The sequence below is a fragment of the Erpetoichthys calabaricus genome, chromosome 6, assembly GCF_900747795.2.
Source record: "Erpetoichthys calabaricus chromosome 6, fErpCal1.3, whole genome shotgun sequence".
Taxonomy (NCBI): Eukaryota; Metazoa; Chordata; class Cladistia; order Polypteriformes; family Polypteridae; genus Erpetoichthys; species Erpetoichthys calabaricus.
Window position 1 is genome coordinate 40,055,743 of NC_041399.2, and position 243,793 is coordinate 40,299,535.

At 38.4% G+C, this 243,793-nt stretch overlaps 1 protein-coding gene across 1 annotated transcript; it reads right to left on the reverse strand.

The window, feature by feature from the left end:
• Positions 1-29,433: 29,433 nt before the first annotated feature.
• On the reverse strand, positions 29,434-238,476 carry LOC127528469 (uncharacterized). The gene is made up of 8 exons (XM_051929355.1): positions 237,591-238,476; positions 183,588-183,664; positions 143,613-143,738; positions 122,142-122,370; positions 96,639-96,812; positions 54,427-54,506; positions 34,931-35,086; positions 29,434-30,802 (listed from the first exon to the last, which is right to left on the reverse strand). Exons 1-8 carry the CDS (start codon positions 238,423-238,425, stop codon positions 30,539-30,541), a joined length of 1,941 nt encoding a protein of 646 aa, XP_051785315.1. The 5' UTR covers positions 238,426-238,476; the 3' UTR covers positions 29,434-30,538.
• Positions 238,477-243,793: the final 5,317 nt, after the last annotated feature.

Below are 243,793 nucleotides of genomic sequence, written 5' to 3' on the forward strand. Positions count from 1 at the left end.
GACCTCAGTGCAGCATTTGACACTGTCAGACATGACATTCTATTGTCCAGAATGGAGAACATGCTGGGTATCTCTGGCACTGCCCTCCAGTGGTTCAAGTCCTATCTGACTGATAGGCAAGAGTTTGCTAGTCTTGGCAACAGCAGATCCAGCTCAGCACCAGTCACACAAGGAGTTCCTCAGGGCTCTGTCCTCAGCCCTCTTCTCTTCTGTATTTATATGCTTCCTCTTGGCCATATTATTTGTCGCTTTGGATTGGGTTATGATTTTTATGCACACGATACTCAACTTTTTTTCAATGTTAAAAGTGGAACTTCATCAGAGCTTTCTCAGCTCACAACCTGCCTCAGTGAAATTAATACCTGGATGGAGCAGAACTCTTTAAAATTAAATCGCAACAAAACTGATCTCCTGCAAATTGGGACTAAAGTGCAACTTAATAAAATGAGCTCCTTCCCAGTCCATCTTGGCGGTGATCTCATCAGACCTGCCTCTACTGCAAAGAATCTTGGTGTCATTTTTGATTCCTCCCTTTCTTATTCCGCCCACATAAACCACATTAAGAAACTTTCTTACTTTCACCTCCGTAACATATCCCATGTTTGCTCCTTCCTCTCCGATTATTGTAACTCGCTGCTGGCAGGTGCCCCTTCTAATCTTATATCACAGCTCCAGTTTATTCAAAACTCGGCTGCAAGAGTCCTTACTCGAACCAGCAGCAGCGAGCACATCACACCCATCCTGCTCCGTCTTCACTGGCTCCCTGTGTCTTACAGAATTGAATATAAAATCCTACTAATAACCTACAAAGCCTTAAATGACCTTGCGCCAGACTACATCACTATGTGCCTGTCCACCCACTAAGGTCCTCTGATTCTGGCAATCTTGTGCCCCCCACTAATCTACACTCCATGGGTGACAGGGCCTTCAGCTGTATAGCGCCCAGACTCTGGAATGACCTACCGAAATTAATCAGGTCAGCTGACTCCATGAATTCTTTTAAAAAACAACTCAAAACTCATCTGTTCAGGAAGGCTTTTAGCTCTACTTGACTTTATTACCCTTCTCTCAGTTTACCTTTATGTCAAAATGCTCATGTAACCTGTATGTGTGTGTGCGAGACCATCAATTATGTTGTCTGTTATGCTTTTTTTCTCTGAATTTACTGTCTTAATCTTCTTTATTTATTTATCTGATTTGTACAATGCTATATACTGTATACCCTGCTGTTCTATCTTAATCTCTGTGAAGTGCCTTGAGCATGGGAAAGGCGCTATATAAATAAAATGTATTATTATTTTTCTCCACCAAATAACTCAAATCCAGGTGATGGTTCAGGTTCAACTAAAGTTTTGTGATTTCTTACTTATAGATTAATCAATTTTTGCTGTAGCTCTTTCTATTATTAAGTTTTTACAGGCAACCAAATTAACAGAGAGACAAACTCATGGACAGTGTGAAAACATCAGCAATGTTCTTAAAAGCAACAAAACAATATGGCAATAAATTCATGGTGGTTTGCGTTGCTGCCTCAACACTCCAGAATATGGGATCCTGGCCCAGTGTGCAGTGTGCATGTTCATCTACATTCGATTGAGATTTTATTCCATTTGTCTGTTAAGTTGATTGGCAAATCTAAACTGAACCAGTGTTAGTGAGTGTGCCATGATGGGCTATGCACTCACCTTAAAGTCCCCAAAAGAATGGATGTAGTGGGCCAGAAAACAGAAACATAAGTGAAAACTTGTACTTCTAATTTAATATTAGCAAAGTCAGAAAATAATGATCAAATCAGATCACTGATACTGCAAAAAATGCATATACAAAAAGTAGAAAAACAAAACTAGAAATATTTTGCAACAAAAATGCCAATGGGGTTAACAAAATTGACTTGACAAGATTTCTTAAAATAAGCTAAATAATCTTAAATACAAATTTCTTATCAATAAAGTCAATAAATATTACAATAAAGAAAACTAGATTTTAACAGCATGTCACAAAAAACTTTTCACTTGCTAAGATTTTATTTTTGCAGTGTATTTAGGAAACACTGGGTTGACAAAACTTTACTAAAAACAGAAAACATTACATTTTTAAAATAATCATTTGGTGTTTTAAAAATCAAATGAAGAAGAAACTGAGTCAAACATCCAATTAAATATTTATGGACTGGGACTAAACATTAAAAATTTAAATGTAATTAAATGCTATTTATGCAGCTGCATTATTAAAGTATGTGAACTTAATGAAATCAGTTAAAACAATGTCCCTATGCCCAAAATAATCAGTGCAAGTCACCCTCTTTTTTTAAAGATTTTATATGACCCAAGACCCTTATAGACTTTAATATTATATTTGAATATAACATCATATTGCTGGAATGACTGCTGCAATGTAATTAACCATAAATTTGTAATTATAAGCTGTTTAATTATCTGTTAAATGTTATAATGTTAGCATCTCATTACATTTTAATTTGTTTTTTTCTCTTTTTGTTTGTTAGGGAGAATGCAACTAACCATTTCATTGTATTTTGGAACATATGGCAATAAACTATAATAAACTAAAATGAACATATTCAGTTGATAATACTTTATTATATTAATTTGGCTATTTAATTGTTTATTTTCCTATTTTTCTAATTCACATCATGTTTAGTGAGCATGGCGATACATTGCCTGGGGCTGCCACCTTACTGCTCCAGCCTCATCATGGCTTGGCACAGTTTCTGTGGTGTTTGTACGTATCTCAGTCTACCAGGATAGCACCTGTTAGTTTAAATGGGGAGGCTAAATTGGCCCGCTATGCATTTTAAATATATTAAAAAAGTAAGTTTAGAGTGGGGTTTTATAGTCATTGAGGAATACAATAACCCAAATATTAACTGCACTAGCCTTATAAATGGCAAAGCACAAGAACAGGAGTTCTTACATGAAATCAATGGCTGTTTTTTTAACAGGATATAATTCAGGTTGATGTGATTCAAGAATTAGGATCTAATAACCATAATATAATACTGTACATTTTACAGTGTTTTGAAAGAAAGCATGTTCAAAAATAAAGACTATTAAGTCAAATTTAAATCAGATGGGACAATGTCTTGCATCCTGCAGGTGGCGCTAGCTCCCTGGTTGGAATAAGTTCTTTTGTAATTGTGGCATGTTACATAACCCGACACTATATAGATATAAAAAGGCGATACTCCTCCCTTAGTGATACCACTTAGGTAAATCATGCCATTCCAAATAAGGAAAAGAAGATCCAATGTCATGCTGACTCTGACACACAGAAATAGTACAATGCCCATTTCGCAGTTGTCCTTAACTTGTCTTAAAAAGCTTACCTAGCAGTTCTTATATGGTGAACTCCTTTGTGCTAAATCTGGCCCTGTGTTAGCTGTACATGTGAGTGGATTTAAAATATTTTTTGTACAGAGCACAGTGACATATTACGCTTGTATACTTATTACATGTCTAAAATAAAGACCACCTGGGATTTATTTGGCTTGTAGATGTGGGGTTAGTTGAGGAACTGTGGAGCAACTTTAAAAACATTTCACACACAGTAAGGGTCAAGTTTATCCAAAAAAAAACAAATAATAAGAAATGAAAGTGAAATCCATGGTGAATGAAAAAAGAATTGAAAAGAATGATACAAAGGAAAAAAACAAAACAGTTTTAAGGCAAATGATTCCATTGCTAACTATAGATCTTATGCATGAGAGCACTGATTAAAAAGGATATTAGGAAAGCAAAACAGTAGTTAGAAATTACATCTGGTGAAGGCTAAAGATAACCAACAAAGACTCTTTCTGTATTTTGGTAGTAAAAGAACACTCAATGAGGAGGTGAGGTACACTGAGGGTGAACTAATATACACAAAAAGTGAAATGGTGAATGCTTTGAATGTCCAGTTTCCCAAAGTTTATGCAGTCAGTGAAGAAGTCAGTAACTTCCCATCAGTAACAGGGATAATTAAGGAGGTGCTTAGAGATTTGGAATTTGGAGAGAGAAATATCATGTAAGTGAAATAGACATAAATCAAACAAATTGCTGGGACTAGTTAACATTTATTAATGTTTAATAATAACATAATTATAATATTATATTTATATATTATATTATATATATAATAATAATAACAATATTATTTAATTTAAAGACTAGCGAGGCCTCATCTGCAATACTGTGTGCAGTTTTAGCCTCTGTATTACAAAAATGATGTAGCAGCACTGGAAAAAGTCCAGTGAAGAGCATTTAGTCTGACCCCAGGACTACAAGGTTCGAGGTATTAAGAAAGACGGATTGAACCTTTCCAGTATAAGCAATCAGAGATTGCTTATACATGATTGACTTTTTTTAGCTATGAAAGAAGTTAGCATGGTAGATTCCAGTTATTACTTTAAATAACAGTAAGTAATTCAAGAAGAACAAGGGGATGAATGTGAAAACTGTTAAGGGTAGGTTTCACACTAATGTTAGAAAATCTTTCTTTATGTAGACACATAAAGTGAATAATGAAGTGACATTGTAGAGAGTGGTATACTAGGGATTTTCAAAACACTACTCATTGTTTAGAAAAAATTGAGAGTGTAAGGTTAATGAGCTTTGCTGGACTGAATGGTCTGCACTGGTCAAAATTGTTCTTTTGTTGTAATGTGAGATAATAATACATTTTATTTTATACAAGGCGCCTTTCAGAGAACTCAAGGACACCGAACAAACAATAAAGATTGCTCAAGAATGTGCCCAAGAAGGTGGCTGCCAGGGGGCACATGGAAAACGGCTGAGCCCTTCTCTGCAGGGCTGTTGCCACACCCAGAAGTGTGGCCGGAAGGAGATTGTGCAACACCTGGAGCACTTGCAAGCTGCTTTATAAAAGGGGCTGCCTCACCCCATTCAGGGAGCCTGAGTAGGAAGGTGGAGGACAAAGCTTACAGGAGGAGGAGTGGAAGCAGACAAGAGACAGAAGAGAAAGAGAGGAAGAGAGTGCTTGTGCTTGTTATACTGGGCTGTATTGGTGGGAGACAAGACAAAAACGTTCCACAGCTGAATAAACATGTGTGGTGCTGAACTTGTCTCCTGGTGTCTGGTGCGGAGAATGTTTGGGGAGCTGCGTATATGTACAGTTAGGTCCGTACTACGAGTATTTGGGCATTGATACAATTTTCATAATTTTGGCTCTATGCACAACCATAATGTATTTGAAATGAAACAATCAAGATGTGATTGACGTACAGACTTGAAGTTTTAATTTAAGGTGCTTAAAAAACATTGTATGAGCATTTCACAAAAGACAACCATTTTTATACATGTTCCCCCATTTTCAGGGGCTTAAAAGCATTTGGACAAACTAACATAATGATCATTTTCAATGCTTGGTTGAAAATCCTTTGCAGTTAATGACTGCCTGAAGTCTGAAATATATGCCCATCTCCAAGTGTTGGGTTTTCACCCTAGTGATGCTTTGCCAGGCCTTTACTGCTGCTTGTCTTTAGGTTCTGCTTTTTCGTAAGACTTTCTGGCTTCCTGTTTGTCTTCAGCAAGTGAAATGCATGTCCAGTTGGGTTGAGGTGAGTTGACTTGGCCATTTAAGAATATTCCACTTCATTGCCTTGAAAAGCACTTGGTTTGCTGTCACAATATTTTTGGCTCATTGTCCATTTGCACTGTGCAGCATTGTCCTATCGGTGTTGCAGCATTTGCCTGAATCTGAGCAAACAGTATAGCCCTATAAACTTCTAAAATCATCCTGCAAATTTTGTCATCAGTCATATCAGCAATAAACACCAGTCCCGGCAGTCATGCATGTGCCATAACACCACCTTCACCATGCTTCACAGATGATGTGGCATGCTACAGTTCATGAATTTTTCCTTCTCTTCTCTGTACTCTTCTCTTTCCAGCATTCTGGTATATATTGATCATAATTTCTTTTGTCCAAAGAAAATTGTTCCAAAACTGGACTTCTTTTTAAAAACTATTTTCTGGCAAAGTCTAATCTGTCTTTCCTATGCTTGAGGTTTACCAGTGGTTTACACTTTGTGGTAAGCCCTCTGTATTTACTTTCATGATTTTAGACTTGGCAATGATAGGTCTACCTCCTGGAGAGTTTTCTTGGCTTGGCTAAATGTCATGAATTGGTTTTTCTTCACCAAGGAGAGAATTCTGCAAAAATCCAGCACAATTGTTTTCCATGGTTGTCCAGGCCTTCTAGTGTTGCTGAGCTCACCAGTGCGTTCCTTCACTTTAAGAATGTACCAGATGGTTGAATTGACCACTCCTGGTGTTTCTGCTATCTCTTAGATGAGTTTGCTTTGTTTTCTCAGCCTAATGAAGGACTGTTTTTACTTGCAAGGGCAGCTCTTTGGATTTCATATTGAGACTTAACAGTGACAGCTTCCAAATGTAAATTCCACACTTGGAATCAACTCCAGACCTTCTACCTGCTTAACAGTTAATTAAATAATGAGGGAATTGCTCACACCTGGCTATGGAACAGTTTGTCAGTCACATGTCCAGATACTTTTGAGCCTCTGAAAATGGGGAGACCATGTATAAAAATGGCTGTCATTTTTAAATGGCTCATACAATATTTCTTTTAAACTCTTTGCATTTGAAAGCCTACACTTCAATCATGTAATTATTTCTTCATTTCAAATCCACTATGGTGGCATATAAAACCAAAATTATGAAAATTGTGTCCATGTTCAAATACTTATCAGCCTAACTGTTGTGACCTCCAGAGGCTACACTGCTTTCCAAACACCTGGCACAACAGACACCAGGACACAAGTTCAGCAACATACACATTTTATTATATGTGCAGAAGCTCTTCTCCCTTAGTCCCCAAAAAAGCACAGTACACAGCAAAGTAAACCAATAAAGCACTTTCTTTGCCTTCTCTCTCTGTTTCTTCCTCTCTCTTCCTTACTCCTCCCTCAAGCTTTGTCCTCTTCCACCTGACTCTGGCTCTCTGAATAGAGTGAGATGGCTCCATTTATAGGACACCTGGAAGTGCTTCAGGTGTCCAGTGATCTTCTTCTGGCTGCACTTCCAGGTGTGGTGGCAGTCCTGATAAGGAGGGCTCAGCTGTTCCCCTTGTGCCCCCTGGTGGTGGCCATGGGTCCTGAGAGTGTTGCGGTTCAATGCTCCAACCCTGAGGCAACACAGCAAGCCAGGGGGCAGCCCTCTGTCATCCCGGGGGAGGCAATGTTAGGTGCAAGCTTCTTCTTCCGGTCCGTCTGTTACAAAGGTATTCCGGCCAGGTAAGAGTCCCCGCTGTCCATCACACTGTATATACAGGGTGAGTCAAAATTATGTTAACAGTTGAATGGCGGAAACAGTTTATTCACAAAACATATTTCATATGTGCAAGATGATTTACAGGAATGTCTTGACCTGTTTGCCATCACATGTACCATATGTGGCACATAAATTGAACACAAAAATTGTATATAAGTATAAACATAGCAATACCATTAGTGTTAACATAATTTTGACTCACCCTGTACATATACAGCAGACTGAAGAAGCTTTTTTGCTGTTCAGTTCAGTCCTTGTTCTTCAATAAACTCAGCATCTTTGGAGAAATACGTTTCAAACACTTGTTCGGTGTCTCATCCTCCCTAATTGCATTATATATATATATATATATATATATATATATATGGATGAAATTGTTTACTGTCAAATAATGCAAAGAGTACACGACACGTGTTTCGCCCTAATTCTGGGCTCATCACGCGTACATACTCACTGCACCCCCATCTCGGGAACTGAATCCAGTGAGTGTGTACGCCTGATGAGCCCAGAATTAGGGTGAAACACGTGTCGTGTACTCTTTGCATTATTTGACAGTAAACTATTTCAACCATTCTATGATATCTTCTCGAAACTGAAAGAGGGCACCGTGGTGGATGTTAGCCGACTTGCTGACCAACCACAAGGTAACCACCCATACAATCAGATTGTGATTCAGACTACAAATGCCATGAATATATATATATATTGTGAGGGATGGACGGCCAAATATTCCGGTCCACACCTCCAAGCCGCTAGATGGAGCTCTCCCAACAACATGGAAGTGCCCCAAATTCCAGCAGGGCCATATGGACATTGTAGTTTTTATAAACAGCCTTGCTGGATACCATGGGGACCACTAGGAGCCGCTGGAGGGAGGCTCACAGAGTGCTACGTGCCCTATAACCCGAAAGTGTGTCATGAACACATGACCGGAAGGAACGACGTGCTTCTGGGGTGAAGAAGTGGAGTTTTTATATGACCTGGAAGTGTTCCTAGTCACGTGGACAGAGAGGGCGAAACACTTCCAGGTCAAGGACTATAAAAGGACTAGGGGAAATCCCAGACGTTGAGCTGAGCTGGGTGGAAGGGTGGCAACGCTTCTGGGTGTGAGGAGGATTATTGATTTGTTGATTTATTGTTTATTGTGTTTATTTGAAGATTGTGGAGAAGAGGGTGCTTTGTGCACATTTTGTCCTAATAAATATAATATTTGGACTTTTTATTTGAAGATTGTGGAGAAGAGGGTGCTTTGTGCACATTTTGTCCTAATAAATATAATATTTGGACTTTTACCTGGTGTCTAATGTGTGGTCTGAGGGTTCAAGGGGTCACGGGGACCCTAAATCTGTCACTATATATATATGAGTGCAATTATATTTGCTTTAAAAAAAACATTGCTTAAAAAAGATACTGTTGTGTGTCATTTACCTGGAAAGTGTCATCATACAACCACGTCTTCCTTTTCTTTTTCTGATGAAGTGGCCAATAGTCTAAACACCATCCAACATCTTTGACTGATTCACTGTTTGTTCTGACTTTACAATATTTAGCAGTCATGTTTTGGAAATTTAATGTGGCATCAGGACCATTATCTATCCAGCCCTTTATTGATTATATAGTTGCATTCCAACCTAGTACATTACATTGATTTTTGTTTATTTTGGCTCACTTGTAACATGGCACATTTTCAAAAGCAGACATTTACAAGATAATCTAAGCAGGTTAAAAATAAAGCATTGATGACACATACTGTAGTATTGATTTTGCTTGCTGCAGTGGGTTCATCAATTGTGTCTTTCATTAGAACAAACAGAACAATTAATTCATAGAGACTTTACATCTTATTATTCTAAGCCACTTCCCAACCACCATGTTTAATTGCTATCACAGAAGGCAGAATGTGAGATAAACAACCTGCCTTTTGCTTTGTCGTTTCCTTTTTATGTTACAGTTCAACACTATGACAATGTCTGAATGCAATTGAACAAATATAATAAATCTTAACAAGACACAAGTATGAAATTAATTTTTTTTAGAACAAAAATTAAAAGCAATGCAGTTTTATTAAATGTGTAAAAATGTTTGAAAAATTGACTGACATACTTCTACCAGTTGGAGGAATCTAAAATATACTGCAAGAAGAAAACCAAATTAGGTGCAATATATTATAATTATTTACGTTACTTGAAGGGATATAATCTCTGTCTTTGTAAATGTTCATAGAGCAAATAGACTCAGCACTGTCTTCTCTTTCTTGTGCTCATTGAAAATAAAACATTATTATAGCCATGGTTACCACAGCATGAAAACTTGGAAAGCAGCTTCTCCTAGTTTAAGCACCATGATTGTTCATATGTCTTGCTGTGCCATGGTAAAAATATTTTAAATCTGAAGTAATTACTTAGAACGTGTAAAAGAGAGATAGCATGCTAATATAGTTGAGTCTCACATCTAATCTGTACATGCAAAAGCATCATCTGACAATCCCTGCTATCTGGTAATTCCATGTGGGAATTGCACTGGTTTTGTCCCAGTAGTAATCTGCAAACAGTACAGAGCAGCACCAGCACTAGTAAACACAGTGGCAAATGATTTTTTTCCTTTCAATTATTGGTTCACAATTTTGTTTGGTCCATTAGTCATTTTCTATGAAAATAAAGTGTGCACAACTGAAAAAGAAAGATTGCAATACATAAAGAGCTAATAACAAGACATTAAAAAAAAACTGGGTCTGTCTTTTGTTAGGGGTTTATAAAAGAATCATCCATCATTACCTCATTTTCTCCAGCATAACCTAATTTTTCTAACTCGCATTTTACAACCTTGATGATAATGTACACATAGGCCAATAGACAGAGGGAAATAAAGCACACTGAGTACTCAGGAAATTATGGGGTATAAGAAGGACGCTATATAGCACCCAACCCGACACAGACTGGACACGGGAGGCATGTGTAAAATAAAACAAATATTTATTTTTCTTCATCTGTGAGCTACGCCTTCCTTGTACCCACAGACACAACACAGTCCCAAGCACAGTAACAACACCAAACACTCTTCTTCTTTCTTCCACCACCACTCCTCCACAGCAAGCTTTATCCTCCTTCCACCCGACTCTGGCTGCTGAGAGGTGGTCGCTGGCTCCCTTTTATTGGGTACCCAGAAGTGCTCCAAGTGTTTTTATTGCCGACATCCGGCTGCACTTCCGGATAAGGCGAAACCAGTGCCCAAATGGGGCCAGCAGCTCCTGTTGCAGCACCCCCTGGTGGCGCCTGCGGAACCCCACAGAGTTGCACAGAACTCCAACCCCAATTAAGCCCTGTAAGCATAAATGCCTGTGTGTCCATCCGGTTGCTATGTATCTGTTATTCCAACAGACAGCGCATAAAAATTTGTAGTAATGTATTTTATGACTACAAATGTTTGAGATGCTACCTTCTGTTGGAATGATATTTGCAATGCATTATATAACAGCATGCATTACAAAATACACTCCAACAGAAGGTGCACTGCAAATATTAATGTTGAGGTCTACGTTGATTACTTAGATTTCTTCTTGTCTTAACTAGGTAGCACAGCTAGTATTTTCATAAAAGAAAAAGGAATAGACTATTTCCTTCAAAACAGCTGCCTTTCTGTGTAGCCCCTGCACTGTGTTGTTCGAGATAATCCTTAAATCTTATTGGTTTAAGACAAATGACTTCTGCAGAATGACAACTTTGATGTGGATCCAGCAGTGTTGGTAAAAGCCAACTGGGAGCCCCATGTTAGACCATAACAGGTAGTTGGGGGTCGCCCTCAATGTGTGGGGCATGGGGCTCGTCAGTAGTACATACTGAACCCTTTTGAGTATATGCTGCAGACATTAATGAGCACATGCCCCTTTGTACACGGAGCATGCACACTTTTACTATCATAAGCGGCATCTAACGGATAACAGCGGCCACTCAGTATCATCAGAGTTCAATGACCCTCCGTCTTAGTGTTCAGAGCGCACAACCCTTAACTTTCATAAATAGCGTCGTTCAGTTTTTGGTACCCTGGTGGCTGCCTGTGTCGTTTAATGGATTGATCTGCTCTGGGTTCCAGGCATAATAGAAAGTCCAACAGATTCGCCTCGTAGAAATGCACACTGCTGAAAAGAGAATAAATAAGGTGTTGTGTAAACTGCTTAGGTGGATAGGTGAACCATTAGGTTCGCTTCATAGATAGCATATGAAAAAAGCATGGTTTTCAAAAATCAAAATTACAATAAAAGAATTATATTTATATGGCACTTCTCCTATCTGCTCAAAGCACTTTACGTAGACAGTAGGGAGCCACTTCAACCACCACCAATGTGAGCATCTACCACGATGATGCAATGGCAGAAATTTTTATTCCAGTACGCTCACCATATGTTAGCTATGAGGTGGTGAAGGAGTGAGAGATGGCAAATTAGAGACAGGGGATGATTACGGGGCCAGAATGACCAGGGCGTGGTAGGCAATTTTGCCAAGACATTTGGAAACATTATACTCTTTCACAAAGAGTCAGGACCTCAGTTTTACATCTTATCCGAAGGATGGCATCATTGTTACAGCACCGTGTCCCTGCCACTGCACAAGGAATTGTGAACCGCACACAGACCAGAGGGTAAGCACCTCTTGATGTCCTCTCTAGCATCTCTTCCATCAGCACGTGGTATAGCAGGTCCACAGCTAAGCAGTTGGTCAGTTTTAAATAGGTAAATAATCACATGGCCGGTTTGATCTCTGTGGGTATGCGTGTTCATGCAGCTGTGGGAGGTTGGTGGGGTGATCGAGGCAGAGCACACCTGCATGTGAAGGTGTGGTATGTCTTAATTGCTTCATTGGTTTTCTGCGCTGCACCCACAGACCTGCTGATTCGGTGTCTCTTCCCCTGCTAATATCTGTTGGTATTTTGCACTGTTGATCTGAATTTCCATTTGTTAATTTAGCCACTGTTCTAAACAGTACCCGAGGATTTTTATTATTGTTATCTATTAATGTAGAATAGTATTCTGAGCGAGCTTTAAAGAGGGCTTTTTTATATTTATTAACACTCTCTGTCCATGCAATTTGAAAGACATGTAGCTTTGTTGTTCTCCATCTGCGCTCCAGTTTTCGACACTCTAATTTAAGAGCTTGAGTGTTTTCATTAAACCAGGGAGAGTTTCTATGTGCTTTGATCACTTTTGTTTTAACGGGAGCCACTGTGTCCAGAGCATCTCCCAAGGTCACATTATAATGTGATGTTAACTGATCTAAATTGTTTTCCACAATTACAGTCGACTTACTCAAAGTATCTATAAATTTTGAAGCAGAATTACAATCTAGATGTCGCACTGTCTTTGTTTTAATCTGGGAGTGTGTTGACAAGGGCTTTGTAAGTTATAATTAAATCTAATGTGTGGTTATGATTATGAGTTGGACCTTTGACGATCTGACAAAATCCTACTGAATTTAACAAATAAGTAAAACATTTGCTAAAAGTGTCAGTTTCCACATCAATGTGTACATTAAAATCCCCCATCAGTACTACGTGATCATAATTTATAGCCAAATCAGATAGAAGGTTGCTAAATTCAGTCATGAACAATGAATACGGCCCTGGTGGTCTGTAGACTAGCACTATAATTGTGTTGGAATCTGTTTTAATATTTAAAATGAATGCCTCAAAGGATGTAAAGTTACCTAAATTTTTAGAAGTGATTTGCATTTTGTTACAATGAATTATTCCAAGGGCTCCTCCTCGACCAAAATCTCTAGACTTATGAAGGAACGAGTATCCATCTGGTGACGCCTCAGCTAGGGGGACAGTGTCACATTTACTAAGCCAGGTTTCAGTGAGAAGACACAAATCAGATTTTGTACTTAATATAATATCATTTACCAAAACAGCTTTAGTGCCAAGAGAGCGAATGTTCAATAAGCAGCATTTAAAACTGCATGGTTCTTTCTGAACTGCTGATATATTTTTTGTTTTAATTTGAAGTAAATTTCTATTACAGATGCCCCTGGTGGAGGGTCTGGTTACAGACTGGGACGGGATCAAGAGGCTCCCTAGAGCAACTGGGAGTGATGAGCTGGCCCGCACCATCACACAGCAAATCTAGCCTTTTGTTAGATGGTCTCCCATCCAAGTACTGGTAAGGCCCAAATGTGGTTAGATTCAGGTGGTATGGCTGCCATGTATGGTGGTAAGTTGCAATGTGTGGTCCAGCACAAAAAGTCAGTCTTTCACTAATACTGCTGGGGGGTTTCACAAAGAAATTTACTGACTTTATAAAGAAATGCTGTTTGCAAATGCAAAAGTATAAGAATGGGATTGCAATATCACAGAATTATTGCATTCGTGGCTATTACAGAGCTGTTGAGTAGTCAAGAAAGTTGACATTTTGAATTCTAAATATAAGGTATTTTAGAGCTCAAAAACTATCAAAATGAAAAGGATTACTTAAACTGATGCCTAGAATAGGTGAACAAATGAGAGGAAACAGATATAGGTGTAGGTCACTGCTCATTTAATGGCATGGCTTTGATGTGTGGTCAGAACTCTGCCCATGGCTCCCTTTTCGTTGGTCTAAGCTCCACTTAAATTTAATCTGGCTTGGGCTCTCCCCACTTTATTAATTTGCTTTTCAAATCAATTAGGCTGATCTCTGTTGTCCTGGGTCCTTCCTGGGTGGATGTAATAAAAATTATTCAGTTGCCCAGATTTGGCACCCTGTGACTCTGAACTAGTTTTGAGAATGTTTCATTAGAATGTAACATTATGCAATTTTGCCATTTGTAGAGTTTTCTTAGCAGATTTGTAGGCAGTTTGTTCTGCGGTTAAAATACAATGAGCAGCAAATCTGACAAAATGTCCAGAGTGAATCTCTCCAAAGGGGACAGCAAAGTAGAACGTGCTTCAGTTTTACAGTGTAACGATACATATTAGTCCAAAATTATGTATTAAGTTTGGCCAAATAACATATACTCTCAAAGAGGAACATTGTTCTATCAGAAAAGGCAAAAACACATATTTTCAAACCTTTTGACTACTTAAATAAATTGTCATGTGAAGGTGAATTCTTGTTTTGATAATGCAATAGAATACAAATTATCCGAAGTTCTGCATTATTTGAGACAAACTTGCAATTGTAATGCACTACTTTTCACGTAATTCATAAAAGCTTTGCTGTAAAGACTGTACCGACTACTTAAGTGCTGTATTTTTAACCTCAGCTGTACAGAGCGAATGGTTTGCGGAGCCTGTGACTGTGGGAATAAGGGTGTGACTCATTCACCCCTCCCTCGGCTAGTGTCAGTTTGTCATCAGAACTGACCAAGTACATAAGCTCTACTGTTTTGTTCATTTAGGATTTTTGTGTTTATATATTTCAAAATGCATTGCTGAACTAGTGTGGAATCTGTGAACCTGCATTCTCTGGGTCAGAGGTGATCACATTGTGGTGTGAGTTAAATGGAGAGCTCCATCTGTCAGCTGCATACAGCCTGTCTGTGACTACTGTGGAGCATTCTACTTACTGGTGCCATCAGCTGATTTCTCTCTGCGGGGTGTCGCATATCCACTGCACCCGTCCATATTGCAAATCCCACCCTCATCATCGATTGATCTGCTGTGGACTCACACCACACAGCTTCTCGTTTCAAAGGTTTGAACTATGGTGAGCTGTGAACCAATGGTCTCCAGCTCATAGGCCCGTGATGTCAGTTGATTTCTCTCTATCTCTGCGTCAACCCCCTCTTTCTCTGTGTGGCATTGCTGCTACAGCCATCCATTATATTTGAGTTTTCAGCTATCTAAGAAAGCATTGGTCCACGTTACAGCAGATAATTAGGGTTCTGTTTTGTTTTAAACATGACAGAAGAACAAGAATTAACACACTATTAATACAGAAGTGGTATCATATAATGTGTTCACCTGCCAACTTCTACATTTTTTGTGAAATTTAGAAGAAATTTGAATGTTTCCAAAAGCTATTAAACAAAAAGAGACTCATTTCATTGTCTGAGCAAGCACACCCACTGTCAGTGCTTACTAACAAAATGAAAAGTTCAAATCTAAAAATGTACCTTTACCTTTCAGTTTTTTGCACATTTTGAAGCAGTTCAGATCTCCTTAAAGTTCTTACGTCCTTAATAAATGAAGAAAGACAAGTAATAGCACTGTCATATTTTTTTCTTATTTGCTGTTTCTTTTGTATAGCATGTACATTTCAATGAAAAAATGTAGGCACTCTTGACCAAATTACGTATTTTATTGGCATTTGAAGTTAAAAAATAGTAAATACAACTTCAACAGCAAACAAAGGCACTTTGAAGGAAGTTGTTAATGTACAGTTATGATTTATTTGATGAACTGAAAAAATGTAAAAAAAACACAATGTTTAGGCGCTCTTTCTGTTTTAAGGTCTCGTAACTCATTAGTGTGGTCAGGATTAGCAAGTTAGGTGTTAGTCTGGCCACCAACTATCATTAAGAATTATCAGCTGATGACAATTTGAGAGCCTCATGGACTCTTCATTGTAAAACACTCATCAACCACTGGCTCTTTTAAGCAAGTGACTGAGGATGAGAAAACCGATATAGACAAAGCAAGGGAAGGCAGTTAAAAGATATAAAACTGCTTCCAGCTAGCATTTTCAACTGAAATGTCACTGAGAAATGGCAGTTAATCAGAACTGTGGAGGTCAAGACAAGATCTGGAAGACCATCAGATAGAACAACTTGTATGCTGTACAGAAAGCCAAAGTAAAGTCTCACATGACTGCAAGGACCCTGCAGGCAGATTTAGCTGAGAAAGGAGTTGTGGTGCACATGGACATTGCCTTTACGGAGCCTTCAGAAGGAAACCTTACCTGTGATCTCATTAAAAAAAACAACCTGTGAAGTAAGCAAAGCAGCATTTGCATAAGACGAAGGCATTTTGGAACCAAGTGCTGTGGGCAGAGGAAGTTAAAATGAAATGGCCACAACATTACCTTGGATAACTGGCATTCTTATAAGGTTTCTTTTAAGAAACAAAGCAGCAACATTTGCAAAAAAGAGCACTTTGACAACTGTAACTGTGTTTGTTCAAAATTACCAAAAGCTTGCTTAATAGGACAGTTCAGGCAATAGTATGACACGTTTTCAAATAATTCCACAATCCAAATATATTCTTTTTAAAAGTTTTAGTAAAAATTCAAAGCAAAACAGTTCACAAAAAATAGATAAAAATTGATATTACAAAAAAAAGAAAAATTGTTGTTTAAAGACAGTTCTGTTTAAGGCTTATTTATCTTGTTTCATATTTCTCTAAGTTTGGTCATACTGTCATACTTTCAAATGTTCATATCAAAGCGATGAGGATGGTCAGAAAACTGTATGCCAATGCTCTTTTAATAAACTAATCTAACAGTCCAAGCTTGCAGTGAAACTATTTCATATGTGGCTTAATGAACACTCAGTTTTAAAGATTTAGCTAAGAAAGCTCTACTTTATGTTAACTTAGAGCGGGTAAAAGACTATCCCATAATCTAAGTAACTATGAGAAACTGACATTTTATTGAAATTAAACAGACACTTATGTGAATTTAAAACTAGCATTAACTTTCTAAGATTGGCTCTTACACCATCTGTTAAGTGTGAGGGTGCATCTTTTATGCTTTAGTATTGCGTGGCAGTTAGTGACATAGGAAACATTGTGCAAGTACAGGGCAGAATGGATTCCAGTACAGTAAATCCTTGAGGAGAATATTAGAAAGTCAGTCAAGGAACCAAAATAAGGATGGCTTCTATAACAAGACACAAATCCAAAACACATTTCGAAATCTTCTATGATGTACCTCAAGAAACACAAGGAGAAGGTTTTTTGGAATGGCACTTGCCATCAACACACTTGCTTGTTCTCCCCATGTCTGCATGGATTTCCTCTAAGTGCTCCGGTTTCCTCCCATTATCTGATTACGTTGAGGTTAGGTGAAATGGCGATGCTAAATTGGCCCTAGTGTGAGTTTGGTTTGTGTGTGTGTTTGCTTTGTGGAAGACTGATGCTCTGTCCAGGATTTGTTCCTGCCTTGTGCCATGTGCTAGCTGGGATAGACTTCATTCAGCACACCCTGTGACTCTGGTCTAGATTAGGTGGGTTAGAAAATTACATGACATTTTTTAAGTGAATCAAATAATTTGTAGGATTTTCATAAAAATTGTACTCTTTTAGTCTGTTTACTGTTAAAGTTAATTTTACTTCAAATGGCATGAACATAAGTAATTTGCCCAGAGTTGTCCAAACTTTTGTAGAAATAAGCACCATCACTCCTTAGGTCCACATGAAATACCAACTAGCCTATAAGTACGACAGTAATGAACACTGATAGCATTTATTTCAAAGAGAGATAACCAATCAGATTAAGTGTAGTAAGAGGTGTTTATCACCTGATATCCAAACCTGCTTATTCTAGTCTATTTACATAGGTAGAGTAAATGCCAACTCTGGACAGGTCAGTATTTCATCTGAAGGACCTCAAGCACACTTACACACCTAACATGCTGTCACCCCAACCTGAAAAGCTGTTATTATTTCTAACTATTTCCTCGCTATCTGTCTTTCTTGGTCAACTTTCTTCTTCAGTATCACTTTAAAGATCAAAACAAGAACTTTACTTGCAGCACAGTCATAAAAATCCTTTGTTTGCTCTAGTTTAATTCAGTGAATTAGAAAATGCTTCTGAGACATCATCAAAGAGACGTCTTTAAGGCTGATCTCAAAATCCTTCTTCTTCCATATAAAGCTTTAAATGGCTTGGGCCCTTCTTACTTAACAGATCTCAGTGTATCAATGCATACAGCACATACAGAAGAGTAAAATTTGATCTCAAGGTGCCATTCTTGTAATGGTGCCAAGGATAAGGAAAAGTACTGTGGGAGTACAAGCCTTTAGTTAAAGGCCACAAAGCAGTGTGAAATGATCTGCCTTCTTGTTTAAAAGATGCCTTGATCTAAGTATTTAATTCTAGTCTGAACTCCGTACAAAGCAAAATCTCCAGTAATAAATGAACACCTAAAGTTTTATGTACTGTATAAAAACTCTCTCTCCTTAAAACACTTTTAAAATTTACTTTAACTCTGTTTTGTCATTAATTAGCAAACCTTGATTCAAGTTGCTGATTTTTTGTTCAGTTGTTAGGTAATTGTGGAGATATCTGTTTGTTAGTTATTCATAAAAATCAATATAAATTGATTGATCTTCTTCCTCTTCACCTTTCTCCTCCCCTGTACTTCCATTCCCATCACTCTGTTTCCCTTGTATTCACTGTCTCTTCTCATCACATATCCATACCACTTCAGCCTACTTTCCTGTACTTTCTTAGATCTCTCTCCTACTTTTGTTATACCTCTGATTGTCTCATTTCTTATTCTGTCCTGTTTTGTAACTCCACACATCCACCTCAACAGTCTCATTGCTGTCACATCTAACTTCTTCTGCTGAGCTCCCCTGTACTGCTCATGCCTTAGCTCCATACAGCATTGCTAGTTTTACCACTTTCTTAAAATCCTTACCTTTAACCTTCTCTTTAATTCGTTGCTCACACAATACTCCTTATATCTTTTTCCAATTGTTCCATCCACACTGCACTCTATTGTTATCTCTGCTTCTAGTTTTCCATCTCGGGCTACCACTGATTCTAGATATTTAAATGTATTGATTTTAAATGTATGTTATTACTGTAACAATTAGCAATTTATTAATACTGCTTCATAGCTGTAAATATTTACATGTGCTTGGAGCCTGTTCTCAGTTAAGGGCTTCATAACAAAAAACAAAAAAAACGGAATTTAAAAGCTGTTCATTTGAATAAGTGGATTTTTTAAAATTCCAAATAAATGAGGTTATGATTGAATCTATTTTCTTAAAGAAGATTTATTAATGTATATGGGGAGGTTTTTAAATAAGAATGAAGCTTAGGGAGGATATCCATCTTGACAATGTTAATTCTCCCTGCTAAAGTAAGATGGAGGGTAGACCATCTATGCTTGTCTTGTTTAATTTTGTCCATGCATACAGCAAAATTTTGCTAAAAAACGAGCTTTATATTTACCTGTGATGTTGATCCCTAGGTGTTTAAACTGATCTGCAATGATAAAAGGGAAGGTGTTTAATCTAATGTTGTTTACTAGATAATTCACTGGAAAGAAAACAGTTTTGTTCAAATTAATTTTGAGTCCAGATATCTTTTGAAATTCTGCTAGTGCTGTTAGGGCTTTAGGCACAGAATTTTGTTGGTCTGATATATACAGTACCATATCATGTGCATATAATGATATTTTCTCTGAAAATTCCCTTTATCTCTGATGCATTTTGATAGTAAACAGCCAATGGCTCAATGGCGATTGCAAATGCCAGTGGTGACAGGGGGCATCCTAGTCTAGTACCGCATTCTAGTTTGAAATAGTCTGAGATAATGTTGTTACTACAAAGTGAAGCTTCTGGACTGGTATACAGTTTGGTATACTGGTTCAGGCCAACCCAAATTTATGCAAAGTGGTGAACAGGTAATCCCATTCAACCATACCAAATGCTTTTTTCTGCATCCAAAGATAATATGATCTCTGGAGTGTTAGACTTTATGGGTTAATATATTACATTAAATAGTAATATCGAAGATATTCAAAGATTAAAAAGGCGACCCTACAACAACCTAAATCAGAAGGCGGCATGGCTCTACCTAATTTTCATTGTTATCACTGGGTGGCAAACAGGCAAGCTATAAAACCTGGACATTGACACAAATTGGGGAGCATACACTAGCTTGGTCTTCAATAGAAATGAAATCCTGCAGTATTTCTTTATATTCCTTGCTTTGTACACCAGTAAATACGAATTATCGTCAATATACTAACAACCCAATTGTCCTTCACTCAGAATATGGAACCAATGTAGGAAGCACTTCAAGTTAGAGAATATTTTATCTGTGGCACCTCTGCATGATAACCACCTCTTTCCCCCATCTCGAACTTACACAGTTTTTAACGTTTGGAAAATGTATGGGATTAAATTATTTAGCGATTTTTATATAAATAATGTTGTTGCTTCCTATGAACAATTACACTCCAAATGTACTATCCCATCAACACAATTTTTACACTACCTCCAAATTAGAAACTTTGCTAAATAAAAACTGCCCAGTTTTCCTCACCTCCCACCTATTTCTATTCTAGAAGAGATATTAATTAGTCTTGGGGACTCAACAACAACAACATTTATTTATATAGCACATTTTCATACAAAAAGTAGCTCAAAGTGCTTTACATAATGAAGAGAAGAAAAATAAAAGACAAAATAAGAAATTAAAATAAGACATTAGTTAACATAGAAAAGGAGTAAGGTCCGATGGCCAGGGTGGACAGAAAAAACAAAAAAAAAACTCCAGAAGGCTGGAGAAAAAAATAAAATCTGTAGGGGTTCCAGGCCACGAGACCGCCCAGTCCCCTTTGGGCATTCTACCTAACATAAACGAAATAGTCCTCTTTGTAGACTGCATTTCTATAATACAGGTGCATCTCAACAAATTAGAATATCATTGAAAAGTTAATTTATTTCAGTAATGCAATTCAAAAAGTGAAGCTCATATATTATATAGATTCATTGCTCATAGAGTGATATATTTCAAGCATTTATTTCTTTTCATTTTACTGATTATGGCTTACAGCTAATGAAAACCCAAAATGCAGTATCTCAGAAAATTAGAATACAGTAGTGCTTTGGTTTGCGAGCATAATTCATTCCGGAAATGTGCTTGTAATCCAAAGCACTCGTATATCAAGGCGAATTTCCCCATAAGAAATAATGGATTCATTCTACAACCCAAAAATATTCATATAAAAATGATTAACACTAGAATTACCAGAGCCAACGAAAAAACTCGTAAATATGGCCCACCTTAAATCCCTTCGCACCTCTTCGTCAGCATCTTTTTTCTTCTAAATGTGTTGATAAGCCCAAACAGCAAGCAGCCTGCTATACCATCCACACCATCGCCTCAGAATGGGCAAGAAGTTCTCCCAGTTCCTGCCTTGATTGATTATCTGGGAGCGAGCTACCCAGAATTGTAAGGGGAAATAATTTGATGTGTGTTTTGTGTCTACAACAATCTATGTAAACACATCGTTAAAACAAGAAAGATTTTTCATGTTTTAGTAATAAATGACAAAATGTACACATGAACTGTATAATGTGTGAAGGCTGATGGCCAAATATCAAATAAACACTTTCATAAAAGGTGCAAGTACAATACAACAGCTTCCATGGTGTAGTGGTAAGATCTGCAGACTTATAATTCGGAGGTCATGAGTTTGAAACCGGCTTCCCAGAAAATTTACCGTTTTGAGTAGTGAGCTGATTTTATTGTTAATATTATACCATAAAAACATACATTTGATTTGTGTCTGTAACAGCAAGTGTAAATTTATAGTACTTGCAAAAGTTAGCATTTTTTTTTACTTTTATTCTCTCAGTCATGATCACGATACAACACCCACCCCCCACCCCAGATCTGATGCAGTTACTTTTTATCTGAAACTGGGAATAACTGTAGATGTGAGTGGTGTTTTGAGACAATGGAACTGGAACTTCTCTGATCTGGAGGGATAAAAGCGGACACACAAACACTGGTGAATCTGCCTTCTTCGTATCTCACCGTCACTTGAATTTTTTTTATTCAGTTTTATTGAGTGTTCCTGCTGAGGCTGAATTAGTATGCACCTTATGGTCCATGATATCAAAGCTGCACTGACAAAAAACTGAGACATAGGTATATATGATATTTGGAATAACTCATTTTATGACTGGTATAGTACATTTCGGAAAACATTGTGGCACTGATGCAGCATTATTCATATTATTCATATTGATTCGCACGACTTCTTGCGCTTGTAATCAGAGAGCGCTTTTTTTTTTTCGATCTTGCCAGTGTCCACTTTTGGGTGCACAGTGCTGTTTCTTTTGTACTCCAGGACATGCAGAAGAAAGAATAGTACAGAGATGTCAGTTCCACGCTATATGCAATCATCAGATTCAAATGTTAACAGTTCCCACACACCCAAGGACCATCCTTTCTACATTTACGACATGTGTACCTATGCTGTGGTTACTATTACACTGAAGGGGCTGGGGAAGTGGCGGTCTTGGAACAGAAGCTTGTCAATGTTACATCCTCTTTTGCTTTATCCATCGCCTTTTCTTATAAGAAGTGATGACGAAGCTCCTCTGCAAGGTAAGCCATTAACCCTCAGTGGCCCCTGTGCATGCCTTGTACAGTACATGTGCGTTGATCACTGCCAAATCAAGCGTGTTATAGCACACAGCATCCGGCCTCCTGCATGCTCCTTCTCGCACTGAATAAGCTCTCGCCTTCTGGTGCACGATGCCAGCACTGAAAAAAAAAGAAAGAGACAAATATATGTGACATTTTGAAGAAATCATTTTATAACCTGAATAGTACCATTCAGAAAACATCGTCGCATAATGCAATATTATTTGAAAAAGAACAGCGTGAGATCAGCTGTAAATGTATGGCATTTCTAAAAGTTAGCTGTTTTTCAGTCTTATTCTCTCAGTCAAGTTCACGCTCTCCCTTGCCCCCCCGCTCCCCCACACCCCTTTCTGATCTGACTCTAACTAACAGCACCAGTATATATTCTCACCAGATCTGATGCTGTTCGTTTTCAAATAATATTGCATTAGTGCGTTGATGTTTACTGATTGGTACTATTCAGGTCATAAAATGATTTCTTTAAAATGTCACATATATTGTCTCTTTCTTTCAGATGTGTAATAGAAACCACAGCATAGAGAGAAGTATGTACATTGTAACAGGTACACATACCGTAAATGTAGGAAGGATGGTCCTTGCATTTGTGTGAACTGTTAACATTTGAATTTGATGATTGCATATAGCGCTGAACTGACCTCTCTGTACTATTCTTTCCTCTGCATGTCCTGGAGTACAAAAGAAACAGCAACATACAGCAACATGTGGGGACTGGCAAGATCGGGAAAAAAAAAACACGCGGTCACTGATTACAACCGCAAGATGTTATGCGCATGAATATAAATAATATGAAAAATGTTGCGTCCATGCCACAATGCTTTTTGAAATGTACTATACAGGTCATAAAATGAATATTTCCAAATATCATATATACCTGTGTATTGTGATTGTGACTGAGAGAATAAAAGTGAAAAAAAATATGTTAACTTTTAAAAGTGCTATAAATGTACATCAGCTGTTACAGATGCAAACCAAATGTATGTGTTTATTGTATTATACTAACAATAAGAGCAGCTCACTACTGAAAACGGTAAATATAGGAGGCAGTCAGAATCGAACCAGGGAACTCTTGAGTACAAGTCAGCAAATCTTACCGCTACGCCACGGAAGCTGTTGTATCGTCTTTGAACCTTTTGTGAAAGTATTTATTTGATCTTTGGACTTCAGGCTTCACACATTATATAGTTTATGCCTACATTTTGTCATTTATTACCAAAATAGGAAAAACGTTTCTGATTTAACAATGTGTTTACACAGATTATTGTAGAAACGGAACACACATGAAATGCATGTGTTCCAAATAACGATCTATTATTTCCACTCTAAAACTCCAGCACTTCACTCCCAGATAATCAAGGCATGAGCTGAGAGAACTTTGTGCACGTTCTGTGCCGGTGGGGGGATGGAATAGCAGACTGCTTGCCTTTTTTGGCACATTTATAGGACATAAGATGCTGACGGAGAGGTGCGAAGGGATTTAAGGGAGGCTGGATGTACAGGTTTTTTCGTAGGTTCTGGTAATTCTAGTGTTAATACAAAATATAATGTAAAAATACATAAAAAAATTAACCTGCACTTTACCTTTGAAAAGAATCGTGGCTGGTGTGAGGAAGACGAGAGAGAGGAGAGGAGGAAGGTTATTGTGTAGGACAACTTTCATTATAACTAACGGAATCACTGCTATCTGTTGGCTCACTTTTTCTTTTTTTGCGACTTTAACAAGGAACCTATCCAATGACAGTTGCTTTTGCCTGAAAAGTCACTACACTTGGACACAAAATAACAAAAAATGCTTTACGCATTGTAAGGTGTCAAACTCTTTTGGGATTCCCCCCAACGGGAAGACATATGGAAGAGCGTCCCAAAGCAACCGCATGCTCCCAGCACTGTAGCAGTTCGCCACAAAAGTGAATCCAAAAAGATTGCGGTCATGCTATAAGCGCCTGCCGTCAATAGGTGATGCAAGGAACATTATAAATGCAAATCAGTGACTCACGCGTTACAGCACACGCACATTACAGCACACACACGTTGTCACAATGCTATAGTAAACAGTATACTCTCATACACATGTTGACTATATGAGTGAGGCATGCCAACTGACACCGAGCATGGGAGACAATTACCCACAATACCGCGGAAAGAGAAGAACTTTCGGCACAGTTGTGATCATGTGACGCTTGGCATATATGTACTACTTCCATTGCAAGACCTCGCTTGTTTATCAAGTTAAAATTTATTACAAATTTTAGCTTGTCTTGCAAAACACTCACAGACTAAGTTACTCACAATCCAAGGTTTTACTATATTGTGAAAAAGTTCAACATTGTAGACTCCCGGTGTCCCACTCCACTCAGCTAATTAACCGAAAACACCTGCAAAGGTGTCCTGAGCCTTTAAATGGTTTCTCAGACTGGTTCAGTAGGCCACACAATCATGGGGAAGACTGCTGACTTGACAGTTGTCCAGAAGACAGTCATTGACACCCTCCCTTCACAAGGAGGGGAAGCCACAAAAGGTCATTGCTAAAGAAGCTGGCTGTTCACAGAGTGCTGTATCCAAGCAAATTAATGGAAAGTTGAGTGGAAGGAAAAAAATGTGGCAGAAAAAGGCGCACAAGCAACAGGGATAACCGCAGCCTTGGAGGATTGTGAAGCACAGCCCATTCAAGAATTTGGTGGAGATTCACAAGGAGTGGGCTGGAGTCAGTGCTTCAAGAGCCACCACACACAGACGTATCTGGGAAAGGGGCTACAAATATCACAGCATTCCTTGTGTCAAGCCACTCCTGAACCAGAGACAACATCAGAAGTGACTTACCTGGGCTAAGGAGAAAATGGACTGGATTGTTGCTCAGTTGTCCAAAGTCCTTTTTTCAGATGAAAGACAATTTTGAATTTAATTTGGAAATCAAGGTCCCAGAGTCTGGAGGAAGAGTGGAGAGGCACAGAATCCAAGTTGCTTGAGGTCCAGTGTGAAGTTTCCACAGTCAGTGATGATTTGGAGAGTCATGTCATCTGCTGGTGTTGATTCACTGTGTTTTATCAAGTCCAAAGCCAGTGCAGCCATCTACCAGGAAAGTTTAGAGCACTTCGTGCTTCCCTCTGCTGACAAGCTTTATGGAGATGCTGATTTCATTTACCAGCAGGACTTGGCACGTGTCCACACTGCCAAAAGTACCAATACCTGGTTTAATGACCATGGTATCACTGTGCTTGACTGGCCAATAAACTCACCTGACCTAAACCCCATAGAGAATCTATGGGGTATGGGGTATTGCCAAGAGGAAGGTGAAAGATACCAGACCCAACAATGCAGACGAGCTGAAGGCCGCTATTAAAGCATCCTGGGCTTGCATAACACGTCAGCAGTGCCCCAGGCTGATCGCCTCCATGCCACGGCGCATTGATGCAGTAATTCATGCAAAAGGAGCCCCGACCAAGTATTGAGTGTGCACATGGACATACTTTTCTGTAGGCCAACATTTCTGTATTAAAAATCATTTTTTTATTGGTCTTATGTAATGTTCTAAATTTCTGAGATACTGAATTTAGAGTTTTCATTACTTGTAGGCCATAATCAGCAAAATGAAAGGAAATAAAAACTTGAAATATATTACTCTTTGTGTAATGAATCAATATAATAAATGAATTGCACTTTTTGAATTGAATTACTAAAATAAATTAACTTATTGATGATATTTTAATTTATTGAGATGACACCGGTAAATAAAAACATTCTAAAGTCCCATCTTTTTAAAGATCCCAGAGTACACTGGGAAAAGGATCTCTTACTCAACATTTCGGAAATGGAGTGGAAGGCAGCCATGCACAGAATTCAATGCAAATTGAATGTGCAAAACATTCAATTATTCAACCTAAAATATTTATTGAGCACATTTATCTCATTTAAAATTGTCAGATATGTTTCTAGGGCAAGATCCAACCTGTGATTGTTGCAATCGAGTTCCAGCCTCACTAGGCCACATGTTTTGGGCCTGCAACAAATTAACATAATTCTGGACCAAAATCTTTAAATGGCTTTCAGATGTGTTTGGTGTACCTCCAGATGGGCCTAAAGTGGAGAAGGACAAACAAAATGTAATTGCCTTTACTACACTATTGGCACATAGACTTATCTTGCTCAAGAGGAAGAATCCTAACCCACCTCTTTCAAGACAGTGAGTAACTGATGTTATATACTATTTGAAAATACAAGAAATCAAATTCTCAATTAGAGGATCTGTTAAAAACTTTTTTAAAACCTGGCAGGAACTAATCAATAACATTTTAGAATAAGCATTTATATTGGGGGAAAAGACTCTTTTCTCTCTTTACTACTCTTAACAGCTGAGTATAAAAAAAGCTGTCCATTATATTAAGGTAACTACAAGGTGGAGACTACTGACAGATTTTTACTGCTGCTACTGAATTCCCAAAATCCAATATTGCATAACCCAAAACAGATGAAAAAAGAGTAAATGTTATATAATGCCATACCATTCACAAACCCAAACCAGTATCACTTTTTGCCAGAGTTTATTCTAACAATACCAGGAACAAACCAGAAAACAGCTGAGGGCAGGGTGCAGATCCATTGCAGGGCTAAAGGGAAGCAATGGACACCATAGATATTTCTTAAGGTACAGGATTTATTTACTGGCTTACTTTAACTTAGCTAAAATTCTGAAGGAAAATTCCTACACTTTGTATGCTAACATGTTGTTTTCTTAACCTTCTTACTTATGTGTGGATCTGTGACCAGCAGGGAGAGTTAGCAGGACGGATTGACAAGGTTCACTACAGAGAAACACAGCGTGGAAAAGTCATTACACTTACAGTGCCATCTCAAGGACACAATGGAGACAAAATAATAACAGCAAGCCCAAGAAATATTCTCTCACAGACTGATATAGTGTAGCAATAAAAACAAAAAGCAGAAGTATTTACTTTTTTCTTTTTATTATACAATGTAATATAACAATATCAATAACATAAGAAGAATTATAATATGTATGGTAATAATATTTCATAAACAGATTATATGAGTGCAAAAGTTATGGAATACAAAGAGCACAGTGACACATTTAATACAGAATGAACTTTGTGGTTGCCTACATGATCTTTGAAATAATAATGTTTTGAAAAGATGCCAGAGTAATCTTTACTGAAAAGTGTGATATCTTTCATCCCAAAAGCAAGGATGTGTGTAGTATCTGCTGGAATTAAGACTCACATTCATTAAACTACCTGTTAGTATTGCTCATTATCCATAAAATCTGTGATGCTTTTCATATTTTTAAGGATAGAGTCCACATTCATGTCAAATGTGAACCAAGAAAACAAATCCTCACTTTTAACTGTAAAACATTAATTCCATAATTAGTCCATTCATCTATCCTCCTTTTGATATTCACTTTGTTAAGAATTGTAAAACCCATTTTCGCCTATTACACAACTTATTTCAGTTAATGAACATTTAATATGCTTTAAGATATAAAGTAAAAATAAACAATCCTTCCATCTGTACCTTTTCAAATCCACTGAATTCAATTTTAGAGTAACAGGGAGACATAGCTTATCCTAGTAGACTTGGTTGCAAGGACAGGAACCAAACCTGGACTAAGCAAAAGTTCCCCACAGGGCACATTCAGTCACACTGGCCAGTTTTCGGTCACCAATTAATCTTACCTAGCATGCATTTTCTGTAACCTCCAATTCAGACAATGAACGAGTCAGAATCCAAACCCAGTTTCAGAACATATCTGTAAAACACAAAGGCCTCATGTATAAGCAGTGCGTATGCACAAAAATGTTGTGAATTCCATTTCCACGCTCACATCATGATGTATAACAACTAAACGTGGTGTAAAGTCACGCTCATTCTCATGGCAGCCTCCACCCCTTGTGCATGTACTTTTCTGCTCGGTATACATTTACTATTCTAAAATGTTCACTGAGCCGTAATATCATGAATGTAATGTATTCTGTGTGGCGATCACTGCCTGTGCGCTCCTGTCTACAAAAGAGAGCCTGTTTAAGAAGCACATGGTGATTAATGACTGGGTCGGGGATCACACAGCATATGAAGCATTTCACATACTATTTTAATTACAATAGGATTTCAGTAACCCTAGTAAATTAAACTTCAATTTTAAGATGATGTTTACAACATACTACTTTAATGACAACATAAACTATGAGATTAAAGTGGAAATTTCGAGATTAAAATCTGCATTACAACCTATATTTTCTTCACTGTGTCCCTATTTTTTTTTCTTTTCTTTGTGCCTTAATATGCTTCCGTATGACACTCTGATGGTGGGCTACAACTTATCTTTTCACCCCGACTTTGACATCTGACCACTTCTTTTTTATTTCAGGCACTGTGCAACTTTCTGAACTTGAACTTTTGAGTGCCACTCCATCAATTTCCTTCTGTTTCTCATACCACTGTCTAAGCCACCAAAAATTAAGTTTTTTTTCCTTGTATCCACTTCACTGAGTAGGACATCCACTTTGCAGTCGCTGAAGTTTTTGCCATTGTCTTTTCACAGAACGTTGAATTTCAGGGGCTGTTTATATTCATTTGCATATTCAAAGGGGCATAATTCTGAGAGGAGATGGGGTGGGGCGGGTAGGCGTGTACACATCCATCCATCCATTTTCCAACCCGCTGAATCCAAACACAGAGTCACAGGGGTCTGCTCGAGCCAATCCCAGCCAACACGGGGCACAAGGCAGGAACCAATCCCGGGCAGGGTGCCAACCCACCGCAGGACGCGTGTACACATGTGTTACATTTCATGCTGACTGGGATTTATGGAGCGGAAGTGCGTGGAAGTTGGCTTATGCATGGTTTGTGTATCTGAATTTTTTTGTACGTACACACATTTCCACTTTTGTCTGTATGCCATGTTTTAGTGTGAATTCTACGCACAGCGTTATACATGAAGCCCCAAGTGATAGGTGGTAACAGGTTATATTAAAAGATATCCACACAGCCACTTTATCAAATAGATGAATGCAAACTGCATTTTATTTTGATTAAGTTGTTTTCTGTTTTTATTTATTGAAAAAATTTGAAGAAATTGTTTTAAAAGGGTCTATACTTAATGTGACTTTTTTATGAAACAGTCTGTGATTCTGGGCTTTATTCTGGCAAATTATTTCTAAAATACAGGATATTGGAGTGGTGGTTCTGTGGCTAAGGATCGGCGGTGTCTGGTTGGTTGTCGGTTCAAATCCTGTTACTAGAAGAAGGTATCTTCCTCTGTTGGGCTCTTGAGTAAGCCCCTTTACCTGAATATGGCTCCAAGGGTGCTGTACATCGGCCAACCCCATGCTCTGACCCCAAAGGTCACACAAAATTACAATTTCTCCTCAGGGATTAACAAAGTATATCAAATCAAATTTATCTCAATTTATCTCTTATGTCTGTATGTGAAGGTTAAGCTATGTTACTCAATTCAAATTCAGAAATTCATCAAAAACAAACATAATTTTCTTGTCATGCATAAAATCTGTTTTTGTATTTTTATCTGTTTTACAAGTATAAAAAATCAGATTGCCATACATATTATAGCTGACACTGCATTCCCATATTAAGAAAATGTATATTGTTTTAACTATCAACATAATAAAATGCTGTGGAAAAGCCACTGTTGAGTCACAACTGTCTTATCCCTGAGTAAAAACATTACACGCCACCTCAGCATCACCTCAGGGTGCTGTGTAGATCTGAAATATACATCGAATGTCATGAATGATAGATTGCAGTACAGATCTGCGATATGTCTCTAAATAACATAAATGTCAAAGCACTTAATGCTGTGAGTAATAGCAGCTGTGCGGGTTAATAAGTAAATCTCTTCAGACTAATGCATTGTGAGAATATATTTAGGCTGGGATTATTATAGTTGTAATAATTTTTGAATTCTGCTCAAGAGAATATGCAAGTCTCGGTTAAAAAGTCTGTCATTGCTGAGGTCAGTGGTTGCAAATTGGCAAAGATATCTGCGGATGTTGACGGAAACCCCAGCTGGGGGCCAAGGCAGGTAATGGAGTAGAACTGGAAGCAGAGGTTTTTCTAGGGACATGGCCAGTTGGAGGTCTTTATTGCAGTTGTCAGATTGAATATACTTTGGCGTGAAGCAGCATATAACAACTGCAGCTGCCTGCAAAAAACAAAAAAAACACTTTAGTGTGTCACTTTATGACATGACATTAATGTTATACTTGTTATACTGAAACCAGAACAAATCTAAGATGGCAGCAAGTCTTATGTACTGTGAAATGTTATATTACTACCTTTTGTCAAGATCTCACTCAGTGATAACTTTTTTCTTTTTACTAAAAAGTAAAATATATACTCTCTACCATAATTTAAAAGGAACAACAAAATGAATGACTTTGCTTCAAATATCAAAGAGTCTGTCCATGTGAACTGCTAAATTGCAATCTCTCTCTTTTGTAATTCTCAGTTAATTAAAAAAAAACAGAATAATCGGTTTTCTAAGAAGACCATTTATAGAATTTAATACAGCCTACAATACATTACATTATTTTATGCATTATATACAGTTAGGTCCATAAATATTTGGACAGAGACAACTTTTTTCTAATTTTGGTTCTGTACATTACCACAATGAGTTTTAAATGAAACAACTCAGATGCAGTTGAAGTGCAGACTTTCAGCTTTAATTCAGTGGGGTGAACAAAACGATTGCATAAAAATGTGAGGCAACTAAAGCATTTTTTAACACAATCCCTTCATTTGAAGGGCTCAAAAGTAATTGGACAAATTAAATAACTGGAAATTAAATGTTCATTTCTAATACTTGGTTGAAAACCCTTTGCTGGCAATGACAGCCTGAAGTCTTGAACTCATGGACATCACCAGATGCTGGGTTTCCTCCTTTTTAATGCTCTGCCAGGCCTTTACTGCAGTGGCTTTCAGTTGCTGTTTGTTTGTGGGCCTTTCTGTCTGAAGTTTAGTCTTCAACAAGTGAAATGCATGCTCAATTGGGTTAAGATCAGGTGACTGACTTGGCCATTCAAGAATTTTCCACTTCTTTGCTTTAATAAACTCCTGGGTTGCTTTGGCTGTATGTTTTGGGTCATTGTCCATCTGTATCATGAAACGCCGCCCAATCAATTTGACTGCATTTAGCTGGATTTGAGCAGACAGTATGTCTCTGAACACCTCAGAATTCATTTGGCTGCTTCTGTCCTGTGTCACATCATCAATAAACACTAGTGTCCCAGTGCCACTGGCAGCCATGCACGCCCAAGCCATCACACTGCCTCCACCGTGTTTTACAGATGATGTGGTATGCTTTGGATAATGAGCTGTTCCACACCTTCTGCATACTTTTTTTTTGCCATCATTCTGGTAGAGGTTGATCTTGGTTTCATCTGTCCAAAGAATTTTTTTCCAGAACTGTGCTGGCTTTTTTAGATGTTCTTTAGCAAAGTCCAATCTAGCCTTTCTATTCTTGAGGCTTATGAGTGGCTTGCACCTTGCAGTGCACCCTTTGTATTTACTTTCATGCAGTCTTCTCTTTACGGTAGACTTGGATAGCGATATGCCTACTCCCTGGAGAGTGTTGTTCACTTGGTTGGCTGTTGTGAAGGGGTTTCTCTTCACCATGGAAATGATTCTGCGATCATCCACCACTGTTGTCTTCCGTGGACATCCAGGTCTTTTTGCATTGCTGAGTTCACCAGTGCTTACTTTCTTTCTCAGGATGTACCAAACTGTAGATTTTGCCACTCATAATATTGTAGCAATTTCTCAGATGGGTTTTATCTGTTTTCGCAGCTTAAGGACGGCTTCTTTTGATCTGCATGGAGAGCTCCTTTGACCGCATGTTGTCTGTTCACAGCAAAATCTTCCACATGCAAGCACCACACCTCAAATCAACTCCAGGCCTTTTATCTGCTTAATTGATAATGACATAACCGACGGACTTGCCCACACCTGCCCATGAAATAGGCTTTGAGTCACTTGTCCAATTACTTTTGAGCCCCTGATATGAAGGGATTGTGTTAAAAAAATGCTTTAGTTGCCTCACATTTTTATGCAATCGTTTTGTTCACCGAACTGAATTAAAGCTGAAAGTCTGCACTTCAACTGCATCTGAGTTGTTTCATTTAAAATTCATTGTGGTAATGTACAGAACCAAAATCAGAAAAAAGTTGTCTCTGTCCAAATATTTATGGACCTAACTGTATTTACTGAGTTTTGTTTTTTATTAATTATACATTTTAGTGATCTATGATGTTAAAGCCATAGTTTTGTTCTTTACTTTTTTATAGAGCAACTCAGTAGTATGATTGGTCAATGCATTCTTTAACAGCAAAAGTCTACATAAAGTCTTCTTCTTCTTCTTCTTTCGGCTGCTCCTGTTAGGGGTTGCCACAACAGATCATCTTCTTCCATATCTTTCTGTCCTCTGCATCTTGTTCTGTTACACCCATCACCTGCATGTCCTCTCTCACCACATCCATAAACCTTCTCATAGGCCTTCCTCTTTTCCTCTTCTCTGGCAACTCTGTCCTTAGCATCCTTCTCCCAATATACTCAGCATCTCTCCTCTTCACATGTCCAAACCAACGCAAATCTCGCCTCTCTGACTTTGTCTCCCAACTGTCCAACTTGAGCTGACCCTCTAATGTCCTAATTTCTAATTCTATCCATCCTCGTCACACCCAGTGCAAATCTTAGCATCTTTAACTCTGCTACCTCCAGCTCTGTCTCCTGCTTTCTGGTCAGTGCCACCGTCTCCAACCCATAAAGCAAAGCTGGTCTCACTGTCGTCCTGTAGACCTTCACTTTCTCTCTTGCTGATACCCGTCTGTCACAGATTACTCCTGACACTCTTCTCCACCCATTCCACCCTGCCTGCACTCTCTTTTTCACCTCTCTTCCACAATCCCCATTACTCTGTACTGTTGATCCCAAGTATTTAAACTCATCCACCTTCGCCAACTCTACTCCCTCCATCCTCACCATTCCACTGACCTCCCTCTTATTTACACACATGTATTCTGTCTTGTTCCTACTGACCTTCATTCCTCTCCACTCTAGAGCATATCTCCACCTCTCCAGGGTCTCCTCAACCTGCTCCCTACTATCGCTACAGATCACAATGTCATCAGCAAACATCATAGTCTATGGGGACTCCTGTCTAATCTCGTCTGTCAACCTGTCCATCACCATTGCAAATAAGAAAGGGCACAGAGCCGATCCCTGATGTAATCCCACCTCCAACTTGAATGCATCCGTCACTCCTACCGCGGACCTCACCATTGTCACACTTCTCTCGTACATATCCTGTACAACTTTTAAGTACTTCTCTGTCACTCCCGACTTCTTCATACAATACCACAGCTCCTCTCAAGACACCCTGTCATATGCTTTCTCCAGGTCCACAAAAACGCAAGGCAACTCCTTCTGGCCTTCCCTAAACTTCTCCATCAACATCCTCAGAGCAAACATTGCATCTGTGATGCTCTTTCTTAGCATGAAACCTTACTGCTGCTCACTAATCTTCACCTCACTTCTTAACCTAGCTTCCACTACTCTTTCCCATAACTTCATGCTGTGGCTCATCAATTTTATTCCCCTGTAGTTACTTCAGTCCTGCACATCCCCCTTATTCTTAAATATCGACACCAGTACACTTCTCCACTCCTCAGGCATCCTCTCACTTTCCAAGATTCCATTAAACAATCTGGTTAAAAACTCCACTGCCATCACTCCTAAACACCTCCATGCTTCCATAGGTATGTCATCTGGACCAACGGCCTTTCCATTTTTCATCCTCTTCATCGCTGTCCTTACTTGCTAATCCATTGCACTTCCTGATTCACTATCTACACATCATCCAACCTCTTCTCTCTCTCATTCTCTTCATTCATCAGCCTCTCAAAGTATTCTTTCCATCTGCTCAACACACTCTCCTCGCTTGTGAGTACGTTTCCATCTTTATCCTTTATCACCTTAACCTGCTGTACATCTTTCCCAGCGTGGTCCCTCTGTCTAACCAATCGGTATGGGTCCTTTTCTCTGTCCTTAGTGTCCAACCTCTCATACAACTCATCATACGCCTTTTTTTTACAAGTCTACATAAAGTAAAATTCATAAAATGATGAAGAAAATATAAGGATTACATTATGGATCAATAGATTTAAACAAATTTTCTAGATTACCTTCAGACTATTGCTTTTAACTTTGAAAGAACACTAATTTGTCAAAATGTAAAGAAAGAATCAGTTGAAATACCCAGTTTATTTTTTACCTTCATATTTCTGATGATTTTACTTTGTAGAGTCTCAGTGCTTACATCAGGAAGCACAGATGTACTGCGACAGCTCATACTAGAGTGACCTCTAACACACAAGTCGACCCAACAAGAAAGTCCATGAGCCTCTAAGAAACTTTTTATTTGTTGGATCTGTAAAAATACAAACAAACAAAAGAACACATCTTTATAATTCTCTCTCAACCTTAACTCATCACTGACTCACAAGACTTCACTTGTCTCTGTTCAAACAGTATAAAAATGAATTAATGGGTTAAAGTTGAGAGAGGAAATGCAATATTTTTAAAAATTGTTCTCTCGAGATAATGAAACAATTTTCTCTAGGAAGTGCACTATCATTAGATTTTTATAAATGTTTTCTCAAGGTAATGGAAACATTTTCTCAAAATTTCAAGAAAACTAAACTTTATTTTCTCAAGATCTAGAGAAAATGAAATATTTCCCAAAACATATAGCTAAATGTTTAGCTTATTGGATACTGTATGATGACTGGATTGTGTGTCACTAAAGATCTTGTGCATGATGTACAATCATGTTTGGACCAAGAGGGTATTCTGTTTTACAATTAAGACTTATGATGTGTATATATCCTGAAATCGTATTGACTGAAGATGTGCAAAATTCCAAAAGTGTGAGAAATTTTATTTTTTTGTATCTTAATATTTATTTAAACGCCTGAAAGAAATCATTATAGTTCCCTTTCTCCAAAACATTGATACAAAATGCTTCATGAAAACAATTTATAGAAAGCTTTTAGGAAAAGGTATCTGCTAAATACATGATAACAATAATGATCTATAGACCCATTTCCTTTTTTAATAATGATACCAAGATTCTGGCCAAACTGCTTGCAAAAACAATAAGAAATGGTCTTGACTGTGTTGACCTCTGTTTTTCACATATCTAGGAAAGGTGAATATTGTAATACTGTTTTTTAGTAGTTATCACTAATATAAACTTTGCCAGAGAGTTCTTAAGTCATAAAATGCAGAAAGGACATTAGAAACAGTTGAGTGGGATTATTTATTATTCAGTGATATTGGCCTTAGCCCTAAGATCATTGATTGCAATATACCACTGCATAACAGTACTGAAGTATTAGTTTTGAGAAATAACGTTAACTCAGACAGATTTGTTCAGGCCCAACTGTATTATACAAGGCTGCCACCTCTCACCTTTCCACTTCTCAGTTGTCATTGAGCCACTCTCAAGTCATTTGCACAATGGATAGTAGTTCATGAAAATAAAAAACAATATTCTGATTACATTTTACTGTATGTTTGGAACTTAGAATGCTTATTACATCATATGCTGCAAATAATATATGATTATTATAAGATTTCTACATTTAAAAGTGAATGAAGATGTTATTTTAATGAATACTTGTGCTTTATAGTTTATCTTATGTCTTGTGTGTGTGTTGAGCAATGGGTCATGTAGTGGACTGGCACCCTGTCTAAGCTTGGCTCCTGTCTTGTACCCTATGGTATTGGAATAAGCTCCAGCCCTAAGACTTTAATTTAGATTGAGAATGTTAAGTTATGCTTATTAACAGTGATTTATGCTTCATTGGAATCCAAGGCATATACACTCACTGGTCACTTTATTAGGTACACCTGTTCAACTGCTTGTTAATATAAATATCTAATCAGCTAATCACATAGCAGCAACTCAATGCATTTAGGCATGTAGACATTGTCAAGATGATCTGCTGAAGTTCAAACCGAGCATCAGAATAGGGAAGAAAGGTGATTTATATGACTTTGAACATGGCATGGTTGTTGGTGCCAAACGGATTGGTCTGAATATTTCTGATCTACTGGGATTTTCACATACAACCAACTCTATGGTTTACAAAGAATGGCCAAAAAGAGTGAAAATATCCAGTGAGCAGCAGTTCTCTGGGTGAAAATGCCTTGTTGATGTCAGAGGTCAGAGGAGAATGGCCAGACTGGTTCGAACTGATAGAAAGGCAACAGTAACTCGAATAACCACTTGTTACAATGGAGGTACGCAGAAGAGCATCTGTGAATGCACAACACGTCAAACCTTGAAACAGATGGACAACAGCAGCAGGTGACCACACCAGGTGCCACTTCTGCCAGTAAAGAACAGGCAACTGAGGCTATAATTCACACAGGCTCACCAAAATTGGATAACCGAAGATTGGAAAAACATTGCCTGATCTGATAAGTCTCAATTTCTGCTGCAACATTTGGATGGTAGGGTCAGAATTTGGCATCAACACTATGAAAGCATGAATCCACCTTGTATCAGTGGTCCAGGTTGGTGGTTTTGGTGGTGGTGTAATAGTGTGGGGAATGTTTTCTTGGCACACTTTGGGCCCCTTAGTACCAATTGAACATTGTTTAAATTCCACAGCCTACCTGAGTATTGTTGCTAACCATGTGCATTTTCCCTTCTGATGGCTACTTCTAGCAAGATAACGTGCAATGTCACAAACTTCAGAAAATCTCAAACTGGTTTCTTGAATATGACAATGACTTCATTGTACTGAATTGGCCTCCACAGTCACTAGATCTCAATCCAATAGAGAACCTTTGGGATGTGGTGGAATGGGAGATTCATATCATGGATGTGCAGCCAACATACCTGAAGTAACTGCATGATGCTATCATGTCAACATGGACCAAAATTCCTGAGGAATGGAAACACTTTTCTGAATCTATGCCACCAAGAATTACAACAATTCTGAAAACAAAAGGGAGTCCAAACCACTACTACCAAGGTTTACCTAATAAAATGGCAAGTGAGTTTATTTAATTTATTTATTACATGTATAAAAATGTATTTGTAGTGTTTTACAAAGGAAACATGTTAACTGAAAACTTCATACTACTTGTATTAAGGCATGTAAATAGCATTTATTTAGAAAAGGGGTATGTTGGATATTTTTAGATTAGTACAAAAATGAAATGGGATGCTCTTAAGAATGAGTTTTAATCTGACTGGTTGATTCTGGGATAAAGAAATATGATAAAAGGATAAAAATGCCTATTTCACATTTGAAAGTATGTCCTATAGTAAAAAGTGCAACGAAGTTGAACCATAGGGTATGGGAGTTAGGCAGCACATCTGAGATAAATGACTGCATGGTGATAAAGTCTACCAGCACGCAAAGAGTAGTGATTTACAAACAGCCGCAGTGCTGTGACTGTGGAAGGTGCACGTTTCCTTGAAAATAAAGATTAAAAAGATTTAGATGGTCAAAGCTGTATCATACTTGTAAAAGATTACATGTAACCTCAATTAATAAAAAAATGACTAAGAAATACAGGCAGAGGCCAGGAGAAGGAATAACCATTTGGATTTTACAAATTTGGGATGAAAGGGATGTTAGTGTGAGAAACACGGTTTCTTTTGCAATGCATATAAAGTCAAGAAACACTTTATACGGTATAACAGGAGAAGAACTGTTGTCCATAGTTGGGTGGGTAAATAAATACTGTAAATTTTGCTGGTCAGATGCATATGATACGGAGGTCAGATGCAATACAACTGAAGGAATACATAAGCACAAAATTAGGGGAAACCAGCCATGGGCAGAGTTGTGTGGATGCACGTGGTAGAAGCTGATGATAGTGGAGCTACCTGGGAATGTTTTAATAACTGAAAGAATGAATAGACCTTTAAAAGATTCAAATCTTTCTTTCATTGTCTTTTTGCTTGTTCTGAAATAATTTTGTGGATATCTACTTCAAAAAGTTGTTCTTTGTTTTATTTTAATTGTACTTAAAACGAGAATGGGTGGGCAATTTTGTAAAAAGCTATCTATTTATAGATAATGAAAAAAGTTTGAGCTGTGATGAAAAAGAGTGAAAGACAGACACATTTTTAATAATGTAAGCCCATGGAAGATTGTCATGGTATTTATTTGTTTTTGTTTGTTTTGTTTTGTTCATCTGGGGCTTGTGCACTTTTTAATGAAATTTTCTAAAAGTAGGTTAACTTTGGCTGCCACTCATCAATTTTTCCTCATAATTGGAGCATGCTCACATTACAGAAAAATCGATATAAAAATAATTTAGAAATATCTCATATGATTCCAAAAATAGGATGCTATATCACCTAATCTTAGTATGAAATTGGCTTGAATTAGCATAATCAAACATATTATCTTGATAAAACAGAGACACTGCAGTCAGTAAGCATTAAAACTCACCTTGCCCATAAAGTAAGGCTTAGTCTTTTGACTCACTCACTAAATTTGTAAATCTTAGCAAATACATTTCAGCAAGAAATAAAATTAAAAAATGATTAACCTCTTTATTGTCAATGCTTGTTTTTCTCACCATATTTTCTTAAAGGTACTGCAATTCTGTGTGACAGGCTGAGAAGCTGAGTCACTCTATTTGATTCAGGATCATTTTTGTCTTTAAAGCTGTGTGAATTAAGGGAACTTTAAATTAATCAACAAACCCTTACAAAGGTGAGACTACCTACTATACAAATGTATTTTCTGCAGTTTTTCAAAGGCTCAATGTTCATTTTTGACATGTAATACCATCTTAAAAAGTACTAATTCATGTTGATTTTTACAAATATTTCCATTAAATCTGGGTGTTTTCTGTCTAATTATATAATATACTAGTAGTCTGTCAGTGGAGTCCAACAATATATCAAACAATGCATTAAATTAGTAGTTCTTATTTGGAGTAAACATAGTGTGGGATGGGTGACATAACATTATAAAAAATGCTCTCTAGGTTTATATGGTCATTACTTTCATGTGTACAGAGTACAGTGAAATTCTTACAGTACTTACATATGCTAATCAACATGTCCCCACTCTCTGTCACAATGATTAGTGTGTATAAATACCTCAGATAGATAGATAGATAATTATGGAAAACATTACTGTAAATAAATGACAAATAGATATGAAAGATACTAAATAAAAGATAAATAGACATGAAAGGATATAAAAATAAAAGACATATAATCACTAGATAGACAGACTGATAGACATGAATGGCACCTTTGGTAGACGACCAGGAAGGAGGAACCGGGAGAGCGGTACTTCTTTTCCCTGGGTACCCGGACGGTCCTTTATCCCTGGGGTACAGCGCTTCCGGGACATCAGGAAGTGCTGATGGACCAGGGATGGTTTATGCCCGGAATGCTTCCGGGTGCAAGGGCAGCACTTCTGCCACACTGGGGAGTGCTGCTGGAAGTCCATCATCAGGTACCTGGAGCACATCTGGGGCTAAATAAAAGGGGCTACCTCACTCCATTTGGGGAGCCAGAGTCGGGTGGAAGAGGACGGAGCTTGCGAGGCAGGAGTGGAGGCGGCCCGAGAAACCAAAGACTGAGTAACGACTGTAAATAGTTGTATATAGTATAAATAAACGTGTGTGTGTTTGGACATTGTGGTGTCGTATCTGTCTGTGGCTAGATATTACACACCATAAGAATGAGAGCGATATGAAGTATGCTGTCACACGTGTGTCAAAGGGTCACCTTCAGGGCTCATCTGTGGTGGGTACTACCCCTTAGCGGGTGTTGCTGCTAATTGTATCCCCTCCATTTCCCTCCACAGTGCTGAGTAGAAACCTAATGAGAGCAACTGACCAGGCTCCTGCATCTAAATTATGAGCTAGCCAGAAGGAGGCATCATTTATTTGACTGAGCAACCCGCAAAATGGATCTCTCTAGCTGGACTAGGAAAGAGAGAGAGAAACCTTAGTATTGCTATTTTCCTAGATTTATGTCTGTTACTTGCAACACCAAGCAGCCTTTTTGTTTTATCTTACAAGACTTTGAGGTTGACTGGGTTGGCGCCCCAAATATTTATTCTGTGGAACCGTCATTCCTTCCATGACCACAATGCAGTTAGCATTATGCGTTGCCAGGGAAAAGATCATTTGTCCACAATGAAGTGAATAATGATAAGGGGTCACCTTCACACTTACTGGGATTTTGCAGTCACTACACATGCCATAATATTGCTTAACTGAAGTAAAATGTTGAAATACATTAGTTTTTAAAATCCTACATGTCACACTGTATGTAAATGAAGTTAATAATCTATATATGCAATTTTCTTTATTTGTTACTGTTATTTTTCCATTCTTCTTAGGCATTGTCCAAAAAATGTAGGACAATGATCTACAATCCCTAAGCTAAATACAATACAATTAAACTGAATTTGATCATTTGGTTTATTTAAGAATTTTGGCTCATATGAAGTAGGGTATTTTTAGCTTAGTGCACTGCATATTCTTCAAGTGACGTTGCATAACATCATATTGCAGATTCAGGAGTATATAAAAATAGCTGCAAACAGGAATAGACTACATGCAAAATCATCAGGTCAGAATTTTCCACAATGAAGCTCATACATTTACGTTACTCACAGAAGTAGGTAAATACACTTGAGATCTAATTTATGCTTCTCAAAGGAGCAACACTGCTGTAACCTTTTGTGACAGCCAATAATTTACAAAGAGAAGCTGCTATAGAAACTTCTTAGAGAATGAACAATAAATCACAACAGACCTATTTCCCAAGACTAGTTTAAAGGATTTCTTAAAAATTATGTGTCAGAAAAACTGCTACACCTACCTTGGGCTTTAACATTCTGAATTTCCATTTATGAAATAAAATACATTGTCAAGTGGATTTATTGCTTGCAAGGCATCACCTTAATTGAAGCTGCAGTAAATTTGATTGCCATTATATACTAGGCGAATAAAGCTGCTTTTATTATAATGTATGTTGTTCAATATATACTTTGTCTGTGTTATTTATATACATATAAGTGTTCTGTCTCCCTTATTTTTGCTTAAATGTCTTGAGTGCAGTATTCTTTCTACTAGATGCTACCCAGTTGTAAATATTAAATCAGTAACAGAAATTTCTTGCCTTAGTGGTTCTGCTATATGTCACTATACCAATGCTATGCTTCCTCTATGAATGGAAGTAACTTCCAGGCACACATCCTTTAAGACCATTAACTTTCAGAGGACAGAGCTGACTATATTTCCTTAGAAGAATGGCGTCTTTCAACATCTACAATAAGATGCTGCAGATGTTTTATCAGACGGTTGTGGCGAGCGCCCTCTTCTATGCGGTTGTGTGCTGGGGAGGCAGCATAAAGAGGGACGCCTCACGCCTGGGCAAACTGGTGAGGAAGACAGGCTGTATTGTAGGCACAGAGCTGGACAGTTTGACATCTGTGGCGGAGCGATAGGCACTGAGCAGGCTCCTATCAATCATGGAGAATCCACTGCATCCACTGAACAGTATCATCTCCAGACAGAGGAGCAGCTTCAGCGACAGACTGCTGTCACTGTCCTGCTTTTCTGACAGACTGAGGAGATCGTTCCTCCCCCACACTGTGCGACTCTTCAATTCCAACCAGGGGGTAAACGTTAACATTATGCAAAGTTACTGTCTGTTATACCTGCATTTTTATCTCTGTTTAATTTAATATTGTTTTTTATCAGTATGCTGCTGCTGGAGTGTGTGAATTTCCGCTTGGGATTAATAAAGTATCTATCTATCTATCTGTAGTGTTTTGTAGCCTAAAACAGGTACTGCTACGATCTTCTGAATGTAACCTGCTTGTTATGTTCATCACTGTTTGTGTCTTTGGACTTATGCTCTTCAGCATTGTGTAAATTATGATGGTTGCTGTTTCAAAGTTTGTTGATCAAATCATACTTCTTATCAGCCATGGAATGAATGTTATCGTTTCTTTAGGTGCAAGTGTAGAAAGTTTTTTAATTACAGATAATAAAACGCATGGCCATTAAGACCTAACATGCATTTATGGAGGTACAGTGTAAAGAGCCACGCTATTATAATTTTGATCACAGTGGTCTTAGAATGTGATACAGTAGTTAATGAAACTAATCAAAAAGTATAAAAATGTATGTGCAGTATCACCCACATTATGAATCAATTTACGGTACTCAATTAATTTTATTAACTGTAGGTAGCTCAGTCACTTATATGCTTGTTTTACTTTTTAATTGTATTTTTATCTTTATATTTTATTATGAATTTTATTTTATATCTGCCACATCATTGAGCCAAGTACTGTATTGTTGCTGGATATTTCTGCCTAAGAGGGGTGAGCAACAAATAATTTTCATTACAGTATCAGGTAAAATGGAGTTAAATTGAAGTTGATGATTTTCCTAGATTTTTATAAACTATTTCCAAGAATGATATTTATTTAAACTTAACCCAGTACGTGTAAATTACAGCAAAGAAAGCTCTTGATGTTAATTCAAATAAATATTGCTTTAATTCATTACACACTGCAACTAATAATAAATGTCTAAATTGTCTAGTAAGCTAATCGTCTACTAGCAACCAACTGATGAACAAATCTGTTTCAAGGAGTCATAATTAACTGATCAATTCACATTGAGATTATCATATCAGGGCCCATATTTATCAAGCATCTCAGAATTACTCCTCAGAATTGCAGTAACAGTCTGACTAAGATAAGAATTTGTCCTAAATCAGAATAGGACTTGACAAGTATTTATAAAAGTGTCCTTCTCTTAATCACACATAGGAGTAAAAGTATGTATTTAAGAATGAATGATGTCACAACTTTATGGCAGCCCCAGCCGTAAAGTGGTACTCATGATGGCACTTTGTAGTTTTCTAATACTGACGCTATCACTTCAGCACAAAGGTAATAATCATTAAAAGAAGGAGGAAAACAAAATAAGTTAGGAAAACATAATAAGGTATTATGTTGCACATAATTATTGCCACTTCACAAAAACATGATAAATAATATTGTTGCAAGTAATGGAAACAAAATGGAAACACTGAGACGCACACATCAAATGAGAGTCAAGCCTGATTGTTGAGAAAAATGTTAGCCACTTTGCTAGTGGACAGTAAGCCAGGTTTGTTTGGGGAATAGTGGGGAGACAGAGTGGCTGTCTTTTATTAGGGGTCCCAGTCTAGCTTTCAGTTTAGTTGTTTAGTTTAGTTGCATAGTTGCTGCTTTGTTGCCTTTCTCACATTTTGAGAGAAGCCATGGACATTTAGATGGTGCTTGCTATCTGCTTAGCTGCTGGATACTTTCCAAGGAGCTCTGTCTGCGGCAAGAAATCTTTCTTTGCACTTTTCATTTATTGGCTATTATGAAAATAAATGCAATTTTTAAGAGAAAATTTAAACTAGATAGATAGATAGATAGATAGATAGATAGATAGATAGATAGATAGATAGATAGATAGATAGATAGATAGATAGATACTTTATTAATCCCAGGGGGAAATTTACATACTCCAGCAGCAAAAAATATTAAATTAAAGAGTAATAAAAAAATGCAGGTAAAAAAAAAAAAACAGACAATAACTTGAATAATGTTCAACGTTTACCCCCTCTGGTAGAATTGAAGAGTCGCATAGTTTGGGGGAGGAATGATCTTCTCAGTCTGTCAGTGGAGCAGGACAGTGACAGCAGTCTGTCGCTGAAACTGCTCCTCTGTCTGGAGATGACACTGTTTAATGGATGTAGTGGATTCTCCATAATTGATAGGAGCCTGCTGAGTGCCCGTTGCTCTGCTACGGATGTCAAACCGTCCAGCTCCATGCCAACAATAGAGCCTGCCTTCCTCACCAGTTTGTCCAGGCGTGAGGCATCCTTCTTCTTAATGCTGCCTCCCCAGCACACCACCGCGTAGAAGAGGGCACTCGCCACAACCATCTGATAGAACATCTGCAGCATCTTACTGCAGATGTTGAAGGATGCCAGTCTTCTAAGGAAGTACAGGCGGCTCTGTCCTTTCTTGCACAGAGAATCAGTATTGGCAGTCCAGTCCAATTTATCGTCCAGCTGCACTCCCAGGTATTTATAGGTCTGCACCCTCTGCACACAGTCACCTCTGATGATCACGGGGTCCATGAGGGGCCTGGGTCTCCTAAAATCCACCACCAGTTCCTTGGTTTTGCTGGTGTTCAGTTGTAGGTGGTTTAAGTCGCACCATTTAACAAAGTCCTTGATGAGGTTTCAATGTCTCTGTCAGATTATTGATTAATGGCATAATTGAGAAGATAAGATTGATCATTCCCTGTCTAGCTACAGTCCCTTAAGGGCACAAAGAACACTTTGTGAACTCCTCTATTCATTTTAAATTGGGATGAAGTAAAAAAGATAAAATTAAAGACAGTCCCAGTCAGCGACCACCCAACTCTTAGAGGACACTAGGGTTGAATATGTGATTCAAAAAGGACAATGAGACAGTTAAGATGTCATAGTTAACAGCTACAAAACTGGTTTTAACATTTCGTCACATCCCCAATTAAGAAATGAACCTAAGAGGTTAGTTGGTGCATTTCGTGTTAGGTGCACGTCACAGGTGATCTGATAACACAATAATATGTTGCCAAAGTTATACACCAATTGTTCTGCCCAGGGGCGAGAATGGCAGAAAGAATTTGTAGGACTAGGTGATGGAGTCGGAGATTGTAACTTGGAAACAGCATGTGAGATGTCAAATCCAAAAAGTCTAAAACTAAGCATCAAATTTGAATCGCTGAACAATTTTATTGTAGGTTGTTTGCTTTCGTTAAAAAGGAGATTGAACTTAAAATAAAGCAAGCGCATGTTAAAGCGTCTCTAGAATTGTTGCAATTAGAGAAGAGAGCAGCAGCTGCAGCGGCAAAAGCTGATGCTTTAGAAACTGTTATGGAGCAAGTAGATCGAAGCAGTTATAAAAAAAAATAGAGTTGCCAACAGAAGATCCAGTGCGGCGCACAAATGAATACATAGAAGAGCATGCCGTCTTTACAGATGCCCTTCCTATGCCTGTGCTTAGTGGTCCGTACTTTGATGATCCTTACAACAGCCATTCAGCACCTCAACATGAATCTACTGTTGACTTTATACATCAGAATAATAAAGAGGAGCATGAATTCACAGAGATAGATCCTGTTTTACAAGGTGCCAGCCTTTCTGAGGAATATTTTCTTCCTATGGAGAGTACAGCATGTTCTACTGGGGTCCCAGTCGCAAATGAAGACTTCGCACAACAAACCAGTATCAGTAATTTCTATGTGCCCAAGGTGCTGCAAAAGCCACATTTTACAGATCAAGCTCCTTTGAATGGTTACGACAACAGTGCGACACATGGGCTAGCAAATAAGAACAACACTCAACCCCAGGCTACTGCTCACAGCTACACAAGACCACATCAGGCGCATCCAGATGAGAATACAAATATGTCGGACTTTGTCAGGTTTCTTGCCCGACGCGAACTTATATCTACTGGCCTTATTCAGTTTAATGATCAACCTGAGAATTATAGAGCTTGGAGGGCATCCTTCCTGAATGCCATCAGATGCCTTTACCTTTCAGGTAGTGAGGAAATGGATTTGTTGGTGAAGTGGCTAGGCAGTGAGTTGGCAGTACTTGTCAAGCGGATAAGAGCTGTTTATATAAATCATCCACAACAAGGGCTCAGAATCGTATGGGACAGACTGCGTGAATGCTATGGTTCTCCAGAAGTTATTGAGAGTTCCTTATTCAATTTCGAATAAAGATAATCTCAGACTGAGAGAATTCAGAGACTTGCTCATGGAACTTCATGCTGCCAAAACTGATGGTGATCTGTCGGGTCTTTCTTATCTTGACACACCTCATGGAATCAACCCACTAGTACAGAAGTTACCATTCTATCTGCAAGAGAAGTGGCTCACCACTGGCTCTAGATATAAAGAAGATCATGGAGTGTCTTACCCACCATTCAGTTTTTTTGTGAATTTGTAAGTCAACAAGCGAGGATGCGGAATGATCCAAGCTTCATTGTTTCAGCAACTCATGAAGAGCTGTGGGGACAGATTAGACAGACACAAAAGCACAATTCTCAGAAAGTTGTTGCTGTTCATAAAACAGAGGTCTCTTCTCAAAGCACACCTGCTGAACTTTCAACAAAGACTAAAGCAGATCCAACAAAACAGTGCCCACTCCATAACAAACCTCACCCCCTTCCTAAGTGCCATGGATTTAGGGAGAAGCCCCTTGAAGAAAGGAAGGCTTTCTTAAAGCAACATGGGATTTGTTACAAATGCTGCAAGTCTGCAGTTCATGTGGCTAAGAACTATAATGATGCCACCAAGTGCACAGAGTGTGAAAGTGAGCGTCATATCTCAGCACTGCATCCAGGACCAGCTCCATAGTTGTCCATGTCACAAACTCCCACACCACAGTATGGCGTGGAGATAAATGATAGTCCTAGTGAAGCCTACATTACTTCTGCTTGTACTAGGGTCTGTAGAGAGAATCAACCAAGACGCTCATGTTCCAAGATCTGCCTTGTGAAAGTGAGTCCGGAGGGTCGCTCACAGGAAGCTGTTTTCCTCTATGCAGTATTGGATGATCAGAGCAACAGGTCCCTTGTAAGGTCAGAGTTCTTTGATCTCTTCGGCATATCGGGATCCATTTCTTCATACACCTTGAAGACATGCACTGGAACTGTTGAATCACAAGGTAGGCAGGCACACGGCTTCCAAATTGAGTCAATTGATGTAAGTATTACTCTTTCGCTACCAACAATGATCGACTGCAATGACATTCCAAATAATCGATCTGAAATTCCAACCCCAGAAGTAGCGCTAAACCACCCACACTTGAGACACCTGGAGAAGTGGATACCAGAGCTCCACCTACAAGCCCCTATTATGCTTCTATTAGGTAGAGATGTCATCAGGCTCCATAAAGTACGTAAGCAAATAAATAGACCACATAACGCTCCATATGCACAGAAGTTGGATCATGGTTGATGTCTGTATTGGAGATGTTCACAAACTGGACACAGTAAGGGCCTACTGCACTGACATCTTAGAGAATGGCCGACCTTCATTCTTAAGGCCCTGCCCCAACCACTGCATTATTAAAGAGAGATACTGTGACTGTAAGCTTCCACTGCACATCCTCCATCGTAAGGTCTGCTCTGCTGAAGAAGTACAGATGATTTTAGATCAAGTCTTATTCCAAAGAACAAGGGACGATGACAAGGTGGCTTATTCTATTGAAGATACACAGTTTTTAAAGATTATGAATCAGAGTGTCTTTTAGAATGAAGAAAATAGCTGGGTAGCTCCATTGCCATTCAAGGTTCCACGGCCACGTCTTCCTGATAACAGGTCTATGGCAGTACAGCGTTTAAAGTCACTATAACGCTCCTTTAGAAAGAGTCCTGAAATGAAAACTCATTTTGTTGCCTTCATGGAGAAGATGTTTCAAAATGATCACGTAGAGGTGGCCCCTCAGATAAAACCTGGAGAGCAATGCTGGTACCTACCTTGTTTCGGTGTTTACCATCCCAAGAAGCCTTCTCAGCTCTGAGTAGTTTTTGACTCAAGTGCCCAATTCAAAGGTCTATCATTAAACCAGGTCATTCTAACTGGTCCAGATCTCAACAACAATCTCATTGGAGTTCTCCTTCGTTTCGAAGGGATCTCATTGCCTTTACTGTGCACATACAGCAAATGTTCCATTGCTTTATGGTTCACCCAGAGCATCGCAACTTTTTGAGATTCCTTTGGTTCAGAGATAATGATCCTGAGAATGATGTACTTGATTTTCGCATGAAAGTGCATGTATTTGGAAATAGCCCATCCCCAGCTGTCGCTATTTACTGCCTCAGACGAGCAGCACAGAAAGGTCAACTTGAGTTTGGTGAAGATGCCAGAAAGTTTGTAGAGCAAGATTTCTATATGGATGATGGACTGAAGTCCTTGCCTACTGCAGCAGCAGCAATTGACCTGCTCAAATGAACTCAGGAAATGTTAGCTTGCTCTAATCTCAGGCTTCACAAGTTGTTGTCCAACAGTAGAGAAGTTATGAAAGCTTTTCCACCTGAGGACCATGCCAGCACCCTAAAGGACCTAGATTTGTCAATAGGAACCATACCTATACAACATAGCCTTGGACTACTTTGGAACTTGAATTCAGATTGCTTCATCTTTCAAGTTCATAAAGAAAGAAAACCGTTCACACGATGAGGAAATCCGGGGAATATGGACAGTTTGTGAGGTAGGCGCAAGAGAGAGAGAATCCCTGGCCCCATCAGATTCAAATTTGCCTTTTACGTTTACACGCAGACAATTTCCTGTTATTAATTGTCATTGCAAAGGCCAATCTAAGGCACAGGGACACACTTTCAAAATGATATGCCTGTATATGCCAAACCCAGTTTTCAGTCACGGACAATTGTATGTTGCTCTCTCCAGAGTTCCATCTTTTCATTCAATTACAGTCGTATCCTCAAACCCACCCCATTTGGACAACTGTGTCTTTCAGGAAGTGTTCACCCATCAATACATAATTATGCGGCGTATGCTACGCCGCGGGTTGGCTAGTTATTATTATTATACATTTTTACTGGCTTTATGTGCTAACCAGCATGCAATAAGTCACCACACTCCAGTGCCATGACCTGTGAGTATAACATCCTCCCCTCAAGACATCTGTTGTCCTTATGAAAGATGGCTGGAAACACTTGCATAAATGGCATTCAGGGACATGTATGAACAGTACACGAGGAATACATACTCATGAGCCATATTGGCAATGAAACTGCAACTACTGTGATGATGTCACCGCAACCTAACAACTTAAACAAGATAACAGAGAGCTAGCTGCAAGAAAGCATCATCTAGAAAGAAAAGCAGACATTACCTCGCCATTGAGTCAACACAGAGCTCCATCACTACACTACAAGTTATTTAGCATGCATGCATGTGTTAGGCCACAGACCTAAAGGGCTTGGTGGAACATTCTGAGTAGTTTTTCAGTAGCTAGAACTTGAACAAACATAAATGGGTTCATAAGGAGAAATCAAAATTAAATCCACCAATTGTCCATGCATGTTATAAACCTGCTGTCTCTGTGACTGGGTGACATGGAGCTGCAGCCCTCCCTATGAGTCGGCATCATTCGCAAAAGATAAACCAACCTTGAAAGGGGTGACAATTTATTCACAAAACAAAGAAACACTGTCACACCTGACATATTCAGAGTCACCTGTCCATTAAACACATTTTTCTTTTGACTGTGGGAAGAATTCAGTGTAACTGGAGGTGACACATTCAGATGTGGCAAGGACATGCACATTCCACACAAACAGTGACATATCTGGGAATGGATTCCTGGTTCTCGGGATGTGTAATCACTCCTAACTACTGTTCCAGCTATCAATAAGTCAAATTGTGCTTATTTTAAATGACACATTTCCTGATTGTCTTCATTATTTGTATTAGCACCAGAGGCAGTGTTGGTTTCTGGCTTAGGAAATAATGGACATACGATGTGGATATGCGACACCACCGAACCCCCAATCCCCTATTCAGCAGGGTGCTCGTCCAGTGTACAGTAATAAAAGATTACAATACAATGTGCATATTTCCTTGCTGGTGTGCCCTTGGGCAAAAACTGCAAAACACAGATACGTTTTCATTTTATGGCTGTGATGATAAAATGAGAAAGAATCAGTTGTTATGCTCTTTCTGTTCTTTCTACACTGCACTCATCAGGGCCAGAGGATTGTCTCAAATTATGAAACACTAAATCAAATTGCTGTGCCGTGGAAGCAAAAAACTTTTCATCATGAAAAGGACAAAGCCTCCAGGTGCACAGTTTGTAAAGAAAAAAAACGAAGTGTGCTAAAAATAAAAGTATTCTGTTGTGTTGTCTATCATGAACATTTACTGTTATGTTTTTAGAATAGTACCTCGCCATTGAGTCAACACAGAGCTCCATCGCTACACTACAGGTTAGTTAGCATGCATGCATGTGTTAGGCCCACAATAAATTTATATGTTCAGTTGAACTTTCTCTTAGTCCTCAGGACAACATAGACTATCAAATGTTTTTGTCTGTTTTTATTTCACCTTGATTGTGAAAGCATACAGCACTTCTGAATTTTAACCTGCCTGTTGCTGATTTTCTGTGCCACTATGTCAAATCTGGATATTTGTAATATTACATGGAACCCCTCTGTTTTCAGCCTGATAGCCTCCTTTACCACTGATGCCTACCAAACTATCCTAGTATTGCCACCATGACCCTCAATTTGTTGTTCAAATCTGCTTGCAGTTGATTCCACTGCTGAGGTCTGAAACAATGTCCATTCAGCCAGAGCTGAAAAAACAATTGAAAGGCCTTAGCAGCACATTAAGCCAAGGAGGACGTTTTGACTTAAATGAAAGACACCTTGCACAGGAGTTGAAGAAATTGCCTAATTTGCCATCAAAGCACATGACTGTGTTTTGCGACACCCCATGTAGTGGGAATTAGGAACACCAGCCTACACTCTAGGTGTCTAGTATGTGGGACCGAGCGTGACCAGGATGATAGTGTAAGACAGGGAGACACGGACACAAAAAGGGTTGGGTTTTTGAAAAATAAAGTGAGGTTTTATTTACAGGTGCACTTAACAAAAATAATGTCCTGCGGAATTTATATATTAATACACAGTCCAATACCGCAAAAGACACACAAAAACAGTAAGTACATGAAGCTCAAAAATAATGACTATAAACAAAAAAAACAGTGCACCAATAACCATAACCCAAATAAATACCTCCACCAAAATTACTCCAGAGATACTTATAAAAGAACAAATATTTACAAAAAAAAAAAGGCACAAGCCGTAATGCTTGGTAAATTCAAAAACTATTCTACTGAGTACCTTTCTCAAAGAAGATCTAGTCAGAAAGGAACCAACCTCTAGGCCAGGGGTGGGCAAATTCATTCCTGGAGGGCCGCAGTGGCTGCAGGTTTTTGTTCCAACCCAATTGCTTAATAAGAAGCACTTATTGCTCTAGAAACACTTCTGCCTCATTTTAGTTATCTCCCTCGTTAAGATTATGAACCCTTATTGCTTATTTAAGTCTTAAACAGCTGTGTTCTTAGTTTTTAATTGCTCCTTATTAGCAATAAGATGCAAATGACAAAGGAAACCAGCAGTTATCCATTTTGCTTGTTACCCTTTACACCTGTGTGTATTTATCGTGCACTATTTGGTTTAATTAAATACTTGGAAGGAAAGAGAAGAGAAAAAAGTGAAGGACTGAGAATTACCCATCCATTTTACACTTCAAAGTATTTGGATGATATCCTTGGACTGGAAAAAAAAAATCTAGAATATGAGAATGACTTGACATAGCAGAGTTAAAGCACTAACAAGCCATGAAATGTAATAATTGGCAAGGAATGTTTTCTAATTAAGCAACTGGGTTGAAACAAAAACCCGCAGCCACTGCGGCCCTCCAGGAATGAATTTGCCCACCCCTGCTCTAGGGGCCATGAGTCCCTTTTATATTCGGCGCCCTTGTGCCGACCAATTAAGCTGTCCTACGTCATCTCTCTACAACCACACGATGATGAGAACGCGTCTACGAGAAGTGGCGTCTCCTGCCCTGCAAAAATACTATAATAGTTCAAGCAGCTGGCATGCGCGCGCATAGCTGTGCCAGCTTTTGAGACGCAAACTGCTCTTCTGCCTTAAGTTAACGAAAGCATTTAAATTTTCACGTCCTTCCCCTGAGCTACTGCCCAGACAACTACAGACATGGGATCCCTTTTTTAAACCGCAGTAAACTAATGTTACGACGCTTCACACCTTTTTTACTCCTTTAGTGTTATGGGTTCGCGGGAGGCACACGCAGGACTGGAGGACTGACAATGCCATCCCAGCCGGTTAATGGCAAGGCTGTCTCTCCATTCTACACGAGACCTACCGCGACACTCTCCAAAAGGTGCTAATAAGGTCAGTGAAGATGTCTATCTGCATTCTATAAAAAAGGAAAAAGGCAAGCTTCCTTTCTTTATACTTTAACTTTTTATTACAAACAAATGCCTCTCAACACTGCAGCGGACACTTGACAAATTTTATTTAATTACAGTTAATGCCAGTAAGGCACATTACCACATGCTTGAGCTGCTCACATTCGTTCATTAAAAGCTGCTCACAGAGTTCTACCCAAATCTTTGGATTGCCCTCAGGATTTCTGCCACTCTTCCAGCTGAAAGCAGAGAGAAGCTTTTCTAAACCTAAGCTCAATAGGATGTACTAGAGGTCCACTATGACACAGGATCACCTCAGTGGTCTTCTCATCATTAGCATCAACTATGAGGTTGCTGAGCAGATCTCCAGTAGTGATGTTATTGATGACTTTGGAGCAAGGTAATCTAGGAGGGTCTTGTTTTAGACTTGGACGTGCAATAGAGTTCTGATGTGCAATGACAGGTTTCATTCTTGATTTAAACAGTGAAAGTCCAGTGTGCGTAATATAAGCTTTAATTTACATCTGTAAATAGTTATATACAATGTAAAAGTAGTAGAATCATTCTTGTTTAGCATCACTTTCTATCATTTATTGCAATTATTTAATTGTAGAACCATTTATTATTATTGCGGTGGGTTGGCACCCTGCCCGGGATTGGTTCCTGCCTTGTGCCCTGTGTTGGCTGGGATTGGCTCCAGCAGACCCCCGTGACCCTGTGTTCGTATTCAGCGGGTTGGAAAATGGATGGATGGATGGATTTATTATTATAATTGTTAGACATACTTTTTGTGTTTCAAGTTTTGTATTTGTGTTTTGTCATTTTTTAAGTATTTCAATAAATGTGGTGCATACTGTACCACATTCAAGTTTAAAGCATGTTGTGGCAGAATGTCTCCTAGGTCACCAAATGTGCCAAGGACTACCACTGACTTGAACAACACGGAGAGGTAAAGCGAATCCCTCGGTCACAAAGGATTTTAACCAGCCACCTGCTTATTACCAAAAGTATCAATTAACTGAACAAACATAACTGAAAAAAATGCTAGAGTAAATTAACACTCATAGTAAAGCTATTCATGTAGACAAACTGGACTGGAATGACACTATGCGAACCTTTGACAGAGAATCCCACTCTAAAATCTGCAGTGTGCAGCAAACGCACGGTTCACATTCTGTTTACATCTGAAGGCCTCTACAGCATGCATGTATTTGCTTTGCCATTTCTTTTCCCTGTGCATTTGAAACTGACAGCTGTGTGGCTAAGCCTTTCCCAGCACAGCTGCTGCTAGTTCACAGATCCAAGTTTGACTCCGTTGCCAAATGTATCATTCTTGTTTCTTATGTCGTTAAAATCCCAATAATCCCACTTTAACTGTGCTAAATAAAACCAGATACTAAAGTGTAAGCCTGTTACTATTATAAGCCAAGAAACATAACTTTCCAATGAATTAGATTTTTCTGAGCAACGATAATTCTCTGTAGGCACTTGCATAAATAATTAGCAGAGTATTACTTTTATCATTCCATGATTAGCTAATTGCTGAGTCCGATAAAAAAATAAATATTCATATTTAAACCCCAACTGTATGTAAATAAACATGTTAATTAAATTGCAGACTTGCCATATCCAAAATACACCAAAAGAGCATAGACTTTCAAAAAAAGAAACAATTACCAAATCCTTACCTTCGTTTGAGCATCCCATTGATAACTGATGAATACCTTGGGTACAGTTTCTTCATTTTCTGTGGACCACTGAGTGCAATCTGTCGGTAAAAAATTTAGCCATTATTCAGTAGTTGATTTTTTTTTATGGACAAAAACATTATATAAAGAATTTCAGGGAAAAATCACAGTCACCATTACAAAAGACATTTACACTTAAAGCTTAATGTTTAAGTTGAGAGTACATCCTAGACTGTTAGTAGAAAGCTAAAAACCTAAAACACCCAATGCTAAATAACAATGTACCAACATGTGTTCTGTGTGTACCAAGGATTGGCATTCATATGATGGACCCAGAACTGGCAGACAGGGGTGGAGGTTTACTTTCTTTAAAAAGGGTGAAAACAATTAAAACAGATATGTTTCTATTACCAAGACGTCACACTCATCATGTTCCCTGGAAAATTATATGCAGGGGTACTGGATTGGAGATCCTGTTCAATTGTTGAACCTCACATCCAGGAGTTGTAATGTGGGTTACATCTTAGAAGAATTCTTTTGGGCACATACACGAGAGATCTTGAGAGTTTGAGAATTCTGTTTACATGTGTTTTGTAGGGATGGAAAAAGATTATGACCATGTACTCTATGATATCCCCTGGTAGGAACTTCAAGAGTATGGGTTTCATTGCTGCTGCTGTGTGTCATTTGTTCCTTGTCTTTCAAAAACAAGAACAATGTTCTCTAAGTCTGTCCAATGTAGTGTTGGTGTTAGACTACTTTCCTTTTAAGGGTTTTCATAGTGGTTTCGGGCATCCAATTTGGAAATCTAAGGTGAAATTGCAGGTGAAAAAGTTTGGCTTCTTGGACTTCTCAGATCTTGATGTGTAGTGCACACCTATGGAAAGACTACTGGTTCTCTGGATCGTGATGATCTAGTTATGTCGTAGATAGAGTGCACACAGATGACTGCCATGGGGATCCCAAGTATGTCCCACTGGACAAATATGGAAATGCAGGACATCCTGGAGGGATTATACAGTATCTCTCGATTGGTCTGGAAGTATCCAAGTATTCCCTAGGATGAGTTGGAGGAAGCTGCTAGAGAAAGGAAGATTTAGTCAGGCCAGTTTAGCATCGTGCTACCATAATGACACTCATCAAGAAAATCTGAATGAAACTGATAATAATGATGACAAATTATACAACAAAACTGATTTCTTTTTAAAATCCCATATCATAATTACAGTAAATAAATAAACAATATAGAAATGTAAAATATTCTACTTTCATAATTTGCTTCTGTATCATGTACACCTAATATAGCTAAAGAGAAAAATCAAATAAAAAATTGAGGTTTCATGCACTTCTATTCAAGGAAAAAAAAATCCACTGGGCTGATAAAGTAAGGATTAGTAGAATGTATGGAGCAAAGTCTAACTCCAAGGGTAACCTCTCCACATCCAACTAGGATAATCATAAATATTATGTCGGAAGTAGTACTAATTCATATGCTTTTTTAAAGAATAACACAAGAAAAAAGGAAACAATTGAGTTACAACAAAGTATTAATCATGTAGAATGCAAGCAGTAAATTAAAAAGTACAATTCTATTATTCAAAGGTTATGTGCTCTCTATGCAAGATATTCAAAAATAATTAGAAATAGAGAAGAATTCCTTTTGCATAAATCCAGTCGGAATTATGATCAACTGATCTGGCCTTATCTCAAAAGCAATCTGAATAGCTAGCATCAATTAATGTGTTTTAAGAACCAAGGGTACAATAAAGACACAACCTCAGGAAATTAATATTTTTTTATTAACAGATTCAATGACACATACATCAGTTTTAACTTATTTAGAATAACTGCAACTGCCTTCTAATAAAGATCTTCTTTTTTTGTACACTCATGCTGTGCTGCAATGTAATGCTTGATTCCATGAAAGAGGGATGTTCAGGAGCAGATCAAGGATAATAAAATGGATTAAGGCAAAGCTAAATATGCCTAAGGAAATGGAGCCCCTGTTACCTTTTGTTTTTAAATAAAAACATTATTAGATTTGATGGCATTTATAATTATGAAATATTTATTTTAAGCAGTGTTATATACAGTACTAGCCAAAGTATCCATCATTGCTGGAATAAATAATTGTGGAAAAGCTTTTTGCATTCTTCTGCCACACCATTTTGTTCTTTCTAAGGGCATCGATATTTTGGAACTTTAGTTTTGGCAGTTGGTTTGTGTCTGTTAGGGATAACATCATAGATGGCATAACATGACAGGTCAAAGGTCATAAATACCAGCCCCATGGACTTCCTGGTTTGTCCAAGTCCATGGATATTTAAAAAAAAATCTTAGTGTTAGTTAGCTTCAAGTTCAAGTAGACGTTAGCATTAGGTTCCTTTGGCTTTGGTCTCAGCTATATGTCTTGGTTTTCATATTAGGCTGCCTACTCAATACTACATTTTGATTGAAAAATGGCATTTTTAAATGACAATGATCCACATCCTCACTAGAATTTTCACATCATTTACAAAAACATCTCAGTCTCTACTAAAATGACCAAAAAATGCATATGACATACTGTAGATGTAGATGCACTGCAGATGTTTGGCTACACTGGGCATACACACATTGGCGGAAAAATCCTTGAAGGGACGGTAAAGCTGCTGGCCAAGGGATTTAGTGATTGGTAAATTATCTGGATTTTGCGCATTAATGCAGCATTCAAACTGTACACTTAGATGCATACAGGCAAGCAATATAACGAGAACTATGCCAGGGAAAGCACCTCATCTGTGTCTGCTATGTTGGAATATGCTTTTCTTCCATGAAGGGTAACTAATCAGAGAATGATAAATTGTAATGAGCAGAATCCGGAATCCAATCTGGGAAGGGCCTTTGTAACAAACATAAATAAATCAGAGTATGATTGGAGTCTGGCGGTCAATTTTTACCCATGCCTCAAAAATGAATATAACATGTTTTTTGATGACTCTAGGTTGCTGATTGTAGATGCTGTGGTACCTGGATGGGGGTGGTACCCAGCCGAGACGCCCGAGAAGACCGGAGGAGGGCTTGTGCCTCCTCCAGACCTCGAGGGGGCGACCGCCCTGGGGACCACGGGTACAGAGCTGGGAAGCTCGACCCTGTAGGGGCCCATGGTCACTGCCAGGGGGCACCCCAATACCACAGTAGGACCCTGGACCTCAGCACTTCCGCCACACCCGGAAGTGCTGGGGGGAAGATAGCAGGGACACCCAGAGTGCTTCCGGGGATACAGCCGGCACTTCTGCCACACTGCGGCGTGTCGGTGGGAGATTGCCGGGGACACCTGGAGCACATCCGGGTGCTTATTTAAAGGGGCCGCCTCCCTTCAGAAGATGACTGGAGTCGGGGGAGAAGCAGGACAAGGTCTTTGGAGGAGACAAGGAGGTGGTCTGAAGAGTAAGAAAAGCCATTGTGAGTTGGCCAAGGACTTTGGGGTATTGGGGGCTTGTGAGCTGAATTGTAAATATGGAGAACCTGAATAAACGTGTGTGGGGTGATTACAACGTGTCTGCCTGTCTGTGTCCGGGTCATATTCCACAATGGGTGAATGTGAGCTGTGACATTATGATATCACATTCAAAGATCAATGGACAATGGAAGTTAAAAAAGCATTTGCATTTCACAAATGGAAGCAGCAGTATTGCATGGCGCTTTGAGTTTGTCTCCTGTTGCTGGTGTGTTGTTTGTATGTTATCCTCATGTTCACATGTACTGTAAACTCTCCCGATGCTTTAGTTTGATCCCACATCTCAAATGCGTACAGTAAATCAACTGAATTTGTTTTAATTGTTTTCTTAGCATGAGTCAGCATCCCAAACTCATTTTAACCATTTCTATCATAGCAAAGGTGGCATCTATTTTACAAAAGTATCAAAAAGTATCTTTTTTAATATATTAGGTTGGTGAGAAATTTCAATACACTATTGATAAATAATAATTGGTGGTAGAGATACAGTACATTAAATGAAAAGGTAAGCAAATCCTATGACAGAAATGTGTTTCCATAAAAAATTACAGTGATGGAATATGCCAATATCATTAAAGACAGGGACAGGTTTACCAGTCTGTTCCACTATTAGTATTACAGGGCATTTTCATCCTTCCTAGAAAGTAATAAAAATTCTCAGTTCTTGTTCAATCAGTTTTAGCTGTGCAGGCACTTTGATTAATTGTTCATTCAGTAACTACAAAGGCGCATGCATAGATCTGAATGTTCATTTGGAAGACTAGATGCTCATTTTTAAACTATCGCACTGGCATAACAGGGCAATTCTTTCAGTACCACTGTTTTTAGAGTAATATAATTTAAAATTATTTTTTCAAATGGCTGTTATCTTTCCAAAACAATATGTTCACAATATGAATTGAAAGTTAATTATATTATTGTCCGTTTTGCTTTCGCTAAATAAATGCACAAGCCAAGTTGTCTGGGTTATTGAATCAGCTTTATTTTTCTTAGTCATGAAGAATAATACTGCTAGTTGAATTTGCTAAATTATAGGGAGATGCTGTAAGTCAAAAATGAATGTATAAAAAAAAAGAAAGAGGTAAAATTGAAGCGTACATAATAAGCAAGTTATATGAGAATCTTAAATGGGCTAACTACATAAATATATTGCAAAATGAAATAACAAAAGGCGTATCAATTATTAACTAAACTATATGGCATACCATTTACCTAATGAAATAATAATTGTAGAGGAAAGACTGTTAGCATAAGATATTAAAATATGACACCTAAACAAAATGAACTGTAATTGCAGTCTTTATATGCAGCAAAGACATAAAAATGCATAACAGGCAATGAATATCAAGGTTATATTTCTCCATAAGGGAATTTGAACTTTTTATTTAAGGCTTATACAGTTCTTAAAGATAAAAATTAAAAGGTTTAACTTTTTATTTTTATCTTAAAATTGCTTTTTGTTTCCTAAAGTATAAGTTTGGTATTTACTTTAAGTTATTTCTTCACAATTAAGTGTAGGAGGAGAATTGCTATTGAAAGTGGATGTATTTGGTGAGTTTTAGGGCTTTTTCTTCACAATGAGAGACCCAGGTAAACATAAGCTGTATTATTGGGCTAGTTATTTTTGAAAATTTATAAAATATGCTTCCTTTATAATGTAATTTCATGTGGAAAATCAGTTATCTCCAATGACTGTGAAGAAATAAATTCAATTTGAGAAAATACCAAACTTATCCCTAAAAGCTTGGTAACAGGACAACTGTCTTTGCTTTTTATTATTGAGTTTAGCATAGTGTATTTTTAAATTTAAAAATATGTTTAATTTAATAACAGAGAAAAATTTGCAAAGTTCACAAGGTAGAGAATCAAACAGGGATCCTGGAGCTGTAAGGAAGCAGTTTTAATGAATGCATTCATCAACAGAATGGGAAAACTAAATAAATAAACATGAGCAATGCTTAATAAAGCAAATCAGCAAAATGGTTTTAAAATTCCAGTTGAGGAAGCTAAAAATGTAGGTGGACCTGCAGTTGATCCTTGTATGTGAAGGTGATTGTATATAAATGACTTATTGCTCCATAAATGTATTAAAATATGTTAATGGAGCAAAGAGAGATCCCATCTCTGACACTGTCATATCTACTGTTACCCATAATGCGATGTTTAGTTGTACAACTTTTATGTTACAAGGTCATAAGGATGACTCTAACAGGAATCTAAGAAGGTCTCACCCATTTAATGGTTTATGTGATTGGAGTGTTTAATGTGCACCAGTTAGAGTAGTTTACGTAAGTTCTAGTGTGCCAGAAGGCTTTTTATACAGAGATGATTGAGGATAGAATTGATGAAATCTGAAATGTCAAGATAAGGAAAGACTTTTTAGATCTTAAAATCTCATTTAAGAAACAACACCTAATATGATTAGTTCAGTCAGGTGTGCATTTATACAAATTCAGTTTATTCCATCTCAGTTTTTTTATAGAGCACAGCCATTCAGAAGGCCAATATGCTGAACATGTTTATAATCATAGCTTATTTGAAATCAAAACACATACATGATAAATTGATAGAAAACAAAGTGCCAAAAGCACAGTTCTGAATGCATAAAGCAAATACTGATGACTTTTATTATGGACATATGTGCATTTTATTGCAACCTAAAACAATGTGTTTATGTATTAGCATTACCTTTAAAATGTGCACTGTGATGTTCTAAATGGTAATTAAACACTTTAGGTCAGTGGCTGCATAATTAGACAGCAATTCTCTAATATGGATTTATGTGGGCATTACTGCTGCCAAAAAGGTGTATAAAGTATGTGGAGCAATAGTTGCCTTATTATGTCTTAAGTTGTAATTAGCCAGGAGTGTTAACAAATTAAAGTGATTAATTTAAAGCATGATGAAAAACACCTTGTTATATGAAGACCAGAATCTAAAAATACATTTTAAAAAAAGTTTGAATATACTGAAATAACCTAAAGTCTTAAAAATGTCAGTCCATCCACCTTTTGTGTGTGGAATATTTGTAATAATCTGCTGAAACAACCATATAAAGAACCTGTCCTGGTTGGCATCGTAAAAAGCAGAGTGATTAGCCACCTAGGAAAGATGGAATCTTGTTGGCGACCAAGAAAGGCACTGGATGATTATTCAAGAAAACAAAGAAGAAAAGGGAGAGTCAAAACAAAATGGCTAGATGATGTGACCAATGATCTCCAGAAGATTGTGTATGGAATTGGAGAAGAAATTAAACCAAACATGAAGTAAGATGTTTGAGGAGGCTAAGGGTTCTGATGGCCCATAAACTCAGAGAAGAATAGCATGATGTTTAAAACCAAGTTGTTATATCATCATAACTAAGGTTGTGGATTCAAATCCCATTACTGACACCGTGTGATCATGAGCAAGTCACTGGATCTGACTGTGCTCCAGTTGGAAATCCAAAAGAAGTGTAACCAATTGTATCATAAAAATGTAGTAAGTCGCCTTAGATAAAGGTATCAGCCAAATAAGTAAATGTAATGATATATAAAATTATTGTTCCTACCATATCAGGAAGTATATCAGTTTTCTCCTACACCCTTGAGGTGTGCATGTTAGGTTAATTGCAATTATAAATATGCACTTAATGAGTGCCTGGGTGCCCTGTACTGTATTTGCGTCTGTGATGTTTTGGCCAGGGTCCCTATCATTTAGTTGATATCTTTAACACTACAATTACCAGAGCCTACGAAAAAAATCATAGATCCGGCCCACCTTAAATCCGTTCGCACCTCTCCCTCAGCTTCTTTTGTCCTGTAAATGTGCCAATTAAGACAAGCAGCAAGCAGCCTGCTATTCCATCCCCCACCGCCGCAGAACGTGCACAAAGTTCTTCCAGCTCATGCCTTGATTGATTAAGTGGAAGTGAAGTGCTGGAGTTTTAGAGTGGACACAATAGACTGTTATTTGTAACACATGCATTTCATATGTTTTTCATATTTTAGTAGTAAATGACAAAATGTTGGCATAAACTGTATAATGTGTGAAGCCTGAAGTCTACTACTAAAATATGAAAAACGGTTCTGTTTAAACGATGTGTTCACACAGGTTATTGTAGACACGGAACACACATGAAATGCATGTGTTCCAAATAACGGTCTATTATTTCCACTCTAAAACTCCAGCACTTCACTCTAAGATAATCAATCAAGGCATGAGCTTGGAGAACTTTGTGCACGTTCTGCAGCGGTGGGGGATGGAATAGCAGGCTGCTTGCTGCTTGTCTTAATCGGCACATTTACAGGAAAAAAGATGCTGAGGGAGGGGTGCAAACGGATTTAAGTTGGGCCGGATCTACGTGTTTTTGCTTCCTCTCCAGGATAGAGTTCACACCTTTTACTACTTGGATAGGTTGTGGTAACAATGGTATTGCAATGGAGTAAGTTGATATGATACATTTGGACGAATGGAACAAATAAGTAAAACAAATAAATAGAAATACTATAATAAATAAATACAGTAATCCCTCCTCCATCGCGGGGGTTGCGTTCCAGAGCCACCCGCGAAATAAGAAAATCCGCGAAGTAGATACCATATGTTTATATGGTTATTTTTATATTGTCATGCTTGGGTCACAGATTTGCGCAGAAACACAGGAGGTTGTAGAGAGACAGGAACGTTATTCAAACACTGCAAACAAACATTTGTCTCTTTTTCAAAAGTTTAAACTGTGCTCCATGACAAGACAGAGATGACAGTTCCGTCTCACAATTAAAAGAATGCAAACATATCTTCCTTTTCAAAGGAGTGCGTGTCAGGATCACAGAATGTCACATAGATAGAGAAAACAATCTCTGGCAAACAAATCAATAGGGCTGTTTGGCTTAAGTATGCGAAGCACCGCGGCACAAAGCTGTTGAAGGCGGCAGCTCACACCCCCTCCGTCAGGAGCAGACAAAGAGAGAGAGAGAGAGATAGAGAGAGACAGAGTTTGTTTTTCAAGCAAAAATCAATACGTGCCCTTAGAGCTTTTAAGTATGCGAAGCACCGTGCAGCTGCACAAAAGATAGCAACGTGAAGATAATCTTTCAGCATTTTTAGACGAGCGTCCGTATAGTCTAGGTGTGCGAACAGACCCCCTGCTCAATCCCCCTACGTCAGGATCACAGAAAGTCTGCGCAAGAGAAAGAGAAAAGTAAGCTGGGTAGCTTCTCAGCCATCTGCCAATAGCGTCCCTTGTATGAAATCAACTGGGCAAACCAACTGAGGAAGCATGTACCAGAAATTAAAAGACCCATTGTCCGCAGAAACCCGTCCGCAGAAAGCCGCGAAGCAGCGAAAAATCCGCAATATATATTTAAATATGCTTACATATAAAATCCGCGATGGAGTGAAGCCGCGAAAGGCGAAGTGCGATATAGCGATGGATTACTGTACTATATATTTAAAACATATTATAGGAAAATTGCTAGCTAGGAACACAGTGAAAAAGCAAGGCTTTTTTAAAAACAGGTCTCTAATAGTTAAAAATTTAATCAAAGCACAAAATGGCATATCCTAATACAACTTAACATTTTCTGCCTATAAAAGCAATGGGATTTTTTTTTATCTAAATATGGTGTTAACATAACAACAGTTAAATACAGTACTATAGACAACTATGAATTTAATCAATCACATTGTGCCCTGGCAAGGCAAAGAAGATTTTACCTTCAATTTGATCCATTCTCAATGAGACTTTTGTCATAGTTATACATTCTATCTCCTTCTCGGCTATTTTTACATTTTAATTTCATTTATATGGAATGTTAAAGGTCTCAATCATGAATTAAAGAGAAAGAATGCATTCTCTCTCCTTACATGTCTAAATGCCAAGATAGCATTTTTACAGGAGACCCACTTATTAAGCAAAGCAATTAGACTGGCCAAATATTCCACTCCAGCAATACAAAGAAAACTAGAGGTGTGGGAATTTTAATACATAGAAAAATTTCATTTGTAGTATTAGATATCGTATCTGATACTGAAGAAAGATATGTGATCATTATGGGTAATTTATTTGCTTGTAAAGTGATTTTGATAAATATCTACCCAATGTGGATAACAGAGCTCAACCTCTTGACAACAAAAAAAACAGAACAACTCATTTTTAAATTGCGACTTCATTACTATGAATATGGAGAGAAAAGCTAAAAAGATCTTAGCCCAACAAATCTACAAGCAGAAAGTTTGCAATGCAATACCAGTAATTACCAACACAGACAAAGACAAAATCAGTGACCATAAAAATATAATGCACACTTTACTGTAAATCCTCATATTCTACTCAGTTTAAAGAACACATGACATAATCTATTGTGTTTTTTGATGCATTACAAATACCACAGCTACTGTAGATACTCTCAGTGCAGAGGAATTGGATAAACCTCTGACAATCTCAGAATTGCTAGACTTTATGAACTCACTTCACAATGAAGTTAGCTCCCTTTGTATTAGTAACATTTATGGAAGTCAAAGACAATTAAATTCTACCTCAAATGATTACCGTCTTTTCTAAGAAAAATAAGGACTTTTTATAATCATACAGACCAATCTGAATAATGATGTTAAGATACTCTAAAGTTCTAGATAGTCATAACTGGATTTATTACAGGCAGACACTTAGCTTCCAATCTTCAACACCTGTTTAATGTAATTTATTCACCCACAAAGTCTAATACCCTGAAGATCTTATTTGAATGGGACTACCTATTCACTAAATTTGGGTTTGGCCCAAATATATGTGCATGGATCAAACTGCTGTATACTAGTCAAGAAGCTTTAGTTTATATTAATAAAATTATTTCAGACTACTATTAATAAAATTATTATTATTAATAAAATTATTAATAAAATTATTTCAGACTACTTCAAACTAGAACATGGTCACCACTGCTCTTTGCAATTGCCATTGAGCCATTTGCAGTCCGCTTTCAAAATGCTTCTGAGATAAAAGGGATTATTAGAGAAGGGACTTGAACAGAAAATATCACCATATACAGATGATATGGGTCTATATATATGAAAGCCACAAAATATTGTGCCTGCAGTCCTACCAGCACTAACAGAATTTCAAAAGATACCTGGACACAGAATTAATTTTAATAAAAGTGTGCTTTTTCCAGTGAACTCTCTAGCACACAACATTAGATTGAACACCTTCTCTTTTATCATTGCAAATCAGTTTAAATACCTAGGGGTAAAAATCACAAGTAAACATAAAGCTCTTTTTCAACAAAGTTTTGCTGTCTGCATGGAAAAACCTCGACAAAATGTGCATAGGTGGTCTACCCTCCATCTCACTTAGCAGGCAGAATTAACAATGTTGAGATGAATATCCTTCCTAAGCTTTTCTGTTTCAAAACATCTCCATCTACATTAACATTTTGTATATTTCTTTTAAGAAATTAGATTAAAAGATCTGTGGTGGGCTGGTGCCCTGGTTTGTTTCCTGCCTTGCACCCTGTGTTGGCTGGGATTGGCTCCAGCAGACCCCCGTGACCCTGTAGTTAGGATATAGCGGGCTGGATAATGGATGGATGGATAGATTAAAAAATAACCAAATTTATTAGGAATTTAAAACATTCACACATCCAAAGGGCGACCCTACAAAGACCTAAAGCAGAAGGTGGCATGGCTCTACCTAATTTTAAGTTTTATTACTGGGCAGCAAATATACAAGCTACAAAAAAACTATATATTGACACAAACAATTGAACACACATAGGCTTGGTCCATAATGGGAATAAAATCCTGCTTTGTGCCCCAGTAAATACAAGTTATCGTCAATATATTAACAACCCAATTGTCCTTCATTCACTCAGAATATGGAACCGATGTAGGAAGTACTTCAAGACAGAGACACTTTTATCTGTGATACCTTTACATAATAACCACCTTTTTCCACCCTCTCAAACTTACACAGTTTTTAATGTTCGGAAAACTAACAGGATTAAATCACTTAGAGATTTGTGCGTAGATAATGTCTTTGCATCCTACTAACAATTACACCCCAAATTTAGCTTCCCATCAACACAATTTTTCCACTATTTCCAAAACTATTTCTTGTAACTCATGACCTCAAGTCAAGTCAAGTTGGGGAGCATGCACCGGTATAGTGCATTGCCGCACCCACTACACAGCGAAACAACTCGGGATCCCAGTTTGCAACCCCCCAGGCAGACACGCGGTCCAGTCCCGCCCTCTGGAAATGACCCTCTAACTGCCGCAGCCAGGTGTTATGTGGCCTTGGTCCCCTTGGCCTGGTCCAGCCATTCAGGTCCCCAACAATGAGGACCGGGCCGGATCACCCTTGGGGAAACGCGTCAAATTGCCGTAGTGCTGTAACTGACGGTCCCTCACAATGCAGGTAATGTGCCTCATTCGGGACTCCATGAGCAACTGCTCATTCGACACAAAGTCAAACCAATGGTACCCAAGGATTTTCCGGAGAGACACAGTACCAAAGAAGTCCAGTCTTCATCTCAGGTCACTGGATAGCGTCCATGTCTCGCAACCATATAGCAAGACAGGAAGCACCAGGACTCTAAAGACTTGGACCTACATCCTTTTGCACAGATATCGGGAGCGACCTCATGAACCCCCGTGCTCTCCCAATCCGTCTACTGACTTCACAGGAAGAGTCACCAGAGACATGAATGTTACTGCCAAGGTAAGTAAACCTCTCAACAAGGTCAACACTCTCTCCGCAAACAGACACACTGCTGATGGCTGTGAATAAGAGGTCATTAAAGGCCTTGATCTTGGTTTTTATCCAGGACACTCACAAGCCCAGACACTCAGGCTCCTCACTTAGTCTCTCGACCACCCCGATCAGAGCCTCCAATGACTCCGCGAAGATCACAGCATTGTCAGCAAAGTCAAGATCTGTGAATCTTTCTTCACCAACAGATGCCCCACAGCCGCTGGACCCCACAACCTTGGCCAACACCCAGTCCATACAAGCATTGAACAGAGTAGGAGTAAGAACACAACCCTGATGAACCCCAGAATCAACTGGGAAAAACGCAGAGGTCCTGCCTCCACTCTGCACAGCACTCAGAGTACCAGTGTACAGGCCAGCCATGATATCCAGCAACCTCAAGGGGATCCCGTGAACCCTCAGAATGTTCCTCAGGGCAGCTCGATCAACTGAGTTGAACGCTTTGCGAAAATCGACAAAGGCTGCAAAGAAACTCTGCCGATATTTGCGTTTGTGCTCCATGAGAACCCTCAGTACCAGGATGCGGTCAATGGTAGACTTCTTAGGCGTAAAACCAGACTGTTCCTGTCGCTGGTAGGTGAGCAAGTGATCACGGATCCTGTTGAGGACGACCCTAGCAAGGACCTTACATGGCACCTAGAGCAGTGTTATTCCCCCTGTAGTTGCTGAAATCCAGGCAATCACCCTTCCCTTTCCAGATAGGGATGACAAGTCCCGTTTTCCAGTCAGTTGGGATGATGCCAGTCTCCCAAATGGAAGCAAAGATTGCTTGCAATGCCAAGAGGACAGCCTTACCACCAGCCTGGAGAATTTCACCCCGGATACCACAGATCCCTGCAGCCTCCTCCCCCCACCCCTAGCTGGTTGACCACCTGTGCAATCTCAGTGTGATTGGGTGGTTCACAGCTAATTGGAGGATCAGCCTCAAGAACCGTGGACCCTTGAGATATCCAACATCCTAGCTGGAGGATCAGCTTTGAACAACTGCTCAAAGTAGCCAGTCCAGCGGGTCACAACTGCAGTGTCATCCGTAAAGACCGTTCCGTCAGCTGCCCTGACTGCGACTCTCCAAGGAACAGATTCAGATGACCTCCCATCTTGAATTTTCTGCATATCTTGTAACCTTGTGATTTTTAAAGTGTTGCATTTTTGCACTTTGTGCTGGTCTGTTCCAAGAGTTTCTCTGCTGCTGTAGATCACTGAACTTTCCTTAACCTGGGAAAGCTGGCTATACAACCATTTGTAATCTCCACCCTAATCTTGGCTGTGGGTAATACATCACACTGACATAACACACTTATTAACTAGTGCAATCATAATGATTTTTGTGTGAAACATTTTAGAGACAAACCTTTCATTGACAAATCTGCAAATTACATTCATAAAGAGTTCAAGAATTAACTGAAATTCTGGTCATTTCTTTGTAATCTCCAGAGTCATTTTCTGCTTAGAAGTTAGGCTACAATATTATAATATAAAATAATACAAAAGCCCACTTCTTTCTTTAAGCTTCCTATCTTTTTAATTCTTAAAACCCTGTGCGCTGTTTGAAAGTGTATTTTTGTTCTATACACAAGAGTCTGATTGCCTGCTGAGAAACAGTTCTTTATTAGTCTATATAACCTTGAAACTCTTCTCTGACTTTTGTATTGTCACACTAGAGAAAATTTGATTCTATGAAATTGATTTTTCGGGCTATCAAAAAGGAAAAATTCAGGAGGTGATAGGTCTGGTGAATGAGAGGAACAAGCACGCATGTTGAACCTCATCTTCATTGTCAATGCTATATAAATCTAAAAATACAATTCTGTATTAGGTCTGACAAAAAATGAAATGTGGAGCTGGTATGATCTGAATCATAACTTGGACCACAATATTGACAAAATGTGCAATAAATTTAATTTATTGGAAATGTGTGCAATATTTTATTGTATATTATATACTCATATATATGGGAACCTTCTGAAATGATTATTTCAGTGTTTCCTATTATTTGAGATGTAAAGGATAAATTCCTTATACTGACAAACTATCAAGTAGAGTACATTTTTTTTCCAAAAGAAAAAAGTTAAGATTTCTTTTATATTGAGCAACTTCATGAAATGCTTAGACAGCATGGCATGTGGGAAAGGCAGTAATTGTTACTCTCGGGTTCCAATTTACAATTGTCAAAAGTAACTTTTGCTTAAGGGTGGCACAGTGGTTAATGCTGTTGACACACACATCCAGCATCTGAATTCCAGAACAGATCATTGTATGTTTGAAGTTTTCCTCCTTTATTCTAAAGATATGCATTTTAGGTTGGTTTGCAGCTCCAAACTGCCCAGTGTGCTTTAGCACAAGGGTTGGCAACCCTTTTAGATATTAAGCATCAATTTGCAAGCATTAGGCAACCAGCATGCCAGTGGACAACAGCATATGTGCTTGTAATTTATATTTTGTTTTCAATTTTTGTACTCATAGTTGTACTGTTACTGGTAAGTTACACATGTCTTAATTATTATTATATTAACTTCTTCTTCCTTTCCTTGTCTTCCACGACATGATGTATGATGTTTATTTCAGCTGCACACAAGCTTCTGAGTGATCTCTTGGTAGCTGGCTGCAAGATGGACTTAACACTAGAATCCCTGAAGCCTACGAAAAAAGTTGTAATCCCTGCCCACCTTAAATTCCTTCACACATCTGCATAAGCTTCTTTTGTTTTGTAAATGTGTCGATCGGCACAAGCAGCAAGCAGCCTGCTATCCTATCCCCCACCAACGCAGCAGAAGTTTTCCCAGCTCAAGTCTCTTTATCTGGGTGTGAGGTGCCTGGAGCTGTACTGGGTAAATAATATATTGTTTGGAATACACACATTTCATCTGTGTTCTGTGCCTACAATGATCTGGGTAAATGTAGGATGGCAGGAAATGCGAGGTAAGAAATGCTGAACACAAAACTAAAACAAACTTTTTTCCATGTTATGCTAATAATGACGTGAAGTGTATAATATGTGAAGACTTTATTCCAAATATCAAATAAACACATGCACTTTTATTCAAGAATATGCTGCCTTATAACCAAAACGTTGCAGATTCGAGTCTGCATGCTCTTCATTTTGAGTAGTGAGCTGATATTATTATTACTATAATATAATTAAAAGATGCATTTGATTTGAGTCTTTTCTTTTCTTCATGTCTCTTCTTTCAAAATGGTTGGTAAAGCTCTTGCCACATCTTCTCCTGCAGTAGTGCCATACATTGGCCTAAGGATGCAAAGTTCTTCTGAAGTATCTTGTAATGACATCTGAACATGAGATGTCACTGATATCAACACTAGACACTAGTGGCATCTGGTTTTCCATATTTGGCAATACATTCTTAGAGTTTATAGTTGCCTTTTGTAGCCTGAGTTTTAGCGTTGCACAGAACACACTGCTTTGCTTCTCATATTTCACTATTGCTCTCCTGATAAATTCTGCTCTGTCTGCCTCACCCTTGAATTTATTTTCTCATGCTTGTTTCAAAGTGACACTTGTTGTTCAGGACGCAACATTTTCATAACACAGAATACATATGGCTAATTCCCTTCTTGCAATAAAACGATTAACTCCTTCATCCACCCAGGTTGAAAAGAATGACTTGCGACACTTGCCTGCCATTTTGTACCATATTAACACAACAACACATCAATTAGATGGTTTAGGCAATGGTTACTGCTGCTGTTGTGTGTGTGACTGCTCAGTGGAATATTGATCTTAAACGTTATTTTTTATTACTGACTTAATCTGTTTAAAATTTTGGTATTAAAAAACTTAGAGAACTGTAAATAACAATGTCTTTACATATTATGAACAATTACACTTCAAATTTAACTTCTGACCATCACAATTTTTTCACTATTTTCAATCAGAAATTTTGCTAGAAAGAAACCAACCGAATTTTCCACACCTCCCACCCATTTATAATCCAGAAGAAATACTGATTAGTCTTAAAGACTCCGACAGAATCTCAACAATATATAAAAACATCTTAATGTCTCTACCTTTTAAAGATCCCAGAGTATGGTGGGGAGAGGTTCTTTCGCTTAATATCTCAGAGAAGGAGTGGAAGGCAGCCATCCATAGATAGCTCAATGTGCAAAGCATTCAATCATTCAACTTAAAGTCTATCATCAATCACAAGTATCTAGTTTAAAATTGTCCAAAATGTTTCCAGGGCAAGATTCAACCTGTGTAAGTTGCAATCAAGCTTCATCCTCACTGGGTCACATGTTTTGGGTGTGCACCAATTAACAACATTTTGGACAAAAATCTTTGATTGTCTATCAGACACCCTCAATGTCACAATAACTTCTAACTCATTAACAGCTGTCTTTGGTGGACTCCCAGATGGTCTTAAAGTGAAGAAGGAGAAACAGATTGCAATTGCTTACACCACTCTACTAGCACGTAGACTTATCCTGTTCAACTGGAAGAATCCCAGCCCACCTGTTATAAGTCGGTGTGTAACTGTTGTTCTATACTATTTGAAATTGGAAAAAATTAAATTCTTGCTTAGAGGATCTGTTCAAACCTTTTTAAAATATAGAAAGATCTAATAAATAAAATCTGTTGGCTGTCCTCTCTTTCTGTTGGGTGGGGCTTGAATTCTGTTTTGTTAAGTTCGACTTGACTGTATGGAATTTTTTTTTCTTTGTTGTAAAGTTTGACTTGATTGCATGGAATGCTATTTTCCTCCATAAAATTTTAAAAAATAATCTGCTTAATTTTTTATAATAATTATAATAAAGTTTGATGATACAACAAACTAGATCAGTGCTTCTGAACATTTCTGGTGTTGCAAACCACCAAAGGAGGAAAGTCTTCCTTGGTGAATCGAGCATGATCGCAAGAGCAGGAGGGACCGAGTGCAATTGTCGGAGTCATGATTTGCAGAAGCCCACTTTGTGATCCACTGTGATCCACTACCATTATAAACACTAGCAACGAGTAGTTTGGAAACACTAGACTAGATAACACAGTTATGTTTTAATGAGAAATATCAAATAATGTAGTAGACATGTGACTTGTGCCTAATGCTTCTAGGACAGACTTTTACCCACTGGGAACCTGGATTGGATTTAGCAGGTTTAAGAATGTTATATTATTTCTGCTTAAGCAAAAATTCATTATCAGCTTTTGTGTTTTCGTTTTTCCTCTGAAATGTTGCAAGTGTTTATAATTTGTAAATGTTAATATGTTTGCATAATCTCTTTATGCTATTAAAAAGACTTGGGCTCTCGGTTTGTAACATATCTTATGAAATCATTTAGTTTTCTCTAGTGCTTTAAAGAGAAACAAAACCCCTGTTGAAATACTTAAATGTAATGTTAAAAATACACTGTAGGCCGTCTTTACAAAGCAATTATACACCTTGGATGTAATTTCTACCTTTTGACATTTATCATATCAAACATATTAAAATAGCATGATCAAATGCCCTATCGGGGTCTGAACTGAAGTACATAAGCTTTCTAGGTCTGGGAAAGAAACAACACATCTTCATTCCAGTTAATTTATACTGCAGAGGTTTGATTCATCCATGCTGGTATTGGCGGCAAATCATACTAAACCAGAATCTTTCCCAAAATTGGAATGAGTTTTCCCTTCAGCAAAACAAATCTATGCACATCATAATAGGCACTCTCTATTCAGCCCCTCTCAAGTGCCTACTGGTGCTAGCTGGCATAGCACCCCCTCACATTCTTTGTGATGCTGCTTTCAGAAGCAAGACTGTTTACCGATATATGGCGACATTGTTTACCATCCGAGACTTGGCACCCATTTTGATGGTCTTCTAGGTTATTGTCTGTCTGTATACCTGCATTGTTATCATTCTTTAATTTAATATTTTCTTTATCAGTATGCTGTTGCTGGAGTATGTGAATTTCCCCTTGGGATTAATAAAGTATCTATCTATCTATCTATTTATCAATCAATCAATCAATCATAGCGTTCACAATGTCTAGCCTGGGAATTGTGCCTTGTCTGGTGAAAGGATAGATTCTATCATGGATGAGATATGCAGAAGAACCAGCCGTTCCAATGCCTTGAAGCAGACAAAAAGTAAAGATACTGGGCAATAACTGGGTCCTTTCCTGGTTAGGGCAGTGCTATAATTTTGGGCAGTTGTGAGAGGACAATCCTGCCAGCTATCTTTTTACATTTGGACCCAGATGCTTAAGAAACTCTAGGTATATGTTATCGTACCTTGCTGTGTTGCCGCCTTCATTATATCCAGGACTATTCGCAGTTCATGTGCTGTGAACAGCTCAGGCATTCTGTGCTCTTAAGGAACTGCCACCACTCATCATGGTCACTCTTTTGACAGACTTATCAAATGGGGCTCTTGCAACCTTCAGCAGGTGTCCAGTCATTTGGTTTGGGGCAACAGTGGAATTATGTGTGACTGGAGGTCTCTGAGTGGTATCAAGTCACCAAATAATTGACCATGCCCTTCTGCTGGAAGCTCTTAAGTTCAACTACTGGGTTGTCTCCTTCCATCTGACCTGCCGTGCTGCATCCAGTGACTTGAAGACTTGTTCTTTGATATTGGGATCTCCAGTTTCCTCATACTGTTTTAGTAGTTCATCTGACTCCTCTGTTAGGCATGGCATGTACACATGGCAATATCCACATGGGACTGGTACAACCGCTTCCCTGAATACTGCCCTACAGAGAGCATGACATGAACACTGATCCATTGCTACCCAATTTAACGATGACATGATAGTTTACAAACAAAATGCATCAGAATATAACATTAAATAATATTTTGAAGTCTACTTAATGCAATTTAGGGTCACTGGTGACAAGAACCAACTCCAGTGGCATTGGGTGCAAGGCAGGAGCCAGCCCTGAACAGGATGCCCATCCACTGCAATGCCCACTTACACACGCATACACACTTACAAACAGGGCCCAATTAGAATCACTAGGCTACATGTCTTTGAATATTTGGTAGAAAGCTCAAGTACCTGGAAGAAAACCAACATAAGCAGGGGGTGAACATGCAAATTTTGTCTGAGTAATGACCTGGCACAGGTTTCAAACCCAGGTTACTGCAGGACATTATGCTATCATGCTGCTCATAATCAGACATGGACAGCTGTAATTCCACAAATAAAGTAATCATCTGCCTGCTTGTCTCAAATGCTGAACTACACTGTAAGGCTTTGGTAGCCAAGATAAAATTTTATTGCTACTGGCAAAGTGTTAACTTGTGAATTTACTACATCAAATAATCTGTGAGACATCCAAAATGTCCCCATCTTTCAGTAATAATTCACCTTGATTACAACAGATATAGTGTGACTTTTCCCACCATCATTATGATTGGCAGAACTCATCTTGGTTATTGTCAGGTTCACATCACAGAATCATGTAACACCAAAAATAGCACAATCATGAGAGAATACATTGCTTTTTGCTTTGCCTCATATTTGTAAATTAATTTCCCTTATTACAATAACCACAACTAGACTGCACATTTAATTGCTCACAATATTTTAATAAAGCACAGAAAAAGCTAGAGTTGATTAATTTCTTAATATCACATTCCATATGACATAGAATTATTGAATAATTCCCCTAAATTAAGACAAACATTTCCTTTTTGTTAACTAGATTGAATGCTGTTTGCTTATATTTTCAGTTGATTAAAGTGTTTTGTCAGAATTTTAATTTTTTCATATTGTTTAAGAATCATTTTTTAATGTTGATCTCATGGGACTCAACAGCTTAGTCTAAGATGTATTTTTAGTATTTGCATTATTTCTATCCCATGTTTTATTTTTCCAGATATGTTATTTGTTGACTCTAAACTTGCCCAGTATGATTGCGCCATAGGCAGTGCAGTCACTTCTGTCCTCTCTTGACTAGGGAGGAAGGTGTGTTGGGTTCAGGAGAGATTATTTGTCGTCTCCACTCCCAAGACCTTTGTGCTCCTGACTGACTCAACATTGGAGCCATTAATAGATAGCGAAAGGTGGGTGGCATAATTCTTCCTGAAGTCAACAATGATACCCTTTGTTTTATTGTCATTAAGGGTCAGGTAATTGTTCCTACACCAGTCCACAAGGTCTTTGACCTCCTCTCTGTAAGATATCTCGTCATCATCACTGATGAGCATATGATTGTATTGTGGTCCGCAAACTTCATGATGTGGTTTGCTCTGTATCTGGCACTACAGTCATGGGTCATTAGTGGGAAGAGTAGAGGACTCAAGATGTAGCCTTGGGTGAGAGCAATGGATGGTATTTACTATATTGTTTCCAACTTGAACTGACTGGGAGATCTAATTTCCAAGTATAAGAATAGCATCTGCATGTACATGTCTCAATCCTCCAGGTGTGCCAGGCTCAGAAGAAGTACAACAACTATGGCATCATCGATAGAACGATTAGAAAGGTGAACAAATCCAATATATTTTGTGGGACGTAATCACTTTCTCATTAGATGGCAGTGAGTGCTATGGAGCAGTAGTCATTGAGTACAACCCACAACAGACTGTTTCCTCCATCCAACTTTGAATTCTATCTGGGTGTGCATGTATCTTTTTCCTCCAGGATAGGCTCATGTCCCCATAACCCTTAAATAGAGGAGTGGGCTTGATAATGGGAGGATGAATGAGTAGTTTTCTGTTTCTTCTAATCTTCTTTCCAAGTATGTTCAAATATTATTTCTCTTTTTTGAATAATTTTGCCTGACTTTTGAGCTCTTCAACTGATCAACATACTGGCAACACCTTTGGGCTGCAGCTCTTGTTTTAATACTCACTTAAAGGTGTGAATAGTATGCGCTGGTGCTGGTAGTACTTTAGCTGTAGGTTGTATTTCCCCCAATAGGAACTACACAATTTTCATGATTTACTACAGTTATCCCTTTAATCCTTTCTATATTATAAATTATTCGGTGCATCCCTGCAGGCTTCCTATTTGAAAAACTTGGTAACTGAATTACATACATTTGAAAAATCCCTCTTTATGTATCAAAAACAAATTAAAAATTTGCCAACAGCAAAACTCTCAGAAATTCATTGTTTCCATAAATGAAAATTGTTTTGTTTGCTTTAGGCAAACAGTTTTATCTTTTGTCCTTCAACATATTTGCTTCTGATAAACAAAATAAAATGTAAATGATAGCCATACAGTGTTTACCCTTGTAACTTGTTGTGCATTAATGTTTCTGCTGATTTATGGCATTACTTTTCTTTGGTTTTCATTTCAACCTTTCACTGTGGTGCAAGAACAAGTTATATATATATATATATATATATATATATATATATATATATATATATATATATATATATATATATAATAATATAATAAACTTTTATTTTATATAAATATTTGGGTGTAAACCAACGAACCAACCGGAGTAAAATGTATGCACTGATTGACACTGTATGTAAATTCAACAATTTATAAAATTAACCTCTATTCTTCATTTCTCAGACCATTCTGACCATGCTGTAATAGACACTTTTTAAGAATGCTCCCTCCAAGGCATTTTGCTGAGGAGTATTTAAAATATACAATGAACAGCTTTTCTCCTGCATGATTACTGAATTGTCCTATTAGACGATGTTTCTTTCTTTAAAAAGATGTTAAATTTCGACCACACCACACAGTAGCTATTCAGTGGTGAAGTGGTGAGAGAGATTGCCAATTAGAGACAGGAGATGATTAGGGGGTCAGAATAGATGGGCCCGTGATGGGCAATTTAGCCAGGGCATTGGGATAAACTTTACTCTTTTTGAAAAATGTCCAGGGATCTTTAATGACCACAGAGAGTCAAGACCTCAATTTTACATCTCATCTGAAGAATGGTGCCAGTTTTACAGCCCAGTGTCCCCGTCTCTGCTTTGGGATCCACATATGATAAAAAGTAATGTATTACGTTTCCTGATAACAAGTTAGTGTAATGCATAACAGTTTACTTTGTTGTAATTGTGCTACAAATACTCAATTTTGTTACTTGCATTACACATTTGTTTCTAAGTAAATAATAATTATAAGTGGGTAGGGCCTGGTAAGCTAAAGTGGCAGTGCTACATCACGGCATACATTTTAATTTTTTTCCACTACATCTCTTTAATGTGGAGAAGTCTTAATTGTTAGTGAATGTTAAATGTAATGTATATTTTCATAATGTTACCACTGTTGAAGGCCATTAACTGTTACTGTTATTTTATTTAACTATTTTTTGTGCCATGTATATGTGAGGTACTGTGCAAGTATTCATCTCTTTGTAGTGTTGACGATAAACAAAGAAAGTGTGAAGCCAGTGGCAGAGTGAGATTTTCTCCCTCACAGTAATTTTTTGGCTAATCTTGAAAAAGAGAAATGTTCCTTAGTTCAGCTGGAGGAGTATTTTTAATATGTAAAGAGTATATTTAAACCCTGAAAATAGAGAGAGTTCACAAGCAAGCGCTAACACAGCATTTTAACATTCTTCGGAACACAACAGATACAAGGTGAACACAGCAAAAAGAAATGTACCTTTACAGAAATCTGGTACCTGTCACACGATGAGATTTAAGAATTGAATAGATATCTGAGACTGGGATTAAAATTGGATTATACAGGTTTGAAAAATGTTATGTTGTGTTACAAATATATAATAGTATAGTATTATTATAATGCTTTGTGAAACATTGTTTAGTAAATTCAATAATAACTGAGTTTGATAAAAGTAATGGTGGTGGGTTGACAGTGGGATCAACAAAGCTAAAAGCAAAAAGAAAGTGGACTCCTATCCCCACTGTTCTGCAATTCTGGATCCATTACAAAAATATTGAAAGAAATAAAGCATGATCATTTCACCATTATTTGATGCAGTCTATTCACTATTCACGCCCACCTTTCTCTCTCTTTCTTTCTGAAAAAATGGCTTCTATTTGCTCTGCTTACCAACTACATCCTTTCCTCTTCCATTAATGCAGACACTACCCAGCTAAAATTACCTGTTGCTATCTCAAAGTACAAGCAGTCCAACAAGACAGTTGAATCAATATTTAAAACTAAATGTGAAGGCTGGTTCTAGAGAGTGCCTGAGCTGCTGCAATCTTTTAAGATGGTTGTTTGAGTGCTCACAATGGCATTATAATGGTCCTGTATTAAAAAGAAATAAAAGTATATCCTTATTGCTTGCCTGCTGAAAATGGTAGGCTTAAAAACTATACATGTACAAAAAGGAAACAATATTCTGCTTTAAAACCCTTAGCTGATATATAAAAAAAATTAAATGTCACAAAATCCATACCACCAAAAAAGTAAATGCTTCTGTATGGATTTGTGTGCATTACAGTATATTTATGCTTTATTTTTTAAGTCTCAATAAATGTAGACTCATGTTACTGTATATTGTAAAGAATAATATTAGTTTATCCATAAATATCTAAAAATGCCCTACTTAAAAATATTTCAAGGGTCTATCATGTTTTCTAATCAACATTACTTTCATAAGCTGGAAAAAGTAATGTTGATTATCCACTCTGTGGGCTTGCTGATCTGCTAACTCCCTGTAAACCGTAAAACCTTACTCAACTTCCAACATCAGTCACTTTTTGTTTATTACTCTCGTATTGCTTAATTCCTCCTGAGCCCAGGTCATCTACTTCCACCCAACTCCAAGCTAAACGTAAGATTGACTGAGTTTTATATCCTGGGGCCAAGCCTACTTCAGGACAATCCGTTAAGCCTCCATCAAGAGGCACCAAGTCTTCTTACATGTTACCTTTACTGAATTGCACTGAGGATTAAGGCCAGGAATATACTTAACGGTATGAGATTGGTGTGCTTGAGGACGCCATTGCTATGAAAGCAGTGTACTGACTATACTTGCGCACGTACTTTAAGTAAATCTGGAGGATTCCACCAGGTGGCAGTGAAAGGAATCATCATGGTGAGAAAACAATGTCCAGTTTCGCTGTGTTGTAAGTTGAGGGAAGAAAGACGTAAAAAATAAAAATTCTTTGTATTCTGATTCAAAAAAAAAAAAGATGGCAACAGCGACACAGAAGATGTTATATGAGACCTTAATGTATCGCATTATTACGATGGTGAATGTGCAACGCTTGTATTGCCTATGCGAGAAATGGAAGAATAAAAGCACCATAAAGACATTTACATGTCAGCATTTGATTTGATTTATCGTATCGAACCATCCATCAAATATGAAAGCATGCACATTGATCTTGTAGGAGCTACAAGCCTGACATCACATGTTGATAGTAAGGAATGATGCTGATGTCACATACCACCCATATTTTTGCTGGTACTGCAATTCGCACATGCGTTGCGTTAATTTCTGATGACTTGCTCAGAGAACGCATCAAAGGAATGTTGAGAGAGTGTGGCAGCCATTATGCGTAAGTGTACGCATTCTGACCATGAAGTATAAACCAGCCCTAACAGACTAGTTGTCTGTTCGCAGTAGCCATATGGATTTTTCTCATATTTTAATCTAATGGCAGAGGGAAAATTACCTAATTTAGTTGTATTGACTCAACTGTTATGGTAGTACCATTTACTGGTTAAATTGAGGTTTTAAACTGACAAATTTCCCACATGGAATTTGGTTTCATTATTGACCTTGTGTGTTGTTCCATTGGGCGTGTGTTGTCTTCAGTTACATAGTATGTACTGTATAATATACTGTCACATATGAGAGGATATTGCTGGCCAAAAGAAAACAAATTTGAAGGTAACACTGAAGAAGGATTTGTGGATTTTGCAACAACTTACTGGTTAGTCACAAGGATGGCGTTCCACACAATCCCTTTAGAATCATCTCTGAGACTCTGCCAGATCCTGGCATTCTGCTCTCCAAGCTTCAAAGACACAAAGATGTCTCAACAATGGGTTAAAATGAACCAGTGACTTGAATCAGTACACCAGTGTGACTGCACAGATGCTTTCACGTAAAGTTACACCAGACATCACATTCATTTTCCTCCTTTCATTTGCCACAAGGCAGATTAAGCGGGGAACTTCCACCTGAATCCCCAACCCTTTCCACCTTGTCTGTCTCTGATCTGTCCATAGTATGTGGTACTCAAATTTTTTTTTTAATAAATACGATTCAGTACATACAGTATATGGTGGGTTCAGGAAGTATTCAGACCCTTTCACTTTTTTCACATTTTACTATGTTGCAGCCTTCTAAAAATATTTAAATTCATGTTTTTCCCAACATCAAGTAATATTCAACATCCCAGAATGACAAAGCAAAAAGGAGATTTTAGAAATGTAGTAATGTATTAAAAATCTTATATATAAATGTCTATGCGTGGAAGTGTGTCTGTCTGTCTGTCCATCCCTGAAGTGAGAGGTGGAGTCGGGGTAAGGGCTCAACCTCGGAGGAAGCGAGGCGAGTACATCAGCAAAACAAAATCATCTACTCTTATTCTATGTTAATTAGTGTTGTCTTACTTTAATTCTTACTTTGTCTTTTATTTTTCTTTTCTTCATCATGTAAAGCACTTTGAGCTACATTATTTGTATGAAAATGTGCTATATAAATAAATGTTGTTGTTGTAGGAGAGATGCCCAGAGTAGTTCCTTTCAATTACCTGACTTCTCTACATTTCAGTTTTTTTTCTGACAATTTCAATAGTTTCTAGGACCCCATGCATGGGCATACAAAGCTAATTATTAAATAATTGATTAAGTACTATTAAAAATAAAAATAAAACATAGCATTGACACAACAATTTAAAATCTTTGCTAAGAGACTTGAAATATGGGTCAGGTGCACCCTGTTCTCTTCATCATATTTAGGAAAGGCGCACCCTTCAATAGAAGGTCCCATGGATGTGTATCAATATGAAAACCAAGCCTTGAGACCGATGGGATTGCCTGTAGAGTTTAGAGAGAGGATATTTTGAGGAACAGATCTAATGCAATACCATACCAGTGGTGAAACCTGGTGGTGACATCACTGTGAGGTTGTTTTTCAGAGGCAGGGACTGGGATACTAGTCAAGGTTGAAGGACTGAACAAAGCAAAGTACAGAGATATTCTTAATGAAAACCTGCTATCGAGAGTTCTGGACAAAGACTGGGCCAAAGGTTCAGCTTTCAACAGGACAATGACCCTAAGCACAAAGCAACAACAACACACAACTGACTTAGTTACATCTCTGCAAGTGTCCTTGAGTTGTCAAGCCACAGCTCAGACCTGAACTCAATTGAACATCCCTGGAGAGACTTGTAAATATCTGTTTACTGACAGTCTCCATCCAGCATGGCAGAGCTTGAGCGGATCTGCAGAGAACAATGACAGAAACTCCCCAAATCCAGGTGTGCAAAGCTTGTCATGTCAAACAAAAGATGACTACAGTCCATAAAATCTCTGACAAAGCTGCTTCAACTAAGTAATGAGTAAACTTTCTGAAAACTTGCTTTGACTGTGATAGTTCAGCTTTTTTTAATAAATGACCAAAAGTTTCTAAAGTCCCGTTTCATATTTGTCATTCTGGGGTACTGAGGGTTGCTTGATGAGGGGAAAAATGAATTTAAATGATTTGAGACAAGGCTGCATCATAGCCAAATGTTAAAAAAGTGAAGGAGTCTGAATACTTTCTGTATGAATAATTAAAATTGTTTGATAGTGTGGGAGATAAGAAACTTTTTTTGTGGGGGTGTCTCCAATGAAGGCTATGAGCAATCCAGCTGTTACCCATCTGGCAGAACAGGTGTACCATGGCAGTTTAGGCCAAGGTTTTATAGATTGGAGGCTATCCCAGCATGCTTGTCAGCCATCTGGAGCCATAGGGTTGTCACACGGACAAATGGGACATAAGCATGTACAGCAGCCACTATGAACTCCGAATCTCTCCATGGGTTTCTCTTTATTCCAAACAAATATGGCTGGAGATTATGGTCCACAGTAGGTTTGGTGAGCAGTCATGATGAGCCAAAAGAAATGTAGGTAAAGCGACTTCTGCTAGGACCCTGCCCCCAGCTACAGCCTCACTATGGACAACAACTGCCACCCCATTATCTTTTCAGAAATAAATGTAGACTTACTCTTTAGCGTAGCTGCCACCACATCTAGAGCTCTCTTCTTGCACAATTTCACCACCCGACGCACAGCAGAATCAGTCTCCACTTACAACTAAGAAAATACTTACCAGGGGAGGTGAGGTTTAATGCTTGAAACTCTTGTTTAGAAGGCAACAGAAAGTTTGCAAAGTTTACATTGCCTGTGGTTGGTTAAAAGAGAAGCACTTCTACAACCCCCACACCCCTTCACAGATTCTGAAATGAGGATACCTGTGTTGACTTTATATGTAAAAGTATAGGCTTTTTTTGATAACAGAGATCTTTAAAACATAACAAGTTTCTTCTTTTTTCAGCATTTGCCAGGCTATTTTAAATTAAATATACTGTATTTTGCCTACTTGTTTGAATACATTTTCTTCACTGACAAAAAACAATTATTAGGCATTTCAAAAAAGACTTGATGCCTCTAAAGTGAAGGGAGATTTTGTAGTCAGTGGACAATTTGGTTATATTCTGCTCCCTTTATCGGTAATTTGCAAACATTTTCATTTGTGATGGCAAAGCAGGAGGTCCATGTTTAGGCACCTTGCACTCTTGTTCACATGCTGTGCATTTTTGGTGTTTTCTTCATGTCCACCTGGCCACCTATTATTAAATGTCTAGGCTTTGTTTATATGGGTGCAGCAGTTTCTAAGCTGCTTTCTCCTATTTCATTCAGCCTAACAAAATGTCTGCTCTCTCTGTGCTTACTGAGTCATAGGAATCTGTTGTTTGGTTTTAAAGATCCTGTTATTGCTGTACATGAGAGCTTGAGTGTCTTCTTCTGAAGATATAATAATGGAAAATGCTTTTAAGATGACATCCTCCTACAACTGGTGTTCCATTGTTAAAGGCAAACAGTTTGTTTAATTGGAAAATGAATTCAGAAATGCTAATTAAGTCATCCATAAACATACACTTCCTGCACAGGCTCTTCAACTAATTGTTGAGAAAGTGTTTGAATGTAATTGGCAGATTTGCATTGAGGTCAAGTTTCCTTGGTTATTTTTTTGTCCTTCATTTTATGACAGCACGCTTGGCTCTCACTATGGAACTGCACTTTATCCAAACTTTCCTAAAACTTATTTTTCTTTTATATAAAGTAATTTACTTTTATTATACCTTAACTTTTTAAAATATAAATAAGATACAGAACAGTTTTCAATAGACATTTAACTCATTTTTCCAAAAACCTTTTTTTTTGTTCTGAGAAATTATTTTTAATAGTAACTTTGATTTTATAGGATACTAGCTACACTTACCCATCAAAAACAGGGATTACAATTAATTTTAAAATAGCACTCCTCCTGCACCTCTCCAGAGTATCTTCACATGCTTCATACTCTCTTGTCCTACATGTACCTGCAGTGGTCCTCCTACGCCTTTGCTCAGTCCCCTTGTATGTCTCAATGTCTCTTACCCTGTGTTTGTCCTCAGTGGTCCTCCTTTGCCTTTTCTTGGCACTCCCTCAGTACAGTGAGCTATATTTTATTTATTGTTTTCTAGTTTTTGGCCATTTGTTGCATTTTATGGTATTCATTCTGTCTGTGTCTTTTGTTGTTTGTGACATGGTGGTGCAATGGTTAGCATATTTGGCTACAATGATCAGTCCAGAATTGTTAGCAGACGTTTCCCTAGCCCTTGGTGACACTTAAAACACAATGGCACCATTATAAGCCACTTAAATCAAATTCAGTTCCTCCTTCCCTATTGACTCAATGCATTTTGCAGAGTCCTGGGAAGTTCCTGAACATTTGTATGATTTTACCAAACTTGAGGAGTTTGTTCATCAGTATAGACAATTTGTGATGTTATTTTTACTGTATGTTTAAACTGTAAGTTCTTTTGTTGCCCTTGAACAATTGATCTCAGTAAAGCAGCTTGTCTAACCGCAGAAAGAGGAAGTGTTAGTAGAGACAGCAGAAGGCTAAAGCAGAAAAGATAAAATTCACCACAGTGAGTCTAGCAAGATGAAAAGGTCAGAACTTTAATGGTAAAATAGTAATTTTCTGGTATTTTCACAGGCATAAAAGTGAATCTGTCAATCCGTTGCTTATCTTCGTGCATGCACAACTTATGAACATGTACTGATATGGTCTTTCAAAATGACATTGGACAGAGAGGGGTTAGGGGTTTTCACGTTGGCCCTGACAAGCTTTACAAAGTCATCAGCTTAAAGGGAATGTATTGAACTAGAAAGACATAGAAGGACCAAGAAGGAGGAGAAGCAAGGAGAACCACGAAGATGTAGCCATGTAACCTTAAAAGACAGAATGGCGCACAGATGGAGTGTGTTAGCCAACATCATTTACATTCACATTTACAACATTTAGCAGACGCTCTTATCCAGAGCGACTTACAACAGTGCTTAGTAGTCATCTGTAACAGCTCCTAAATAGTCGGGTTGTATGGTGATTTCCACATCCTTTTACTTTTTTTTTTGCTCAAGCTTTTTGGCACATGTTAAAGATTATATTGCTTAAATAAAAATTGCCTGTTAACTTGCTTGCAATCAATATTTGCTCTATGCCGATTCCTAAAGTATAAATGAATAAAGAGAAGGTGTCCTCTAATAGGGAAAGTGAAGCACATTAGCAGTAAGTCCTACATGCAATACGGATCCATTTAGTCTCAGATGCAAGTGTATTGTGGCTGTGGGCTTCTTCTGTTTTCAAGCCAAGTCAGTGCAAGAATAAGTGAGCAGGAGTTGGGGTGGTGGATGTATCTATGGGTGTACATAACAAAGTTAGAATAGGGTCACTCCAAAACACTTCTGTGATAAAACAGTATTAATATGAAGTTGTATTCTATGCATTTTTGTTTTTCTGCAAAGCTGCAGGAAGCTGAATTTCCATGACACATGTGCAAAGCGCCACAGTTATGGATAGTAAACTGCAACTGTGAAAGAGGCATATGGTTGCGTCTGGTGCTAAGTGGGCTTAATTTCAAAAAAGGACTTAAATAAACAAATGATATTGCAAGACTTTCACTTGTCATTGCATTTGTGACCTTCCCAGATCTACCTGCATAGCAAGATATAGACAGGCAGGTAGGAATATAATACCACAGTATTGGCACAAGGACACATCAGTTCATTTAGGCCATTTTAAACATTTTTAGACACAAAACAGGGTCTCCTGCATGTACATGTGGTAGATGCAGTATGACATTACTGCCTTTGCAACGTTTGTTAACACCAGTACATTTTGCACGTTATCGGGTATCATTTTGCACGGCAGAGCTGAATTTTCTCTTTGTTACAATGACTACAGACAATAATAAGAATTTCAATGTACTGGATGTATGGAATATAGTATAGAAACATGATAACTCAAAGTAACGATGGCACCAGCCTTTCTTAATTTTCTCCTAATTTTAAGCTTTTCTTTTATATTTTCACTTGTTTATTTCTATTGTTTTAAACTATTTTATGTTCACCTTACGTGGATAGGGGTAAAGTATGAATAGAGTTCTCATTTCTTTGCACCAACGACATCTTCATTTGCACAATGGCAACCATTCTCCATCCACAGCTCCTTTTCTGATGCACTACAGTGCTGGCCTCCAGAAGCTACCTTCAAATTGCAATTTTACAGGTATAGGATTTGTTTGGTCAACAAACTATTGTGAAATAATAAAATGTTGAGTAATTATAGAGCAAAAAACAGCGATAGGTATAAAAGTATAATAAAGTAGAGGTTTGGCAGTTCTTCTGGAAATACAAAGCAATTTGAAATTGATGTGTTGGGCTCTAGTGAGCAAATAAAAATAAGAAATTCTTTTCAGTTGCCAGAAAGTGGGATTTTATTTATTTACACTTTCAGAATCAAGAAGGTTCTTATGGTTCTCTCGTTTAAAATAGTGTAAATGTGGGCAGGAACTTCTTTCATAGATGAAAAGCAATAAGACTGATGAAAACATGCTGAGTGCTTTCCACTTACTGATCAATAACCATCTACTATTTGAAGCATCAAGCTAGCTGTATGAACTGTGATTAATGTCAGACCAAAGAAGATATATTTGAGGTATTTCTCTGTTAAAAAGACAGAAAAAATATATATCTGTGAAGAGAATCCTGGGCTATAAAATTAGCAAATAATAAAACTTTTTCAGATATGGTTACATCATTAATAGAATTTACATATGATAAGCATTATTCATATCTGTTTTATAATTTATTATATATTATTTCACAAAACGGCTTTTTGAGGTTTACTTCTGTAAACAAGCACTCAGAATAAGGAGCTACTTCATTGACAGAGGATACCATATTGTGGACAGAGCCCTCAATCAGGCCTGGAGCAGACTTTGTGACATCCACCCCAATAATGAAACTCATATTCCGCTGGTGCTGCCATTCCACTCTAAAACTTTTTATCTCCCAAAAGGCAAAAAACATAATTTCCCATTTTTGCAGACTGGTCCTTCCACAGGATTTTTTTTTTGTAACCCTCCCTTGATCTCCTTCTTTCAACCACCTAACCTTCTCATCTGTAGCTCACTTCACAGAGGAGTGACACATTTCCCCACCAGGCGCTTTTAGCTATAACAGGAGCTGCTGTGTCTCTTGCAAATATGTCACCAACTATAGCCTTGGATCTGGTCTAACTGGTAAACTGAATATTAAACAGTGTGCATCTTCCCCGCCTTGAAACCATATTTACTTCATTTCTTGAACGAAGCGTCCAGCCATCTACATAGGTGAAACAGGGAGATGGCTAGCAGACTGTTTCAAGGAGCACATTTTAGCTGTTAAAATCCAAGACCCTACAAAGACTATTGTAGGTTGCATTTCTTGATTATATAGCCACAAAGAGTTCTCTGTTTGTGTTCGGTCACAGGGCTACAAAGACACTTTTCAGACAGAAGAGGCTAAGCTCATTCTCATCTTTGGATCACAAATTTCTCCAAATATAATAATTTTTTAATCTCTTCCTTCATCTTCTCTAATGGAAGCTTTTCTCAATAACACTCACCTTTTCTCCTTTCAACTGCCCTGGCTTTCATTCCCTTCTATACATGTTACCTGCTTTTTCCTTTTCAGTGCACACCTTATGAAGGCTATACAGTTAAAAAGTTATATCTTTTTCTTTCTTTCCTTTTCAGCATGGCAAAAACCTTAGCCATACACTAGCTCCATATATATATCCTGGGCTATAAAATAAGCCAAACTTGAACTCATTCAGATATCATTACACAGTATTATTAATATTTTATGAACTCACATACGATAAGCATTACACATATCTATTTTAATTGTTATTTCTACTAGAACCTGTCATAAACTCACATTTGGCTTGTTTATTTTATGTATCATTTACTGAATAAAAGTTAGGATCAATGTATGTCATGTTTTCACTTTCTGCAACATTGAATTGGATTAAGAAAGTCTGAGGACTTTAAGTTATTCTTCAGTCATATTCCTAACCCTCCTATTCAATTATAATGGGTGTTACACGGGAACCAACGCGGGACAAGATGTCAGTTCATCACAGGGTGAACGCAGGCATACATGCACAATTACTCACACACTGGTCAAACATAGAGTAGCCAAACCACTTATACAAAAAATGTTTAAGAAGTGGCAAAGAAACACAATTCATGTGTACATGAGGAAAATATGCAGGCTCAACACACAAATCAAGTTTAGTTAAAGTTGAAGTCTACTGAGAGGTATCAGCAGGTTCCTGATTGCTAACTGATGTGAAAGAAAACCAAAAAGCATAGTGGATAAACAACGAGCAAGCTTGAGGAACACTGGTATAAGTCATAGTTAAAATGGGTGCATTTTATATTTCCTTTTAACTATATATTTCTGACATCGGTTATTGTAAAAACTACTGGGGTTCGTCATGTTTGAAATTGTAAGTTTTAGATGATAGGACAATCTTACCGAGGCTTTATTATTAAATGTATAGTACCCATCTATTAATATCATTGTGTATCTTCAAACAAAAATGCTCAGAAATATTCGCACAACTTTTAGACTTGCCTGACTAAAGCAGATGAGCTCATAAAGCCAGGAGTACGCTACTGATACTAGACCCGCTTTGGACTAATTAGCTGGGGAGAACCACATTAAACCAAAAGTAATTAACATAAAAATGATTTCCTAAGAACTGTGCCAATGCATGAGATCTGCAGCCAGTATTGAAGCTGACCTGAATTATATTTTGCTAAGTTTACTTTAAAATAAAATACTCAGAAATAAAAGTCTTCAACATTCTCAATACAACTTTTTACTGAATTAAGCCAAATACATAAATTAAGATTTAAAACTTATGTAACAAAACTACTGAAATCAAAGGTTCTGAAGAGCTAATGATGAGCAGAGCTGACCTCTAGCTAAACACTAAATATATAAAAGCCAAGTGGCTAAGAAAATGGACAAGAAATTGCATGGCTGCAGGTTCAGATTTCATCAGTGACTGGCATTGAAATGCTGGGTAAGGTGCCTAACCTGCCACTGTGCCAAATGTATGAATATGTAAAAATGCACTCAATGTAAATCACTTTTTGACTGTAAACAATATTCAAGAGTTATAGACAGGGTTTTTAAAGGCAACAATTATGGATAATTGCAGCCAGTTTGATTTAGAAGTAAGATTACGAGAATGCCATATTTCTAAACACATTACTGACAAAAAGGTCTGAACGCTCTCTTATGCATAATTTACTGACAAGATGATAAATTATTAGTGATAACAGTTCATATACTTATTTAGAAATGTGCTGTCTTACAGTTTGTAATTTATTGTTCTTTGTGAATTTCCTGATCAACAGTTCCAGTGTATATGTTGCAGATGTTTAATAAAGTCCAATGTAATAATTCCTTCTTTACACTGCATACAAAAAAGATTAAGGTAATGCATTTATATAAAATAGAGAATGTCACTCAGATTATTCATAGTGTGTTTTACTCACACAAATAATGAAAGCATCAACAAACATCATAAAGTTTACATTTTTTTATAGGTGTCGTTTTGATCTCAAGATAAAAGTGTAATAGACTGAAGAACTTACCATGAGGTAATTCATAAACAATAATTTGATGAATGATGTTGTCATATTTAAAGAATAATTTATGAGAAGTAAAATAATTATTTATAAAATTGTCATTAATTTATATGAGTTTTTTACTTTTATGTAGTGAGGTTTGTTATTTAGATATTCAATTAACTCACTGAATACTCCACCCAAAAATAATATTTTTATATATTATTTATACCATCTAGTTTGTAGTAATGGCTGAGAAACAATTTTAATCTCATGTTTTCATTCAGGACAGAGACAAAAAAAAAGTTTATGCTATAATAGAAGCCAGTGGTGACCAATGATGTACAACAGCAAATGATGCAAAAAACATCCATGGAAAAAGAAAGAAAAAATCTCACATTTCTCGTGTTGCATAATCCACACGTCAGTTATCCAGTCGTACGCTCACTATGTGCAAAACACACATTTGTTGATGAAATATTGTTAAACACAAAGGATTGTCTTTCTGAATTAGAGGTTCACCTCTCCGCCTCATTTCTTGTATCGGTTAAGAGTCTTATCATCGTATTTTTGTTGTTTTTTCAGCATATGACTGGATAAGTGCTATGTGGAGTATGAAACACAAGTAACGTGATATCTTGATGGAATATTCCTTTTTTTATTCATTCATTTTTCAGATGCTGCTCCAGTTAAAGGATATAAGAGTATAACAATATAACTCAATTGAAGAATTGTGAAAGAAAGTAAATGTCATTGCAAAGAAATATTCTTTTACAATCAATGTGTTTACCATATCTCATCTTGCTTCTATCGTTATACAGTTTTCCAAGAATTCACATTTTCAATTCAAATTACTTTCTGAAAATTCACATAAGCTCCCAGGACAGTGGAGAGATATACTGCTAATCTATTCCATCATCCTGATGTGTTTTTCTCAGTTTATAACTCATTTGACTACTATGAGGTATCCTTACTAGATGTCCAATCCACCTTCATTGGTTCCTCTCTGTGTGGAACAACCTTCGTCCCCCTCGAATTTTCACAAATACAGTGAAACTGTTCACAATGACTACTCATGTCAGCATCTTGTCAATCTTTAAGTCAAACCCCAAAATTCATAACCACAGCTGAGAATTAGTATGTTCACTGAGAGTCCACCCTACAGATCACATCATTCAAAGTGCTTTCTCTCTCTTGTAAAAAATATTTTTAGGTAATACAGTAATCCCTCCTCCATCGCAGGGGTTGCGTTCCAGAGCCACCCGCGAAATAAGAAAATCCGCGAAGTAAAAACCATATGTTTATATGGTTATTTTTATATTGTCATGCTTGGGTCACAGATTTGCGCAGAAACACAGGAGGTTGTAGAGAGACAGGAACGTTATTCAAACACTGCAAACAAACATTTGTCTCTTTTTCAAAAGTTTAAACTGTGCTCCATGACAAGACAGAGATGACAGTTCTGTCTCACAATTAAAAGAATGCAAACATATCTTCCTCTTCAAAGGAGTGCGCGTCAGGAGCACAGACTGTCAGAAACAGAGAGTAGAGAAAAGCCAAGCAAAATAACACCTTTTATTGGCTAACTAAAAAGATTACAATATGCAGGCTTTCGAGGCAACTCAGGCCCCTTCTTCAGGCAAGAGAGGAAAGCAAACAAATCAATAGGGCTGTTTGCTTTTAAGTATGCGAAGCACCGCCGGTACAAAGCTGTTGAAGGTGGCAGCTCACACCCCCTCCGTCAGGAGCAGGGAGAGAGAGAGAGAGAGAGCCAGAGAAAAACAAACGGTCAAAAATCAATACGTGCCCTTTGAGTTTTTAAGTATGCGAAGCACCGTGCAGCATGTCGCTTCACGAAGCAGCTGCACACAGAAGGTAGCAACGTAAAGATAATCTTTCAGCATTTTTAGACGAGCGTCCGTATCGTCTAGGTGTGCGAACAGCCCCCCTGCTCACACCCCCTACGTCAGGATCAGAGAAAGTCAGCGCAAGAGAGAGAGAGAGAAATGTAAGTTGGGTAGCTTCTCAGCCATCCACCAATAGCGTCCCTTGTATTAAATCAACTGGGCAAACCAACTGAGGAAGCATGTACCAGAAATTAAAAGACCGATTGTCCTCAGAAATCCGCGAACCAGCAAAAAATCCGCGATATATATTTAAATATGCTTACATATAAAATCCGCGATAGAGTGAAGCCGCGAAAGGCGAAGCGCGATATAGCGAGGGATCACTGTAAATTAAATATACATATAAATAAATATACAAATCTCTAGAGCATCATTTCCCAACCTTTGTGGTCTCACGACCCAGTATTTCACATGCCAGTGTGTTTGCAACAAACTGGTTGGTGAATTTAGCATGATTGTCTCAGAAGGGGAGTGTGGTGGTCCCCCTCAGGAAATCAAGCACAGTCATCAAAGTTGGGTCCCATACAATCACCCCAGAGGCAGAGTGTTAGATGAATCAACTGCCATCATCAATGCTTTTCATCCTTGGTGAATTAAGAAGGGGGTTGGGGAGGTTGTTCATGATTGGCCGCAATCCACCTACAATGCTGATGATGTGAATTGAGGGCAATCAACAGATTGGTCGATGGGGTTTTATCGAGAGTCGGCCACTGCCCACCTGCCATGCTACCGCAGCCCACAGGCTGGGAAACACTGTTTTATTTAATGCAAGTGGCAGTCATCTGTGCATAACATAACTGATTCTCTTCTCAGCTAAAAATAGTTGTTTTTTTTTGTTTGAGGATTTATGTTTACGGTGGCGCAGTGGGCAGCGCTGCTGCCTCGCAGTTGGGAGAGCTGGGGACCTGGGTTCGCTTCCTGGGTCCTCCCTGTGTGGAGTTTGCATGTTCTCCCCGTGTCTGCGTGGGTTTCCTCTGTGCGCTCTGGTTTCCTCCCACAGTCCAAAGACCTGCAGGTTAGGTGGATTGGTGATTCTAAATTGGCCTTAGTGTGTGCTTGGTGTGTGGGTGTGTTTGTGTGTGTCCTGCGGTGGGTTGGCACCCTGCCCGGGATTGGTTCCTGCCTTGTGCCCTATGTTGGCTGGGATTGGCTCCAGCAGATCCCCGTGACCCTGTGTTCGGATTCAGTGGGTTGGACAATGGATGGATGGATGGATAACCATGACATGGACAAGTAAGTTAGGATCATAAATGGAAATATAGATTCCTTATTTACTGAATGTGCAAGTCAATTATTAAATTACCAGCTGAAGATTTTTTAAGCCCTCCCCACTTTGACTATCACACTTGATTCACCGAGGGGGACACCCCATCACCCCTGCTCAGATGATCACTGGCATGTGAAACACTGGGTTGTGACACCACAAAGGTCGGGGAACACTGCAATAAAATATTTAATGAAAGGCAATACCCACAGGTACTATAGAATATATCTGTGCAGTATATAAATCAAAAAGTATCACCTGAATTATTTTACAGTATGCATTGCTTGTGATGTGCTTCTTCTGCCTTAACATACAAGGAGAAAAATTGTAATTAATTTTATCCTAAGAAGGTCCCAGTGGAATAACTGAAATATACTTTTACTTTGATCATCAAATCTACTTAATTTCATTAGAGAGAATGGTGGATAGTAATTGGTACAAATGTACAATATAACAAATATTAATCAATTATCTACAGACATCAGTATTTCATGTACCACTTTGTAGGAATTCCTCTTTGGCAACAAAGAAAACCATTCACATCAGAAACTGGGCTTATTGTCTATTAATCCTACTGCAAGATTAGAAATGGCAACAGAAATATTTTTCCTTCTGTTAAGGCAACACAGTTGAATAAATTATTAGTGACAGATCTCTGCTACCCTATAATAATTACACTTGAGTTATTTAGGTCTTTCTAATTTAAGGAAAATTGATTGTATTGCTAAATTAACAGATAATGTGAAATAAGCCAGTGGCAGGATTGAAACATAGTAAAGCACAACGTACTGCATGAATAATATTCGTTGTCAATTTCTTTTACCCACAACCAATTATTTTTCACAAGAAAAAGAATGTTACTTTTACTTTAAATCATATAAAAAACTACAAAATAACATCTCTAAGGTACATTACTGCATATGAAGTACTTCATCCATGAATTAACTTCCTAAAGCCTTTGTTTTATTTATTGGGCTGTGGGGGGCCTTCACCTTTCCCAATGGCACAGAATCCAAAGTAGAAGCAAAACCTAGACAGGGCTTTTAAATTATATAGCATTTCTATGGTTAACAATAGTAATTCACATTTTATAGACTGTAATTTATGAAAAAGTTTAAGGTGTGTTCTTCCCTTTTTTACAGCTATATGTGGGTATGTAAAAACCTTTAGTAAAATCTGAATATTATAAAAAATCTAATTTGAATGGGGTCAAGTGAAGTGTCTTACTTATTTCTGAAAAAAGTCATTCCTATATTTTCAGTCTGACTCACAGTAACACCGTATTTCCACTGCCGAGTGTGAGGTGCAGGACTGCTCAGATCAATCCATGGAGGGCTGTAGTAGATCCAGAATTTCATTGTAAAGCAGTCTCATAATTAGGGCAGTAATGGCTGTAACAGGATTCACTGTTAATCTGTCTCCTTGTTATTCTGTTTTTGCACTCTATGAATTTAGAATTCTGCAGTCTATGAATTTGTAATTTGTAAGAGGTATGAAGCTTGACAAAACTGTGTATTAACATAGAGAATGGATGGTCTGTGGTTGCATTTACCCTACTGGATTCATTAATATTTTGCCATTTTCATTTTTCTCGAATGCTTGAATAATTTACTTGTAAGTAACAATATATATGTGATTCATTATATCTTGCCATATGGGTTAAGCTGATGTTACAGTACCTCTTCCATTTTCTTTTTCCACAACAGACACAACTTAATAAATAAAATACAAAATGTCAAAAAAACAAAGCAGAAAGTGTAAGGTCATCCACAGTCATCCTTGTGAATTCACGTCTAATTAAACACAACATACAAATGAAAACCTGGGCCCATTGTGGATAGAGACGAGTAGCTGTGGTTAGAGATTTAGGCTGTGTCTTCACTGCCACTACTCCCACTGACTAAACTGGCTTGTTCTTCTGATGGTGTCTGACGTGAGATGGTTTTAAGATGTTTGGGATGTTGTACAGTGGGTTTTTCTATAATAATGGATTAAACTATGTACTTTTCTACAGATGAAATGGTGTTGTATTAATTAATACTGGCCATCGTGGCAGGCTTCATGTTATTATCTTTTTTTTTTTTAATTTTGAGTTTTAATGATTATATAATGTTTTGAATACCTCAAATTATAACAATCAAATTACAATCTGTGTTTAATTTCTACATGTTTCTTGTATTAAGAAGGTATTGTTTAAAAAAAACAAAAAACAACAATCAGCCTCCATTTTAAACAGAAAATCATGTTTTGATATTTCCAGGTCATATTTTTGGAAAGATGTATGTCCTTCTGTTTATGTGTCTATGTGTTTGTGTACTGGTGAAGCATTTTTGGACACAGTAACTGAAGAACAAATGGACTGAATTATATGAAAATGTGAAGACAAGTTACACCCGCTAGTCTGAGGAGCTAGTTTAATTTTGGGTTAATTCCAACTATTCAGATTCAGGTTTTGAAGTTTGATTTTTTAAAGTCCTTACCAAGAACAGCCAAAGCACTGCTCAGAAGTTCCTTAAGTTTACAGTATTTATTTAAGAAAGGCTTAGGTTGGACGGTTTGGAGACAAAGCTAGAAAGGCGAGATTGTGTTGGTTTGGACATGTGCAGAGGAGAGATGCTGGGTATTATGGGAGAAGGATGTTACAGAAAAGAGCTGCCAGGCAAGAGGAAAAGAGGAAGGCCTAAGAGAAGGTTTATGGATGTGGTGAGAGAGGACATGCAAGTGATGGGTGTAACACAACAAGATGTAGAGGACAGAAAGATATGGAAGAAGATGATCCACTGTGGCAACCCCTAACGAGAGCAGCTGAAAGAAGAAGAAGGTGATTTAAGACTTTGAAACGAAGGCCTTTATGAATTACATCATGAATGTGTTCTGGTAAATTCACAATATATATAGTATTTATGTGGTAAATATGGAGAAAGCCACGTGCTGGCCATATCCGATTTTTGATTTTAAATATTGGTATTTCTGTTATGATGGATATGGTGTAGTTAACTGATACTGTATACAGTGCATCCGGAAAGTATTCACAGCGCATCACTTTCTCCACATTTTGTTATGTTACAGCCTTATTCCAAAATGGATTAAATTCATTTTCTTCCTCAGAATTCTACACACAACACCCCATAATGACAACGTGAAAAATTGAGATTTTTGCAAATTTATTAAAAATAAAAAAATTGTGAAAGCACATGTACATAAGTATTCACAGCCTTTGCCATGAAGCTCAAAATTGAGGTCAGGTGCATCCTGTTTCATCTGATCATCCTTGAGATGTTTCTGCAGCTTAATTGGAGTCCACCTGTGGCAAATTCAGTTGATTGGACATGATTTGGAAAGGCACACACCTGTCTATATAAGGTCCCACAGTTGACAGTTCATGTCAGAGCACAAACCAAGCATGAAGTCAAAGGAATTGTCTGTAGACCTCCGAGACAGGATTGTCTTGAGGCACAAATCTGGGGAAGGTTACAGAAAAATGTCTGCTGCTTTGAAGGTCCCAGTGAGCACTGTGGCCTCCATCATCTGTAAGTGGAAGAAGTTTGAAACCACCAGGACTCTTCCTAGAGCTGGCTAGCCATCTAAACTGAGCGATCGGAGGAGAAGGGCCTTAGTCAGGGAGGTGACCAAGAACCCAATGGTCACTCTGTCAGAGCTCCAGAGGTCCTCTGTGGAGAGAGGAGAACCTTCCAGAAGGACAACCATCTCTGCAGCAATCCACCAATCAGGCCTGTATGGTAGAGTGGCCAGACGGAAGCCACTCCTTAGTAAAAGGCACATGGCAGCCCGCCTGGAGTTTTGCCAAAAGGCACCTGAAGGACTCTCAGACCATGAGAAAGAAAATTCTCTGGTCTCATGAGACAAAGATTGAACTCTTTGGCGTGAATGCCAGGCATCACGTTTGGAGGAAACCTGGCACCATCCCTACAGTGAAGCATGGTAGTGGCAGCATCATGCTGTGGGGATGTTTTTCAGCGGCAGGGACTGGGAGACTAGTCAGGATAAAGGGAAAGATGACTGCAGCAATGTACAGAGACATCCTGGATGAAAACCTGCTCCAGAGCGCTCTTGACCTCAGACTGGGGCGACGGTTCATCTTTCAGCAGGACAACGACCCTAAGCACACAGCCAAGATATCAAAGGAGTGGCTTCAGGACAACTCTATGAATGTCCTTGAGTGGCTCAGCCAGAGCCCAGACTTGAATCAGATTGAACATCTCTGGAGAGATCTTAAAATGGCTGTGCACCGACGCTTCCCATCCAACCTGATGGAGCTTGAGAGGTGCTGCAAAGAGGAATGGGCAAAACTGGCCAAGGATAGGTGTGCCAAGCTTGTGGCATCATATTCAAAAAGACTTGAGGCTGTAAATGCTGCCAAAGGTGCATCGACAAAGTATTGAGCAAAGGCTGTGAATACTTATGTACATGTGATTTCTCAGTTTTTTTATTTTTAATAAATTTGCAAAAATCTCAAGTAAACTTTTTTCACGTTGTCATTATGGGGTGTTGTGTGTAGAATTCTAAGGAAAAAAATGAATTTAATCAATTTTGGAATAAGGCTGTAACATAACAAAATGTGGAAAAAGTGATGCGCTGTGAATATTTTCCGGATGCACTGTATGCTACAGTTAATTTATAGTTCATTTTTTAAAATAATTTTGCACATAAATAAAAAACAAGACAATAGCATAGTGCAGGCAAAATAAAGCATTTTAATTCTTACCTGATGATTTTGATGTTAGACTTTGCAAAGGTTTCACTCCTTCTGCTAACCGGTCAACATAAGATTGCTCCAGTACAACTCCAGTGATGGTTTTGCGTGTTCGAAGCTGCTCATGAAGAATACTTGTAGCTTCCTTGAACAACTGTCTTTCAAAATCTATAGCTGATTTCTCTCCTACCAATAAGAATGACATAATCATGAAAAAAAAAGAATTAATTAAATTAAATGTAAATATGCTTCATAAGTATGACATAGTCATGAAAAAACAATTATGATATACTGTATTTTCTACTTACGTTTAACAGTGATAAATATGATAATGTGTATGACGAGACATTGTAGATATATCTAATGTACTATTTCCACTTCACATTAAGGTTCCCAAAACTAAACTCTTGTGTTGTCTAAGTTCAACCTGGGATGATTCTACATCTTTCTTGAAAAAATGTGTTTTTTTATTGAACTTTTACATTTTAAAGTAAAATGGGGAGACAATAAACAAAACTAATTCCAATAAAATGCACATGCAATCACCAAATTAATCATTTAATGAAATCCTACTAATAAAACCACATAAACAATACGCTTTCCTGTCCACATTCTCTTATATCTCTTATATGGTTATTGATATTTACCAGAGCTAAATTTCGTAAGCACAATTACTGCATTTTAGTCTTTATCCTTCTTTGAGGAAATTATACTATTTAAATACATTTTGCTATACCTCCATGGAAGTAAAACTTACACAAGAGTATTGTATATTAAAATAAACTGTCTCATTATCGCTTTGATTTAAAATCTAGAGTAACAGTATGCGAGTTGTATTATACTTTTACAATAAGCAACATAAAGCAAATTGTTTCATTTTCTGGAGCCAATTTCAAAATTTTCACGGGTTCTTGGATTAATCACGCAATCTAACATGTATAGATTTGGTTCATCCTATTAATTGAAAAGTATTGATTTGTCATTGTATATTTAATTACATGGATTAAAATTATTATGAAATATTGAACCACTGATTTAAAAGTTATGCTACAGTAGGCATATTGTCTTTCATTAATCTTTTCTGCACTGAAACAGACATTAAATCTAATACACAGTCCAGTGATTAGTACAGTTTGTTTTTGATTATTTTTAAACTCATCTTGATTACTCATTTTTGACTTTCCAAGCTGGTAGAAACACATTTCTAAAAGTTTTTTCAACACCAACAACAAACAAACTTTAGTTTATGTATTTTCAATGTTCTGCTCTCTTATTTGTAACATGTTGCTTATTTCTACAATTTTTCCAGCTTAGAGGCTTTAATGAATTGCCCGCTTTATAATTCATCTGCCAAAATAGGTGGAAGAATAAAAGGTACATCTTTAGAGTTTTAAATAAAAATGCATTTAGAAGATGTCACAATTACAATATGGCTACTTACTGTATAAAGATGTGTAAAGCTTACCCTGTTTCTCCCAAAATTCTAAACTTGCCTCCTGAAATGAGGCTAAGATCAAATATTTCAGAGTCCCACTCCTCTGATGTGACAAGCAGCACAGCGTGACAGAAATCCAAGGCTCCCTCTTCCAACAACAGTGACTAATAAGTTTCTATAGATAGTAATATATGGTAATTACTGTAAATACCCCTAGTAAGGCTGTCAAAGGATAGGATTAAAAATGGAGAGAAACAATAAGACATGAGACATTTAGAAAATCTCAGAGAAAGAAAAAAAGAAAAATAAGAAAAATAATACTAGTAATAAAAACAAATAGCACAGTAGCACAGTGGTAGCATTGCTGCCTCGCATCAAGGAAACTGGGATTCACATCCTGGGTGCTCCCTATGTGAAGTCTGCATGTTCTCCCCATGGGTTATCTCCCACAGTCTAAAGACTTGCAGGTTAGGTGAACTGGCATTGTTAAACTGACCCTAGTGTGTGTGTGTGTGTGTGTGTGTGTTCTCCCTGTGATGAACTGGCACCCTGTCCAGGTGTTCTTCTAGCCTTGCACCCAATGGCTGCTGGGATAGGCTCCAGCTACCCCACAGCCCTGTCCTGGATAAGCGAATTAGGAAAATGGATGGATAATAGCAACAGAAATGCTATTTATAACAAAAGCTGACAATATTAAAAGAGAAGAAAAATCAATAGCAAAACAGAAATAATAAATAACTAAGTATAACCAAAGAAAATGAAATATATAATCATAAAAAATATATAAATATAATTAAAACAAACTAACTTATGGCACTGGGCGGCACGGTGGCGCAGTGGGTAGCGCTGCTGCCTCGCAGTTGGGAGACCTGGGGACCCGGGTTTGCTTCCCGGGCCCTCCCTGCGTGGAGTTTGCATGTTCTCCCCGTGTCTGCGTGGGTTTCCTCCGGGCACTCCGGTTTCCTCCCACGGTCCAAAGACATGCTGGTTAGGTGGATTGGCGATTCTAAATTGGCCCTAGTGTGTGCTTGGTGTGTGGGTGTGTTTGTGTGTGTCCTGCGGTGGGTTGGCACCCTGCCCGGGATTGGTTCCTGCCTTGTGCCCTGTGTTGGCTGGGATTGGCTCCAGCAGACCCCCGTGACCCTGTGTTCGGATTCAGCGGGTTGGAAAATGGATGGATAACTTATGGCACAGTGCTTGGAGTTGAAGTAAAATATACTAAAACCAGTAATGGTGCACTGCACGATAACGTGCAGTGAACACACTTGACTTGAGCATTCCTAGTTTTCATACTCTTTCTCTGTACGTTTAGCATTCATTTGCTCAGAGGTTGATGTGCTTGCTGCTTCCTGAGCAGCTCTTCTTTTCTCCACCCTAGCGGCCCACTTCTTCTCTTCTTTTGTCGGCATTTTTTCGCGTTAAAACTGATTAAGTCAGTGTTTGCGTTGTAATTACTTAGTATGTTTTCTTTTATTTTCCACTTAAGCTGGCACTTGTCTTCAATCAGCCTCAAGAATGATCTAAGATATGAAGAGGTAGGGCAAGTGACGGCAAAGTTGGTAGGGAATGAGAACGGCGCCCGTATGCATGCACCACATGGCTGCCTTGCTGGCTGCTGCCGAGAGTTGAATCTACAATAAAATAAGAATAAAAAGAGGAATAACCTTGGAGGTCAACCATCACCATCAGTGAAAGCGGATAGTAGACGTCATGTAGTATAAGTGTATCAAATTTCAGGTTTGTAGGTCAAACGGTTTGCAAGCTACAGGTAATTTAAAATCCTGGACAGACAAACGAACAGCCACAGTAGCATATTTATATATATATATATATATATATATATATATATATATATATATATATATATATATATATATATATATATATATATATAGATAGATAACCTACATCCTGTCACACATGGGTGCCTTAGATCACCTTTCAGACTCTGCTGATACTTGTAATACTACACTGGGGTGAGAGGGAGGTGCTGTCACTAACAATATTATCTTCTTTTTCCTCCACAGCACCAAGAAGATGCCCAACAATGCAACTGGGACACACCCGCGATATCCTGAGAAGCCCACCCCTTCTAGTCAGGCCATACAAATTTGGACATCCCAAGAAGGAATAGCAGCCTTTAGGACATCCAACCCTTTAAACGAAGGGCGTCTCTACCCCTGACCTGACCTTTCAGTTGAGAAGCCATGTTGGCCTTACAGGCACTTATTACACCCTTTTTCTGTTGTTGTGCACCCAAGCGTTAAGTTCTGTTTTTTGGTCTCTTACATTAAGGTCCGGGTCGTCCGCCAACTTTTCCTGTCCCCTGACAGTTCCTAAGCAGTCATGATAGTGTACTGCTTGAACTTAAAAAGCACTTAACTCATAAACCTTCCAATTCTGTTTTCAAAAATTAAAGTTAGGTTACAAAAATTAATGAAAGCGCCCTGTTATGATGATGATGCTAAGCAATATACAAACGAAATAGAAGTAGATAAAGTAGTTAAACTACTGTAGCACTTAAGTAATAAAATTCATATTAATTATATTGAATACATCCAAATATGATAGTATTATTTAAAAAAAAAAACAAACTGCAAAAGAATTAGCAGCGTTGTTTCTCATAAAACCTTTATTAGCTGAAGTCTATTGCAGCCTGTTAATTTGCATTCTCTGTTTGAAATGTAGCAGGAATCCTTTTCTTTTTCTTTTTTTTAATTTGCAGTGGTTTCAATTTGGCCTGAGAAAGCAGATCGTATCTTATACCTGCTACATGTGACTTTTGTGGTAATTAACCCTCTTTTCAGCAGGAGTTGACAAAATATGAATCTGTTTCGAAAAGAACCTCTCCCTCACATCTGGTGTGTAATAGCACATTTTCTTTCTCTCAGAGAGCTTCTGCTAGGTGATATTGTTTTTCAGTGTGGTATTTTCTCATCAACAACTTTGTTCATGTCAGCATACATCACCTGAATTTATTTCCATTTTTGATTGCCGTTGCTCAGTAAAGAAGATTCTAAGCTTCAACGGCAGCTTAGTGTATTGGAGTTTTCTCTATGAATTTCTGATTTGCACTTCATTCCTTATTCTGCGTTAATCATGTGTTTCATTTGTTTCATCTTACTTCTGAACAGAATTTTTTTTAAAATATTGTATTGTTTTCTATTTTTAGGCTGTGAATGTGGGGTGTTTACTAGTAACATGGAGCACATCTATGCAGCTTGTGACGGCAGCACAATTGTACACTCTTAAAAATAATGGTTCCTCTTTAATGGCATATTATGGTTCTTTGCGGGGTTGCATTGTTCCTCATCTAACTATTGCATGAGTAAGCACCATTTAGTTCTGAGGGTTTTTTGCATATGAATGTGGTTCTTTGTGCTTTGAAAAACTTCCTAATATGTAGAGAACAAACTGAAATCTTTAATGTATGGTAGGCTACCTAGCAGGAAACTAACATTAAGAAAACCTGGACTTGTCCTCTGTTACTGGCTACATATGCAGCAAGAGTCCTTTTCAAACCATGAGTCATTGGTATTACACAAACCTGTGGCCATCTATTCATAGTTATTTACTGTACTGTATGGAGCCCGTTACAGATCTAAATAAATAAAAGTTCTTTCTGGAGCCTTCACATGGATGAGTCTTTTGGGAACCAAAAATGATTCCCCTATGGCATTGTGCTGAAGAACCACTTAGTCAGATTTACTTTTAAAATGTACTTTAAAAGAAGGTGGCACTGTATTAGAAATCATTTTGTTCCAACACTCAAGAATACTTTCCTGCACCACTGAGTGACAGGTGACACCCCATATGCCACTCTTAACCACAACATATGTACTGAAAAGAACAGCTTTATTAAAATGAGATATTTTGCAAAATCTATACAAGTGGGGAATAAATAGTGAGAGAATTCAAAGTAACAGAACAAACAGACTGAAAGTAAATCTCCTACACACCTCTGGATATTGCGTTGCGCTGACCCCATTTGAGATCGACTCTTTGGCAACCCTACACTTCAGACTTCACGCTTAAGCATCCCTGATAAGGGACTGGCCGTTATGCCCCATCTGACTTCCACTTCAAAATCTTTCTAAAGTCCTGTGGTCTGTTATGCAGAGCTTCCTCTGGCTGTCTAGGCCTTCTTGTGTCTCTGAGTTTCGGTAAAGAGGCCAAGAGGAATGTTATAACCATCTCCCACTAAAGTCTCAGGCACTCTACGGGTATCTGCTGGCCTGCACTGCACTTCCAACATGTCCTCTTGTAATGAAAATGAATCATCCTGGATTGTTTAGCCATCCTACAGGGACCGCTAATGGCTGTTGTCTCACATTACAATTACAATGTGTCTCCTTATTACTAAAAACAGATTATAGAGGGTCTGACATATCCTTTCCTCTCACACCCAACCCCCCGTTTCCTTCCCAATTTCTCCTTGCCAGACCAACACCTGGACGCACCTATCTGACAATTGGAATTTTCTGACACTAGTGTTAATATTGTTTCTAAACCCATTCAGACTCCATTTAACAAATGCTATTTCAGATTTATGGTCTCCACTTTCTGGGACTCTCTTTCTTATTCTGCTTTTGAGGCTTTGACCTGTGTCAAGGATCAAATGCAGATTAAGACCTACCTGCTCCCTTTAGCTTTTTAGTTGTTGTCCCATGAAGTATCAACAGCTTATGACCATAATTTATACTACACAGTGCACATCTGGCCTGTTAGCCTTGACAGCTTTACTAACAATCAGTGTACTTTGTGCTGTTAGTTGGTGCTTTGCCTTCAGGTTACATTCCTGTAGCTGGTGCCTAATTTGTTTAGCGTCTTTTAGGACATGCTGATCAAAAGCTCCTCTGGGTTTTTGTCTTTGCTGACTTTTTTTGTATTTGCGGCATTTTTATTCTACTGCTCAAGTTGCATAAGTAATACTTTATTTATTGTAACCATATTTTCTCACTAACACACCTACAATGTTTTTGCATAAAATTAAATAAATTTCTCAACAGATTTACTAAAAGAAGAAATGCGTGCTTTTTGGTGGCCTGTTACAGTATGTCCCGCAAAATTTCACATTTTCAAGCTAATTTTATATGCGTGGGAATTTTGCCAACGTTTCTTGGGAGGGTACGAGATTTTGAGATAGCACTGGCAGCCTTGTGTATGGAAAGGGAGGACCTCGACCTACAAAATGTCCTTTGTTATGAATTAGATAGATAGATAGATAGATAGATAGATAGATAGATAGATAGATAGATAGATAGATAGATAGATAGATAGATAGATAGATAGATAGATAGATAGATAGATAGATAGATAGATAGATAGATAGATAGTGTAACAAAGGCGCTATATAGGCACCCGACCTGACACAGATAGACACAGAGACACATATAAAACTAATACAGGCTTTTATTTTCTTCACCCGTGGGCGCACGTCTTCCCCGTGACCCACAGGCAATACAGTGTCCATAAAGCACAATTACCACACAACACTCTTCTCTTCCTTTACCACCACTCCTCCTCAAACTTCGTCTCCTTCCTCCCAACTCTGGCTCCTCGAGTGGTGGTGGCTGGCCCTTTTTATATTCCACCCGGAAGCGTTCCAGGTGCTTGACCACCTGGTCCTAATTGCCCTTCCAGGTTGGGCTGAAGATACGTCCAGCTGGGCTGCTGACTCCATGCCGCTCCCCCTAGCGGCCATCCAAGCTCCCAACCAGGTTGTGGAGGACTTCATCTCCCATGGAGCCATGCGAGAGGTTGGGGGATCACTGTCTGCCAGGGAGACTGCCACCAAGCGTCCCGGGGGAGGTATTGAGCTGCCCATGTTTGCTCCCCCGGAACAGATGCAGAAGGGGCTTCCCTGCCGGGCATGGGACCCGGCTGTCCGCCACAATAGATAGATAGATAGATAATCTATAGAGTAGATACTGTTTAGTGGATGCAGTGGATTCTCCATGATTGACAGGAGCCTGCTCAGCGCCTGTCACTCTGCCACAGATGTCAAACTGTCCAAGTCCGTGCCTATAATAGAACCTGCCTTCCTCACCAGTTTGTCCAGGCGCGAGGCATCCTTCTTCTTTATGCTGTCTCCACAGAACACCACTGCGTAGAAGAGGGCGCTCGCCACAACCATCTGATAGAACATCTGCAGCATCTTATTACAGATGTTGAAGGATGCCAGCCTTCTAAGGAAGTATAGTCGGCTCTGTCTTCTCTTGCACAGAGCATCAGTATTGGCAGTCCAGTCCAGTTTATCATCCAGCTGCACTCCCAGGTATTTATAGGTCTGCACCCTCTGCACACAGTCACCTCTGATGATCACGGGGTCCATGAGGGGCCTGGGCCTCCTAAAATCCACCACCAGCTCCTTGGTTTTGCTGGTGTTCAGGTGTAGGTGGTTTGAGTGCACCATTTAACAAAGTCCTTGATGAGGTTCCTATACTCCTCCTACTGCCTTCTCCTGATGCAGCCCACGATAGCTGTGTCGTCAACAAACTTTTGCACGTGGCAGGGCAGTTGTATTGGAAGTCCGATGTATATAGGCTGAACAGGAATGGAGAAAGCACAGTCCCCTGCGGCACTCCTGTGCTGCTGACCACAATGTCAGACCTGCAGTTCCCGAGACGCACATACTGAGGTCTGTCTATAAGATAGTCCACGATCCATGCTACCAGGTATGAATCTACTCCCATCTCCATCAGCTTGTCCCTAAGGAGCAGAGGTTGGATGGTGCTGAAGACATTCACTGCAGCATTCAAAATGAAGAATTCTGTCTTTGAACAACTCAAGTGTGGAACCTCCTACTTGTATTTATAAACATCATGCGGTTATCAACTTGTCTTCTCTAACTTTGTTAACAATTCTGCGTCTAAGTTTTGGTGATAGTATGCTTTTGGTTGCCAATTTCTGGATAGTCTCCTTTTGACATAATTCACTGGTTAATATTTCAGTTTTGGCAGCAGTTTCTCTAATGTTTGGGATTGTTACTTGCTGTGATTTCTTAAAAAAATGTGAATCTCATGATCCAGTTTAAATCATCCTAGCGACAAGCCACATTCCTTCCTGCCAACAGGCAATTCCAGAGGGCTTGCTTGAACTGCTGCAGTCCACCAGATCTCTTGGTAACTGGCCTTATATCAGTCTTACGGATTCACAACCCTAAAGGCATAGGAAGATTACACTGTGTTAAAGAATTGAGTGAGAACTGCACAACACGGTGACCGACACGTGAGCTTCCCATCTTGTCAGATTTGTTTTGCAACTGTCGAAAGCAAAGGCAGAATATAAGGAGTGACTCGGGAGCCTGGCCTCCCCAACAGATGCTCTATGTTACTAAAGTAAGTATGTTAATAATCAACAAAAGCAATAACTACTGTAAATCCATCCCACTCTAAACAGCTCTCTCTTGCAAATTGCCTATCTTAAAAAAACAAAGAATCAGTTTTGTACAAGTTTAATAACAGATTAGTTCATTATTTGAAGTTTAGTTTGAGAGAAGCCACTTGAACTTGCATATTTCGTATTCTGCATTTCCCTCTTTTCTATTTCAGATAATGGCTCCTCTTGGCAAACTGATTCTCAGTAGTCAGTCTGTGGTACCGATAGGACTGCCAATTTGTGAGAGGGTACCTGCGGCTTAAGCCAAAATGAGCCTGTGCAAACCTCAATTGCACATCACACTCACCACTGAAACTAAATCCTCTTTAATAAAATCCCTGTGTGCGTCCAGGAGTGCGTGTGTGTGTGTCTTCTGGTGAAGTGCGCATGCGCAGGGCACAGTGCGATGCACGATATTACTGTCAAAGAAAATTACAAGCATTTTATGGAAATACAAACCAGTATTACTGCGAGAAGAAATTAAAGGTACACAATACAGTGACGCATATTACAGCCACATATAAGCCAGTATTACTGTCAGAAAAAATTAAAGGCATATTACTGACGCGCACGCCTGTATTACCGCCAGAGAAAATTAAAGGTATATTACGGACGTACAAGCCAGCGGACGTACAAGACAGTATTACTGTCACAGAAAATTAAAGACACACAATACACGGTGGCAGCCCACGAAGAACGGTCAGCTCAGCAACTAAACATCAACAAAAGAAAGGCTGAAAGACAAAGAAAAATACGACCAACAAACAGAATGAGGTCAAAGTCCCTTGCCATTTAATATAGACTGTTCCTACTAATGTTTATGCACTACTGTTCTAGCGCCCGTTATTGTAACGGGCTTAATGACTAGTATTTAATAAACAAAAATGTGTCATTAATTTAGCAAATATAAAATTAAAAACGCTCAAACTTTCAAAACAGTTAACCCAATCCCAGAACGCACCTGAATGTTACACCTTACATACATTTTTTTAACTTGCTTCAAAAAGAAGAAAGTGCTGATTTTGCCATAATTATAACAAGCAGCCAAAACTAACACAAAAAAATGCATTTCAATATCATTAATGGTACTTGTTTAATTTGTTTGTAACTTTAAAGTTTTAAACACGATAATGTAAGTGACAATTAATATATATTGAAATTTATATTGCAAACAATGCATGCAACTTGGTGTATGATGCGGATACAGTGGATTTAAAAAGTATTTAGATCCCTTCTCTTTTTTACATTTTGCTATCACTTAAATCACTCAAATGAATTTTTCCTCAAATTAAGTAACACTGACTACTTCAGAATTACAAAACAAAAAGCGGATTATTAAAATATTTTGCAAATTTATTGAAAATAAAAAACTGAAATTTCACATTGATACAGCTACTTGGACCTTTGCTATGACACTTGAAAGTTGTCCCTGCACTTTCCCATTCTATTGATCATTGTTGAGATGTTTCTGCACCTTGTTTGGAGTCCACCTGATCAATTCAATTGATTGCACATGATTAGGAAAGGCACACGCCTCTCCATATGAGGTGCTACAGATGACAATGTGAATCAGAACAAAAAAACATGCAGTCAAAGGGACTGCAGCAGAGCTTAGAGACAGGATTGTGTTGAGACACAGACCTGAGGAAGGCTGCAGAAAGTTCCCTGAGGTCTTGAAGATTCCCAACAACAGTTACTTTCACAATTCTTAAATAGAATAAAGCTTGAATCAACCACCTGGCCAAACTAAGCAATCACGAGAGAATGGCCATGATCAGAGAGGTGGGTTTTATGACGGAGTGGCCAGACAGAAGTCTCTCCTCAGTAAATAACATGTGAAAGCTTGCTTGCAGTTTGCAAAAAAGGCACCTAAAGGACTATCAGTCTATGAGAAACAAAAGTCTGATGAAACCATGATTAGCATCATGTTTGGAGGAAATCAGGCACCACTCATGACGGGTGCAATATGATTCCATCAAAGCAGCATGGAGATGGTAACATCTTGTGATGGGTTTGTTTTTCAACAGAAGGGAAAGGAAGACTAGAAGTGCTTGAGGGAAAGCTGACCCAAGCAAAAGTACAGAGATATCCTTAATGAAAAGCTGTTCCAGAGTGCTGTGGAGCTCAGACTAGGCCAAAGGTTCACTTTATAACAGAGCAATGAACCTCAGCACAATGCAAAGGCAACAGAGAAGTGGCTTAGGGACAACTCTGGGAAATGTCCTTGAGCTGCACAGCCACAACCTGGAGTTGAACCCAATCAAACATTCCTAGATAGAACTAGAAATAGCTGTACACCAACAGTCTCCAGCCAACCTGTCAGAACTTGAGATGTTCTGTAGAGAATGACAGAAAATCATCAAATTGAGGTGTGCAAAGCTTGAAAAACGTCAAGGGGTCGGAATATTTTATGAATCCACTGTATGTAACAGTACAGTTGTAGCTCTAAAACAATTAAAACTTTTTTTTATGGTTCTTCTGTGGCATCGGCCTAAATATCAAACTCTGCACTTTGTTAAAAGTATATCTACCGTACATCAATGAAGGACATCGTAAGGTGTACACCCAATGTCTTCAAAAGTTTCATTTATCTTTTGTTTAGAACTGCCTTGTAGCAAATAGAAAACTTCACAGAATGATTTGGCTTTTGGATCATGGTTCAGTTTATATCTTAGATCATAAGGAGAACAGAACTGATTTTTTAATTTAGGAAAAAACATATATTAACTACTCACATTCAAAGTAACTGAATGAAAAAGAAATAAACAGTAAATTTGTAACTATTTTCAGATTTTCAGGTTTTTTAGAAAAATTAAAGAGACGTTTTTCAAACAGGCTTAAAACAGAAATAGTCTTCTGAAGGTAGTTTCAACACAGCAGTGAATTGTAGTTAAAAATAACTTCTTAATAACTGTCACTTGACTAAATATATACTAGTCTTTATTTTTTGTTTCATTAAAAAGTGTATCAGTTACATTGTTACTGCCTCAGCTTATGGCTTGAAATAAGACAAGCAGCTTTTTAACTACTCCCGACACACTGCATGCATAGGGAAATTTGCTGTTTGAAAGACCATTTCAGACAAGTATTGCACAATAATAGCTATTGCTTTGCTGCATGCGAAGACTAATGTTTCAGTGTGCTGTTCCCAAGTATTGAAGTAATGTAGATAGCATTATGGAAATGACATTGAACACCCCATCTAATCAAAATGATTCATGTCAAGCACTGAAGAAAAAGCAAGTGGTTTTATTTTAAGTGCTTTATAGCGTATTTCATGCACTGACAGTAGAATAGCACTATAGTAGTACTATGCAACACCCATTTTTTGCTGAAATGGAGGTCAGGTTATACCAACAACTCATCTACTGTAATAAACAGGCTATTAGATTCTTCTCCATTTCTATACCAGTTAAAAAATACTGCGCAATTAAAACCTCACAGACAGGATTTATCCAGCACGTGTTAGAGTTTATTTTTTGCCGGGATCATCATAGCCACAGCCAGTAAAGGTATTTTATAAGAAAACGTACATTGTGTGCTCCCTTACATTATTCCTTAATTTATTTTTCTTGCCCACAGATATAAGATAATTCTAATAAGGAAGCAACTCAGGATGTGACACAGATGTGTTATTTTAAATAATGAATAATCCTATTCTGTTATCACCATCTGAATAACAAATGTAACATCGGCTAGGGAGTATTACAGAACCTTCCAGTAGGTTTTGAATGTTCAGAATTAGTAATTAGCTCTTTTCACAAAATTCAGAAGTGACGCATAGACAGGTAAATCTAGTTCCTGTTAGTTAGTCAGCAATGGAGTGTCATGTTTATTACAGTTCTCTATTTTCTACTTCCAAGAATCGATTTTTGCAATGTAGAAAGTATTGCTGAAAAGTATGAAAACTGGACAAAGGCATTCAGATTTTCACAGAGGAATTCCTGTATAATTACTAAGATAAGATTGTTAAATTTCTTATGTCAGTATGTTCACAGTTTCATCTAACCTATAGTTTTATATTTAACGTTGACTTATTCCGTTACTACAAATGTCAAGATATTGTAATCTACCGTATTATAAAACATTAAGGTCTGTGTATCCAGTTTCTCAGAGCAATCTGATTGGTCAGTTTGTTTTTGGAGAGGTGATGAAAGGGGAAGCGAGAGTATGAGACGCAGAGGGAGTCGGCTTAAAAGACAGCATGTATAAAACAAGTCAGGAAGTGAGAAAGGTGCCTCACAAATAATGAAAGAGTATGAGATGTAGGCTTTACAGGAGCACCAGTGAAGAGGAGTTCACACACACACGAGTACGGATGAAGGGTGCTGAAGATACACATAAGGCAAGAGACAGCAAATACAGTATTTTACCTCTCTGTGACAGGTACTGTGGCTAGTATAGAATAAACTAGGTAAACAAGCTGTAATCCTATGTAAATTTTACACACGCTATCTTCACATTATTTTCAAAAGCTTCTTCATGTTTGTTGTATGTGCCTTATTGAGTTTCTGCCTTAAAACATACAGACATACAGCATTTAAACTTATCGTTCACTACTAGGCAGAATAAAAGTTAATTTAATAACATTGCAATTACAGAAAGTTACATGTGTTAACCAGGAGTAGGTGCCTTTGCATTGTTGTCTTCAGTTGAGAAGGGACAGTTGTGCAGCTAAAAAAGACACAACATCAACCTTAAGGCAGCATGTAATCTTTATGGACTCAACATATTGAAAGTGCCAGCTTTAACATAAATGCTGCCATGGCTTGTACAAAATTTGGTCCCTTGCCTCTTTGGATTACTTAGACTAATTTACTGTACTTCTCTATGTTTCATTAGTGGGAAACTCAGGTATGGATGTTTTCGTTTAGAATTTGAACAGGAAGAGACACAACAGAAACTCTTCTTTCGTGATTCTACCCTTTTTTTTTTAGACTAAAAGAGAACAGAGCTTACCCATCATTGTGATAAAGGCTGACTTGAATGAATGTTGCTTTAAGAGTAAATAGGTGTTTTATTTTAATTCTATCTAAACAACAACACTTACACAATAACATCACAATTTTAAGGACTGACCTTAGCTGTACTATTGCTCATAACACTGCGGATAATCAACCTCCTAACATTTCAGTAGGGTTAGCACGTGCCTACTGGTCCATACATATTATTATCCTACAAATTTCATGAAAATAAGTGCAGTCATTTGTAAACAGAGATGGAGCAAACATACATACATACAAACAAGTGCCAAATCAGTTTTAATTATAAAATTTGTTTTAATTGTATAAATATATATATATATATATATATATATATATATATATATATATATATATATATATATATATATATATATATATATATATATTTAAAGATATATCTGTGTTTCTTTGCCATGGTATTATTTCAAAAGTCCTCTGTAAATTTAAAGAGGGAAAAATTAACATGACCCAATTTTGTTTGAATTTTGACTTGAAGCTGAGAGCTTAAGATGTTATTAAAGTAATTAATTCATCCATCCATCCATCCATCCTCTTCCGCTTATCCGAGATCGGGGCGTGGGGGCAGCAGCTTGAGCAGAGATGCCCAGACTTCCCTCTCCCCGGCCACTCCTACTAGCTCTTCCGGGGGAATCCTGAGGCATTCCCAGGCCAGCCAAGAGACATAGTCCCCCGAGCGTGTCCTGGGTCTTCCCCTGGGCCTCCTCCCGATTAGACGTGCCCAGAACACCTGATCAGATGCCCGAGTCACCTCATCTGACTCCTGTACTCTGAGCTCCACCCAGATGACTGAGCTTCTCATCCTATCTTTAAGGGAAAGCCCAGACACCCTGTGGAGGAAACTCATTTGTGCCACTTGTATTCGCGATCTCGTTCTTTCGGTCACTACCCATAGCTCATGACCATAGGTGTGGGTAGGAGTGTAGATCGACTGGTAAATTGAGAGCTTTGCCTTGCGGCTCTGCTCCTTTTTCACCACGACAGACTGATGCAGAGCCCGCATCACTGTGGATGCCGCACCGATCCGCCTGTTGATCTCACACTACATTCTTCCCTCACTTGTGAACAAGACCCCAAGATACTTGAACTCCTCCACTTGGGGCAGAATCTCGCCCCCAACCCTAAGAGGGCAGTCCACCCTTTTCCGGCTGAGAAGCATGGTCTCGGATTTGGAGGTGCTGATTTGCATCCCAGCCGCTTCACACTCGGCTGTGAACCGATCCAGTGAGAGCTGAAGATCACAGCCTGATGAAGCAAACAGGACAACATCATCTGCAAAAAGCAGTGACCCAATCCTGAGCCCACCAAACCGGACCCCCTCAATGCCCTGGCTGTGCCTAGAAATTCTGTCCATAAAAGTTATAAACAGAATTGGTGACAAAGGGCAGCCCTAGCGGAGTCCAACTCTCACCGCAAATGGATTCAGCTTACTGCCAGCAATGTGGACCAAACTCTGACACCGGTTGTACAGGGACCGAACAGCCCTTATCAGGGGGTCCAGTACCCCATACTCCCCGAGCACCGACCACAGGATTCCCCGAGGGACATGGTCGAACGCCTTTTCCAAGTTCACAAAACACATGTAGACTGGTTGGACAAACTCCCATGCACCCTCCAGGACCCTGCCAAGATTGTACAGCCGGTCCACTGTTCATCCTGAATCTGAGGTTCGACTATCTGATGGACCCTCCTCTCCAGGACCCCCGACTAGAGTTTTCCAGGGAGGCTGAGGAGTGTGATCCCTCTGTAGTTGGAACACACCCTCCGGACCCCTTTCTTAAAGAGGGGGACCTCCACCCCAGTCTGCCAATCCAGAGGCACTGATCCCTGATGTCCATGCGATGTTGCAGAGGCATGTCAACCAAGACAGTCGTACAACATCCAGAGCTTTTTAAAGTAATTAATTAATGTTATTAATTAGTAATGTTGGCCTCTGGCTTATTACCATACATTTTTGAAGTAAACTGAAGAGATGCTGCTCTTAGCACCGACCCATTTATCAGACATGCCTCAACTGCTTCTCAGTCAAACCTACGAACTTGAGAAACATCACACAGTGAGTGTAAAAGATCTGATGGCTGCTTATGTCTATAACATCAGAAAACATAACACACTCTGAAGAATGTAATAAAAATCTCTATATTCACCTGGTAGCACTTCAATCACCACTGCCTAAAGAACTCTATTATGGCCTATCAAAAGAGCTGCTTGTCCGAAAAATGTAAAGGACAAATATTCAGAGCAAGGATAAAAGTTACAAGCTGATCTGGAAATGAAAGAGGCAAAGGTCTGGAGCGAGGATAAAAGTAATGTAGGTGCGAAATAATGTGTGGCTGCTGCAATTATCTTGGCATTTCACATTTATCCTCCCTGTTTTTGGGTAAATCAAACATTGATTATTTTCCAAGTAATACATTTCCACAGTTATAACATGAACGTTAAGACAGACAAGTTAAGAATAACGTGTGTTTCTACAGCTTTATCAATCCACACATAAATTTATAATACTTCCTAGCTCCCATTAATCCATGCAACCGAGCACCCTTTCTTAGAGAAACCATACAGCATTAAAACTGTATTATTATGTCCCCCTAATTCTTAATACATAAACTAATCTTGATCTACAAAATACATTTAACATATCTTCAAATTAAAAGAACATAAAAATGTTACTAAAAAACTACCCACAAGTAAGGAGGAAAGGATCCAGACCTAAAGAGTTACAACAAGTTCAGCTATTGTGATAATTTGGGTACTGCAGAGAATTGGCTTACACCTCTTATTTCAAATACTTTTTTAGTGCTGGACAAGTTTCATCAGACTAAGCAGAAAAAGCAGCAGGGGGACTAGAGAGTTTTGTGAATATGCAGTAGAGGAAAAGGGAGTACAGTACAATTAAAACTAAAATGTGTGATCAAGACATTGAAATGTGGACTGAATTCATCCATGTAACTGCACAGGAAAGTAAGTTACATTAACCTGGCTGTCTCAGCAACAGAAATGATTCACTCTGCACCAATGATTTAATGATGGATCATTCTGAATTGTGGTGACTCCTGATGCTTTGCGAAGACAGCATGGCATCACAGAGTTGTAACAAAAATGCACAGATAATTCAGACATGTGTACTGTAATCATACCTCAGTTCACAATTTATGTCGCTGCCTGATCTGATTCATGCATGCATGATGTCACTACCTGCTTGGTTCTCCAGCCAGATTTACACCCCACGTTTGTTAAAAAGAAAAAAAATACATATGCAGTATTTTCATTTGAGTGGTACATTATCAGACCATAATGAGAATATATAACTTTGATGTGCATAGCATCTGTGCAGATAGATCAAAAACAGAAAAGAGATTCCAGCTACATCCAGACCCACAACATCAAACAGTGGAACAAGCGAGTCGCATGCTGCCAGTTTGTGACATGGTCAATCAGTGCCCTGAAGACTGGGACTCCATGATTGAAATGATACGTATATGAATATTTTTTTGCTTATTCCTAGTTTGTGGCCATTTGCTATATTTTATTTTTGGTTATTATTCAGTCTGTGTCTTTTGAGGCATGGTGATACAGCACTGCTACCTCACAGCGCAGATCACATTTATTGGTCACAATAACTGGTCCATCATAGCTGTTAGTCACTTCTCCAGCTCTTTAATTAAAATTGCACTATTATAATCAATCAAAACTTGTTCAATTTCATCTACCACATTGATTTTAATGCATGGCATCAAGTTTGGCAAAGTTCCGAAGGTTTGCTGGATTTCACCGAACCCATAGTGAAGCGAACTCCATGAATTTCACTCATCACTACTGGTGATCTTGTCTGAACTAGCCACATCCTCGTCTAATCCTTTTCACAGCCTCCATAACAGCTCAACTGAATTCCTAATCTTCAGGGAGACATAATTTACTCTCATGTACATTAAAAACAAAAAGGCAGACAGATGGCAACTTTTGACACAAAGTGAGCTTCAAAGGATGATGTGGATTACTACTATATGTTGAAGAATTCAAACCTGGATGTATTGCATGAATCTTCATATCAGTGGTATAAATGACAAGGTAAATGATATATCCCTGTCTGCTTGGAGCCTTCAGATACTGAAAGTTCTATTAAGATTTTTCAACTGTCAGTGAAATTGACTGGTACTTGACTTATTTTTAAACATATGACCACTGTCCTTGGTTGTTTGCAACTATATTATTGTACAATTTTTATATTTGTATCACAGAAAAAAATATTAGCTGTATTACATAATGTCTGCCCAATGCATTTCCCTCACTGTTTCAAGTAGATTAAAGAAGTAAAAGAAGACAAATATATCTTAAATGGAAAAGCTGATGGCTTTCACATAAATGAGTAAAGTGGGTAGTGAACATAAACGGATATGTCAGGATTATCAGATTTAGAAGCTACAAATTATTCTATTTATTTTTGTACTGTCAGTAATAAGTGTGGGTGGCTTGATGGGCGGTACATATTTTTAATGGATACATTTACCTTAATTAGCATGGTGTTCAGAGTCCAGTTGGTAACCACAGCATATTAAGTCATGAAATCTATGGCAAATTAAAAGTGTATCTATGCTTCAAAAAGCCATTTACTGCGTACAAATGTCTAATTGCCTGCTTGGGTTCCTGGTGATGCTAATAGATCATCTGAGAGCCTTACGTCATATGTCACTAGACATTCCTTGTCTGAGATAAGCCTTATTGCTCACAGCTGGATGTATATTATACTTTTTTGCTTCCTGTGCAGCAAATGTAACAATCAAAAAATCATTCATGTAGGTTTATATACAGTAGTGCACTGCGTAATAAGCACAGAGGACTGTTCTCATTATATCTCTCTTGCTGATTATATCCATAACAAAATAGGAGCTGTGAGTCAGAAAAAGAGCTTCTTGTAAACCCCAGGCAAATAAACATTTAATTATTGGTGATACTTACAGAAGTTCTGCAAAGGAACCAAAGCTTCTGGACGTGTTTCTTGTAATTTTATTTTAATATGTTCAATAACTGACAGGAAACCTTTAAATGAATGATATTCTACTAAAAATTGCATTTTATTTCTGGCAAAGATTTCATCTAGCTAATGCCAGTATAAAGGCTTGCTTCCCCTGTTCTTTGGCTACTGAGCCTGGTTTCCATTTTACTGATTGTGATTTTAATCATAACATAAAATTATTTAGTCACGGCATAATACTAACATTTACCCCATATTTTTATTTCTGCTTTTTCCTTTTTGTGCGTGTACAGTGCACCATCTAGCAACTGGATATCATGTTGTATTTTTGAAACGTTAAGTGAAACATGGAGGAAACTGGATTTATACTTTAAAAGAAGACCACATATTAGTGATAAGAGAGCATCTTCAGGCACCTCATGGGTAATGGAAAATGGGCACTTTGCCCCTGAAGTAGTTGCTCTATGGTCATCATTAAGAAGGAAGTTAAAAGGGCCCGAGAAAAGGCCAGGAGAACTTCCCCAAATCTCTGCGTGACAGCAAAGGATTCTCACTTGTAACATACAGGAGTGCTAATATGGGAATCAGCACATTGGCCATTGCTTTAAGAATTAGAGATCTGAATTTTATGGAATACCTGGGCTGCTAGGGAAACTTCAAGAAACAGTTGTCACAAAAATGGTAGACAGGTGGCACGATTACCCCAGATCAGTGTGAGAAAATTCCTCCCACAGAAATTACCTCTAGATGAGATTTAAAGACCACCGACTGTTAAACCTTGAGCTTAGGTTCATGAGTTGAGACAAGGAAAGTAGTTCTCCTAGGAGCATCATAAAGTCTTTGTAATCTGTTGGTTATTCAGTATTTAAACACATTATTTAGGTAGTCTCTTCTGATACTTGTTTTCATGGGCACAGTCTTGTTGTTTACACTTGTTGTGATGAGATTTGTGTTGTACTCAGTGCCACGTTACACATGACCAAAGCTGTCTATGATGGCTCAGTGCAGCCCTCATTATTCTAGTTTGGAATCTATATATATAAAATTCTTTTCGCGTTTGAAATGGAAATTATGTATGACCACGTGATATGAAAATTATGTATGAAACGGAAATTACGTATGACCACACGATATGGTAATTACCTATGACCACAGAACATATTATAATACAGGAACTAGCCAGGCGCGTTCTGACAGAAAAGTTTTATTTATTCGTCCACTTGACTGTCGCTGAAACTGCCACAGTGTAACTTTTTTTTAGTTGGCAGTACTTGATAATAGAAGAGATGAGGAAAACAGCGTTGCGTCTTTCTACTTTTTAACTGCGCCGAGCTGTAAACAATGTGAAGACGAGACCGTCTTCAGCTCGTCAGCTGCGAGGGGTCGTGAGAACAAAGTGGACGCTGGGAGGCGCGGAATGTCGGGCCGCTCCGCCGAGTTGAGAGCTTCACAGTTTCGGGCAGCCTCCTCTTTTCTTGCACTGTTTGTGACACTTCAAGTCCTCTGTCGGCTCCTGGGAGAGTGGAAATCTTTGCGAATGAGTGTAATCGGTGCCATCGAAGCAGGACTCTGTTTGTAAATTGCCCTGTACAACTACTTACTGTCCCTTAAGGTAAGTTCGGGTCACTAAAACCCCACAACATTCAAGGCTGCTTTTGTGATTATTTTAACAAGTAAATCACAGGCATGTAGTTCAAGGTTGTCAGGCAAAAATTTGGACGATCACAAAGAAAATGTAATTTCTATACCACAGCGGTCATGTAGCGCCTTTCACAAGGGATCTACTACTTACCTGTTGTGTTATAGCACCTTTAAAATGTAGTTTACCCGAAACCACTCCAGTAGTGCTCAATGTATTTTTACTTCTTAAAAGTTAATGTTTTACTGTTTAATAACTTATAGACTACATTTTATTTTTTCCCTTGCACTCAGTGAGCGAAGCCACTGGGTAATCAACTAGTATTAATATAAAGCAACATTCCTTGAGAATTCTTTGTGTGTTAGGCACCAAACTGGTTTCTTTTAGCAAATTTTAAAATTCTGGCCATGTGTTAACTATAAGTTTTGTTTAGTGGCCTAGGTTTTGGTCACCACTCTTCTCAGTTTTTTCCCAGTAAAGACTTTAGCCCATATATAGACTATTCCTTTTAATGATTTAATCCTCCCATTTCCCAATCACATTTGATAAAAATTCAAATGCCTTTAGAAGCCAGTGGCATTTAGTTCTCCTGGTGCTAAATTATGGGGAGAAGACAAGTGGGCATGCCATCTCACTTGATAAGTCAAGGACATAAACCTGTATGGCCAGGGAGAGAACAGTAACACAGCTAGCATTTTCTATTTATAGGCTTTGCAACTTAAAGTTCTTCTTTAGATGACTGCTTCCATATGGATTTTATTGAAGAAAATAACCATTTTTGAAGAGGTTTTGGACTTTGATACTCTTTGTTCTAAGTTAGGTTTGCATACAGCTTTTCAAATCCTCAAATGTTGTTAGCCATACTGTAGCTGATTGCTTTGCTTGTTTTTAGCAGGGTATAGCATAGAATGTCACACATAAAAATCACATTCCTAAACTGTGGAATGGTCTGCCTGCTACTATAAGTGATGCCCCTTTGGTCTCAGCTTTCAAATCCCGGCTAAAGACTCACTACTTCAGTTTGGCATATTCTGACTAGAGCTGCTGATTAACTGTACAGACTGTATCTCTGTTGTTAGTCATTAGAACTAAAATATAAGTAATATGATAATTCTAATTTGTTACTAACCCTCACCTATTCTATTTCTCTTCTCAGTACTCAAATGTGGCACTTGGTGCCCCTGCCCACCTGCCAAGTGGTTTTGCCTGCCTAAGGTAAAGTCATCTCTGATGGACAATAACAAGAATCATCGGGTAGAGGGGTCCTTTCATTGGATTGCCTGACCCAGCACTATCCCAGCTGTGGAATGGCCAATTGGGGGAAGCAGCTTGATGGCTGTGGACTCCAGGACTCTAAACAAATCCAAATCATATTATGTGATATCATCTACTGTTACCTTCTGCTCTGTACTTGTAATATTTTTATTTTACTATTATACTGTATTGAGGGTTACTTTTGTTTTGTTCTGTGTATTGTATTGTATTGAGCCAAAGGGGATGCACAAACCGGTGTGTTTCTTCGTGCTGGTCCCAAGCCCAGATAAATGGGGAGGGTTAAGTCAGGAAGGGCATCCGGTGTAAAATTTTGCCAAATCAATATGAGGACAACAATGCAAATATCCATACCGGATTGGTTTAGCCCTGGGTTAACGACAACTGCCATCAGTAATGTTAGTCAACAGGGTGCTGGCGGAAATTGGGCTACTGTTGGCTGAAGAAGATGAAGAAGGAGAAGGAGAAGAAGAGGGGGGAGACCTGTTCGGAGGCAGGAGGAGAGGAGGAAGGTAAAGAGAGTGGAACTGAGGGTAGGAACTTTGAAAGTTGGCAGTATGACTGGTAAGGGGAGAGAGTTAGCCGATATGATGGAGGGAAGGAAGGCTGATACATTGTGCGTGCAAGACACTAAATGGATGGGGAGTAAGGCCAGTTGGATCGGAGGTGGATTCAAATTGTTCTATCATGGTGTGGATAGCAGGAGAAATGCAGTAGGGGTTATTCTGAAGGAACAGTATGTCAACAGTGTTCTGGAGATGAAAAGTGTGTCATGCAGAGTAATGATTATGAAGCTGGAAATTGGATGTGTGATGATGATGAATGTTGTTAGTGCATATGTCCAGCAAGTTGTGTGTGCGATGGATGAGAAAGAAGATTTTTGGAATGAGTTAGTTGAAGTGATGAACAATGTACCGAAGGGACAGAAAGTGGTGATTGGAACGGATTTCAATGGACATGCTGATGAAGGGAACAGAGGAGAAGTGGGGGTGATGGGTAGGTATGGTGTCAAGGAGAAGAATGAAGAAGGTCAGTGGATAATGGATTTTGCCAAAAGGATAGACATGGCCTTGGTGAATACATAATTTAAGAAGAGGGAGGGACATAGGGTGACGTACAAGAGTGGAGGAAGACGCACACAGATAGATTACATCCTATGCAGAAGAGTCCATCTGAAGGAGATTGAAGACTGCAAAGTTGTGCCAGGGTAAAGTGTAGTTAGACAGCATAGGTGGTCTGTAGGATGACACTGGAGATCAAGAAAAGGAAGAGAGTGAGGGCAGAGCCAAGGATCAAATGGTGGAAGTTGAACAAGGAAGACTGCAAGGTTGAATTTAGGGAGAAGGTGAGACAGGCACTGGGTGGTAGTGAAGAGTTACCAGACAGTTGGGAAACTACAGCAGATGTAGTAAGGGTGACAGCAAGAAGGGTGCTTGGCGTGACATCTGGACAGAGGAAGAAGGAAAAGGAAACCTGGTGGTGGAATGGGGAAGTACAGGAGAGTATACAGAGGAAGAGGATTGCAAAGAAGAAGTCGGATAGTCAGAGAGATGCAGATAGTCGACAAGAGTACAAGGAGATAAGGAGCAAGGTGAAGAGAGAGGTGGCGAAGGCCAAGGAAAAAGCGTATGATGAGTTGTATGAGAGGTTGGACACTAAGGAGGGAGAAAAGGACCTGTACCGATTGGCTAGACAGAGAGACCAAGCTGGGAAAGATGTGCAGCAGGTTAGGGTGATAAAGGATAAAGATGGAAACGTACTCACAAGCGAGGAGAGTGTGTTGAGCAGATGGAAAGAGTACTTTGAGAGGCTTATGAATGAAGAGAACGAGAGAGAGAAGAGGTTGGATGATGTGGAGATAGTGAATCAGGAAGTGCAACGGATTAGCAAGGAGGAAGTAAGGACAGCGATGAAGAGGATGAAGAATGGAAAAGCCATTTGTCCAGATGACATACCTGTGACCCTGTGTTCGGATTCAGCGGGTTGGAAAATGGATGGACATACCTGTGGAAGCATGGAGGTGTTTAGGAGAGATGGCAGTGGAGTTTTTAACCAGATTGTTTAATGGAATCTTGGAAAGTGAGAGGATGCCTGAGGAGTGGAGAAGAAGTGTACTGGTGCCGATATTTAAGAATAAGGGGGATGTGCAGGACTGTAGTAACTACAGGGGGATAAAATTGATGAGCCACAGCATGAAGTTATGGGAAAGAGTAGTGGGAGCTAGATTAAGAAGTGAGGTGATGATTAGTGAGCAGCAGTATGGTTTCATGCACCACAGATGCGATGTTTGCTCTGAGGGTGTTGATGGAGAAGTATAGAGAAGGCCAGAAGGAGTTGCATTGCGTCTTTGTGGACCTGGAGTAAAGCATAGGACAGGGTGCCTCGAGAGGAGTTGTGGTATTGTATAAGGAAGTCAGGAGTGGCAGAGAAGTACGTAAGAGTTGTACAGGATATGTACGAGGGAAGTGTGACAGTGGTGAGGTCTGCGGTAGGAGTGACGGATGCATTCAAGGTGGCGGTGGGATTACATCAGGGATCGGCTCTGAGCCCTTTCTTATTTGCAATGGTGATGGACAGGTTAGACAGGAGTCCCCATGGACTATGATGTTTGCTGATGACATTGTGATCTGTAGCGATAGTAGGGAGCAGGTTGAGGAGACTCTGGAGAGGTGGAGATATGCTTTAGAGAGGAGAGGAATGAAGGTCAGTAGGAACAAGACAGAATACATGTGTGTAAACGAGAGGTAGGTCAGTGGAATGATGAGGAAGCAAGGAGTAGAGTTGGCGAAGGTGGATGAGTTTAAATACTTGGGATCAACAGTACAGAGTAATGGGGAATGTGGAAGAGAGGTGAAAAAGAGAGTGCAGGCAGGGTGGAATGGGTGGAGGAGAGTGTCAGGAGTGATTTGTGACAGATGGATATCAGCAAGAATGAAAGGGAAGGTCTACAGCACGGTAGTGAGACCAGCGATGTTATATGGGTTGGAGACGGTGGCACTGACCAGAAAGCAGGAGACAGAGCTGGATGTGACAGAGTTAAAGATGCTGAGATTTGCATTGGGTGCAATGAGGATGGACTGGATTAGAAATGAGTACATTAGAGGATCAGCTCAGGTTGGACAGTTGGGAGACAGAGAGGTGAGATTGTGTTGGTTTGGACAAGTGCAGAGGAGAGATGCTGAGTATATTGGGAGAAGGATGCTAAAGATAGAGCTGCCAGGTAAGAGAAAAAGAGAAGGCCTAAGAGAAGGTTTATGGATGTGGCGAGGGAGGCCATGCAGGTGATGGGTGTAACAGAACAAGATGCAGAGGACAGAAAGATATGGAAGAAGATGATCCGCTATGGCAACCCCTAACGTGAGCAGCCGAAAGAAGAAGAAGATTGTATTGTATTGACCCCCTTCTCTTTGACACCCACTGCATGCCCAACTCTACCTGGAAAGGTGTCTCTTTTTGAACTGCCTTTCCCAAGGTTTCTTCCATTTTTTCTCTACAAGGGTTTTTCTTTGTCTTCTTAGAGAATCAAGACTGGGGGCCTTTCAAGAGGCAGGGACTGTTAAAGCCCATTGCGGCACATCTTGTGTGATTTTGGGCTATACAAAAATAAATTGTATTGTATTGTATTGCATTGTACATAAAACCTACTTCGAGATGCCATTCTAGATCTACATATTTACTTGCAATAAATATGTATCATCAAAGATGGTGTGCTGATGAAAAATAAACCAAAAGCTACAGAATTCTTTTTGATTTATCAAAGAAAAATGAAAAAACTTAGCTTAGCAATTTGAAAATAATATACAGCACCTACCAAGTACCAGTTTAAGACTAGGACGCAGTCTTTCCCAGGAGTTCTTATAAACGGCAATCAGAAATTGCTTTCCCAGCCATTCAGAAAGCAAAACCTGAAGGTAAATCACAGATGAACCAGGTGCTGTGTCTGTTAGTAAAACAAGCACCTTCTTTGCTGAAGTAAGATGAGATGCACAAGCCTTTAGGTATTCTTCTTTTGTGTGGCTCAATTTTTCATTTTGCAGCACCTAGAAAATGATGAAAAAAAGCATGTTAAAGAATACAGTATATACTGTATGGAAAGCCAAAAAATGATAATACTAATAAGAGAAATAGGCAGAACTGCTGCTGGAAGTTCCGAGTGCCCAAGTTCAGATCCTGGCCCATCTCAATATAAGTGGTGTTCACACATTTACCTCTATGTGCAGTAGTTTTCTCCAGAATCTCCATTCTCCAAAATGTATCTCTTTAGTGGGTTTAAAGTGACTTTCTGCAAGTGCATTTATAAGGGTAATGTAAGCCCATTGGTGGGCTCACGCTCCGTTCAAAGTTGTTTACTTCCCTGTGCTTAATGGTACTCTCAACAACTGTTTAATGGGGGCATGGTTGGACTAGTGGATATTCATGGGCTACGGTCTTTCATTGTCATTCTTCAGAGTCAAATGATGGTGGTTGTGTGTCTAAAAGTTTGGATGACCTAAAACTAGTCCTGAAACCTCCTCCTAAATAAGGCATATGCTTTGTGCAGTTTATCGTAACACATGCATGTTGTTTATAAATCACTGCCTTTATACATCCTTAGAAAAATGAAACATATTGCAATATACCCAAGAAATATGTGGATATACAGTATCTTTCAATATAATGTAAAATGTATATTGCTCAAATATATATTTTTATGATTATATCTAAAATATATGAAAACATATATTTCCCTTAATGTACTGTATTGTACTGTGTCCAGACCCAAGGCAGATCATTCATGCCTTACCTTTTAATCTGGAAATAGCTAAATACAGTCTTTCCAATTTAATTTGAAATCCCTGTAACTCACTAGCTGCATTTCATGTCGGTAGCTCTGCCAGCATATGTGGATTTCAATTTACATTTCTAAAGAAAGCAACCCCTGAAAAGGATTTAGGGGTTTATATTGACATAATGTTTTCATCATCTAGGCAATGCACAGAAGCTATTAAAAAAGTAAAATAAAATTTTAGATTATATTGTACAAACTGTGGAATATAAATCAAGGAACATTACTTTAACACTACATATTGCACTAGCAGGGATTCCCAAACTCAGTCCTGGGGACCCACTGTGGTTGCAGGTTTTTGTTCCAACCAGCTTAAGTTTTTAATTGGACTCCTGTGCAAATTAAGTGAACTGTTATTTCCCTGATTGTGTGTTTTGGGAACAATATAGAAACTGGAAAACTAAGTTGGGTAAAAAAATGTATTAAAACATACTAAGCAGTTATATGGGAAAAATGTATTCTTCTTTCTTTTTAACATTTTCATCTTGATTTTCATTCTGCTTTCCAGGTTTTCTAATTGTTTAATTAATTAATTAATTAATTATTTACTAATTAGTGGGGTTGAAACTAAAGTAGTTGCAGCCTTTCATGATTCAGTTTTGTTCGCCTGGGTGTCTGCTCTGCTAGTTTTTAATTGTCATTTTTAAGACACAGTGAAGGGAGCAAACTGCACAGAGAAAGGGCAAAATATAATGAAATCAACAAAAGAGAGTTAAGCATTTAAATCTATAGCAAAAACTTCTAAATGTCTTATAAATGTAATAATCATGCTGCGGTGCTTTTCTGAATGCAGAATAAGAGAAGAGGAAAAAAAAATGGCAGCTAATTAAACTGATTATGAATCTGGTTAGAACAAAAACCCGCAGCCACAGTGGGCCCCCAGGACCAACTTTGGGAATTCCTCCACTAGTGAGACCACATCTTGAGCATTGTGTGCAGTTCTAATCACCACACTACAAAAAAAAATATATAGGAGCACTTGAAGCTCTGCAGAGGAGAGCAAGCAAGTGCATTCCAGGACTAAATGACATGTCATACTGTGACGGACACAGAGAGTCCCAAGATTTCTTCTAATTTTTTCCCCCACAAGGTTTTTTTGGGAGTTTTTTCTTGTCATCTTAGGGAGTTAATATTGAGGGCAGTCAAAAAACAGGGCCTATCACAGACAATTGACGCATTCCTTGTGTGATCTTGGGCTATACAATAAACAAATTGTTGTTTTTGAGACTGTGTGGTGACCTTTCCCTGGTCTTCAAAATCCTCATGGGTGTTGATAATGCAGATCCAGTAGAATTCTTTCAGCTTAAGGACTGAATCACCTACTTGAGGACACCAGTGGAAATTAAGGGGAAAGTGCATTTAAGACTGAAGCCAGGAAGCACTTCCTTACATAAAGAGTTGTGGGAATGTGAGAAGAAACTCCTGAGATATGTGGTTGAAGTAGAAACCCTGACAACCGTTAAGAGATATCTAGATGAGATATTGGAACAGCTTGGCATTAGCTAAACAAATGAGTCTGATGTTCTGAATGGTCTCCTCTCGTTTGTCAGATTTGATATGTTCTTATTTTATTCTTTATTAGAGCAACAATTCTTAAATCATTATTTAACTCAATGCTTTAATTAAAAAGAATACCAAGTACAGTAATTAAATATCATAGAACAATGAAGAACGTTTTAGTTTTTCTTTTACATATGTGTGTGTTTTCCATGAACACATCTCTAAATAAATGTTAACTGCAAAAAGCAGCCCTGTGCTCCTCATATGTAATTCTGTTGTTTTAGTGCACAAGTACAGGATTAAAGTAAATAGGTATATTCTCTCACATAGTGATCTGTTTCTAACAGTTAGTCTAACAGTCTAAAAGAGTAACATGATGGAAGAGCACTCCATTGTCCCCTAACTATTATGACTGCTTTGTGTTTGTTTTTGTACATGTCATCCTTTAAAAATAATATCTACATTAAATCATTAGTAACAGGTGCAAGACTGTCAAGAAGATAAATGTTGGAGTGCTGGAATTGTCTAAACTTTATGAAGACTCTTCCTTAACATTAAAGATGTGGAAAGAAATACAAATACACAAATTGTATTTTTAATAAACCCAAGATGAATGCTTTGTAAGTAGTAGGGAGAAACAACTATTGTAAGACCTAAGCGTGGTAACAGTAAAGACAATAACCAAATACAGTAGGTCTACTAAATATAAAAGCTTGTTTTACTTACTTTTTTTTTCTTTTAATAGAACCAACAGTTTTAATTGCTGCCACAGGATGAGCTATTTTTGCAGATATTTAATCAAATAGATCTAGGTCAGAAGCTAGCATGGAAGTTTTTTTTCTTCTTCTTTAAAAAAACAATTACCTTAGTGTATTTTCTTTTTCGCTTATTTTTATTTGTAACAAACAATTTCAGTTTACCTCTTTGGAAGATGTTCTGAATTTTGTGAGATTAGATTGTTTTAAAATGACAGTATATTGTCACATATAAGGTAATTTTTTTAAACATTGTATTGAATTTATTAAAATCAAAAAACATTGCATACAAGTAAGTCAAGTTTTACAAAACTAGGTTCGAAACAAATCAACCCCCAACCCTGAGAAAGAGAGCCAGGCCAATGGAATAAAACTTAGATAGATAGATAGATAGATAGATAGATAGATAGATAGATAGATAGATAGATAGATAGATAGATAGATAGATAGATAGATAGATAGATAGATAGATAGATAGATAGATAGATAGATAGATAGATAGATAGATAGAATAAAAATGGGAAGAGAATCCGCTTCCTCAATTTAAATGCTTATACTAAAATGTTATTGATTAGATTCTGCCAGGTTTTGAAAACGTTTTGTAAAGATACTCTAAGTGAGAATTAGATTTTTTCTAATTTCAAATACTATATAACATCAGTTACCCACTGACTTAACAGAGGTGAGTTAGGATTCTTCCAATTGAGCAAGATAAGTCAATGTGCCAATAGTGTAGTAAAGGCAGTCACAGTTTATTTTTCCTTCTCCACTTTAAGCCCATCTGGCTTAAAGATGCTAACAGCTGTTAGTGGATTACGAGGGATTGTGACACCGAGGCTGTCTGATAGGCATTCAAAGATTTTAGTCCAAAATTATGTTAATTTGGTGTACATCCGAAACATAAAACCCAATGAGGCTGGAACTTGATTGCAACGTTCACAGGTTGGATCTTGCCCTGGAAATATTTTGGACAATTTTAAATGAGACAGATATGCGCGATAAAAGATTTTAAGTTGAATAATTGTATGCTTTGCACATATGGAGCTCGAATGAATTCTGTGCATGGCTGCCTTCCACTCCTTTTCTGAGATGTTGAGTAAGAGATCCTTTTCCCACTGTACTCTTGGATCTTTGAAAGGGAGGGACTATAAAAAGTTTTTAAATATTACAGAAATGCTGTCTGAGTCATCAAGACTGATCAATATTTTTTCTGGAATAGAGGTTGGTGGGAGGTGAGGAAAATCGGGCAGGTTTTGTTTAACCAAGTTTCTGATTTGAAAGTAGTGAAAGAAATGTGTTGCTGGCAAGTTAAATTTGGAGTGTAATTGTTTGTAAGATGCGAAGACATTGTCTATGTACAGGTGTCTAAGTGATTTAATCCAGTATGTTTTCCAAACATTAAAAACTGTAAATGTTTGAGAAGGTGGAAAAATGTGGTTATTGTGCAGAGGTGCCACAGATAAAAGCTTCTCTGTCTTGATGTACTTCCTGCATTGGTTCCATATTCTGAGTGAATGAAACACAATTGGGTTGTTAGTATATTGACAATAATTTGTATTTACTGGGTTACAAAAAGGAATATATAGAAGTACTGCGGACCAAGCCTGTGTGTGTTCATCTATTTGGGTCAATGTCCAGGTTTTTTTAGCTTGTATGTTTACTGCCCAGTAATAAAACTGAAAGTTAGGTAGAGCCATGCCACCTTCTGCATTAGGTTTTTGTAGGGTCACCCATTGGATGTTTGGATGTTTTGAATACCAAATAAGTGAGGCTATGATTGAATCTAACTTCTTAAAAAATGATTTATTAATGTATATGGGGATGCTTTGAAATAAATTCTTCCAGCTAAAGTGAGATGGAGGGTAGACCATCTATTCAAGTCTTGCTTAAATTTTTCCATGCAAACAGCAAAATTTTGTTGATAAAGGGCTTTATGTTTACTTGTGATGTTTACCCCTAGGTATTTAAACTGATCTGTGATGATTAGATAGATAGATAGATAGATAGATAGATAGATAGATAGATAGATAGATAGATAGATAGATAGATAGATAGATAGATAGATAGATAGATAGATAGATAGATAGATAGATAGATAGATAGATAGATAGATAGATAGATAGATAGATACTTTATTAATCCCAAGGGGAAATTCACATACTCTAGCAGCAGCATACTGATAAAGAGCAATATTAAATTAAAGAGTGATAACAATGCAGGTATAACATACAATAACTTTGTATAATATTAATGTTTACCCTGGGGGGGTGGAATTGAAGAGTCGCATAGTGTGGCGGAGGAACGATCTCCTCAGTCTGTCAGTGGAGCAGGACATTGACAGCAGTCTGTGGCTGAAGCTGCTCCTCTGTCTGGAGATGACACTGTTTAGTTTACATGTTTAAAGGGAAGGTGTCCAATCTAATATTGTGTGCTAGAGAGTTCACTTGAAAGAGCACACTTTTATTCTAATTAATTTGTGCTGTTAGGACTGCAGGCACAATATTTTGTGGATCTGATATATACAGAATCATATCATCAGCATATAGTGATATTTTCTGTTCCAGTCTTTCTCTGATAATCCCCTTTATCTCAGAAGAATTTCGAAAATGAACTGCCAGTGGCTCAATGGCAATTGCAAAAAGCAGTGGTGATAGGGGGCATCCTTGTCAAGTACCACATTCTAATTTGATGTAGTCTGAAATAATATTGTTAATACAAACCAAAGCTTCGGGACTGATATACAGTAGTTTGATCCATGCACAAATGTTCAGACCAAACCCAAATTTGTCCAAGGTAGTGAAAAGGTAGAAACGGCAATTCTTCTAAACTGGCATTTTTCTGAGGTGTTCATATGGGAGGAAGTAGATAACTTCCCAGGGGTGAAAGGGCCTACTAAGGAGATACTGAGTGATTTGGAAAATGTAGAGGGAGAAGTGCTACTTAGATTGAATAGACTGAAAACAAACAAATCATCAGGACCAGATATTTATGTTAGGTTTGAATACATAATGTGAGGTCTGAAAATCAAAAGTCCTTCTTTTGGGAAAGATTTAGGAGTCATAGTGAAGTAACTCAACACTATTAACTGGCAGACAGTGTTCAGAAGCCATTAAGAATGCTAACAAAATGTTAGGTTAGAGAGCATGGTGTGTAGAGTACAAGTCCAAGGAGGTTCGCTTTGTAACACACTGGTGTGGCCTCATCTGGAGTACTGTGTACAGTTTTGATATCCGGGCCATTAAAACACATAGATGAACTAGAAAAAATTCAAGAGAAGAGTAATTACACGGCTACAGGAGATGAGGGAAGAATAAAAGAGCTGAGAATTTTCAGTTTAAGCAAAAGAAAATTAGGAGGAGACATGATTGAAGTGTTCAGAATTATGAAGGGAATTATTACAGTGGATTGAGACTGTTATTTTAAAATGAGTTCATGAAGAACATGGGGAAACAGTTGAAACCTTGTTAAGGGTAAATTTGACAAAACTTTAAGAAGTTTTTCTTCATACAGAGAACCATAGACACATGGAATAAGTTACCAAGTAGTGTGGTAGACATTAGGACTTTAGGGACTTACAAAAAACTCTACCATATGTTATTTTAAAAGAATTAATTGGATAAGACTGGTGTGCTTTGTTGGGCTGAATGGCCTTTTTTCTGATAGCCAGTAGCATGCTTTTTGATGGAGCTAGTGCCAGTGCAAAAGCTTACAGGGATGATGACTTCAGCCACAATCTCAGCCCTCTTTTTCTTTTTTCCCATTCCATTGTGGTATATAAAACACACAACATCAGACAAATGTATCTTTCTTCTGTTTGCAAGAACCAAAACATCTCGGTTCTTTGCACCTTCGTTATTAGCAGTGTACTTCCAGGTGAGTACTCAATTATTATAAGGTTTCACATACTCACAAGCCCATCCTTACAACATACAACAAGTCACAGACTGACAGGACTGAGTCACTGGATATGACAGATTACATGACTGGACATTAATGGAGTGCAGACTGCCTCTGACTCGGTAAGATTACATACTGTAAATGTAGCCTGTGCCTGAAAATCCCTGGAAAATTTAAGAAGTGTGACATGGCCTTAAACCTGAAGCCACTGTACTTCAGAAGACACACACACACACACACACACCTGAAAAGAAAATGTGGCACGGATGTCTACACACAGTATAGCATTACCAATCCATCGAAAGAAGAAAAAATGAAAAGAGGAGGCTAGAAGTCCTTTGGTTACTACATATAAACTAGGATAGCTGAGAATCACACCCTGTGAACTGAACTAGCAAGACTCTATGATACCTTTCCATTTTGTAAAAAATAGTTATTAAGCACTTCATAAAGTAAGCTATCAGCACTAAGGTGACAATATTTACATGTTTATATGTGTTTATTTTTTCCTTGCATCCGAGATGTTTTCATCCTCCAAGAGTATTAATATTATATATCTGGAGAATGCAGTTGTGCAAGGTGACTTATAAAAGAATCTAATTACACATACACTTTGAATGAGATGGAAGTACATCATACTAATAGAGAATACAGATCCATCAAGACAATCTGGTTAGAAGTTATGGCACAACATCTAAAATGCTGCTGTACACCTTACCTCACTTTAGGCTCTGAATGTGAGCGTATATTAAAATTCGTATTTCTTCTGAATTCACAAATGCTTTGTAAAGAATATCCCTATCATGTTTCTTCCAAGTCTTTCATTCTTGTTTAAAGAAAAGTTTTTAATCAGAAAATGTCAAGTGTCACACAGTGTATGACAAGTCTTCTATGAAGATCTTTTCATTAATTATGTATCACATTAAAACTAAATAATAATTTAACAGTCTGAAAACTTTTGAAAGGTTTCATTTACTTTACATGTCATTTCAAAGCCTAAAAATAATTTCTCTTTTCTGCAGTACTACAGTACAAGCTGCCAAGTAATGCACTCAAATCATGACAGAGTGGCTCACAGCAGCAAACCCTGAAAAAGCTTTCCATTCTCTTCTTGTTTATGGACATCTCACCACATGACACTTTTTCTTTTCTTTAGGAACTGCCTGTTTTGCATGTTTACAGACCAGACAGACTGGACAACCTGCTGTGCTCATCCTGCTGAACACTAACAGTTATGTTTAGGCTATGTGTCTGCTGAAGATTGAAAAGCAAGCTAATAGGTAGGCCATTAATATGTAGGTGCGACTTAGACAAAGGTACAGGCACCAATGAATGAATCACTTACCCTTGTTATTTTAATATCTTTGATTCTGCTGTATACTATTTAGCTCTATGGAATAAGTGTATTGTTTTTAAATATATACCAACTCTTATCAGAATCCTAGAAAAATAGTGCAAGGTGATTCATCATATTTTCAATAACCTTTGAATATGTTACAATTGACAATGCAATCTATGAAAAGTGAAGAAGGAAGACAGTGTGAAGAAAGGTTAGAAAATAATGAACTCTTCCGGATCCTTTTTGCCTTTACATTTCCTTACTGTTAGGCAGTCTCTGACAATGACCTCCTTTTATTAGCCTCCTGCTTTGTACTTTTACAGAGTAGACAAGAAGATGGATCCTGCTGTGCTTCTTCTTTTTAAGTGGCTGTAGTGTGTGCTAAAAAAAGTCACACTTTCTTTCTTGATCTGAAAGTATTTTACATACCTTTGTTGGGATATGCTAATAACTTATCCCAAAAAAAAACAAAGAAAACTTGCAATTATTCTGTAAGAGTTGTGAGATGAATATTTACATTTTGACTGGTTAGTAAGCATAATATCATTTCAGCCATTCAAGGAATATCTGTGATGCTATGATACTGTGATGCAGGTGGTATACTGTAGATTCACAAAGAGAAGCTTAGGGAATCTAAGATAGATCAGGTACAAAAAAGGACAGTCTGGAATGTTGAAATAACTCAGATAATGTTTGAGATGTTGGAATGAATTCCACAGATAAAAAATTACAACACATTGCCTGCATAGACTGTGATCACTGCTACATAAGAAATGTAACAGTCCTTCAGTTAGTTAAGCTGTCCCAATACCTCATCCAGAAACTTCTTCAAGGTTGCCAAGATTTCTGTTTCAACTACATGTCTCAGCGGTTGTTTCCAGATTACCACAGCTCATTGAGTAACAAACTACTTCCTGGCTTTAGTCCTAAATGAACTTTCCCTTACTTTACACTGGTGCCCTTAAGAGGAGATTTACTATTTAACAGAAGAAGTTCCCCATATAATCAAATTTATCAATGCCTTTGGCAATTCTGAAGACCAGGATTAAGTCCCCATGCGGCCATCTTTGCTCAAGACTAAAAAGTAGGGCTGGGGATCAATTACAAAAATTAACTAATTAATCACATAAGCGTATGTAATTAATCATGATTAATTGCATCTAACATTAAAACATATAATTATGAAATGAATACATAAATCATGAAATAAAATCAAACTGAATCACAAAATAAATGTAGAATCAACACAGAGGAATTAAACAAAATTAATAGCATACTTTAAACTTAAACAATGACCTCAAACCCCTGCTTTTAACAAAATATTACTTGAGCAAGTGCTATCTGACTTTGAATGCCTTCCTGAAAGGCAAGTTGAAATGAAGGCAACAAGAAATGAGGCCAATGTATTAATTATCAAATTGGTATGGTATATGAGACACAGACATGTCAAAGTAAAATTTAAATGATCGAAATTACTGTTGACTTTGAATGCACTGCTGAAGACTGATTTAATTGAAATAATGCAAATCTCTTAAATGGGCATACATTAAAATGTGTTAAAATGCCGCAAATATTATCCACAATTGTTCATCACCATCAATGATTGAAAATTATGCTGTTCACAAGTGCTGTGTCTGCAAATGACAATCTCTTTTTTTGCCTCCCCCTGTCCCGCCCCTTTGGACAGTTTAGCACGCCTTACGAGATTTAATGCTTTGTGGTTAGTAGAATCGTGGTGTGTCTTGGGATTTTTTGGGTTACAAAAAGTGCCACCAATAAGAAACAGGTGTAACACACTGCTTTGCCTAAGTTTTTGCTCCTGGAACGCTAAAAGAAATCTTCGTTGCTGCTATCTCACTTAAAAACTTATAACTTGGATGGTTATAATGTATTCTTTGAATAAAATAGCGAAGATAATGCAAACTAGAATAATGGGTAGGGAAATTTATTACACTTATATTTCAAAGAATAATGTCATTTTATTAGGGTAATCAGCACTGTAAGCTACCTGGCAGACCAACAAGTTAAAAACAGAGGTACTAGAAACTTATTTTGATTATAGTGCCACTCAAAGGTGTCTTATTTAGCACTTATGTGATATGACATTGAATCGATCTTCTTACAGAAACATGAAATGAAAAAAAAGACAGAGCATAATGTTTACCTTCGCAACTTTTCTCTAGCATTGTAGCACAACTGCTGTAAACCCCCCTCTGCATCCCCTTTCCTCCCACTCCCTTGCACCTGTGTAAGTATGTATACTGTAAATCAAGAAAATGAACACCAGTGCTATATATAGACACGTGGTGTATTGTTGCAAATGGAGTAATATGAAATTTGAAACCTTTAAATGGAAATTTTATTTCATAAAAATTTGGTAATATGTAATGGTAGTACAGAAATACAGTATAGGATGTGTATGTAATTCTCTAGGTACATACTTAACTTTTTTGTTTTATTGTTTCATAATATTAAAAAATGAAAAAATTACATGAAAATGCCCTGACCAAAAGCACTGCTAGATGGATTTGCCTTGTGGCTGGCCCTGGATGCAACAATATTTTTTAACTCATTTAACAGACGATATAAATTGCAAAAATTACTGTGTTAACTTTCCCAGGCCTACTAAAAATGTAATTCTCAGAGCCTGTCCTTTAGAATTGGGATGCATTTGGGTGTTCCTCTTCGGTTGCTCTTTGTGTCCTTAAGTATTAAGCTGTAAGAATTTTGCTAGATTTTCCACATTTCATTACAATAGCATCAGTGTCTTACATAAGTATTCAGCCTCTAAAATTTTCTTTACTTTTTTGTGTTCTAGATTTTGAAATAGCAGAAATTTCTATTTGATTAATATAAAATCATGACAACATAAGTCAATTTACATTATAACTTACAGGTGCCTATATAAGACAGAGCCAATCAAAACTGCATACAGTGGAAGCAGCTCTGGCTGGTGTATTTGTCTTCATAGAAGGGGCTAAGGGCACAGCAGGAGGCATGGAGCAGTACAGTAAGACTGAGTTATGTGTGTTATAATCAATAAACGGTCATACTCAGTTCTGCATTTCATAGTTATATTTAAAGACTGAGGGTAAAATTTTTGGTTGTGTGTGAGTGACAAATGCTGGTGGTTTACTCCGAGAAATAAATGGGTAAGATGGCAACACACCAAGTTCTACATTGTATTTATTCTATCTGAATACAACACAAGCCTTCATTAAAGAATACGAAAGTGTACACACCTGGGGCCTCATGTATAAACGGTGCGTACGCACAAAAATGTTGCGTAAGAACGTTTCCACGTTCAAATCGCAATGTATAAAACCTAAACTTGGAGTAAAGCCACGCATATTTCCATGGTAGCTCATACCCTGGCATACGCAAGTTCTGCGCTCAGTTTTGCAGACTGGCAGCACCCAGTGTCAAAGCAGTGCCACTGTTCCTGTGTGGTTACCCTTTCTTTTTTAGATCCACATCCCTGACGCAGCTTTATAAATACACTGAAATTAATCGCATATTGTTTATTAGTTTAACGCATCTGATTGTAATTAACCTGTAACCATATAATGGTCCAGAGAATGGTCAAACTATTCTACATACAATAGCTGCTTTAGCGTTGTTACTCTCACTGCACCTTCTTCTTCTTCTTTCAGCTGCTTCCATTAGGGGTTGCCACAACGGATCATCTTTTTCCATATTACTCTCACTGCACCACTCGGTGTATTTAGATAGATTATTGTATCAGTATACTGCTGCTGGATAATGTGAATTTATATCACTGCATCTGAGTGGGGAATCACAGCTGTACAGCAGCTGATCAGAAAGAGAATTATCGGTATACAGCATCAAGCACACACTTCCTCAGCCATTCGCTATTTGAACTGCTCTCATACGGCAAATGCTTCAGAGCCTTTCCTGTACTGATCTCACGGTTCAGAAACAGTTTCATCCCAAGAACTATAAATGCACTCAATCAGTCCATCAAGTGCTCCATGTAGAACTGTTTGTACCTATAAGTACAATTACCTCACTGTAAACTTGCGTTAGTTATAATATTGCACAACCTGAACCACTTTATAAAGCGCGTATTTACATATGATGACGATATCATTTTAAAGATGAAATGCAGCAAAATGTGTTTATTATATTATACAGATAAATCTTTAACTTCATTTAAATCATCTACAGTACATCCCGAAAGTATTCACAGCGCATCACTTTTTCCACATTTTGTTATGTTACAGCCTTATTCCAAAATGGATTAAATTCATTTTTTTCCTCAGAATTCTGCACACAACACCCCATAATGACAACATGAAAAAAGTTTACTTGAGGTTTTTGAAAATTTATTAAAAATAAAAAAAACTGAGAAATCACATGTACATAAGTATTCACAGCCTTTGCTCAATACTTTGTCGATGCACCTTTGGCAGCAATTACAGCCTCCAGTCTTTCTGAATATGATGCCACAAGCTTGGCACACCTATCCTTGGCCAGTTTCGCCCATTCCTCTTTGCAGCACCTCTCAAGCTCCATCAGGTTGGATGGGAAGCGTCAGTGCACAGCCATTTTAAGATCTCTCCAGAGATGTTCAATCGGATTCAAGTCTCGGCTCTGGCTGGGCCACTCAAGGACATTCACAGAGTTGTCCTGAAGCCACTCCTTTGATATCTTGGCTGTGTGCTTAGGGTCGTTGTCGTGCTGAAAGATGAACCGTCGCCCCAGTCTGAGGTCAAGAGCGCTCTGAAGGAGGTTTTCATCCAGGATGTCTCTGTACATTGATGCAGTCATCTTTCCCATTATCCTGACTAGTCTCCCAGTTCCTGCTGCTGAAAAACATCCCCACAGCATAATGCTGCCACCACCACTGTAGGGATGGTGCCAGGTTTCCCCCAAATGTGACGCCTGGCATTCACACCAAAGAGTCCAATCTTTGTCTCATCAGACCAGAGAATTTTCTTTCTCATGGTCTGAGAGTCCTTCAGGTGCCTTTTGGCAAACTCCAAGCGGGCTGCCATGTGCCTTTTACTAAGGAGTGGCTTCCGTCTGGCCACACTACCATACAGGCCTGATTGGTGGATTGCTGCAGAGATGGTTGTCCTTCTGGAAGGTTCTCCTCTCTCCACAGAGGACCTCTGGAGCTCTGACAGAGTGACCATCGGGTTCTTGGTCACCTCCCTCACTAAGGCCCTTATCCCCCGATCGCTCAGTTTAGATGGCCGGCCAGCTCTAGGAAGAGTCCTGGTGGTTTCGAACTTCTTCCACTTATGGATGATGGAGGCCACTGTGCTCACTGGGACCTTCAAAGCAGCAGAAATTTTTCTGTAACCTTCCCCAGATTTGTGCCTCGAGACAAACCTGTCTCTGAGGTCTACAGACAATTCCTTTGACTTCATGCTTGGTTTGTGCTCTGACATGAACTGTCAACTGTGGGACCTTATATAGACAGGTGTGTGCCTTTCCAAATCATGTCCAATCAACTGAAATTACCACAGGTGGACTCCAATTAAGCTGCAGAAACATTTCAAGGATGATCAGGGGAAACAGGATGCACCTGTTCAAGGCAAAGACTGTGAATACGTATGTACATGTGCTTTCTCAATTTTTTTATTTTTAATAAATTTGCAAAAATCTCAAGTAAACTTTTTTCATGTTGCCATTATGGGGTGTTGTGTGTAGAATTCTGAGGAAAAAAATGAATTTAATCAATTTTGGAATAAGGCTGTAACATAACAAAATGTGGAAAAAGTGATGCGCTGTGAATACTTTCCGGATGCACTGTATATTGTTAATAATTAAACATGTGAAGACACATCTTTGTGCTTTACCAACACCCTGTCATGAACAGGGCAGCTGAGTTGGCATCCTAAATCGAGCGAGTTTCCTCCCTTATTGCCCGTAAAACAAGTCTTCTCCCAAGGCTTGTAAGGTTAAAATAAATGCAGTTAAATACAGGGAAATCCTGGAGAAAAACCTGATGCATCGTAAAATAAATGCAGTTAAATGCAGAGAAAACCTGGGAAAAAAACTGATGCAGCCTTCAAGGAAACATGTGCCTTGGGAAAAGACTTGTTTTCCATCAAGACAACAACACCTTATATAAAGCCAAAGCTACACAGGAATGGCTTAAAAACAACAATTTTAATAATGCCATGAAGTGGTCACATCAGAGTCCAGGGCCCATATTTATCAAACGTCTCAGAATTACTCGTCATAATATTACTGCAGCCCTTGCCACAAATTAACATTCATAATGCCATTTTGCAGTATTCTGATACTAACTCTGAGGCTTCACTACAAAAATAATAATAATAATTATAGCAGAAGAACAAGAAAAACTTAATAAGGTAGGATATTGAGCTAAGCTGCACAGAATTAGTGCCACTTTGCATCATGAATAATACTAAACGATCAGCAAGATGGAAAGACTGAGACACACACAGAATGAGAATTAAGGCTGATAATGGGCACATTTATTTGAAAATGAACAATCCACAGTCATACTTCTAGAAGAATCATCTTCCCACTCCACTGTTATGGCACCTGGGATATGCCTTGTAAAGTGAGAGTTACTGAAACAAGCTATGGCTATTTCTGCACTGTTACAGAAGTTGTGTTGACTCTTGCACTATTTCTGATCATCTTGCATTGTGGCGTGCCAGACCTTTCTCTCTGATCCCCTCTTATCTCCTGCGAAGGATCTACTTATCTAATTCCCTGGGAGTCTACACCTGCCTTTATGAACCTTCCTGAATTTGTAAACTGTAATACAAATGTTCCAGGGGCTCCAGGAATGCCCTGCTTGTCTTCAGGATGCGCCACTACAGTGTTGCACCCATGATCCCCTGTGTATTGATAATGTGATATTGCTTAATATTTAGAAATACATACTCATCCACACTTTGGGCAATAATCGCTATGTCTTTGCTGATTTGCATGAATGCAGTTTGCTTTAACATTACCTCATGTGGAGTCATGGACAAATGTAAAATCTGCATATTGCCTCACGTGTTGTAAAGGTATTCAAGGTTTGGTGCAAAATTTGAGAAATGCTTGGTTAGTTACATACTCAAATTATTGCCTATGCAAAAATGCGTTTTCCCTCTGGCCAAAAAGTATAACACTACCAGCAGTTTAATTTTGTCAGGCAGGTGTGCACGGCTTCTCCATGTAGATGGATCAATCACAAAATATTTAAGAATATTATAATGTAACAAATATTATTCCAACTCTGTCAAATAAATATATTTAAATGAGTCATTGTTGTCTAGCATTTCCATAACATTCAGTCTTTCCCAGAATGTATGTGTTGATCTCTGCCTGAACACCAAGTTCTAGAAGCTCTTAATGAGGTAGAACAACTCACAAGTTCTTCTAACCCTAAGCCTACCCCTAACCTTTTCAAGTTAGGACTAGTTACATAACATAGGAAAATTGGTAAAATGCTTTTCCTCCAAGTTCTAAGAGTACAACACAAATTTGTGTCAATCTGGGAATTTTGAACCAGTTTGGACCGTTTTCCTACTCAGAGACAGTTGGTAAATATGGGCATAGATCTCAATTGAAATGAGAATTTGAGGCTGGACTTCAACTGTTCACTCTCCATGCAACTCAACAGAGCTTGAGCAGTGTTACTGAGAAGAATGGGGAAAATCTGCAGTGTCCAGATGTGTAAAGCTGATGGTGACCTTTGGACACAGACTCAGGGCTGCCAAAGGTGCATCTACTAAATACTGACTTGAATACTTGTGCAATTAATTATTTTGTGTTTAATATTTGTTACTAATTTAGGTCACATTGCAGAAATCTGTGTTCACTTTGACATTAGAGTCTTCTTCTGTTGATTACTGTCTAATAATCTAAAATTAAATTCACTGTAATTCAGTATTGTATAATAAAAAATGTGAAAACATGCAATAGGGGAGAATACTTTTTATAAGCACTGTAACATGAGAAACGAAGGAATGTCAAACATATTCAATAAAAAAGGGATATCATCCGATTAAAAAATGTATGTCCTTCTTAATAACACATTGCTGAATTGCAGTAGAAAGTGTTGCAGTCCGATGAGATTGAAGTACAAGTTTTCGACCTGAATGTTAAGCAGTACATGTGGTGAAAATCAATCAGTGTACAATGGCCATCCAACCTATAAAGTTTTGTGCTGGAAGAAAACAGTTATTATTATTCTCAGCACTGTCAGATATGTGAATAGGGCACCATGGTGTGAAAAACCTGGCTTATATACACAGGTAAGAAAAATGTTTACTTGACAGTATTCTGCTAAAAACAGCAACAACAGGTTTTGAATTAAGGCCTCCAATTATTTTTTCTATCCTATAATATTGCATTCTGTTTTTTTTTTCTTTAATAAATAATTGTTAACTATAATATTGTAATGTAGGTTGTTAATAAGACACCTTAATCATTTGATAACATGTAAATAAGGATTAGATTTTCACATAAAGTACGTTAAAAGGCACAGTTTTTTTTTGTGTTTTTGTTCTTTATTTCGTCTTATACGATTTCTCGTATTAGAAATTTGTTAGTTTTCGCATACCCCTTGGGGTTAGAGTGCAGGTTCAGCCATTGTACAGCGCCCCTGGAGCAATTACAGGTTAAGGGTCTTGCTCAAGGGCCCAGCAGAGTAGGATCTCTTTTGGCAGTGACGGGGATTCGAACCGGCAACCTTCTGGATACCAGCGCAGATCCTTAGCCTCAGAGCCACCACTCCGCCCCTACCTTCCATAGTTTCTTTCAGTACCTTGTTCATTCGAGTTGTCTTTTATTTAATTTGTTGTTGGATACTTTATGTTTTCCTAATTTTTTATATCTTCATTGTATGCTTTTAAAAATAAACAGTATCATGGGAGTGGAGAGACATTGGTGGGCTTTAATTCATATTGCAGTAAATTGCAGAAAATTATTGTATAGACTTATACAGCTAGCTCAAAATGTGAAAAAGACATGAAATTCAGAATAACGAATAACGAATAATGAGATGAAGTTTATACAAACATATAATAACAATCCATCATTTAATCAACTTATTCAGTTAAGGGTCACAGGAAGCTGTGATCAGGCTTAAGGTGAAAACCAACCGTGGATGGCAGGCCTTGGTTCTTGGGGCACCATCACGCACAGTCACTCACACCAGTCTCCAAATAACACACCACACATGTCTTTGGGATGTGGGAGATAACAAGAATGACGAGAGAAAAACCCATATAGACATAAAGGAACAATAAAAACCGCAGAGGTGCTGCTCAGGCCAGAACTCAGGCGGTAAGAGGTAGTCATTCTAATCCTCTAGCCATTGTGCCTTTCATGAATATAAAGGTATTTGTAAAAATGTAACTTTGTAGGGATTCTGCTTAATAAATAATGTGTTATTTTTTAAATATGCATTACAATTTCTGTCACCACATTAGAAGAATGTCAGAAAAAGGGCTCAAAGGAAAGAGAAGTACAGTATTCATGAACAGAAAATGTCAAAAGAGCTGATTTTCTCAGATTAAGCAAACAGAAACTAAAGAGACCTGACAAATAATTAAAAAATAAAAAAAATAAAAAGCAATACCAGGATTTGTCTCCAAATAAGTGAGGCCACAGCTGGATGCTTGGCAAGATCAGTGTTTTTAATGTGCGTTATAAAACATTTTTGCACAGTTAAGAAGTAAAAATATATTAAACCAATCCATCTTCCAGTATAATGTCATTTTGCACTGTGGCTGTCCAGGATTTGATGAGGTCTTTTTTTGATCCTCGCTCTGTAAAATCCAAAGGTTTTTTGTGTGTTTGCTATTGAAAAAAATACTCCTATTAGTTGTGATGTTCTTTTTATTGCAGTGTTCAATTGTTGTATTTGATAGTGTAGCCCTGTAAGGCACCTTGTGACAAAGTATGCTGTTAATAGCTCTGGGTAATACACAAATTCATCGATTTACTGATTGATGGCGCAGCACCGGAGACCACGGCATTTCGACAATTGCCCGTCTAGTTATAATGTACCTTATGAAGTACTCCTCATATGTTGGGTGAGGGCAATACACATCATAAGCATAAATTCCCTCCCCAACTCATCTGCCCTTTAAAAGAGAAACTAACCATAACCTGCTGTAGGGGAATGTGATTTTGTGCTTTTTTAAAGTGTAAAGTATTATACATGATATTTAAACTGCGTGTTAAACGGTAGGTTCTTGACGATTTTATTTGAACTATTGACCTCTGTAAAAGCAGCAAGGTTTAAATACAAAAAGAGCAAAAATAAGTTCACAACAGAAAGGTCGCCACTTTAAAAGGTAAAATGGTCATTTTTCGGACTTTCTAGACATTTGAAAGCGAAGGCCTCAACCCTTCAGATACTTTTGTGCATGTATACCTGGTGAATGTGTACTGCTAGGGTGTGTCAAAATAACAATGGGCAGAGAGGGGCTACAGGTGTTCACCTTGGCTCTGCCAAGCTTTAAACCATTGTCAGCTTCAAGTGAAAGAAGGAAAACCAGGAAGATAGAGAAGCAGAATGAACACTGAACACTGCCCCCAAGAAGACCCGTCCCATGTGACACAGCAATGTAACCTTAAGAGAACAAATGCCAACACACAGAGAAATGTCTATGACAGCTCCTGGTTGTACTGTGTCACATCCATTTGCTTTTGGCACATTTAAGCATATTAATGTTAAAGATTTTAATGACTGAATTAAAGTTTAAGTCTGCCCCCTGCTTCTCTTGTTACACTATCTTGCTGTCTGGGGTACAGAGAATAGGAGGACATCATTCCTCCCCCAAACTATGCGACTCTTCAATTCCACCCGGGGGGGTAAACGTTAACATTTAACATTATACAAAGTTTTTGTCTGTTTTTCACCTGCATTATTATCATTCTTTAATTTAATATTATTTATTGTATCAGTATGCTGCTGCTGGAGAATGTGAATTTCCCATTGGGATTAATAAAGTATCTATCTATCTATCTATCTATCTATCTATCTATCTATCTATCTATCTATCTATCTATCTATCTATCTATCTATCTATCTATCTATCTATCTATCTATCTATCTATCTATCTATCTATCTATCTATCTATCTATCTGACATGTACTCTAATAGGGAAAGTGAAGTACAGCAGCAGTCAGTGCTGGGTGTAGAATGGGCCATAGTTCCAGGTGCAAGTGTATAGCAGTAGCGGACTGTCTCCTTTTGGGCCAGGTGAGTGCAAGAGTGTAAGAAAAGAAGAACTGGAGTGAAGGACATATGTGGGGGTCTGTATAACAAAGAATCTGAATGTGGGTATAAATGAATGTTTTGTTTTAGGATAGGTTCACCCCAAAACTGTTGCACAATAAATCACCTGCCAACCATGGAAAGGAGGCCGTGCTGTAAAATTGGGTGGGTAACATAAGCACAAAAGAAAGATAAGGAAATGGATCAATAACTTGCTTTTATGTATACATATAACTTGTATGGTTAGGTAACTCTTTACTGAATTAAACAACGTATGTAAGTAGACAGTACTTCTTTATGCATGATATTTTGAGTAAACACTTAGTTTTCTTTGCTTTTCTGCATCAAGAACCTTTACTCTACCTTTTGCTCTTGAGGATGTTCTAATCCAAGTAACGTGTGCCTATCCATGTTTAGAATCAGGTGACAAATAATAAATAAATATAAAAAATGTTTAAAGTTTGCAAGGCAATGAAGATGGAGGAAGTGGTACATACAGTATGTGTGTAAGATGAAATGAAACACAAACTTCTGCATCAGCCTTAAAATCTGCATTACATGAACCAGTTGTCCAAGTTGGTGTTTCTGGTGTGTGTTTATTACTATCTGCATTCATTTGCGGATGTTTTGTAACTTTATGTTAAACGCTTCTTAGGAATATACATGTGAGATTTGAATTTGAAATCTAAAGCATCACCCATTCCCCCATGAGTTTTACACAGATTGTAGGATTTATTCCCAAGCTTTACTATTATCCCACGAGCATTACACAAAAAGGTAAAAGTAAGCATTGCCTATCTGAACTCTGACTTTAATTGTTTTTCTAGCAGTTTACTGGTATTTATAAATGATGCAAACCTATCCTAGTGATGGTGCACCTTTGAAACAATATCAATGCTTTAGAAAGGCCAAAGCAAGAGGAATCGGGCAGTTCAACTGAAAACAATACATAAGGGAGTGCATTTCTAGCAAAGCCAACTTCTAGTACAGTCCTCAGTACATGCCAGTCTTTGATAAATCCTGCATATGGAGGAAATCAAAATGAGAAAGTGGATTCAAGTAGGAAACCTCATACAACCTGAAAAGTAGAGAGGACACACATTTAAAAGCTAGTGTTTTTTCCAGTTGTGTCTCTACAAATTATATAATGGAGTACATTTGTCACTTTCCTTGAGTCTTACAACTAAATCATTCAGCCTTGGTCTAGCTCATCTTATCAACAATCTGTCAAATCTCATTAAAGGTGTCTTTCCAGATAAATTAGTTTACCTTGACCACAATATGTCCTAATGCAAAGCACATAATCAGTCAACAGTTCTTGAAAATAGAAGGAAACCACTAACACTATACAATTTACTAATCAATCAAGAGCAAAACCTTTAAAGCAGAAAATACTCTGATTATTGCTGTTGTTGATGGTCTAGTAGATAATTAAAATCATAACACGCCTACAGTAAATAGAAGACTTAAAGGTTTCATTTATACTTCACAAATTTGCATAAAACAAAAGACATTATACTGTAATGTGCTAGGGTCAGATATGGTCTCCTGTTCCAGAGTGTCTTATGATCTCGTATAAAATTTGCGAAAAAAGTCTTCAGATGGTGAATTACTATGCATGACATTCTCCTGTCCATCTCCATCTCCCTCTCTTCTGCAGATTAAACCTAAATACCAAGATAAAAGCAATCAGGGAATGGAGGCCCATGTAAATAGAGATTTTCTTTACAGCTCTCACCCTCAGGTCTTTCTTTTGTAGCTCAGTACGCAGGGCTCGTGCCAAGTGAGTATCAGCAGGGTCATAAATTATGTATGCAGTGTCTGTCCGAGGGCGGGTAGATTTTGCTTGTAGGTGCCAGTTTTCCTGCAGTAAAACAAGACACATTTATCTTTATCAGACATCTTTCAAATGTGCTATTCTGCATGCCTAAATTAAAGCAATGTGATGTGAAATATCACTCTAAAGTCTGAAGAGAGGAAGAGGGAACATGAACAAAAGAAAGGAAGGAAAAAATGGTCAATTCTACATTGAAATACAAAAGAAAGAGACACAGTGTCATCTTTTTCAGCCATCATGTACAACATAATATATTTTTTAAATTTACTCTTATTTGTGTGGCATAAGAGTGCTGCCTCACAGCTCCAAGGACAGCTATAGCCCTGGCTATGTGGAATCTTTCCAATTTTTGTGTGGAGTACTGCAGTTTTTTTCCCATGTCTCAAAGTCTAGTAGGCATGCTGTATTGCCTCATATGGCTGTATGCATGACTTGCCCAGAAATTGGCTGGCAGCCCTTACAGAGATGATTTACTCCATTCACCTGTACAGAGAGGAGAGACCATGTCCCTCTGCTTTAATGTATCCACGTATAGATAGTCTCTTTTTCAAAAACCATGTTCTGTATTTGGTAGACTTTTGTACTGAATACCATACCAAAATATTTTTCAGATACATTGCATAAAAGAAAACTTTTTTATGTTTTTATCATATTATGATTTTTATGAACATTCTTGTGAAAATTGCTAGGGGACATTTAGTGATCTAATGTTAAAATGTTAATTATATTTGGTATAATAATATAGGTTATAAAATTGTTCAGGAACATTTAGTGATTTAATGTTACAATTTTAATTATGTTTTTTATAATAATATGTTGCAGTTCATTATTATTATACATTTGGCTGATGCCTTTATTTCCACGGTGGCTTAATATATCAATATTTAACATAAATGTAAACAGCTGTAAGGTAAAGGTTAGGGCCAAATGTACATTAATAATAGTAATAAACCACTATCCATGTGAATAAAGAAAACCACTGCACCATTAACAACTCCAATCACAAAAATAACAGAGTCTAATTAATTAAAGTAAACTGAGAGACATTTGTCAAGAACCAAGAAAGCAAACAATATATTTGAGCTCTACAGATTACAATATTGAGCCCTGAGGATTTTATGATCATACAAATGTCAGATTGTCTTCCAAATGTATTAAATTAAACATATAAAGCTAGATTTTAATAGGGAGCTCAATCTGAGAATAGTGTCAAGATATTAACATTTAATCAAGTCTTCTTTGGCCGATGTGTTTCGGAATTCAATTTCCTTCTTCATGGCCATGTAGAAAATTAAATATCCTTTAAAGAAAATACATAACTTTACAAACTTGTTGACACTTTATGTACCAATGTAGATTTCACTAAATACCCATTCTCAATGTATCTTCAGTCCTATGCTACCTATTCCAACTGTGGCTTAGGTAACCTAAACACCACCCGACACCAAGAAGGCCAACTGAAAACCTTAAGGCAGGTTATACAAATTAATATCACAAAGTTACAAATTGATCCACACACTTAAATATCCCGTGACTACTCCAAACAGGGATGTTCTATCCAGATGACATTTTCAGAACTCAAAAAGCTTCAATAGGAAAGAGCAAATATCATTAAAGGATGGAAACAGCCACAATGGCTGAAAAACATTAAAATAACACTTTCCATCTTACTAAAAAAAACCACTGCAGTATTAATAGTATAAAATGCAAAAAACAGCACAATATATTTAAAACAAATAAATAAAATACAGTGGATTCAGAAAATATTCCGACCCCTTCACTTTCTACACACCTTATGCAATTCCTCTGCACTAAGAGTATCTAGCTGTGGTATTTGTAATGTGTCGAAAAAACTCATTAGATTGTGTCTTCTCATTTTTAAACTGGGTAGAATATAAGGTGTGTGCCTTTAAACAATGCCCAGTCAATTCACTTTGCCACCTGTGGATTCCAGTCCAGTTCTAGAAAATTACAGCAAACGGGATCCACATAACCACAGTTTGGAGTGCCACAGCAAAGGGTCTCAATACTTGTATAAATGAGAGATTTCAGGTTGTGATTTTTAACAAATTTGCAAACCTTTCAGAAACTGGGACTGAAGACTTTTACACTTGAGACAGACCTGCAAACGTGTTTTCACTTAGTCATTATAGGGTGTTGAATGTAGGTTAATGGGCAATAATGGCAAATGTATCCATTTAAAAATACATCAACAACACAGTAAAGTGTGCAGAAAGTGAAGCATTCTGAATACTTTCTAAATCTACTGTCCATCAGGATGGCCATCTTGCACTGTATGATTGCAGAACACAATGAAAAGCCTCAGAGCTCATTATTGGAACCTGTACAGTTTAAATATATTGTTTGATTTGTTGATTCTTGAAAAATGTGTTTCAGTTTACTTGTTTTAAATATACTCTGCTGTGTTTAGTAATGGGCGGCACGGTGGCGCAGTGGGTAGCGCTGCTGCCTCGCAGTTGGGTGATCTGGGGACCTGGGTTCGCTTCCCGGGTCCTCCCTGCGTGGAGTTTGCATGTTCTCCCCGTGTCTGCGTGGGTTTCCTCCGGGCGCTCCGGTTTCCTCCCACAGTCCAAAGACATGCAGGTTAGGTGGATTGGCGATTCTAAATTGGCCCTAGTGTGTGCTTGGTGTGTGGGTGTGTTTGTGTGTGTCCTGCGGTGGGTTGGCACCCTGCCCAGGATTGTTTCCTGCCTTGTGCCCTGTGTTGGCTGGGATTGGCTCCAGCAGACCCCCGTGACCCTGTGTTCGGATTCAGCGGGTTGGAAAATGGATGGATGGATGTGTTTAGTAATTGGTGTCATTAATAATCTTTATATATAATACACTACTGTGGCTGTTTGTTTGTCTGTCTGTCAAGGATTTTATATCACCTGTAGCTAGCAAACCATTTGACCTATTGACATGAAATTTGGTACACAAATACTATGTGACGTCTACTATCCGCTTTTGGGGTGATGATTGACCTCCAAGGTTATTACTCTCTTTATTTTATTGTAGAATCAACTCACAGCAGCAGCCAGCAGGGCAGATGTGCGGCGCATACGTACAGGCGCCGTTCTCATCCCTACCACCTTCGCCGTCACTTCCCCTACCTCTTCATATCTTAGATCATTCTTGAGGCAGATTGAAGACTTATGTGCCAGCTTAAGTGAAAAAATAAAGAAAATGTACTAAGTAATTGCAACACAAACACTGACTTAATCAGTTTTAACACGAAACGATGCCGATGACAGAAGAGAAGTAGCAGGCTGCTAGGGTGGAGAAAAGAAGAGCTGCTCAGGAAGCAGCAAGCACATCAGCCTCTGAGCAAATGAATGGTAAACGTACAGAGAAAGAAGAGGGAAACTAGGAATGCTCAAGTCAAGTGTATTCACTGCACGTTATCACGCAGTGCGCCGTTACTGGTAATAATAATAATAGGCTTAAGGATATAGGAGGAAAACTCAGGATAGGACCCATACGGTCACAGAGAGCTTAGTATAAAGATATTGACTGGGTCAGGATTTAGAGCCCAGTAAGGAAGCAGTGCTAACTACTGAGCCACCGTGCTGTACATGCTGGCATTAAAAATCAGGTTACTGCAGACTCCACTGAATGTGTGTAACAAATGCTTTTCTATTTAAATGAAATGTATATTTTATGTGCAGATATATTTTAAGATTATTTTTGTAATGATTTTCATTTATATGAATATTTAATAGAATTTCCAAGACTGACGCTGGATGCTTTTGACTACATTATTAGTTCTGCAACATAAGTGAATTACTGAATTGGAGGAAACAAGCACACACTTATGTCCAGCATTGCATTGGAGACTGAAACACGTGATAAAGAATAGAAAGTTGAAACAACCCCATTTTTTTCTTTCTGGCAAAGAGAATTGTCTCTACTGCATATAACTCCATATGGTAGGTTGAGGAAATGGACAATTAAATAGCATTGACTTGACATGCATATAATTTATTCAGGAAATGTATCTAAATACTTAACAGTCACTGATAGTTGTTTCTTGCTTTTGGCAGCTTTTGAAAGGAAAATACTATTTATAACAAGCAATCTGTTGCCTTATTCCTAAAAGCTGCTGTTTATGTAGATAGCATCAGGTAAGGAGTCATAATGTTATCTATCTAACAGGACAAATGATCTTTTTCTCTAACGTGAAATGAGCTACAAAAGAGATAAATATCAAACATGCACAAGTATACTTCATATAAAGAACGTACTGGGCACCCCTACACTGGCAATATATCTCTTCAAATTGCAAGATTGTGAATAATCGAAGGGGTAATACTTAGTGCACTTATGGACATTGTGTAAAAGAAAACCTGTTTTTTGGAATTTCTGCTCTTGAAAACATCATCATGTTCAAAATGAGATTTTTGAGTAATTATGGTGAGTAGTAAGTTTAAATCTGTTCTTCTGATTCATATTGTGATGGCTGGTATTTCCAGATAGTGTAATACACAGCAGTTTCACATTATCAGCATAAATCTCCATTCTAAGCAACACCACGACACTGAAAACTAGAAAGTGGGCCAATAAAGCTTTACTTGGTAATATGCATGTAATGAACTATCAACTTGGACATTGAAGATGTCACCCATGCAATAGCCTGACTTCCGAGTCAAGACAAGCCATCTGAAAGGCAAGATTTCTCTCTTCTTCTTTGTCTTCTACTCTTGAGGCCCCGCACAGATGTTTCCTTTGGTGTTATCCTTATGGAAAGTATTCTGAAAGCTTTTTGATTTTGGAACAAGAGGCTGTAATGTGTGTGGACAATATCAAGTTCTTGGGTATCCACATCACATCGGATCTGAGCTGGTCTTTGAACACATCTCACCTGGTAAAGAAGGGCCAACAAAGACTCTTCTTCCTTAGGAAGATGAGACGTGCTGGATTCTCCTCTCGGCTGCTCACAAACTTCTACAGATCCGCTATAGAAAGCATTTTCTATCACAGTATAACAGTGTAGTATGACATCTGCACTGCACAGGGCAGGAAGGACTTGGCACAGGTGGTGAGAACAGCACAGGGGATCGTGAGAAGTCCTCTCCTAGGCCTGGACTCTGTATATGCTGGAAAGGTGCAGAAGATGGCCAAATGTACAGCTGCAGATCTCACCCATCCGGGAAATGGACTGTTTGTATCACTGCTTTCAGGAAAGCGGTACAGAAACATAAAAACACATACCAGCAGACTGAAAGACAGCTTTTCCCCAGAGCTGTGAAGTCCATCTGCCCCTGCTGATACACACACATACATCTACCTCTAACCCTTTCCCCGTGTAGACATGCACATGCACTTTCCCTCGTAATCAAACACATACACTCATATTCCTCCCCTGCAGACCCACGCACACAGATCACTGGTCTCTGCAGGCGTACTACCTCAGGAAAAGTCTGGACTTGATGATGTTTTACTGCTGCTGTCTTTTATACTTATTATGTTTATTTTATTATTTATAGTGTATTGTGTATTTAAGTATTCTGCCTTGATGCCGAGCCCTACCAACAAAAAATGTTGTTATGTGTATGCATAATGAAAATAAAGAATTCTATCTATCTATCTATCTATCTATCTATCTATCTATCTATCTATCTATCTATCTATCTATCTATCTATCTATCTATCTATCTATCTATCTATCTATCTATCTATCTATCTATCTATCTATCTATCTATCTAAAGAGTGTATTTAGGGCTTTATCTCCAAACTTTGCTATTATTTATTATTATTAATTTCATTTATGGTATTTGCTTCTATTGTTCATTTTTAATGCTATTACCTTATATTAATAAACATTTATCTATACATTTTTGTGACTGAAGTAAATACAGGGTGCGTGGTGTGGGTAGATTGAGATTCCTTTCCCACCGGGTTAGTGGCTGACGAGGGACACTTTCAATAATGATCATCATTGGATGGAGTTGGTGAATGATAATAACTAAGAGATATCAGCCTCCAGGGTCTAGGGAACACCGGGGGACCCCTGTTTGGTCTGCTCAAACTACATTTACATTTTCACTTATTTACTTATCAGACCCTTTAATCCAAAGCAACTTGCAAAAGAGGTCAACTAAACTGAGTAAGAATACATCTGGGAGACTGTTCAGGAACAAGAATTAAAGGATAAGATTAAAAAATGACCAATGACATTCATAAGTGAAGAACTCAGAACAAAATATAAGCTGGTTACACTTCCTTAGTTATAACTAGCTATCAAAGCCATTATCATTTAAACAGAAATTCACAGAACAAGAAAGTGTTCAAAAGCTTCTTAAACACATTGAGTGGGTCAGCAGTTCGAATGGAGTTGGTCAACTCGTTCCACCAGCCCCGGACCTCACAAATATATATATATATATATATATATATATATATATATATATATATATATATATATATATATATATATATATATATATATATATACAGTACTCTGAAGGCAAGCATCAAGGATTTGAACTTAATATGCAGTGCTAAAGGGAGTCAATGTAGTCATCTGAAAAGTGGAATGACGTGTGCCCACCTCAGCTGGCTGAATGCCAGACATGCCACTGCATTTTGAATCATCTGCAATGGCAGTGTAGCACATGTTGGTACTCCTGTACTGTCATATGTTAAAGCTAATTAGGGACTCACTAAAGTTAAATGGAGTTCTGAGGAAAAATAGGCTTTACAGGCATCACTCATAATCAGTGCTTAAGCGTGAGTATGATAGGATTCTGTGTTTGTGTTAAGCTTAGTGTTTACAAGAGTAGACAAATCCTTAACAAACTTGCTGAGTCCCACTCACCCCATGCTATTAAGAATGGATTTTCATGGCCATGTCTGTATGTGAAAACAAAGTGCAGTGGACCTCATTCCTGTGCTAGATGAAAGTCAATGCCTCCTTTCTCCTTTGGGGCATCTGGAACCTTATATTGTGAAACAGGAGATTTGTACAGTGCAAGTAAAATAACTGTATGCAGAATAACCCACAAAGTCTGCAATGCTGTGTCCAAACTGAAAGACAATTACAGAAGGTTCCACAAAGCCGCCTGCTCCAAAGTGGAATTCCATGAAAATGGAAACTTCCCTGGAGTCATTGACTGTACTGGTGGATGTCATATTGCCATCAACTGTCTCTCTACAGAAAAGCTGAATAGTACTGGCGTATAGTGTTTCCAGCAGGTTATACTGCATTTTACAGCAATATTATTAAAAAAATAATAATCCTCAATGAAAACAAAACATTCTGTTAGTTTAGTGTCTGTTATATAATTCGCTTTTCAAAAAAGCTCCGTAAATGGAAGGTTGGCAGTGTTAATTTACACTTTTTTGCTGTTCAAATGTGCTCTACTTTAGTAAAGATACTGTTAATTAATCAATGCTTTTTTAAAAAAAGGATACCAACATAAATGAACAAAATTAATTGAAAAATGTCAGTATAATGAACATAGTATGTAATGTGTGTGTATTTATTTACCTATTTAATTTTCTTTTCTGCAAAGCTGAAATATAATCCTGTAAAGGGTTATAGCAGCAGACAAAAAGGCACAAATATAGATATTACAAGAATTATCACAATGTTAACTATACTAACAAGGAGCAAATACAGATATAACAAGAATTATCTATAATTAAATCAATAAAGTATAGGTATTTACTAACTGTGAAGTTATTAGAATTGTACATACTTGTAAGTGAAAGTTTCACTGGCTGTCAGCCATTGGCACAGTGCATTGCACATAGCATTACTATCTGTTAAGATGTCTGCTTGTCCAACTCGTACCTTTCAGCATGCAGATGTAGGACAGACTGAAATGATCCATTTTGCTATGCCTGGCACACAAGACCTTGGCTTAACAAGCCACTCTCAAGACACTCTTAACATCAGCTTCTTCTTGACTGAGCTTCTCTTTGGAATGCAGCCTCTGCACCTTATCTGATAAAACGGTCAGTCACCAAGTGATATTAAAGAGCCATCTTCTCATGGTACCAGGTAAACATTAGGCTCAAACAAAGAGCCATAACTCAAATGTTGGCAACATTAGTAGACATAACTGAGCCCCAATATTCAACCAAAACGGGCTTATGTTGACCGAAGAAATCAATGGAAAGACATCTGTTCCTTCCTTTGAAAACCTTTGCAAACCCCAAATCTTATCTCTTCTCATGAAGCTCAAAGCTTTCCACCTAGCTGTAACTTTGGTTATCTATAGCCAGACCTCATAGGCTAGAGGGTGTGACCGTAACAAAGGTTGGAGAAACCCGTTTTACTCCAAGGGGCAATTGTGCTGTACTGGAAGGGTGAAAGACTTGTCTGTAGTGGATCTGGACAAGGGTGGCAATAATCTAATCCTTTGATGAGGAATGGCAAGTGCACAAGCATAGACAGACCGAATGTAAAAAAAGTTCACCTTGTCTAATGATGGGAGCTAACTGATCATCAGCTGACACAGCAGGCGTAACTTTGCTAGCAACTGAGAAGACTACGTGTTGTCACACACGTGCACATTGGAGGCAGCTAAAGGGCTAGAATGAGGGCAATTCCAAGCCAGACCAGGATGTCGCAGAGTGTACTGACTCCTTTTTTTGCTTTTCTGCAGACCGTTCACGGGAAATTCCACTTGATCCTGATGACGTTGAGTCTGCACTTCCGGGCCTGAGCCTATGGATGAAGACCCTTCCGGTTTCGACCCCTCTAATTTCATTTCCTTTATTGGCCTTTGAAAGCCGCCACCGTTCCCCTATACCCTCAGTTCTATTTTGGACTCTGAATCATGCACATTAGTGCTATCAATTTTGCAAATTTTGCAGCCAGGAAATAATTTACGGGTGGCTGCCCCAAACCTTGCTATGGCTCTTGGTCAAGTTTGTGACAGTGCAGAAAACCTTGAAGAGAAAACACCAGTATCACCCACAACCAGAAGATGCAGCCAAAGAAACGAGGGAAAAGCTGACCAGAAAAAGAAGAAAGCATTGCTTACCAAAAAACATAAGTACACCTGCTTTTATTCCAAGAACTATTAATTGTAACTAAGTAGTTACAACAAAAGCCAGCTAATGTATTGTGGTATTTGTCTTTGTGACCCTGGCATAAATTAAAAACTGCTTTTAACTTTCTAGTCTGAGTTCTGAAGTTGGGGTCTGCTTCACTAAATAGATGAGAACAGTTTGTGCCTGAGGTGGATGTGTCCTTTGTTGTATTCTGCCAAAATCATTGTCATTTGTATGCAAAGTAGTTCATTGTGAAATGCCAAAGGGATGATTCAATAAGTAACTGGCCTGTGATAAGCAGAATCTGTGTAAAAAATGTTTCTAGTGTTACCAGCTAGCCTAAGCTCAATTATACAGTATATTTATATTTTATTTATTTGTTTATTACCTCCTTATGATTACAACCTAGTAATAATTATATGTATGTCTGCAGACATATTGCATTGTGTTTATGTGTATGGGTGATGTTGCCTGCTATACTGTATTTTATTTAACCATATTTTTATATGTGTACAGATCTCTGGGCTCATAAATGGAAGTGCAAAATGTAAGAATAAAATTTACTGTGGTGCAGGTTTAGTGCATTTGTTATTGATTATATTCTATGACTTCAATGTCCGTCCTGTTCCCAGAAAGGGTACTTTCTGCCTTTTACTACCTTACCACAAGTCAGGATGCTTTCAACGGTTCAGTGATGAAAGTCCAGGCGCGTTTGTCCTTTTTTTTTTTCTTTGACTGACCTCAGTGTAATTGATATAACCCAAGATGTCATTTCTTTAACACAAGGAATGTGAAGTAACTTGCAGTTTCACCTGTTGCTCCTAAAAGAGATGTGGCATTCACAGTGTCTCCTGAATGCCACAGTGGGTTATTTTGTTTAAGTGATGTTCATGTCAAGAATGTTGACATCACACTGCTTTGTCTGACCTGCCATCTTGTTCTTACATGCTGCACATGAGAGGTTTTTAATCAGTTCAATCGCTGTGATGTCTTAACAAAATTTAATGATGTGACATTTGCTATATATGGCTAAAAAGGTAAAAGCTTTGGTGATTAAACCCTGTGTAGGAGAAACTTTCTTGCTTGCATTTGCCACTTGGTATCTGTCGATATCTTATGAAATTCAAAGTCCAGCTGAAAATGGTTGAAAAGGTCTACACATTTATGCAGTTTTTTTTACTTCCAGTTTTTCTTTACATTTAATCAGTTGAAATGCAATGAATAACCTAAACTGATGAAAAGGCAGACTGTAAACTTCCACATGCTTAAATGTAAACTTTATATTAACAAAAACAAAAGAAGTAAATTTCAGAATTTTACAAATGGGCCCTTTTCAGGGAACATCTAATAGGCTACAATGTACAGATGCTCGGCAGCAATTAAAGTAGCTTAAGCCTTACAAGTTGAAGCAAACAATTTGCACAGGTGTCCCAAATTCTGTTGATTACTTAAAAATCCTCTGTCTGTCTTAAAGCAGAGTTGGAACAGATTGTGTTACTACACCCTCGCAAGTACTACTTGGACAAAATTACACTGTAGAAAGTTGTACATTCCAGTGGTAATGGCAAGAATATGGCAATTAACAAATTAACAAAAAAAATACAGAACATTACTTCTCTTAGAAGTCTATGCCTTTCATTTAGAGAAATTAACAAAAAAATCAAAGTGCCAGCGAGTACAGTGGTGTCCTATGCAATCCAAAAGCAATTGGAAACTGGATGAAACTCTGATAGGAAGAGATCTGGCAGACCCAAAGTCACAATGCAATCAGAAGTTTCTGAGGGTCACCAGTTTGTTTGATCGCAGGCGCCTCAAAGCACAAGAGCTTCAAGCACAGCTTAACGGTGGATGAGAAAAGCAACTCTCAGTTTCTACTATGATGAGGAGACTTTGTGCTGCAGATTTGACAGGGTGAGTGGCAGTAAGAAAACCATATCTTAAAGGAGAAAATAGGGCCTTGAGATACCAGCAGTGGACTACTGTAGACTGGAAAAAAGTCTTGTGGACCGATAAATCAAAATTTAAAATCTTGGGCTCATCATGCAGTTTGTTTGTATGCCATCGTGTTGGTGAAAGGATGGTTCCTCAGTGTGTGACAGCGATTGTCAAACATGGAGGAGGATGTGTGATAGTCTAAGGTTCTTTTGCTGGAGACAGAGTTGGTGACTTGCACAGAGTGACTGGTGTTATGAATCAAAAGGGTTACCACAGTTTGGCTGTTATATCAGCAAAAGGTGGCTACTTTGATAAATCAAAAATTAGAATAAAATCCATCCATCCATCCATTTTCCAACCCGCTGAATCCGAACACAGGGTCACGGGGGTCTGCTGGAGCCAATCCCAGCCAACACAGGGCACAAGGCAGGGAACCAATCCTGGGCAGGGTGCCAACCCACCGCAGGACACACACAAACACACCCACACACCAAGCACACACTAGGGCCAATTTAGAATCGCCAATCCACCTAACCTGCATGTCTTTGGACTGTGGGAGGAAACCGGAGCGCCCGGAGGAAACCCACGCAGACACGGGGAGAACATGCAAACTCCACACAGGGAGGACCCGGGAATCGAACCCAGGTCTCCAGGTGTCCCAACTGCGAGGCAGCAGCGCTACCCACTGCGCCACCGTGCCGCCCTAGAATAAAATCTTATACACTTAATGATTCCTTTTTTTTTTATTTTTTTATTTGCCATTGTTTATTTGTTCTATACTTTGATTTAATGAAACATTAAACTGCTTGCATTTCCATAAAAACTGAAAAAGCTGAGTTGTTTAAAACTTTTGACCAGTAGTGTAAATACAAGTTTAAATAACTGTTAAATAGTCAGGGGAAACAAATCTGGCTAGTTTTAGGATCTATCTGCTTGCTCTTTTTCAGCTTCTATTTTTATTTCTATGCATGAGGCTTTTGTTGTTTGGTATGTATCACATCTCTCTGGAATTCTGAATCTTTTGCCCATTTCAGACCTAGTCTCTACCCCGTTCTACCTTGTGACACTTCACTTTGGCTACATCCACACTACTACATTTTCGTTTAAAAATTCAGACTTTAGTCTCCATTCTCGCTTTTCACCCACAGTACCCCAGTATTTTAACCTTTGAAATCAGAGAGTTTTATAAAATGTTCTCCAAAACTGTATGCTTATGAAAACGCCACCTTGATGTTGCAGTGTGAATTAGGCAAAATAATACACTTTTGAAAACACAGACTCTAATCATGCCCTGTTTTGTTTGTGCTTATTATGCCATCCTTTCCTGATTGGATCTGCTCATTACAATCATTAATTTCCTGATTAGTTACCCTCCACAGAAGAAAATCATATTCCAACATAGCAAACATAAAGAAGTTACTCTCCATGGCACTTGCTGAGTTGCTTACCTGTTTGAATCTAAATTGTGTTTTGAACAGTTTAAATGTGGCACACATGTGCCAAAGGCAAATAATTTACTAGTTGCTGCAGTTTTGCCATAAATCACAAGGCTGGTGGCATTACTATTGCTTCCACCGATGCAAGCATGCCCAATGTAAGTGAATGTCTAGGTCAAATGCGTTTTTCAGTCATATAATTGTAGACTGAAATACTTTCATAAACAAAGTGATAACACTAGTGTGGACGGACATAGTTTTCGTGTGGGACACCTTAGTGTTAAAAGAGGGGATAAGGGGCATTCAAGATGACATTACTGCTCTTGAAGATACAGCTGTAGCTGTAGTCAGAAAGTTTTAGTGTGGCATAAAGGTAAACTGATTGGGAACAAGCAGAAGAAAAAGAAAGGCATTAGCCCCCTCAGCCCTGTTCACAATGCAGAAAATGTTGAAGTCTGTGTCAGGGGAAATGTGGAAGTCACTAAGCCTTGCGTTGTGGTATCCTACAATGACGCAATGGGCTTGTCCATTGTGCGGATCAGGCACAGACGTTATAATGCTTCATGTGCGAGCAACAGAAAAATATTATTAGAAAATTGCACAAAGAAGCACACTTCTACTATCCTGATTGTGACATCAGACCGTCAGTTGGTGGCTGTTTTAAAACATACCACACAAAGGACATGTACGAAATCTGGATCAGTACAGACGTTGACAGTAGATATTCCTTTCCTATGCTCTCATGTTGATGTTTTGGTATTTACATGTTTCTGTGACACATAACATGTCTTCTTGTTGGAAAAAAAAGCTTAACATTTTTTGCTTATTTATTTCAGGGTAAACAAAATGTTAAATGTTACCATCTATCTTGGTATGGTATATTTTGTATTAAAGCCTCACTAAATTTATACTTAGTTACCTGAATTTCTATTTGTCCACCTATTATGTGCTGCTCAGTGCCTTGTGCTTGGCATTCATTTGGCATCCATTACAGAGGATCACACATAAGATAAAATTATACTTTTACATCAGGAACTCAAATAACATCACACGTCTGACAGAATGATATGGGTAAGTTATTACTGATTAAAGAGTATGTTTTATAATCTTATGCTAATGTGTTCAAATCCAGGTCTTGTCTGAGTATACAGAATAACAGGATTACAATTTATCATGAGTAGCTCTATTTTTAAGTATTAGTATATGAGTCAGTGAAGGTAATAATTAAAATAAAGAAAGTGTAGCAATACTCCTGTTTGATTACCAAGGGGAGCTGAGCTGACACATGCAGTAAAACTTTGATTTAGTGCACCTCCCTTTAAGGGATTTCTGAAGTAATGGACACAATCTACTCAGTCCCAGTTTTGTCCAAATATTAATCAACAACAGATTTCTGTCCAGACAACAGGTGAAGTCAACTGAATATCAAATAAGATCGGCAAACTGTTTTTTCCCCTTCTACCCTAAAGGCCTAAATCTCAACATTCCACTGGATTTTTCTAACCTGATGTTTTAGCAAATAAAAAGAAGCAAAAGAATCAGTTAAGTTCTTTATCGGGAATGTGCTCTTCTTGAATTAAAGAAAAAAATATTGTGATGCCTTAACATTTTTGTTTTTACAAATGTCAAATTTAATACCATATTCATCTTAAAACTAATAATAAAAAAACTATGGATAAGTATGTTTAATTCCACAATAAGTCTTTTATATACAAAACAAAAATACCATTCTTTACCATTCATGGGTGGGTATGGAGTTATAAAGTGCACTTGTTATGAAAGATGCTCCTACTTCACTCTTTATGAGTTATACACCCCTTAAGAGACCTCATTTGGAATATTAAGCGGCTTTAGTTTTCATATTACAAGGAGTACATGACTGTACGGGAAGAAGTCCAGATACTCCATGAATCAGCCACAACCTTGGGATATTTTAGGCAGAAAGTGAACAATTAGTTCCTGAAGGCAAGGTGTTGGGAGTAGGAAAAATAGGCAAGTGTGAAGAACTGAGTGACTTTGACCAGGGCAATATTATGATGTCTAGATGCCTGGTTAATGCTGGCATTGACAGAAAGTTGTCAAAACACACAATGCATGTGAGGCTGCATGGCCACAGACCAGTCACAGTGCCCATACTAACCCCTGTATACTGCTGATATCACCTACAATGGGCATGTGAGCCTAAGAACTGTACAATGGAGCAATGGAAGAAGTTGATGAGGAATCACATTTTCTTTTAGATCACTAGGGGGCTCCACTCCCTGCTTGCTTCGCTCACCAACTCCTACCCCTGTTCCTCTCCAGCGCTACGCGCCATTTTGAAGAGGGGGTCTGAATGCACCCCATGGAGACGGGAAACAATTATTTCTCTAGAAGCAAAACTTTACATTTCAATCCATCTGCATAATTAAAATTCTATGTATAGTTTTTTTTATATATCTAATAAAATACCACATATAACATTAAATAGCTTTTCTTTTTAATGTCTGAGTAACTGCTTAGTTAGATGCATACACACACACACACACACACACATATATATATATATATATATATATATATATATACACATACATACACACACACACATATACACACACATATACAAATACACACATACACATATACATACATATACACACATATACACATAGACATACAGTGGAACCTCGGTTTGCGAGCATAATTCGTTCCGGAAACGTGCTCGTAGTCCAAAGCACTCGTATATCAAAGTGAATTTCCCCATAAGAAATAATGGAAACTCAGATGATTTGTTCCACAACCCAAAACTATTCATATAAAAATGATTAATACAAATATAAAGTAAAAATACATAAAACAAATTAACCTGCACTTTACTTTTGAAAAGAATCATGGCTGGTGTGAGTGAGTTTCTAAACTTTTGTGGGATTGCACCCAACGGGACGACACACGGAAGAGCGTCCCAAAGCAATCGCAGTCTCCCAGCGCTGTAGCAGTTCGCCGTAAAAGCGAAGCCAAAAAGATCGCGGACATGCTATATGCGCCTGCCGTCGATGGGTGATACAAGGAACAAGCAACATTATAAATGTGCAGAGCCCTGCCTGACTGCTGTGTCTGTGTATAAATAACCGCGCTGTTGCTGTTTCAAGCTGAATAAAGCTGGTGTTGCTAAAGTACTGAGACTCAGCTTCGTGTTTTAGGGTGCAAGACGGGGACTCGCACGTCACAGCGTGCGCGCGCGTGCGAACACACACACACGAGTGTGCGCGTGCACACACACATACACACACACGCGAACGAGCAAGTACACACACATACACACGCGCACGCACACACAGTCACAATGCTAATGCTGTAGTAAACAGTATACGCTCGTACGGATGTTGACTATATGAGTGAGGCACGCCGACTCACACGGAGAATAGGAGACGATTGCCCACAATACCGCAGCAAGAGAGAGAGAAGAACCATCAGCTCGTTTATCAAGTCAAAATTTATTAAAAATTTTTGCTCGTCTTGCAAAACACTCGTAAACCAAGTTACTCGCAAACCGAGGTTTTATGGGTGGTTGGTGACCAGTCACTGTCTGGGTGGAGTTTGCCTATTGGTTATTTCACCGGGCACTGCAGTTTTCTTCCCAGAGACATGGGTGGGGACAGGCTTTGTGCCCTCTGCCCAGTATATATAGGAATGGCTTTAGCACTCCCATATACCACAAACTGGATCACGTGAACTTGAGAATGTTGTGTTATGTTATGATATAATAATTTGGAAATGATGTAATGATTGTCTTGACAAATGAAATTATGAATTATGTTTACAACAAATTCATATCTGCTGCATCAGTACACTAAATTGAACACCTAAAGAAATCACATCACCTACATGGTCTTCTATAGTACTTATATCTGAAGTAAGTCTACTTTTTTTTTCAGATCAGTGGAAAATAAAATATGTAAAATTTTAAAATATTAATCAGATTGACAATAATGTGGAGGAAAACTTAATCAATTAACTTTACAAATGAATAATTAGAAATGTTACTTTTATAATGTTCGCCACAGAAAAATAATAGTTAAGAAACACAGTCTTAGACAATGTACACTCAACCAAAAAGATCATTCAGTGATAAATGGCAATATGTTGATAACAGTGGCACAACAACATTTAGTTCATGCCTCAGTTAGTACTAATATATTAAAAATGGAAATATTTGCTGACAAAAAACTTCCAAAGGTGTTTTGTTCATTCAAAGCATAAGACTTAAAAATTGGGGTCATATTGCTTTTGGAACACAGCATAAAAAGTGTGGAATATGTAAGATTTCCAGTTCTTAACCTTAGTTGGCATTTTTTTAGGTATTTATTAAAATTCTCCCAGTATATGAGTATTATTACAGTTTATCAAAAACAAAATTCTATTTATATAGTATAGTGTGTTATGCTAGTTAAGAAAAAAATAATTAATTCATAAGTATGTGCAAATCTAATACACTTTTTATTTAGTAAATACCTACACTTTGTTAATCCACCTATGAATAATTCTTGCTATACATGCATTTGTACCTTGATAACTTTTTGTCTTTTTTTTTCCGCTGCTGTAACTCTGCAATAAACTTTAGCATCTTCTTTCTTTCTTTTTCTCTTTCTTTCTTTCTTTCTTTCTTTCTTTCTTTCTTTCTTTCTTTCTTTCTTTCTTTCTTTCTTTCTTTGTAATCCTTTGAGAGATTCACAGGGTAATTTGAGAGACAGGACCAGGGCAGGAAGGAGACCTGGATAGGAATCCAGTTTCTTACAAGTTAAACTTGTACACATCAGTTTAGAACTGCCAGTAAAAGTGTGAGCATTTCTTTGATTTCGCAAACAAAATAATATTTCTTGATAGAAACCTGCACCAGAACAGTTAGACCAGCTCATTTCTATGTGGAAATGAAACTGGGGCTCAGGAGCCATCTAGTCAAATGCATAAGTCAACAGTATGGTTACTTGATAATTTTTTCTGTTGATCATCTTTTTTATTAGTATTATCCTGTATAAACTAAAGAATATACCATTTTTATATCTACTACAGAGTGGATCTTCAACTCACTGGTAAGGACCCCCTGTGTTTGCAGGTTTTTGTGAGTCACAGTGAATCATTTAACCTCTAACTGATCACATTTAATAAGCTGACCTTTCGGTCTCTTCCCTTATTCAGCATTAAAAAACACAGTAGTGTAAATTTTACATTTATGAGACAATTAGAAATATTTGCATTTTTCCATTAGCTTAAAACATTTATCATTCTTTTATTGTTTTCCTATTAAATTGCCTTGTCCCTGTATATTTTACTCTCTTAGTTTTTTTCCTAATAATGACCATTAATGTGCAGAGGAGACACCTGGACAAACGACATTGAATGCTGACAAACTGCATTTACTTCAGTGTGTGGCCCACTAATGTTCTCATTAGTAAATAATGGATTAAATAACATGTGGAAATGGAAAAAAACATGTGGAAAAGAACCTTGAAGATCACAATGATGATGACAATCTTGAAGACCAAGTTAAGATAAAACAAAACACTAATTATCATAGATAAATGCTGGGTGTATTCTAATAGATTTTAATAAACTTACAATTATAATTTCACTGTTGACCACAAAGCACAGACACTGGGAAACAACAGCTTGCTTAATGAAGCTAGGAGTCCAGTAAAACACAAAAGTCTGTTGGAACAAAAACCTGCATTCACAGGAGGTTCCCCAGGACTAAGCCTGAGAAGCACTGGTATTGTTCAAGGGTGGTATGTAGTGCAATGGGTAGTGCCAGTGACTCATACATTTAACTTCCTAAGTTTAATTTTTGTATCTGGATATTGTCTGTTTGCATTTTCTACATTCACCCAAGTGTCTGGTGTCAGGTTTTCTTCCCTGTACTCCAGTTTACTTTGCACATCTCCAATGATATATCGGTCAGGTTAATTGACAATTCCAAATTAGACCCTAATGGAAAAGTGTGACTAGTTTTCCTGGGGTACAGATGTCATTATTAAACAAATGCTAACGTTGTTGAGTTTAACTGGTATATGGAGTATCTGTCTTTTCATCTCTGTATTAGTTACAGTATATTTAACATGAGAGTTTAAGACGTTAATATTTGTTGGTTAAAGCATATGCAAAGTAGTTTTAAGGAGGCACACGCCAAATTGCCCAATTTTCTCATGGGGACAAATAAAGTTCTATCTATCTATCTATCTATCTATCTATCTATCTATCTATCTATCTATCTATCTATCTATCTATCTATCTATCTATCTATCTATCTATCTATCTATCTATCTATCTATCTATCTATCTATCTATCTATGCCGAATTCTCATTAGTTTATGATATTAGACTTTATTACTGAAATTTGTGCCTGCCTTTACATTCACATATATGTTTATCCTCTGAAGCAATGTTTTAGTCATGGAGAATTTTCAAGAAGGCTCCATGCCAAGACTCTCCAGACCTCCAGCCACAAGCCCCTAAATGATGTTCTGGGGTCCTGTGATATAGAGAGACAACAGAGTGATCTGTGATTAGAGGTTTGCAACCAGACCCTTCTTGTTTTTAGCAGGTAATCTGGGAAAAGCATCAAGGAAAGGTGTCAACAAAACCCTTCTGCTTCATGACAAAACCCCAGATCCAGTGGCACGGTTTGCAAAGGCTGCTTGTCAAAAATCTAAGGATTAAAAAAGATAAGACATCCATGCTATTTTCCTCACCTGGCCCACCCTTGCTGTTTTCTATACCTACTTTGGAGACATGGAAATGATAAACATGTCAAGTCAGCTACACCAGAGGGGCTGCATAAGCAAGACAAAATGTGTCGAGTGTCATAAAATGTTTTAACAAATACGTTAAAGCTAAAAAAAATTAAACTTGTTGGGTTTTACTGGTGTTTCTCTTAGGCTCAAATACTTTTGATCATCTGTAAATATTAAAAAATGTAAATTTATGTAGTCTACATTAAATTATATTTACTACATATCAGTCCTTCAGTAGGGAATTCACTGACTTTACTGCATTTACTAATCCAAATTTTTTATTAATAAAAATTGATCAGAATGTTGAACCCAGTGAAATATCAATTTCAATTTTTGATTTCAAGTAATTCATGAAAGGTTGGTTCTGCATATATGCATTTATGACTGAAGCCAGAAAGCACTTCTTTACACAAAAAAGTTGTGGGAATGCGGAACAAATTACCATGTAGTTGAAGCAGAAACCCTAATAACCTTTAAGAAGAATCTGGATGAAATATTGGGACAGCTTAGTGATTAGATAAACACAAACAACTGAACAAACAAAACAACAACTGAAGGGTCTCCTCTGATTTGTCAAATTTCTTATGTTACTATTGTGCTTAATCCAATTTCACAGTGATTTACAGACTGCTCCCTGCATGCACACTTCTTACTCTTTACCTCTTATGTGATACTTTATGAAAATCTTTTTGAAAATCCAAATACAGTATATAATATCAGACTCTGTTAGAATATAACAAAATGTTTTTGCTAAAGCCCATAAAATTCCAGTTGATCAATGAAGTACAGTCTCCTTCATCTACAGTAAACCCATCCTGACTCTCTCCTAACACACCCATTAATTTGCCTGTAATACATGAGATCCTACCCTGCCTAAAATGACCAGAGTAGGACCAACTATTTTTGACATCATTGCACAATATCTGGAAGTGTCCAGTCTTAAGACATTTCTTAATTACTGACCTATTTCTGAAAAAGAACAACTAAAGTTGACCCATATGATCACTGACTTCTTTGAATTTTCTTTAATACATGTTGTCTGATCTGGACATTTGCTTCCTTTTACATTTTTATTATTATTAAAATGTTGCAAAAGAGGCCATTAACAGAAGCCTATTGATTTATTTTTCACACAACACAAAATAGTTAAGCATTCTAAACTAAAGAAGAAATTATGCACTTGAAGGATAAAGATTTTTAGTATAGTTATGTTAGACATATTATACCCTTTTCACAAAAGCAAACTGCACAAACAGTTACTCTGCAAAGAAGCCATCCACTGTTTAAGCCTGTGGGCAAAGGAAAGTGGGATTAAACTGTTTTGCACCTGTCATTGAGTGAAGATAATGTAATCATACATTCTGACTCAGAGGACGCTACAGGGAATACATGCAACTAAGAAAAGTAACGATACAAGCTTTTCCAGCTCAAAGCTGCAGCACAACACGTTGAAATTAAAAAAGGACAGTGGAAAAAATACAAGGGTTACTTACCATTGTTTATTCCCTGAATTGCTGCAAAAGTGAAAGAATGTCTTTGATATATAAAATATTTACTACCAAGCAGCTTCATTTATTAGGATTTTCTTATCTACAGTATTTAGGATAGACCTATACATTTGTCTATACTGTAATGCTAACATAATATTATTAATTGAGTATTTTTTGAAGGGGTCACAATGAAAACAAGTCATAGTTTATAAATGCTAGACACCTCATCAGATAATAACTGTTGTATGTAGGTAGGTACAATTGGTCATTGTAGATACCTTGGAGATAAAATGAGATCTCGCTGCTCTAGCTGGACGCAATGTGTTTGTCTCCCTTATTGTATCTTTGAACATGTAATTCTAAATGAACGCCTAAGGCGATGACAAAAAACACCACATTGTAACGTAGCTCATTCCTTGACTGTCATGTCTGGGTGACTTTATAACTACTCGTATCTTGAAATGTCTCAAACATGCTTTAGTCTATCCAGATCTTTTCTTCATTTAACCTCACAAAAATAATATTTTGGTCTGAAGTGGTTTCAATTTCATTTCGGCTTCAGCTGTATTACATTTCAGTAATAATTTAGGAGGCTACCCAGAGTCTCTGCAGTCATCATTTATAACATAACATGTTCTCTCTGAATTGACATGCTGAAACTAAGAGTAAGAGTCATGTCTTGATTTCACTTCAGACCCTATTCACGGGATTACCATCAATGGTTCACGATTTAAAGAATGAGTTTAGCATTGTGGTAAAGTTTCAGAAGTTGGTATTAATCAACCATTATTTCTAAGCATGCAGAAATACAGTCCAAAATGTATTTGTTGACACATGTGGGACTGGGCACAAAAATTATGCAATGTTAATAATTAGTTCATTATTTCTGTCTCTTAGATGTTGACAACATTATTATCAATATGAGAAAATATAGCCACAGAAATAAGGCAAAACATACACAACAACGTCAAACGAGAAGGAAGCAAGGAGAATTGCCCTTTATTTAAATTGTTTTCATTTGCCAAAATTTATTAGAATCCCACATTTGGGCATAAAATTTCTGATATGCTGACAGCTTAATGTTGCAAGGAAAGTAAACAGTGTTAGCTTTACTGTCTTCCCCGCATTGAGTGGGTATCCTTGAAGGACAAGACCTGGTCTGTGTGTGGACAGCAAAAGGCAGCAGCATTTCTAACTTCTTTTAATGATGTGCGAATCTGGGCTTATGGTTACAAGTGTTCAAGATACTCACTTCACTTGAGCTATATTATAGCTAGTTTGAACCTGTAGGTGATCCAGGAAAAGAAGAAACATAAAGCAGTGCCTCATGGGAACAAAATATTAAAGGTGAAACAAACCTGAAGGATTAAAAAGAAGTCAAAGGATCAGGTACAAAATTAAAAATCTGGTGTGTTGTCAGCAAATGTAAGATGCAATGTGAATTTAATTAAGTATATGCAATATTACATTTGAAAACTATAGTGGGAATTCTCCCAAAACTTAATCAGCTCTTAAGGTTCATGAGTGTAATTGAATAACGTCTACAAATTTCAAAAGCATTAGTCTGTTTATTCTCGAGTTTACAGTCTGCACAAATTTTGTTACCAAAGATATACATAGAAATGCTCAGAAGCTTAACAAATATGAAAATATGTTTTGAAAGTTTGAGGCAATGCATTATGAGTAAACTTGCAAGTACTACTGACAATTTCTAATTTTACTTTAACAATGGATTAGTGCCTGTGTTATGGAAGAGTTTACAGTAAACACATGTATAGGTGCTTGAGGACCATCTTTAGGTCCTCACACCTGACACCACTTCTGGACACAAGTGGACGCTGTCACTATCTGTTCCATCTCTCCCTCCTGCAGTTCCGATGAGATGCCCAGTTAGGACACATATTGTATAAAAAGAAGCCCTCAGTCCTTCTGGTCATGGCATAATAAAAGTTGAACAAACCTGGAAGGAGGCGTTACTTTTTGGACCCAAGCCTACAAGTTCAGAACTACCAATTACTGATCCACTATTTTTAAAGACTGCCAGAGATGGCATTTTTTCTGTTTCACATTTATGTAGTGCCATGACACGCTTGTTTATTTAAGCTCACAAATTAAACAGGGTTGCCTGGTTGGCTCCTCAACTATTTAATGGGACCTGGTGAAGTTACTTGGGTGATTACAACAGTATGTGAGGTGAATACTGCACAGGCTCTTCAGATGAGCAATGTTCATAGTTTTACATAGATTTTCCATTCTGTTGCTGAGTACTTCATTTCAAACTTATTTAAATAATGGTGTAATGGTATAGGTATTTATCCAGGGTATTCTGGAGTTAAATGTGAAATATAAATTTTCACAAACATTCTTACACATGTTAATTGAATGAACAAAATGAGTTTAAAAATTGATTGTCTTACATGATAGCCTGATCAAAAGTCCTACCATCTGGCAAGAAGTTCAGGGCTTATACTATTTGATTAATTTGTCAGTATGGGCATCTTTAAGCCTTTGAAAATTTTACTTGTTTCAGCCATTTTCTATGCTATAAGCATTTTCTATTTTACTTCAGGCTTAGATCCATTTGTTTGCTTTGTACAATAATTAGGGTGGACGTATGTCATTCTTACATTTTGTTTTGCTATTAGGAATTGGAACATAATGAGAAAATTAAGTTGAAAAAAATCATGTAGCAAAAATAATAAAAAACGCACATTGTTTCATCAAAATGAGTATATACTGTATGTATTGCTTGGGCTCCTTTCTGAAGATGACAAATGGCCATCACAAGTTGCCAATCCATCCAATTAAACATTAACTTTGGGCAGTTAAAAAGCTGTACATTCTTACAGAAGGCACATTTGAACAAACCTGTAAAGATGCCTGACCAAAGACTTTAAATCAAATCTTCTGTCTTTATGGCAGTAGTTTTGGTTGCCTCATCACTATCCTATTTAAATTTAAAACAATTTTAAAGGTGTTTTATTTGTTTTTATTCAATCAAAAGTGGTATTACAGTATAACACAAAATGATATAAGAATAATTTAATTTTCACTCATGAATTACCATTAATCGGAAGAACACCAGGACTAAAGGGTAATGAAAAAAGTAAAATCCAATATGATCTGTTTTTTGTAAATTGTATTGTTTTTGTTTTGTTAACCTTAAAACAACAGATGCCTTACATTTGAAAACAAGTAGACATGATTGATAAGGTGACACCATCATTCTCATAACATAGGTTTGTTTTTATTTTTTTTTTTCCTGACTCTGTTTTGAGTAATTTCTGTTCCCTTTTTTGCTAATTTACTGTTTTTAAGCCTATCTTATATAATTTTGGCATAAATGTATTTAACAGTTTATAATAAATGTTGCAGTCAAATAAGAAACATTTTCTTACTGACTATGCCATAGGCTTTAAATTTCATATTGTATCAAAGAAGTGAAGCAATCAGCTGTTTTAGATTGGGATTATCTTTCCATACCTTACTAATGCATTATTTCTTAAAAATTTAAAACTGCATTTAAAACGTTTTCCACATGTTTACAGAACACAATCCAACAGTTGCAGAGTTTATGCAAAAATAGTTTCTGTACTGGAGTTATCCTACATCTGCATTCCTGTTTAGGACACCCATTGGTGCTTTTCTGTTTAATCACCTCTAATTGGTTGATCCGCACTGTAGTGTCCAATTTTACCCATAATTGGGTAGGAGTAGCTGTGAGTGAAAGTTTACTGGTTGAAAGAATTGTAACTAACTTGGAAACTCACAGGTTTTAAACTTTAAATGGAGGAGATTGTGTGACATTTCCCCTCCTTTAACCGTCACCTTATCGTGGTGGAGGGGTTTGCGTGTCCCAATGATCCTAGGAGCTCTGTTGTCCGGGGCTTTATGCCCCTGGTAGGGCCACCCAAGGCAAACTGGTCCTAGGTGAGGGATGAGACAAAGAGCGGTTAACCAAACCTCCTATGAAGAAAAACAATTTTGGACGGCGTTTTCCCTTGCCCGGACGCGGGTCACCGGGGCCCCACTCTGGAGCCAGGCCTGGAGGTGGGGCTCGATGGCGAGCGCCTGGTGGCCGGGCCTGCACCCATGGGGCTCGGCCGGGCACAGCCCGAAGAGGCAACGTGGGTCCCCCTTCCCATGGGCTCACCACCTATGGGAGGGGCCAAGGAGGTCGGGTGCAGTGTGAGTTGGGTGGTGGCCGAAGGCGGGGACCTTGGCGGTCCGATCCTCGGCTACAGAAACTGGCTCTTGGGACGTGGAATGTCACCTCTCTGAAGGGGAAGGAGCCTGAGCTAGTGCGCGAAGTTGAGAGGTTCCGGCTAGATATAGTCGGACTCACCTCGACGCACAGCTTGGACTCTGGAACCAATCTCCTTGAGAGGGGCTGGACTCTCTACCACTCTGGAGTTGCCCCCGGTGAGAGGCGCCGAGCAGGTGTGGGTATACTTATTGCCCCCCAACTTGGAGCCTGTACATTGGGGTTTACCCCGGTGGACGAGAGGGTAGCCTCCCTTCGCCTTCGGGTGGGGGGACGGGTCCTAACTGTTGTTTGTGCGTATGCACCGAACAGCAGTTCGGAGTACCCACCCTTTTTGGAGTCCCTGGAGGGGGTGCTAGAGGGCATACCTTCTGGGGACTCCCTCGTTCTGCTGGGAGACTTCAATGCTCACGTGGGCAATGACAGTGAGACCTGGAAGGGCGTGATTGGGAGGAATGGCCCCCCTGATCTGAACCCGAGCGGTGTTTTGTTATTGGACTTCTGTGCTCGTCACGGATTGTCCATAACGAACACCATGTTCAAGCATAGGGGTGTTCATATGTGCACTTGGCACCAGGACACCCTAGGCCTCAGTTCGATGATCGACTTTGTGGTCGTGTCGTCGGACTTGCGGCCACATGTCTTGGACACTCGGGTGAAGAGAGGGGCGGAGCTGTCAACTGATCACCACCTGGTGGTGAGTTGGCTTCGATGGTGGGGGAGGATGCCGGTCAGGCGTGGTAGGCCCAAACGTGTTGTGAGGGTCTGCTGGGAACGTCTGGCAGAGCCCCCTGTCAGAAGTAGCTTCAACTCCCACCTCCGGCAGAACTTCGACCACATCCCGAGGGAGGTGGGGGACATTGAGTCCGAATGGGCCATGTTCCGTGCCTCTATTGTTGAGGCAGCTGACCGGAGCTGTGGCCGTAAGGTGGTCGGTGCCTGTCGTGGCGGCAATCCCCGAACCCGCTGGTGGACACCGGCGGTGAAGGATGCCGTCAAGCTGAAGAAGGAGTCCTACAGGACCCTTTTGTCCTGTGGGACCCCGGAGGCAGCTGATAGGTACCGGCAGGCCAAGCGGAATGCGGCTTTGGTGGTTGCTGAGGCAAAAACTCGGGCGTGGGAAGAGTTTGGGGAGGCCATGGAGAATGACTTTCAGACGGCTTCGAGGAGATTCTGGTCCACCATCCGGCGTCTCAGGAAGGGGAAGCAGTGCAGTGTCAACACTGTATATGGTGGGGATGGTGCGCTGCTGACCTCGACTCGGGACGTTGTGGGTCGGTGGGGGGAATACTTCGAAGACCTCCTCAATCCCATTAACATGCCTTCCAATGAGGAAGCAGAGCCTGGGGACTCAGAGGTGGGCTCCCCCATCTCTGGGACTGAGGTCACCGAGGTGGTCAAAAAACTCCTTGGTGGCAGGGCCCCGGGGGTGGATGAGATACGCCCGGAGTTCCTCAAGGCTCTGGATGTTGTAGGACTGTCTTGGCTGACACGCCTCTGCAACATCGCATGGACATCAGGGACAGTGCCTCTGGATTGGCAGACCGGGGTGGTGGTCCCCCTCTTTAAGAAGGGGGATCGGAGGGTGTGTTCCAACTACAGAGGGATCACACTCCTCAGCCTCCCTGGAAAAGTCTATTCAGGGGTCCTGGAGAGGAGGGTCCGTCGGATAGTCGAGCCTCGGATTCAGGAGGAACAGTGTGGTTTTCGTCCTGGTCGCGGAACAGTGGACCAGCTCTATACCCTTAGCAGGGTCCTGGAGGGTGCATGGGAGTTTGCCCAACCAGTCTACATGTGTTTTGTGGACTTAGAAAAGGCATTCGACCGTGTCCCTCGGGGAATCCTGTGGGGGGTACTCCGAGAGTATGGGGTACCGGCCCCCCTGATAAGGGCTGTTCAGTCCCTGTACGATCGGTGCCAGAGCTTGGTCCGCATTGCCGGCAGTAAGTCGAACCCGTTTCCAGTGAGAGTTGGACTCCGCCAGGGCTGCCCTTTGTCACCGATTCTGTTCATAACTTTTATGGACAGAATTTCTAGGCGCAGCCAGGGTGTTGAGGGGGTCCGGTTTGGTGGGCTCAGGATTGGGTCACTGCTTTTTGCAGATGATGTTGTCCTGTTTGCTTCATCAGGCCGTGATCTTCAGCTCTCTCTGGATCGGTTTGCAGCCGAGTGTGAAGCGGCTGGGATGAGAATCAGCACCTCCAAATCCGAGACCATGGTCCTCAGCCGGAAAAGGGTGGAGTGCCCTCTCAGGGTTGGTAGCGAGATTCTGCCCCAAGTGGAGGAGTTCAAGTATCTCGGGGTCTTGTTCACGAGTGAGGGAAGAATGGAGCGTGAGATCGACAGGCGGATCGGTGCGGCATCCGCAGTAATGCGGGCATTGCATCGGTCTGTCGTGGTGAAAAAGGAGCTGAGCCGCAAGGCGAAGCTCTCAATTTACCAGTCAATCTATGTTCCTACCCTCACCTATGGTCATGAGCTATGGGTAGTGACCGAAAGAACGAGATCGCGAATACAAGCGGCTGAAATGAGTTTCCTCCGCAGGGTGTCTGGGCTTTCCCTTAAAGATAGGGTGAGAAGCTCAGTCATCCGGGAGGGGCTCAGAGTAGAGCCGCTGCTCCTCCGCATCGAGAGGAGTCAGATGAGGTGGCTTGGGCATCTGATCAGGATGCCTCCTGGACGCCTCCCTGGTGAGGTGTTCCGGGCACGTCCAACCGGGAGGAGGCCCCGGGGAAGACCCAGGACACGCTGGAGGGACTATGTCTCTCGACTGGCCTGGGAACGCCTTGGGATTCTCCCGGAAGAGCTAGAAGAAGTGGCCGGGGAGAGGGAAGTCTGGGCATCTCTGCTCAAGCTGCTGCCCCCGCAACCCGACCTCGGATAAGCGGGAGACAATGGATGGATGGATGGATGTGTGACATTTCACTGTCATAGGTTGGAAATAAAAGAAGGTGGTTTCATAGGCTAAATGGACGTTTAAAGGCAAATGGGCATTTTTAGCAGGCAGGCAGGCAGGCAGGCAGGCAGGCAGGCAGGCAGGCAGGCAGGCAGGCAGATAGATAGATAGATAGATAGATAGATAGATAGATAGATAGATAGATAGATAGATAGATAGATAGATAGATAGATAGATAGATAGATAGATAGATAGATAGATAGATAGATAGAAACGCACAATCTAATTGTATCTTCAATGAAGATACTAAATTGCAATTTTTGAGCCAAGTACAGAGGAAAAATGTGTGTTTTGTTGCTTTTTGTATGAAAAATTAATTCATTGTAATTAATTTTACAGATAAAACAGATTTTGCTGTAATGAGGTTTTTAAATATTAGTTCAGAAATTGGCCAGGTTCAAAAAAAAAAAAATTCTTAAAATGAGGATTTTATTAAAATAGAGTTAGTTCTAAAGGAATTTAACATGTATTTCCTTTACAGTGGTTGTGCTTCTGCCTCGCAGTGAGGAGATCATGGGTTTGCATCCTGGGTCCTCTCTGTGTGGTACCACTTTGAGTTGTGAGAAAGCGCTGTATAACTGTAATGAATTATTATTATTATTATTATTATTGGATGGCGTGGTGGCTCTGAGGCTAGGGATATGCACTGGCAATTGGAAGGTTACCGATTCGAATCACGTAAATGCCAAAAGGGACACTGCTCTGTTGGGCCCTTCAGCAAGGCCCTTAACCTGCAATTGCTGAGTGCTTTGAGTAGTGAGAAAAGCACTATATAAATGCAAATAATTTAATTTTTTATTAGTTACAGTTCTTTTTTTGACTTCACAATTAGCATTTTGAGATTCTGAGTTGCTATGACACCTGACACTTATTCAAGACAGCTTTGTAGTTCAAGGGATGTCGGAACTTTGTTTAAAAATAAACAAAGTTTAATTTTGTCACAAAAATATCTTCCACTAGCCTCTCTCTTCTAGTGAACTTGTGCTTCATCTGACTGTTCTTTTGGTTTGCCCTTAAGTCTCTGTAACTGTGCATATTGTGTGTCCAGAATGGTTTCTCCTGAAAGGAAGCATCAACTCATTTAATATTTCAAGGATACTGTCAAGCTAATAAATTTACACTAGGAAATCAGAAACAGCATTTAATAATTGGGGAAGAACTTTGACACATCATAATTACTCAGAGTACAAACAACAATTAAAACAATGGGAGCATAATGATTCTCCAACATCAAACAAATTCTAGATCCAAGCCAATGGCAATTTATGTGGGCAATTTTTGATTCAAGGACAGACACCATGCCTTTTCAGTAATAAGGACCAGGAGGTGAAAGCAGTCAGAAACAAGTTGAGATCAATAACAAAATCAAACTGATCAGTCATCAAATTCAAAATAAAATTGGTAACCAAAACTCAAAGAGGTATAACTGAAACTATCTTCTTTAACTAGGAAAACAGTGAACAAGAATTTCATTTGCATGCTAAGCTGGACTTATCCGTCAGCCTCAGATAGCAAACAGGCATCCCATTGCTTTGATGAAGTAACATGTGCTACATGTTCCAGGGAATTCGGGGAATAATCACCTAGGAAACACCTTTACTTTAAAATAGTGGCACCATTAACAAGAAAAAGATGGTGTAGCATCATAATTGTAAATATTTCCTACTTGTTCAGTTTGTAATGAAACCAAAAACTAATAGCAAATTCAGAATCCTTGGGTCCCCTAAATAGATACATAATTTGTAAACTTTCATTCAGGAAAACTCACAAAAAATTAAGAAACACCACGGACCATCATAGGTGCTGTTTAGGCTGTAGTACAGATACAGATTAGACCGCTACATACAAATATTATAAAACTATCAACTTTACAATCATATGTGTTCATCTCGTGAGGAATCATTTAGAGCTGAATTTAGACAGTGTGTGTTATGTATTTGTTTTGAATTTTATGTGCTTTTTTATGTTTAACTTTTGGTTTTGTTCATTTTGAGTTATTATTCTTCATGTGTTTATGCTATTTTTGTTGATTTCATGTGTGATTTTGTAAGATTGTATGTCACTTTAAATGTAGTTATGTTCCTTGTTCTTTGTGGTTGGAACCCCAGGAGGTGGGGCCACCCTGACATCACAACTCCTAACCCCTCTCTCAGGCTATATAAACTGTCTCAGGACTTTGGAACTATTTGTTTTTTGGAGTTTCAGTTAGTATATATTTTTCTGTTTTGGATTTTCTCGATTTTTGATCATACCTCACTTTGTTTTAAGGATTCTGATTTTTGTACAGTATGTCATAGTGGAACTTTTCTGCTGTGGATTACCTGTTAGGCATCTGCTTTGAGTCTCTATTTGGTCTTAGGAGCCTTTCATTTTATTTTGTTGTATTTGTTAATATATTTTTCATTTATGAAGTTGCTTTGTTTGTCCTTTTGACTACAAGCCAAGGGTTTACAGTGATTTCCCTCCTCTTGTGGGATTTGTGTTATAGTTTGGTGATACCTACAGTTGTTTTGCCAACTCTCATATTTGGGCCTGCTCTGGCTAAAGTCCTTTAATTTGATGGATATTTCATAACCGGGAAATGACTAGATTTCAGATACAGAAATGAAGGAATAAAAAAATGGTCAGACAGGACTCTATGCACATGTATATCAAATACAACAAAACCAAAATGAAACTAAAACTCATAGTCCCAAAAAACCCAGAGAAATGATCAGAGTTCTTCTAGACTAGTGCTAGTGTTTGTTTGTTTTAAGGTTATTCAATTGAAAGTTTAGGTGATTGGTGGTCAACAACATTATGATTAACAGAGTTGTTACTGCTAACACTTTGGCGAAACCACATCTTTTTTGTCTGTTCACCCTTCCTTATATATCTAAGACGTTCTATGACTTGTATCTCTGGAATTTAGTTTTCCCTTTATGGAATACTGTTTATACCCCATTGTAAGGTCATTTGTAGCATTAGGGAACCTTCAAAAAATGTCTTCTTATTTGTCATTTATTACCTACTTCATTCCACTTTTTTAATGTGAGTGTGGCATAGTGGACTGCTTCTGAGCCACTCTGTCAATCAAAGCTGGAAACATATTTATTCCAGTTACGTAGCAGGACAATAGTACAACATTTTTGGGCATCACAGATAAAAAAAAAAAAAAAACAAACACAAAAACATTATGAGTTGTCCTGGAACTCAAATATTGGTACCAAAAATCTGTTCAAAGTTAGTTTCAATCTCAGTCTCCATTGCTATACTGACTATGAAAACCTACATTTCACTCCATCCTTTAATCAGCTCTTGCCATTCAGCAATTTCTATTCAAATACTCCGTAACTGTATTGTAGGAAGTTTCAGTTCAGGCCATAGCTAACTTCTTATCTACTTTTCTGTGAGCTCTCAAGCATATCCTTTTTCTTTTTTTTCAATGAATCGATTTTCTTCTAAATGTACTTCATTACATTCTCAGTACATTTCTTCCATAAGATTTTTATCTGAACTGATTAGCTTCCTTCAGTACTGATGATCTTGTCTACTTTAAGATTAATTTGAGCTGCTTCAATCTTTTTAGTCTGTACAGAGCTTTCAAGCATGACCTTCATCTCTCATAGGTACACTTTGAAGATAGCCTTCATACTTTATATGCATTAGAGGCAGTTTTTAATTCAAAGGTTTGCTGTAAAATGGAGGTGGTTTACAGAAGTATTACATTAGTCAAGTCTAAAAAATCCCACAGAGTAAAACTCACTTCATGCATCCATGCATTTTCTTACACACTTACAGTATCTAGTTCGGCTTAATGGGGAGAAACTACCTGTACTTTCAGGATAGGGGGCAAGGTGGGAACCAAGTCTTAGTACACGTTTACACTTACTATATAGGGGCCTGCTTAGAGCAGCTATTTAACTGAACACATACATCTTTTGGAGCATATATATATATAACTCTGAGCATTTCAGAATGGTTATTTTATCAGACCTATTGACATAAAGGAATTCTGTAATCAAACCAGCAGAAGGCTTCTGGATCACAGCTTTAAATAAAAAGTAAATGAGAAATTACACACTTTAAACTAAAATAACTGGAGCAAACAAGTTAATAGGCTGCATGGTCTCTTAGTAAACCTTCACATGTTCATATCATTTCTAAACTGTTAAATATTTAACACAGTTAATACTACCCACTGTATTTGTAAATAGTATTTGTATTCTGTGTATTATAAAATAGATTGTTACATAAAAATAAACCTCAATCTGTTCCTTAACCTTCATTGCACTGTTTAATTTGCCTAGTCCAGCGTTTCTCAACCTTTAAGTATTTGCGACCCGAGTTTTCATAACAGTTTTAATCGTGCCCCCCTAACGTTTTTTTGAAACCCTAATAAAATGTATTCCTATATTTTTTGCTACCGATACACCGCTACAAGTTTAAAATTTCCCTACGAATAGTGAAATTACGCCACATATGGCAACATTCGCGCCCCCCACAGTTTGAGAACTTCTGGCCTAGTCAGTGGGGGCTAGTGCCCAGTCCAGCGCTGGTCCTTGCATTATGACCATTCCAGCTAGGATATGCATTGATCTCCAATGACTCAGGATTGGATTAAGCATGGCTGTAAATGGATGCAGTAATGATACGGCTCCACTCAATCATAGCAAATGTGATATTTCCCATTTTCACACTTACTTTTGATTTCACACTGTTGTTTCTTACATTAGGAGAATTAAAATGACTTGAAAACTCTGGTTCAAGCAAATGTATACTGTAATTGACATTTGCAATAAAACATAGAGACACTGCACACTATAGTACCTATAGCTGGAATCTGTATTTGGTGGATAGTTTACTGTTTTGAGCTCTTACGTGCTACTGAATTGAAGCTGAATTTTCTCCTAATTCAACAAATTCAGTGCTTTAATGCTACAGGTGGTTGCCCCCAAAACTAAAGTGATTATTAAGTTCCATTCTTTGTGAAGGACTCCAGGATACTGAGATGACCCCACATGTTTTTGTCTACCTGTTCTTAGATATTACAACAACAGCCACCCCTTTTTTTCCCCACATGGACCATGATGACTTCTCCAAAACTGTAACTTATTATTAGGATGACTTTTGCTTTTACTTCAACTTTCTTCACTCTAGTGCTCACCTATCCTACCTATATTCCACACACACCCCCCCCCCCCCAACTTATTGTCAATTGCTTCTCTTTGTTTGTATCACTCCATTTTCCATTCTGTGACAGTTGAATCCCCTGTTTTCCACTTGCTCCTTGGTTCTTGAAGGTATCCCTCACTTGCCAAGTTTGTTGCTCCAAATATTCCCTCAAACATTCCTCCTGAATTCACACTTGCTGGTCAGAAAATGTCACATGATTTATTTCTATTCAGTTGCACAGCATTTTCAGCTAACTGCTTGAAATAAATATCTGGCTTCAGCTAAACTGTAAAACTCATTCATAAGAGGCTGTAGTCGCAATGCCTAATGATGAGCCCCTACCAACTCTGGGGAGTTCTTTTTTTCTTTCAATCAATTCTATTAAACTAGGCCAATAAAAACAGGATTGTGCTATCCAAACTACTAATTAGTGAGTTTGTAGAAAACATAACATTCATTTTTATTTTACTTTGCTAAGACTTACATAAAAATAATTGGAAGCTTGGCACAATCAATGGATATTGTTCATAAATGAAAAAAGGGGGCTTTTAAAGTGGCTTGAGCTGAGTGCATGACACAGAAATATTTCATTATTGTATCGGAACAGCTTTGTGTTTAGCTACAGCGATAGTGCTGTTCACATATGTTGCGAAACGAGCACACTTGCTTGTTGCTATTACCCAGGATACTAATGAGCTTTCTAACTCTTCAAATGGAAAAAAAGCTGTTTTGCAGTTGTCAACTGCTGAGGCCTCTGACATTACTGCCATTAATATCCTCTTTAGAATAAAGATATTCAGGTTGCCAATACTGCCAAAGCAGCTGCTAATTTGCCTTCCACATCTGCTTGAAGAAAAATCATTTAATTGCAGCTGCACATAGAGTGGGGCAGCCTGCGACGCTAACATCAGAGAGTGCCTCTAACATAATTACTTAAGTGCCATATGCGCTGGCTGCATCGGTGCTCCTTGGCTATGCCTCTGACAAAACTCTAGTAATTCCATCAGCACAATGACTGGGCACCTTCTGACCAAAAGTTGTGGATAGAGTCTCTGACAAAAGTTAGTCAGTACCTGCATTGATCTTTTCATAATGTGAAACAATGAAATACTCAAGCAGAAGAAACAATGTGCTAATTTGTAAGAAAAAGTCTTGTCTATCCATCCATCCATCCGCTATCTAATCCACTATATCATAACTACAGGGCCACGGGCGTCTGCCGGAGCCAATCCCAGCCAACACAGGGTACAAGACAGGGACAAACCCCAGGCAGGGCGCAAGCCCACCGTAGGACACACACACACCAAGCACACACTAGGGACAATTTAGGATCGCCAATGCACCTAACCTGCATGTCTTTGGACTGTTGGAGGAAACTGGAGCACCCGAAGGAAACCCACACAGACATGGGGAGAACATGCAAACTCCATGCAGGGAGGACCCGGGAAGCGAACCTGGGTCTCCTTACTGCGAGGCAGCAGCACTATCACTGCACCAAAATAAAATTTGATTTGTTTCCTACACACTTCCTTTAGGCCAGGTAAATTACCATAGGTATGCCTACAACACGCATACTGTACCTATACTGTACATATGTGTTTTGCCAGATGATCCTGAAGCTATCAACAGTCTGATTCAGTTGCTTGCTTGCACTACAGAAAGGATCAGCAGCAATTTCCTTACTTTAAGCAAAGAAAAAACAAAATCTGTGAATTTAGGGTAAAACATGGCCATCTGGCCTTTCAAATAAAGCCAGAAGTAAAAATCTGGGTGCCGTTACACATTCAGAATTAAATTTAAAATTACATATTCACCATAAAGAGTGTGTTTTTTTCATTTAAGAAAAATTGCATGAGTTTGATATTTTATATCACTGAAAGATGGTAAAGCATTATTACCTGCTTTTGTTTTTAGCTTAATAGATTATTGTAATACACTCCTATCAGGGCAGCCAAGAAAAGGCATAAATCGGCCACAGTTTCTTTAAAATGCAGTAGCAAGTAGACTAACCAAGAGGAAAATATTTAGACACATTTCACCTTGATTAGTATCATTACATTGGCTGCCTGTGACTTTTACGAGTGATTTTATAATGCTCTTAATTGTCTATAAGGCAATGAACAATCATGCACCGTTCTGTATTTCGGAATGCCTGCTCCCTTACATTCCTTACTGCACATCTTTAAATTCTGTTTTAATCAATGTACTTAGAGTGATACATGAGAGGGCAGGTTATTTATGTCCAGAAATCTGTAATATCTCACTGGTATGGACATGCCAAGCCATCTTTGTTTTGTCTTATTGGTATCCATTGATGATGTTCTGCAACACAGTTCTGACCGAAGAATTCTGCAGTTGCTTTTGAAGCTTGCTTGAAGGGTGCTTTTAGGAGACCTACAAAACTGAATCTGCCAGAACGTTTCATCATGTTTAGGTGTTAATAAACTGGAATAATTTCAGAAAATCCCCAAAAAATATGGAGAGAAAATGCTGGGCTGGGAATCGTACTTGGGTCCAACATTCCAGCACAGACCAGGGTTATCAGAGCACTTCAGATTTCCTCCTGTACCATAAAGATGATCTTGTCATGTTAGCTGGTAACCTTAAACTGGTCTTGCAAAAGTGAGTAGGGCTGTATATGTGAATGTGCTCTGCAGTGGCTCGTTCCCCATTCAGGTTTGGTTCCAGCCTTGTGCCTGATGCCACCAAGAAAGTCTTTAGCCCTAATTGTACTAAATTAGATTAAGAAAGAACTCAGTAATGGCTTATTATTGATACAATGTATGTTAATATTTCATGAAATCTTATGGAAAATTCCTAGATAATGGCTTTAATGTAATAAATAATGTGTCTTAATTTTAAATGTTGTGCTTTATTTAAGAAAAAAATAATAATTTCTGAATTTCATTTTTGAAATTTAGAGAGCCACTGTATATCAAGATCAGTAAAACAGATATCAAGCAGGAAGGTGGAACTCAAATAAAATCAGGAGGAAACAATGAGAATTTTGACTCTAAACTAATTACATGTAGTTCAGAAACAAGGATCCCACATTTATTTACAGCACAAAGAATCTCCATGATTTTAATTAATATATAGTATTTACATTTAGGGAATCATGGCAGTGCAATGATGAATCCTGGAAACTGTCTATATAGAGTCTGAATGATGTCCTTTTCCTGCAATATCCCCAAAGACCTGCACCTTGGGGCAGATGGCATTTCTTAATTGGCCCAAGAGTGAGTGTAAGTGCAATGGACTGGCACCAAGTCTAGGACTGGGTCCTACACTGTGACCAATGTTACTGGGATAGGCACTCCCGGGGCTGTAAAGGCAAACATAAAACTGAGTAGAGGGCAGGAGTGAAACAGTAACACTCCCGGAGCCTTAATTTGTATAAATCAGGTTCATAAAATTGATGGATGGATGGATGGGCATTTGTACTAACAGGGTAGTAATGACAGTTTTAGTATAGTCAGTCAAACTGGTGTACTTCATGGTTATAGTGAATATAAAAGTAATGCGACAACCGTTTATCACTGATGTATTTATGCCCAATAAAAACAAAGGAAATTCTGTGGAGAGTTAATTATGGAGAATCTCACAAAAGCGTGAAGCAGTGTGCTGGAAAAACTACACTGAATTAATTGTAAGCTGCCTAATGACGACATACCTCAGCATTAAAGTAGCTGTGCGCAACAAAGTGTATTGTGTGCTTTTATTTAAGAGATTAATGTCACTCTGTACTTGGAAGTAATACTGAGAATTTTATTTTCTAGTTAACAGACATTAAATAGCTTTATTTGTGTTTGCATTCCTTTTTAGATTCTTGGTGGTTAGACATAATTAATTATGACATTCTTTACAGCGTACTCACACAGACAAACCTTTTTGTAAAAGAAGCTGATGATATCATCATTTTAAAGGTTCATACTTGCTTATCTGCCTTAATGTACAGCAGGCTGAAAATATTTGTTCTCTTCTCTTACATCGTTACTTGTTGGCGTACATTTGGCCTGCTAGCTTTGGAGTTTATGTAATGCTTTTTCTATCAATTTGTTAGCTGTGATCTAAGCATACAATAACGTGTTTATTTAATTTCATTTCACTTTACTGTATTTCATGTTCACTTATAGAGCATGTTTAAAACAACTGGAGTTGAACCTGTAGTGCTGTACAAACCATATACCAAGGAACAAAATACAGTAAGAATTTAAATAACAATAAATAAAACAAAAATTTAAAATCAGGACAAAGGTAAAACAAACAGTTAAAAGGTAGGTAATAAAAGTATGTTTTAAGACGGGATTTAAAAATCTGTCATTGAGGGGGCCATCCTAACATTCAGGGGTAAACTTTTCCATAGTTTTGGAGCCAGGACAGAGGAGGCCTGGTCTCCTTTGCATTTTATCCTAGACTTTCGAGCAGTTCTCAAAAACAGCTCAGTAGGCCAGAGAGGGCTTGCTAGGGTGTAAAGAATAATCAGGTCACTAAGATAGGTGGGAGCCAATCCCATTAGAGCAGTGGTCTCAAACTCCAGTCCTGGAGGGCCACAGTGGCTGCAGGTTTTCATTCTCACCCCTTTCTTAATTAGTGACCTGTTTTTGCTGCCAATTAACTTATTTTGAATGAATTTTAATTGATTTGCTCTTGAAGACTCAGACCTCTTAATGGTTTCTTTTTTTCTTAATTATCCGCCAAACAAATGAGCCAAAACTTGACCAGCAAACTGTGATAATCATACAATAATCTGAAAATAAAGAAAGATGAGGGTCTCAGGAATGCTGATCTGCTAAGGTCCCCAAAACATTTTAACAGAACTCTTAGAAAAGAGAAAATCAATAATTTTGGAAGTGTTCTGTATGTTATTGCACAATGAGAGCAGCAACAAGACTTGAAGTAAAGAGCGGGTTTAATTAATGACAAGACTCTGCGCCTAATTAAGCAACTGGTTGGAGTTTGAGACCCTGACTTACTTGGTCTTCTGTTGCCTCTCTCACGTTCAAATTTCATTTCTGTTTGGGTGCCATTTAAGGAAAGGAATGAAGCAATTCAGATGAACGATCAGGGGAACCAATCTCAAAGAACAAGTCAATTACAGTAAAATTAAAGGAAAAGGAGTTCATCAGCAGCAAAAACTGGTCACCAATTAAGAATAGGGTTTGAGACTACTGCTTTAGAGTTTTGAAGGAAAGCCTGAGAACATCGAATTTTATCCTAAACTATATGGAAAGCCAATGAAGGGATGAGAGTACTGGGGGACTTTCATTTTGCATTATTATATTATCAGTTTGACTCCTTACGTTCTTCTCCTAACTCAATGACCACTGAATATTAGACATTCTTATGAGGTTTACTGCTAGTATCATTAAAATCTTTATCAACGATTTAGATGTGGAGACTGTTAGGAGTACCAAGTTCCTCGCTGTGCACATAACTGAGGAACTTACGTGGACACATAACACCTCATCACTAAACAAGAAAGCCGAGCAGAGACTACACTTCCTGAGGCGACTGAAGCGAGCAAGTCTTCCCCCTTCCGTCCTCACCATGTTCTACAGAGGCACCATTGAGAGTGTTCTGACCAGCTGCATCACTGTCTGGTATGGCAACTGCAACATATCCGACCGCAAGCGCCTGCAAAGGATAGTGAAGACAGCAGAGAACATTATTGGGGTGCTTCTCCCTTCACTACAGGACATATTTCACAAACGCAGTGTCTGCAAGGCCTGCAGCATTGTGCAGGACCCCTTACACCCCTCACATGGACTTTTCACACTTCTGCCATCCAAGAGAAGATACTGCAGCATCAAAGCCAGATCTGCCAGGCTGCCCCAAGCTGTTAGACTTCTTAACACCAGGCTGCCCCCTGGGACCTTCCACACGGCCTCAACCACCTCTAAAAACAGAACTTTTATACATGCGAGCCACTGTCCTGCAAAGACGAGTGTGCAGGTAGAAAAGAACTGAAAATCTCATACTGACCTTTAAGTATTTTGACACTCTTGTTATCCTTCTACTGTGAAACATTCTGACCTGTCATTGTTTACACATGTCTTAAACAACTATTATCATACACTGATAATTTCTGTATTATCTATATGTATTATTAATTTATTATATTACATATCTTACACATCAATATTGCTGCTACTTCTTTGTCTTTGTCTTGTCTTTGCGCAATGTCTTGTCTTGTTTGTGTTTTAATTTAAATTTAAATTTGAATTCTATTTTTAAATTATTATTTGCACGTCATGTTGTTACACTGTGGACCCTGAGCTTCGCAATTTCGTCTATCTGTATACTTGTATATGGTTGAGATAACAAGTTTTCATGCATTGTCTCAATACTGTTGCACTGACAGAAAAAAGGCTGCACGATCGTGCAATGTTAGCACTACTGCCTCACAGTAAGATGACCAGGATTCATGTCACGGGTCCTCCCCGCGTAGAGTTTGGTGACTATACCCTTTGCATGTTCTCCTTGTGTCTGCAAGGGTTTGCTCCAAGTGTTCCAGTTTCCTCCAATAGTCCAAAGACATGCAAGTTAGGTGAATTGACAATCTTAAATTGGCTCTAGTGTGTCGCTGGTTTGTGTTTGCATGTGTGTGTGTGTTTTTGTCCTGTCCAGGGTTTCTTCCTGTCTTGCACCCAATGCTAGCTGGGGTAGAAAATCACATGACATGACATAAAAAAGATCTGAAAATAACAAAATAAGACAACTAAAATGCTTAGATGTCTTTTAGATTAGTTTTGGTTTGTTTTCCAAGTAAAATATATATAAATAAACAACTTAAAACAACATTTATTATTATTATAATTATAATGAAGAAAATGACACTGTGTCTGTTGTTGAACAATGACTTACAGGGAGCACTTTTTCTCGGTCTTGAATAGCCTTGATTTGGTGAAGGATTTTTCTTCTTGTACCTCGACTGTCAATACCTGAAAAGAGCAGATGGTAAAAATGCTTTTTAAAATGTATAAATAAAGAGCAGGGGGATAAATCAGAGTACATACTGTTACTTGGTTTAAATTCCAGCTATAAAGTTCAAGGAACATTCAATGTAACAACTGACATTCACTGTTCCCACTCTTGTAATGCTGTTCACCAATTCTATTATCTTAATCTCTTTTTGAGCTGAAAAGATTAATTCCTTCAATATTTCCTCCAAGCTCTTCATACCCTACAGTCCTGGAATCAGTCTACTAGGACATCTCTAGTTCTTCTGTCTGAATATCTTCTAGTGCTGTTATAACTATTTTGTACCATGGAGTTTATAGCTGCACAAAATATTTCAGATAAGGTTTAATGTGGGAATTAGGAGGTTACCTTTCTTGAATTCAGCTCCATATAGGGTGCTATGTGTCATGATCAGCCTTATAACTTTCATTTTTTCCAGCTATTCCTTGGCCTCTAAAAATTATTTGAGTATGCTTTTTCTGGGTTGCTGAGGCCAATAAATTTAAGGGGTTAAATTTATGTTTTGCTTTGTTGCATTTTTGACATTGTTATTCCTTATGAACACCACCATGTTGCAGACAGGTTGCTAGGTTGCCAGGTCCCATTACTGGGAAGTGTTTCCTTGACGTCACTCGTTATGATGCTATTACCGCAATGTTTTTAATAAGCCAGTACCACGTGCATGTAATTATCCGAGATTTGGGTTTGCGAAGGAAAAACCTCTGGTTCATTATTCATTTTTGAGTTTACTGGTTACAACATTTTTTCTTCTCTCTGACTCCTATTTATATGTTGTGCTTCTTGCCTCTGGTTATGTGTGCCCTTTCTTCTATGTTCTCCGACCACAATTCTGGCTACACAACCTGAGTTTTGTTATTTAATTACTGCCTTACTGTTACAACCCCTGTGTGAATTCTGACTTCTCTGTGTAATCTCCTGCTTCCATTTCCTCATTGCACAAGCTGTACGCAATGGAAATCAATATCCTATTAGCCCCATCTTAAATGCTTCTTCAGGCACCTGTTCACCTAATGAAAACAGACCAGTGGCACTTTTGTATCACATCATGAAGACCTTAGAGAGACTGGTTCTGGACTATATGAGTCTGCTTGTGGTAGACCACCTGGACCCACTGCAGCTTGCCTATAATACAAAGATTAGAGTGGAGGATGCAGTTACCTGCACAAGACTTATTCTCTCCTGGACAAAGCTGCTAGTGCTGTAATGATTAAGTTTTCTGATTTCTCCAATGCCTTCAGTACCACCCAGCTATCCCTGTTAATGGGTAAACTCAGAGATATGCAGGTGGATGAGGCAATGGGGTCCTGGATAACGGACTATCTATCAGGCAGACTGCAGTCTGGGAGACTCAAGGACTGTTTTTCTGATATGGATGTGACAACACTGGAGCACCACATGGAACAGTCCTGACTCCTTTTTGTCTTCATCCTGTACACCTCAGACTATAAATATAACACCAGGTCATGCCACTTGCAGAAATTCTCAGATGTTTCTGTACTTATGGGGTGTATTGATAAGGGGAATGAGACAGAGTATAGGAGTCATGTGGTGAAGTTAGTTTCTTGATGCAAAGAGAACTGTCTGTACCTTAACATCAGCAAAACCAAGGTTACTGGTTACTGACTTTTGCCACACCAAGGCCTCTGTGCCTGGTCACTATTCAAGGCGAGGATGTAGTGGTAATACACTCCTATGAGTACTTGGGGGCCACATCAATGACAGATTGTGCTGGTCACAGAACGGAGAAAAACCGTATAAGGGCAAAGCAGGCTCTTTTTTCTTGTGGGTAGTGACATTCTTCACATCTTCTTTAACCTGTCTTGGCCAGTGCAATTTTCTATGCTGTGTTTTACTAGGCTTGTAATAGCACTTTAAGATAGGCCCACCAATTCAACAAGCTAATTAAAAGGGCAGGCTCAGTTATAAGACACACTCTGGACCCCCTAAAGGTAGCAGCAAAGGAGAGAATTAAAGCAAAACTGAGTGCCATTATGAACAATACTGCACACCATCTCTCTGACATACTAACACTGAGGACTTTCAGTCAACGAATCATTCAGCAGAAGTGCATCAAGAAACACTACTAGGGATCCTTTATACCATCAGCAATAGATCTGCGTAATGCCTCACTGTGACAAATCAGAACTTTTCTTTATTTTCAGTCATCCTGGCAAGTGTTTATATATATATATAAGCTTTTTTAAAGAGCCGAATATCTCTTTGGAGACAACAAAGTTGTATCTGTCTATCTACAGTATCTACCTGTTCTGTACAGTCTGGATGTGAACAGCCATGACTCCTCTGACTCCCATGTTTTCTCATCAATCATGTTTTTTGCCATAAACCCTCAGTTGTGTAGTGTTATGTAACATCTTTTGAACTTTATGTATAAATCTTTACATTTATTTTCATCAAGCATAACTTGCAATATGCCTCCTCATATCTATATTTTATTAAGGTCCTTCTTTAGAAATTCCGCTTCTTCTCAAATACTCAATAATCCACCTAATGTCATTCAACAATTTACCCAAAAAATCCCCAATTACTTACCCTGTGGAAATCCACATTTACCATCAATTTTAAACTGTTAAACTATAATCTGCTGTTTTCTGTATAAACACTATTCTGCACTTTGCAAGCCAATTCTCAAAATATTGCAACTTGTGAAAATCTAAGGTAAAAATTCTAGCATATAAGTGAAACATTAAGGTCTCCATCAAAACATGTAATAATTGTCAGTGATCAAATCTGTACTGGATAGCTAGTGTAGTTAAGATGGCGGTGCATTGCATGACTTCTAGCTGGAAGGGGATATCACACTTGCCTACTGCAGTTGTTGATCTTGTTGCTGAGGGTGTCAGATTACACAACAAAGGATCACAGGTTATGACAAATTATGAGACAATGTGACAATATTCAAGCACAGTTTTACATTTCCAAAGTATTATGAATTTATTTCTTTTTTGGACTGCCAATAAAATGTTATCAGTTAGACCTGGTGTCCATGCAAAGGCGATCTCAGTCTTTTTTTTATTTGAATTCTTTTTTTCTATTTTTTCACTTTATCCGTTTTGTCATGGTACATATAATATGCAACACAAGGGGGCTCCGCCCCCTGCTCGCTTCGCTCGCCTACCCCCGGCGTTTTGAACCCGTGCCCGCTGGGCAGCCACGTGTGAGGATGACGCACGTTTAATACGGAGCGCTCGCCCGTGTCACTCTGGGGCTCTCCACTGTTAATACGGAGCCTCGTCCGTACGATTATGTGGTGCATAGTGGAGTACTGCGGACCCTGTAGTTTTTCCCGTTTTAGTTTGTATTTTGGTCATTCGAGCGCTTGTTTTTGAAGCTTTTGAATTCCGGTCTTCATTATCTGTAATCTGTTGTCCATGTGTTTGGCCAACTCGTTTAACCTGTTTATGACGTTTTACTTTGCTTTCTACTGGAGGCAGTCTAACTTGACCCTTTTGACAACAACGTGTAAATTCATTATTTGTATTGCCAGTTGTTTCTTCAGGGAAGTTAAGTGAATGACAATGATTGCAAATGACATTCATTAATCCCAATGAATTTTCATGAATAGTGGACTCATTATTGAACGCGTTGTCAGCCAACTGGCGGAATCGTTTAGCAGGTGTCTGTCGTTTATGTCTTTGACGTTTATCTTTTGCTTGTGCCATTTGAGAGGTGCGTCGTTGTATGTCCAGTATTTGGGATGTGTTGTTTTGGAGTTGTAATCGCTTTGCTTGTGTTGTTTGAGAAGCCCGTTGTAGTCGCCGGCGTTCATTGTTTTTATTGAGCCTGTCCCGTTTTTGTATCTTGGTCAGTCGAGCTCTCTCTTTTTGGAGCCTTGCCTGCTTGTTTTCCGGCATTTCAGACGCGTGTTGTAGACGTCTGCGTTCATTTATTTTGTCCCGTCGCTCCCGTTTTTGTATCTGTGATTCGAGCTCTTTCCTTTTGAACCCGTGCCTGCTTGACCTCAGCACTTTGAGACGCGCGCTGCATGCGTCTACGTTCATTGTGTCTGTCCATCTGGGCTCGTTTCTGTAACTGTGTTAGTTGAGCTTTGCGTTTTTGGAGCCGAGACATTTTTTCTTCCGCGGTTTCAGAAGCGCGTTGTAGGTGCCGACGTGTATTGTTTTTTTTATTGCGGGTTCGTGTTTGTGCTCCCGTTACTCGAGCCGTATTGTTTTGTACCCGTGATCGTGAATTCATGACTTGTTTGTTCTTTATCGTTAGTAATATGGATAAGTAATAAGGAGGATCACACTCACTGTTAATATGGAGCCTTTTCTGTTGTTGTACGGTTAATAGTGCATCTCTGTAATGAGATTCACCTATGCTGTATAGTTTGAACGTGTTCAGATGACGTATGTTTAATACGGACTTTTCTTTTCTTCGTCTTATTACCCATCAGGTGTCGCGCCTGTATATGTATTGTAGTCTGGTCTGTTGTTGTTTATGTATGACGTCTTTTGTCGGCATGCGTTTTTTTAAAAGTGCGTGGAATGTGCTATCTTGGGCTCGATGGGTGACCATGTGTGGAGTCCGTAGTCTGTCCCGTTTCACTTTGGGGTGTGTGTCTGACTCCTCGTTTTTGTGTGATATGGGCGCGTTGCCTCATTTCTTATTTCTGTTAGTGGAGGGGTGCTTTGTGTCTCATTTCTTATTTATGTTAGTGTGTGAAATCCGTAGTCTGTCCCGTCTCGTGTGCTATGGGCTTTATGTGGCTCTTGCGTCTGACTCCTTGTTTTTGTGTGCTAGGGGCGCGTTGCCTCATTTTTTATTTCTGTTAGTGGAGGGGGGCTTTGTGTGTCGTGGGTCTGAATCCTCCTTGTTGTGTACGTCCCGTTTCGTGTGCTATGTTCGTAATCTGTCCCGTTTTGTGTGCAATGGGCTTTGTGTGGCACTCGCGTCTGACTCCTTTTTTTGTGTGCTAGGGGCGCGTTGCCTCATTTTTTATTTCTGTTAGTGGAGGGGGCCTTTGTGTGTCGTGGGTCTGAATCCTGTTTTTTGTGTGCGTACCGTTTCGTGTGCTATGCGGCGCTTGCGTCTGACTCCTTTTTTTTTTGGTGTGCTAGGGGCGCGTTGCCTCATTTCTTATTTCTGTTAGTGGAGGGGGGCTTTGTGTGTCGTGGGTCTGAATCCTCTCTTTTGTGTGCGTCCCGTTTCGTGTGCTATGGGCTTCGTGTGGCGCTTTGTGCCATTGGTTTGTGTGGCGCCTGCGTCTGACTCCTTTTTTTTGTGTGCTATGGGCACGGCGCCTCATTTCTTATTTTCCGTTGGTTGGAGGGGGGCTTTGTGTGGTGCCTGCGCACTACGTCTTTTGCGTCCACGGCCTAGGTCCCTGCGTCCATATCCGGTTTACCATTCTCATTTAGTAATATGGATCAGACAGATCTGTCTCTCTTCTGTTTGTCATGTATAGAACACACATGTTCATTATTCCTTGTGGTTGTACTTCCACCTGAGTGCACAGTGATTTTTAACTCACACACACACAAATGCACACACACAGAGCCTGGCACTACAACTTATGTTAAAATCAAGCCTGTTAGATATTGTTGGAGCAAGTCACGGATTGACAGGATTTAGTTGTTATGTAGGTTACACTACAGGACTAGAAGGTCAAAGGAGTGCTTTGTGGCAGCATTCCTTTTCAAAGTTAGCAGACATGCATTTATACGTAAATGATTTCAAAGTCTGCTGATGTGAATGTATATTACAATTGAGTTGCTCCTCTGGGGCCTGTTAAGTTTAAACTGCAGGCTTGTCTTGGATCCAAGGATGCCACTTCCGCCCGTACTTCTCTCTCCCTCCCTTTTGCTTCTAGCGAAACAACACCTGAAAACCTCACTGGTGTTTTAATTCTACCCATTGCATTTTGCAACTTCCTTGAGCTTTGATGAACTTTCCCCTTCCATTACACACCTAACTCTCCAAACCAAACGTGGTCACAACTCCTTTCCTGTCCAGGACATCGTCTCTTCTTCAGTCATCCACCACCCTAATGGTTAGTGCTGCTGTGAGTGTGGCCCATCAATCGCTTCTGCTGTCTTTTGTTCACATTAAGCCCCCAATCAGCACAGTGATGAGTATGTACGTTAGCATGATAGTAATGAATATTAAATAAAAAAAATTATCAAAAAGTAAAAAAATATGGGTCAGCTAATTTTCTTTTTTCTATATTGTCACCAAATTACAGTCAAAGCATTTTTTAGATTTGGGGGGTATTTGTTTTTTCTACTTTTGATATATGGAGATCTCCTCTTTTAGCGGATACAAACTACCCTGGATGTAAAATCCTGCCAACTTACAGCTTTTTAACTAAAATAACGTCATTGTTGATGAATGAGCGAGTGAGTTAGTTGGTCATGGCATCAGGTATTCAATATGTAGTGCTGGGAAAATATAAAAAAAAATTGATGACAAAACCAGATAAAATTTACCTCTACTGCATTTCTTGGATGGATTCTTTTCAGGGAACATGGGGCACAAAGTACAAAGTGATAAGTGGACTATCAGTTCATCCCATAATACACATTGTCACACACGTGTGCTTAGGGGGCAGCCAAAAGGACCAAATGAGAACAAAAGTGCAACAGAGGGTTAGAAATGAGTACTAATGCTTTTTTCCCATTTTCAACAGACCTACAGAAGAATAATGATTCATTTTCATCCTAACCAGACAATAGAAATTTCACTACCCAGCTGACATCATCACTTCCGGCCCCGAACAACAACGTCACTTTCCTGTCCCCTCATGACGACGTCACCTGGTCCCCGTATGATGACATCACTTCTGTCCTCATCTAATAATGTCAATTCCGTCACCTATTGAAGACATCACTTCCTGTTTCTGTTTTGCTTTGTCATTTCCTGTTCCTCTGCCTTGTTGTAACTTCCCCCATGATGGTATAAAAGCATATTGTCTACTGTACACATTTGTCAACTGTATTTCATACATCTGACTAGAAAATCTGTTTATACTGACTACTCTGCATCAAGGAGATTATACGGGGAATTTCCCCAACACTTTATGCTTGTTTCTGTCTTTTTATTTTTGATAACATTCATCACTTGCTCATCCATTAATAAATGTTACCTTTTTACACATTAATTTACAATTTTTCAGTATAACTTATCGTTTTTGAGGAGAGGTTTATTTTACTGCGGTGGGCTGGCGCCGTGCCCAGGGTTTGTTTCCTGCCTTGCGCCCTGTGTTGGCTGGGACTGGCTCCGGCATACCCCCGTGACCCTGTCTTAGCATAGAGTGGGTTGGATAATGGATGGATGAATGGATGAATTGATGGATGGGTGGTTTCTTTTAATCAACAAAATTGCACTTCACTATAGTTCAAAGTTTTCTTTCCTTTTTCTTGTAATTTTAGGTAGTTTTCATTTTTATTTATTTTTACAAGTTCTATTTTAGTGAGATTACTACATTTGCAAAAAGCCTTTCATAAGTATTTTGAGCCAGGATGCCCATTTCATCAATACAAATGATCGAAATTAATACTAATATAAAAACTTTTTGCCATTGATAAAAAACAAAAAATCAATACTGGATTACTGCCTTCTTCCATTTGTTGTAATAGATAGATAGCTAGATAGTGTGGGACATGGCTGGCCTTTTATCCCGGCCAATACCCCCAGGCCGCCAGGTGGAGCCCTTCATGCAACATAGAGGTGCCCCGAGTTCCAGCAGGGCATCATGGACAGTGGAGTTTTTCATCACAGCCCTGCTGGATACCAGGGGAACCTCCAGGGGACGCTGCAGGAAGGTCCAGAGACTATTATGTGCCCTATAACCCGGAAGTACGTCGTAGTCATAGCGACAGGAAGAATGATGTGCTTCCGGGGTGAAGAAGAAGAGTTTTTATATGACCCAGAAGTGTTCCTAGTCACGTGGACAGAGAGGGCGAAACACTTCCGGGTCAGGGACTATGGGAAATCCCAGACGTCGAGCTGAGCTGGGTGGAAGGGTGGCAACGTGTCTGGGAGTGGAGGATTGTGATTATTGAGTATTGTAGTGATTATTGATTTATGAGTATTGTGGAGTAGAGGGTGCTTTGTGTACTGTATTGTCCGAATAAATATAATTATTGGACTAATACCTGGTGTCTGGAGTCAAGTCTGAGGGTTCAAGAGGACGACAACGGCCTCTATCTGTCAGGATAGATAGATAGATAGATAGATAGATAGATAGATAGATAGATAGATAGATAGATAGATAGATAGATAGATAGATAGATAGATAGATAGATAGATAGATAGATAGATAGATAGATAGATAGATAGATAGATAGATAGATAGATACTTTATTAATCTCAAGGGGAAATTCACATACTCCAGCAGCAGCAGCATACTGATAAAACAATATTATATTAAAGAGTGATAAAAATGCAGGTTTTAAGTGGCAGCCTGTTTGCAGAGAAGACAGTGTCATAGTAATACAGAATCAGGTGTCAGTGGTGTGAATTATTTACTGAGCCAAACATGGAATCATCTTAACATAATGGATAGAGGTGATCTTTGGTTATCCCTCACAGCAATAGAAACGGATTTAAAAAACCTTGTTCATGCCATCAAGTACAAGGGTCACATTGATCGAGAAATACTTAAAGTATACATTTTTGTATTTAATAAATTAAGAAATTATTGTATGTAATTTGCATTGTAATGTAATACTAGGGTGTTGTACCGTGTTAGCCATTATGAATGTAGAGAAAAGCCAAGCAAAATGACATCTTTCATTGGCTAACTAAAAAGATTACAATATGCAAGCTTTTGAGGCAACTCAGGCCTCGAAAGCAACATCTTGCCTGAAGAAGGGGCCTGAGTTGCCTCGAAAGCTTGCATATTGTAATCTTTTTAGTTAGCCAATGAAAGATGTCATTTTGCTTGGCTTTTCTCTACATTGTAATGTAATAAATTGTATTGTGTTATAATAAAACATGTTCTGTTTACAAACAAAACATTTAAATAGCCACCTGTCTACCGGTAATAGCACAGGAAGGAAACAAGGTCGAAAGGGGGCCACGGTTGAAAAAGGGTTGAGAATGCCTGGTTTAGATAATTGTTTTTACTTAGTCATGCTAAGAAAGTCAGTCATTTTGGCATTACATAGTTTACTTTGCCAATTAATGTTAATCCATTTTCTTCCTAAATTTTGTAGTGAGAAGTTAAGCAAAATGACACCTTTTATTGGCTAACTACAAAGATTACAATATGCAAGTTTTCGAGGCAGCTCAGGCCCCTTCTTCAGGCAGGATGATTTTCCCTTTAGCGTGAGTTTTTATGGGTTAGATTCTGTACGTAAGAACTTTCATTTAGCTGCTTAGACAGGGGTGAGAAATGCAAGTCCTTATAGGCCCTACTGTAAAGGCTTTCCTTTTCCCGAACCCAAAATACTAGACAACTTAGCATCCCACCTTGGGTCACTTTTTCTGTGTTGCAAAGACCACCATCAATCAAAATCAGAAGGCATGTGACAGCCAGCTGATATCAATCAGCTCAGCAAGCTTTCAATCAGAAGGTGACTGAAATGAAAGTAAGACTTTGAAGATGGCAAAGATAAAATAAAAGTACACAAATATTATCATGTAATCTGTGTCATTTATTGAATCTTTACTGGATAATTTATTCTTTATTTATTTGTCACATACATAGTTATACAGGACAACATGCCATGAAATGCATCTTTTCGCATACCCCTTGGGGTCAGAGCGCAGGGTCAGCCATTGTACAGCGCCCCTGGAGCAATTGAAGGTTACCAGTGCAAGTAAGCCATTCAAGTAAAGTGCAGCAACAAGTAACTTTGAAGCCTGTTCTGCAGTAATGAAATCTATACTTTTTTCTATATTGGAAATATTATTTTGTTTAGTAATAAAACTACCATATTTTGTAAGCATTTAGTCAGAGATATTCTGTATGCCTGAAGATTTTAAAGGAACAGTGTTTGAAGAATGTTTTTGTTAACTTAACAACTATATACAGTGCAGTCATTTATTATTTGCTAAGACCATAATGTGAACATGCAACATTAAGTGCACTCCTCATAACTGCTGTACTTCAAAATTGTACAATCAGCCATATATCCATATAAACAGTTAAATTATTCAGGGACAGGGTGGGCCGTGGAAATCACTCTAAATAATGTTTGACAGCTTGATGATTCAGTGGTAAACTAAAAAATCATTGAGATCTGCTTATATGTTATATTCTATGTTGACTAAGCACTTCATTCTCTTTTTCGTTTTTGTTTTTTGCTAGTGATACATAAATTCCTTGCTAGTGCACCATCTCTGTACATTTTCTTGTTAAGGTTAGTTCTCATCTTGTTGTAACTTTCTGCACTGCACTTGAAATCAATAATTTGTTCCAAACATTAGAGCATTAAAATACAAGTCAAATCTTGTTACAGTAAATGTTGAAGTAATGAAATTTTCAGAATAACAAATACTTTTAGTAGGCCCAGACAAATACAATATTCATATAACATAATAATTAACGGATTTCACTTTAAAAAAATGTCAATTTCAGTTTAACAAATGTTTTTTTCAACCAAAAATTGCCACCAAAAATAATAATGCAATGTAAAAAAAAAAAATCTTTCGCCGAGTCTCAGTAATCATGCAACAGGTTGTCTCTGTCTGTTGCAGAATTTCTGGTCTCAGGCAGTCTCAGTGAGAATGGAGGGTTGACATCGTACACATAGCTGAATTGTGAGTCAGTGCTCCACTGAGGGTCCGTGTGGAGAGTTGTGTCGTGTGCCGATACTGTACTGTTCAAGTTTCATAGAGCTTTCTTTACAATGAACCAACAAATTGAGAAACAGAATCAGTTTATGCTGGAAAAAAGTTTCACCCAAAGTCTCATTTTCAAATAAAATAATTTTTTCAGTTTAAGCAGCGCCTTTTTTTTTTTTTAATAGGTTTTGTCAAGCTTGGGTCTCAGAGAGTTGAACGAGAGACAAGAAGGTGAATTTGACCACAGCCAAGGTGGGATTTTATCAAAAGCCTTCTGAAAGACAAATAATATTTAATTCCTATTAGATTTATTATCAGTGAAACACAGTCTCCCCATCTAAACCCATGCTGATTGTTCACTAATATTCCTGTTCTTGTCATGTAAACAATACTTGATGTCCTTTTAAACTTCTCTGCCTAAAGTTTTAAAATCACATTCATAATTAGTGTTGCTGTAACTTCTGGGAGGATATTGACTACTTCACATGTGAAACCTGAGAAAAATGTATATTTAGAGCATTCACTATTTTGCTCTCTGTAGTTTAGTTTATCCATACCATTTCTAAACCACTTCAGATCCTTCTTGGCTATTATTTCACTACTACAATACTGAAAGACACCATACACTTAACACTAAACATCATACTCCACCAAAAAATGACATTTTTTTATGTTACTGACCCCGTATAGTTATTAGTGATGGCCAAGAAACTTTTTAATCTCATTTATGATATAATGGAGCATAATGGTGACCTTTGCTGTATAACGGCAAACAATATGAAAAACATCCATGGAAAAATAAATCTCACATTAAGCCTATGTTACATTACATGACTTTCCCAGTGATTTTCAGTCATAGCCTTCATTAATGTAATCTCAGAAAGACAGGGACTGCCGGCAGCACACACCCATGAAGCCGATCGCCTAATGTGACAGTGACTTGGTCCAACCAGTCCACAATTTGCTCTGAGAAAATCAAACCTTTAGTCATAGGGGCAGTTCATGTGTGCATGAAAGCTGACAACCAATGAATGCTCATCCAGAAGTACAATGTTTATACGAGGTAGTGAATAAGGAGTATGCATGTTTTGAACATCACAAGTATAAGCTAGTCTGTCTGATGTCTCATGGTTTACTTACTAAAACAGAATGGAAAAAAGAAAAAAAGAGCAGAGACTGTGGCTGAACTCACTTGTACAGTGTCGACTCCATCAGGGAGCACAGTGGCTTTGGACCTCACAAACAGAAGAAAACCTTGTGTTTTACATACAATAACAGAATGGAAAAAAGAAATGAAGGGCTGAGATTGCTGTAGAATTTACAGCAGCTAAATATTAACCCTTTGTACAGTACCAGTTCCATCAGGCAGCACATTATTGGCTGTCACAAAAAGGGGCAAGCATAAATGCGCTGGAAGATTGGCGCACAATTTGCTAAATGTGACATAGGCAGCAATTTTCAGTCATTTAAATTTACATAGTCTGTAGAGTCAAACAGCAACTAATATAATATAATATAATATAATATAGGGCGGCAAGGTGGTGCAGTGGTAGCGCTGCTGCCTCGCAGTTGGGAGACCTGGGTTCACTTCCCAGGTCCTCCCTGTGTGGAGTTTGCATGTTCTCCCCATGTCGTGGGTTTCCTCCGGGTGCTCTGGTTTCCTCCCACAGTCCAAAGACAAGCAGGTTAGGTGCATTGGTGATCCTGTGTGCCCTGCGGTGGGCTGGGATTGGCTCCAGCAGACCCCCGTGACCCTGTGTTTGGATTCAGCGGGTTGGAAAATGGATGGATGAAATACTTTAGTTTAAATTTGAATTCTCTTTTTCAAACTTGATCTGTGTCTATTTTTTGTTTATTCATTAAGGATCCGTGCACCAAATGTACAGATAACCTACTAGGTTAAGTAGTGGTGTCTGAGAAGTCATTTTTAGCCTTTCTTTTTTACCGCACTAATTAGAGTAAGTGATTGACTGTTACTATCAGTATTCTGCTATTTTAAGTAAATCTTTATGACAATAATGTAAAGATTCAGTTTCCCAAGTAGGAGTTAGCAGAGAGCTCAGCATGACGTCATACACATAGAAACATATCGTTTTTAGCTTAGAAGCTGTCTCATCTGAAGGGGGAATGGGGTTGTCCTATTGTTTTCTGTGATGTGAAAGCTTCTTTGCATCTTTGTCTCCTGAAGGTGTATTGTAACAATGCAGAAGCGTCATAATGCTGATTGTAACAATGAAGTATCGTCAGTTTTTCTATTAGATCTGTCGGTAACAGAAAATATTTCCTTTGAGCTTGACCTGCTTGGAAGTGAAGTGTTTTTAGGAGTCCACACAGGCTGATGTGCTGGGAAATAAGCAAGTGTAAGAGTACTCCATGTATTCAGCGTGAGTGTTTTGAAGCAGGATCCAAAAACCCTCTACCTCTCTCTCTCTCTCTGTTTTCCTTTATGTGTTGAGGTCTTGGTGAATATTTCAATCTGTGTGTTTTGTGGCTTTTATATAGTGTACTTTAGTGTTTATTTTTAATGATGGTGTAATAGAATAGATTGAGCTATATTATCGAAACTAAAGATCCTTGGCATTCTGAAGTATTCTTCTGTGCTTTAGCAGACACTTGCCTATTTACTTTTTTACTTCAGAACAGGTCATCCATCTGAAGCCAAGCATGTTCGAGCCCAGCTAGTACTTGGATGGGAAACCATCCAGGAAAAGCTTGGGTTGCTGCTGGAAGAGATGTTGGCGAGGCCATCAGGAAGCGCTTACCCTGTGGTCTGAATGTGGATCTCAAAGCTACAGTGCAGTGATAAGGACACTGTGCTGTAAAATCTTTCATAAAGAGCAGGGTGTATCTTGATGTCCAGGCTAAGGTGCCCATCATGGCCTAGTCATTCTGGCCCCCTATCCACTCCACTGTCTATAATCAGTTATCTGTTTCTCACTACTTCTCCACCTAATAGCTAATGTGTGGTGAGTGTACTGACGCCAAAATGGCTACCATCCCAACATCCAGGTGGTGTCTGAAGTAGCTCCCCACTCACTATGCCACGTGCTTTGTATTGTGGTAAAAGTGCTATATAAATGGAAAGAATTATAATTATCACTATTATTATTATTATTTTGTAAAAGCACTCTGCTAAACATCTGGCTGATAAGGCAGATATTCTGTCTTCATCAGTTCTTTGAAAGGGATCATCATCTTATTTTGTTCCCATCTGTTTTAGACATGTAAAACATTCTTGGCACTAAAAGACCCTTAAAATGCTGTGGTAAAGTGTCTAATACGTTAGCATATGAGCTATGTATTATAACAAAATGCTGAATATTACTAAAACACCTAAACTGTAATTTTTTTCTGTTGTATGAATGGTAACTACATTTAGTTGTGGGTAAATCCTTGTTTCAAATGGTGAACATTCCTAGTTTAATTTTATTTTAGAGTACAGTGCCTCTTAAATAAGTAAAATCCTGACATTCTAATTTAAGCCTATCATAATTTGGAACTTATATGCAGAAATGCAAATCATATTAAATATCCTGTTACAAGAGTGCCCTCTAATGGCAAATAATTTAGAGTTATTTTTGACACAAATTAGCACAAATTCACTTAATCTCTTTTTGTTGCATGAATGTAGTTATGAAAGCCACCAACATTTAGTAAAGAAGAGTACAATTTAATTGTAAAATGCATTTTAATTAGTGTGTCTTTTTTACATTAAGCATTTAAATGTGTATTATAATGGCTCATTTTGCAAAAAACATGGTAAAATGAATAACTATTATTATACTGTGCTATTTTCATAATAATATAAAACAACCTTTTTCATGAGATAATAGGTACAATTACACTCCACCGGCCACTTTATTACATACACCTGTTCAGCTGCTTGTTATTGTAAATATCTAATCAGCCAATCATCTGGCAGCAGCTCAGTGCATTTAAGCATGTAGACATTGTCAAGGCAACCTGCCAAAGTTCAAACCGAGCATCAGAAAGAGGAAGAAAGGTGATTTAAGTAACTTTAAACATGGCATGGTTGTTGGTGCAAGTTCCATTAGAGTAAATGGGAAACATCTGCAAATTGCCATCTTCAGATCTCTTTGCAAATGTTCTATGGAGTTTAAGTCTGGGCTCTGGCTGGACCAACCGAAGACAGTCAGAGACTTCTTCTGAACCTGAACCCACTTTAGCATTGTCTTGGATGTAAGCTTCAGGTCATTATTCATGTTGAAAGGGAAACCGTTGCCCCAGTCTGAGTTTGCATGCATTCGGGAACAGGTTTCCTTTAATTATCACTCTGTATTTGGCCACATTCATTCTTCCCTCAATTCTGACCATTCTCCCAATTACTGCCAATAAGAGGAACCCCCAATGCATAATGGTGCCACTGCCATGATTCACTGTATGGATGGTATTAGGCAGGTGATTAGATTAGATGAGCAGTGCTCCTGATTTTCACCAGACTGAGTGCTGGCCGATCTGTCCGAAAAGTTCAATTTCTCATGCTTTCAGGTTTCTTTGAATGCTGTTTGGTAAACTCCAAGCAGATTGTTATCCATATTACTAACCGAGAATAAACCGGATATGGTCACAGGGACATGGCGATGGGACCATGAGACGTACTGCGCAGGCGCGCGTCTCACCGCAAGTGAAGTCGTATCCACCGCGAACGAAGGAGTCACGGCCCAAGAACGAAAGAGCTCAACTAACATGAATGAGAAATGAAGCAACAACGCGCCCATAGCTACCACTAACGACACAACCACACACAAAAGAGGATTCTGCGATGCACCCTAGAGTCAAATGTGAGAGGCTACGGAGGCCCCACAGGCCCACAAAGATAGTACAAAAGGCGCAGGCATCACCGCCATATTGTGAGTGGCACTACTGCGGAGTGAAGTTAGGAATAATGTGCTGCTTGGGATTGTACAAACCGCTGAATGCTTTACACCAAATTCAAACACAATACAGCTCAACGATACAAACACGAGCCCGTCTGGATAAGATCAATGAACGCAGGCGCCTACAACGCACGTCTGAAACTGCGGAAGCAAAGCAGGCACGGGTTCAAAACGAAAGACCACAACTGACGGAGATAAATAATCTCTTTCAAGTCTATTTCGGGTTACCCAAGACCAGGGGTTGGCGAGCAAAGTGAGCAGAGGGCGGAGCCCCCTAGTGTGTGCCTGATTGATAGAGTACTGCTGAAATTCAGGTTCTTCTATCTCAGCAAAGAGACTTCAGAAGTTCTGTTAGAGTGACCACTGGGTTCTTTGTTATCTCCCTGACCAAGCCCTTTCCTACCCCAGTTACTCAGTTGGGCAGGAAGACCAACCCCAGGAACAATCCTGGTGGTTCTAAACATCTCCATTTTCACAGTTATTGAAGCCATTGTGCTTCTGGGAACACTCAAAGCTTTAAAAATGGTTTTGCGGTACCCTCATAATCTGATCTACAGTAAGTCTCATCATAATTTGATTGTTGAGGTCTACAGAGAGTTTCGTGTACTTCATGGTTTGTTTATGTCCTGAAATGCAGTGTGAATCATGAGATCTTATATATAAAGGTGTGTGCCTTTCTTCACAATGTCCAATCGATTTGGTTTGCCACAGGTGGACTCCAGTCATGTTCTAGATGCATCTCAAGGATAATCAAAGCAAACAGGATGCACCTGACCACACATTTTGGAGTGCCAGAGCAAAGGGTCTCAATACTTATATAAATGAGAGATTTCAGATTTTGATTTTTAAAGAATTTGCGAAACTTTCAGAAAACATGTTTTCACTTTGTCATTATGGGTTATTGAGTGTAGATTGATTGGCAAAAATGGCAAATGTGTTCATTTTAAATTAAATCAACACAATAAATTGTGCAGAAAGTGAAGGGGTCTGAATACTTTCTGACTCATCTGTATGCTGCCTCCTCTTCATTAAGCTAATTTTTTGGTTGGGTGACAGCCCATTCACTAAACACCTTTGACATTGAACAGATTCATGCCATATTTAAAGCTGCCCACATTTTTAATCTTCCCTATTATGACTCTGAATTGCACCCACATACATGATGCATTGCCACCTTGTTTACCCTCCAGCTACAAGGGTCTACACTTGTGATGCGGTAACTGATTACATGAGAAGGGCAGATGTTCCTTTTGTAATAAAAGGGTATGGTTAGAGAGCTCCAAGCTACAGTGAATGTACTGTGCAGGGTGAAAACATAAGTCACTGCTGCTACATTTGTAAACATGACAGCAGTTTATTTTTTTATCCTGACTTTTCTTTTAATAACTTGTCTTAAAATCAAATTCTACAGTTGATGAAATAGGCATGCTTTTATCCACTGTTCTATTGTGTGTCCTATATAGTGGTGATCCTAACAATTGCTTTGCTTTTTCTTCCTTCACTATAGATTAGTCAAGCTTTTCATTGTTTAGAAAATCTTTATTCCTTCTGAACAAAAGGTTATGAAGAAGAGAGGGAAGCTTAAAAGCAGTTGATCGTTTAGCCCAAAGTAAATGCAATTATGCTCTCTAAAGTCACCTGGGAACAAGCCTGCAGATCGATGATGCATATCATGGACTTTGAGGAATAAGAACACAAGGCTGGAAAAAATAAAATGTGTGTGTTATAAAACTAAAATGAAATTGATGAGCAATCAGAACCCAAAATTGAAATAAGTTAGCAGTCATTGAAGCAGACCATTCGGTTTGTGAATAAGGTTAAACCCTGTAAATGAATTATTAATATTATATGTACTACTACAATGTATTGTAGGTCAGGTTGGAGAGCATGCACTGGTACAGCACGTTGCTGCACCTACCACACGACAAAACAGCTTGGGATACTAGTTGGCAACCCCCCAGGTAGACATGCGGTCCAGTCCCATACCCCAGAAATGACCCTCTATCTGCTGCAGCCAGGTGTTACGTGGGTGTCCCCTTGGCCTGGTCCAGCCGCTCGGGTCCCCAACAATAAGGATCCTGTGATGAGCCAGATCACCCTCAAGGAATCACACCAAATGTCCGTAGGCCATAATTGACGCTCCCTAACAATGCAGGTAATGTGCCTCATTCAGGATTCCGTGAGCAACTGCTCATTCAACACAAAGTCAAACCAGCAGTACCCAAGGATTCTTCAAAGAGACATAGTACCAAAGGAGTCCAGTCTTCATCTGAGATCACTGGATAGTGTCCATGTCTCACAACCATATAGCAAGACAGAAAGCACCGGGACTCTAAAGACTTGGACCTTTGTCCTTTTGCAAGGATATCGGGAGTGCCACACACCCCTTTCCAGTGACCTCATGACCTCCCATGCTTTCTCAATCTGTCTACTGACTTCATAGGACGAGTCACCAAAGTCATGAATGTCACTGCCAAGGTAAGTAAGCCTCTCGACGAGGCTGACACTCTCTCCGCAGACAGACACACTGCTGATGGCTCTGCCCAGGAGGTCATTAAAGGGTAGGAGCAAGAACAATCCCCTGACGAACCCCAGAATCAACTGGGACATACACAAAGGTTCTGCCTCCACTCTGCACAGAACTCACAGTACCAATGTACAGGCCATGTTTTCAGGATTTTACCAAAGATTTCCTTTGCTGTCCTTAGTGAAAGAATGTTCCTATTTTTTCCTATCAGTCTACAGTACTGAACTAACTGGTTGTGGCTTGAGCTACCAACACATCCACTTATATCAGTTTGCCGTTGCCCTCCATTGTTTTTAATGCAGAATGAAGCAGTATTGGGTACAGAGCACAATCAAGGTTGTTGTTGACCTTTCTAATGAGGCCTTTCACAGTTTTTACACAATCGTGAATGTACACACCACTGTTCTGGACAAAGAAGCCTACAATTCTATACAGCATAAGTTGGTTCAAAAAAGGTAGTGAATGCACAAGTACCCTGTTGTGTGATGTATACGCTGTTCCCAAGCTTGAGATTCTGTGTACATTCATTGGTATCTGTTTAATTATCCATTCTCACTGTTACTAGAAATGAACTTGCCCCTAACCGTGCTTACTACCTTTGGTGCAGTGAAATACTACAGTTATAAAATGGTATGTCATTAAAGAATACGTTTTTATTTTCAGGTCAAAGTTGTTTCTTCACAATCATGGTATATATTAATTTGCTACATGAAATTGTGTTTTAAAGTGAAGCATTTTTTTTAGATTTTAAAAAGTACCTACCCTGTTCTTGCACTTTAAATTGGAGGTAAACGGTATCAGGGTCCAAATGTTAAAAGAAAAGCCTTAAAACTTACTAAATATGTCCATTTTTCAAGCCAAGAGTGTTATAGAGTATTGATCTGTGTCTTGAGATAGAACACATATAGCAAAACAGCACATCAAGGTCACAAAACATCTTTATGAACTTCAGCCATTGTAAAATGAAGGTGTGAACTTTAACTCAAAACACATTGTCCTTCATGGCAACCTTTCATCTCCGAGGGCGTGGTTTGCACCAGCGTATACTTTTCACTTCGGAAAAATTGTCTCCCAGCTCTATTATTGTCCTTATTGAATGCTGATACCCAATTATGAATTGTTGTCTCTGTTCTGTAGATGACTAGACAATAATCACCTAATCACTCACAGTGACGTGCAAACTCCTTGCAGGCCCTGGCGCTGCGAGGCAGGAGCGACAGCTCTGCATTGCTATTCTGACTATGTTAAAACATCAGTACTAAACTTATTAAACGTTAACCTAAATAAAACTAAATGTATGTCTATAATATCTACTCCGTTTTTGTCATGTGATCTCACAGTATGCACATGCTCCAACAGCTCTCTCTCTCTCTCACTCACTGTCACTAGGCTACTGAAGCACACATGATGCACAATGACAATGGCAGCAACAGACAATGTCTTTGCAAAATTACACTATCATTAATGTGATTTTGTTAAAAAATGATGGTGAAATGATGGCATTTTTTTGAGGGGTGGTGTGGTATATTGGGTCCGCGGCTCTAACTGAATGGCCAGTTTTTAAATAAATAATCGCCGCACTCGTGGCTTAAGGAGGGGGGTGGTAGTGCGACTGGAGCTGTTCCCAAGTGCCTTACGGGCGTGGGTGTTTCCGCACTGAAGTGCACAGGTGCGGGATCGTCCGTGTCTGTAATTGATCCCGGGAACTGCTGATCACCGAACCTGTGTCACGTCCTCATTATAAGTAGGAGGAGTGTGAGTTTGGAGGGGGGGAGAAAAAAAAGAAAGGACTGAAGGACAGAGGTTAAGGGAGAAGACTGGAGAAGTGAAGAGCCGGTGCAGGACGAGCGAGTGAGTGAGCAGGCTTGCTGATAAATACAGGCAGCTGGGAGGAGAGGCCCTCAGGAGGAGTGTTAGGCCGATACTCGGTAGGGACAGTATGAAGCAGTCATTCCAGATGAGCGATCTCAGGAGCTGGAGTTTCCCAGAAGGTGGTTGGCTTGCTGCGTAAGGCAGTGGGAGTCAGGGAGGCTTGGGAGAATGAGCCCCTGCGTGAGCGCCCTGGTAGCTGGGGAAGCCAAGTCTCAGTCCGGCGAGACAAGGGGACAGAAGGCTACCGGACCAGCAAGAAGAGAGTCAGCTGCAGGTAGGGTGACTACCCTGTTGCAAAGCCTGATGGGAGAAGCAGGGGAGCCGCCAAACAGAAGGATGAGGGCACTGGGTTTTTAAAAAGAGACTGTTTCCAGCCTGTTGTTTTTAACCTCATTGTAATTGGATTTATTTATTTGTATTATTTTAACCTCCACTTTTATTCACCATTTTTATGGATTATTTATTTATTGAAACATTTTTGAAGCACTGCACTTTGGATACTGTTCTGATTTTTTTTTATTGTTTTTAATAAAAGCACTTGTTCACTTTTTGCACAATTCTCTTGCTCAGTTTGAGTTGTCCCCATCTGCCAGTTCATCTGGTTACAGTACCGACAGTGTTGGGTTTGAGAGCTCCCAAATCTAGAAGAGGGAGCATGGAGCAGGCGGGAATAAGATTTTGTGATTCACCCACGATGGCCGCAGTGAACAGGCAAACAAACAGGAAACATGTTTTTACCTAACTCAAGAAAACAAAACCAAGAATCTGTGATAACATTAATTACTTTCAGTTTACATTCATTGTCACAAGCATGGCTCAGAGATTTGGAAGGCATGTTTTCTTAATTCTAAACCTTTGCTGCTTCAAAGTGGATGTGTTGTAAGGCTTTTGTCATCACTATTTGGACCCTGGTACCCTAAAGTTCCATTTTAAACTGCACGTCCAGGCGTGGTATTTTTTTTAAAAAATATTATAGCAAATGCTTCATTTCAAAACACAGTTTAATGTGACAAATTAATATATGCCATATTTGGGAAGAAATAACTTCAACTTGAAAAATGCTAAAGTTGTCCTTTAACTACCAGAACTGTGGAATACACATTTTGCTTTAATTTGGAAATCAACATTTAAAATGTAAAATCTCAAGCATAAAACTAAACAAATGCTCTTGAGATCAAACAGATACTTGAACATGATGTTCTTTTCTCTTTGGGAATGTAATCTTCAAAATAATTAGCAGTATTTACCACTGAATAATCGACAGCTTTCTTGTGGCATATAATAAGGAAGGCGCCATTTGAGCGCAAACCTCGCCGTCTTTATGTTCCTTAGATCAGTCAGAAATGACACACAACAAGCAGCTTACAATTCCTAGTATTTGTAAAAACTAAATGAACTCCCAATGTCACTTGTACACTTTCAAGCTGGTTGGTGTGACTGTATGTTGCATTCTTTTGGCACCCATAAAGCAGCATTACAAAAAATACAAGCAAATGAGTTGAAAATTATTTTTAAAATGTGAAAATGCAAACTGGAATTTGGAGTAATGAGAAATGTGGAATCTTATACGGAGAGTACAAAATTTGGAAAAAGCAATATAATCACCTCCCTAATGTATTATTTTTAAGCCAAATTTCCAAAATCCATATCTTACATACTGATGGTGGAACTAAAGACAGCAGGAGAATAAAAAGTAAAAACTGATTGGGATCAGCACCTTCAGCACATTGCACCTGGCCAATGGGGCGTAGGAGAATATTGTGAAATGCCTACACACCGAATGTATATTATTCTGAATTGTAAAAACTGATTAATATGAAAGAAATAACCAAAGTAATTATGCATGATTACAGTTAGCTACTGAATATTAAAAAAAAGGCAAAAGTGTATGAAAATCATTCACCTCAAGCAGACTCAGTGTCTGTATTACATTATGTCCTGACCCAATAGTGGTGACAAAGCCACCACAAGAATAAAGAATTTGTTTTATTATTTTTCAGCATCTATACAGCAAGCCATTTATTTTATCATGTTCCTGTAACAAGTAATTTGTAACTCTGGTAAAGTTTATTTTAATCTAAAATATTTTATTCTGAATCAAAATGGATTTCATGCTACGGTTAAATGCAAAAATCTGTTCTCACTCATCTCACTTCCAAGAACTGTCCCTTTTACTTCTTTCATCACATGTGATATAACTTGTTTGGAACACACATGAAAATCCTGTGATAGGTGGCCATGGCCGTTTCCCTGCCGGGACGCCAGCTACCCTCCAGGGTCCCGAGGGAAGTAATATCTAGTAGATGCTCTTTACCCCAGTCCTTCCATCCAGCTGGCGTCATGGCCAGGTAATGGCTGTGGCTACCCGTCACAGTCCATTTAAGCAGAAAAATGTTAACTATGTATGTGTATTTTTGTATAGACAATGGTATATTTTCTAAATCTAAAACTACATGGTTACCATGTAATCCTTGAGTGAATATATACACTGCCTGGCCAAAAAAAAAGTCGCCACCTGGATCTAACTAAGCAAATAGGTACTAGCCTCCTATTGGATAATTACTGCATGGGCGATTATCTTTCAGCTGGCAACAAGTTATTTAACCCCAACTGGTGCAACGAGTTGCTTCTCATTTCTTAAACAACCATGTCGAAAGACACATCTCGTGGTTGTGGAAAAGATGTTAGTCTGTTTGAGATGGGTCAGATCATTGGCATGTATCAAGCAGAGAAAACATCTAAGGAGATTGCAGAAACTACTAAAATTGGGTTAAGAACTGTCCAACGCATTATTAAAAACTGGAAGGATAGTGGGGACCCATCGTCTTCGAGGAAGAAATGTGGCCGGAAAAAAATCCTGAATGATCGTGATTGGCGATCACTTAAACGTTTGGTGAAATCAAATCGAAGAAAAACAACAGTAGAACTCAGGTCTATGTTTAATAGTGAAAGTAAGAGCATTTCCACATGCACAATGCGAAGGGAACTCAAGGGATTGGTACTGAACAGCTGTGTAGCCATAAGAAAACCACTAATCAGTGAGGCAAACCAGAAAAAAAGGCTTCAATTTGCTAGGGAGCATAAAGATTGGACTCTGGAGCAATGGAAGAAGGTCATGTGGTCTGATGAGTCCAGATTTACTCTGTTCCAGAGTGATAGGCGCATCAGGGTAAGAAGAGAGGCAGATGAAGTGATGCACCCATCATGCCTCATCAATGCAAGATCTTGGTGAAAAATTAATGCAACACTGGATGGAACTAAATCTTGTGACATTGCAGAAAATTATAGAAACAATGCCGGAGCGAATGCATGCCATAATCAAAGCTAAAGGCGGTCCAACGAAATATTAGTGTGTGACCTTTTTTTTTGGGGGCGACTTTTTTTTTTGGCCAGGCAATGTATATACTAGACATCAAGCCCGTTACAATAACGGGCACTAGAACAGTAGTGCATAAACATTAGTAGGAACAGTCTATATTAAATGGCAAAGGACCTTGATCTCATTCTGTTTCTTGTCTTAATTTTTTTTTGTCAAAAATATTTTTGCAAGAAGCCTTAAGTAAAATAATAATAAATATAAAAAGAGAAACGTATATGACAATACAGTAAGTATAATTAATATTACATTTATCCTCTCCTCTGTGGCTGTTGATTGATAAGTTGTTTCCGTTTGAAGATCTCCTATCCTGCCTCTCTTTATTTTAGTTTGCTGAGGCATCTCTCCAGCAAGTACTGTGCAGTTCCCCAGCAAGTATTTTAATCTGTGCTGGCGTGCAGCTGATTATTTTATGTGTGGCGTCTCCCCAGCAACGGATTTTATGTGCGTGAAAATAAATCTACTTTTAAAAGTCATCCTATTGTAATATCATGAAAATTCGTATATTCAGGAAAACCCCTTCAACGACTGACACTTTACACTTTACTGGGCCAAGCATCTTAATCACAAATCTGACATCCTCAGAGTGAACACTTGCACAACAACAAACACTAATCACACCTCTTTGGGGAAGCTGGTCTCCGTGTCTCAGTACCCGATTGGATTTTTCATGTGTTATGTTTTAGGTGTTACCGCATTTACCGAAATCCGATTGGATATTTTATAGGTCCCGCCCACTCTGTCTTGTGTGACACGTCAGGCGGCCTTTGAAGCATCTGCTTTGAAGCGTCACACCACGCCCCACGCATGCGCACTTCAGCAGAAGACACACACACGGACACATGGACGCACACAGGGATTTTATTAAAGAGGATATATATATATATATATATATATATATATATATATATACATACACTATATATATATATATATATATATATATATATATACATTACACTATATATATATATATATATATATATATATATATATATATAGAGTATATACACTCACCAGCTACTTTATTAGGTATACTTGTTAATGTAAATACTGCATCTAATCAGCCAATCACATGGCAGCAACTAAATGTATTTAGGCATGCAGACAATGTCAAGACGACCTGCTGAAGTTCAAACTGAGCATCAGAATGGGGAAGAAAGGTGATTTAAGTGACTCTGAATGTGGCATGGCTGTTGGTGCCAGATGGGCTGCTCTAAGTATTTCAGAAACTGATGATCTACTGGGATTTTCATGCACAACCATCTGTAGGGTTTACAGAGAATGGTCTGAAAAAATGAAAATATCCAGTGAGTGACAGTTCTCTGTGCCAAAATGCCTTACTGATGGTAGAGGTCAGAGGAGAATGGCCAGACTGGTTTGAGCTGATAGAAAGGCAACAGTACAACAGTAGATGCAAAGAACCATTTGTTACAACTGAGGTATGAAGAAGAGCATCTCTGAATGCACAACATGTCGAACCTTGAAGTAGATGGGTTACAGCTGTAGGAGACCACACCAGTCAGCTAAGAACAAGAAACTGAGGCTCCAATTTGCACAATGTCACTAAAATCGAACAACAGAACATTGGAAAAACATTGCCAGGTCTGATTAGTCTCAATTTTTGCTGCAAAATTTGGAGTCAGAATTTGGCATCAACAACATAAAAGCCAGAATTCATCCTGCCTTGAATCAATAGGATCCCTAGTACCAATTAAGCATGGTTTAAATGGATCGCAATGTACCCTGATGGGTACTTCCAGCAGGATAATGCACCATGTCACAAAGCTCAAATCATCTCAAACTGACAATGAGTTCACTATACTAAAATGGCCTGCATAGTCACCAGATCTCAATCCAATACAGCACATTTGGGATGTGGTGGAACGGGAGATTTGCATCATGGATGTGCAGCCGACAAATATGTAGCAACTGCGTGATGCTATCATGTCACTTTGGACCAAAATATCTGAGGAATGTTCTAGCACCTTGTTGAATCTATGCAACTAAGAATTACGACAGTTCTGAAGGCAAAAGGGGGTCTGACCCGGTAGCAGCAAGGTGTGCATAATAAAGTGACTGCTGCTATATACACAGTATATCAGCCTATCTTTGACCCAACCTAATGTACTAATCTATTCTTAGCAGACATTTGTGCAAGCACTTTAAACGATGAGCAATCCTACAGAGCACTGCAAACATAATATAGCTTGCTTGGTATGATGTCAGTCAGATCCAATCAAAGGTAGTCAAGCCTTGAAGTAGTAAGAAAAATATGTTTTATCCAACAATAGATGGATAGATGGATGGAGAGATAAAAACCCACTTTTGTGAAAGTCTACATTTAACTATTCATTTCGTATTTCCTACTCCTGTATGCAATAAGATGAAAGACACAAATGTCCTGTCTTGATTTTGGACACCTTGTTTATATATTTAAGCCTATTTTAATACATTGATCAATATTCTCAACAATAACATTAATATATTATTAATATAAATTTACATGTATATAATGAAGTGTACCCATGGCAGATTATGAATTGGGTAGTGAGAAATCTCTTTCCTGAATTGCATGAAGAATGCAGTATACTTGTAATATTGCTCATACTATAATCTAAAATAATACTTCACAGAAAGTTGTAGCTATGGTGATCATTTTTATATGAGTTTATATCCTGTGTATGGTCAACCAAATTTATTAAATTATTTTATTCCATTAAAAGGTTACAAGGCTAAGGTGCCTAATTTGGGGGCATTAAGTATAAAGCAAGAATTAACTCAGTTCATTGTGAGACAGACAAAGTAGATTTGTTCACTCACACACACACAGTGACAGTTTAGTGTGAACAATCAACTTATCATGCATGTTTTTGTGATATTGGACATACACATAAATTCCAGAGAAAATATGTGCTAAATCCATGCTGACAATTCCTGGGCCATCACGTCGAAGCAGGATTCTTATTTACCACTTTGCCACTCCTCTCTGAGTGTGTCCTCATACTTAAATTATTATATATGTTGGCATGATACTGTATATATATGCTTAAGTTGTTTAAATGAAATAACTATTAACAATTTAAAAATGCCCGATTTCACCTCACTGTAATAATACTTTCCATTTCCAAAAGTAATGCTTTCCAATTATGAGAAAGGCTGTAAGTGCAAGCTGGCTACCTTACAAGCACAGCAAGCATTATCTTGAACACATTGTACTGATGGAAGTAAAATACAAGAAAAATGATGGCGGTGTCATGTCAATACAAAGTGACAACGGATGCATAAGAAGAAAAAAATGTGATGAAAATTGCTTTATACCAATTTATTCCAGTTCACTGGTTGGTATAATTGTTCATTAGTGAGATAATGTACAAGTTTTTCTAATGTCTATGATCACATTACGAATTAATATTGTGCTATAAAAATGAATCATGCACATTTTATAACATTGCAAGCAGCCACTCTCAGAAATCCTTGTAGCCCTTGCTGTCTGTAGGCCCACATGTCCCTGTATGTTTTAAAGTAGTTTTTAAAATGCAACTTATTTACAGTGAAAAATTTGGACGTACTGATGATCCACACAATCGTGTAACTATTAAGTGATACTGAATTTGATGGATCACTCATTTAACAGCAACACCTTTTAATTGATGTTGTTCAACTTTGCAAAAGGAACATTGAACAGCCCTTTGTTTTGGTTAAAGAAGTTCCTTAAGAGCAGGAGTTTTTAGAAGTAAGGGGTGAAGCCTGTCTGGATTTACTGTAGTATTTTGTAATAATCAGGATAGAATTGAGGGTGTAGAGGTGATTGAACCACTAGGGTCAAGTGACCATAATGTAATACAATTCTCAGTATTTTGTAAGAGTACAGATGCAAAGACTAAAATTGTTAAGCTTAACTCTGGTAGGGCTAATTTTGACAAGATGCGACAATGTCTAAGTAGGATACATTGGGATAAGCTTTTAAGTGTGGAGACAGTCAAGGAGCAGTGGAACAGGTTTAAAAATGTTTTACATGTAATGCAGGACAGACACATACCTAAATTTGGAATTAATAGGAAATTTAAAAAAACTCCACAGTGGATTAATAAAGATTTAAAAAAAAAGTTGCAAAGGCAAAAACTGCTTTATAAGGCATAAAAGACTAATGACTACAAAGTGAATCGTAGAGCATATGAGAACATGAGGGCAACCATTAAGAAGGATATCAGGGAGGCTAAAAGACAGTTGGAGAGGAATATAACAGATAAGGTGAAAGAAGACCCTAAGAGATTCTTTCAGTATTTTAGTAGTAAAAGAACAGTCAAGGAGGATGTCAAGTGCATCAGAAATAGTAAAGGGGAATTAAAAGACACAGACAGTGAAATAGCGGATGCCCTAAACTTACATTTTTCTGAGGTGTTTACAAGTGAGCAAGTGGATAACCTCCCAGAGGTAACTGGGACCACTAACGAGGTACTGAGGGATTTGGAAATTGTAGAGGGAGAAGTGCTGCTCAGATTAAATAAGCTGAAATCAAACAAATCACCAGGACCAGATAATATTTACCCTCGAGTTCTTAGTTTTTTAGGAAGTTACTGTACACTGGAAAGATTCTGAAGGACTGGAAAATGGCAAATATCATCCCATTATATAAAAAGGGTGACAGGGCAGATCCAAGCAACTATAGGCCAGTAAGCTTAACATGCATCACAGGAAAATTATTGGAAGTAATTATTAAGGATAAGATTGAGCAACACCTGGCAAGGACAGGAGTTATTCTGAACAGACAGCATGGGTTCAGAAGAGGGAGGTCATGTTTTTCTAACATGCTGGAATTCTATGAGGAGGCAACAAAAAGATATGATCAAAGTGGAGCTTATAATAATAATAATTCATTACATTTATATAGCGCTTTTCTCAGTACTCAAAGCGCTATCCACACAGGGAGGAACCGGGATATTATTTATCTGGACTTTCAGAAAGCATTTGATAAGGTGCCACTTGAGAGGTTGGGCATCAAATTAAAAGAAGTGGGAGTTCAGGGTGATGTTTGTAGATGGGTGCAGAATTGGCTGAGACACAGGAAACAGAGGGTGATGGTGCGAGGAACCTCATCAGAACTGGCCGATGCTAAGAGTGGTGTTCCATAGGGGTCAGTGCTAGGGCCGCTTCTATCTTTAATATATATAAATGATTTAGATAGGAATATAAGTAACAAGCTGGTTAAGTTTGCAGATGATACCAAGTTAGGTGGATTAGCAGATAATTTGGAATCCGTTATATCATTACAGAAGGACTTGGATAGCATACAGGCTTGGGCAGATTTGTGGCAGATGAAATTTAATGTCAGTAAATGTAAAGTATTACACATTGGAAGTAAAAATGTTAGGTTTGAATACACAATGGGCGGTTGGAAAATCGAGAGTACACCTTATGAGAAGGATTTAGGAGTCATAGTGGACTCTAAGCTATCGACTTCCCAACAGTGTTCAGAAGCCATTAAGAAGGCTAACAGAATGTTAGGTTATATAGCACAATGTGCGGAGTACAAGTCCAAGGAGATTTATCAACCTTTGTAATGCACTGGTGAGGCCTCATCTTGAGTACTGTGTGCAGTTTTGGTCTCCAGGCTACAAAAACGACATAGCAGCACTAGAAATGGTCCAGAGAAGAGTGACTAGGCTGATTCCAGGGTTACAGGGGTTGAATTATGAGGAAAGATTAAAAGAGCTGAGCCTTTACAGGTTAAGCAAAAGAAGATTAAGAGGTGACATGATTGAAGTGTTTAAAATTATGAAGGGAATTAGTACAGTGGATCGAGACTGTTATTTTAAAATGAGTTCATCAAACAAACATTAGGAAGTTTTTTCTTTACTCAAAGAACGATAGACACTTGGAATAAGCTACCAAGTAGTGTGGTAGACAGTAAGACATCGGGGACTTTCAAAACTCGACTTGATGTTTTCTTGGAAGAAATAAGTGGATAGGACTGGCGAGCTTTGTTGGGCTGAATGGCCTGTTCTCGTCTAGAGTGTTCTAATGTTCTTAAAGATATTTGACTGAATCGAAAAATGTGATTATCTAGCATTCTGGTGTTGAGTCACAATTGATGCCCATGGCATGTTTTTAAATCTGTATGAAGTATAGTAATCTAGATCTACACTCAAGCTTCCAGTTAATTGTCTTTTCCATTACCCTGACAGCATTCAGCAAGCTACATTTAGAACATTAGAAAGATTGTAACGAGAATGGGCCAATCAGCCCAGAAAGATTGTCCATCCTAACCACCTAGATTGACTAAAATGATATTAAGTTGAGATCTGAAGGCCCTCCCTATTTGGAATTTTATTCCATGTGTCAATGGTTCTTTTTGTAAAGAAAAACTTTCTAACATTTACACAAAATCTGTTAATAACATGTCTTCCGATGGTGTAGGTCTGTTCATGTTGAAGATTTTATTTTAAAATAACAGCTGGAATCCACTGTACCAATTCTTTTCATAATTTTAAACAGTTCAGTCATGTTACCACTTAATCTGCGTTTGCTTAAACTGTTAGGGATCAACTCCTTCAGTTTTTCCTCATATCATGTACTTCCTAGTCCTGGAATCAGCTTAGATGCTATACTCTGGACACCCTCTCTTGCTGTAATGTCAATTTTCTAATACGGAGACAAAACTATATACAGTAGTCCAGATTAGGACTCACTAGTGTTTCACATAAATTAATTTAAAAATTAAGACACCATGCTGCATAACCTAACATCCTATTAGCATTCTCGGTTGCTTCTTTACACTGTCTTGATGTAGATAGTGGTGACTCCACCATGACTCCTAGATGCTTTTCATAAGGATTACATTCCTGTTTGAGACCTCCCACTGTGCATTTACATTCAGGAATGAATATCCTTATAGAATTTCTCCTTAATTGAATTTTACTTTTATAAAACCTTTCCTTATAATGTCAAGTTATTATGTTGTGATTGACTGTAACCTGTTTCTGAACTGCTGAAAGCCATCAAAACATGACTTTCAATGAAGTGGAAGGGAAATAGTCAAGGTAAACAAGTTAAAAAAAGAGAAAAGAATAGAGAAGGTAAATAAAAAAGCTTGAAGAAAAATTAAACATGACAGTCTACAGTCTACCTTCTTTGTCCTGTGTTTTTTATTATAAAAATGTCATTAAAATATTAATGGAGTGTGGATTGATTGATTTAAATATATTCATTCTTTCACTGGACCTGTCTTACCTAGGGTTCACCTATCATATAAGCACAGAGATTTTGTGCAGGCACTGCTCATCATTCTTAACACAAGCAGCAAATAAATAAAGATAAGTGATACACAAAGAAAGCCTTCAAATAAACCAATTAATTTAATCATATGGAATCATCCATCTGCAAGGGCACTTTCTAAGATTGGAGTCATAGGGTCAGGTGCTTCAGCACGAGACATTACCCCTCTCTAATCAGATATGTAATTTACAATTACATGGTAAAATCTCCCACGCTCCCCCAAGCGCCTTTGCATCTGACCTACAGCCTATTCACAAAGTGTCATTTCCATGTTCTTATATTTTACATTAATTCATCTCCTCATGAGTGACCTTTAAATCCTTGGTCAAAACTTGGCATTAATTGGGTACATTTTCACAGCCATGGTTTGTGTGTACTCCATGGCCTCACATTTGGTTTCTCAGTTATGCTCACTTTATGCCTTTGCATGCCTCCATTTATCATTTCTTTTCTAGTAATGAATAGCAGTACAGTCATCATCCCCGAATTGTCCACTAAACTTGATTTACAAAACCCCAGAATGCCTGATATTACTTCTTATACCAGTGTTTTCTCAATCTTTTGGTGTCAAGACCCAGTGTTTCCCATGAAAGCATCTTCACGACCCACCATTTCTCCTTTGGTGAATCAAGCGTGTTAGAGTGGGAGAGGGTGAGGTCCCACTTACAGAGTCGAGCATGTTTGTCATAGCCGGGGGGAGATTGAGCTGGTTTGTCAGAGCGGCAACCTTCCACGACCCACTGTGTGACCTACAAGTGGCAACTCATGATCCAAGAATGGGCTGTGAACAAGTGGTTGAGAGATGCTGGCTTATACCACCTGTAAGGTAGTTCAAATTTACCATTATAAGCCTTCTCAGTGTCCCAAACAACTATGCAATTATTGATTGCACATTTCCTTCTGTGGCTCATATAATCTGATCATTTTTTTCACCATATCTGTTTGTAAGGCTCCATAACTTAACACTTATGGACTGCATTTCTCTTAAGGTTTTCAGGATCTGCTGTTTCTCTACTGAACTTTTTAAACCAGACTCTGCATTGCTAATGCTGAAATAACAGTGATGGTAGAGGTCTTCTTGGAACAGAGTTTTTTCTCTGGCCAGCTTGACAAAATTCTATCCTGTTTCCATCCTTCTCAAGCCTGCTTTCTATTGTGACCACGAAAGACTTCATTCTGCTCCTGACTGTATTCTCGCATGTCCCTTTAACAAGAACTGGACAAATAACCTAAGTGGATTCTTAAAACAGCAGAATGTACAGGAAAAAACATAAAAAAGATGATAGTAAATTTATTTATGACTGTTTGTCTTTTTCACAGTACAACCAGAGGTACTCTATTGATATCGTTTTCAAAAAGTAATAACATGAATAAATAACGGGTGACCCAATGTCCTCGTTTTCCTGTCGATGTTTTCTTTTTAAAACTTAATATAGCGGTCTGCCCGATTTTGATAAAATCCCTAAAACTGCCCGGAATTTTGAGTTTATTGCTACTTTGACTGTGTAAACAAACAGCAGACCTCTGTATTTTATCTAGCCCAAGTGTGACACATATATGTTTTGAACCTGCAATTAGTGAAACTCACATGCAGTGGAGGGTTTGTTTAAAGAAAAGCCCAGATAGCAGTTCGATTCAGGTGACGGCCACGAGAACTGGTCAGAGCCATGTTACTATTGAACACCAATGAAAGGTGCAGAAAAAAACAAAAGTGTACTGTATGTGTAAAGACAAATACAATAAATAAATATATATATATATATATATTGTAGAACGAGTCCCGGAGACAGACAGACGGACATCATGTTAAAGTCACCCAACACACGTTTATTTACAATATTTACAAGTCTTAAAGTTGCACAAACCCCAGTGCCACAGCACCAATCACCCCAGTCCAGGCCACAACCACAGTATGCCTTTCTTCAGAACGCCTCCTTCTCTCTCTTCACAGACCTTGTCCTCTTCCACCCGACTCTAGCCACTCTGTGAAGGGAGGCGGCCCCTTTTATATGCACACCTGGATGTGCTCCTGGTGCTTCCCGGCCAGTGTGGCGGAAGTGCTGGCTGCGTACCTGGAAGCACTCCGGGTGTCCCCACTCGTCTTCCCCCCAGCACTTCCTGGTGTGGCGGAAATGCTGGGGTCCAGGGCTCTCCAGGTATGGGGGTGCCCCCAAGCGGTGACCACGGGCCCCCAAAGGAACCAGGGCGGTCGCCCCCTCGTGGTCTGGAGGAGGCACGAGCCCTCCTCCGGTCTTCCTGGGTGTCCCACCTGGGTACCACCCCCAGCCGGGTGCCACAATATATAAATCCCTTGTGATTATGACCAGGGTGTAACAAGTAGAAAGCCAAATGCATGATCATGAGAGGCAGCATGTGTGACTTAAAGCTCACTTCAGTCCAAAAGCCCAAAACTTCTGATAAGGACGAGAACTTATCAGCAGAAGTGACAGACTACGTGTTGAAGATAATTTCATTACGTTTCAAAATGTTCAAACTGATCATTTTTGAAAACCAGTGATGCCTTCTTCTAAGATATGAAGCATGTAGCTATCTTCACTTCTACTTCAAATGTTGACATCTAATGTGCTAAATAAAATATTAATATTAAAGTAGTATGTCTTAGAGAAATAACAACCCTGCATGTCTTTAAAATGTTTGTTAAGTAGTGGAATATAAACTAAGACTTTTAAAATGATTGAACTGTTTGATTAGAAAAATTCATAAAGAAGCTGTGTGTCTTTAAAAAACAAAACCCTGGTCTCCCTACACTCTTAAAAGTCACGGCTCTTTAATGGCACTTATTGGTTCATTATTGAGTTGAACGATTCCTCATAGCCATTTCATTCTGGGAAGGGATCTTTGCATAAGCAGTTGGTTCTTTGTGCTTTGAAAAACTTCCTAATATGTAAAAAATGCTGTTTATAGTTATTTAAATTGTAGTCTATTTATAGTTATTTTAAAGTATGAAGCCTTATACAGATCTAAATAAACAAAGGTTCTTTCTGGATCCTTTATATGGATGGGTCTTTAAGGAACCAAAAATGGTTACCCTACAGCATCGCTCTGAAGAACCACCTTGGCACTTTTATTTTTAAGAGTGTAACAGATGGAGAGATAAGCCTGGTTAATTGTGCGTGCCACTAAGATGAGTATTTAAATACATATTATTCACTCATGCACAAGGCAAGATTTAAACCTACCACAACTGATTCTGTCCATCTGATTGTAAGTCAATGCATATATGAAAGAAAGTGGGGAAAAAAGCAGTACCTAAGCCATAATTATACTGTGCATACCCTCCTGTACAAGCTCCTTTGCACATGCACACAAACGCCTGGGATGATTTGTTTTAACAAAAAAAAATATCAGCGTCATGCACATACTATCTTTTCTTTTTATTTCTGACTGTATGCAGTTCTACAGTGAAACTTTACGGATTGTAACATATATGATAAATTATAATAGTAAAAATAACATATGGTCATTATTTATAGTTTATTTTTCAGATTTTCTCAGAAGTTCATCTACATTCTGGGCACCCACTCACAGCCACAGTAACTAAGTCTACTCTCCCACACCTGCTCACTACTCTAAGTTTTAGTGCATCTCTCAGCAAAAAAAATTAGCTTAAATATGGCCCTGGAATCCTGCAGTGGCTGCTGGTTTTCTGTGTTTTAATGTTTAATTTGAAGGTTTGACATAAACAGCAGAAACCAAGACCTGTTCTTAAGCATTTCCCCTTATAATCAAGAATGCTAAACCAGTAATTACTTACATGCTGACATTAGTCCAAGGTAAAGGATAATCTTGTATTTACCTGTACTGAGGATAGGAATGATATTAATAAAGTGCTAATTGTTATTTCTACTGCTTTTAATCCACTTTTTACTTTTTTTGCTTTCACTGTTTGATACTCCATTGGGAACTTTTCTTTAATATTTACTCTAACTGTATACTTTCTTATTGCAAAGTGATTTCTACATTATTTTGAACATTGTTACAGCAAAGAAAATTTTGCACTTACTATATAACTGCATTCTGCCCAGCTAAAGTTAGTGTTTAAAAACAGAACCACGACTACATTATGACTGCTTAAGGCATTCATGAAAACGCAAATAAACAAATTTGTAAAATACGCTTTGCTTTATTGAAAACACTGCCATCACATAACATGTATTTTTCATCCATCTATGGAAAAAACTCAATAATTCAGCTTAAAATTGCACCTCAAACACATCTTTCCATATTACATTTAACCAAAATAGGGCGGCACGGTGGTGTAGTGGGTAGCGCTGCTGCCTCGCAGCTTCCCAGGTCCTCCCTGCGTGGAGTTTGCATGTTCTCCCCGTGTCTGTGTGGGTTTCCTCCGGGCGCTCTGGTTTCCTCCCACAGTCCAAGGACATGCAGGTTAGGTGGACTAGTGATTCTAAATTGGCCCTAGTGTGTGCTTGGTGTTTGTGTGTGTCCTGCAGTGGGTTGGCACCCTGCCCAGGATTGGTTCCTGCCTTGTGCCCTGTGTTGGCTGGGATTGGCTCCAGAAGACCCTCGTGACCCTGTGTTTGGATTCAGCGGGTTGGAAAATGGATGGATTTAACCAAAATATATAAGGAATTGGATCCTAACTGTGAACAATGCTATAAAATTATTATGCCATATGTTTTGAGGCTTCCCAACATTAAGCAAATTTTTTTTTCCAAAATGGGCTTATCTGTGAGATATCATAGGAGAGTCATTCTTAACTTGTGATAAGCACACAACTAGTGATAAAGAATTACTGGATGGTACAACAAAAAACAACAAAAAAGAGAAAGAGAAAAATACACTATGCAAGAGAAACAGAGAGACGCTTTCGCAGTTACACCTCTACATGTGCTTTCTGGGTTTGAATTTCAGCTTGGGACTGCAGGTATCCTATCTGTTACTTAAAACTCCTGCATAGTTTTACTAGCCGATTAAACATATCTGTGTGTTTATGTACACTCATTTTGTAATTAGAAAGTCTGTATTTGTATCATCTTGGTCCTCAGAATGATAAAGAATAACATCTTTTTGTTATTACTCTCTGTATTTGGTGCGGGTGGGGTTTTAATTGTCATTTGAGATTAATGAATTTCAGTTTTTTTGGAGATTTACTGTATTAACTGTATTTTTGGTTGGAGTGATATTTTAGGGCTTTTTTGTTTTAAGAACATTACAACAAACTAGATGAGAACGGGCCATTCAGCCCAAGAAAGTTCACCAGTCGTATCCACTGAATTCTTCTAAAGTAAAATCAAGTCGAGTTTTGAAAGTCCCTAACATCCTACTGTCTTCACACTACTTGGTAGTTTATTCCATGTGTCTGTGGTTCTCTGTGTAAAGAAAAACTTAATAATGTTTGTGTGAAGTTTACCCTTAACAAATTTCCAACTGTGTCTCTGCATTCTTGATGAACTTGTTTTAAAATAACAGTCTCGATCCACTGTACTAATTCCCTTCAATCATGTCTCCTCTTAGTCTTTTTTTGGTTAAACTGAAAAGGTTCAGCTCTTTTAATCTTTCCTCATAATTCATCCCCTGTAGCCCTAAAATTAGCTTAGTCACTCTTCTCTGGACCTTTTCTAGTGCTACTATGTCCTTTGTGTAGCCTGGGGACCAAAACAGCACACAGTACGCCAGATGAGGCCTTACTAGTACATTATAAACGTTCAGCAGAACCTCCTTGGACTTGTACTCTACACATCGTGCGATATAACCTAACATTCTGTTTGTCTTCTTAATGGCTTCTGAATGCTGTCTGGCAGAATCCTAAATCCTTCTCATAAGGCGTCCTTTCGATTATTGGACCTAACATTTTTACTTCCTATGTGTAATACTTTACATATACAGACATTAAATTTCATCTACCAGAAATCTGTCCAAGCCTTTATGCTATCCAAGTCCCTCTGTGATGGTTCAACGGATTCAAGATTATTTGCCAGTCTAATTAGTTTGGTATCATCTGCAAACTTAACCAGCTTATTACTTATTTTCCTATCTAAATAATTTATATATAATAATAATAGCAGTGGTCCTAGCACTGACCACTACGGAATACCACTCTTAACATCGGACAATTCTGGTTCCTCGAACCAACACCCTATGCTTCCTGCTTCTGAGCCAATTCTGTACCCATCTAAAAACATCATCCTGAACTCCCACTTCTTTAAGTTTGATGCCAAACCTCTCATGTGGTAGCTCATCAAATGCTTTCTGAAAGATAAATAATACCATATGCTCCACTTTGATCATATCCTTCTGTTGCTTTTTCATAGAATTGTAGCGTAAAACACAACCTCCCTCTTCTGAAACCATTCTGACTGTTCCTAGTAACTCCTGTCCTTGCCGTGTGTTGCTCATTCTTATCCTTAATAATTCCTTCCATTAATTTAACTGTGATGCATGTTAAGATTAGTGGCCTATAGTTGCTTGGATCTGCCCAGTAACCCTTCTTATATAATGGACTAATATTTGCCATTTTCCAGTCCTTCAGAATTTTTGCAGTGACTTCCTTAAAATATACAGTATGTCAAGGGTTTATTTATGTACTTATTTAGCAATGAGTGCTTGATTGTTGTATCAGGCATGTACATATTTGGAAATTATTAAATAAAGTATAATTATTTAACAACAGAAATCATTGCCATCACCCACTGGTTCCATGTTTAAAGCAGGACCTAAGTTAGATGTAAAATGTCATAGCAGGTTTCTGGAACCTTTGGAAAAACGTAGTGGAAATAAAACAGTAGTCAAAGTTAGTCTGTTAGTTTGGAACATTCAATCTACATGTTTTGTGTAAATAAGTACAATTCCTGTAAATAACTGTTTTTGGATTTTCAGAGACTTATTATTAATTACCATAAATCTCTGTATGCATGTTTCAGTGTTATTGTAATAAAAAATATAGATGAACACTAAAAACAAAATCAAGCTAGACATCAGAAGACAATTCAATAGTAATGTACATGTTACTGTGATTGTAAGACTGCAGTTAAGCACCACTGACCTAGTAGATAGTACAAGAAACAGTAAACAAAAAATGAATGAAACCTTAGGCTCAATGAGAGACCTTGTCATTATCTGACAGATGTTTTTCATTTTTTATATATTAAAACAATGCTTTGGTGATTTTTAAAGGTCAATAATTCAATTTATTTTTTTATTCAATGATGTTCTTAACAATTTAAAAATTATGAAAATATGTTCTTCTACAGCACCATTTTGTTTGTATTATGGGTGCCGCCATTTTGTGTGTTTTGTTTGGTCTGGTTACCAAGCTGTTAGTAGGGAGAGATCAGTCGGAAGAGAATGGTGTCAAAGTATAATGTTCCTAGTTGTATGCTTGCTGGTCGTCCAGGTTTGTGGATAATTCAAAACAGTAATTATAGCATTTGTTGATTAGTTTTTGCTTAAATTCTTGCTATGGATTTTTGGTTATGATTTTGTCTTTTATTATGGCATAAATTTTCTCTTGCATCATTTATTTCACTCGATTCTGGATTAACATCTTTGGCTTGTTTTAAAGATTTATCTAAATCTCTAGTATAAACCTTGACATGTTTCTGACTGAGCAGTAATATTTAATATCTAAATCAATCCTTTTGAGCAGTCAGTATAAGCCTTTTATAAAGAGATCGGTTTCAATGAAAACCTACATCAGGTGCATTTCTGCCAGATCAGAACTGATCCTTCCTATTCTGGACTTAGCCATTGACTCTCGGTCCTCAGAAGTAGTACTCTTATTCGCACTGGATTCATTTTATACCAGGAGGTAAGGTAAAGTACTTATTACTGTATGACCTTTGTCATTTTAGTCCTGCACAAATCTCTCATGTCAGTAACTTTTTACAGACTGCATGTTCACGTCTTAGTAAAGGTTTAAACTATTTTTATCAGTCTTTCTTATTGTTGTTACCCATAGCAAAACTTTATATTTTCTCACCAGCTTAATCCAGTTATAGAGTTGTAGGATGACATAGCGCTTGCTGACAGTAGGAAGTGAAACACAGAATACAACTCTGGACACAGTTAATTACATGGCACTCACTCATTTGGAGACAATTAAGAGTTGCTCATCAGATGAAAGAGCACATCTTGGGAAGGTGGCAGCATAGACAGGGTGCCAAAGTAAAACCATGCAGGCATGGAGAGAATGTTCAAAAGCAGCATTGGCCGTGACCAGGCTGGGATGTGAGCTTGGTGTTATGGTGCATTGAGAGAGAAACACTAATCACTGGAAAAACCCTACAGAAAAATGTCACTTCATTTATTTATAGGATTGATTATGTAATCAGAGGAGAAGGAAAAAGAAAGAAGAATTTTCAAAGAAATTGACTTAGAAATGTTAGCTCTTCATTGTGTGTTCGTGAATGACTCCAGCCTTCTAAAATAAAATGTGTGGCTAAAAGATGTAGAAATACATTCTGCCAAGTTTAATCAGTTCATTGTTAACTTTATACTAATGAGACCATAACCTTGGGTTAAAAGCACAGAAAACAATTCAGCTACTTGGCTGTAGAAATTACATAGTTTAAATATGTGTTGAAATGTTTTAAATAAATTATTCAACTTAATTAAGCACCACATCTGTTGATGTCTTTATCTGTTGTTTTGTATTCAGATGCCTTCATTGTGCTGCACATATCCAGTTAAAAAATGTTGAGCTGTCAATGAGGTAATTAAATGCTGCAGCTATATTTTGTGTTCCAGTGTACTGCACCTGGATTCCTATTATCAATGGCAAATAGCTCTCCAAACAGAGGTCCACATAACATTAGGTCTGTCTGACAATATGAATAATACTAGAAATATAAATAAACATATTGATCTGCTTCAAACAGCGTTCATGTCATGTTTTAACATTTGCCAGTGGCAGCAGAGTTAGACCACCTCTTAAGAGCTGCAGCTTTTGATTAAAAGGGCCCCACTTCAAAAAGCAAGGCTTTGACAAATGGCAAACATTGTGTGCAATTAACAAGAGACTGAAGCAGACCAGGTAACAAAGGATTGTGCTGTTTCTCAATGCAGACATCCCACAAAAAATTAAGTACAGTAGGTGTAACTTATAATAAAATGAAACATAGAGGAGTAGGAATGCAAGAATGAGAAAACTATGTGAAGGGTGGGAAAGACACTGTATTATCATAAAATGAAGGCACATTTATTTAAGTTCCTTGAAAAGAATAAATGGTAACAAGCACAATTATTAAAATGAAAAAAACACCATTAAATCAAGATTACCGACAGCATAGCTCATTAAGGGTGTCCAATTCCATGCAAATCACCATGCCTGACTCTGGGGTAAGGGAGAAAGCTGGTCATCTCTTGGAAGATGTGAGCAAACACCATTCTCACAATGACCAAGGTGGGACTTGATTTCTTACTCCTAGGACCCCAACTCCATCTTATCACACTTTTAAGTTAATTGGCTAAATAATTTTGCGTGAGTGTGATGGACAGGCAGACTGATTCTGCTGGGAAGGACTTCAGCTCACCAAGTTTCCAAAATTTTAAAAGATGTGTGTGATAATAGATGGAAGATATATATCGATATTAAACTGTAGTTTTAATGATCTTGATTAAAAATGTTTCACAAAATAGGCTGAATGGATTGCCAGAAGAAATAGAGGTTTGACCATTCACAAATAGATTAAAAGTGCATGGTTGCTGATTTTGATTCTGATTTCCAATCAGAAAATGGATGGATGGATGTAGAAAAGTCTTTGGAAAATAAAAGAGCGAATGGAGATGTCAGTTTCAAATTTTATTTTTAAATTATGATACTCAGCCATATTTATCAATATAAAATCATTAAGTAACAACTTAATTCATGTAAAACTGTAGATGAATAATAATTGTGAATTGAACTGTGAATTTCCCCTTGGGATTAATAAAGTATCTATCTATCTATCTATCTATCTATCTATCTATCTATCTATCTATCTATCATTTTTTATAATTGATGAAAACAACAATTCTATGAATATTATCACACATGTGCATCTTCAAGACAAATCCAGGGCTCATTTAATAACTGTTATACAGCGAGCCAGAGGGTGCCGTGGTTGTCTAATGCCATCTTTCTTCTCACCTCTGAAGAAAGGATGATTGACATCTCTTCCATCCCTGATGTCAATTCTGGTTTCCGCCACCCTGAAACCCGCTCATTCCGGCTTACAGACGTCACAACTGGCTTTAACGCCATCTTGGGGTGTCTGAAGAAGGCTTGTGCCTGAACAACTCTTTCTGACGCTTCCTGTGTCTTCTTACAATGTTAAGATACACTAAATATTCTTAACTCAAAAGGCCTTTCACTTTAATTTAGCTGAATCTGTTCAGCTACTAATATTTGAGAAGTCCTGAGACTCATTATTTTAGTCTAACATACTTTTTGTTAGAGCTAATTTAAAAAAAAAAAAAAAAACAGTTTAGGTTTGCAATTTTCAGTTATACAAAACACACTTTTTTGGCAATAAGTGATGGGTTAACTACTTGCACAATTTCTGCAGCAAAGGAAGTTAATTAAGTCTTGAAAATTGTCACAAACAATTCCTACAAGTGTCCCAACTTTTGTTGATTACTTACAATCATTTGTCTGTACAGAAAAAACACACAGTGTTGGAACAAACTATGTTGCTACACCCTCTGAAGCATCTTTGGTTAATATTGTACTGTATATTGCAACCAAAATGGCAAGATAAAGGCAATTAACAAAGTAAGAAAGACAGAACATTATAACCATAAAAGTGAAGGTTTTCCCTTTAGATAAACTGCAAACAAAACCAAGTTTTTTACGAGTACAGTTATCCTAGATTATCAAATGAACTTGGAAACTGGAGGAAACTGGGAGGAACAGGTCTGGCTGATCCACAGCCACAACAAAGTCAAAAGACAAGGTTTTGAGATCCCACAGCTTGTGTAACAGGCACCTCCTTTACTAATTGCATAGCAACATAAAGTACAGTGTAATATTGTCCAAAGAATGCTTCAGAGGGTTTGGTAACTCAGTTTGCTTCAACACTACTTTTATACTTAAGGCTTGATGAATTTCCATTAGAAAAGCTGTAAGTTAGTAACCCATTACTTGTTCCTTGAAAATGGCATCTTTGTAAAACTCTGAAAATACACAATTCAATAAAAAAAATAAAGGAACACTTAATCATCACAGTCTAAAACCAAGTCAGTTAGGCTAAAGGGATATCAATGTGCCTAGCTAGGAACCATAAGTGATTGTGAATTAACTTCACCTTCTTTGGTGCAAATGAAAGTGACCGCAGGTACACTGGTGACGCCACAGCAAGACAACCCCTGAAAAGAGAATAGTTTTGCAGGGGGTGGCCACAGACAATTGCTATCTCCTTATCCTTCCTGACCGATTCTTCTCTAGTTTTGTATTTTGCTAATGTCCTTGTCACTACTGGTAGCTTGAGTTGGTACCTGCAGCAGATTCAAGTTACACAGGTAGCCCAACTCCTCCAGGATGGTACATTCAAACATGCCATCACGAGAAGGTTTGCTGTGTCTCCCAGCACAGTCTCAAGAGCATGGAGGTAATACCAGGAGGAAGTCCGTTACACAAGGAGAGCTGGACAGGACCACAGAAGGGCATCAACAGAGCAGCAGGACCGGTATTTGCTCATTTGTGCAAGGAGGAACAGGAGAAGCACTGCCAGAACTCTACAAAATGACCTCCAGCAGTAAGTGAGATGCACTAAAATTGATAACAGAGCTTCTAGCTAACATGATAAAACCTTAAAGAAAATCTTGAAGAGAACATGACTGTACCCCTTAATCGTGATCACCTCTCACTTATCTCAAATTATATTGCTAATGTACTTTGCTTATATCAAGTTTCCTTTAATGTATGAATTCTAATGATAGAATAATTAGATGTATTCTGTCAGTAACATTCTAGCTACTACCAGCTGGGCAGTCATATTGCAGGTTTGACAAATTGAGTGTGTTAAACCAAAAGCTGTGATTACACATGAAAAGCTGACATGCCACTTGTCCTACGGTGTCATTAATCAAAACAGCAAAAGCTAAGATTTGCTGTTCTGAAATGACATATTATTATGGATCAAGAAACATGTTATTATTAATGCATGTAGCCATTAAAACAACTTATACTGTAGATGCATTAAAAAGTGGAAGGAAGCTATATGGGCATGAACTTATCTATCCTCCATATTTTTAACTTACCTTTCAGTCAAAGGGTTTTGGAAGCTGAAATCTATCCCTGTAGCATTGCGCACAGCACATTAGCTATTCCTAGACTGGATACAAGTCCATCAAAGGGAACAACCTCTTACAATGTAGAGCTCCATTGTTCCTATTTGGTGGGAACCTGGTTAAACCAACTAAGACATGGAGAAAAGGTACAAGCCCCATACAATCACTGATTGAACCTGGATCTGAAACTATTTGACCATTATAAGCATTGTTAAACACATTCCCTATTATTTTCCTAATGATATTTTATTTTATTTAAAAAAAAAAAAAAAACACACTTTGGTGCAGTCTACTTTACCCAGACCATTAAGAGAAAGTGTTTCCCATCTCTCCACTGATGGAGCTGTTAAATTAATATACATTGTAAACTTGCCTGCGTAATTTAATGCATTGGTAAAATATTTATAGCAAATCCAAATAATATTTTTAATGAAATTTCTTATCTAAAAATATTTCTTTTTGGAGTATGTGAAGTTTCCTTTATGCTCAATACCGCTAGCTTGCTTGCAGGTTGCTTAATCAGGCCCTTTGTCCTTGCAGTGTTCCCGACATACAGTACCTTTGCTCCTTTGTGCTCATGTGCAGCCTGAAACTTTCCAGCTCCTCCTATGGGCTTGAAGGCTAGACCCCTTTAAAGTGGCCCATTTGTTACCTTGTTGTGATGCAATTAAAAGGCGGTGTGATCTTGTAAATCTCCCTATTTTGACATAGTCTTCATCAGAGTGGTGGCTCTGTGGCTAAAGGATCTGTGCTGGTATCTGGAATGTTGCCAGTTCAAATCCCATTACTACTAGAAGGGATCCTACTCCACTGAGCCCTTGGGCAAGGCCCTTAACCTGAAAATTGCTCCAGGGGTACTGTACAATAGCTGACCCTGCTCTCTGACCCCCAAAGGTCATGCAAGTAGACAATTTCCCCTCGGGGTTTAATAAAAGAAATATCAAAATTGTTATTATGAATCAAATTGATTACTTACTGTATGTACAATGCGCTTTAACACTTTGCCCAGAGAACAAAGCTTTCAGTGTAGTTATTTCTCATGCACATGTGAAACTATCTCATGCTCAAGAGGTCTTTTTGCTTGTGTATGAAAAACTTTTCTATGCTCATGAGATCTTTTTTCATGTGCATGAGAAAGAAGATCTCGTGAGAATGCAAAACTTTCTAGAGTGCACAAGAAATAAGTGTTTTTTTTTATTGCTCGTGTCTCTTTAGTGGCTTCATAAATACTTGATGTTAATGTTGAAACATCTTTTAATACTGCCCTTTGATTACCTTACTAGAAGCTGTCTCATTCAGCAGCCGCACTCCAACACTACTGCTGTCGCTCAGCCCCTGACATGATGCTCCAATCCTCATTTCTCTGCCATGTCCCTTACTTGCATATTCACACCACCAGCTCCATGTCACACTGCTCACTTACAGTCAGAGGCAACACCATATGTGCCCACTTTCTGAACTCAATGAGCTGATCCAAGCCAAGATCCTTTCTGAGATTGGCGGCAGCCACATAACCGGGCCAATGGATTTAGGCAAAGGAGAAGATCTCGTGGGTGTTGTCCTTTAAGTGTTGGATTATGTTTGCCTTTTTCACTCACTCACACACTGTCTGTCTGCATGGCTTCTCAGAATAGTTTCACTCCTTCTAACAGCATCTCCTTTCCCCAAACAGAATTTTCATGCCAAAAACGCCACCACTGTCTCTGCCTCACCAGTTACTGTCTAGGTCAGGGGTGTCCAAACTACAGCCCACGGGCCAACTGCGGCCCATGGTCCATCTTTAGTTGGCCAGCAGCAAATTCTAAAAATATAGTGAGATATGGCCCACACATGAAACTTGTTCTTAACCGTATTGTATTTCTTAGGTTTAACACAAGGCGGAGCTACTGTATTGATCAATGCAGCGTCTTCACAAACAGGCACAACCAAAGAACAATTTTGCTACAGGTGACCAAAAATGGCAGAACCAAAGAAACGCACGATAGCAAGTGAGTGCAGAAAATTTCAGACAAGGTGGAAAAATTAATATTTCTTCCTAGAAGTCAATGGAAAGTGTGTCTATTTGATTCGTAATGAAACTATTGCAGTGATGAAAGAGTATAAAGTGCGTTGACACTATGAAACCAAACATCCGACCTACATATCCAACATTGGTGCTGAGTGAGAACAGAACGTTAAGCAAATGGCAGCTAGTCTGCTAGCTCAACAACAGTATTTTTTCTGTGCTAACAAAACACAAGAAAATGCCACATTAGCCAGTTACGAAGTAGCATAACTCACTGCCCATCATGGTAAACCTTTCACAGATGGTGGCTTCATAAAACAGTGCCTCACTAAAGTCACAGGAATAATGTGTCCGGAGAAAATGCAGGAATTCAACAACATTCGCTTGTCCAGAAATGCAGTTGTGAGGCGAATTAAAACATCAAGTGTCAGATCAAGCTTGTGCTTTTGATTTTTACTCTATTGTATGTGATGAGAGCACTTTATAATACAATAAACGAAAACCCATTAATGGAGAGCTGTGGTGCTGTTTTTTCTTTAAGGCAGTGTAAGAAAGGACAGAGCCGACTATACTTCCTTAGATGGCTGGCGTCCTTCAATATCTGCAATAAGATGCTGCAGATGTTCTATCAGACAGTTGTAGCGAGCGCCCTCTTCTATGCGGTGGTGTGCTGGGGAGGCAGCATAAAGAAGAAGGACGCCTCACACCTGGACAAACTGGTGAGGAAGGCAGGCTCTATTGTAGGCACGGAGCTGGACAGTTTGACATCCGTGGCAGAGCAATGGGAGCTGAGCAGGCACCTGTCAATCATGGAGAATCCACTGCATCCACTAAACAGGATCATCTCCAGACAGAGGAGCAGCTTCAGCGACAGACTGCTGTCACTGTCCTGCTCCACTGACAGACTGAGGAGATCGTTCCTCCCCAACACTATTCCACCCGGGGGGGTAAACGGTAACATTATACAATGTTATCGACTGTTGTACCTGCATTGTTATCACTCTTTATTTTAATATTTTCTTTATCAGTATGCTGCTGCTGGAGTATGTGAATTTTAACTTGGGATTAATAAAGTATCTATCTATCTATCTATTCAATTATGAAGCATAATTTAGATATATTTGATTGATTTTGCTAGCTTAATACACAGGAGATGAGGCAATATACCTCACCTCTAGTGTGTGGCCCAGCCCTTCGTATATTTCTTTGTATGTGGCCCCCAGTGAAAAACGTTTGGGCACCCCTGCTCTAGGTAGAACTTGCAAATTTCCCCTTATTGACCAGGTACTACAACCTGAAGATACAGTGTTTGATGTTTTAAGGGACAGCTCAAAACTGACTCCATGTGAGTGTGTGTATGTGCTATAATTACCTCCAGTATTACTGAGACAGGCATCACTAACCTGTAGGATCACAGAATGGATGAGTGGAAGGATACAGGAAAACAGTAACTAATTCTCTGTCCATTCATGGAGTATTTGTTTATGAGTCCAGTAGCTCAGCTGCATTTTCCAGGCTATTCAACAGTTAATACAGGTTTGCCATCACAGTCTCAATGGATGTGAAGAGAACTGTGACTCCCCAGAAAACATAAAGACCACACTAAATTCTAGCACACACAGCTGTAAGCACAGAGCTATCAGTTCAATCCTCTTGCCTTGACAAAGCTTAAGATGGGATTCGCTTGGATCTAAGAAAGCGGTGTTTGTCTGAGTGTGAGGAGTTTTTGCATTCTGTAATAAGAAAAGGCCATTGTGCAGTGAAACTGTGCTAATATTTTGTTTGCCTGATGAACTATTACAACTTTCTCTACAAATTCAACACTTTTTATAATAAAGACTAATAAAATTTTTAGCAGGAATGTCAGAGATCCACATTCATTGCTACTGTAAATACAATTATAACCCACACTGTAATATTCCTTTTAAAACTGCCACTCTGCTATTTTCAATAACAAGATCTTCTTATGGTGCTCTACAAAACAGAGGTTGCTCATTAGCATGTTTAGCAATAACATATGAATATGTTTGTATAAGACATCCTGGATTTTCTTATTTATTGTTGAAACATAAAAGATTAATGATGAAGAAGTGACAAAGAAAATGTGTTTCAAAAAGCTAATTTCTAGAATGTCTGTGTCATTTTAAAATCCACGTCTTAAGAAAAAGCACCTAGTCAAATAATTAATAATAATATAGTAATAACAACAACAACAATAATAATTTCCTTTTACTTGACTGGTTGAAGAGAGAAAAGGAATGATTTGCAATTTGTACACTCAGCATAATCTTGATGATTGCAGTTTAGGGAGGCTAGAGCGGATGAAATGAAGGTAAAAAGAACTGAAGGGAAAAAGAAATAATCACTTACTTTCAATGATTACTAACGTATTATTGCTGTCTCTACACTGGATTGTTATTAATTTGGTTGTTAATTTGATATACTGTAAATATACAGTTAGTACGTACAATTGTCTTCATATAACCTAATATATTGTATATATACACTCTGTGCTGAATTTATGCAGTCCAAATAATTTAAAGTGTTCAAAAATGAGAGGAGAGGGACAGGTTTGTTGAGGGGATGATGCCTCCTGCCCTCATTATCTGCTTGAATTCTTGAGTGCATGATATACTATTTGAACTAAAGAATTCTGCTAGATTGACTTAGTAGATGAAACTTCAGAACCTAGATTTGTTTTGCATTCAACCTTGTTTGCTCAAGACTAAAGAGGTTTTGACCCCTGAACTCTGTCTCCTTCCTTTTTAAATTTTTGCTAAACATTTTTTAATATATTTATTAATGTTATTATTAATGTTAAGAGCTGGCTACTTGGCTTGTTACTACAAATTTACTATAAATGCAGACTCGCGCTTCGGTTCGTCTCAACTGTCTATTGGAAAAGCTGCAAACTTGGGAGATGTTAACAGGGTGAGCATACAGGATCTGAAGGCTACCTTACATCGACAGCCTCTGAAAATGTAAGAAACTGTAAGGGATATACAGTGGGATATATTAAATATTCCAGTACTCAGCTGGTAGCACTGCAATCACTGCTGACTAAGGAGCTCTGTTACACCTTATCAGAAAAGTAGCGCATCTGAGAATGCACAGGGCAAAGATCTGGAATGAGGATAAAAGTAAGATGAAAAGCTTTCAGAACTGGCTTGCCTGCATATAATGAGGATCATTCGATCGCATTTAAATAAGTTAAATGAACTGTCACATCTTAAAGCGATTTCAGGTACTCTGAGATTTTGGGTATGGTGGAGGTCTGGTTTAAAATGATCTCAGATGCTATTTAATGTTGGAGGATTTACTTCTGATACAATCAGATGACATGGAAAAGGAAGGAGGGGAGTGGAGATTTTTGAAAATGAGCAATGGTACAGAGTGACCGCAATATTATTAAAACTAAAATGTGTGATCCAGATATTCAAATGCGGACTGAATTTCATCTATGTCAGTGCCAAGGGAGATAATTGACATCATCCTGGTTAATGTTTAATTTCAACCAGGGAACTTTGGAAGGAACAAACTTCTATCAGCATGTTCCATTTGTGGACACAACAAGCTGGACCTGCTCTATCCAAATGTTGATGCCCTTAAATGTAAACCTGTGGCACAATTGGGTAGATATGACCACATTTTACTGCCACCAACAAGCTTTTTATCAGACAGCAACAGATCTTTTATTATCTAAGCCAGACATTCTTATGTTTGATTGGAGGATTGTTGTTTATTATAATACCAGCTGTCCCCCGCAGCTATGCCCACGTAGTAGTAAACCAGGACAAACTTTAAAAATCAATAGACGTTGGCACTGTATCTGATCGTGTTCAGGTCTGTGTGGGGGGAAACACGTGGCCATGATATCTCTGGCAATGAGCAGCTACACTCTAAAACACACGTAGCTCTGATCTCTCTCTCAAAAACGTCAAACGTTACTCCTTAACAATCTGTAGACGATAACGTCTCTTGAACAAACAGGTATCACTAGCAAAGCATGGGCAAGGTACGCTCAAGCACGTGGTGAGAGGTAGACCGACTCGAATGGAGGCTGATGTGTAAGTAAGGAAGGCCCCGCACCCTTCCCTCGGCCTGCAGTTTCTCTCTCGGATTCACGCAAATAAATCGGTAATGCAAGTGAACTATGATACTTAATGAGAGAAGTCGCAAACTCAACCGGAATATTCAAGCAAATTATAGAAAAAAACCTGTTGGATTTGTTATTTGTTATGGAAAAGGCTCTGAATACTCGTGTCAATGAGATACTTCAGCTTTTTGTTTTTAATACATTTGCAAGAATTTCCAAAATCCTGTTTTTGATTTGTCATTCTTTGATATTAAATGTTGCTTGATGTGGGAAAAAATAATTTAAATAATTTAAGCACAAGGCTGCAACATAACAAAATGTGAAAAAAGTGAAGGGGTCTGAATACTTTCTGAATGCACTTTATGTGGAAAGAAGTGGCAATGCCACCCACTGAGCCCTCTGTATAATAAACATTACACCACATAACATTCTCAGACCTGTTGAATTTAAGTCAGAGTCTGGGGAGGGGCTGAGGGATATCTTGGCAGCATTTGGGACAAGACAAGTGCCAGCCCTGGTGAGGGCACCAGTTTACTGCAGGGTTCACTCATGCGAATGGAGCCAGTTGAGCACATCTTTGGGGATTGGATATCATTTTGGGTCGGGGGGTGGTTGTGTTAAGATTACTCAGTGTGGAAATGGTGGGAACATTCAAGCACCACAGACAGCTGAAATATGAACCCAGAACACTAGACCTGTTAGGTGACAGAGCTGCCAAAAAGGCCCCCAGATTTGAACTAGACTCAATCTAGTGAAATAAATGTTTTTTTTCCAGTGACATGTATAATCAGTTTGCATGACTATAAAAAAAATCTTGTCTGTGGGAAGATCTTTCGGTATACTCTTCATTACGCAGTTTGAGAAAGTTAATTAAATGGATACGTACTATCCAATCTTGACAGCTTACTTTGTGATTGTTTGACAAGTAATGTTTGCAAAACCAAAAGAGGCAAAGAACCTTGTGATTATGAGACTGGAACAAGATATAATTTCAACTGAGAGATGATAATGGAAATAAAAAATGACAAATTATAAATGCAGCATAAAAAGAGCCAAGAATAATAAAAGAACAGAAAAATTAGAGAAGTGGCAGTGTGAGGTCAAGCTGAAAAACTAAAAAAAACATGCAGTATGTCACATGGAGAACTGCAGACGTATGTTTCATTTTAAACATGCCTCTTCCAGCAAGATTAAGAAGAGGACTTCCAGATACTACATCTCACACATGCATATTTTCAGACAGTGGTTAGCAGGGCTTTATCTCCCAGGTACTCCACTTTTGATCCCACATCCCAGAGCAGGCACATTAGGTTAACTGGCAACAGTAAACTGGCCTGAGATGAGCACTTGTGGGTCTACATGCAAGTGCAATCTAGAAAACAGGTTGACCCACAGTTAGTTCTTGCCGGGGTGGGCTGCTCATGACTGCCAGCTGCATTAAATAGATTTAATAATGGATGGAAGAATGGTTATTGACAGTGAAAAGAATGCAGCCCATTGGAAGTTTACAAAATGTAATTCTTGTAGAATGCTGAATCATAGTGGATTTAATTGGGCTTTTTTGATATTTCTGATCAAAAGAAAAAGACTCTTTAATTCCAAAGTGAAAAGTGACTTCTGATTAATGTCAAAAAAACAAAATTAAATCCACTACGATTCAATGTTGTGTAACAATAAAATGTGAACAATTCCAAGGTGGCAAATAATTTTTATAGATACTGTAAAAATATCACAGCTTACACACTTAGTTGTATATGGTGTTTATTAAAAAATACAAATCCAAGTAGATATCTTTTGCCTCAATCACTCCATTCATTCATTAACAATCTTATATCTCCTTTGAGAGGCTGGTCCTGGATTAAATGAGTCCTATTGTGGTAAACAACCACCAGGATCCACTGCAGTTTGAGTATTGAAAAAACGAATGGAGTGGAAGATATAAATCAAAGGGTAAACTCAGAAATATGCAGATAGATGAGCCTATGGTGTCCTACATATAAAATATATGTTTAGTCCTCGTGGATTATGCGACCCGATATCCGGAAGCTGTTCCCTTGCGCTCAGCTACATCTAAAGCAATTGCACAGGAACTAGTAGGGGTCTTTGCGCGAGGTGGCATCCCTAAAGAAGTCCTAACAGACCAAGGAACACCTTTTACCTCAGAGATATTCAGGGAAACGGCCAAGTTACTGAAAATAAAGCACTTAAAGACTGCGGTGTATCATCCTCAAACCGATGGTCTAGTGGAGAGATTTAATCAGACTCTCAAGCAGATGTTTTGCAAGGTGGTCAGCAGGGTTCTCACCTTTTGAATTATTATACAGATGACAACCCAGAGGTATATTGGATATTTTGAAAGAAGGCTGGGAAGGAGAGGGTCTTCCCTCTACAAATATTTTGGAATATATTGCACAATTACGCAATAGATTTGGGAAAATTCGACCTATTCTAAAAAGTCATATGGAAGGGGCACAAGCAGCACAAGCCCGTTATTATGACTGTGGCACAACGCTCCGAGAATTCCGTCCAGGTGATCGTGTCATGGTATTAGTTCCCACAACCCATTCTAAATTACTCATCCATTGGCAAGGTCCTTATGAAATTAAGGAGAGAAAAGGATTGGTTGACTATTTGGTGAAACAACCCAATCGTAGACCAAGCAAGTGGGTTACCATGTGAACTTGCTGAAGCCGTGGAAGGAAAGGGATTCAGATCTCTCCTCCGCTCAGCCCTGCTCATCCTTTGCTCATATAGACACCCTTAATTTCGGCGAGGAATTAACTTATAGACAAAGTAGGGAGCTGGAATCAGCTATCCTGTCCATCTTGTTCACGACATAGTGACTGAACCGGGGGTTAAAGTCCAAGAGCGCTCCTATAGACTTCCTGAGGCAAAGAAAGCAGAAGTGGACCTGGAAATCAAGCGAATGCTGGAACTAGGAGTGACAGAGGAAAGTTATAGTCCCTGGTCTAGCCCAGTCGTCTTGGTTAATAGGCCTGACGGCAGTTGGAGGTTTTGCAATGACTTCCGTCGGCTTAACCAGGTCTCCCTATTTGATGCTTATCCCATGCCTTGCGTGAATGACCTCCTCAAAAGGCTTGGCCAAACAGAATTTTTGACCACACTTGACATGACAAAGGAGTACTGGCAGATTCCTTTAATGGACTCGGCGAAGGTCAAGATGGCGTTTAGCACCCCTAGTGGACACTGGCAGTATCGTGTCCTTCCTTTTGGGTTACACGGGGCTCCTGCGACCTTCCAGTGTCTGGTGGACAAAGTGCTCCAACCCCATAATGCGTATAGTGCTGCCTATCTGGATGACGCTATTCTAGCACATGGAAGGAATACATACAGCAGGTCAATGCCGTATTGCAGGCACTAGGAGAAACCGGGCTTCGTATCAATCCCAAGAAATGTTTCTTTGGACTGAAAGAGGCTAAATATTTGGGCTACCTGGTGGATCGGGGTACCATGAAACCACAGTGTTCAAAAATAGATGCCATTTTAAAATGGCCCCATCTGCGAACCAAGCATTTCTTGGATTGGCTGGGTACTACCGCCAGTTCTTACCTTGGTTTTCAGAGAGAGCAGCACCCTTGACTGATCTGACAAAGAAGATGGCCCCTAATCATGTGGTATGGACTGATATGACGAACGTTGCATTCTGTGACTTAATTTTTCTCTCCCTTTTATTCTCCAGAGGGACGCTTCGGAGATCACAACCCGGAAGAGTGGGGTCTCTTCATTGATTTGTCAATGTTAAGCCTGAAAGCTGTTCTGCTACACAATGGCAACGTTTATCCTTCAGTACCTGTTGGCTATGCAGCACACATGAAAGAAACGTATGAGAATATGGAACTGTCGCTGAAGCACGTCCTGTCTATCTATCTATCTATCTATCTATCTATCTATCTAAGTATAGCAGGTACAACTGGAATATCTGTGGAGATCTTAAAGTCATTGAGAAACGATACCAGGGCAACTGGAATCTGTCAATGCTTGCTGACTACTGTTGGACACTACAATGTGATGCACCAGACATTGAATAAAAAAGAAAATCAGGAGCAAAACACTTTTAATTCTGTTGAATTTAATAGCTTATGCGAAACATAAACGTGACTAAATACGTTATTGTCAGTAAACATATAAATGTCTATTTCTCAGCTTTCCTACGTGATGCAGTAAAACCAAAACTATATTTGTGCATACCCAGTAGGTACCTGTCACAATCAGCAAAACCTTTTCAGGAAGCAAGACTTTTCAAAAATTGTTGTGCAGTGATTTGCTTAAATGAATGCGGAATCTACCACTCTACTACAATTTCAGTTGATAATAACTGTAAAGTATACAGCCATGCATTTTAAAACAGTTTGAAAAGTCCATATGTTATGACTTGGTATTATTTTCTCATCCATTGAGAGCTAGAAGAAATATTCATCATTATACACATTTCTGTACAAAAAGAACAATAAAATCTGTAATCAGCTGCTTTGAGTTAGTACCATTATGCTAAATAAAATTACCCAACATTCTCAACCCCACTTAATTTAATTCAGGGTTACATGGAGCTGGGCAGCCTAACAAAGGGCCCACTCACAAATCCAATTTGTAATCACTAGTTAACCAGACCTGCACTTTGGAGATGTAGACATGAAGCCACCAGTAAGTACCCAGATGACAACGCAAGGCAGCCACAAGGAGAACATGCAAACTCCACACAGGCAACAGACATTTGAGGAATTTACACCTACTGTAGGAGGCTAATTACTGCACCATTGCTTCACCCTAAATAAAATTAAACTAAATTAATTTAAATATAAAAAAGCATCTTACCTAAAGAATGTTCTAGGTCTTCTTCATTTAGGCATGGTAGCAAAAATCCATCTATCATTAATTCTTCAAATGCTTGTCTATAAAACTCTTTTATTCCAAGATGGACAAGCCATTCCTGGGTATCCTCCACTGACCATGCACACAAACGTTTGTCTTTGAACTCTCCACGGGTTTTTGAAACACTAGCTGCAGAAAATGATCCCATAGACGTAGATGCTGCACAATATTTTTGAATTTCTTCATTAAAACTTCCAACTACAATAGAGCTCTTTTCAGATAAACTGGATGTAGCAACTTGCGCTCCTGAAAGATCCAAAGCTCCATCCAGAAGAGGTTCGAATGATTTAGGGATCTCCACAGTGTTAAACATGACAGGAAAGATCTTAATAGGTCTGCTAGGGGACCGCAGCCTGTCCAGTATGATTTTACTTTCCAGTTGAGCAATTTGACTTTGAAAGAAACTTTTGGAAAGAAAGAGTATAACTGCACTGCACCTATCAAGAGCTTCAAGTCTCTGCACAAACCACAAACAGCCTGAGCTAGCTGTTTCGTCTTTATCAAACCAAATGTCTTCAGCTAAATCATTTTCTTTAAGCTGTTTAACTGTGTCACAGACAAACTTTTTCTCCTGAAAGCCAGCATTATTTGAGTAGGATATGAAAATTTTTTTGGCAGATTGCTTCTTGAACGTTCGGTCACTTTGGTAAGGTTCAGAATCCATGAATTCCAGGCCATCGCTGTCTCCACCACTGTTTCTGGCTTCAATGGTATTAAATGCTGCTGCATTTACATTGCTTGGTCTATGGTGCAGATGCGATTCCTCTGAGTCTGCCATTTTTGATTACTACATGCTAATGAAATAAGGTAATTTTCTATGATGTCCACCTAAAACTGAAATATAAAATATTATTAATGTATGGCCAGAGCAAATAAAGGATGGAATAGAAGCAAATTATCTATCTATCTATCTATCTATCTATCTATCTATCTATCTATCTATCTATCTATCTATCTATCTATCTATCTATCTATCTATCTAGCCACACACACTAATAAATGATCAGTTTAAAAATATATATATTTTTTAAATATATGATTCTGTTTCTAAATGTAAACACCTGAAAACAGGCTTTTCATAAGAACATTCACATGCTGCAACTTTATGAGAAAAAATATAATACAGAAAACAAGTTATCTTACCAAGCACATATTTCTTTTTCTTGATTTTAGTCCATTGCAAAGTTACAGTGTTATTACTTCCTAAATGTAATCCATTGTTAACTTGCCTTTTGTCTGACGTGACTAAAGCACATGTGCTGCTTTTCAAACTCTTTAAACAATGGGTTGCCAAGAGACCCGAGTTAAGCAGACTTTGCAAGCAAACAAACCAGTTGTGAGTTCTACCTGAAGTATTCTGTGAATGGACAGTGTAAAATAAACTATTTGACATTCTGCTTCAAATGTAACTCACTTTAATAGCTAGATCTTAAATTTTATGATAACAGTCAACAGTGACTTTCTTTTTATGAGGCTTTCAATAATAATTCTCTTTTATACAGAATGTAATGTTGAAATTTGTAAAACAAAAATAATTTTCAGTAATACAATGATGACAAAAAATAATCTTAGCTATATTGTACTTGAAGGTTTTGTGTTAAACGATTATTCATCAACCATACTAATTCATATAAAAATTAATCTTAAACAGTAAATCTTTACTTATTAACAATAAATCTTTAAATCAGTCTGACACTTTTTGTTTTCTGGAAAAGTATAAACGTTTTAAAAATATTTTATAAAGCTGAATATAGGTCTGTTTTACAAATGACAATTTGGTCATTTGTTAAACACACACAACACATTCTGAGTATTTTACCATTTGTTATTATACTAGCAGCCATTCCACATTCACTTCAGAAAACGTCATCCACCTTAAGCTAATTATAATGAGGCCTGGCCAGTACCTGGAAGGGAGATCAACCTGGAAAAGCTTGGTTGGCTGCTGGAAGAGGTGTTGGTGAGGCCAGCAGGGGGCACTTACCCTGTTGTCTGTGTTTGGATCCCAATGACCCAGTGCAGTGATAAGGACATTGCAATGCAAAAATGGCACCGTCCACTGGATGAGAAGTGAGCAGTAAAACCGAGGTCCTGACTCTCTATTGGTCATTAAAGATCCTTGGACATCTTTCATAAAGAGTTGGGTGTATCCCGATGTCTAGGCTAAATTATTAGTTATTATGGCCCCCTAATCACCCCGTTTCTAATTGTCTCTCTCTCTCACTACCTCACAACCTAATAGTTCATATGTGTTGAGTGTACTGGTGCATGCTGCACATTGGTGGTGGTTGATGTGGCTCCCCATTCACTATGCAAAGCACTTTGATTAATGAGAAAAGTGCTAAATAAATGTTAATAATAATAATAATAATAATTGATGCAGACTAGTGTTTTTTATAGATTTGAAGATGCTGAATTCAAATCTAGCAATTGCTCTATCACATCTAGGTTTTGAGAGATGAATATACAGGTAGTCCACAGGTTACGCACATCCGACCTACGACTTACGAACGAGGCCACGGCTGCGACGCATGCGTCTCTGTAACTGCCGCTCCGTCATCTTCGACCTGGGGATGCTGCAAGCGGTGGCTGGAGGGGGGCAATTTCGCTGCTTGCGCAGTGTAGTGTCCCTCAGGCGGCTCCATAGTCACCTGGGCCACAGCTATCGCCCGTGTGCAGGACGATGGTTCGCTGCCCGCCCACTACGCCGCCGCAGCTACTGCCCCTGACTGGACACAGGCTGGATGGAGCGGAGGGGGGCGTTTCAGTACCTGCCCAGCACACATGGCTGGTAATGCTGCAAGCGAAGACCCGGTTGTGGCTGAACGGAGGCCATTGAGGGTGAACGGGGTGGCGGGGGTAGCACTGTAATATGCCTCTAATGGCTGCCTGTTGAATTGGGGTTGGGTGATTCACTACCCGCCTTTCGCCGCACCGTGTCCATTCTCGGTGGGCAGACGCGGATGCAGGCAGAATACTGTAGTGGCGGTGACTGTATGGTGGGCGAGTGATGAACCCTCCCTCGCCGCCCCAAGTCATTCTCAATAGCAAGCCTGATTGTACTGTTACGCACATTGCAGGAAGTTGTCTCTTGTCAGTACATCAGATGTGTTGATGACGGGTGCCTGCCTGCTGTGACAACGTGTACAGTACTGTACAGAAGAGCTCATCTTAACCTTTTGTCTTCACCCTTCAAGAATGTCTCTGAAACACAAATCTGATGCAAGTGCTGGTGATATAGTAAAGAAGAGAAAAACCATCACCATTGAAAATAAAGTAGAAATAATAAAAAGGTCAGAGAGAGGTGAAATGATAGAGTCGGTCAACGATAGCATTTATTAAAATAATGTACCTGTTCTGACTTACATACAAATTCAAAAAAATACAAACCTACAGTCCCTATCTCGTACGTAACCCGGGGACTGCCTGTAGTTTAAAAATTAACTATTTAGATGTGAAAAAGCATAAAATACACATATAATTGTTTTAAATATAATTATTACTTACAATAGGTGAGCAGCGCAGTGGGTAGCGCTGCTGCCTCGCAGTTAGGAGAGCTGGATTCGCTTCCCAGGTCCACCCTGCATAGAATTTGCATGTTCTCCCCGTGTCTGCGTGGGTTTCCTTTGGGTGCTCCGGTTTCCTCCCACAGTCCAAAGACATGCAGGTTAGGTGGACTGGCGATTCTAAATTGTCCCTAGTGTGTGTTTAGTGAGTATGTGTGTGTCGCACACCTTGCGGTGGGCTGGCACCCTGCCTGGGGTTTGTTTCCTGCCTTGTGCCCTGTGTTGGCTTGGATTGGCTCCAGCAGACCCCCGTGACCCTGTAGTTAGGATATAGCGGGTTGGATAATGGATGTTACTTACAATAATTAGTCACTTTGTAGTTCTTATAATCCCCTGAAGGTGCTTCACAGTGGAATGCCCAACAGGTGTCTGCTTCTGTGGACTCACTCGACTTTCCACAATATGACGTTTCTCCTTTTGAGTGATGTCTTGGTCAGGGTCGGATTTTCCTATAGGCTAACTAGGCTTCAGCCTAGGGCCTCAAGATCAAGAGGGGCCTACATTCAAATTGTTAGCAAAATTAAAATTACACTATTCTAAAAACAGTGAACACTAAAACACTGAACCGAAAATAAAGAGAAATTCTACGCATATGACTAATAAACAAACATAAAAATGTATTGGTTAAGATCAACGCGTATTACGTATTTTATTATCTCTCATGTCATTTACAAACTTAAAAATGGAAGGTGAAAGGGCCTCATAAGTGGAATAGCCTAGGGCCTCTTTTCATATAAATCCGGCCCTGGTCTTGGTGGAACCTCTCCACATGTTCTTCAAGTTTCTCAAGTGCTAGGTAGGAAGTGAGAAGATCCTCAGTTAGTTCTTTGAATTCCCAAGAAAATTGTGACACACATTTTTTATTTTTTCTCAGTAAAGGAAGGACGTGTATTCTTTTACCATTTGCTTACCTGTTACCTGGATGGATCCACACAAGCCTACATATTTCTGTTACAAATGTTTAAACAACAGCTTTCTATCTTCTCTACAATAAAAGACATCGTTCTAACCTTCTAAATATAAATTCCTGACATTGTTGAAGAAATAAGAGAAGAGAAAAAAAAATAATGACTGAGAGCTTAAAATGTGCACCAAATACCTGATTTTGATTTTTTTCCACCTCAACTAATGTTAACCATGAGGAGGACTTCAGCTTTTCAGCTGACAATATATCTCAAATAACATTCGTATGCCTTAAAATCAAAGTAACGTATTTGAAAAAAAATCAACTTTTTTTTTTTTTAAATGGCATTTTCATTGAATTCAACATTTTGCAGAGTTACTTTGTGGTAAATTGATTTCAATTTCAGAAATGGATTCAGCATAATTAAATCTAAAAAGTATACCTTTTTTTTTGTTTGTGTGTGAGAGGATTTTGGAATGGACCAATGTTATTATTAAAGAATAGCATGGTGGTGCATTGATCAGTGTGGCTGCCTCAAAGATCCAGAATCTTGGCTTTGAATCCTGAATCTAGTTGCTATCGCTTTTAAATCTGAACCATCTCTCTGTATCGGTTTCCTCCAAATCCCTAAACATCTGTGTGTCAGGTCCATTTCTGATTTCAGATTGGCCTTGTTTGAATTAGTGGTGGTGCTCTTTGTTGTTAGGTGTTTTGTTGAACTTGTGCTTGCTGTGAATACACTTTCCTGACAAAAATGTTGATTTGCGCATATATGATAGAACCATTATGTCTGCGTCAAACAGGATGAAGCCAGAGAGATACTAAAGTTTATAACAGCTTTGCTAAGTTTGTATTGCTTGTGGCTTTTACATCATTATGACTGCAAATCATCGGAAGTTACAATAAGGTTTAACTGGAGGAGGAAGAAGTAGGGCTTGAGAGTCATAATAATCTTAACTAGCTTACTTAATTATGCTGTCTCGTTTTAAATTATGAAGTAATATGAAAACAAATTATGACCACTTCCAAGCACATGGTTGTGTTGTATGGTTTTAGGCCCTACTGAAATATTCATGGGGAAGGATTTATTTGTGACAGAACCTTTGACACAATTTCCATTTTCCCAAGAATGGAGAAGACCTCTGATTATTTGAAACCTCATCAGGTGCAGGTTCCTTTAACCCATCTTTGGATTTCTTCAACACTTGAATAAGACACTTTAAAGCTTATTAAATCATCATTCTGTCCATCCACTACAACAGCTGGCACCAACATAAAGCAGTTGTACTGGACCTGTATTTAGGAGTATGAGTCCCTGTAGACCGGATGAGGTGGCTCATTCATTTCTATTACTCAAAGTATCACACAAAAGCCCTTCAATCTCGGAATCTCACATAATCATGACAAGTCTATCCTCTTACCAGTGAGACATTGCCTTGTGTCACTTCCCAACTTTAGATTTGTACAGTTAGTCTACCACAACACTTCTTGGTAGCCCCTTGACTATTTCCTAGATAACAACACAGTGCACTCGAATGATGGCCTTAAGACCACTGCACTCCATGAGCCTTTCATAGCCCTTGAAAGCTAAAGACTCTTGGACAGCTCTTTTGATTGTGTTCAGCTTTGTATTTTGCTTGCACTTACCTTTATTTATTTGTGGATAAATTTGAGGT

Coding starts and splice junctions, on each gene's coding strand:
- LOC127528469 (XM_051929355.1), bottom strand. CDS start 238,425: ATGGCAGACTCAGAGGAATCGCATCTGCACCATAGACCAAGCAATGTA. Junction 183,665..237,590: donor AGACCTAGAACATTCTTTAG/GTAAGATGCTTT, acceptor TGCTCTTTTCAG/GTATTGACAGTCGAGGTACA. Junction 35,087..54,426: donor AATGGGATGCTCAAACGAAG/GTAAGGATTTGG, acceptor GTATTTTTACAG/ATCCAACAAATAAAAAGTTT.